Source organism: Sorex araneus, chromosome 1, assembly GCF_027595985.1.
Source record: "Sorex araneus isolate mSorAra2 chromosome 1, mSorAra2.pri, whole genome shotgun sequence".
Classification (NCBI taxonomy): Eukaryota; Metazoa; Chordata; class Mammalia; order Eulipotyphla; family Soricidae; genus Sorex; species Sorex araneus.
This window is the reverse complement of record NC_073302.1, coordinates 367,907,231-368,154,980: the sequence shown is the minus strand read 5'-3', so window position 1 is coordinate 368,154,980 and position 247,750 is coordinate 367,907,231. Positions and strand designations below refer to the sequence as shown.

The 247,750-nt window shown below is 44.6% G+C and overlaps 3 protein-coding genes and 1 pseudogene across 4 annotated transcripts; 3 read left to right on the top strand and 1 right to left on the bottom strand.

The window, feature by feature from the left end:
- The first annotated feature begins 28,821 nt into the window (after window positions 1-28,821).
- Window positions 28,822-54,040, top strand: GPNMB (glycoprotein nmb). The gene is given in 11 exon segments (XM_055146697.1): window positions 28,822-28,885; window positions 33,739-33,891; window positions 35,024-35,167; window positions 36,666-36,836; window positions 39,883-40,041; window positions 42,953-43,267; window positions 48,430-48,528; window positions 49,157-49,265; window positions 49,957-50,171; window positions 52,364-52,457; window positions 52,916-54,040. Coding segments are annotated over 11 exon segments (1,677 nt in total). The 3' UTR covers window positions 53,070-54,040.
- Window positions 54,041-76,071: 22,031 nt separating this feature from the next.
- MALSU1 (mitochondrial assembly of ribosomal large subunit 1) lies at window positions 76,072-84,429 on the top strand. Its single transcript, XM_004604263.2, has 4 exons — window positions 76,072-76,335; window positions 77,649-77,827; window positions 83,035-83,116; window positions 84,155-84,429. Exons 1-4 carry the CDS (start codon window positions 76,089-76,091, stop codon window positions 84,361-84,363), a joined length of 717 nt encoding a protein of 238 aa, XP_004604320.2. The 5' UTR covers window positions 76,072-76,088; the 3' UTR covers window positions 84,364-84,429.
- Window positions 84,430-86,963: 2,534 nt separating this feature from the next.
- Window positions 86,964-244,329, bottom strand: IGF2BP3 (insulin like growth factor 2 mRNA binding protein 3). Of its 2 annotated transcripts, XM_004604083.2 has the most exons (15): window positions 244,155-244,329; window positions 243,104-243,164; window positions 185,585-185,633; window positions 128,578-128,629; window positions 128,426-128,489; window positions 117,708-117,989; window positions 113,417-113,551; window positions 110,980-111,102; window positions 108,616-108,751; window positions 107,267-107,392; window positions 92,670-92,786; window positions 91,221-91,295; window positions 88,575-88,706; window positions 87,716-87,829; window positions 86,964-87,259 (listed from the first exon to the last, which is right to left on the bottom strand). In XM_004604083.2, the coding sequence occupies exons 1-15, from the start codon at window positions 244,327-244,329 to the stop codon at window positions 87,161-87,163; spliced, it is 1,740 nt and encodes a 579-aa protein (XP_004604140.1). In that variant the 3' UTR covers window positions 86,964-87,160. The 2 variants fall into 2 exon arrangements, with proteins under 2 accessions (XP_004604140.1, XP_055002927.1); XM_055146952.1 differs by lacking the exons at window positions 113,417-113,551; window positions 117,708-117,989.
- On the top strand, window positions 115,188-115,363 carry LOC129400847 (40S ribosomal protein S27-like; annotated as a pseudogene).
- Window positions 244,330-247,750: the final 3,421 nt, after the last annotated feature.

Here is a 247,750-nt window from a genome sequence, read left to right as displayed (position 1 = left end):
TAGAAGCCTATTAGCACTTTTGCTTGAGAATAAGGGTTACCTAGGATAGTCATTAAATAATATATTCCAACTGATGAATCTGCTTGCCTAGAATGGTTATTTACTTCTCAGTGTGGTCCTTCAAGGAAGTGTTGGGAACACTCCTATCCAGATGCATTGGGGATACTTAGAAATCGGTGATTTGAGAATTGCATTGTGATTGTGGAACTCTGGGGTGGGGGTGAGGGGTTGTACTCACCCAAAAAAACATGGCAAACTCCAAAGGTGTCAAAAAAGCACAATTAAGTGCTGTTATTTAGAAGTATAAGAAATAAAGTAGACAATAGTAGACAACAATAGCCTGGCAGTCATGTCCATGAACTACCTCTGGCTCCATATAAGCTCATTAATAGGCCATGATCCAGAGACTCATAAATAAATCTCGAAAGAGATCAACAAGCTGCAGAGATATTTCTGGACCCCAAAGTCACCATCCAGTTAAAAATTTAACTCCAGCTGTATCACTTGTATCACTTGTCATCCCTTTGTTGATTTGTTCGAGCAGGCGCCAGTAACGTCTCCATTTGTCCCTGTTGCATGCTAGTGTAGCCCAATGGCATCTGCTCACTCCAGGAACACGAAGAGCCTCAAACCATTCATTCAGGGTCTTGACAAAGTCTGACCATCTTGTAGATGGGCAGCCACACGGTCTTTTGACGTCCCATGGAATCAAGTCGGTAATAGCTCTAGTCCAGCAACTAGAGCTCTAGTCCACATAAATCGCATTATGTGTCTGGCACATCTGATTTTCGACACTTTGGTAAACGAAACAGCATCCCTGATTCTTGATCATCGACAGAGGTCGGAACTCTGGATTTCTTCTCTCACTTGAGTGAAAGGTGATGCTCCAAGCATAGCTCTTTCAATTCCTCTTTGGGATACCCGAATAGCGTTCTCATCCTGTTTGCGTAGGGCCCAGGTCTCTGAGGTGTATGTTAGTGCAGGAAGAATGGTGGAATCGAAAAGACGTGCTTGGAGCCGGAGGTTCTTCGTCCTCTTAACCACTTCTTTGATGCTCTTGGAGGCATTCCACGCTGCTCTCTTCCTCCTGTGCAGTTCAGGTGCCAGGTTGTTTGTCATGTTGAGTTCTCAACCTAGGTACACATAGCTGCTGCATTCAGAGATGTTCATTCCACTGAGGGCAAATGGAACATCAGGAACTAGTCCGTTTCTCATGAACATTGTCTTCGTGTGATATTGCTATAGTCTGACCTTTCCACAGTCACGGTCTAAGTCGGCCAGCATTCGTGCCGCTTGGCTAATATTTGCTGTTATGAGAACGATGTCATCAGCGAAGTGGAGGAGGTGTAGTTGCCAACCATTTTTACTCCCATTCCTTCCCATTCCAGTCATCACATGATGTTCTCAAGGGTGGCACTGAAGAGTTTCAGTGAAATGGTGTCGCCCTGCCAAATCCCTCTCTTTACGTCAATGATCACTTCTTTGTAGAGAATAGTGAGATCCTGGTGGTGAATCCGTAATACAGCTCGAGGAGGATCTTGATGTATTGAGTTTGAACATCCTGTTTTGCTAGGGCTTCGATGACTGCCTTAGTCTCAACAGAATCAAAGGCCTTCTTTAAATCAATGAACGTTAGACAGAGTGGCATCTTGACCTCTCATGAAATCTCAATGTGCTTGGTCACCATGTGGATATGGTCGACCGTGCTGAATCCTTTTCGGAACCTGGCTTGCTCGTATGGTTGTCCTTCATCTAGTGTTCTTCCAATCCTATTCAGGATGACTCAAGTGAATAACTTGTAGGCGACGGACACAGGCAGGTCGGGCAATACTTGCTGATGTCGTGGATGTCTCCCTTCTTGTACAACAGGACAGTCCTACTGGTTTTGCATTGGGATAGAACCCTGCATCCATACAGGTAGTGTGTGAAGAGCCGAGTCAGAGTATTGATGAGTACTAGTGGCAGATTCTTCAGGTGTTCAGGTCTGACATTGTCTGGACCGGGTGCTGTATGCTTCTTTACTGACGAAATGGCATGTCAGATTTCGGAAGGGAGAATGCTGGGAACAACATATCCATCCTGCAGAATTTGGCATGTGGGCAGGTGGATGTGGCTATCAAAAAGATCCAAGTAGAAGTCATGGATAACATTTTCCATGCCCTTCTGGAAGATGTGATAGATCCATCAGGACGTCAGAAGGCAGTCATCTTGGTCTTATAGTTGGCGAAGGACAGGCGGGTGTTGCAAATACCTTTCCCAGCTTCTGGCGCATCAGCCAACACTGCTGCTCTTCTCTTTTTTGAGGTCTTCCTTTATCGCTTCTCTGCACAGTTTTTCAAGCTTGGACGTTAGCTTGTGATTGCCTGAGGCTCGTGCCAGACCACATTGGCAAATGAGCTGAAAGTTTCCAAAGACAGGTGACTTTTTGTGGTTTTCTCTCTCTCTGCATTCCTCGCACAATCATAGAGATGCTGAACCAGTCTATCATATTCCTCATCGATGTTGTCAATGACAGCATCCTTCCATACATCTTCCAGCTGTATAACCCCACTCAAAATTTTAAAATTCCTGGAGTCGCCCTCGGCCCAGATAAATCCGGAGCCGCTGAGCTCGAATCGGACCCTCTGCGCCTAAAGACTTTGATTCCAAAGATGTAACACATTCGGGCATCCAGCGCAGCATCTGATAGCGATGCACTGGGACACCGAACTGGGCTACAACTCTGTGCTGCCGGGGGTGGATTTTTTTTCCTCCCCACCCTGTCTTCCTGCACGGAAAGCGGCGGGCTGGCGGCACCCACATGGCAGGCGCCATCTTCTGTGACTCCAAACTCACAGGTATTCGGTTTTTACTTTTGGGGCTCCCAGGAACTCATGGGAAGGGGGAGTAACCGGCACGCCCTCGGCCCAGATAAATCCGGAGCCGCTGAGCGCGAATCGGACACTCTGCGCCTAAAGACTTTGAATTCAGAGACTTCTTACAGCAATGCACTGGGACTGTGAGCTGGGCTATGTAATTTCTGGCAGAATTTTCCCTGGACTTTATACAGAAATCCAAAACCGAGCGGATGCTTCCGCGTCCGCGCGACTTAACATTTATAATTGTCAGCAATGTGAAACGGTTCCATTTGAACAGGTCTGACTTGGGGGGGGACTCCAAATAATAACAGTAAGTTTTTGTTGAAATATTGAAGGTTTTTAATGTAGCAGCCACCTCTGGACTGTGAACTAAGCAAAAGCCCCACGCTGGCCGACACGGCGTGGCGTACACCATACTATGAGGCGCAGGAAGGGGGATGAGGGGGAAAAAGAAAAAAAAAAAGGGAAAAGGAAAAAAAAAAAGAGAGAGAGAGTTATGTACTTGTAGCAGTGGGGCTACATATCTCTTCATTTCCAGCAATGAAAAACTAATTATCAAATGTAGTAGGTCTGTCTGTCTTGGTTGGAAACTCCAACAACTATAGTGAGTTTTGTGTTGAATTATGGAATGTAATCAAGGTAAAGAAAAAATGAAGTGAAATTCATTAGTTAAACAGTAGGGGGTAGGGGGTGGGGGCGGGGGGTATATTGGGGTTTCTGGTGGTGGAATATGGGCACTGGTGAAGGGATGGGTGTTCAAATATTGTATAACTGACATATAAACCTGAGAACTTTCTAACTTTCCACATGGTGATTTAATAAAAATTTTTAAAAAATAAATAAATAAATAAAGGAGAATCCTCACTTGGAAAAAAAAAAAAAGAATTCCTGGAGTGACATCTCATACTCTACACCACTGATATACCAGGAATAGCACACCACGTTGGATGGGATGTAAAGTAGAAGGCAACCAATCTCTATTAAGAAAATATTAACACACAAGGCTTATCCTGTAACAATATGTTAGTAATCTCTAATACAATGGCTTAATGGGTCCAGGGTGAGATACAACAATCTTCACACACTTTCTTCTAGGGAAATCTTTTTTTAATTGAATCACCGTGAGATACAGCTACAAAAGTTTCATGATTGAATTTCAGTCATACAATGATCAAATACCCATCCCTTCACCAGTGCACATTTTCCACCACCAATGTCCCCAGTATCCCTCCCGCCACCCCAACCCCATCCCACCCTCTGCCTCTGTGGCAGGTATCTTCCTTCTTACTCTCTCTCTCTCTCTCTCTCTCTCTCTCTCTCTCTCTCTCTCTCTCTCTCTCTCACTTTGGGCAGCATGGTTTGCAATACAGATAACTGAGAGGCCATCATGTTTGGTCCTTAGTCTACTTTCAGCAAACATCTCCCATCCCAAGAGATCCATCCAACCATCATTGACTTAGTGGTCCCTTCTCTATCCCACTGTCTTCTCCCCAGCACATAAGGCAGGTTTCCAACCATGGAGCAGTCCTCCTAGCTCTTGCAATAAAAGGCAAAAAGAGGAAATGCACTATTTGTACACTTTGTGGCCCATACTCTAGAGGCAACACACAGCAAGAGTGGCATTTTATGGCTCCTTTCCTGGCAACTGTGATGGAGTTCACCATGGAATTATTCTGTCACTCCTGCTTTTCCCAAATGTCAGTGTGGTTTTAGGTTTGATAAATTATTTGGTATGATTTGGCAGGTTATCTTGGATCCTGGGGATGCTCTTCTTTTCATAAATGAATGATAATTGCTTCTTTGCTTTCCACCATTTCAGCTCACAGGTTTCATGGGAACACCCTGCTTCCAGAGAACAGGAGAAACCAGGCTGATTTTTTTTCTTTTTGGGTCACACCTGGTGATGCACAGGGGTTACTCCTGACTCTGCACTCAGGAATTACTCCTGGCAGTGTTCAGGGGACTACATGGGATACTGGGAATCAAACCCGGATCAGCTGCATGCAAGGCAAACACCCTACCCACTGTGCTATCACTCCGGCCCCTAACCAGCATTGATTCTGTGATAGGCTATTTTTCTATCACTGAACCACAATCAATTCTTTCTTCTGCATACAGAAAACAAAGCAAAAAGCCAAATAGTTACAGGGCCAGGAGGTAGTGAAGCAGTTAGGGTGCAGGCCTGGCAAGCACAGGTTTGATTTCCAGCACCACATGTTCCCCCAAGCATCACCAAGCACAACCCTGGAGAGTCTGAGTACATCTGGGTTCCGGCATAGCCACTGTGTCGGGGGTATCCTGAGTCCGAGTAGCAGCTCATCCTCAGGTCCTTGCATTGAACTGTCAGCCTGGTTGGCCATCAAGAATTGTTGGGGGGGGGGCGGTTGGTGGGAGGGATACTGGGACTGTTGGTGATGGAAAATGGGCACTGGTGTAGGGATGGGTACTCGATCAATGTATGACTGAAACGCAAGTACAGAAGTTTGTAAGCCTGTAACTGTACCTCACGGTGATTCACTAATAAAAAAAATTTTTAATTAAAAAATTTTTTAAAAGAGGGGGCTGGAGCGATAGCACAGCGGGGAGGGCGTTTGCCTTGCGCGTGGCCAACCCGGGTTCCATTCCCAGCATCCCATATGGTCCCCTGAGCACCGCCAGGGGTGATTCCTGAGTGCAGAGCCAGGAATAACCCCCATGCATTGCCAGGTGTGACCCAAAAAGCAAAAAAAAAAAAATTTTAAAAGAGTTGTTGCGGGACTGGAGTGATAGCACGGCAAGTAGGGCATTTGCCTTGCACGTGGACGACCCGGGTTCGATTCCCAGCATCCCATATGGTCCTCTGAGCACCGCCAGGAGTAATTCCTGAGTGCATGAGCCGAGAGTAACCCCTGTGCAACGCCGGGTGTGACCCAAAAAGCAAAAAAATAAAAGAAATAATAAATAAAATTTCTAAAAAAAAAAAAGAATTGTTGGGAGGACTTCTGAGCACTTGAGAAGTTCTTCCCACAGTGCTCTCTCTCAAAAAAAAAAGCAGAAAGCCATAGCATATCAAATTTCTGATTTTGTGGGGACTGAAACTATAGTTTAGGATGAGATTAAAGGCTAGACAGTGGATTCAAAGGCAAATATTTTGTAAAAATTACACATGTATGTTTATATATATGTATACTTATGTACATATGTACATACATCCACACACGTGCTCACACATGATGTATGGATATGCCAAAACTTTAAAGGTTAGCAGCACAGGAGCAAATGAAGCCAGGAAGACCTGCCCGGATCAGTATGTACTTTATCAAAGTCCACTGGGCAGTGCCCTGTCTCTGGCCTCCTGCAATGCTGCAAGTAGTCGGTGGTTACCTTTCTGTGGTACAGCTCACCCACCACACCAGCCCTCTGTAGGCAGGGCCAGAGCAGGGCTGGGGGCATCTGTCCGTTCGGAGGCCACTGAGCTGCTCTGACCTGGTTTTGTTTTGGAGAACTGGGAAGAAGGTGGCAGTGATGGGCTCCTCAAGAGCCTGGGGCAGCTGACTCCATCACGGGGCCACGGACCTGGAGGCAGTTCAACAGCAAAACAAACCCCATGACTCCGAGGAGCTGCCCCATCCCCCAGGCCCTGAGAGTTCTGCTGTCCAGTGAGGCGGGCCTGAAAGTTCTCTCCAGTGAGAGGGATTCCATGGGAAGAAGCCGCTCCATCCTGCATGGTTTTTAAGCACTGTCATTTACTGACGAGCCCTACATTTTCCTCGAAAGAAGAAGAAGACTTCCCAAATACACACACACACACACACACACACACACACACACACACAGAGTAAGATAAAACTTAGCAGGTGAAATAGGGGTCACACAGAAAGTGGGGCCAAGGGGGCCAGAATGATAGAACAGCGGTAGAGCGTTTGCCTTGCGTGCAGCCAACCTGGGTTTGATCTGTAGCACCCCGAGCACTGCCAGGAGTAATTCCTGAGTGCAGAGCCAGCAGTAACCCCTGAGCGCTGCCAGGTTTGACTCAAAAAGCCAAAAAAATTTTTTTAAAAAGGAAGTGGGTACAGGAAAGAAAATGGAGCCACAAATGAGGACTGTCCCCATCAGGGAGGGAGTAGTACACTCTCGGGATCTGAACAGCCAGAGAACAAAGACAGTCGAGACTTACACGGTTCACCCAGACTCCAGTGTTTGTTTTTCAAAATTGAGAATACTGGGTCCGACAGGGAGCCTCGGTGGCAGAGCACATGCCTGGAGTGTGAGAGGTTCTGGGTTCAAGCCCCAGCACTACATGGGCCCCTGAGCTTTGCTGGGTGTGGTCCCTAAGAGTTTGATCACTAGAGAACACAGAGAAACAGCTGCATGGCGACGGCCAGGGGTCGCACGCTGAGCTCCGAAAAGGAGTCGCTCCCCACGTGGGGCGGTCAGTCCATCCACAGTCACGGCAGGTGGCTTTGCGCTGGTCTGTGCCTGCCTGCCCTCAGAACAGGGGAGGGCCTTGGGCCAAAGCAAATGGTGAGACAGGACTGTGTCCTTGCAGTAGAAACCAGGCCAGGACCAGGAAGACTGGTCCATGGTTGGAAGCTTGCTGGAGGTGGGGAGGCAGGGAAGGGCAGTTAGGATAGAGAAGAGACCACGATGGCAATGATAGAAATGATCACTCTGAACTGATGCTGAAAGTAGGTGAAAGGCTAGACATGATAACTTTTCAGTATCTGTATTGCAAAGCATAATGCCCCAAAGAAAAGAGAGAGCAAGAGAGAGAGAGAGGGATGGTGGGAGGAAAAAATGTACCCTCTGTAGAGACACTCTGGGCAGGGGCTGACAAGAAGGAAACTTGGGGACATTGGTGGTGGGAACTGTGCACTGGGGAAGGGACGGTGTTGGAAAATTGTTTGACTGAAACCCAATCATGAACAATCTGTAACTATGTGTCTCATGATGATAATTAAAAAAAAATTTTTTTTTAAAGACTGCCCTTCTCAGCCATCAGCTTAACCCCCAGAGTGGACTTTAGAGACCTTACCAGGACATCAGAGAACACCTCCATAGCCGCTGCCTCTAAGCTGACTTAGCCAATTCTTCCTCACACGCCTCTCGGGGGGAGCTCTGGCCTCCGGATGCCAGCTGCTGGTCAGCTGGGCTAGAAGCAGGCTGAGACTGGCAGCTTGACCTGGTGGCCAAACGCAAAATGCAAACACCTGGTCCCTCCAAACACAAAGAACTGAACAGGAGAGACATTCAACAGGTTGGAGCATGTGCTCTGCCAGAAGTAGGTCTGTTCTGATCCCTCGTCGCTGCCTGGACCCAAGCACTGCCAGGACCAACCTCCAAGCACAGAGCTGGGAGTAGTTCCTTAGTATTGCTGGGTATGACCCCCCAAATCAATGCTCTCCCCAAACTAATAACTTCTGGGGAAGCTTGTTTAGAGTCTGGAGCAAAGGCCTTGCAGGAGGAGGCCCTGAGTTCAGTCCCCAGCACTGCATGACCCAAACCAGGGAGATAGGACAAGAGTGATAAGGACATTGGCTTTGATGCAGTGGATCCCAGTTCTGTCCCTAGCACTGCACGTGGATCCTTGAGTCCACCAGGCATCCACTCCTTCTCGGAGCTCAGTGTGCGCCCCCCTGGCCGTCCCCATGCAGCTGTTTCTCTGTGTTCTCTAGTGATCAAACTCTTAGGGACCACCCCAAAACCTAATAATAACAATAATATCAATAAGATGTAAAAATACAGCAAGCAGATAAGACAAAGTGTCAGCCTTAAATCCAGGTGGTGAAGATTCAGGGAACTCCTAGACTACTCTGTGTTTTTGGTTTGGTTGGTTTTGGGGGCGCCACGTTTTGCAATGCTCAGGGGTTACTCCTGGCTCTACACTCAGGAATTACTCCTGATGGTGCTTGGGGCACCACCACATGAAATGCCGAGGATCAAACCTGGTCAGCTGTGTGTGTATATGCAAGACAAGTGCGAGCTCTACGGGCTGTACAATTTTTCTGACCTGTGTACTATTCCATTATCATTTGTGTCTGAGGCCTTCCATAATAACTCCGTACACTGCTTTGGGGCAGGGATTGGAGTTCGGGATGGAACCCCCCAAAATATGGTGACATGGTGGTGGGAAGGTGTCATAGTGGGTTGGTGTTTAAATATTAAATGTAATCAAATATTTTGTGAACTATTTTATGAAACAAAAAAAATTTAACAAACAAACTCCATAGAGGTGTGTGTAGAGCCTCTTTGGGCAGAAAGCCCCTTTCTCCTCCTTTTTCTTCTTTTCCTTCTTTCTGGCGTCATTTCCCCATTGCTCCTTCCACCGATGGCTCTGAGGAGCACCCCCTTTTGGCCTCTCGGTCGTTTGGAAAGATGTTCCCCCTTCAGAGCCTATTTTCATATTCCTCTCCCCTTAAAATTCCACCAGGACTGGAGTCCAGTGTGAGCTGGTCTGGGACCCCACCGCCCCACTGGGTCCTGCTGCCATCTGGGGAGACAATGGCTCCATTGGCTGGCACCTCCGGGTGCAGCCCCAGCTGCCTGTTCCACCCCCACGCCTCGCACCACCACCCTGCTTCATTCTTTCTCCAAAACCCAGTTCCCACGTGCTCCACGCAGGCCCCACCTCACAGCTGTGGCCCCTGCCTGCCACCCCCCACACCCCCCAGCTTTCAATGCCCCTTTCACAGGCGCCCAGGGCTGCTGCCAGGAAAGTCCACTTCCTCGACGAGGCCCCCTTTCATGATGTCACTCTCCTCTGGGCCTTGCGTGTCATGCCAATTCCTCGCCCTCTCAATGAAAGGACTCGGGGGCACAGGAATTGAATCAATGGGGCCCTTTTTCGTCCTGAACATCAGTGAACAGCACCGATGAGTTCAATGAGTTCAGACTCTCAGTTATTTCCCTGCTTGCTGTTCTCTCTTACCCAGAATTAAAGCCCGCTGAAATGCCTCTTGTTATCTCGGGCTAATGAAGAATATCGCTCTTTTTTCTTGGTTTTGAGCACACGCCAAAACATTGGCCTGAAAGGTCTGCGCAGCACTGCAGAGTCTTGAATACAAAAATCTTTAACTTTCCCTTTTATATAGTACACTGACTTTCTCTACTCCTTTGATTTCCCCTTCATGGAATTATTCTGCTCACGGTATTTTTATCTGCTTGACCATGCACATGTAATCATTTATTTTTTAAGACTCACAAAGACAAGCCAAACCTTTTCTAGTCATTAACTTACAAGTAATGTAATTAGACACGTAAAGGTTCAGCTGATCTGTAATTTATTATAGTTGTACCCTCATCAAAATGTCACGTTGTCACCTCATTTTAATTTATTTCACTTTCAGTATCCTGACCCAGGAAATAATATAGCATATTTACTGGCACCCGCAAAGAAGATGACCATTAACATTTTTCACTAAAAATAGTTTATGGGGAGTGGGGGGTTGGAGAGATAATACAGTGGGTAGGGTGCTTGCCTTGCATGCAGCCAAACAGGTTGGATCCCTGGCACCCCATATGGTCCTCTGAATCTGTCAGGAGTGATCCCTACCAACTGTAAGCCCTGAGCAAAGCAGGCTGTGACCCCCAAACAAAATATACAAATAAATTAAAATAGTCTATACTGTGGAGCCAGAGAGATAGGACAGCGGGTAAGCACTTCCCTTTCACACAGCCCACCTAGGTTCAATCCGTGAACCACAGATAGCCCCCAAGCACTGCCAGGAATGATCTCTGGACACACCTCCAAGAATGAGTCTCCTGACCACTACTGGGAATGGCCCATAAAAACTGCACTGTAGCACCGTAGCACTGTAGTCCCGTTGTTCATTGATTTGCTCAAGCGGGCACCAGTAATGTCTCCACAAGACTTGTTGTTACTGTTTTTGGCATATCGGATACACCAAGGGTAGCTTGCCAGGCTCTGCCGTGTAGGCGGGATACTCTCAATAGCTTGCTGGGCTCTCCAAGAGGGATGGAGGAATCGAACCCAGGTTGCCTGTGTGCAAGGCAAACTACCTACCCACTGTGCTATCGCTCCAGTCCCCATAAAAACAAATAATCAAAAATAGTACTGGGCCTGGGACTGAGCACGAGGACCCGGGCTCGATCCCCAGTACCACATGGTCCCTTCAGCGTTGCTTGGTGCAGCCCTGGAGTTCCTGAGCTCCACCACAAAGATCCTGGTGTCCCAGCGCTGTGGGGCCAGAGCAGCACCACACCCTCTGCAGCCTGGATGGCCCAGTATATCTGGAAGGGCCTGGGCTCCCCTGGGCAGCACTTGGAAGCCCCTTCAGCAAAAAAAGCAGCGGAAAGAAAAGTTCCTGGAATACAAAATCACAGACTGGAGAGACGGCTCCATGGGCTGCGCTCATGGGCTGCATGCAAGAGGCTCTGGAGTCAATCCTCAGCTCTGCATGCTTGGTTCCCCAGCACTGCCAGGAGACCCGAGTACTAGGCACTAAGCACTAAGCTGGGAATGACCTGAGTACTAAGCGCTAAGCTGAGCACTTAGCTGGGAATAGCCCCCAAGCTCTATGAGGTGTGGCCCAAAACACGAGAGAGAGACAGAGACAGAGACAGAGACAGAGAGACAGAGAGAGACAGATACAGAGAGATACAGACAGAGAGAGCAAGAGCCACCAAACAGGGGCCAAGAGATATTATAGGGGTTAAGGTACTTGCATGACATGCAGCCAACATGGGTTTAAACCCCGGCCCCACGTATGATCTCCAGTACTGCCAGGAGCAATCCCTGATCACAGGCCAAGGAGTAAGCCCTGAGCACTGCCTGGCGTGCCTCTCTTCTACCTCCAACACACACACACACACACACACACATGCACGCAGCACATACAACCAAACAACTACAGTATAAGTGTTACAGAGAAAAGACATTTAAGACCAAAAGATTCTACATGCTGTCCCTTTAATACTCAAAGCCAGGCCAGAGCCATAGTACAGCAGGGAGGGCACTTTCCTTGCATGCAGCCAACCTGAGTTCAATTCCCAGCACCCCATATGGTCTCCCAAGCCCCACCAGGAGAAATTACTGAGTGCAGAGCCAGGAATAAGCCTTGAGTTGAGCACCTCTAGGTGTGGCCCTAAAACAAAACCAAAAGATCATCAATGCCATAGTTTTTAAAAAGTCAAGATTTTGCATTAGATCATGAATAAGGAGACCCGCAATTGAAGATGCCAGTCTCACAGCCTCATCGGCTGCTGCTGACACCCACAGTTCCATGACAGGGGCCAGTGGGCCTTCTAAAACCTAACCACAAGGGCTCCAAGCCCTGTTCAGTACTTACCAGAATTGGGACTTCAGGAAAATCTCTTTACTGCTCCAGGCCTTAGTCTCCACGATTGAAAAACTGGATAGTTAGAGAATCTACCACCAGTGGGTTGTGGTGAGGGAGTAAAATCCTTCTCATCAAAGCCATTGTTCCAGAGGAAGGGCGGTAACTCGGGGTCTAGGCCCCCCTGCAAGGCTGCAGAGGCCCTCAGCCACCCTCACCCTTGCACACCCCTGTGTCAGCCAATACCCTCAGGCTTGCTTCATTCTTTTCACTGAGTCTGCTGCTCCCCCTGGGGGAAAGTGAGCTTGCTGGGACAGGCTGGATTAGTCAATTGTCACTCAAAAGGCAGGAGTGATCAGGAACAATCCCAGGTTACAACATGAAATGGATCTTGTTTTTCAAGATGCTTGTTAACTTTCTTTTTTTTATTATTAACTAGTGGAGGGAATGCATTTTGCTGCTTGGTCTGATATAAGTCTCATCCTTAGACTTCACATATGTCTGCTCTCTTGCACACAGCCAACTCAGGTTCGATTCCCGTAGGGTCCCCTGAGTACCACCAGAAGTGATCCCGGAATGCAGAGCCATGAGCAATCCCCGAGAGTTGACAGATATAGCCCACAAAATAAATTAAAAAATAAAAGGGGTGGGGGGGGAGGACCATGCTTTGAGGCAGGGTTCTGCTCCCCTTGGCCCCATGCTCACGAGGCACACACGCAACATGCGCACAGCCCAAGGCAGACACCCAGACACCCAGTAGCCTCCAACCTCCTCTCAATCCTGCGATAGTCCAAGGGCGCCACAGGTAAAAATCACCAGCCAGTAGAACAGGGAGAGGGGGCCACAGGAGAGAAAAGGTTGATAAATACTAGTCTAAATAAACCAAAAAGAGGTCTTCTTGGAAGATAAGTGGGCTACAAATAATAGTGGAGCTTTCCTCTAATACTAAATACACATTGAACTCAAGATCCATTCAAGACCAAATCCCAAAATCCCAAAAAGTAAACCTAAGGTGTTAATTTGAAAAAAAATAAAATAAAAAAAAATAAACCCTCAAGTGTATAAATGACCCGGTCACTACTTTTTTCTTTTCTTTCTTTCTTCCTTCCTCTCTTCCTTCCTTCCTTCCTTCCTTTCTTCCTTTCTATTTTTCTTTCTTTTTTTCTCTTTCTCTCTTTCTTTCTCTATCTTTCTCTTTCTCTCTTTCTTTTCTTTTTTATTAATTTATTCTTTTATTGAATCACCATGTGGAAAGTTACAAAGCTTTCAGGTTTAAGTCTCAGTTATACAATGCTCGGACCCCCATCCCTTCACCAGTGCACATATTCCACCACCAAGGATCACAGTATACCTCCCCATTCTTTCTTTCTCTTTCTTTTTTCTTTCTTTCCTTCTCTATTTATCTTTATTTATGTTGAAGAGGGGGCACACCCGACTCTGCTCAGGGCATACTCCTGGCTCTGCACACAGGGATCACTCCTGGCAGTGCCTGGGGAACTATATATGGTGCCCAACATCCAATCTGTGTCAGCTGCATGCAAGGAAAACATGTTACCCACTGAAAGCCCTGCTCACTTGCTCACCTAAAGTGTACCACTGCCTTCTCTTGCAGGACAAAGCTGAGCACTGCGACGGAGCATGTCAGGCCATAGAATCTAAAGCCCATCCTCCAAGGATGTTTTCTATCAAAACTTTTTTGATAGAAAGTTTGCCACCCTGGCCCTTGAGAACGAGATTCATATCCAATATGTTATTGACCTCACTGGTTGCTTAGCTCAGTGCCATTTACATCATTTTGGACGCTGCTGGTAACACTCTGTATCACTCCTAGGGCTTGTAACTCTCACATGATGAGTGATGAAACACCCAGAGGTTGTGCTGGCCATGAGTCATGGCTCAGGGGGGGTTCACTTACAGCCCTACCTCGTCAGGCCAATGTGTGACTATCTTCAAGACCAGAAAAGTGGCAGCAACTTGGACAAAGACCTCAAACTAGTTTACCTCCCACTTATAAAGGAGAAAATATTTTCTGATGTTCTCGGCAGACTCCCCCCAAAGAGCTAAAGTTGGTGGCCATGCCCCCTTTCTAAAGAACAGAAGTCATCCAAAACGCAAATGGCATCAGGAGAGGGGGCAAAAGAAATGTAAGCACTCTCTCTCTCTCTCTCTCTCTCTCTCTCTCTCTCTCTCTCTCTCTCTCTCTCTCTCTCTCTCTCTCTCTCTGTTGCTGGGAATGGAACAGGGTCTCCTGCATGCCACAAGCACTGAGCACAACATTACAGTCCCTGGGAACTAATGGGAGTAAAATAAAAAAATTTATTAAAAAAAGGTAATAGTACAACCAAGCTATAGCTTCATTTCAACTTTCCATTAAGACCGGTAATTTTGGGGACAGAGCAATAAGAGTATATGTGTAGGGTGCTTGCCTTGCATGTGGTCAATCTGAGTTGGATCCCTGGCACCCCATATGATTCACCCAGGCCATCAGGAGTAATCCCTGAGTGCTCAAAAAAACAAAGAAATGAAAGAAAGGACTAATAACTATTTTTTCAGAGCAAGGAATCAAATCCAAGGCTGTACACATGCCAGGCAAGTTCTCTAGCATTGGCCTATGTCCAGCACCTGACTGATAACTTCTTTATATTTATTAGGGTGTGTCTTTGGGCTACACTTAGCAGTGCTTGGGGCTTACCTGGCTCTGTGCTTAGGAATCATTCCAGGCACTGCCTGGAGGACATTTGCTGCTCTGGGAATAGAAATGGTCGGTGTGCAAGGCAAACACTTTAGCCCCTGTACGATCTCTCTGGCCAGATAACTCATTTTTGTCCTTTTGGGGGGCCACTCCCAGCAGTTCTCAGGACTTACTTCTGCCTCTCTGTTCATGCATGTCTCCTGGTGGACTTGGGGACCATATAGGGTGCTGGGGATTGAACCCATGTCACCTCATGCAAAGCTAGCACCCCCCTACTGTACCATCTCTCCAAACCCAGATAATTTATTTTTACAGAAAATTTTCAAGTCACTGAAATACCAAAGGGTTGTGCTTGGCCCTCCTTTTTTTTCTCTTCTTTTTTTTTTGTTTGTTTAGTTTTGGGGCCATACCCACAATGCTCAGGACTTCTGGCTCCATGCTCAAGAATTGTGCCCAGCAGGGCACAGGGGACCATATAGGGTACCAAGTATCAAACCCGGGTTGGTCCTGTGAAAGGCAAACACTCTCCCCACTGTACTATCGCTCTGGTCCTCTGCTCAGCCCTTTCTAATGAGATTCGGTGTTCCACAGCGAGGATCCTTCTTGCTGCTGTTGAGTCATGGAGCCGGAAGCCCTAAGTTCAATAGTATCACAGGACGAGACCAGTTGTTGTCAACAATTCATATTCATCGGTGCTCACTCATCAGAACCACTGGAATGATCTGCCATAGTAAAACGGGCAATCTGAGAGAACTGTAGTAATGACTTCCAACTACTGCATGTAGAAGAGAAAGACGGGGGTGCGGACGCTCGGGTTCTGAGGACGTCTGAGCATGTGATCTCCGCCTCCTGAGTCAGTGCCCGGCTCCTGAGTGAGCCTTGACAGATGGGCCCTTCCATTCTGCAGACCCCCACCTCCCACCTTCTGCTTATGAACCTGTGCTCGCCAGAGAGCACATGAAGGCCTGGCCGAGCAAGGCTTAGCCAGAAACATAACAAATCTTTCTTTTTTAAAACCAGCAAGTTATTTATTTATGCTTTTGGGTCACACTCAGTGATGCTCAGCGGTTACTCCTGGCTCTGCACTCAGGAATTACTTCTGGCGGTGCTTGGGGGACCATATGGGATGTGAGGGACTGAACCCGGGTTGGCTGCATGCAAGGCAAACACCCTACCCACTGTACTATCATTCAAGCCCCCATAACATATCTTTTAAACTTAGAAATCTCAAAATGCCAAGTGTGTAGTGAGAAGATGTGGTGCCTTTCTAATCTTTTTTAAACATTTAGTTGTTCTATCCACTCGATATACCTGTGCTTCCCAACTCTTTTTTTAAGTCCCATCTGCCATTAAGACTCAGAAATGCAGGGTCAGAGAGATGGTACAGGGAAAAGGTGCTTGCCTTGCACATGGCCAACCCAGGTTCAATCCCTGACACTGCACAGGGTCCCTTGAGCCCCACCAGGAGTGATCCCTGAGCATAGAGTGAGGCACAAACCTTGAGCACTGCCAGATGGGACCTAAAAACAAATCAGAAAAGAAGAGAAACAGAGACTCAGAAAAGCCCCCGAGTAAGTCCACACAGTGTGATATGGGGTGGGAGCTTAGCGGAAGTAGAGGTCTTGATGAGATACCAAAAACTCAGTACATAAAATACTTAGTTTCACAAAGCCAACTGCCTTGGCAGTTTAGACATCGTGATTGCTCTTAATGTCAGATAATGTGGAGAAGTTGATCAAAAGAGCACAAGGGCTGGATACTTGCCCTCATTCGAGGGCCTGAGTCCCCAGCATCACAGGATTCCTGAGGACCTCCCTGGAAAGGGTCCCTAAATAAACAGATAACAAAAGACTACAACAAAATGAATTTATGCTTTTAAGCTTCCAGGATGGTGACTCGGCTACAAGCACATGCCAAGCACGTAAGACCTGGGTTCGATCCTTGGTACCACAAAACAAGCAACAAAGCACCAATGACTGCCACAAGTTGTAGTTGAGCCAACTTTTCCCAGAAATTCATTTATGGCTATGATACTTTCAAATGTCTAAATCTTTTCCAAAAGTATTTGTTTGTTATTGTTGTTATTGGTCATTTCACACAAAGACTTCATAAAAGCATACCATTGTGTAGAGTAGCCATATTCAGGGGTAAAACCAATTCAGTTGAGGCTGGAACAATAGTACAGATGGTAGGGCATTTACCTTGAATATGGCCGGCCTGAGTTCGATACCCAGCACACTACATGGTCCCCCAAGGCCACCAGGAGTGATCCTTGAGTGCAAAGCCAAGAGTAACCTGTGAGCATTATCAGTTGTGTCCCCCATCCCTAAAAAAAGCCAGTTCAGTCCAGATCATGGTAGTGAAGTGAAGATCGCAATAATCACACAAATTTTTCAGTTTTCCAGGGTATATAATAACTTTCACACTATATTATAGTCTATTAAGTGTGCAGAATATCATGTCTTTTAATGATATAGGTACTTTAAGTGAACAGAAACTTATTGTTGGTTAGGTTGTAACTTAGTGATAAAGCTTCTGCTTTGTATGTGTGAGGGTCTAGGACAAAGTCCCAGCACCAAAAAAGAAAAAAAAAGAAAACTACCACCCAAACTTTATGACCAAAATATACTGATCATCATGTGAGACTCAATGAGTCATAAACAACCTAGTAGCTGGGGTAATGGTGCTGACAGATCAGGGTCAAGGTTGTTGAAGACTGGGCATGCTGACTTCCTTAAGCTGGACAGCAGTGGGGGGAAAGGGAAGGTGACTCAGCATTAGAGGCCTGGGTCTGACCTCCAGGACCCATCTCCCACCAATATGACCGTCAAGTGTGCTCCCTCAGGGGGGACCTTCTATCGGTTTCTCTGCCACGTGCCAGCTGTCTAATAGGATTTTATACACTGCAGAACTTCTTTCCAAATTGAAGTCACTCTTCTTGAAGCCTGTCACTGCTGTGCCAATGCCACTGATGTCAAATTCTAAATCCTCTGTTGTCACTTTGACCATCTTCACAGCATTTTCACCAGAAATAGCTTCCACCTCAAGAAACCCCTTTCTCAGGGCATGCATGAGAAGCAACGTCTCATCCATTCAATCCTCACCCAGTTATGGCAGCCACTGCCCACAATTCCGGCCCCAATCCTCGTTATAATTCTCTTGCAAGTTCCACCCCACCTGCAGTTACTTTCAGAATAATTATAATACTAACATCAAAGATCACTGATCACAGATCACTCTGGCAGATATAATAACAGTAAAAACGTATTATGAGAATCACCAGATGAGACTCAGAAACATGAAATCAGCATTCACTCTTGGAAAGACATTACCCCGTAGATTGGCTTGGCACAGTTTTGCCACAAACTCTTATAAATTTATAAAAAGCCTGGTGTTGGCTGGAGTGATAGTATGGGAATAGAAGTTTGCCTTGCATACATCCAACCCAGGTTCAGTTCTGGGCCTCCCATATGGCCCTCCAAGCCCACCAGGAAGTATCCTTGATCACAGAGCAAGGAATAAGTCCAGAGCACTCCTGGATGTGGCACAAGACCAAAACAACAACCCAAAACCCTGGGGTCTGGGAGACACAGTCAAACAAGTTCTACTTATAAATATTAGCTTTAGAAGTCACATGATTAATAAAAAGAAGGTAGGTAAATGGACAGGAAGTTACTGCCCAGCAGTACAAGTTCAGCGTGTACGAGGCCTGATTTGATCCCCAGGAGCCCCTCTTCCTCCCAGAAAATACCTAGTTAGATATAGAATGATCTAATTTGAATGGAATATAAATAAACAAATTAAAAGAACAGAAAAAAACCAACCCGAAGCTAGTCCTTGGGATCAGACCAGGGACTGAGGCTGCCAGAGGGGCGTCCCAGGAATCAAAGTCACACAGGGCTATAAGAAACCATTGTGGAGGGGTAGTGACAATTTAGTGGCCAGTGGGATGTATGAGGAAGTGAATGTTGCCAAAAATACATTTTTCAAAGAAAGTTACTGATCAAACCTAGTGAAGTAAGAAAATACTTACATAAGGAAAGAAAATGTTATGTAAAGAGGACAACATGGAAGGTTCTGGAATATTAATTCTTATAAAAACTAATTTGCTGGGGTGGGAGCGACAGTACAGTGGGTAGGGCTCTTGCCTTGCACGCAACTGACCCGAGTTCCATCCCCAGCATCCGGTATGGTCCCCCAAGCCTCACCAGGAGTAATTCCTGAGCACAGAGCCAGGAGTAAATCCAGGGTGTGGCCCAAAAACAAGCAAACAAAAACCTGATTTGCTATATTAAGCAAATGTATGTTATTGCAGATGTTAATTAAAGCATATATCTCACTGCATTTATAGAAATATTTCTTCTGACATATTTTAAGGATTTTTAGACTTTCCCCCATGTATTCTAAAATCAGAATAAGCAGAATAAGCTTGCTTTTTCTTGGGGTTGGGGGAATTTGAGCCACACCCAACTGTGTTCAGGGCTTACTCCTGCTTTATGCTCAGGGATCACTCCTGGACATGCTGGGGAACCATACAGGGTGCTGGGGGTAGAACTGCCATTGGCCTGGTGGAAGGAAGTTGCCCTACACACACCCCCAACAGACACGCTTGTTATTTTTAAGTGAATACAGTTTAAATTCCTTTTACATACTGTATGTGAGAATTGGAGGAACAGTTTCTGACTTAAGGCCTCCAAACCTCAATCAACAAGAATGTTCGAGAGCCGTGCCCTAAACTAAGAGTTTGTATATGTTTCTGTTTAATTTGTACCCTCTTCAATTTAATGAACTGTAAGTGCTGAAAAGTTAATGAGAGAAGTGAAGCCCTGGAAAGGAAGTAAGAGCACTCATGTGGCAATCCTACTCAAAGTGTGCAGTCTAAATGTAAGCATAAGAAAGCATCAGGCCAGAGCCATAGGAAGAACTTTCTACATTATGCATCTGTAAGTAAAGATGAAATCATACAGTTTTCTGTACTGTGTGACTGGAACTGTGGGGCAACTGTGTGAAGCAAAATAGGTTAGAGGTAAAGAGACAAATACTAGATGGTGGATGGTGTCCCTTCTGCCTCCTCCTCCCCCAAAAACCAAACCAAACAGATACTGAAAGGTCTCACTCATCTATGGGATACAGAGAAATATAAAAAAGTAGAAGACAGTATGGAACAGTGATAACTCCTCAGTCTTCGATTACAAACATGATTAACAATCAGCATGGAGAGAGTGAATTGGGGAAAACGAAGATTCCTCTAGCAATTACATAAAGGTAGTGGTGGAGGGTTGTGGCCATTTGGTGGTGGTGGGTTACACTAATTTTGTGCACCAACACATAAACTTTAACAGTATTATAACAACCATGTTACCAGTGAGCTAATTGAAATTTAAATAATAAATCAAAAGAGGGGCTTTTATTGAAAGTAGCTGTACTTTTAAAAACTATATTATCGTGAAAGATAAAGTAGGTAAGGACATGTAAGAAAGTGAAAAGTGAAAGGCAGCACATGATCTTGGATTAAAGCCAGAAGGGAACTTGGCCTAAAGCATGTTACTGGGAAAGTAAATTAGGGATTAAGAAGTAGCACTGTAGCACTCTCCTCCATTTGCTTGAGCAGGCACCAGTAACATCTTCATTGTGAAATTTGTTGTTACTGTTTTTGGCATATCGAATACCCATGTGTAGCTTGCCAGGCTCTGCTGTGTAGGCGGGATACTCTCGGTAGCTTGCCGAGCTCTCTGAGAGGGACGGAAGAATCCAACCCGGGGTCTGCAGCGTGCAAGGCAAACACCCTACTCGCTGTGCTATCGCTCCAGCCCAAGAAGAAGTATTGATGCTAAATTTCTTGATTTTAATCATCCCACTGTTCTTAAGGCACCAGAATGCCCTTGATCTTAGGACAAACCAGCTGGAGAAAATGAGAGTAAAAAAGACAGCTCTAAATGCGGCTCCATAAAGAAGCACTAAGGCGCATGCGTGTTCGGACACATTCCACACCCCCCCACACACACACACACATACACACACACACACACACACACACACACACACGCCTGCAGAATTCAAGTGTCTATAAATTAGATTGGGTGCAAATGTGGCAAAATGTTCCAATCGATATGTATGGATAGAGAGCACGCTGGAGTTTTGTACTATTCCTATAACTCTGGTATGTCTGGATATGTCTGGAGTCACTTCAAAATAAGATTAAAACGAAAAGCAGGTTGGGGAGAACATTCTTACACTTCTGAAAATCTGCCGCCTTGTGAGAGCTCAGTCTTGGCCAACACAGACCTATTACCTGGAGCAGTGTGCCGGTGACTAAGTTGAGATGAAAACGTTTTACAACTGCGTTTTGCAAGATTTCCACTTTGAAAAGAAGTCTGGAGACAGACCGTCGGGGTGTGTGGGGAGCGATCATTAAATCACTTATGTGTAATGGGAAACTGGACGTTTCCTCTGCTTTATCTCCACTCCTGGGAAACTGGTCAGTGACCCAAGAGCAGCCAGGCATGAAAGCATGCTCCTTCTTACTCACGGTCCACCTCCCTCTCCCTACATGGCTGTCGGGTTGGGGAGGGCTCTGACACCATTTCACTGGTAGGGACCCCTTTCCCTGACCCTCCAGAGCCATGCTGGTCAGCACTTCCGCTGCAGTCCCAGGAGGCCAGTCCACACCCTGGCTGTGCTGGACGGAACTGCACTGTAGGCGCCAATCACACACCACACCAGGATTCAAAGGCGCTGCATGAAAAGGGAATGTGAAAGAGTTCTGAGTAGTGCTGTATGTTGATTACATGTTAGAATGTTAATCGTGGGGCTGGAGCCCTAGTACAGCAGGGACACTGCTTGCCTTGCACCTTGCCGACCTGGGTTCAATTCCCAGCACTTCAGGAGTGATCCCTGAGAAAAGAATCAGAAATATGTCCTGAGCACCTTCAGGTGTGCCTCCCAACACAAAATGTTAATCAGATGGAGATAAATAAGATGGAATTAAAGTGTAGTATAAAAATAAGTTTCAGGGGGCAGAGTGATAGTACAGTGGGTAGGGTGTTTGCCTTGCATGCAGCCAATCCTGGTTAGAGCCCCAGCATCCCATATGGTCCCCTGGGCACTGCCAGGAGTGGTTCCTGACTGCAGAGCCAGAAGTGACCCCTGAACATCACCAGGTAAAACCCAAGAAGCCAAAAAAAAAAAAAAGGATAAAAATAAGTTTCAGGGCCATATATTCCAGGGATCATGGTGCTTGCCTTGCAGGCAACCCGGCACCGCTGGCCCCCTGAACTTTGCAATGTGTGGCTGAAGAGATCCCCAAGTACCACCTGGGTGACCCTGATCATCCCCAACACGAGGCTGAGTCATTCGGCACCCTCAGGCCCTTGCTTTGAAGCACTGCCCAGTTGGAAGATAAATAACCAGGCGGGGCCCCTAGGCCTCCTGAGCATGGCTTGGGAGACATAATCCCCAAAATATCACTAACAATAATTTCAACTGTTTCCTTTTACTTTTTGCTAATAAGTATACTACAAAGCTTTAAATTCTTTATTTGACTCAGAGAAGGAAGTGCATGGGCCCCCAGCACTGCAGGGAATAGCACGTGAGCACGGCTGAGTGCGCTACCCAAAAGAAATTTACTTATGTAGCTCACATTATACTCAGTTAGGACAGTATTGCCCAATGGGACAGAAGAAAATCTGCTTCGGTGCACCCCAATGTACTTCTTGGGGTGGGGGAGACTGTAGTTTGGACCATACCTGACTGTGCTCAGGGTCTACGCTAACTTTGTGCTCAGGATCACTCCTAAGAGAGTTTAGAGGACCACCTACAATGAAGGGATTGAAACAAGGTCAGTCACATGCAAAGCAAGTGCCCTACCCACTGTGCTATCTCTTTGGCCCCACGATGCATTTCAGTCCTGCCTCTACACACAGTTCCCTGCAAGGCCTGCTCCTGCTGCACTGTAAGCCTCATAAACGACAGTCTTTGTCTCCTTTTGGTCCTCAGCTTCTAGTACTGATCCTGTTACAACTAACGAAGGTGATCATGAAATTTATTGCTTATGTTTATTCTTTTTCTCAAAAAAACAAAGGGTCTAGAAGTGTGACTCAAATAGTCTATGTGTGCAGCTCTGAGTTCCATCCCTTGCACCCCTAGAATCCTTAAGAATGGCCCTGGTGGCCCCAGATCACCTCCAGGAGTGACACCCCCCCAAAAAAAAAATAAAAATAGCAACAGAAAACATCAAAGTGAAATTCTCATAATATAACTTTAACCATTGTAAAAAATGAACAGTCAGCGTGATTTAGTATATTTGTAGCATTGTGCAATGACCTCTAGCTAGTTCTGAATATCATCACGCAGAAGAGAACTCCGTTCCCATTAAAAGTAATCACTTCCCATTTTCTTGTCCCTGCAGATTCTGGCACTCACCAATCTGTTCTTCCTTTGGATGTACTTAAATTTCATGTAAATGGAATCATACAATATGTGACCTTTTGTGTCTGGTTGCTTGTACTTAGTATGTCTTTCAGGTTCCTCTACATTTTAGCATGCATAAGGACTACATTCCTTTTTGACCGTTTTTAATTTTATTTATTGGTAGAGGGGTGGGAGCAAACCCAGTGGTTCTCAGGGACTACTCCTATTTGGAGCTCAGAGGTCAGTCTCAGAAGTGTCAGGACCCAATGCAGACCTCACACAATGAGTTCCAGCCCCTTCATTCCATTTTTTAAAATATTCCTTTTATTCATGCTGTTTCTTCCCACTTGAAACATGCTCTCCTAGAGATCTCTGCAGGCTTCTCTGTGCGTATGTCAATTTAATTCATCACTCAATAGTGACGCAAAGGGATACTCTTTCCATAGACTTCTCTGCCTCTCCTATCTCCCATAAACTTCTTTAGCTCTATCTAAATGGTTTAATTTAAATACATAAAACCATTGATGTTTATGCTTGAGTTTAAGATTGTCCATCAGATATCCATGTGGGGAGGAGGGGATAAAACAAGATATCTGCACATCCTTGATTGCTGAGGCGATGATATGAATGTGGAGGCTGAGTTTGTTATTCTATTTCTGTGTGCGTCTGAAAGTTTCCAGGATATACATTTTCAAAGAGTCTCTTACGATCCTTGGTTCAATATCTTACCCTCTGCTCCTTTAAGACCAAAGATTACTGTTCCTGTCTTGCCTGGGTGATGGCATAGAAAAAGCAGGTCTGCACCGGTGATTGCTAAATTAAACTCAAGATGCTTAACATTTTTCATTATGGAAAAAACTCTTTAAAAGCCCTAACTAGACTTAAAAACCAAACTAGGGCCTTAGTGATAGCACAGTGAGGAGGGCTTTTGCCTTGCATGCAGCCAACCCAGGTTCAATCCCCAGCATCCCATATGGTCCCCTGAGCACCGCCAGAAGTAATTCCTGGGTGCTGAGCCAGGAGTAACCCCCTGAGAACCTCAGGGTATGGCCCCAAAAGCAAAAAAACAACAAAAACAAACTAGGGGCTAGAGCAATGGTACTGTGGCTATGGTGCTTGACTTATGCACGGCCAACCGGGGTTAGATTCCCTGAGCCCTCCAAGAGTGATTCCTGAGCACAAAGCCAATAATAACCCCTGAGCATGGCCAGGCATGCCCCCCCCCATAAAAAATAAACTAGGGTCCAGAGCAATATTACAGTGGGTATGGTGATTGGCCTGCACATGACCAACCTAGGTTTGAATCCTGGTGTCCTATATGGTCCCCTGAGCCCTTCACAATCTCGGGTGTGGCCCTGAAACAAAATAAACCAAAAAAGCCAAAAAAAAAAAAAACCCAGGACTTAATAGTACAACTCACTGGGAGCTATTTCAAACAGGGCCAAGAAACTCATGTATTAAAAAAATTAAAAAAGGGTTTACAGGGGCCAGAGAAATAGTTCAGTGATTAGGACATTTATCTTCCATGCAGTGGACCTGGATTTGATTCCTGGCACTGTATATCGTCCCCCAGGGCACTGTCAGGAGTCTGCACCACCCAGCCCAACCCTTCAAATAGGATTTGCAGCTCACATTCCAAGAGAGAATCTTCTTTGCCCGCATCAAGTGTCCTAGTGGAAAATTATGCCCCTTAATAACAGCTCTTGCCACTTTGTGATCAAAAGTGCCCAGGAAAAAATTCATGATTGTAGTCACTAATGTTCTCCTCTGGCCCTGAAAGTATCGAAAAAATAATTTGGTGGAAGAATAATGGGAGCATGTAGTTGGGACAGGAGCAGAATGACTCAAGCAGAGAATGGCCAGCCAGGAGAGGCCCGAGAACTAAAGAGAAACAGGGGCCTCTGAGTCACTTGTTCAGGCTTAAATCTGAAAGCCGTGACTCTGATTACCACCCATTAAAAAGCCCCCACTAGGACAGGCCGTCACGTGGTCTTTTTCTCCCTTTGAACTGATTCCTGTACCTCGAGGTTTTTCTTGCCTTTCTCCTCTGCCAGACATCAGAGGCCGTGTTCCAACAAGTCTACAACCTCCCAGCGCACCTCTCAGCCCACACCCTTGGCACATGGAATGTTTTGCTAAATTGCCTGCTTGTGTGATTGTGACAGAGAGAATAATGCCTCCTCCCCAAAGGTGTCCATATCCTAATCTGCGGAACCCAGGAATTTGTGTTCTGATAAGGGAGGAGATTAAGGTTGCAGGTAGAATTATCACTGCTGATCAACTGACTTTAAAGAGATCTGGTGGGATTACGCAGGTGAGGCCTGGGTCATTGCCAGGCCTCAGGAACAGGAGAAGAAGGTGCGCAGGTTAGAGTGCGTGTGGATCTAGGAAACCCCCACCGCCTTAGCTGGCTTTGGGGATGGATTGGGCCACCGAGCAGGCAGTGTGGGGAAACTGGAGAAGCTGGAAAGGAAGGAGAAAGGTTGCTGCCACTTTGATTTGGGCCAAGTGAAAATTCACTCACGTCTGGCTTCCAGAGCAGGAGAAACTAGACCTCCAGGTGTCGGTAGTTGATGGTATTAACGGGGATCATCAACAACAGCCGTTTACGAAACAGGAGCAGAAAGAGCCTGCACTGATGTTGCTGAACATAGGAACACCCATGTGAAATGGAGCAAACCCTAAAACTCAAGTGTGAGCTTCCCCAGTTCCTGCCACTGCTTGGGGACACACTATGGTGGCCCCCTGACTCCCACAGCTCCTGCTGTGGGTGGAGAGGAGGTGGGGGTTGTGGAGCTGACCTTGGGGCTGTCACCACCACGAGAACTGACACTAGCCCCAATGCTTGGATGCCTCTCGGACATCTTCAGAAGTGAGTAGTGGACTCTCTTCGTGACATTGTTTCCAAACAGGACAATGCTGTTGATGCCAAGATGGTTCCCTGCTTTCAATGTATGGCTTCAAATGTTTTATGAGGTAGCACTATAGCACTGTTGTCCCGTTGTTCATCAATTTGCTCAAGTGCGCACCAGTAATGTCTCCATTGTGAGACTTGTTGTTACTGTTTTGGGCATATCAAATACACCACAAGTAGCTTGCCAGGCTCTGCTGTGCAGGTGGGATACTCTCGGTAGCTTGCCGGGCTCTCCAAGAGGGACAGAGAACTCGAACCCGGGTCAGCTGAGTGCAGGACAAATGCCCTACCCGCTGTGCTATCGCTCCAGAATTCAATTTTTCTTTTTTTTAAAAGGCACCTTGAGAGGCTGGAGAGAGAGAATACAGTGGGGAGAGTGTTTGCCATGCACGTGATGTGACCAACTGGGGTTCAATCCCTAACATCCCATTTGATCCCCCAAGCACCACCCGGAGCGATTCCTGAGTACAGAGCCAGAGTAACTCCTGAGAACTACTGGCCCAAAAACAAAACAGAAGAAAAAAAAATGTTGTCATTTATCCTTAAACTGAAAGACCTTTTGTTAATTATAAAAGTCACAAGGATTGGAGAGGTACAGGGGTAAGGCGCTTGTCTTGCACACAGTTGACCTGGGGTAGAACCCCAGCACCCTATTTGGTCCTCTAAGCCCTGCCACGAGTACTCCCTGAGCACAGAGCTGAGAATAAGTTCTGAGCAACACATAATCAAAGAGGAAAAAAGGGAAAGAGAACTATATAATTATGATCACATAAAACTAATAAGCATGGGTGGTGGGAAATCTACACTGGTGAAGCGACAGGTGTTGGAGTGTATGACTGAAACCCAATCATGAAACAACCTTGGAACTATGTATCTCAAGGTGATTCAATTAAAAAATATAATTAAAAAAAACTAACAAGCATTTCCATTATTTGTTTCTCCTGTTGTATCTGGAAACAGTTTTGCCCATGAGTAATGACCTCCCCCAGCTTCTTTTACCTTGTGTTTGCTGCGAAGGTGTTGCGAACAGAGAAGTGAGGGTCTGGTGTATCCCTGAGGGGGGGCTCTTCCTCATCCTCACCCTTTGGACTTCCATTTCAGACTGTTTTTTTTGTTTTGTTTTTTGATGTTTAAATTCCAAGAGAACTTTTTTTTTCAATTGAATCACCATGAATTACAAAATTACCCATGATTGAGTTTCAGGTGTTTAACATTCCACCACCAATCTGTCTGCCAGGGTCCAAATTTCCCTCTCACCCCAGCCTGCCTCTATGCTGGCACTTTTTCCCCTTTTCCTCTTTTTTCCCCCTCTAGGCCTGTGGTTCACAGTACTGCTACTGGTGGGTGTCATGCATGTCACTTTCCCTCCTTTCAGAACCCAGTCCTTGTCCAGAGTGACCACTTCCCTCTATCATTGTCATAGTGGATCCTTTCCACGACCTACGCCCCAACCCTGCCTGTCCCTTCTGAGGGCCAGCTTCCAGCCAGGGATCACTTCTCCTGCTTCATTTCTATTGCCTTTGGGCATTAGTTAGTCCCTTATATTCTGCATATGACTGTTTCTTTCCCAGTCCTCATTAGCACAACTGATCGTCAGTCAGGGCTTCCGCACTGCTCCGCTTGACCCCCACAGGACTCCTCAAGGTCCTGAAAACAGCTGTTGGCTCTGCAGCCAAGTGTCTGCGTGGCCATACGTCTGCACATTCCGGAACCGGCAGCGATTCGATTGTATAAAATGTGTGTTTCAGACCAGCTTGTCTTCACATTGGAGATCTGCTTCCTATGACATGAAACAAATAGGCTTTCTGTTTCATGCAGTTGCCCCCTGAGTGACACAAAACACAAATGTTTGGGGAGCAGTGAACGCAAAAGACAATGCAGTGATGTGAGTTTGCACAGGTATGCTCTGCGTGCTTTTTGAGTAAATGGCCCTGCTCCGGGGCTGTTTTAAGCACATCTGGCACGACGCATGTTATTATTGCCCACATCTGGAGCCCACAATATTCAACTACTGAAGAGATACCGCCCTCTATCTCAGTCTCTTCTTAGAGGAGGGGATGTATAAACACGGGTACTGAGCTACTTAACAAGCGGAGGAAGGGAAAATTGTAACATCTTCCTTGAACTCAGTGATTTAAAGAGTCAGGAAGCCCAGCAGGAGCCAGACTTGGTCCTGACCAGGTTTTCATCCCCGTCACCCTACATGGTCCCCAGCCCTGCCAGGAGCGATCTCTGAGTGCAGAGCCAGGAATCAGCCCTGAGCACCGCTGTGTGTGCCTCCACCACCACCACCACAAAATAAAATAAAAATAAAAAAGAGGAAGTACAGCAAGTTGTTAACCAATGATTTTGGGGCGGAGGGTGCGATTTTCCTTGGTCCTAGAAAGTCCCTTTGCGTGGCCATGTGGAATCACCCTGAAGCGGTGGACACATGAACAGAGCAGAAAGAGATTCTCAGCGGGCGTGAGTCAGAAGCACGAGTTCTGAGAGCCGGGCTCCAGAGACCAGATCAGGCAGTGCTGCTTAATGCCATCACATGATCGCCCCGAGGCCCTGCGTTTAATTAAAACGGGAGCCGGGGCTCGGCAGAGCCCAGAGGCGCACAGTTGTTCCCCGCGGTTGGAGTCCTGCAGCTCTGCGAAGCCCAGGTCACCGGGCGCTGGGAGACGCAGCATGGACCTCTGCTGGCTGGCCTTCCTGCTCCTGGCCACGACAGTGCGGCTTGATGCCACCAAACGTGAGTAACTGAGCCTGCTCCGCCCTTCTCCCTGGCTGCTGGCGCAGGTGCTGCGTGGGGAGCTGGGCTTGGCCTTGGGGCCGGAGCGACGCTGATGCTACAGCAGGTAGAGAGCTCTGCTTGCCTGTGGCCACATGTTCCCCCCAGAACCCCCAGGACTCATCCCTGAGCATAGCCCAGAGTGGCCCCAAAACAAAATATAGGAAGTTGGTCTTCTGGAGCAATATTTCTCACCCGCCTCCCCAGGTGACCAAGATGGGTCACAGACGAAAGCCACGTAAATGGGGGCCATAGCGTGAGACTCAGTGGTCAGAAGGGTGGACCCAGGACCACACAGAGGATCAGGTGGGAGGGGGCTGCAGTAACAGGCTCAGGCTCTCGCATTTCTTCAAAAACCACCGAGAATGTTCGAAAGTAAGCCTCCGTCCAGCTCTTTGCCCCAGGCTTGTGGGAAATAAAAAGCCGTAAAGAACTTTCTGTCTGGTGGCCTCCTGCGTCCGGGCAGGACAATGGGGCCTCGACCTCGCTCCAGAACTCAGTGACTGCCCGTCTCTGCTGTCACCTAGGCAGGAGGGCTGATAGCCCTAGAAATGAGTTGAGCAGATGCTGCCTCAGGAAACAGAGCTCGCTCTGCCTGGCAAGGGGTCTGCCCCAGACGCCCCAATACACACACACACACACACTGGGCACTTGTTGTGGTTGAAGTGAAGCTCACACACACACACACACACACACACACACACACAATGGGCACTTGTTATGGTTAAAGTGAAGCTGATATGCAGGTCGGTGGAACCAGACTCAGTGAAGGTGGATCCGGACATGCTCCTCTTGAGACTGGGGTGAAGGCAGGTGGGCCTCGGGGAACCAATGCTGGGAGGTAGAGGGAAGAAGGGAATGAGACCTCACCCCACAGTGCTCCCTCATTCACTCCAATAGAGGAGAGATGCTCTCTGAAGAAACTCCCAAGGACTTCATGGAGGAGGAGGTTGCTGAGAAATAGCTGCCCCCCACCCCCTTGCTCACAGCACCAATCTCTCCTCGAGCCTTGGCGGCATCCCTCACCGGATCGTCTCCTTAGTCTGCAGGGGGAAAAAAACAGAAATCTGGCTCTCACCTGCTCCATGCAGTTCTGAGAGAGAAGCATCCTGGGGTGCCCTTGCATCCGCTGGTTTCATGCCCCCTCTTTTCTGGATAAATGCCCTTTATGGTTTGGTTGGGCACAGCCTGTGGTTCTCAGGCCACTCCCAGCTCTGGGCCAGGGATGCTCACAGGCTCCAGAGGGTCACGCTGGGCCACCGTCTGCCAAGCGTGCACTCAGCCTGATGAACACTCTCCAGCGCCCAGAAAAAGTCCTTCAACTGGGCTGTCTGCAGAATCTGTCTGGGCAGGTATGCAGGGTGCAGAGCCACGGTAGCCCCCAAGTGCTCTGCAGCTGGGCCCCCCTGCCCTCACCCCACCCTGCCTTTGAAGAAGGAATCCTCAGGGAGTGCCAGAGAGGGAGGAGCCAGCTGTGAGGGTCCTGATTCCCTGATGAGAAAACGGGCCACAGAGAAGGGGATGAACTTGCCTCAAGCCACATGTTCTTCCTTCCTGCGGTTGGACACAGATGGACTCAGTGGCCCGGAGTGGAACCACAGTGACTTAGGCCCCCTGGCTGAGCTTTTGTTTCCTGGTTTGCAGCGGTAAATGGCCTGGCTCCTGTAACACCGGCTCCTACAAGGAGGGTGGGACACCAGAGGTACCCGGGAGCAGGTGACTTCCTGCCCAAAGTGCAATGCCTGAAGAAGACTCCCCTCTAGTCTACATGCTGGGGTGGTGGGGCCACAGAGACCGGCCACCTGGAAAATGACTGTTCTCTTTCCATGGCCCCTTTTCTGCTCAATCAAAGAGATGTGCTGAGGTTTGAGGCTGAGGCTTGGCTGTCGGTTTGGAAGGAATCCCAACCTCCCAGAGGCAGCAAAACTGAACATGCCCTAGACCAGCAGAAGAAACGAGGATGGATAGGAATTAGTAGTGTAGCAGACACCGGAGTATTCCTAGCCTTTCTCTAATAAACAAAAGAAGACCAAGAAGCAGAAGGTGCAGAAATCTGCAGGGTAGATAGATGACTCGCGGCCTTCTGTGCTGGGGTGTTGGATTAAAGTGAGAGCAACGGTGTAGCTGTGGCTCCATTAATCCCCCAGTCCCTCTTTTCTTTCAGTGTGCTTATATTTCTTTTTTAAATTTTCCTTTGTTTTTGAGTCACACCTGCCAGTGCTCAGTGCTCAGGATTTAGTCCTAGGCTCTGTTCTCGTGCTCAGGGATCTCTCCTGATGGGGCTAGGGGTACTGTATGCAGCGCCAGGAATTGAGCCATAGCTGGTGAGTGCAAGGCAAGTGCTTCAACCCTATTCTCTCTCTCTCTCTCTCTCTCTCTCTCTCTCTCTCTCTCTCTCCCTCTCTCTCTTTCCCTCTCCCTCTCTCTCGCCCCCCTCCTCTGACCCCATGATTTTAAATAATAATAAAACCACATGGTATATTACTATATACCTGTCAGAATAAAATATGGTGCAGAGATTAAGGCACTGCCTTGCATGCAGCTAACCCTAGTTCAAACCCTGGCACTGCACATGGGCCCAAGCACAACCCAGTGTGACTCACAAACAAAAAGCAAAAATACCTGACTGCTCTATGACTCTGTTCCAGCAATTTTTTAGTTATTACTATTTATTGATAACACACATTTTCTGGATTTTTTTAGTGACTGTTTTCAAATGGGTACAGTTTTTCAGGACTACAGGTCTAGAGCCCAGATCCAGGAATAAGCCCAAAAGAACATAGTGTGGCCCTCACAAAAATAAGCCAAAAGAAAGGTTAAAAAACTAATTAAAGGGGTCAGAGCAATAGTACAGCAGGTACGGCGTTTGCTTTGCACACAGCCAACGTGTGGTCCCCTGAGCACCACCAAGAGTAATTTTTGAGTTCAGAGCCAGGAGCAACTCCGGAGCATTGCTGGGGATAGCCCAAAAATAAAACAAACAAGCAAAAAACAAACAAAACAAAAAAACGAAGTAAATATTTTTAACACTGGAGCAACATCCCAGATCAAACCAAGTCATATCTAAGAAAAGAAGGGAAGCTAGACAGTTTAAAGGAACAGCAGGTATGCTTAGCATACAGGAGCAGATCCGCTACCTCCTTTCACACATAGAGCCCCCAGCACCTCGGAAGGGAGAGAACTCTCACACCCCGGAGTAACCCCTGCACACTGCTGGGTATGCCCCCTGCCACCAATAAATAAATAATAGAATTTCCATATGATCCAGCTATTCTACTCCTTGGTATTTATTCCTACCTCCAAAAACACAAAAATATTAATTAAAGGACCCAGGAGAGAACTGAAATGACTAGGTGTGCGCTGGGCTTGCAGGAGGCCTTGGGTTTTATCCTGAGCACCATATAATCCCCCAAACACAGCTAGGGCTAATGCCCAACAAAGCATTAGAAGTCACCCCTGAGTACCACAGGGTGTGGCCTGAAAACAAGAGCAAAAACAAGCAAAGATGATTTTTTATGATTAAAAAAAAAAGCTCATTAGAGACAACACAATTCAGAACTTCAAAGACCAAGCCAAAAACTGACACAACTGAAAGAAGTTCTCAAATTGGGAAATCCATCATCAGGATGGAAGGTTTCAACAGCCTCTCTCTGTTATAAAGTAACAAGTGCACAGAAAGACAGGAGGGTTGAGGTCTTTCACAACACTAGCAACCAACTTGGCACAGCCCTATATTTAGAAAAAAAATACTCTGCTGGTGGTATAGCTCCCCAGTAGAATACTTGCTTGCATCCTTGCAGGTATGAGACCCTAGATTCAGTGATTCAATCCCCAACACATCTGCATGTGTATGTGTCTGTCTGTCTCTGTGTCTCTGTCTCTTGTATCTATGTCTCTGTGTCTGTGTCTCTCTCTCTCTCTCTCTCTTTCTCTCTGCAGAAATTTAGATGATGCAAGTTCCTGTGGAGCATTCTCCAACGCAAATCATGTCCTGGGCTGTGAACTTTTAGGTTGGTCAGCAGTTAGCTCTTCAGAGCTGTGTGCAGCTGGGGCTGTGGTGAGGGTCTCTAGTCCCAGCTGCTGGGGCGGCTCAGGCTAGAGGATTGTTCAGAGTCCAGAGGGCTGCAGTGTGCTATGCCTATCGGGTGTCCACATTAAGTTCGGCATCAGTAGGGTGACCCTCTGGGAGCAGGGGACCACCAGGTTGCCTAAGGAGGGGTGAACTAACCCAGGTGGGAAACAGCATGTGAGAGTTGCATGAATCTCTTGGAATCCTTGAGGAATCCCTAAGCCTGCCATTCTCTCAGGGAAAGTTCAGGATGGGAAAAGATGCCAGATGATCAGATCATTCAGCTCATTGGGGTCAGAGTTTTTCCTAAAGAAATTCAAACATCAGAGGAATACTTTGAAATTTTACATTCCTTCATGCAGAGGTAGGGGCTGCATGCTTGCATTTAGGGTATTTCCAATTAAAAAAAAAACAACTATTTTTTGTGGTGGGGAATAGGGGAGTGGCAGATACAGGTCACACCCAGGGGGTGCTCTGGGCTGTGACCTAAAAGTGGTTGGAAGATCATGCAGTGCTGAGAAGCAAAGATTCCCTCCAGCTTATCATGATGTTTATCCAGCCCTCTGGTGTGTGTGGGGGTGGGGAGGGGCACAGCGGTGGGAATTAAGTACCTTTATCTGCTTGGCCTATTTGAAAAAAGTGCTTTCCAACCTTATGAAATGAAAATTTGCCGAACCAGTTAAATATACTAAAGGAGAAACAGAACAGACCAAGCATTTTCCTCTTCACATATTGATCGGTACAGGCTTTCGTGACGTGCTGAGCAACGAAACGCCTTCCAGTTTCACAAGGGAGCACGGTCAGTTAGATGGATGGTCTTCCGATGAAAATGAATGGAATGAAAAGCTCTACCCAGTATGGAAGAAGGACGACTCAAGATGGAAAAACTCCTGGAAAGGTAACTGAAAAGAATCAGCCCCGATATTCAATGTGTCCCATCCTAGAAATTCCCATGGGCTGCAGCCGTGGCTCTTGTTGCTTCTGAGAATGATATTTTCTTGTTTCAGATTGGGGGGTGGGTGTGAGCTAGATTCAGCTACCTTGCTTTAATTCTAACTAAATTACTTTCTAAGCTACAAAATGATTTTTTATCTCCTTAGAAATATACAAGCTGGTGACTTGGAATATTCTGGAGACCAGCCAGCAGCTTTAGCCGTAAGCCTGTTTAGCTGCTGCGGGAATGGTCTTCTTTCGTAAGTTCTGAGACTCCAGAGTAATTTGGGACCATATCAAAAGTGTGGCTTAGGGATTTTTTAAAAATTACTATGTATTATTATCAAATCATTGTGAGATGCAGAGTTACAAAGTTGCTCATGATTGGGTTTCAGTCACACAATGTTCTAACACCTGTCCCTTCACCAGTGCCCGTTTCCCACCAGCAATTTCCCCAATTTCCTTCCCTTCACCCCCCACCCCCAGTCTGCCTCTACAGCAGGAATAATCCTCCTCCTCCTCCTCTTCCTCTCCTCCACCTCCTCCTCCTCCTCCTCCTCACTATGGTTTGTTTGCAATACAGATACTTAAAGGTTATCACGTATATCCCTTTACCTACTTTAAGCACTCAGTTCTTGTCCAGAGTGATCATTTCCATCTATCATTGTCATCATAGAGCTACTGGAATTTGCAAAACTGTTAGTTATACTTTTCATGCATAAGCTAGAGAGCCCACTTCTGTCCTAAGGACACCTCCAGCTGCCCTCCCCTGTAAGCTCAGTTCTATAGACAAGCTCTACAGTTGTGCACCATTGATGATAATGATGATGATAATGATTATGATGATGATGATGATGATGATGATGATGATGTAAATGTTCTGTCTTTAGTTATTGAATTCCTTAATTGGTCTGGTATTTTAAGTTTCTCTTCTAGAATAATGAGCTCTGTAAAATAGAGATCAAAGAAACAAATCATAAAGAACCATCAGAGGCAGAAGGGGCCTCTGGTTCTTCTTCACAGACTTAGCTTTATTTTGTAGCAGCAAAAGGAGCAGGATTGCTTTCATCTCTGACCTCTGCTCTCTTATGCCCTAGGAGGCCATGTGCAGGCGTCTCTAACCAGTGACTCACCGGCTCTGGTGGGTTCCACTATCACCTTTATGGTGACCCTGGTATTTCCCAGATGCCAAAAAGAAGATGCCGATGGCAACATCGTTTATGAGAAGAACTGCAGAAATGGTATGGAAGCCTTGTGTGTGATCAGAGCAGGCTAGCTCTCCCAGAAGTCCAGAGTCCTGTCTCATACTTTCTTAAATGTCAGATGTGGTCATTACTCTTGTCACTTGCTTCTCAACCCAGTGCGGACAGGTGGGAGTCTCCACAGTGTGGACCCGTCTTCAAAGACTCTATCACAGAAGCCTTTTCTTTTGTGTCCAGTTGATTGGACCCAAAAATCCCTTAGTGGTTCTGATTTTGATTGTGTTACTTGAAGTTCCTTTGGTTACTCAAAGTCTGATCGGTTTGACAGATGCTGGACTCTTTTAATTTCTGCTCCCCACATGTCTTAAGCAAATGGTGTGTGAGTGGCTGCGTGAAAATGCTCTGTGACTAACTATAGTGTGTGCATTATGTTCTTAGTTACAGCAGATGAGGTTTTGGTACATGTTAAAGAGTGCAAAGGAGCACAAGTGCATCAAGGGAAATGATCTTGTGGGAACGCACTTTCTGAAACAAAAGCCTGCATAGTTACTGAAATTCTTCCATTAGTCATGACATTAAATATAATTATAAGCTGATTTTATTACTTAGAACTTCTACTAAATTAGTGTAACTACTTATTCACTTATCATCTTCCTAAGAGTTACATTTTTTATTTTGTATGAAAAAGATCCGATATTCTTTTAAAAATTTTGGCCTTTTTTTTTTAGTGTTTTGAGTTTTGTTTTGTTTTTTTACCATTTTCCCCTTTCTTTGGATTCTTGTAATAATAAATATTTAGCCACTTAAGCATGTGAAATTGTCTTGTGACTTAAGAACATTTTTATGAAATATCTTTAAGAGAAAAATACTATGAAGATGAACAAGGTTTTTTTTCTTGTTTGTTTGGTTTTGATACTATTGTTTTTGTTTTGGGGCCACACCTGCAATGCTCAGGACTTACTCCTGGCTCTGCACTCAGGAATCACCCGTGGTGGTGTTTGGGGACCATAGGGGATGCTTGATGGGACCCCAGTCAGCCACATGCAAGGCAGATGCCCTCCCACTGTGCTACACTCCAGCCCCATGTCTTCTGTTTCTTTATAATTCACTTAAAGAGACAAACAGCCCAATGCAGCACTTGGCCCTTGGTGCCCTGGGGCGCAGTGTCCTGTGTCCACGGCCAAGTGCTCCACCCTTGGGGGGACAGCTCTCCCATCCTGTGACTTGGGGGAAACTGCTTAGGAGGCATCAAAAGAAAAAGGTCAAACACTCCTCCCTTTGGTTTGGACCCAGCTATGATTTGGAGACCCACGGTGGGGGTAGATGAAGATGCTCTCTCTGGATTGAGCCTGTGTGAATAATTGCTATTTTGAAACAGAAGCATCAATGCAGAATGACACAGAGATCATTAATCTGTCACAGGATAGGTTCTAAACACTAGCTCTTTGTTGTCTATTATTTCTACTGGTTGTGGAAAAATCTGGAGAAATGTTTATTTAGTGACGAACTGTGGTTTCTTCCTTCTTCCCCTGCGCAGAGACGGGTCCCACCCAGGACCCCTACGTGTACAACTGGACGGCGTGGGACGATGGGGAATGGGCCAACGGCACCAGCCGAAGCCATCACCACGTGTTCCCTGACGGGAGGCCTTTCCCTCACCCGCCGGGATGGAAGAAACGGAATTTCATCTACGTTTTTCACACATTTGGTTAGACCTTCACAAACCTCTTAGGGTTTTCAGGGATGAGGAGGGGCTGGGCCACCCCTGGCCTGTACCCAGGGCTTACTCCTGGCTCTGTGCTCAGGAAATATTCCTGCTGGGCTCAACTATATGGTGCCAGGGTTGAGCAGCATGCAAGAAAGCACTTTACCCACCCCGGAATCTCTCTGATCCATCAAGTAATCACTTATAAAAAGAACAAATTTAAGTTTTCAGCAAAGTCCCCAAGTTTTTATTTAAAAATATCAGGGCTTGGGCTGGAATAGCACAGCGGGAAGGGCATTTGCCTTGCACACGGCCAACCCGGGTTTGATTCCCAGCATCCCACATGGTTCCCTGAGCACCGCCTGAGTAATTCCTGAGTATACAGCCAGGAGTAACCCCTGTGCATTGCTGGGTGTGACCCAAAAAGAAAAAAAAATCAGGGCTTTAAAAATAATAAAGAGGGGGCAGGGTGCTTTACCTTGCATCCGGGTTCAACCCTTGGCACCCCACATAGTCCCCTTAGCCCTGCCAGGAGTGATTCCTGAACGTAGAGCCAGGAGCAAACCCTGAACACTGACAGGTATGGACACCAAAAATGTATGAGTGTGTGTGTGTGTGTATAAATATGTATATATAACATATATACATATATAAATTGCTTATATATACAAATATATGCATATATGTATATTATTTATATACACACAAACATGTGCCATGTGGTGGGTGGGCTATTGAGGGGTAGCTCAAAAGGCTTCAGTTAATGACTGGGGTCCATAAGACCCTGAATTTGATTCTTAGCACTGCATGTTACCCACCCAGCTGGACCCAAGCAGTGCTGTATCACCAAACAGAACCATTCCACCCCCACGCCCCATAAAGGGGGCTGAATAACCCCAGAAATAGCCCCTGGGTCCCCTGAGTAATGCTGGGAAGGGTCTTTCCACCCCCAAGAAACCCACCAAGGTATTACATGGTTCCAAGTATTTGAAAATTGTTTCTGTTGTGCAGCCCTGTAAACATAAGTTTCTAAATGTTTTGTCTTTCTTTGTAAATTAGAAAAAGCTTCCCTTTCCCCCCAACCAATTTTCAAATCAAAACAAAATGCCAACAAACACTATAGTCCAGTATAAAACCTGCATCTGTTTAAATCAGGAGCGCTTAAGCCCAACTTCTCCGAGCTGTGGCCATCCTGTCCCTCAACTCCCTAATGCCTCCGTGTCTGTGACCAGCCAGAGTTCTGACCATTAGCAGTGCCATCATTTATGTCAACAACACTCCCACATCCATGACCTACACGAAGTCTTCATTTAAACCAGCCTCCAGCCGAGAGAGGGCTGTTTTTTCTAAGACGGCTATTTAGCAAGCCCTTCTCTGCCAAGGTCTCAAAACTGAGAGCCTCTCAGCTAAGGGTGGTCTGTCTTCCAGTGCCCATATGAACATTTTGCTCACTGTGTGCCTTTCTGACACATTTGACCCCGCGGCCAATATGGTCCTTACACATCCCTGGCTCACAGGCATCCCCACACGCTGTCCCTTCCTCTCTTTCTTTTTTTTTTTGTGTGTGTTGGGGTTACTCCTGGTTCTGCACTCAGGCATTACTTTTGGCGGTGCTAGGGGGAGGCATATGGGACACTGGGAATCGAACCCGGGTCGGCCACGTGCAAGGCAAACACCCTACCCACTGTGCTATCGCTCCAGCCCTTCTGTCAGGTGTCTTGAGAGGATCAGACAGCCTCACACTGTGAGGATGGCCATGGGGAGGCAGGTAGATTCAGAGGAGACTGGAAAAAGAAAAAGGATTGCTCAAGGACATTTTAGAAATATGTATGGGTGGGGCTGAAGTCAGTGTGCAGTGGGTAGGTCATTCGCCTTGCGCTTGCCAATTCAGGTTTGATCCCTGGCACCCCATATGGTCCCCTGAACCCTGCCAGAAATGATCCCTGAGTTCAGAGCCAGGAGTAAGCCCTGAGCATGGCAGGGTGTGGCATAAGAACATAAAGATAGAGAGAAAAAGAGAAAGAAAGGTTTACAGAGTCACTCCAGTTTCTTTTACACCCTATTTGTCATCATTAGCTGTATTTTATATGCAAATGCTATTACAAGGTGGGGGTTTCTTTTCCCTAGAAATACTATAGAAATAGTACTATTGTTATAAAAAAAAATAACGGAACCAGAAGGACAGTACAGTGGTTAGAGCACTTGCCCTGCAAGTTAACCAAGTTATATCCCCAGCCCCATATTTGGTGCCTTGAGCACTGCCAGCTATGGCCCAAAACAAAACAGATAGACTTGAAGATAAACTTTCTAACTCCCTTGGACACCTTGCCTTTACAATTAAATGCATTTCTTAAGTTATTTGGAGGCCACAATGTCAATGTACAGGACTTACTCCTGGTTCTGTGCTCTCAAGGATCCTGGTGGGTTTGGGGGATCCGTTCTCGGAGTGCCGGGGATGGAAGCTGGGTCAGTGACATGCAAAGCCAGTGCCCTACCCATTGTACTATCCTACCCAACCAGCCCCCTAAATGTCTTTTCTAAAGGAAACACTTGTATTTCAAGTACCAAATCCTTACACAAAATATGTACTTCTAAAACAAGCACTGCTGTTATTTTTTTCCCCTGGATAGCTCTTTTTGTCCTAAGCAGCCCTATGCCCTTGGGTTGATAGGGCAGTGGAAGCGTTTGAGAAGGTTGGGAATGAGCTGCTTCCCCTCTGAAGCAGCCAGCCACATCCCCCCACCTCCCTGCCCCCTCCCCCCCCATCAGCACCACTGAGCTCTCCCGGCACTCACGAGTCCTTAAGAAGCAGAGTCTCGGATCCAGAGAGATAGTACAGCGAGTTAGACACTGCCTTGCACACAGCTGACCTGGGTTGGGTCTCTGGTATCCCATATGGTCCCCTGAGCACCACCTGAGTGCAGATCCAGGAGAAACCTCTGAGCATCTCTAGGTGTGGTTCAAAAATGAAAAAAAAAAATAGCAGCAATGTCCTCTAATAATCAGTTAACATCACCACTAACGACAACTTCCCGTCATTCTCTTAAAGGTCAGTATTTCCAGGAACAGGGCCGGTGTTCAGCAAGCATCTCTGTAAACACAGCCAACATGACACTCGGCCCTCAGGTGATGGAAGTAATTGTCTACAGGAGACAGCGGCGCACCTACGTCCCTGTCGCAAAGGTGAAAGATGTCTACATGGTCACAGGTGAGTGGAGACCACGTAGTAGACCCCGGAAGAAGCCCTGGGAGCTGGAGCGGTGAGGGGGTCAGACACAGGCAAATCTGAATGGGGTGCCCAGTGCCCTCCATGTTTTCCCAAGATCCCTGTGTCCTATCTTATTTTCTGAAATGACTTGGAGAAAACTTACATACAAAAAGGGGAAATGATCTGGAATGTCCATTTTATATTGTTGTGGTTTTTTTTAATGTAATCTTCAGGGCTGGAGTGATAGCGCAGCGGGTAGGGCATTTGCCTTGCACGCAGCCGACCCAGGTTTGATTCCTCACCCCTCTCGGAGAGCCCAGCAAGCTACCAAGAGTATCTCGCCCTCACGGCAGAGCCTGGCAAGCTACCCGTGGTGTATTTGATATGCCAAAAACAGTAACAAGTCTCACAATGGAGACGTTACTGGTGCCCGCTCGAGCAAATAGATGAGCAACAGGATGACAGTGACTGTGACAATCCTAAGGCCAGGGCAGCAGTACAGTTTCTTAGTTTTGGGTTTTTTTTTTTGCTTTTTGGGTCATACCCAGTGATGCACAGGGGTTACTCCTGGCTCTGCACTCAGGAATTACTCCTGGTGGTGATCAGGGGACCATATGGAATGTGGGAATTGAACCCAGGTCGGCCGCATGCAAGGCAAACGCCTTACCCGCTGTGCTATTGCTCCAGCCCCTCAGCAGTTTTAGGCCCTTGCTCTGCATGTAACAAACCCCCCCAAGCACAGCCAGGAAGTTATCCTGAGCACAAAGCCAGGAGTAGGCCCTGGACACACACACAAAAATAAAACAACAGACCCCTTCCCTTCTCTCTTCCTCTGGCGAAGCTGGGGACCACTCCTGAGCTGTGTCAGGAGATCCTAGAGCCCCATGGTGGTCTCAGCCACCTGGCTGTCAGCTCAGAGTGAACCAAAGATGCAGTACTGCTTGGGTTCCCCGGGCTAGGCTCCCAATGATGCCGGAGGTCTCGTCTCCAGGGCTTCACCTGCCTGGTGATGTCAGGGACTATGTGACACTGGAACTTGAACAGGTTGTGTGCATGCTAATCATGCACCCAACCACTATACCCCTAAATCTCCCTTTTTGCTGTTGATGTCCCTGCCATGTCAGAAAATCGTAGACTATGTTGTGAAAACTGCCTGGAACTGCATGCCCTTGGTTGTGTTGCACGAAACATCACATACGTGTAGCACCAGAAATCATGGTGTGGGGGTCCGAGAAATAGTACCGCAGGTAGGGTGCTTGCCCTGCACACAGCCAACCTGGGTTGTATCCCTGGCATCCCATATGATCCCTTGAGCACCACCAGAAATGATCCCTGAGCACAGAGCACAGAGTAAGCCCTGGGCATCCCCAGGTGTGGCTGAGTGTAAAAAACTAAAGCTCGCCGAGGGGGCGCGCGCACTCTCGGGCTCTCCGGGCGGCTCTGTCTCACTGCCCGAGTCCGGTGCCCCGGAACCGCTGTGTGTGCTGTCAGTTCAGGGAAGGTGATGGAAAGAAGAAGGCCAAACTGGTTGCTCGATCAGTTTATTTCATTCTCTCTCCCTGCTTCTCTCCCGGCTCTCAGTCTCTCTCAGGATCTCTGGATCTGGCCCCCCAACCCACTCTTACAGCCTAGTTAAATCTCCCCAGCATGAGGGGGTTGGGGTCTACACCTAGGTGTGGTCACAATCAATAGGGTAAGGTTCCTTTCCCTTAGGGGATGCTTCTCCTAGGACTTAATTCTCTTTCAGCAGGAGGATCCACCCAAGGGCGGAGTCCCATGAGTGTGTTTCTCTTCTCCTCAGCCAGCAAACATATAAGAATTCATAATATTAATCATTTTGTATGGACACAATAAGAGATGCATTAAAGCTTATAGAATTGCTCTCCTGGGGGCCATCTCAATCTCAGACTACAGTGCTCAGGCCAGATCAGTCTTTCCTATCCCTAGCAGGGTCCTAGTCTCATCATTACTTTTGGATCATGACAGCATTTGTCTATGATCAAGCTCTTAACTTATAGTTAAGAATTAGGCACTTTGGCCAGGCCCATCTCAATGCCAGGGTAGCACATAACTCACCGCTTGCCCTGGATCCTTCCCATCCCTCGTCAGGACCCTGCTTTTGGGGTGCTAGGAACTGAGGGCAACTGAGGCTTAAGTGGAGAAAGCAGATGCCCAGGAGGGAATAATATTCGAGGCCAATTAATTCCCAAGTTATAAAAACATAATATTGTCTTCTTGTGTCTATACAAAAAGGACATTGCTTTAAAGCAAATTATTCAAAAGGCACAAGAAGAGGAGAAAGGCAATATTAACTTATATAATATAAATTCAGTATCCTAGGAAGGTCTGACCTTACAAATTAGCAAAGTCAGATTAAGGGAAAGCCTCGGATAAACTGTTTTGGGGAAGAGAGCATAGAGAAGTGATTATAGCTAAACAAAGGGATGGGAGAGATTCGGGAACACCTTGATGGGTGTGACTGGGATAAGCCTAAACTCTGGGGAAAACCGGGACAAGCTACTTGTGGCAAGGAGGAGAGGACAAAGTAATATCATCCTACAGCTGAGGACCAAAAAGAACCAAATGACAGGTGCCTGCCGTGAGCACGCCCAGTGATGTGAGGCAGTGCTAGGTCTCCAGGTCATCGTCTTGTACCTGCAGAACTCGACCACCACAAGCCCCTTCTTTGGGCAGGGGGTGAGTGGTTGTGCCCACACCTGGTGAGACTCGGGAGGTCATATGCAATGCCAGGAATTGATCCCAGGTCAGAATCACGCCTGGCAGGTGTCTTCCCCACTGTACTGTCTCTCTGGCCTAGGTGTTCCTTTCTCTACCCAGGACCATCTCTGAAGACCTCCATCTGAAATCATGCCATCATGAGGTTTTCCTTCCCTTGGGGGGTGTCTTTTAGATCAAATTCCTGTATTCGTGACTATGTCCCAGAAGAACAATCGAAATGCATCGGATGAAACCTTCCTCAGGGACCTCCCCATCATCTTCGATGTCCTGATCCATGACCCCAGCCACTTCCTCAATGAGTCTACCCTTTACTACAAGTGGAAGTTCGGGGACAACACAAGTCTGCTGGTTTCCCGTGACCACACTTTGAATCACACATACATGCACAATGGAACCTTCAACCTCAACCTCACCGTGCAAGCCACAGTGCCAGAGCCTTGCCTGCCCCCTTCCCTGGGGCCGCCGAATGCCACCACCCCAGGTTAGTGTTTCTCAGTGTTCCTCAATACCCAAAGAAAAAATATTCCATTCAGTTGCATTTTTGGATCCCTGGATCCAAAGGTTGTTGAGAGACCATTTATTCCATTCTGTACCTATTGGGTCTATTTTTAATTTTTTTTGATTGAATCACCATGAGATATCCCATTGCAAAACTGTTGATGATTGGCTTTCCAATACCCATCCCTCCGCCAGTATACATTTCCCAGCATGTCGGGTCATTTTTTTAAATTAATTCAGTCTTAAAATTGAACCACAGTGAGATACACAGTTACGAAGTTGTTCATGATTGGGTTTCTGTCATATAATGTTCCAACACCCATCCCTTCACCAGTGTACATTTCCACCACCCATGTGCCCACTAGGGGGTTTTAAGGCATTTTATCAGCATTCTAAGATGTGAAGGACAATGGTTTTGGTTTTATGTATGTGTATGTTTTGGTTGTTTGCTTTTATTTTTTGAGCCATACCCACAGATGCTCAGGGCTTACTCGTAGTGGTGCTCAAGGAACCATCTGGGACTACACAGGGTCGGTCGGCAGCATGCAACCCCTATGCTGTCTTCACAGCCCCAAGACAATGGGTTTAGAGTCACTTTGAAAGTGACATTTGGCACTTTTGTCAACACTGTTTGCCCATCTCTTGCCCACACTGGCCTTGGTGGGCAGGCAGGTGCTTCCCCTTCTAGCCCATCACATTTCTCTTTATCTCCCAGTTTTTGTAGCCTGAAGTGAAGGTATTGGGCCTCCTCCAGACATCAGCCTGTTCCTCCTCTCTGTGCAGCCCTCCCACGTTGCCTCCACTCCCACTCTCTTCCCAACCTTCCCACAGCTTCCGTGAGACCCATCCAGACTTGAAAGGAGTGGCCATATGACCAATGAAAAGCTAAATTCTGAGAATTTCTGAACTAGCATGTTGGAGGTAGCACTGTCATCCTATTGTTCATCGATTTACTCGAGAGCGCATCAGTAACGTCTCCATTGTGAGACTTATTCTTACTGTTTTTGGCATATTGAATACGCCACAGGTAGCTTGCCAGGCTCTGCTGTGCGAGCGGAATACTCTCGGTAGCTTGCTGGATTCTCCGAGAGGGATGGAGGAATTGAACCCGGTGTGCAAGGCAAATGCCCTACCCGCTGTGCTATCGCTCCAGTCCACGTTAACTAGCATGTTAAAGACTACAAACATTAAGATTGTTCTGGTAGGCATAATCAATGAAATCCCACCATTTTTTTGATTAGCAATATATGAAGACTTGCTAGTTCATGAGAGTCTGTGTTGGGAAGTGTTAAAATCCCACCGATTCTCTGTCATCACATCCCCACTCAGCCTGGCTTCCCAACATCCTACATGGTCACGTCCCAGATCAAAGGAATGGGAATAGAGTAACATCCTCTCCCTGGTCACAAGAGGGCGCCATTACCAAGCTCAGAGATGATCACACCATCACGGCATCCACAATTGCTGCATTCACTATTTGTATGAAAATCAGTTACTGATAATAAACTGTTATTAACAAAATGAGATTTTGTTAAAGCAAGCACATATAAATCAATATAGCACAAGTTGTTACTATTCTTTTCTGAAGATTTAAAAAGTACAATGCTAAGGTATGTTCCTGAGTGAAAACTCAAATATTTTCAAATATTCAAATTCAAAGATTTGAAGTCTAGACTAGAATAAAAAGTCTGCATTCTTTCTCCCCACTGGAGAGCTATTAACAGTTGGGACTGCTTGTTTCCAAATCATTTTCTGTGCGTGTACAAAGATAGTTTATAAATAATTTGGGTTTTGCATTTGGGCTGTTTCTTCAAACGCTTGATTGGCTTGGGGGCTGCAGTGGCCAATGCTTGGGGCTACTCCCTGTGCTCAGGGATTACTTCCTGCAGTGCTGGGGGACCATGCCAGGACCACAAAGAGCCAAGGATGTTTGGTTTATACAAATTTGTGTGGAATATGTTATTCTGCAATTTTCTTTCTATCTCTTTCTCCCTTTCTCTCTTTCTTTCCATGCCAGGGACAGAATTCAGGTCCATACATGCAAGGCATGTGCTTTTCCACTAGCCACATGCACATCCCCGGCAATTTGCTTTTTCCACTTCATGGGATAGACATCTTGCCATTACCAGTGCATGTAAATCTAACCCACTTCACTCAAGGGCGCCATAGTGCCGCATGTAAGTGTACACTATCATTTATTTAACTGTTCTTTTACTGAGGGGTGATAAGGATAATCCTAATTCTAATTACAAATATATCTGGACTAAGTTCTAAACTTCTAAACATAGTTTCATTCTGGTGTCTTATAAGAGGATCTATTTAATATCTACACTCTCTCATTTATTTATTTTGCTTTTTTGGGTCACACCCAGCAATGCTCAGGGGTTATTCCTGGGTCTGGACTCAGAAATTACTTCTGGGGGTGCTCGGGGGACCATATGGGATACCAGGGATCAAACCCAGGTAAACTGCTTACAAGGCAAATGCCCTACCACCTGTACTATTATTACGGCCCTATCAATATTTTATTATCGACTTTTATCTACTATTATCTATATTTATTTATTATCTAAATCACTGGCTTTTAGATCTACAAATATTGATTGTCTTCCTTATAGATAAGGGACTAGGTATAAAAATCAAAGTAGATTACAAATGCCTATGATATCTAAAACTCCCTAAATGCAAAATATCTAAAGGTTAGGCCAGAACATTAACACATCGGCAGAGCACTTGCCATATACACGGCCAACCTGGGTTTGATCTCTGGCACCGCCTATGGTCCCCTGAGCCCCACCAGGAGTGGTCCCTGAGCACAGCCCCAGGTGAGCACCACCAGGTGTGCCCCGTTAACAGATAAACCCCTACAGGTTAGGTTTATTATAATTTTTGAATTTTTATTAACTCACACTTTTATTAAGCAAGCTTGTCTTCCTCAGACACTAAAAATACCATAGCATGTGCATAAAGTCCATGAAGAGATATTTTAAATTTCTGTTAGTCTTTTTTTTTTTAATTTTATCACCATGTGGAAAGTTACAAAGTTCTCAGGTTTATGTCTCAGTTATACCGTATTCAAACACCATCCCTTGGGGCTGGAGAGATAGCACAGCGGGTAGGGCGTTTGCCTTGCACGCGGCCGACCCGGGTTCAAATCCCAGCATCCCACATGGTCCCCTGAGCACGGCCAGGGGTAATTCCTGAGTGCAGAGCCAGGAGTAACCCCTGTGCATCGCCAGGTGTGACCCAAAAAGCAAAAAAAATAAATAAAAAAAAATTAAAAAAAAAAAACACCATCCCTTCACCAGTGCCCATATTCCACCACCCAAATCCCCAGTATACCCCCCGCCCCCGCCCCCCACCCCAACTGTATAACTGATGAATTTCACTTCATTTTCTCTTTACCTTGATTACGTTCCATATTTCAACACAAAACTCACTATTGTTGTGGGAGTTATACCCCCAAACAAGATAGCCCTACTAAGGAAGCATTTGATAATTAGTTTTCCATTAAAAGATTGTATGTTTTCAGGTTTTAGAAAAGGTTGCGCGGCCGCATTAGCAGCCACACCACTTGGATGTGTCCCAGTCCTGAATCCCGGAGCCGTGTTAGTTGCTGCTCAGTGTCGCCAGGGCTCCATCTGGAGAAGGTGTGCTGGCTGCACCTCCTCCATCCGGCTCCCCTGTTCTGTTAGTCTTTTCCATAGGTTAAATCACAGGATATGATGGGGCTGGAGTGATAGCACAGTGGGTAGGGTGTTTGCCTTGTACGCGGCCAACCCAGGTTCGATTCCCAGCATCCCATATGGTCCCCTGAGCACCGCCAGTGATAATTCCTGAGTGCAGAACCAGGAGTAACCCCTGTGCAGAGCCAGGTGTGACCCAAAAAGCAAAAAAAAAAGAATAATAATCATCACAGGATATGTTTCTAGGTTGGTCCTTAAAAGTCAGTCAAAGCTTTATAATGAAGGAAGCTGCCTTAAGGCCGCAGTGAGACCTCAAGAATCTGAGCCTGGAGCTACGGGACCTCCAGGAAGGTCAGGAATTCCCTTTCTCATGGTGCTCGCTGCTATTATCCACTGACTTCTGGTTCTGTGCTTGGGGGTCACTTCTGGTAGTGCTCAGGGAGCCGTTAGGACCCAGTATTGCATTCAAGGCACACACTCAACCTTCCCTTTATGTCTTTGTTTCTATAAATTTACCTTTCTGAGGGGGGCTCTAAGAAAATAACATTAAGTATTTCCTATGTAGCATGCATGAGAAGAAGGTTTTATATATTTTGTCTCATTTAAGTGTCGCAATATTATTCCTATTTTACAGATGAGCAAATTGAGGTAAAAGAGGCTCAATGATGACTGTGATCTCAATTAAAAACAAAACAGATGAACCTGGAAGTCAAACTCAAAACAAATTTAAAACATGGCTTTGTCTATTGAAGCCAACTTTATTTCCTCATTCTTGTTATTTAAATCTTTTACTCTGTCTTTGACTGTTCATTGGCTTCCTACGTGTAAGCAGGAGATGGAATCATAGTTACTTACATATTCTGGCCATCAGTGCTCGTATGTCTATATGGGTTGTTTGTTCGCTTAGTTCCAGTTTCTGCAACTTATCAATAGTATGGACTTCTTTGTTTTTCTAAAGAGCAGGCAGGGGCCTGCTCTTTAGACAAGTAGACAAGAAGCAGTAGTACAGCAGGGAGGGCATTTGCCTTGCACACAGCCAACCTGGGTTCAATTTCTGGCCTCCCATATGGTCCCCTGAGCAATGCTAGAATTAGTTCCTGAGTACAGAGCCAGGAGTAACCCATGAACATCACTGGGTGTGATGCAAAAAATATTGTTTTTAAATTTTTAAATAAAGAGCAAGTAGACAATGGGGGCTAGAGCGATAGCACAGCCGATAGGGCTTTTGCCTTGCACGCAGCCAACCTAGGTTTGATTCCCAGCATCCCATATGGCACCCTGAGCACCGCCAGGAGTAATTCCTGAGTGCAGAGCCAGGAGTAACCCCTGTGCATCACCAGGTGTGACCCCCAAAAAAATTTAAAAAAAGAAAAAGTAGACAAAATATCTTGATTTTTGATTGTACCATGTTCATCTTTTACATTTTTAGCAACTACTCTAAACTCTTATTATTTGAACCCCCTAGTGCCTTCTGGGGATAGTCTCCCAGAGCTGGCGGAGACCCCCAGCGACAGCTGCCAGATGAACAGATACGGCTACTTCGAAGCTGTGCTGGACATTGTCGGTGAGACCCTGGGAAGGACGCTGCCTGGTCTGCATCCCTTGCACTGGCCACCTCTGCAGGGATGGGGTGGGCACAGTGGGGTCCACTCTCCATCTGAGATGATGCCCCATGGGAATGAGCAAATCCTCCACTGGTTCCTAGATGGTACCTGCCCCCGCCCTCCTCCTTCCTTCCACGGTGGGGCTGAAACCAGCCTTGTGGGATCCTCGCTCAAGTGAGTCTCCCAGGGCCTGGATCCCCTCTCTGCACCCCCACGTGACCCAACGTGCCTTCCCCAAGGCCAGTAGAGAGTCCTGACAACCTCTACTTCCTCCTCTCACCTACCTCAGGGAGGGATGCTGGCACATAGGGGTGAGCATTTGGGGCCCAGCTCACGGGCACCCCCCAGAGAAAGGGCCCAGGCTGAATGCTGGGCTCTGATCAGTGAATGGGTTACTCTGGTTGTTTTCTTTATGTTTAGGGGGTGGTAGGTCGGGGGACTCTGGACTTGGTGCTGGGGGTAAGCTCTCTGGGAGGTGCTGGGGGACAGGGTCAGACCTGGGGCCCTGCATGTTCCCTGGCTCCTGATTTTGGTGTGTTTGGTTTCCTCCGGGCTCTGATGTGCTTCTCTGTGGGCATCTGTTGTTAGAGGGAATTCTCCAGGTCAACATCATCCAGACGACGTATGTCACAGACCCCGTGCCACAGCCTGAGGCTGATGATGTCATGATGGATTTTGTCGTAACCTGCCAGGGGGCGTAAGTACCTCACCCCATCCAGAGAAGCAGGTCAGGGGAGGCCCCCAGACATGAACCAAGGCCTGACCAAGTTCATTTATTTATTTCGGGCTTGGAGCCACACCTGGCTGTGCTCAGGACTTACTCCTGGCTCTGCACTCAAAGATCACTCCTCTCAGGGGACCCTAGGAGGTGCCAGGATCTAAAGCAAGTCAGCTGTGGGCAAGGCAAGCGCCCCACCTGCTGAGCTGTCACTTTGGTCCATTGACAGATTTAAATCTCTAGTTTTTGATTAAATCCCTGGTTGACTTAAATTCCTGGTTTGTTGGTCAGCCATGACAAGGGAAGCCTTTCAGGGAACTTCTGGAGTACTCACTTGCTTCGCTTGATCCTCCCACCCCCAATCCTGAGAGTCCTCCTGCTTTACATAATGTGATTTCCGGTTGGAGTGATAGTACAGTGGGTAAGGTACTTGCTTGCTTGCAGCCAACCCACGTTAGATCCCCAGTACCATATTTGGTTTCCTGAGCCCTACCAGGAGTGATGCCTGAGTGCAGAGCCAGGAGTAAGCCCTGAGCTCCCCTGGATGTGACCCCAAATTCAAAATCACCAACAAAACACAAGTCACCATACGGTTTGCCGGAAGAATAAGGTGGAATGTGGCTTTACAGAGGTGACATCATTCTCCTACCTTCCCGCCCTGTGCCCTCAGGGCTCCCACAGAGGTCTGCACCGCCATTGCCGACCCTGCCTGCCAGACAGTCCAGAACACAGTCTGCGACTCTGTGGCCACCAGCCTGGATGACTCGTGCTTGCTGACTGTGAGGAGAGCCTTCCGCAGCTCTGGAATGTTCTGCATGAACCTCACTCTGGGCAATGGTGAAAGCCTGGCCCTCACCAGCACCCTTGTCTCCGTGCCGGTTAGAGGTAGGTGTGTTTCATACTATGCACATTGCCCCCAAATGTGCAACATGGACACCGTTCTGGGGCTTAGCACATGAGCATTTAATTTTATTTCCAAGCAAACTTGACTGAATTGTTGGTTGTTCATGTGGCTTTGAGAGCTGGGATGAAAACCTGGGTTTGAGTCCCAGCATCTCATATGGACCTCCAAGCCAACCAGGCTTGCAGTAAGCCCCGAGCACTGCCAGATTGCTCATCACTCCCCTCCCCCAGCCCCCGCAAAAAAAAAAAAAACCCAATAACAAATCCACTTTGGGATGAGACCCAGGGAAACTAGCCGAAGAACACGCTCCTGATGACCACAGTCAGCAGTAGTGACCAGTCCGGATCAGGGTGTGGGCCCTGCTGGAACAGTCTGTGTTTTGAGAATATCACATCCAGACTGACATCCCAAAATGACAATGTTGGGGCTGGAGCAATAGCACAGTGGGTCAGGCATTTGCCTTGCAAGTGGCCAATCCAGGTTCAATCCCTGGCACCGCATATGGTTCACTGAGCCCACCAAGAATGATCCCTGAGTGCAGAGCCAGGAATAAGCTTTGAGCACTGCTGAGTGTGACTCCAAAACAAATGAATGAATGAGATGATTCTGGCTGCTGAGTGATACACAGATCCCTGAAAGATCAAAGTAAAGTAGGGTGCAGTCATCCAGAGATCCTGCCCAGAGAGAGGCTGATGGCCAGGCAGAGGAGATTGGAAGAAAGATCAGTTATGTTTGTTTTTGTTTTTGGGGTCACACTTGGTGGTGCTCAGGCATCACTCCTGGTGGGTCCTAACGAACCATATGGGATGCCAGATTCAACCCAGTTGGCTTTGTGCAAGACAAACACCCTACTTGCTGTGCTAGAGCTCTGGCCCCAGAAAGATTGATTCTGGTCAGACTTTGGCCATTTAGACAAAATCAACTATGGTTTGCTCCATTCTGGAGTCCAGAGGAGGCATCATTCTAACATCATGCTTCTCGTCATCTTGTAGGAGGAGTGTATGTGATGTACTTAAGGACTAGCTGGAAAGGGCCAGAGATAGCACAGCAGGCAGGATGTTTACCTTGCACATGGCCAGCCTGGGTTCAGTCCCTGGCACTCCATATGGTTCTCCAAACACCACCAGGAGTAATTCCTGAGTGCAGAGTCAGGAGTAGTCCCTGAGCATCACTGGGTGTGGCCCCAAGACAAAGAGAAGGAATAAGTTGCAAAGAAATAGGTAGCACTGTAGCACCGTTGTCCCATTGTTCATTGATTTCCTCAAGCGGGCACCAGTAACGTCTCCACTGTGAGACTTGTTGTTACTGTTTTTGGCATATCAAATACACCACAGGTAGCTTTCCAGTCTCTGCTGTGAGGGTGAGATACTCTCAGTAGCTTGCCGGGCTCTTCAAGAGGGACGAAGGAATCGAATCCGGGTCGGCTGCGTGTAAGGCCAATGCCCTACCCACTGTGCTATTGCTCCAGTTGAAAGGAATGGTTATTTAAAAAAAAAATCCGTGCTTGGGAGATAGTAGAGGGAATAAGGTGCTGGTTTAGGAGTTTGCCACACATGTCTCTAACCCCAGTTTGATTCCCCTCTACCCCAAAAGAGTTTTCCTCTGCTCCCAGGAGTGATCCCTGAGAACAGACATGAGAAAGCCCATAAACCAAAAAAAAAAATTAAGAAATTAACACAAAATCTAGCTTCATGCAGTCAATACCTGTGTAAGAGCAACACAATATGAGGGCTGCAGAGGAAGAGGCCAGGAGGTCCCAGAGCCTCGTGCTGTGTGGAAAGCGTCCTTGGGTCTGGACATGGACCAGGGGAAGCGTGTGGCCAGCATGCACTTGGGAGCAAAGATTCATGGCCAGGCTGGCAGGTTTGTGGTGGGAAATTAGTGACCCACGATGCGGGCAGGACCAGGGGCCCTTTATCACATGGGCACTGCAGGGGCAGCTGAGGCCCATGCAGGTGACTCCAGGCCACACAAGATGTCCTGTGACCTTCACACAGTGTTCCTGATTGGCTGCCTTGTTTAAATGGGAGACAAGTGACCCATAGGCCACTGGGAAAGATTGCAGATAGCTGGGCGGCAGCCCTAAGCCTCCTGCTAGCTCCTTCCCGGCTGCATGACACACAGCACGTCCTCTACATAGGCGGCCCCTAACCCATTCATGCCTCTCTTTCAGCCCCAGCCTCCCCCTTAAGAACAACAAATGGTGTCCTGGTCTCTGTTGGCTGCGTGGCCGTATTTGTCACAGTGATCGCCTTCTTTATGTACAAGTAAGTGGCTAGTTCTAACACAGCAAATCTTTATAGCCTACAATCCAAAATTCATGGCATGCTTCTGTACAAATGGGCCGTTTTCCTTTTTTTTTTATTTTTTTTCCTTTCAAGCATTTTGTTGGTGGGAGGAAGCTCTTCCATCAGACAATGAATACAAACTAGTCTGTTAATTTTGCTGTGGTTTCTTTTTTTCCAAGCCTAAAAATGCTACCATATGTCAGTCACTTTACAAATTGTCTGCTTAATGTTTAACATATAATCTCAAATTATAGCAAGCAGGCACATTTCTTCCATGAAGAAGAGAGAGAAAATACAGTTACAGAAGACATTCGTGTCTTACAAGCTGTAGATCAGGGCAAATGGAAGGAAGCCTTCTGCAGTGGGCTCGTAAAAGATTCTAGAAAGTAACAGATCCCAGCTGGAGAGTGGTTTTTAATCGAATCCATTGTTTGCAGAAAACACAAGGAGTACAAACCAATAGAAAGCAGTACCAGCATTGTGGTCAAAGGCAAAGGCCTGAACATTTTCCTCCACCGTGCCAAGGCCGTGTTCCTGCCCAGAAGCCGGGAGAAAGATCCTCTGCTCAAGAACCAGCCAGCCAGCCCTTAAGTCCTGTCTTCTCTCTCCCTCAGCACCTCCAGCACCTCTTGTGAGAGCTGCACCAGAAGGGCTGACCGTTCGCTTTCCCCTAAAGGTGGTTGTAAATACACACTGTGGTTGGCGGAGTCAATTTTTATTTAATAGGTTAAGTGGCATCTTCAAGGTGTGCGGTGGAAGTCCCTGCCTGCAGCCTCCAACCTAGCATCTCACTAACCTGTCAGCAGCGCTTGCTTTCACTGTAATTCATGTTTCATATGTGATGTCTTGGGATTCAGCTAGATGGATGGTGTCCAGAGAGGAGGGAGAAGGCGCCCTTCACTACAGTCTGGTCTGATTTGACTAGAAGGGGACACTGAACTCTTTCGTTTTCCACTGCAGAAAACCAATGGGTGCCCAGTGCTTCCACTCATGCCCCATAGGCAGACTGAACTCATACCAAAGAACGCGCCTGAGCTCCTGAGAGAGCGAGAGCAGGCCATGCTTGAGCACCAGGTGTATGCGGTGGTGTTATCCTCAAAAAGAAACTTGACCGGCCTGAAGGACAGTCCAGCAGAGACAGCACAGTGCAGTGCGGCACCCTGCGTGCCCCAAGCTGGTCCTGTCTCTGACAGCATTTCTGGTAACCCCGAGCCTCGACAGGAGTCATCCCTGAGCACAGAGGCAGGGTAAGCCCTGAGTGCAGCCAGGTGGGACCCAGAAACCAGAGGACAGGACAACTGAGGGTGACTATTTTCATGACAGTCTGCCCTGCTCAGCCGTGTGAGTGGACTGCGGTTGCTTGTCACGTATCCCACGGACACTGAATTGGCATGCTGTATCTGTAATGCCCGGCATATTGCTACATACATGGTCCTGCACTGAGAAATCACAGAAACCCAGAGATCTGGAGTTCCTAATGATACACACTTTGGAAAGGGGGTGTTACAATTTCTTTTTATAAAGTGAGCCCACTGGTTTTTTAGTGAAATAAAACAGAATGAACCAATGAGATCTTTACTCCATATAAACGTAAGGAGACTACCATACTTCAAGAAGTAACATTTCCTGTCATTTTCTACCATGCTCTAGCCTTCCTGGAAAAAAAATAATAAAGTAGGAAAAGCGAATATGTTGAAATTTGTCATTATTTTTCCCATTTATATTTTTGCTTTTCAATTTTATTCATGGTGTTTGAGGCATTAAGAGTTGCTGAGGGGCTGAAGCAATAGTACAGCGGGTAGGGCATTTGCCTTGCATGTGGCCGACCTGGGTTCAATTCCCAGCATCCCATAGGGTCCCCTGAGCACCACCAGGGGTAATTCCTGAGTGCAGAGTTAGGAGTGACCCTGTGCATCATCAGGTGTTAACCCCCCCCCCAAAAAAAAAGAGTTGCTGAGTGCTGACCAATGAAGCACTGACAATCTCATACGTGCTTTATGCTTTATATTTTAATATGTTGTGTGGAGAGCCAGGGAAATAGTTCAGCATACTGAGTACATGCATTGTATGCAGGAAGCCCAGGTTTGATTTCTAACCCCACATGGTCCCCTGAGTACTACAGAAAATGACCCCTGAGCACTAGTAGCCATAGTCCCCAGATGACACACACACAAGTGTATTGTATTTTTTCCCCCAAGTTAAATACATAAACGGTAGCTGAGCTTATCTAAAATAAGAGCTTTTCTATGAGCAATTGTTTGGGATGTTAAACAATATGATATTATATAGGCAAGGGGGGTTATTCTAGTTTACTGATTCAGCATTCAACCATTTTTTCCTAATGGGTCATGTAAATAATATTCTTGGCTTCATAGAGTTGCTGTTGTGACTACTCAATTCTACCATTATAGCACAAAAGCAACCATAGATGCTAGATGCAAGTGAAAGCACATGGCTGCATTCCAGTGAAAAAGCATTGACAGAAAGAGGCAGTAGGCTGGACCGGGCTCACAAATCGTAGCTGGAGGACTCAGCTTCTGGGATAAAAATAGCTAAACATGGGTTCAGAGAGATATTACAGTGGGTAGGGCTTTTGCTTGCACACAGCTGACCTAGGTTCAATCCCCGGCACCCCATATGGTCCCCCAAGCACTGCCAGGAGTGATTCCTGAGTGCAGAGCCAGGAGTAACCCCTTAGCACTGCTGGGTGTGACCAACCCGCTCCTTTATCCCCCCACCCCCCAACCCCCCCCCCCCCCCGCAAAAGAAAAGTGGCTTAAGAGCCATTGTAGTCCAATATAATTCACAAAGTTGGACTGCATTATGTCCTTTCATGAGAAAAAAACAGGCCAGGAAAGATATTCTTTGGACAGCTGAGGAAAATTTCAAATACACTCTGGATACTGCATGCTAATATATATAGAATCATTAATTTTCCCCTTTGCTTGTGTTGTTGCACAGACCCAAAGCCACAAGCACTTGTGGCTGTGTGGCTCAGACCCTCATTTGTAGACCTCAACAGCGTTTACACATCTGGTTGTGGTGTTTGCACACTCTCCCCCTGGACTTTTCCTCGGTGCCTATAAGGGTCACACTCATTAGTTGTAGTATGTGTCCACGTGCTCAGGGGTCCCACTCCTGACTACAGTGTTTACATACCTCTGTTGAGTCATTTAGTTGCTAGCCACTAAAGAACACACTTCTGGTGCCAGGCATCCCCAAGAGCAGAGAGCTGAGACTGTACACGGCCCGTGTGGGCAGCATTAGGGATGGAACTCCTGGCCTCGAATTTGACTCACATTTGCAAGGGAGCCACTTTCACCATTGAACCCGCTCCCTGCGCCTCTATTCCGAGTCTCTTTCTCCTGGCTGTACTAATATGTTTTATTATTACCCCTTATCTTTCATAACTCTAAAATCCAGTGTTAGTTCTGTTTTTATAAATTGGAACACAGAGGCTCAGGATAGTTGGATATATTATTGCAGCAAAATGACTTAGAGCCAAGTAAACTATTGTCCCAGATGTTTCCCCTTGCTTCTTTCTTGAAGGACTGTTGCATCATAAGATCATGTAGGCTTCAGGTGTTCATCACTAGAATTGGACACGTGTGCACATTGCATTATGCTCCCCACAGCAAGCCTGATTCCATCCCTCATCAGAGAGTTTACCCCCTTGATTTGATTTACCCGCCCGCTTCCCTCCTGGAAACCACTAATTGGCCTTGATCTAAAGTTTATTTTTGTTTTATTTAGTTCATCCACTTGTTTGTTTTCTCTAAATACCACATAGGAGTGAAATCAGATGGTGTTTCTCTTTCTTCTTCCAATTTATTTCACTTAGCATAATGCCCTCCAGCTCCATCCACATGGTTGCAAGTGGCTGCAAGCTGAATTTAATTTTTTGAGGTAGGTGGCAGTATTTTGGTCCATACCTGGTAGTGTTTAGATGCTACTCCAGGCTCTGTGCTCAGAGGGTCACTCTCAGCCCTGCTCAGAGGACCATGTGGTGGCCAGGAATAAGGCTGATTTTCTTAAAAAATGGTGAAGTTGTTATGAAGACTACTATTTAGCCGGTTCTTCACTTTATAAATGACCCAAAGAAACAAAATCAGCTTCTTTATTCTAAAACCATCTCAATAGGTACAAAACTGGCTGGGGATGTGGTTCAGTAGTGGAGGAGTTGCCTTATTTACACGAGGCCCCGGGTTCGGGCTCTAGCAGCACACAGGCATGTGCCTGTGTGGCATTTTTCTCCATTTATGTGTTGCCTCAGGCCAGTGGTTCCCTGCCACAGGTCATTTTGCCCATTCAACAATTTTGGCAACATCAGGGATTTTTGGCTGGCACATCTAGGAAGGATGCTACTGACATTCAGCTGCTAAAGATCAGGGATGTTGCAAAAATTTCTACAACTGGGGTGGAGTCATAGTACAGCAGGTAGGGAACTGCCTTGCACACTGCTGACCCAGATTCAGTTTCCAGCATCACATATGGGCCCTTGAACTCTGCCAGGTGTGACTCCTAAGCGCCATCAGGAGTAATACCTGAACACTGTGTGTGGCCCCAAACAAACAAAAGCCCCAACCCTACAATCTATAGGACAACAAAGAAGTGTCTAGCCTCAAATATCAGCAGTCTTCATTCTTACAGGAGAGCAGTTGAAGAGAACTGGTGGGATGGATTTGGATTTGAATCCTGAGTAACCTGTTCTGTATATAGAGGATTTAATCTGGGTTTTGTTTGGGTTTGGTTTTTGGTGCTGGGGATCAAACCCAGGGCCTCACACCAGCAACGCATGAATGGCAGCAGAGCTGAGCTTCTTCCTGCCAACATTTTATTATTTATTTATTCATTTGAGAGTCACACCCGGAGATGCTCAGGGTTTACTCCTGACTCTGCACTCATCGACCTCTCCTGGCAAGCTTGGGGAACCATATGTGGTACCAGGGATGGAACCAGGTGGTCTGCATATAAGGCAAGTGCCCTACCTGCTGCCCTATCACTTAATTTTTTCATGACCAGTATCCTCACAGTTAGAAAGGTAATATCAGGTTGCAGTAGAACCACCTGGACTCTTATTAAAACAAAAGCCTTAGGAACATGCAAAGTTTCTCATGCAAAGTTTCGGGACGGGACCCCATCATTTAGATTTCTCGGCACTTTTCAGGTAATGCTGGTACAGTTGCTCTCAACACTGAACTTCAGAAAACGCAGGACTGATCTAGAGGTCTGCTCTTCTCTCCTCATACCAACTGGGGGCAGCAGAGAGCAGCAAATGTACCCAGAGACACCACGGAAGGCGGTGGAAATTTTCCTCGAAACTCCCTCCTCATAATCTAACAAATAGCAGGAAAAGGGACAGGCATGATGAATTACTTAGATCTTTAGTCTCCATCTGATCTTAGCAACAACTCATTTAACTTCTGTTTAACCAGTATTTGTAAAACGGGGGAAATAACCTAAAAGATAGTGGGATAACTTAATGAATGTTTGCTGAGAATTAGTACTTCCGAAAAAAATTGAAACATATAAGATTATTGTGGGAATTTCTTATTCCTAAGACTTTTGATAAATGTCTTCATTTAAGACACTTTGGCTCGGGCTAGAGCGATAGCACAGCAGGTAGGTTGTTTACCTTGCACGTGGCCGACCCGGGTCCGATTCCCAACATTCCATATGGTTCCCCAAGCACTGCCAGGAGTTAATTCCTGAGTGCACGAGCCAGGAGTAACCCCTGAGCATTGCCAGGTGTGACCCAAAAAGAAAAAAATAAATAAAACACTTTGGCTCATTCATAAACATGATCTTTGATTGTCTACAGGGTAGTGTTCTTAGAGTGTTCATTATACCCAGCAAGTATAACCCCTAACCTGGGAACAGGGATGTGTAGATGAGAAAGATATACAGAGGATATGGGTGACCACCTTCTGATGGGACAAAATGTAGGGGTACATCCTTTAAGGTTTTCCCACAGAACGGTTCCAAAGCTGCTGAAACAGACACCCCCCAAACAACGTAAGGGTCAGAGCAATTGTGTAGCAGGTAGGGTGTTTGCCTTATACGCAGCTCACCAACATTCTATCTCCAACTCCCCTTAAGCTCCCCAGAGCCTGCCAGGAGTGATTCCTGAGCACTGCAGGGTATGGTCCAAAACAAACAGAACCTTCCAAGTTCCTTGGTTGGGCACAGAGCTCAAAGGGCTGGAAGCAGGTTTTGCATTAGGGAGCCCCAGGTTTGATCCCTGGGACCACCTGTTCCCCCAAACACCCAGAACCAAGAGGGAGTAGCTCTCAGCCCTTCCAGATGTGGCCCCCAAACCAACACACAGAAAATGCAAGGTTCCCAGGAAACCTCTCATGCTGCCTGGTTTTATCATTTACCCATTGATTATGTTGTTTTGTTTTGTTTTGTTTTGGGGACCAGGCCAGGTAGTGCTCAGGGACCGGAATGACCCCAGGGGGTTCTTGGGGCAGCAAGCAGGGTCAGCTATGTGCATGATAAGCACCTTAACCTCTCTAGTTACTGCCTACCCGGCACTCAGCTATCAGGACAAAGACATGCTTGTATCTGGTCTGGAGGAGATGATGCCAGGAGCCAGAGACAGGACCAGGCTCTCTGGAGTTTGGCTAGCTCACTGGCACACCCTGCTTGAGAGAGAACCCCAGACTCTGCTCTGGAGCACCCCTATTCTAAGACACCGTCGTTGGCCGCAGCCTATTCTGCAGAGAACATTTCTTTGCTATTTAGAACAGAACTGTTATTTTTTAATTCTTGAAATTCCAAAATAAAATTTGTTTTGGAGATGACTCATAGTTTCTTGGAATTTGAACACCATCACAGTACTGAAGTACTTAGCCAGTTTTATATCCATTTATAATTTTCCCACCTCATAATCACGAGGTCACCTCATCAATCAAATTTTTCCTTGAATTTACAATGCAATTGTTACTGTTAATTGCATTTTGTTTTTGGCTTTTTGGGTCACACCCGGCAATGCTCAGGGGTTACTCCTGGCTCTGCACTCAGGAATTACTCCTGGCAGTGCTCGGGGGATCATATGGGATGCCAGGGATCAAACCCAGGTCAGCCGCATGCAAGGCAGACGCCGCTGTGCTATCACTTGAGCCCCAACACTAATGGGTTTTAAGTATGTAAGTGAAGAATTAGGACTTGCACTTAGTTCTTTGTTGATATTGGTTTTGGTTTTCTGGGCCGTGCTGACAGTACTAGGAGGTTCCAGCTCAGCGGTTGCTCCTGGTGGTGCTGAGGGGACCATGTGGTGCCAGCAATCAAGCCAGGGGGTTCCACAAGTATCAGGTCTAGCCCCAGCCCAGTTTACTGGGTTCTTAATGTTAAGGTGTTTCTTAGGATAAATTTCTTTAGGGAAATGAAACTATTGTTGATGAGAAAGGAGCAGAAGGATGCTCTAACTGTAGTTGGTTTTTGGTTTTACTTTGGTAGGGTCACACTCAGCTTTGCTCCGGCTAAGGTGGAGGTCAGTGAGACGAGGCAGGAGACAGGGTCCCCTTGGGTCCACACTCCCTTGGACAATTCAGGCATGTACTCTCTGCCTTAAACTCTCTCCGGCCACCTGTGACCTCTGTGGAAATAGAGAAAAACTTTTAAACTTTGCTCTTTGGAATTGAACAGAGGGAGGTAGACTTAAAGCAGAACACCAGATATCCAGCCAGTGCTGTACCTCAGAGGCAGGGCCCAGGCCTCGCATGTGTTAGATCCTGGGGTCGATCCCAGCAGTACAAAAACAAATAACAAAAATAAATGTGGGGGGCAGGGCACTGAGAGAGCTGATCAGGTTCAGTGCAGCCTCTGCCCGATGGAGACCTGGGTTTGAGAGCTGCACTACATTATCCATCAACCACCGCTGGGAATAAATCCTGAGTTTAGCCAGATGTGGGCCCCAAACAAATAAACAAGTTCCTAAGACAGGATGCCCCTGGACACAGAATCCCCAAATATCATCAAGTGTCCCCCACGCCCCCCAAAACATAGAAGCTTAATAATAAGAGGGGATTTAGCCTAGTGGTAACTCACATACTCTGCACCCATGAGATTGGATCCCTCTGCAGTAAAGGTACACACTAGAAAAATACATATGCAATACATGTGAATTGTTTTTTTAGGTTAGTGTTCTGATTGATAAAGAACTACTGGGAAACTCAAAACATCACAAAATGAGACACCATGTGAAGTTATTGGTCAGACAGACAAAAAAGGAAAAGATCCAGCAATATCAAATGTTGGCAAAGCCGAGAAGACTGGTACTCTTGGACTTGACTGGTTAGGTTTTCTACTGGAATATTGGTTTGGGAAAACAATTGGGAATTATCTGGTGAAGATGCACGTAACTATGATCCAGCAATTGCACACTTAGGAATAGAATGCTCCAGAAAAACTCTTGCACAAGTTCTCCAGGGATTACAAAGGCTCAGAGGAGTATGAGGAAAAACCCAAATGCTCATCAACAATGGAACAAATAAATCAGTTATGGACAAAGAAACACTAATCATCAGTGCAGATGAATAATCCTCACTCTAAAGACTAAGAGGAAAAACTCACCAATAGATATAAAATAAGCAAAGGATACATATCATAGGAAACCACTTACACAAAGTTTTCAAAAGCATGGAAAACTGAAAAACATGGGAACATATACAAACATATGCCAGTAGAAAACAAGGCAAAGAATTCATTTCAAGAAATTCTCACAGCGTTTGCCTCTAGAGAGGAAGAGAGGCTGCTGCAGGGAGCAGCACTCAGGGCTGTGGTTGTGCTGACTATATTTTATTATTTGTTTGTTTTTGTGGTGAGGCTCGTCCAAGCGTGTGGAGAGTGGCCTTAAGCATGGCTGTGGCTGGGTTTCAGAGGAATGAGCCTCATGCATGAAAGGACCGACAGAGGAACCCAGGTGTGCGGCACCCAGGGCTGAGATCTCCAAGCCTACTCAGATTGGGACTAGGCCTCCTCCACCCAGACCCCCCTTCAGACTCCCCTTTTTCCAGTAGCTAGGCAGTCACATCCACAAACTGACCCCAGAACTGTGTAATCCCATCATCAGCCAAGATCGAAGACTATAAAACAACACTCCCAGAAGACCTCTTAGTGTCTAGTTCTCAGAGAATCCGGCAAGCTACCAAGAGTATGCTGCCCGCACACCAGAGCCTGGCAAGCTCCCCATGGTGTATTCGATATGCCAAAAACAGTAACAATGATGGATCTCATTCCCCTGACCTTAAAAGAGCTCCAATGCGGCAGCGTTGGGAAGGATGAGTAAAGAGAAGGTGCTAAAATCTCAGGGCTAGGATGAATGGAGACATTACTGGTGCCCGCTCGAGCAAATCGATGACCAATGGGATGACAGTGATAAAGATTTTGTGGTGCTGGGGATCGAATCCAGCTCTTATGCCTGCAAAGCATGTGCTTTATCTCTGAAACACGAAGTTATTGAAGAGAGCAATGGGAACATGCTCAAAATTGGAAACTTGGGGGCTGGAGCAATAGTGCAGCAATAATGCAGAGCAGAGGAGGCACCTGCCTTGCATGCGGTTTGCCCAGCTTCAATCCCCAGCATCCCAGCCTGACCAGGGAGCCATGTTTTATTAAGTTAAACAGTGAGTTTATGTTTTCCTTCTTCGGGTGTATTCAAGTCATTTTCAACTGTTGCCCTTTTAAAATTCAATAAAAGAACTATAGAGAATTTTATTATTATTATGGTTTTGGACCACACACAGCTGTGCTCAGGGCTTACTTTTGGCTCTGTGCTCAGGGATTTCTCCTGATAGGACCTCAAAGCTGCACCTCATGGTTCCCTGGACAGCAAAGTGGAAGCGACCCGTATACATACATATATTTTAAAGAACTGGTTACTAAGAACCACCTTATGCCTTGTGTGTGTGGTCCCAACAAGTAATAGGAATGAAATTTAAGCTGTTCCGTTCAAGGCTGTTTTGAACTTTGAAACCTGAACCCTAACCTCACTGCCTTTTCCTGCACAATCCCACCTGCCATCTTAAAGATGTTATTTCTGGTTGGATTCACAGAAACTGTTGGTGACTGAGAATATTCATTTCATCTCATCTCTACAACGAGGGCACAGGATTTCTGTGGCCAGAACCCCTGAGGCAGAGGTCATGGCAGCAGCGGGCCCTGGCAGAAGCGTCCTTTGTACACAGAGCCCCTTGCAGAGCTGCTTCCCAGCTACCAGCTGCTGCCTTCCTTCACTGCACGCTGCAAGAAGTGAGCTCCTCCCCGGTTGGTCCTGTGGCCCCAGAGACAGGGAGCACGCGTTAAGGGAACATCTGGTTCTATAGTCAGAGATTCCAGTGCTCGCCTGAGTCTCCCCTGAGCGAGACATGAAGTTATTGAAGAGAGCAATGGGAACGTGCTCAAGAATGGGAACTTGAGGGCTGGAACAATAGTACAGTGGGGAGGGCGCTTGCCTTGCATGCGGCTGACCCAGATTCGACCACCAGCATCCCAAATGGTCCCCCGAGCACTGCCATGAGTGATCTCACTACCAGGAGTGATATGTGTGCAGAGTCAGGTGTAACCCCTGAGCACTGCTGAGGGAGGCCAAAACAAACAAACAAAATGGGAATGTGCTCAGCAAGGCCACTAATGCCCTAAGAACACCCTTACGAATGTCCTTAATCTGCCCTGAGACCTTTTAAATAATAAACATTTCCAGTCGGGAGGGGGCCACACACAGCAATGCTTGAGGGTCACTCCCAGCAGTGACAGCCTGCAGGCCTTCTAGAGCTCCAGCACCCTAGCCTCCTGCCCCTGCCCTTCCAGGGGGCACCTCTCTCTCTCTCTCTCTCTCTCTCTCTCTCTCTCTCTCTCTCTCCCTCCCCCCTCCCTCCCCCCCCCACTTTTAGTTTTGGGCTCCTCCTGGCAGTGCCAGGAGATCCCGCAGTGCTGAGTCCCGTTCAGACCTTGCCTGCACTGTGGCTTGTTAACTGATGCCTCCACCCTGCCCAGTGGTGATTTGGTTTGGTTTTGATTTTTGAGCCACACCTGGCAGTGCTCGGGGCCTACTCCTGGCTCTGTGTTCAGGGATCACTTCTGATGGGGCTTGGGGGATTGAGCCCAGATCAGCGATATGCGAGGTAAGCACCCTGCCCACTATACTCTTGCTCGGGCTCACCCATTCAGTTTATTGTCTAGTTCTCCCTCTCGGAAAACCCAGCGAGCTATGAAGAGTATCCTGCCTGCTCAACAGAACCTGGCAAGCTCCCTGTGGCATATTTGATATGCCAAAAACAGTAATAATGACAGGTCTCATTCCCCTGACCCTGAAAGAGCCTCCAATGTGGCACTGTTGGGAAGGACAAGTAAAGAGAGGCTTCTAAATCTCAGGGCTAGGACGAATGGAGACGTTACTAAGACTGCTCGAGCCAATCGATGAACAATGGAATGACAGTGATACAGTGATACAGTGATATATTTATATATAAATAAATGTGCCCCCACCAAACAAGATAAACAAAATCTCTCTAATGTTTCCCCATCAGACCATAGTAACTCTATACCCAGATTATAAATGTCTCTAAATGACTTTCCCAGCTTCCCACCCCCCAATTGCTATTTGTTGTTGTAGTTGTTTGTTTTGGTTTTCAGGTCACACCCAAAGGTACTACTCTGGGCTTAGTTCCAGGGACCACTCCTAGAAACGCTCCCTCATGCAAATAATGCATTCCAACCCCTGAGTCATTTCCCCAACCCTTTCCATCTCTTTTCTTATTTTGTGTTTTGGGCCATCCCAGCAGTGCATAAGGGACTATATGTGGTGTTGGGGCTGGAACTAAGGTCAGTGGCGTGCCAAACCAATTCTTTACCCCCTATACTTTATATCTTTTTATTTATTTATTTTTGCTTTTTTTTGCGGGGGGGGGTCACACCTGGCTATGCACAGGGGTTACTCCTGGCTGTGCACTCAGAAATTACTCCTGGCAGTGCTCGGGGAACCATAAGGGATGCTAGGGATTGAACCCAGGTCAGCCACAGGCAAGGCAAACGCTCTGCCCACTGTACTATAGCTCCAGTCCCTCTACATCTTTTTAAAAGGCCATCTTCTCCCCCCCCCTCCTTCCCTTTGGTTGTTGCTGTTTTGTGGCTATGTCCAGAGGGTCGTACACCTGAGGTACTGGGGACCACTAGCATCAGACTCTTTATGTGGAACAGAGCCAGGACTGAAAAGGTGGTCCCAGGCCAGCATCTGCCTCTCAGCTACATATCTGGGTTCTCAATACCATCTTAAAGATTCATTTGGGTGCCAGGAAGGACTGAAGGGCTGAGCAGCAAGGTTGACATGGGGGAGCCCCAGCTTTTATTCCTGGCTCTGCAGAGTTCCTCAAGAATGTCCTACATATCCCTGCACCAGGAGTAGCCCCCAACCACCATCACATGTGCCCCTTCCAAAAAAAAATCTCAAGTTAATTTTGCAATAATCAAGTTTCTATTGAGAGGACTGGATCGATAGCACCGAAGGTAGAGTGTTTGCCTTGCACACGGCCAACCTGGGTTCGATTCCTCCATCCCTCTCGGAGAACCCGGCAAGCTACCGAGAGTATCCCACCCACACGGCAGAGCCTGGCAAGCTACCCGTAGCATATTCGATATGCCAAAAACAGTAACAACAAGTTTTACAATGGAGATGTTACTGGTCCCCGTTCTAGCAAATAGATGAACAATGGGATGACAGTGCTACAGTGCTATTTAGAGATCCCCAGTGATAGTCCATCAGCTGTCACCATCACTGTCATCCCATTGCTCATCGAGTTGTTCGAGCAGGAACCAGTAACATCTCTCATTGTGAGACTTATTGTTACTGTTTTTGGCATATCGAATACGCCACAGGTAGTTTGCCAGGCTCTGCCGTGTGGGTGGGATACTCTCGGTAGTTTGCCGGGCTCTCTGAGAGGGGCGGAGGAATCGAACACGGGTCGGCTGCGTGAAAGGCAAATGCCCTACCGCTGTGCTATCTCTCTAGCCCAGTCCATCAGCTAGGGAGAAAAATCCAAACTCTTTAGTGGAGCCTCAAGGCAATGGCCAGTTGGAAGGTCTGAGACCTCTGAGGAATAAAGTACTTTCGGTTGTGTGAGGATTCAAGCTCACCCCTAAAATCACTGCTTTGCATTGTCGTGTCTGAGTACATTGTCATGTACTCAGAACCGAGGAATGGTAGGTTGGTTACAGAACCATTGAGGGTGCATGTTTGGGCTTGTGACACAGGAGAAAAGTGACACAGGAGCCAGAGTGATAATACAGTGGGTCAGCACTTGCCTTGAGTGCAGTTGACCCAGGTTCCATCACTGGCAGCCCATGTGAGCACCACCAGGAGTGCTCCCTGAGTGCAGGGCCAGGAGTGAGCCCAGAGCACCCCCGGGTGTGGCCCAAAAACAAAAAGGAAAAAGAGATCTAGGGAGCAGGGAGAGAGCTCAATGGACTGCACACATGTGCTTAGCTTCTAACCCAATAACAAGTGCTAGTGAGAAACACTGGGACCTTCATTATAGCTCAGTGCTTTGCATGTATGTGTGAGATCCTGGGTTTCATTCCTCTTCACCCTCCTAAGTCAGTTAATGATATGATGAAAGCAAACACCATCTTAGAATGTTTCCAAACTGGGAGGCTTGTTTATTTAGAATTACCTTGCATTTGTTATTTAATAATTAGGACACCCCACTCTGTCTTACCCAGTGTTTAGGATAACTCTGTCATAGCTGTGGCTGCTGTAGAATTTGGCAGGTGTCCCCTGGAAAGAACTGTGGGATCTTAATTTGATCATAACCATGTTTTTTCAGAACCTTAATGAGAACCAGTGGGAGCAAACAGCAGGATGATTCTCCGTGGCTGCAGCTCTGTCTCCCAGGCAGAACAGAACCCCGGGTTGGGGGGAGAGAACAGGGCTTAAGGCTCTTCTGTGCATAGGGCTGGACTGGGCCCATTCCCCAGCACCACTTATGGTCCCCTGAACACTGCCAAGAGTGATACTTGAGCACAGAGCCAGGGGTAATCCACAAGCACACATACATAAAATGCACACACACATACACACACACACACATTGGAAAAAAAAAACAGAAAGAAAATCTGGAGACCAGAGATCTTGTCTGTACCCAGAACAGTGCTTGAACTCTTGTAGGTGCTGAGAAAAAAAGCTTGGGATAAACATAGCAAAGTCATCCAAAGGCCATATATGTTATGACCTTACGTGGCTACACTTTTGGCATCACCATCTTCTGACTGTAGCAAGAAAAACCTGGGGGAAAGGCAGGGTCCTTTTGGAAGCCACATCTGCAGGCTGTAGTGGCCTCAGACCTTCATCAGAGAGCTAAGAAAGTGGCACAGCTGGGACTCACGCGTGGAGCCACCTGGAGCCGTTCCTGCAGAAACTCCTGGGTTAAGCTCCTGAGAATTTCTTTTTTTTTTTTTTTGGGTCACACCCGGCAATGCACAGGGGTCATTCCTGGCTCATGCACTCAGGAATTACCCCTGGCGGTGCTCAGGGGACCATATGGGATGCTGGGATTCGAACCCGGGTCAGCCGCGTGCAAGGCAAACGCCCTACCCGCTGTGTTATCGCTCCAGCCCCACTCCTGAGAATTTCCTTGCTTGTGAATCATCATCACGGTGGGAATGAGTATCAATGGTCACTTGCTTTCCTGGGCTGTGATGTGAAGGAGCATCCTTATAAAAGGGAGCAATCCCGGCTCATACGTGACTCCTCCATGGACGTGCATTCTCTTCTTCTGGGCACCTGACTTCAACCAGGCTGAGACAGGATCTCCTCAGCTAGAATGGCAGAATTACTCAGAATCAGAATTCCAGATCTGCGGGGCCCCCTCATCAGCTCTTCAGAATTCCCCAGGGAATTCCATTCTTCAGAAAATGGAAGTGTCTTAAAAACCTGGGATGATAAAAAAGCAAAAGGAAAACAAAATCTTTCCAGAATTGTCAGCAAAGGTCAGATTTCTTCTGGGTTTGGTTGGAAAGGAAATATCCCCAGGTCAAGTGAGCAGGATTGTGGTTTGGTTTTAGAGTCAGGCGACACACAGCCTGAGAATCATTATTTCCTACTGTAGGAGGGAGTTCACAAGGCTGTGGCTTCAAGGACTCAAAAGACCGTGAGATCTGGGAAGAGGCTTGTTTTGTTAATCACATTATTTTGCTTCCATTAGGAAATTCATGGTCTAATTTGCAGCTCACGGCAGAGCCTGGCAAGCTACCCGTGGCGTATTCAATACGCCAAAAACAGTAACAAGAAGTCTCACAATGGAAACGCTACTGGTACCCGCTTGAGCAAATCAATGAGAAACAGGACGACAGTGATACAGTGATACAATGAATTTGCAGCAGGGCTGAAAAGCAAACTAGGGTCCTTATAAGGGTTTTGTTGTTTTGTTTTTTGATTTGGGGTCCCCACCTGGCTGTGCTCAGAACTTACTCCAGGCTCTGCATTCACGGATCACTCCTGTTTGGCTGGGGTGGGGGGCTAGGTGGGGTGCAGGGAGCAAACCCCGGTCAATGGCATTCACTAGCCCTAGGCTAAGCCTCTGTGAGGCCCAAAGCAGTCGCCTCAGAAACCAGGACAAGCTGCAGCTAACATTAAGTCTCAACTAGGCCTCAGTTTCTGTTTCCCCAAAGCAGGACTTGCAGTTTCTGGTAAACTCCCAGTTGAGTAATTTGCCAAGATAAGGAACTGGGCAGTTGGGTCTGGCCGGTCATGAAGGGTCACTGCACCCTCCTTAGAAACTGTTACTAACCATTGCCTAATTGCTGACCACCATTGTAATAGGGTCAATGATAAAATTAGATCAGCATAAAATTGCTTCTTAGTAATGAAACCTATATAAACTGTTTGTGATTTGGAGTCGGGGTCCTTGTCAAGACTCTACTGTGTTGGATGAGAGTTGGACCCTACCTCGGGCTAGCTCTGGCTCGGGCTACTAATCAAGTTCCTTCGCTTTTGCATTATCAGGTGTGAAACTGCGTCTCTCTGCAATTGGGGATCTGAAACTTGGGCACAACACCTCCGTGCTGCTTCACCCCCGGCCCCCACGGGATGTGGAGCCCGAGTTCTTGCCTGCTCAAATATTTGCTGTGGCTTTGCCTGGATGTCCTTCACGCTGTGAGGTCAGGGGGTGCAGCCTGGAGCGGGCGCTGAGGCGTGCACTAAACAGAACACTGAGCCAGGGCTAGCGGGCCTCACCCATGGGAGCCTGTCGCGAGGGCAGCCCCCTACCTCCCCTCCTCTGAGCCCCTTTGCGGGCCAAGCACCAGTTCTGCCTGCCAGCCTTTGCCACGGGCCGCGCTGTTTCCTCATATTTCAAAGCCATTGTTTGCTCTGAAACTGGGCTTCTGAGTACCCACCTTGTCCCTCAGATTACAGGGCCACTGGGGTGGGCACTGAGCCAGGCCATTGTTTCTCTCGGGTTGTGGGTTCTGGGTTGTTCCGAATGAACTGGTGATTCCTTCCCAACTCAGTGCCCACCCTTCTCCCATCTCCATCCAAGGATCAAAACAACAAACACATTCTGGTTCCAGGTGCTGGGAGAAGGCACACAGGGGAAACGCACAGAAAACCAGGCCCTAATCCCGCAGTTCCACCAAAAAGAGAGATAATGATTAGAATAAACATCATCTTGCAAGGCCGGAGCGAGCGCTCAGCAGGTGGGCGGCGTGCACTTCACCTAGGAGGTCTGGATTTGACTCCTGGCACCACATGGGCCCCTGGACACAGGGCTGGGAGCTGCCCTCCAGGTGCAGAGGTCCCAGCAGGCACGAGCACCAGCAGCTGTGCCCCTCCCGGCCAGCTTCACTGGGCATATATTTGAAAGAGTCTAAAAGGCGTGAACCACTATCTCGAGAGAGGAAAGGCACCATCGGAAGCTGATGTTTGAATGAATTTGGGTCTTGAGGCAGAGGAAGCAGCGAGTGGGCGGGCTGCAGAGTCGGCACCTATTGCCGAGAGAGGGTGCAGTCAAGGGACCGCCGGGGCCGGGAGTTTGCACTCCTACCCAGAGGTTTCTACATCCACATCTGTTCCACTTGCAGAATGTGACCCAGATCCGAGTCCAAAGCAATCTCCCGAACAAGGAGGAATGAGGCAGTAGCCCTGCTTCGCGATGGCCCCTAAGCCAGAGCCGCCCCACTTCTGCGCTCTCTCTGGGCAAATACAAAGCCAAGTGCTCTCCAAAGCACATCTCACTCCTCTAGGGAAGAAGCTTCCCTGTCCTCCATGAGGTGCATCCTCCTCTGTGCAAGTCACTAAGTCCAGCACTCTTTGACTTTTTTATAATAAACCCAGCCAGGAGCACTGGGTTTAAAGGACTTTCTACAGTGGGCCAGAGTGATAGTACAGCAGGTAAGGCGCTTGCCTGGCACAGGGCCAACCTGGGTTCAATCCCTGGCATCTTATATGGTCTCCTGTGAGCAATGACAGGAGTGATGGAGTGATTACTGAGTGTAGAGCCAGGAGTAAACCCTGCGCACCACTGGGTGTGACCCAACACTACCCCCTACCCCAAACACATTTAAAAAAGCATTTCCTATCTATGAGGTCAATTTATAATCACCTGATGAACAGTTTCTCTAGGATCACTCCTTGCCTGCCAGATATAGTGGCACATAATTTATACTTCTTAGTCTATTCCGTTTATCAAAAGAACTCTATGGAGAGACCTCATTATTGCTATTTTATAGCACAATAAGGCTCAGACAGATGAAATAGCTTCATAGCACAGTATTTATAAACATTAGAGCTAGAATCAAAGCTATCTTCTCCAGTGGATTATCATCCAATCAAACATAGTAAATGAGAGAAAGAGAGAGACAGAGACAGAGAGACAGACAGAGAGACAGAGACAGACAGAGAGACAGAGAGAGTAAAAGTGCCCCTAGAGGCAGGGGGTGGGTTGGGGAGTAGGGAGCAGAGGGAGGGAAACTGGGGACATTGGTGGTGGGAAATGTACACTGGTGGAGGAATGAGTGTTGGAACATTGTATGACTTAAACCAAACCATAAACAACTTTGTATCTCATCATGATTTAATAAAAAAAAAGAAAGGGAGGGAGGGTGGGAGGGTGGGAGGGAAGGAGAGAGGGATCAAGGGAGGGAGGGAGGAAGGGAGGGAGGGAAGAAGGAAGGAAGGAAGGAAGGAAGGAAGGAAGGAAGGAAGGAAGGAAGGAAGGAAGGAAGGAAGGAAGGAAGGAAGGAAGGAAGGAAGGAAGGAAGGAAGGAAGGAAGGAAGGAAGAAGATAGATGGTGAGTTTAGAAAATACAAAAAAAAAATGGGACCTGGAACAATAATACAGCAGGTAGGATGCTTGCCTTGCATGTGGTCGACCTGGGTTTGATAACCAGCATCCCATAGGTCCCTGAGTGACCCAGAAGTAAGCCCTGAGCACAGCTGGGTGTGCCCCCCAACACACACACACACACACACACACACACACACAAGCAGATGAAGCTAAATATAACCGCAATTGACAACATGGCAGTATTGTAGCATGGATGGTGAAAAAAGTAAGGACAGGCTGGAGACAGGAGAACCAGAGAGTTAGAAAGGAGCTAACGGAAACTTGAAGGAAGGAACAGTGGGAATAAAGATAAAAACTGGTTGCCAAAAATACTTCCGGGGTAGCATAAGCAAGACCTGACAATAAATTCCTTTGTTGCAAGGATATCCTAGACTGAATGAAGTGGAGGAGACAATGCTGCATTAAATCAAACGACAAGTATGTGAGGCAGGTGTTCCAAGAAAAGGGTGAACATGTGGGACTGATGGCCGAACCTGAAACATCAGATCCAGGCCTATAAGGACATGGCGTGTGAAGAAGGAACTGGAACTAGAGAACGGAAGAGATAGATTATTCCTTGATCCATTCGGCCTGCTGTCGGCCCACCTCCCCCTCTCTCTTCGTTCCTTCCACCTTTACTTTCTTCCTTTTTCTTTCTTTCTTGTTTCTTAGGTATGGTGATTTACAAAGCTGTCAACAGAAAGATGTTCAGTAAACAATGTTCCAACTCCAATCCCATCAACGATGTCAGCATCCTTCCACTAATGTCCCCTGGTAATACTTGATTCTTATTTTTTAAAATAACTGGAAGCAATTGTAAAGATTTGGTAAGTGCACACAAGAGTTTATATCATTTTATGAAGTTTCAATTTCTTCAAAATAAGTGCTTGGGTCTGAAGAGATAGTACAGCAGGTAAGGCACTTGCTTGCACAGAGCTGACCCAGGTCCAATACCTAACATCATATGTGGTCCCCCGAGCAACACCATGAGTGATCTCTAAGAGGAGAGCCAGGAGTAATTCCTGGTCACTGCCAGGTGTGGCCCCCAAACAAACAAATAAGCAAAGCATCAAAGAGAAAGTTGTTTTTTCAAATGAAAAATGTATCATGGGACTGGAAAGAGAGCTCAAAGGGTTTGGGCTGCTTGACTTGCGTGCAGTAGGCCTAGATTCATTGCCCAGCATTGCTTCATCCCTGGAGTACTGTCAGGAGTGACTCCCTAGCACCAATAAGTGTGGCTTCCCCTCTGTTCAAAAAAAAAAAGAGAGAGAATCAAATATTTGAGTTCTTGCTGTGTGTGCGGCACATACCTATGTCCAGGGCATTTGAGAAACTTGCACCATTCTCCCAGCATCTCTATTAAATTTTCCATTAAAAAGTTATCAGGGCACACATATGCTGTCTGAGCCCATGTTCTGCTTGTGCCCATGTGTCGAGCGCATGTGGTGCCCGAGCACATGTGTTGCCCACATCTCCCCTCTTGAGAGGTGTACTTTCATGCTTTTGTGTCTAATGCTGGGATGTGTGTAGGGGCTCTCTCTGCCCTTGGAGAAGCCCATGTTCTCTCTCGAATGTTACTCTCTCTCTCTCTCTCTCTCTCTCTCTCTATCTGTCTTTCTCACGCCTCCCCCCCTATCTTCCCCTCCACACCTTCAAAAAAACCTCCAAATAAAATCTGTTTTACAAAAAAAACAGTTATCAGACCTGGAAATCAGAAATTATTTCTGAACCCAGTTTGCTTCCCTGGGTCTCCTTCAGTTCTAAGTAATTTTTTTCTAGAAGATCTAACATTTGTATTGAAATCTTGATAATTCATTGATAATGGGTGATGGGTAGAAAAGTTTGTCATAATTCCTTCCTGATCAATAGCTGCAATTTTATACATTCAGTGCTAGAGGTTGTGGTTGGAGATGTAGCAACAGAGAGAGTGCCTAACATGATACCCTGGGTTCAAATCCCTAGCAGCATAAAAGAATGGAAACTGGGGTCGGTGGCAGAGGTGCCGGGCTGTCCCTCCCTGACTTCCTGCCCACTCTTCGTCCTGGCTGTCACCCCCACAATGTGCCTCTAGGGCACCATCTCAGCCCACCAACAACCCTGGTCCAGAGACACAGTGGTGAGTCCCGGAAGATGATCTCTCCGGGCCCCATACGGGGCCAATTTCACCAGGGCACACCAGATGGAGCAGGTGCAGTCTCCTCACCTACTCCAGATGGAATCCCGGTGACCAAGAGCTTCCACAAGCAAGGCCCAGGTATGTGGTTCCAGGATTAAATCTCCATGCCACATGGCAGCAGAGGCGCCAGCTATCCCTCCCACCTGCATAGGCCTGCCTGTCACCCCCACAATGTGCCTCCAGGCGCCATCTTAGCGCACCAACAGTCCTGAGACGCTCAGTCAAATCCCAAAATGGATTACTGCCCCATAGAAATGTCTCTGGAACATTTACAATCTAAGATTCCAGATGTGCGCGGCCGCGGCATCCATGATATTCAAAATGAACAATGGACAATAAATGATCTAGCATCTGCCCCTGGAAGACAGGCTTGAATGGTGGTGGGAAAATTGGAGCAAAACATAGTGCCCAAAAGTAGAGAGAGAGTATTGGGGTAATTGCCGGCCATGGAGGCAGGGTGAGGGCTGGGATAGGTATGGGGAGGGATATACTGGGGACATTGGTGATGGAAAGTGGGCACTGGTGAAGGGATGGGTGTTCGATCATTATACAGCCGAATCTCAAACATGAAAGCTTTGTAACTGTATCTCATTGTGATTCAATTAAAAAAAATTAATGTGGAGTTCATGCCCAATTCGATCAGCTTAGTCATGGCTGAATGCAGTACTCCTACATTAAAAAAAAAAAAGAGGCACATATGCTGCCCAAGCCCATGTGCTGCTTGTGCCCACATGGCGAGCACATGTGGTGCCTGAGCACATGTGTCGCCCGCGTCTCCCCTCTTGAGATGTGTACTTTTATGCTTTTGTGTTTAATGCTGGGATGTGTGTAGGGGCTCTCTCCGCCCTTGGTGAAGCCTGCATTCTTGTTATTCTCTCTTTCACTCTCTCTCCCTCCACACCTAAAGCCCTCCAAGTAAAACCCGTTTTACGAAAGAAAGAAAGAAAGAAAGAAAGAAAGAAAGAAAGAAAGAAAGAAAGAAAGAAAGAAAGAAAGAAAGAAAGAAAGAAAGAAAGAAAGAAAGAAAGAAAGAAAGAAAGAAAGAAAGCTAGCTGGGGTGGCAGAATGATAGATAGTATAGCAGGTAAGGCACTTGCCTTGCAAGCACCGATCAGTGTTAGATGACAAAAACAAAGAAAAGGCCGGAGAGAACACAGGGGCTAAGGTGCTGGTCTTGCACATGGCTGACATGGCTGAATCTAGCTCCTAGCATGAGTCCCCCTTGGACCTGGGATCTAGCGAGGTCCTCCCCCAGCAACAGCGAGTGGGCCCTAAATCCCAAATAAATGAAATTAACTTAAAAATAGTAATGTAATAAATACTAAAGGGCTTGGGGGCACGGGAGAGGTTGGGATCATACCGAGGGGTGCTCAAAGATTACTCCTGGCGGTGCTGGGGACCACACGGGTTGCCAGGGATCTGGTCTGGGCCAGCCGGGCAACACCTTTACTCTTGTTCTACCTCTCCTGACAACAGAAGCTTTTTTCTTTTTTTAAAAAAGGTGTTATGGAGAGAACAGTTAACAAAACCAATTTCCCCCCCCTTTAGGACTCCGCACCAGATTGTTTTTACTCAGGACACCCCAGAGGGGGGCAGGTGTAAACCCTCCCCGCCCCAAGGGACCCAGCCCCGGCAGCCAACCTCCACTACCTAACCACCGCCACGCTCCAGGCCGTTTTCCAGACACATTATAAAACACTTCCTACCCATTTTCCATAATTACCACACCATATTTGATGGGGTTCAGACAGTAGGCAACAAATCATAGAGAGTTGGACTGGAGCAATAGCACAGCGGGTCGGGCGTTTGCCTTGCTATGCGGCCGACCCAGGTTCAATTCCCAGCATCCCATATGGTCCGCCTGAGCACCACCAGGGGTGATTTCTGAGTGCAGAGCCAGGAGTAACCCCTGTGCATCGCCAGGTGTGACCCAAAAAGCAAAAACAAACAAACAAAAATCATAGAGTTATACACACCACACACACACACACACACACACACACACACACACACACACACACACACACACACACCCCTCTTGGAGAGCCTGGCAAGCTACTGAGAGTATCCCGCCTGCATGGGAAGAGCCTGGCAAGCTACCCGTGGCTTAGTCGATATGCCAAAAACAGTAACGATAGTCTCATTCCCCTGACCCTGAAACAGCCTCCAATCATTGGGAAAGACGAGTAAGGAGAGGCTGCTAAAACCTCAGGGCTGGGGCTGGAGTTATAGCTCAGCGGGTAGGGAGTTTGCCTTGCACGCGGCCGACCAGGGTTCGATTCCCAGTATCCCATATGGTCTCCTAAGCTCAGCCAGGGGTAATTCCTGAGTGCAGAGCCAGGAGTGACCCCTGTGCATCGCCGGGTGTGACCTAAAAGAAAAAAATAAAATAAAATCTCAGGGCTAAGAGGAATAGAGACGTTACTGGTGCCTGCTCGAGTAAATCAACAAACAACGGGATGACAGTGATACAGTGACACAGGCCATTTATATTTTATTGTATAGTTTTGTTCTGGGGGCCACCCTCAGCGGTGCTCACTGTTAGTTACTCCTAGCTCTGTGCTCAGGAATTCTCCTGGCTCACTATGTTAGTTACTCTTGGCTCTGTGCTCAGAAATTCTCCTGGCTCACTATGTTAGTTACTCCTGGCTCTGTGCTCAGGAATTCTCCTGGCTCACTATGTTAGTTACTCCTGGCTCTGTGCTCAGGAATTCTCTTGGCGGGAGAGCTCAGGATGGGGGAACACTATGGGATATCGCGATCCAATTCGGGTCGGCTGCTTGCAAGGCAAGCGCCCTGCCCGCTATACTATCTCTCCGGCCCCCGGCCCCTCCATTTATAGCTGCTGGAATAAAGGCAAAGCCTAAGACGGAGTGAGTAACCGAGACTCAGCCAAACTGCAAGGTGCGCGCCAGTCTCGCCTCTGTGCGCAGCGAGCCTGTTCGGGTCACCTTAACCATTCGCCTCCCGACTCCTCCCACAGATCCGCCTTCCTGTTCTGATCACGCCCTCATGACGTCATATTCCCCCGCCGCTCCGGGTGCGGCCGACCAATAGAAAGCCTCAGAACCTGCTCGGGTCCGTGCAAGCCCCGCCCTGCGCGTAGACGCCGCGATGTCGGGCGCGGGCGGCGGCGTCGCTCGGCTGCTGCGTACCCTGCGGTGGCGGCCCGGCGCTCTTCCCCGGGGAGCGGCGCCAGTGGCGAGCGCGGGGCCGCAGCGTGGGCTTCGCGCCGTGAGGCGGCCCCCGGCGCGCAGTGCGCTGGGCCGGGCGGGCTGGACTGGCCACTCGGCGCGCGGCCTGCACGACGCGCCGGAGCCGCGGGCTGGCGGCGAGGGACGCCCGGAGGCGGGCGCCGCAGGTACCGTTGTCAAGGAGAGCGGGATTCGGGCGCCGAGGCAACCCCCCACACCCCGGGCTCCCTCTTTCTGCACTATTTTATTTTAATTTTTTGCTTTGGGGCTGCAGCCGTCGGGGTTCAGGGCTTCCTCCCGGCTCTGCCCTTAGGAATCAGGAGCGTATGAGGCGTCGGGGATCGAACCTGGGTCAGCAGCGTGCCGAGCAAGTGCCCTGCCCGCTGTACCGTCGCCCCGACCCCCCTCTTGCGCAACTCTTCTGGAGTCAACCAAACTCGCGCAGGTTCAGTGCTGGAAGGCACTTCCAGGGTCGTTGGCAGCACAGCCGATAGACGAGCCGCGCCGCCTGCGCCCCAGCCGTCCTCTGGGGGCGTCGGGGCCGGAGGGTTCGGGCTGGCCCGCCGAGCAAGCGCGGGGATCCGAGGGGGCCAGTGGAGGGGCCTCGCTGAGACTGTCCGTGCGGAGAGCCTGGGGATTGTGGACAGACAGAGCTCATCCACGACGGGACAGGTCCGACGGGGCGGGCTTAGCCCCTTGGGCCTTGGCAGTCAGCCCTAGAAACTAAGCCGTGCCACTTTGCAGGCTCTGCAACGTAGAGCAGACCGTGAGAACCCGTACAGGAGAAGTTCGCAGATATTCGCGGTCACGCAAACTATTTCTTAACGTTTTGTAAGAATCTCTCCCACATAGGCCTTTATATGGGTTAATTTGAGGTTTCCCATCTCTTCTGTTAGGCCAGATTTCTTCTCTCGACCAAATGCTGCCTACGGAAGAGCATATCCAGCCCACAGTTCTAGTTCTGTGACCTCTTTTTTGGGCGGGATTCAGTTAATATCCCCTGTGACAGCACCCTTCCCAAATTGCACTGCGTTCAATCCCCCCATGAATTTAATAGAAGAGATTAATAAAAGAGAAGACATTTTGTTAAGAAAATAGAGAAAAGGGACAGGAAACATCCCATGGCATGAGAGAGATCAGCTAAGCAGGATTTCATATATTTTTCTTGTATAATACCTCTGCTAGTGAAGTGTTGGAATACAGTTTGTACTTCCTCAAATACACGTGAATAGAATGTCACTTGGGATGCTTTTACATGGTGACAACAGTTAGTAACGGGTGGTTCTGTCATCTGGACACCCGGACCATAAAGACGGAGCAGTATTCATTGAAACTATGACCCAGCTTCAGCTCCCAGCCCTGAGCCCTGCTGTCCTTCCAAACATTTACATGGAAACTCCCTCTGGGTGGAGGATGCCAGCTGCTTGCAGCCCTGGATGCAGATGATAAGTATCTAACACAAGCAAAATCTATGTTGCAGATCATGCCGGACCCAAGTTTGACATCGATATGCTGGTGTCCCTTCTGAGACAAGAAAATGCCAGAGACATTTGTGTGATCAAGGTTCCCGCAGAATTGAAGTACACGGATTACTTTGTGATTGGCAGTGGGACATCCACCCGACATCTGCATGCCATGGCCTACTACATTGTGAAGATGGTAGGATGATAGCTCTTACGGCGAGAGAGGAACTGGGATTCCCTAGAGAGGAGAGTCAAGTTAGGTCAAGGCTGAAAATCGAACCCTCATGCAGTGTACTAGAACAGAGGTAGCAGGAGAGCAGGGTTGCAGAGCTGCCACAGTGATGTGGCAGGTGAAGACTTCCAAGTGATGCTTGGAGATCAGGTGGAGGAGGAGTTTCTTCCCGCTCTCCTGCCTGCTGTTGATGATGTGATGAACAGGGGCGCATGAACTCTGCTCCCATTGACTAGGAGTGCTGACCTCACTCCTGGCTGCAGTGATTGCACATCTGTGTGTGTGGGTGTGTGGGTGGGTGGGTGGGTGGGTGTAGGTGTGTGGTGCTCTTGGTGGTCACATCCTATAGTTGAAGTGCTCGCACATACCTGCCTGTACCACTGTCTTCACAGCACTGCCAAGTACTAACTGTGCTTCTGCCACCTCACTGTGTGCTTGCTGCTGTCTGGGAGATTGAGCATGAAGCCTCACCCATTTTAGCCCTGAGTTTGCCATCACTGAACCTGTGTACCTGCACTTCTAATTGGGTTCTGGTGTGTGTGTTTTTTTTAGCGGAGGGAATCACACCCAGCAATGCACAGGGGTTACTCCTGGCTCATGCACTCAGGAACCACTCCTGGCAGTGCTCGGGACCATATGGGGTGCTGGGAATCGAACTGGGGTCAGCCGCGTGCAAGGCAAATGCCCTACCTGCTGTGCTATCACTCTAGTCCCTTCATTGGGTTCTGGAAGTTGGCGGGCGGGGTTTTTTAGGGAGCAGGCGGGGGGACGACGCCTGGCTCCTGTCTGAGGCATCCCGGTGAAGTTGGCCTGGTTTAAACTCTGAAGGCATCTCTGCAGCAAGCTGCTTAGTTCAGAGATCCTTTTATGTGTCTCTGGATCATGGCCCTTGTTTCCATCTTTTCCAGAGAAATAAACTACTGGCATATGTTTTGCAGGGCACACCTGCTCACCCACAGCACCCTGCAATATGGGCCCTGACTGCAGTTTTTGATCTCTTTCAAGATTTCTGGGTCTCTGAAATAAGGTCTTTGAAATAAATGAGTTTGTATAGCTGAGCCAGCGGTGGTTTGTGGGTGTGGCTCCCACATACCTAACTTTTGGCCGTTTAGTTTAATTTTTTATTTTATTTTTGCCTTTTGGGTCACACCTGACGATGCACAGGGGTTACTCCTGGATCTGCACTCAGGAACTGCTCCTGGCGGTGCTCAGGGGACCGTATGGGATGCTGGGAATCGAACCCAGATCGGCTGCATGCAAGGCAAACGCCCTACCCGATATGCTATTGCTCCAGCCCCTGGCCGTTTAGTTTCTTGGTAAACTTGGCCCCAAGTTGTTGGGGTCCGGCCAAAGGCACAGCGGTAATTTGGGGGTATCAAGAAGTCTGAAGGCACCATCAGGCTGCTGATGCACTTGCCCCACAGGTGCAGGTTTGCAGCAGCATTTTATGATAGTTTAACTATGCTTGTGTCCCTGCAGTAAATTCTGTTTCATTGTGGTGTATGATCCTTTTAATAATTGAGTTTGATTTGCTGATGTTTTGAGGATTTTTTACACACGTGTTCATTAGGGATATTGGATTGTAATGTTTTTGTTTTGGGGCCATACGAGGCAGTATTTAATCCTTATTCCTGGCTCTGCACTCAAGGATCACTCCTGGCAGGGCTTAGAGCACCCTGTGTGGTGCTGGGGATTGAACCAGTTTGACAGCCTGAAAGGTTCCATAAGGTTCCATAAGAGCTCCAGCCCCTCTAGTTTTCTTTCATAGGGATTTATACCTTTGTGGTCAGATAAGGTATAGTAATTGTGAATTTTTTTGCTATGAGGGCCACACCTGGCTGTGCTCTGGGCTTACTCCTGGCTCTGAGTTTAGTGGATCCTTCTGGTCAGGCCTCAGAGTCTGTACGTGGTGCCTGGATGGCCAGATGCAGAGCAAGTGCCCTTACCTGCTGCACTATCGCTCCAGCCACAGCTGTGAGTTTTTTTGAGCCTTGTCTTATAAACTGACATGTGATTCATTAAGCATGCTTCACATGTTCACGAGGAGGTGTGGTCTGCTGCTGTGGGATGGACCGTGGGGAGAACTGTTCAGTTTTTAGTTCTATGTTGTGTGCTTAAGTATTTTTAACCATTCTCTCCTCTTTTAGTAAAGTTCCTCAGCTTGTGAGTCCCCAGAGTTTATGTTCTCTTTTGTAATGCAGTCCTAACTGGTGCTAGATGGCCTCTTCAGGGGGACAGAGACAGCTGTGCACACAGGTGACCTGCCCGTCAGGCCAGCACATGCCTCCGCCTTGAAAGCAAAGGTGTTTCCAGTTTTGGTTCAGATAGTCCTAGGTGGTTGGCACTAGACGGATCTTTCCTTTTTCCTTCTGTCTCTCTTCTGTTGCTCAATTTGTAACATTTGTAATTTACAAGTATTTCATTCCATTTGCTTTTGTTTCTAAGTCAGTCTGGGACAGTGTAGTGCCAGGATTAAGCTGGGGTTTTTGCATGCATAATCTGTGCTCCAGACTGTTCCCTCCCACCAGGGGGTCATGTGTGTGCCAGATCTCACATGAAGTGCAGGTCACTACTGCTGAGCTAGGCCCTTTCTTAATTTTCTTTCTGGGTTGCCCATTCTAAGTATATAGAAATGCATTTGAGCCTGTGTTGCATTTGTATCCTACATTTTTGCTGAATCCATTGATTTGTTCTAACAGAGTCTGTGCATTTGAAATTCTTAGGGTTTTCTGCTTATAAATAATGCTACTTACAGACTATATTTCTCTCTCCAATTTGAAGACTATACTTGCACACTACACTTTTTTTTTTTTTTTTTTGCCCAGGTGTGCTAACTAGAATTCCAGTGCTTTAAGTCTATAGAATATAGCATTCCTGTCTTGTTCTTCCTCTTTCTTTTTTGCTTTTTGAGTCACACCCTTTGATGCACCAGGGTTACTCCTGGCTCTGCACTCAGGAATTACCCCTGGTGGTGCTCAGGGGGCCATATGGGATGCTGGGAATCGAACCCAGGTCGGCCACGTGCACGGCAAATGCCCTACCCGCTGTGCTATTGCTCTAGCCCCTTGTTCTTGATCTTAAAGGAAAAACTGTCATTCCATTGAGTAATAGCTGTGCTCTTTTCATTTATGTCCAAAGCTAGCTGTTTGGATTACTTATTTGTAATACAGAAGTTCAAGGCAACTCCTTTGTTATTACTAGGGGTTTTGTATTTGTGCTGTAATTGTGAAATGGTGTTGAGTTTTGCCAGGACCTTTTTCTGAATCTAATAGAGATCCTGTGCTTCTGTCCCTTTTTTGTTAGTGTGGCTTATTAAATAGGTTTTCACTGTGAACCATCTTTCTGTTCCAGGAATTTGCCTCATTTGGTTGTGATGTGGAATTCTTTCAGTGTACCAGAATTTGGTTTGCTAGTATTTGTAAAAACTCTTTGCATGCATCTTTTTTCAAAATATCACTCTATGGTTTCCTTATAGTGGCATTGATGGTTGTTGAATGCTTTCCTTCCGGTTCCGTTTTTTTCAAAGTTTGAGAACCACTATTAGTTATGCATTACATGTTGGGTACATTTCACAGCTGACACAGCCAGTCTGTTTGGGGGCTGTTCTTTGGAAGGTTCTGATTACTGTTTCAGCCCCCACAGCCACCACCACAGAACTGGATCTAAACCTTGACTATAGGTTTTCTCTGATCAAATTGTTTCCTTCCTAGTTCTATTAATTTGTTCTTCATTTTCCACTTATTTGTAGTTTTAGGTTGTCATCGGTACATTTTATTTTACAGGTATAAATTTCTCTCTAGTCACTTCATTAGCACATGGTCCCCCAACACTCCTGATGGATTTGTGGGACCATATGCTGTGCTGGGGATTGAACCCATGTTAGGTAAGCGCCTTACCAGCTGAACTATCTTCCTGCCCCCTAAGTTGTTTTGGAATGTGCATTTAGTATTTCAAGACTGCAGATATTACAATATCTTTGACTTTTTTTTTCGAGGAGAGTGGTGTTTGGATCACACCTCACAGTGCTCAGGATGGTACCGGGGATCAAACCAGGGTTAGCAACGTGCAAGGCCTTAAACCACTCGGCTGGGGACACCGCCCCCAGGCGCACGCGAGAGCCGGTGCACAGGGCCCAGGCGGAGTCTCCGGTGCACAGGGCCCAGGCGGAGTCCTCAAGACAGGCCCCCAACTTCTCACACACACCCGGGGAACGACCGGTCCCGATCCTCACGGCGAAGAGCCACCGAGAGAGAGCGTGTCAGCGCTCTGACTCAGCCCATTGATTTTTAACTACTGGTTAATGTACACAATAGTGAGCTTTCCAGTTTTGTTTCTACTGTTGATTTATTTCACTGTAATCAAACATTTTATAGTTTTGTTAAACTTACTTTGTAGCCTAATGATTCTGGAAAATGTTGTACATTCACTTGACAAAGTGTATATTCTGCTATTGTCAGACTTTTCTGTTAACCAAGGAAGCCAAAGGGCAAAATTATGTAAGTGGGGGAAAATCATAGGATGGAAACAAGGTCAGAAGGGCATCCCATCAGAAAAAAACTTGTGAAGCATGGGTTTGTTCAAGCCTTTTATTCATCTGGCTTTATCCATTATTGAAAGTGGGGTATTAAGGTTTGTATATCATGTTGCTCTTTGTTGCAGATGTTTAGCTCTGATGTATATTTAGTTTCTAGATTATACCCAGCAATGCTCAGGGATATGGGGTGCCAGGGGCAGGTAAGTGCAACACAAATGCCTGACCCCTGTACTCTCCCTCAGACCTGTCTCTGATACTTGGAGTTGTGACATTTTCCTTTTCCTGTATGCCCCTTTTGTTGAGAGCACTGTCATGCAGGTGTGGAGGGGGAGGCAGTAGTCAGTAGAAGTGGGACAAGTAGGCAGCTTCTTCCCTGAGAAGGGGAACTGGAGGGACATTAGGCCTCCCTGTTGCGTGTGACTTTTGACTTCCCTGCCTCAAAGGCACTTGGGTGAAGGATTTAGGGAGGTGGGTAGGAAGTGGGTAAAGGAAATAGTTCTCTAAGATATTAATCATGGAGGAGAATGTAGCTTGAGGAATAATTAAGCAAGTGACCCAATTAAGACAAATAACCCCAGGAAGGATAGGGACTTATCCCATCCCTGCCCACTTCAACATGTGAACTGGCTTTTTACAGTACAAATTCCTGAAATGTAAAAGTGACCCTCATGTCAAGATTGAAGGAAAGGACACAGATGACTGGCTCTGTGTGGACTTCGGTGAGTTGCTTAACATACTTAGAATTTGCACTAATTTTGAACTGTTTTCATTTGCAGAATAATCAATATCAGATGAGTATTTTCCCTTGTGAGGTTTTTTTGAAATTTGTTTCAAGTTTTATTTAGTATAACCTGTCCGTGTGCAGTCTCTGCCTAAAGGATTCTAGAGTATAACCTGTGTGCAGTCTCTGCCTAAAGGATGCTTAAGCATACTTTAAAAAGGAATGCATACCACATTGGAAGTATTCCAGCTGCTAGGCTGGAATTTCAACAGATAACGAATTTGGGTAGTAATATAATTTCCAAATATTTGACACAAAATACTTAGGCTGAATCCCTGGCACTGCGCAGTTACCTGAGTACTGCTGTGTGTGGCCCCCAAACAAACAAACTGAAGATTCAAGATTCTATAATCTAACAAGTTGGCCAGTTTATATAGCTGGAATCATATATTTCATTCCCCTTTAAGCACCAAACAGCTCTGAGAGGACTCGAGAAGTAAGAATGGCCACATTAGACTAAACAGGCACAGTTTTGCTGTTGTAGAAAACACTTTTTTTTTGCTGAGACTGTGCTCAGAGGCCATGTGGTGCTGGGAGATTGAACCTGGGCCTCCTGCCTTGCTCAGCCTGTTGAGTGCTCTCTTTTGTCCCTAAGCCATGACTTCTCAGCTTTGTCGCTCAATATTTGGACCAAGTTTTCTGAGATGAGCAGAGTGGAGTATCATATATACTAGAGTATCTTATCTATCCCCCAGTTGTTAAAACCTCCCTGGCCACTGCCAAAATTGCAACTTGCTAGACAAATATCCTTCAAATTCTAGAGCAGTTCAGTGCTCGTGAGATTTGCACAGCTGCCTCCTCAGAGAAGGCTGACCCATAAAATGTCACCTTTAGTTCTTGGGACCAAGTTCAACATGTCAGTTTGCTTTTCCAGAGTTAGGCTGTGTTAGAAACTGTCAAAGAGGGTTGGGTTATGAGATCACAGGAAAGAAACAAATGAACAGCTTCTTTATTATAACTTATATGACCTTCACAGGGAGCATGGTGATTCATTTGATGCTTCCAGAAACCAGAGAACTCTATGAATTAGAAAAATTATGGACCCTGCGTGCCTATGATGACCAGTTAGCTCAGATAACACCGGAGACATTACCTGAAGACTTCATTCTTGGAATTGAAGAGGACACTTTGACCTTGACTCCAATGGAGTCCAAATGTGAACAAAATAAATATGAACTGCGTTAGCTGTTACAGATGTGGATTGAGTCATTTCTGAAAAATGTTAACTACTTAGTCCTCGTCATGGTGGTTCATGTTAGTGGCAAGTTAGTAAAAATTTTGTAAACCTCAAGTGTTTCAGACTAAGACCATAGTACATTTTATACTCCTGAGATACCAGCAGGGATTCCTAGATTTTTGCACTGGCCTGCGTGCTTCATTTGGGCTCTATTTAGAAGTTTGCTTTAAAGAAATTTGGGAGGTGGTGGAGAGTTGGGCCACACCTAGTAGTGACTTAGAGACATTTTGGGATGGTCTAGGTGCACTCTAGTCCTCTGAGCCATCTCCATTAGCCCTTACATGTAAATAAAACAATTAAGAGAGTAGTCAAATACAAGGATATGGCTGAGTAGCAGACAGAGCACTTGCCAAAAGGCAGGTCTACTGTGCTCCTGCACAGCATCCATTTTAAGGCATGAGCCTGAGCTTAGTGTAAAGAGAAAAAAATGGGAAAAGTTATTGAGACCTCAATTTGTATACAACAGTATTATCCCAGTTCTCATGTAAATTTCATGGCACAGTGGAAATTAGTAGAAATTACTGGTGCTTGAAACTGACACGATATTACTAGTACACTGTTTATAATTTGACCAAACTCAGAATGTTCGTGTTTGAAAAACAAAAATAAAACCTAGCACACACCAGGCTGCACCTAATGATGAAAAACTTTATTCTGCATCAAGGTATCTGGAAATGAAGCTGCATTTGAGCACATTACAGATGAGGGATGATCCACATGTGTTGAATACAAAACAATTACAGAATTATTTCTTAGTTATTACCAGATACCCCAAATTACCAATGCTTAATTGAAGTAAAACATGATTTGCCACACTAAAAGGCTAGAAGTGAAATATGATAGAATTTAAACCAGCAGAGATAAATGTAGCACCTATTTGTATATATTAAACAAACCACCAAATACTGGGGAAAAAAAATCAAATATTGAGGATAAGCTCTGGCCTTAGGTGCATCGACCTGAAATTCAACCAGAAAGCCAGAATATGATTCTTTTTAGCACTTCATTGTATGGAAAAAAAAAAATTAATGTAAATGAATCCAATGACAAAAAGGGCACTTTTGGGCTAAAACTACAAAATAAACTTTTTAGGAAAACATTTCAAATCATTTAAAAAAATGTCTGATATGCTGATGTTCAGAAAAACATCTAGTTCATATAAATTCGTCTTGAAGTACAAATGAGGCAAATGATTTTTAAAGGGTTATTATCAATGCCCTTCAGATTACAGTAATGATGACCATGATCATTCTATGAACAAAAGCAACACAATTCAGAGAGCAGTGTGGCCTTGGGGACCACCCACACCCACATACTGTACAAACCAGTCTTTGCCATCAAGTTAAAGGAATGGGCAGATGAGGTCAGTATCAGAGGTCAAATGTTTTTATCACAGTCATTCAGATTAAATTACAAAAATTGTCTCCTTATATTCTTCTACCATATAATTTCAAACCGGTCACACAGAAATCCTGTTCTACTTTAATATTTTAGGGTGGCCCTTCATTTTCCTTGATTTATTGTGATTTATGAGTAGCTTAAACGTGAGGCCCAAGACAGTGCCCCGCACATGAAAAGTTAGCCTTGAATTGCTTAAAACACTGTCACCATCTGACTGCACCATTGGTCTTCACAAAGCAGTTATTCTGGAGTCTGAAGTTTACTGACAAACTAAGCATCCTGTGAGACAAGCTGACGCTTACTATTTGCAGATCAGTTTGAAGTCCCCAGGGGCTGCGTCCCTTCACCCTTAGGTAGTGATAGTCAAAAGCAGAAAGCATGTATGCATCCAATCACGTAAGCAAACAGAAGACTGAAGTCTCCTGAAGCCATGGAATAACTAGCCGTTCCCAAACCTCCTGCAACCACTTCGCTCTGTTAGTACCATCACTTTTCCCTGCCATAAACAAAACAAAACAAAAAAATGGTATTGCTGCTCTCCAAATATAGGCACTGCTCCATATCACTGAACAATTACTGGGTTTTCAAACAATTGCTGTGTCAAAAGCCTCAAAAAACCTGAAATTAATTTTACAGCTTTACTGTCACAAGCCAGGAGTAAAATTCTTTTCTGTTATTTGCCTGTTAGCTGGTTAAATTTTAAGTTTCTTTTTTTAAAAAACAAACAGCTGGACTTTTATCTTTATAAAGTATATAAAATTTTCAAAAAACAAAACAATTTGCTTTCATTGCATTACTGAATACCTGAGGTAGTTGAGTAAAAATGCACGTTTAATTCCCCTGCCAACACCATTCAGCACTTCCCTTAGGTTATTCATGTTAGTGTTAGATTAAACTGATAATAGTTTTTCCATAATAGTTTAACACAAGTTCTGCAATAATTCTATTCTGATCCAATTTTACTAACTGGACTTAGAAGCAATCTTTTTATTTGATGAATTTAGTCAATGCATCATTAAGCCAGTTTACGGCATTAGGGGTAAGTTTTAAGAAAAATTAGAATACTTGTTATACTGAGAATACAGCAAAAGGGAAGTGCAGAGCTTCTTTCCCTCCCCCCTCCCCTATTTTTTTTTTTTAAAGCTGGGTGTCATACATTTCAGAGAGCATAAAGTATACATTCTCACAGAGACAGGAGTTCGAAAGTTGCCTGGTTCTCAGAAACAACTGGCTAGGTAAAACATGTGCGTGTGAATCTGGATGGAAGTTCAGCACCCATCTGTTGGTTAAGCGATCTGTCTTTGGTTTGGCATCTGCCTCTGTGGTGGGCTGTTTCCTGAGCCTTTATTTCCGTCTTGACTGAGGTGGTCCACACTGCAGAGCTTTCTGCTGTTGGTGTTGCTTTACCTGATTCAGTATTTCCTGAATTTTTCTCTGGGCTACCTGCAAAAGAAAGAAGGCTTTAAAATTTCATTCTGATCAGAAGTTCCTCTTGCAAGGGTCAGATCTGCCACAGGTAGAGCCTGGGTCCAATCTTGCTCACATGGTGGAGCGCCAGGTTGGATCTCTCCCACACATACACACAACTAACAAGAAAACAAAAGTCACTCTTCCATTCCAGCAACTTCACACAGAAACAGATGGAAGACTTAAGATTATAGATACACACATTTGGTATTCGAGTGGGATCTCTGAAGTCACACACAAAACGTGAAGCGTCAGGAGTGGGAGACAGCACAAGGGCTGGAGCACACACTGCACGCAGTGCTGGGTTCCTGCCCCTGGGTGTTCAGTGTTTAGTGTCAAACAACCCTCGTAGGGTGGGGTCACTGACAGACGAACTGCTTCCATTTGAGAAAATTGAGAACATATTTACTAGTCACATTTGAGCTCACTTGCCTGGCAAGCATAAAAGTGACCAGTTATTTTGACAACCACTTGATCATTTTCATCAGGTGTCTGGTCACGAGGGACAACAACTTCTGCACTTGACAAATTCTGGAGCTCATTCACCTGGAAAAGTTAAACACAAACCATGTTTGTTTGGTTTCTAAACTACCATTTCTGAGCACTTACTATGTGCCAGACACTGAGCTATGGCTTTGTACATTTCATTTAATCCAATAATCTGTCATTGTTAGCATGGTTCCTATTCCAAGATTATTAAAAGCCAAGTCTTTTTATCTAAAGAAACAATTCGCCCAAAGTTGCACAAGTGACTGCAGAGTCAGACTGAATTCCTGAAAGTCGATTCCAAAGGAGATGCTGCTTCAAAACTGTAAATAGTTTTTAAAACAACTTAGAAGCTAAGGAGAAACTAGAGAGCTCCCCCCTCCCCCCGCCCCCACTTCTTTTGGACAGTGGTACAAGTGCAAGTGAAGTAAGAGATTTTTTTGTTTGTTTGTTTGGGGAGGGGATGTAGCTCTATAGGACAGCAATTTTGCCTTCCATGTGTGAAGCTGTGGGCTAAACCCTGGCACTGAGAGAAGAAAAAAAATTTCACATCATTAAGTGCTGGTGCAACAGAAACAGAGAGCTCAAGAGGCAACACGCCTTTTGTAATACAAGACAGTCCCCCTGAGAGTGGCCTGGACTAGCGGACACCACTGGGCAGCAGGCACATGGGCAGGCCTCCAAACCTCAGCCAGGCTGCTTCTGCTTTTCCTACACTAGCCCAAATGTGTGGACTTGGAACTCCTAAGTACCTTTCGGTGCTTTCCCTTTCATACCACTGCACAGGTTTTGCTGAAGTACTTGCCGTTTTGCCTCCTTTTCCAATCACTCTGCCAGCAGCAAAGGACGGCACTCGGATATGAGCTTCAAGTTTCACCTCTTCTTTAGGACTAACAAAGTTTTCTTCTTTAATTTTTCCATAAATTCTTCCCTGAGCCTAGAGGGAAGAGTGTATCTGTCTTTTATGTAGCAAACACAAAAGGTGAACTTAAGAGATGGCCCAAGTTGGGCCATCTTGGAACAGGCCTCCGCAGGGGAGCTGCGTTTGGTACACTGTCGAAGATCATACAGAAAACAAGGATTTAGGAAACTCCCAAAAGGATGACAAGCCAACACAGTTGAGGCAGCTGAGTATAAACCATATTATGGCAAAAACAGGCAATTTTTTTAAAATGTATGTGTGTGCAACTGGTCATTTGTTCTCCAATCTGAAGGTAAAACTCTTCAGCCCATAAAAAACGAACTGCACTTTCCAGAGCAGGAAGTTGGGGGAAAAGCGTGAAGCAGAGTCCTTGGGAAGGCAGGCTGGCTCATACTGCAGGGGCCAGGGGTGACCCTAGGGGGAATGTACTGTCTATGGAAAGGTGCCGCTTCACTCAGCTGTGTGGATTTCACTCTGATGAGTAAGGCTACAAAATCCATATTTAGTAAGTCCTAAAACTACTGCAAACAACTGAGTTAAACATAAACCCACCTTCTATCATGCATAACCATGAATTTTTACTGGTATATACCAAAGGGGGAAAAGAAAGGTAAAGTTGGCTTAATCAGGGCACCAAAGTAAATTAAATATATATATGTATATATGTGTATATATATATATATATATATATATATATATATATATATATATATATATATATATATATAGTGTGTGTGTGTGTGTGTGTGATGTGGGGTGTGTGTGTTTGTGGGGGGTGTTGGTGTGTCGGTGTGTCGGTGGTGGGGTAGGGTGGGGCATCCATACCTGCAGTGTTCAGGGCTTACTTCTAGCTCTGTACTCAAGGATCATTCCTGGTGAAATTTGGGGGACAATATGGGTCCCAGGGATGGAACCTGGCTTGGGCCCCTGTAAGGCAAATGCCCTAGCCACTGCTTTTTTTCCTCCCTCTTCCTGTCCCTTTCCTTCCCTCCCTCCTTCCTTCCCTCCCCATCCCCCCATCTCTACACCGCCTCCCACCACCACATATATGGTGAAATGGTGAAAATTGTCAAACTTGTCTGAGTAGGGATGGGGCACTGTATCACTGTCATTCTGTTGTTCATCGAATTGCTCAAGCGGGCACCAGTAACGTCTCCATTGTGCGACTTGTTACTGTTTTTGGCATATTGAATACGCCACGGGTAGCTTGCCAGGCTCTGCCATGTAGGTGGGATACTCTCGGTAGCTTGCCGGGCTCTCCAAGAGGGACGGAGAAATTGAACCCGGGTCGGCCGTGTGCAAGGCAAACGCCCTACCTGCTGTGCTATTGCTCGGGGAGTTTACAGACACATAATCCAGCTTGCTCTTTGTGTTCTTCCCTGAATAGTATCTCACTGGCTTATTTCTTTTACTCATCTATTTATCCAGAGAAGCCTGTGTTCTCTCTTGAGCATGTACTTCTTTCTCTCCCTTTCTATCTTTCTAAATAAGTTTCAATAAACATGATCTTGTTTTTTTAAAAAAAAAAAACCCACCTTGGTATTTCCATTCATGTTCAAAGTCTCAGACCTGTCAAAGCATATCATTCTCCAAAATATAAGATTTTGAATTTTTGAGTAAGATATGGGAAGAGATGGACATGAAGTGTTAGTGAGAGGAGGGGTGTGTGTATATGTGTGTGCTTGCGTGCACGTTTGTGTATGTATAGTTAGTAATTAAACTGTTTCTTAGCTCTCTAAAAAACTTTACTTGAAAGTAGCAATGATTACATAAATGTGGTTTAAGCACCATAGCTTTTCTTTTTCCTTTGGGGTTTTTGGGCCACACCCAGCAGGACTCAGGGTTTACCCCTGGTTCTGTGCTCAGGATCACTCCTGTCAGGACTGGGATATCATACAGGTACTGGGGATCAAGCCCCAGTTGGCCACATTGTAGGCAATTGCCCTACATGTACTACTGCTCCAGCCTTCACCATAGCTTTTCTTGAATGTTCTGTTTAAGACCAATGAACCACAAGAGTACTAACGGTTCAGGGAACAAACTTAGAATTTCCCAGTATGCAGACAGCATAGAAATAGCAAAGTTCTAATTCCATTTATCAAATGAGTTTGATCCCAATTACATGGTCTCTACAGCAATAGCAAAAAACAATTTTTAAAAAAAGCTCAGGGGCTTGGGGAGACAGCTCAAAGGGGAAGGGCAGGTGCTATGCACGCCTGGGATTTGACTCCTGGCACTGCATCCTCCCCGGGGAGGGCAGAGTCTAGAGTCATCAGGTCTGTACCCTGGACCAGACTGAGTTTGAGAGTGTCACCCACACCTCCAAGCACTGCTGCTAAGGCCTCCAGTAAGCCCCAAACCAAGAACAAAGCAAGATGAGTCAAAAGCAAAAGAGATGGTGAAGGGGGTGGGGCAGGAGGTGCGAAGAACAGACTGCAGGCTGAGATGTGGGGAACAAGGTCCGTTTAAACCAGAACATGGTTCCCGCCTGCTCCCTTGCTTCCCATGCGCACACCTGAGAGCACGTACCTTAAACTGAGCCTCTGGTGGCCCAGTGATGATCACCATCCGCACTTTAGCATCGGGGGCTTCCGCTGGAGCAATCTGGAACAGAGCCAGCCACAGGTTATATAAGCCTCCAGATGCCGGGGCAGAAACCTGCCATGAACCAGCCTGAAGCTAGCACGCACCCAACCGAAAGGCAGAACGAAGGACGTTACGCTGAGGCCATAGTCACTGGAAGTTCACTCATGAGTCATGGCCCCTGCCATAAACCTCACATGCAATCAGCTAATTCTCTTGGTATCCCAATGGGCATCTCCTCTACTCGACAGAGAGAGACTGCAGGCTGAAGCCCGAGTTACCTGCCGACCAGACAGCTAAGAGCAGAAGGGCGACCCCGTCCCTGCTAACTACAACAGTGGCACTCCGGGGCCGCTCTGCATCAGAGCCCCTTCATGCCGGCTTCCTTACGCTGCAGGAACTCCAGAGGCTGCGACTGAGCTTGGAGACGATGCCCAACACGACTGTCTCAAACAAAATCTAACAACCACTTTTTGAAAACTTCACAAATGTAAGGATATTAATAAACCAACCCAAAGTATATTCATTTGCTGTAACTCATGTTTTGTTTGGGGGTTTCAGACCACACCTAGCAGTGTTCTGTGTTAGGGGCCACATGTGGGGTATTGGGAATCTGACCCTGGCCAACCATGTGCATGACAAGCAGCCTACCCGCTGGAGTATCTCTCCAGCCCCTGGAGTAATATATGAAATGAAGTAACATTCATTTAGCAGGAATTGGAATAACAGTAAATAACACAAAAATCCCAGGCTGGAGAAGTGCCGGACAGTGGCAGTAGGAAAGGGGATCAGCATTTCTCCCAAAATCACAGTAAGAGCTTCTGAGACCTGACAGAAGCTGCTTTAAAAGAAATAAATTTCCCAGACACTTGCTATTCAAAAGCAAATGGATTCTAATTAAAAAAATGCAACCCAGGACTAGAGCAATAGTCCAGTGGGGAGGGCGTTTGCCTTGCACACAGCTGACCCAGGTTGGATCCCTGGCATCCCATACCATCCCCCCAAGCATCGCCAGAGGTAATTCCTGAGTGCAGAGTAGGCCCTGAGGAGTAGGCCCTAAGCATTGCTGAGTGTGACCCAAAAAACAAATAAAATAAAATTTAAAAATCCATCCAGTATGGGAAAAGAGCTCAAGAGGCAGAGCAATCCAGGACCAAGGACCTGGTGGTATAGAACCGTCCCACTGGTCATGGAGCACTAACCCTGTGCAACTTTTTCTGGGAAAAAAATTAAATGGTCCTCATTTAAGTTCGTGTTTAGGCTTTTGTCGCACTCTTCCCTAAAGCCAGAACAGACTGCCAAATCCAATCGAAATGATAAAGGAGTGGGAGAACTCATGGTTTGGGACTTACGGTGCATCAAACATGAGGCGAGCCACGGCTGGCAGAACAGTACCTTAATAGAAGCTCCTGCAAAGCGAGAAAGCTGTTTGATGTGCTGGCCCTGCTTGCCAATGATGGCGCCAACGGATAGGGCTGGAATAAACAGATGAACAGTCTCCGTTTCTGATTGCTGGTGGAAGAGAGACAGACATACCTGCTTATTTCATACAAACCCCGCACATGGATGGGTCATTCTCATAGAGTAGAAATAGATTAGGACAGTCTAGAAAAAACCACCACAATAAGCTAACATAGATTTACCTGTCAGGTTGGGATCTCACTTACGGTCATCCTGAAAACACCTGTATTTAAGAATCCCATTTTTCCTGGGCTGGAGACGGTGCTCAAAAGGTAGGAGGCTAAGAGGCTGGGTTTGCTCCCTAATACCATATGGCTCCTAAGCACAGAGCCAGGATTATACCCTCTTCCCCACGCATATGCCCTCCCCCTGCCAATTTAAAAACAAAACAAAACAAAAAAAAAAACAAAAAAAACCAACCCAAGACCTTTTCCTCACTTTACACAATTTTCCTAAACTTTAGAATGTCATCCAGATACAGATTTAAAAGATATACATTATAAATTTAAGACAGCAAGAACAAAGGAATGAAATTCCGTCATTCTGCCAACTATTAATTCCCCTTATCGGTGTATCCAAGGTAAATTCTTGACAAGGAATGAAATTCTGCCCTACATACCAACAAAAATCAACAGCAACTAAGACACTGACTCCACGCTGTATCTATGTGCTCCTTCAACACACAGAGAACTACCCTTGGTAGTAGATTCACCTGAATCTTACTATATTTGATTAGATGTGAAGCCCGACCTCTACATTCAACACTCATCATGCACAGCAACTGCATTAAAACTGATTCACAGCAGTGGTAAAATGCTGTAAGATGTACTGCCACATGATTCTTTATTCCTTCCATCTCTCTCTTTCCTTTGTAGTTCACGCACGGACAAATTGGAATTTCATTTGTTTGAGGGATACTCTGTTGGTGCTGGGGGTGCAGTGCCAGGGATCAAAGTTGGGGTTTCAGCATGTAAAGTATGTGCTCCAGCACTCTGGAGAAAACATTTTAAAGAATAACTCATAAGATCTTTCAGACTGTTATCTGTGTACATGTCATTCCTATCATCTCCACAAGTCAAACGGACCTTTTCTGAATCTCCCTTCAAATACTCATTCCTTTGTGGAGTAATTTTGAAATGCAGCAAGTGTCTGGAGTCTACTAAATACAGAAGAAAGACCTGTTTTCCAAGGAGGATTTTAAAAAGATGATCCCAAGAAATAATTTTTTGGGGAAAAAAATCTTAGCAAAGCAACATTTCTAAGATTGCTTTAAAAAGTTTGTAGATCAATATATTTTGAAAGACATCAAATAGCCACAAAAACTTCTCGGATACACTGGTCCCAGCTGAGACCTCCAGGATGATCTTGGATGGTGGGTGGGCCAGCTCCCATTCTACCAAAGCCCCCACAGCAGCACTCACAACCCAACAGTAAGATAATCTGGATTTTCTGAAACAACATTCCAAACCCTACAATAGTAACACCCCAGTAGGAGCACACAAAATTGAATGGGATGTAACGGAGAAGCCAACTAATCTCAATTGACAAAAGCATTAAAACATAAGGCTCAACTAGCAGCAACAGCTTAGTAAACCCTCAGCCAAGGAATTAATGTCCCCAAGGTTAGATACAACAATTTTCACAAATTTTCATTTCCTTGGGTATTTTTTTTTTTTTCTTTTTGGGTCACACCTGGCTATGCACAGGGGTTACTCCTGGCTCTGCACTCAGGAATCACTCCTGGCGGTGCTCAGGGGACCATATGGGATGCTGGGAATCGAACTCGGGTCGGCCGAGTGCAAGGCAAACGCCCTACCCGCTGTGCTATCGCTCCAGCCCCCGCTTGGGTATTTTTTAATCACTCCAATAGCCATTGAGTGGTAGCAATTAATATATAATAAATCACTGTGGGCCTGCTAAGGAACAGGCTTAATGAGTGGTTGGAAAATTTGAGACAATGGTGGGGGGAAAAGATGGGACTGGTGTTGGAATACTGAATACCTGTAACAAATCATCATGAACAATGTTGTAAACCAGTGTTTAATTATCTGGGAGAAATAGTCACAGAATTCTGTCTCAAACATTCTTATACACCTATTGTACACCCACTATAACTCCTACTCTCAAGTGCTCGAGTTAACCCACTAACACTGTGATCTGTCCAGTCAAGCCATGAGAGAGCTGGAAGTGTAGTTTTAGATGGGGGCTGGGTCACACCCAGTGGTACTGGGAACTGAACTGGGTATCAGCAAGTGCCTTGACCTCTACTGTCTAGTTCCAAATTTCTTTCATCTTCTTTCTTTTTCTTAATTTAGGAACTTTCTCCAAATCCAACTCCTAGACCAAAGACATGCCCATAGTTTTGTTGTCAGGTGTCGTCAGGAATTACGGAGATCTTCGGAACATGATCATTTTAGCCTTTTTCATTTTGTTTTAGCATTGCTCAGGGATCACTTCTGGCAGATCTAGGGAGACCATATGGGGTGTATGGGAAATCAGGCTGGTTGCATGCAAGTTAAGTGCCAGCCCATTAGACTATCTCCCCAGCCCATTAAGCCATTAAAAATAGTCAAAACAGCAGCACTGTTCTATTTTTCATCGCTTAATGCTTTCTTGAAAAGGTTTCTGGGTCACATCCAGCAAGCTCAGGGGTCACTCCTGGCTCTGTGCTTAAGAATCACCCTGGCATGCTCCAGGGGCCATATTAGGATGCCAGGGATCAAAACCAGGTCGGCCATATGCAAGGCAAACACCCTCCCCACTGCACATTTTTACATTTTACTGTTACATTTTTAAACTATAGCCCACCAAAATGACATTCCTATTCTTAGCATAAAAATCCTAGTGGGACTGCTGGCTCTCTCTTCTCCCTGTCAGCCCACAAAGGTGGCAGGGAACATGGGGCACAAGACGTACCCAGCTCCAAGGATCACTGATGATCTGTGGGTGACATGCATGGGTGGGTAACTCAGTCATTCATGTAGGAAAAGGGGGATGGGGGAGTGAGTAGCACTTCCAAGCAGTATTCAGGGGGTCTGGGGACTACATTCTAGTAAAAAAAAAAAAAAAAAGCCGAAAGTTCAGAGCCATGGTACCAGGGACCTGTAGGGCTACACCTGGCAGTGCTGCGGATGGAGTAAGGTGCAGGGTGGATGTGGTACATGTGCCCCCAGTGTTGATTTCCCTAGCCACTAGTGAGCCATTATCATCTGTCAACACGAAGTCCCCAGAAAAATACACCATAAGAAATGATTTGGTAAAAATTCATCACACTACTTCACTACTTCATAGGAATTATTTTTGTTTCATTTTGTGGTACTCAGGGAAATATCTGTGGTGCCAAACCAGAGTTGGCGGGAAGACAGGGCAGGCGCCTTAATCTTTGTCCTATTGCCCTGTGTGGAATTATATTTAGCCTTTAGTTTCCTGAAGCGAAGTTTTTTTGTTTGTTTTTGTTTTTTAGCAAAAGAATTGGTAAACAAAAACAAAGTAGAAATTAATACATTTTTTTTTCTTTTAGGAAAAGCAAACTTTTGCTATTTCCAGTTTAAAAGTAAAAATGAACAGACAGCAATGTAGCCCAGTGATGAAGCATATTCCTTGCATGGTGTAAAGCCCTGGGTTCAATCTCTGGCACTGCAAAAGAGAAAAAGAAATGGCCTGGAGAAGTGACTCAAAGGGTGAGCTCAGGTGCTGCATGTAGGCGGCCTGGGACCCTCTTCCACTGCTGGTGGGAATGCCGACTGGTCCAGCCTTTTGGGGAAAATTTAGACATTCCTCAAAAGACTAGAAATTGAGTTCCCATGTGACCCAGCAATACCATTTCTGGGAACATACCCCAGGGGTCCAAAAGCGCACAGCAGAAATGTCATCTGCACTTGTATGTTCATCGTAGCACTATTCACAACAGCCAGAATCTGGAAATAACTCAAGTACACAAGAACAGAGGACTGGATAAAGAAACTATGTACATCTACACAGGGCAATACTACGCAGCCATTAGGAAAAATGAACTCATGAAATATGCTTATAAATGGATGGACATTGGGCTGGAGCGATAGCACAGCGGGTAGGGCGTTTGCCTTGCACGCAGCCAACCCGGGTTCGAATCCCAGCATCCCATATGGTCCCCTGAGCATTGCCAGGAGTGATTCCTGAGTGTAGAACCAGGAGTAACCCATGTGCATCGCCGGGTGTGACCCAAAAAGAAAAAAAAAATGGATGGACATGGAGAGTACCTATTGAGTGAAATAAGTGAGAAGGAGAGGGACAGATATAGAATGACTGCATTTATTTGTGGGATATAAAAAATTATATATAGTATGAGACTAATATCCAAAACGAGGAAAAACAGAGACCAGGAGGACTGGTAATGGTTGGAAGCTTGCCACAAGAGTGTCTGGGGAAGAAGGGCAGTTAAGATAGAGAAGGGACCAGTATGACAATAATAGTTGGTAAATAATCATTTTGGACAGGAACATAGTATTGAAAGTAGATAAAGGGCTATACCTGATAACCCTTCAGTATCTGTATTGCAAACCATAAGGTCCAAAAGAGGATGGGAGGGAGGGGGTGGAAATGTACACTGGTGAAGGGATGGGTGTTGAAACATATGACTGAAACCCAACCATGAACAAGTTTGAACTGTGTATCTTATTTTTTTATTTTATTATTATTTTTTAAATTTATTTTATTGAATCAACATGTGGAAAGTCACGAAGTTCTCAGGCTTATGTCTCAGTTATACAATGCTCAAACACCCGTCCCTTCACCAGGGACGGGTGTTTGAGCATTGTATTCCACCACCAAAAAAAAAAAACCAGTACACCTCCACTCCCCCACCCCCCACCTGCATGTATCTTACTGTGACTTAATATGAATAAATAAATAAGGCCAACAAAGCTCTCATTCAATGACTCACTGCCAAAGTAATTTCTCCAGTCCACCATGATATAACTTCCTATGAATCAAAAGAAATTTCTTCAGTGTTGTTGGCATATGCTTAAATTTTTGATCATCAATGTACTATAAAAGGTAGAGATAGTCCAGTAAATTTTTCCTTTATTTTGAAGAATAAAGATGACTAAAGATAAAAAAAATTTTCTCTATTAGAACAGGGAATGGAGAACAAGAGTTTGCTGTCCCATCTGTACACACTCATTAATAAATGTTTAAGACAATTTGTTGGGGCTGATAAATAATGCAACAGGTAAGGACAAGACAATAGAAAGCACTGGTGAAACTTTACAAGGAAAAAAAAACTCCATCAAAAAATGTGTGTGTGGAGGGGGGGGGGGAGGTTGGGGTGGGAAGAGATGAACAGAAACTTCCTCAAAGAAGACACACAGATGTCTTCTTTGAGAAAAAATGTACGTGACAAAATGCTCTATCACTTATCAGGGAAATACATCAAAACAACAATGAGATAATCACCTCACACCAGAGAGACTGGCACACATCACAAAGAACAAGAACAACCGTGCTGATGTGGATGTGTGGAAAAAGTGATGCTAGTTCATTGTTGGTGGGAATGCTGACTAGTTCAGCCCTTTGGAAAGACAATATAAACACTCCTCAAAGGAATTAAGCTTCCATATAATCCAGCAATTCTACTTCTTTGAACTGCCCCAAGGGCCCAAGAACTCTATTCAGAAAAGGTATCTGTACTCCTATATTCATTGCAACACTGCTCACAACAGCCAAATCCTGGAAACAATCCAAGTGTCCAAAAACAAATGACTGGATAAAGAGATTATGGTACACAGACACAGTGGAATATTACTCGACTGTAAGAAAAGATGAAATCATACAATTTGCTATGTGGATGGAACTGGAGAATATCATGCCAAGTGGTATGAGTCAGAGGGAAGACAGACAGAATGATCTCACTCATATGCAGGATACAAAGAAACAAAGAAGGGGAATACCAAAGCCCAAAGGCAACAGAAACAGAGAACTGGTCAACAGAAACTGAGAACTGGTCTTCAGCAGGAAGCTTACTTAGGAGTGTGCGTGATGGGAACTGACAGCAAGACAATGGTGGAGTGAAATGAGCCCTCTGGTGGAGGGTATGGGGCTGGCATGTTTTATGCATGAAACAGTTTTGTAAACCACAGTGCATACAACTAAAAGATAAAAAATGTTTAGACATTTAAAAGGGGCGGGGGGGGGGGAAGAAGAAAAAGTAATAATTTGCAACTGAAATTGTTTCTCATTATGAAACTTTAAAAAGAAGAAATCACACCACCGAAAAATTTCAACACTCACCCCTCTGTTCCCCACCATAAGACAATTCTTTCATCTTTGGCTGATGGTTGTTTTTCTGTTAATAGTTGAATATCAACCCCAAGAAATACTCATATAGAAAAATTTTTTTCAACTTTCCCTCTGATGATGATATTGTGATGACAAGGGTATGCACACTCTTGGCAGTAGCATAGCAAATAAAAGCCAGAAAATATTTGTGGCACAGAGATTACAGACAGCAGAGCTACGAGACCCCAAGAGTAAACTGCGAGGATTACACTCCATATGCGGCATCCCCAAGGATCAAACTCATGGCTTGCAAGGCAAGAACTTTAACACTTGGCCTTCTCTAAACCTTCCCTGGAAATACTTCTGAAAATTACTTGAGAACTTTTGGGATTGGTGGAGAGCTCAAGAGGTAGAATACATGCCTGGTATATGAGGGCCTGAGTTTGATGACTACCACATGCCCGCCTAACTCCCAACATCACCCAGGTATGCTTCCCAGAAGAAAAATGTCAATGTTGTTTTGATCGGAATTAGTTTCTTTAATGCTTATAGACATTGTATCTTCTCCATAGATCTGGTACTTCTTGGTAGACGCTGCTTTGAGTCCCAGGACATCATAATACACTGCAGTTATTCTGGGTGGGTGGGGAAGTGTTGGTTCCTAGCTGTGCTCTGGGATCAGTCCTGGCAGTGCTGGGAGACCACATGTGCTGCCAGGGATCAGCACTGGCTCCACTGTGTGCACTGAGAGGCTCAACTCTGTACCATCTCCAGCCTGACACGCAGTTCTTAATGCAACCCAATTAATGACACTGACCACAATCTTTACTCAATGTTAATGTTAATATTTTGTCATTCGGCCTTTTACATCAAAATTGATGTTCCTCTTTGCCAATTTTTAGAAAAGACAAAATCTAAAACTTTAACGGACATTCTGAAGAGATAATACAGGAGAAAAGGCACTGACCTTTGAGGAAAAAAAAATAAACCAACCCCAACAATGATGAAAACAACCAACAATAAAAAAGTAATAGAACACACTCAGATCTGCCTCATTCTGTTTCACCATAACTGTGGCTTGTTTTCTGGGCCTTGTTCCAGAAAGATTTTTACACTGCTTACAAAATACACATAATCCAGAAAGATAAAACAAGGGAGGTGAAGAAATAAGAGCATAGGGACATGAACAGAAAAGAGAAGATGAAGCCAGAAATGCTATTACACAAATTTAGTGCTAAGTTTCCTAGCAGCTAATCAAAAATAAATAAAAATCGGCTGCATGATTTATTATGTCTATGAGCGGCATAAGCAATCACTTACTTAATCAAAAAGAAAAAAAAAAAAACTTTTTCCCAGGACTGGTCCTGGAGAACAACTTCTAAATGTGACCAGAAGATTCCCACACCAGGCACTGTGGGAGAGGCCAGGAGCAAGACCGCGCCGAGTCTCCAAGGTTACACGGAAGGAAGTGCCTTCTCACAGGTGGTGAAAAGCTTTTAATGCTCTGGAATGGGGGTGAGGAGGTGGGTGAATTCAATAGGGAGAATAAGAACATATTTAAGTGGGGATGCTTTGGAAAGGGAAAGGTCATCATAAGAGACGAGTAAAACCAGCAAAATATAACACCAAGGGACAATGACGTCATCAGTCAAGGCACGTGAGAGCAGAAACTCAGGCGGTGCGAGATGGAAACAGGAGAAGTGAATGTTCAAGGAGAAAGAGGAGGGCAGGGAGGCGAAGAGTGGCAGGGTCAGTCAGGTCCGCTCCTGGCTTAGCACCTTCGGGAAAAGTGGACTCGGCAGATGCTTGGAGCTCGGTGAAGGCATTTCTGGACATCATCCAGTGCTGTTTGCTCCACTGCAGAGCATCCTCATGACCAAAAATTACTTGAAACTTCCCTCTGAAAATGATAAGGAAAATGTCCTTCCCTGACAATCAAGCTGGCTCCCCGGGGGCCAAGGAGCCATGATGTAGGTAAGGAAACAGTTCACACTTTGCACATGTACCACCAGTAAGGCAGTGGGGGGTAGATATCTGGCTCTATGGCATAGATTCTTCTGTGATGTTTTTTATGAGTAAGCCATGTTTTCAAAATCTGGACACTCAGATAAGTAAATGTTTGATTTTTATTTGCAACACTGAAGGTTATGATAAGCCTGCGAATTCATTCCTCGTGAGATCTAGTTTAGAAAACAACTCATCAGCACTGCTCTTTCTCATTACACACTCCTTGCATTTAGGCTAATGCTCAGCTACAATGTCCTGAATTTCTTCCTGAGCCTTCTCAGAGGTGAAGGATATTCACAGGACACAAGCTGCTCCCCACTGGAATTCAGCCAGATGCCTAATGGCAAGACTTCCTTTGGGCGTCTTGGCAGACTCTCCGAGCTCGAGCTTGCAATAACAGAAGAACAAAGCTCCTCAACTGAAAGTTTGCATAACTGGTGAGTCTGCCAGTGAGTAATTCCTAATCATCTATCGTGAAGAGATACAGGAGTGAGCAAACAGTAAGGTTAAGTATATTTACTTTGTGGGGAACAAAATCTAAGACACCACAAAGGCATGGAGACGTGCCTGCTAGCCAGGACCAGCCTCCAGGAGCCTGGAAGAGTGCCAGTGTTTCCCTTCAGCTTGTAAAATAGATACTCCTGGGGGTTTTGTTTTGTTTGTTTTGTTTTAATGGATTTTGGTCTGGAACTGGAATTAAGTTTACCCAACTCTGTAACCTGAACAGAATATTGAAGTCTTAAAAAAAAAAAAAAGGGAAAATAATCAGTTTCTCTCCATAACTAAGTAATCATAGCCTCTTAGAGGTAATACATTTGTGCAAGGAGTTATTTACCCTGAAATTATTTACTGACGGTAGAGTTGCATGCATAGTAATTCTAAGAAGTGGACTAAGACTCCATGGCACAGTGATCTGATTTAAGAAGAATTCTTGCAAGGCCATGGGCAAAGCTAAGATGGGAGCAAGAGTCAGGCCCTGCATTCCACCCCCACCAGGAGTATGCTGGCGGCTCCTCAGCACTGCTGGGAGTGCCCCCCCCTTTTTTTGGAGTTATTTTAACTCATAAAATCCCTTTTCCAAAAGCACCTAAAAGTAGCCTAGATTTTTTTGGTTTGTTTTAGGGCTACACCTGGCAATACGCAGGGCTAACTCATGGTTCTGCCCTCAGGTATCACTCCTGGCAGAACTCAGGGCACCAAAGGAGATGCCAGGGATTGAACCCATGTTGCCCTCGTGCAGGGTAAGCACCCAACATGCTGTAAAATTGTTCCAGCTCCAGTAGCTTCTTAAAAACTAAACAACAACAAAGAAATCGTGCTTGCCTGTCTTGCCTCGTCCATAAGCAGAAAGCTAGTAATTTTAGGACTAAGCTATTGTTGCAGAGACTCTGGGGAAGACTCCAAAGACACTATCAAGATTGTGAAGACAACAGCACTTAGGCTAACTCCTGCCAACCCAAACGCAAGCTGCCAAGCCCAGTCGGCGATGGGTGCTGTGTGCTATGCCAGCTCCAGCTCTTGCTCTGCTCACTAGCTGCCAAGCGCCTCTTCCCTTACTGTAAGAACATTTTTGTTTTGCTTTGTTCCATCCCCCACCCCCAGTATGGGGACACACCCCACCCACTCGTGTGCAGGGACGCTCCCAGCTCAGTGCTCAGAGGAGCTGGGTTCTTCTGCATGCAAAGCATGCATTCTAGCCCTCTGAGCTCCCCAGCCTCTGTCTGAGCATTTCTGAAAGGAGCATTTCCTGTCATGTAAAAACTGGAGGTTTGCCAATTAAGTACTACTCGAGCCAGCTGCTACGCAGGAACTGGAGACTTTTTGTCTGAGGGAAGAATCAACTCTGGCTCTACTGGTAATCAACCCACAGCAGGTTCCAGGAAGAAAAGTATGTTGCATGCAGATGGGTAGATCAAGTTCTGAACTGGAATAGGAGCAAGAGATTTATTCAAAGATGAGATAAGATGCATCAATTGTACTCGCACATTACAAAGCAGAAGTGAGAAAACATGAGTAGTAAGAAAAATGCATCGACCCTGAAAGAGAAAGCAGTCCTAAAAGCAGAGCCTTTGGAATATTAAGTCTTCAAAACCCGCTCCTCGCCAGGAAATACACATTTAGTGTGAAACAAAGCAGAAACTTGAGGCTGAAGTGCACGGTACAAACCATCAAGGGACCACCTTATGACCTGACGTCTCTGAACACGGTGCAGATGCCTGCCCTCCTCAAGTGCTGCCAACCTTTAATCCTCTAACCCAGTTCTCAAAAATGCCATCACAGACCCTCACAGACCTGTAATGCTGCAGGCGAGAAGAAAAGGAAAGCTAAAGGAAATAAGAGGAATGTAAGCATTGGCAAGCCGAAATTTAACTCCCTGCCTTTGAAAACAATAGCTGGTTTGTGTTTCAGGGAGTAGAGAGTACTAAGTACACTTAATAGATAAGTGTTAGCGATGAGGGTTTAGGAAAAAACTCTAGTAACAGGCGGTGAGGGCAAGCCGGTTCCCACTAAGCTACTGCCCTCCACTGATGCAGCATGAAATCAGAAAACAGATAGGGCAGCTACTTGGAAGTAGAATTCACTCTAACTGGTATCCAGAGACAGTATAAAACTCTGAAAATAACCTTTCCTTTATTTGGGTGAACACAATCTGTAAGAGGAGAATCTAGAGCATGGAAATTTCTCCTTGAATGAATTCGGGGCTGGGGCGGGGGAGGGAGGAAGAGGTGATGAGAGGTGGGTTCTGGGCATCCCGTAAGGAAGCCTGCCAAGAACAGCAATGTCGAATAGCTGTGCCCCATATCTACTCATCTGTTACAGACTATTTTCCAGCTTCTCCAATGTGATGGCCAGGTGCAATGTCCTAGCTACCATGACGTGTGTGTGTGTGTGTGTGTGTGTGTGTGTATGTGTATGTGTATGTGTGTGTGTGTGTGTGTGTGTCCTAGCTACCATGACGTACATGTGTGTGTGCACACGCAAAGGCATCCTTATCCTTAAATGAGGCGGTAACCCTGTTTCAATCCTTCATCCTTGCAGCTGAAACCTGACCCAATGGCCAGGACTAAACAGTTCCTATGAACTAGTCAATGCAAATAGGAGCCCGAATCCCAGAATAGATGGTGAAACTACTACCAGCTCAGATCATTTACCTTTCAACTCATAAAAAAGAAAAGTCATTATTTTCGTTTGTTTTTGGCCTTTGAGCCACTTCCATCTGTGCTCAGGACTTAGTCTCCTGGCTCCATGCTCAGAGATCACAACTGGCAGGCTCAGGACCATACTGAATGCCAGGGATCGAATCCGGGTGGGCACATGCAAGGCAAGTGCCCTACCTGTTGTACTATTGCCCTAGTCCCAGGAAACTCACTTAAACCAAGCCCGTAGGTTCCACCAACAAAGTCAACACTAATTCTGATTCAAATGCCATGACAAAGTGTATTTAGAAACATGAAAACAGGGGCTGGAGCAATAGCACAGCGGGTAGGGCGTTTGCCTTGCACGCAGCCGAACAGGGTTCAATTCCAAGCATCTCATATGGTCCCCTGAGCATGGCCAGGAGTAATTCCTGAGTGCAGAGCCAGGAGTGACTCCTGTGCATTGCCGGTGTGACCCAAAAAGCTAAAAAAAAAAGAAAAAGAAAAAGAAAAAAAGAAACATTAAAACAGATATGGCAGCATCCTATGGCCATTTTTGGCCTGATAGTTGCCTGTGGGTTGTGATGACAGGTGATCCAGAGAAAAAGAAGTTTTCCTATCACACTTTAAAAATCAAACATCAAACAAGCCAGTGAGAAGGATATACATGAACAGTGTGCAATTACACTTATTCCAAACACTATATCCCACAAATCAGTCTTGATAGGAGATATAATCCCAACATGTCAAGCCCACTTTCCATGGATTAGTAAATATTCCTTGCAGAATAATAGATCTTAAAAGGATCAAGCAAAAAAACAAAAATAAAATAAAATAAAATAAAATAAAATAAAAGACAAAACCCAATGTCAAACCACAGTACAAAACACATTCCCAAGCTACAGTGTATTCCTTCTGAGACTTTGATTTGTAACAGTGCACGGTGGGGCCCAAGTTCTTAACTATTCAAGGAACAGAGCAGCTGTTGTTGGCCTTGGCTGTACATGGGAGTCATTTAGGGCCTGTGTCTCCCCCAAACCCCTATCCTGGGGGATTCTAATGTAAACAACAAAATACTTTCACCTTTTAAGGTAAAGGAGAGGGACACTGTACTTTATAGAGAATTGCTTATAAATGTTTAAAAAGAACGAAAGAAAAATAGTAATAAATGATTTTGTAAATGTCTGTTATGTCCACTATACAATTCACTGGATGAAAGACTTTCAGGAAACAAGATACACATTCTCAAAGTACTTCTGGTTTTTTTGTATTTTAATCACAAACTGGGAAAGAAATTTAAACAGTGGGGAACTATATGCACTACCTAAATTAATAAAACCACTAGCCTGAGTATTTTCTTCTGTTTTGAGGCCACACCTGACAGTGCTAAGGTATCACTCCTGACAGTGCTTGGGGCCGGGGGGCCAGGGAGACACATATGAGGTGCAGGGTATCAAGTTCAGGTCAGTCTTGTGCAAGACAAACATTTCACTCACTGTGCTCTCTCCAGCCCTAGCCTGGCATTTTCTTCAATGCCATGAAGAAAAAGGGGATGAGTTTGGGATCAGAAAGTTGGCGTGGGGCCAGAGAGACAGCACAGGAGTTAGGGAGACACGTTTGCATCCACTCAAACCCTAGTTTGCTCTTGTTCTGCATGGCCCCTCAGCATTGCTGTGAGGTTCTGATGGCCTGGGAGTCTCCAACACTGACGCGTGAACAGCACCACACTCGCCGCCCTGGCATTGGATACCCCACCTGGTAAAGAATCTCCAGGAGTGGCCCCTGACCACTACTTGAAAGATCCTGGTGCTCAACAAAAGCTCTATTTTAGAACTAAAAAGACATGATAAGTAATGTAATGCTTGACCGTTGGTCCAATTCCTTTAATTCTCCCTCCTTCCCTCCCTTTGGTTTTTGGACTGTACTATTAATATTTTTTAAATTTATATACTTGAAAAAAGAAAAGATATAGTTTTAGAAAAATAAAACTTTTTATCAACTTATCATTGATTTATAAATTTTGGAGAATTCCAGTTTAGCTTTATTCACCTATATATGTGAAGATGTTATCATATCCACAAAGCAATTTTTTGAAATGGTTCTCTCTTCTGTGGGATAATAAACACAGTAAGGGAACAACAAACGGCTTTAAGTCATTAGAACTGGAGATTTTGTACACAGAACTGAGCATTCACAGAAACAGGGTGGCTGGAAGGCCCATGAGAACCAGTGTCCACTGGTGGACAGAAGGGGGCACTCTGGTGATGGGTGTGGTGTGGGAATGATGCATGCAGGAAAAGGTATTGTAAACCCTGGTAACACACACACACACACACACACACACACACACACACACACACACACACACACACACACACACACACACACACACACACACACACACACACACACACACCAAAAAAAAAAAAATAGAAAAAATATTAAGGGGTTATTTCTCAATAAACTACATGTGTACAAAATGACTAAAAGCTTTGTAATGTTTGTATGCACATTTGCATGTACAATATGGATTCGTTAGCTAAACTATCTTTGTTCTGTTTCCTTTATCCATGTTCAGTCTTCATAGATGCTTTAAAGCTGCTAATTTCCAGTGAAGTTAAAGATAAAAAAGTTTTTTAAAAAATCTTTATGTTCAACACTGAAAATTAATGTTAGGGCCAGAGATAGTACAGCATGTAGGGTGCTTGCCTTGACTCCAGCCAACCCTGGTTCTATCCTTGGCATCCCATATGGTTTCCAAGCACCACTAGAAGTAATTTCTGAGTGCAGATCCAGATGTGACCCAAAAACAAAATTAATAAATACAAGTAACTAACTTTCGTCCCCTTCCTAAAGTCAAACTTTTAACGCCTGAAAACACAGGTAGAAAAGCCTACTATCCAAAAGCTTCGAAAGAAACAGCTCATTCACTACAAAAGAGCAGCAAAGGAAAAGTTCAACTGACAGGAACAGGAAAGACTATGCTGGCTCTATACCTGATGATTTATCACAAGAGGACCAGGTTTCATAGTAAGGCTTTCCAATTAGCATTTAACGCCACACTATTCAAGGACAATTAAGTCTGACTGCATTCTGCTCAGAAATAAAGGAAGCCATGGCACAAGCCTTTACCTCAAACTGTGGGTAAGGAGGAGTCACTGCTGACGGCGGCCCTGAGGTGGGAGGCGGCATCCCAGAGGTGGGCGGGAACAGACCCAAGGCATTCAGATTTAGTCCAGGAATTAAATGTGCTTGAAGCTGTAATGGTAAAAAGGTCCCTTTCATTTTACAATGAAAAGATCAAGTGAAGTGAGCTTTGGTAAGTGACATTCATACTGCAACCTCTTATAAAGAAAAAGATCATTTTGTGATACAAATTTCTAAATAAGCAGAGTTCCATGTGACCATATTTGCATATATAGTTTCTGTTTCTTGGTATTTAAAGTCTGTGCTGCTCCGTTCTCCCCTCTCTGGTCCAGGTTTCTCAAAGGACAAACCTCAGTCTTCCTCTGATGACCAGTCCACATTGCTTAGACAAATACATACTATGTATACAGATACAGAGTCAGTTATTACAAGATTTCTGTATTCCTTGGGTAAATTTGGACACACATTTATCAAGATATAAAACAACACTAAGTCCTTTGGAAATCAGTTCCATCTCCTCCTGTTCTACTGAAATTAAACAAACCTTTAAATGCAGGAGCCAGTAAACTTCATCTGTTTAATTTTAAACAGAGTAGAAAAGTCGAGTGGAGATTAGAGTTAATATTTGAGTGTTTTACTCCAAATATGCTTAAATTTTTGGGTGAGCAATGTTAACATGAAGACAAGCAATCATGTAGGTTAAAATGACTGGCACTCTAGGATCTGCTCACAAACTCAGTTGTTATTTTAGTCTTCCCCTCCTTTCAGGTATAATGTGTCGGATGACAGGTCCAATTGAGGACTTTATGCTATGAAATTGTGCCAAGGAGGATATAAGTAGTCAAATTTTGAATTTGTATTCATAACAATAACCTTCATCTGCATTATTTCTTTTCTAATCCTAATAAGCATGGAATGTAGGCAGTAATTAGCCCCATTTACAAATAAGGAAACTGACATTAAGAGACCAAATAAGACCAGCGGCTAATGGTTTATTCATTTATCTCTAACGCTTACATTCCTACTATACTAATCTCTTTCAAAAACTGTGCAGGAGATTTTAACCTTTGTAAGTAGTTATAGCCTTACTTACATCACACAGCTAAGGAGGTTAAAGTTTAAATCTTAATTTACTAAAATCACAGATAATCAAGTGTAATGTCAAAGACGCTGTCATCCCAAACGATTCCAAGGTGCTCACTATGATACTAAAGATCAGAAACTACATCTAATGATACCACAAAAGAAAGCAGTATTAATATTAATACAACTGAAAACTGAAAAAAAATCTTTCAATTAGTCATCAAAATAAAAAAGTTTGTATTAAAACTAACATTCATAGAAGCAATATCATTTTCATAAGACTCCCTGATTTTCTTCATTATCTCTTCCTCAGCCTTGGCACATGTTTCAACATTGCCTTTAACTGTAATGGTGCGCTCCGGATTATACAGCGTCAATTCCTGCAATCTGCGGATTGAAAAATAATGGAAATTATAGGAGGAAGACTACTAATAATAGTTCAGCAACAGATGGTAACTAAAATCCAATTGTGGAGGTTGACAATATAGAAAAGTGGGTGGTGAAACATGGTGAAAAATGAATTAAGTCCCAAAAGATAAACTCAAAAATTATAAAACTGCAGGAGATTTTTAAAAAGCAACAGAAGTTTGGGCTGGAGAGGTTAATACAGGGTTATTAGGGTGCTTAGTTTGACCCTGGCATGACATGACCCCCACAGCACAGCTGGGTACACGGCCAGGTATGGCCCCCATACAAAACTTTCCCCTTGCACCTTCCCAATTAAAATAAGTGGGTATATATACTTTCATTAAGTCCATGTTTAAATCTCTTGACCATTGAAAGGTTAAACTGGTGAAATGTAAAGAAAGCAAATGGAGGGGCCAGGAGACAGTGGTTTGGGCCCATGCCTCATATCTAGCATGTGCCTGACGCAGGTTCAATTCCTGCACCACAGGTCCCGAACAAGGCCAGGTGCACCTGCCCACCCAAGACCACTAGGTAATCCCCAGAACCACAGAGTCCAAGCAGTATCCATCCATAGACCCTTCCTCTGAATCACTGGTAATGTTGACAGAATCCACATCGGGGTGTCTGGGCCTCCTAAACCCCAATTCAAAAGCCCCATCTAAAAAACATCAGAAAAAAAATAAAAATAAAAATAAAAAACATCAGCTGGAGGGATGTATAGTACATGTGGAAACTAAGAACCGGATGCACATAACCTTTAATAAATACTTTCAAACTTACATTCACCTATTCTAGGGACAACTGGCATCTGCAGACAGTTGCATTTTTGGTCATAAGCAAGGAATAACCATGAATACATTCCAAAAAGGCAAACCAGAATTCATGTATATGAGCTAATTTTTGCCAGTACTTTCTGAATTTAGATCAGAGGACACCAGAAGAAATAATTGGTCTTGACCAAGCTTTAAAAATGGTCCCTTCCACAAAGTAAAGGGTGCTTGGAGGGCCCACTTGGGATGGGAGATACAAGCTGAAAGTAGACTATAGATCAAACATGATGGCCACTCAATAATACCTATATTGCAAACCACAACATAAAAGGAGAGAGAGCAAAAGAGAATGTCCTGCCACAGAGGCGGGCTGAGGGGCGTGGGGGGGGGGAGGAAATCGGGCGGGATGGTGGGAGGGATACTGGGATCTTTGGTGGTGGAGAATGGGCACTGGTGGAGGGATGTGTACTCGAGCGAAAGTTTGAAAGTCTGTAACTGCACCTCACAGTGATTCATTTAAAAATTTAAAAAATTAATTTTAAAAAATGGTCCCTTGGTGACAATTTAGGAAAAAATTAAAATGCAACAGGGGTATTCAGAATTTATACCAGGGCCCTGTTTGAAAGAACACTCAGTTTTATAGCCAGGTAGTTGGAGCTCCAAAATCCAGCAGTCTGAGCTAGTCATCAGCTTCAAGAAGGAAACCAATAGGAGACACTTACCCTGGAAAATTAGTCATAAGACTGACAAGTATCGCTAAAGAGCTCCTGCATATTCACAGAGCTAAGTTCTTATTTCTCTGCCAGAACGAGAGGCATAAGCCGTACTTGAGCCACATAAACAGCTTTAAGTCCTTAGTTATTTTTCAAACTTGTTGAAAATGTAAGTACATAAAAAAAAAAAGACAACTGTTGGTCTTAAAACTATTTAAAGAAGATGAGGCTGGAGCAATAGCACAGCAGGTAGGGCATTTGCCTTGCACGCGGCTGACCCATGTTCGATTCCCAGCATCCCATATGGACCCCAAGCACTGCCAGGAGTAATTCCTGAGTGCATGAGCCAGGAGTAATCTTTGTACATCAACAGGTGTGACGAAAAAAGAAAAGAAAAGGAAAAAAAAATAACACCTATTTAAAGAAGTTTATTTCTTCCAGGGCCAGAGAGACAGGACAGGTAATAAGGTGCTAGTCTTCATGCAGCAGGTCCTTGGCTCCATCTCTGGTCCCACAACTGGTGCTACAGAATTTCTAACACCACACTCCCCTACACAATTAGGAGTGGCCACGGTGAACCCTAAGTCCCTCCAGAATTGGCCCCAGTAGCCACCTTGCTTCTAGAGCACCACTAAGTGTGGGTATGACCTGCACAACTAACAAAAGGTCAACAACGAAGTGTTTGGGTATTTTCTAACTAAAAAGCAAGCAAAGCAATACTTACGGAGATATCGTGATTTTAGTATCTGTGTCTTGCTCAATTTTTTTAAGGTTTCTTCCTTCCTTACCAATTAGACGACCTACAAAGTTATTATGAGCTAAAATCTTCAAAGGAATTTCTTCTGTGCTGTAAATTCAAAGAATGGTCATGAAAATAGGGTGAGCGAAAGTCTCGGGTCAAAAGATAATCTTCATTTATGAAATGGTTACTCTACTTTCCGGACAGAAAGCGTTTTCCTATATAAATTTTTTTTGCTTTTCTTTAATGATGTAAAATGGTTTTATTTAAGAAATATAAAAGAGACATGAGAGAGAAGAAAACTTTTAAACTAGTTTTCCTTTTATTTGTCTCAGGCATATCTTCTAATGATGGACTGTGAGCACGTCAAAAATTGTTATGAAAATCTGTATTCCTAAACTCGCCATTATCAGAACACAATCACAAAGGCAACTGAATTTTAATGTGAAATTTAAAACGCATACCTGAAGACACAGGCACAGTACATTAAAGCTAACAGAAGATATTTGACAATGGCTATCACAACTTACAGGGAGTGTCTAATGACAGGAGGGAACTTTTGTCTCTGGATCTGCACCCTGACAAATTTCCAAGTCATACGCCCTTTCACTGCTCTAAAAAGGTCGTAAGATTATTGGAGTGGTGGCCTTTTCATTTAGACCTAGTACAGGAGTTAGGGTGCACACCTTGCATGTGGCCGGCCCTGGTTCCATCCTCAGCATCCCAAAGTCCTTCAAGAATCACTGGGGAGAGATAGCCTTAAAGCCTCGAACACCTCCTAGTGGCCCAGACAATCCTCAGCCCCAATAACACAGCAGCTCTGCACCCTTGAGCTTTCACACTAATCCACGGGAGGGTCCCCTGGGACCACCGAGCACTGTTTGGGGAACCCCCCCAAATTTTTTAAATTAAGGGCTGGAGAGATAGAACAGTGGGTAGAGCATATTCTATGCTCTACCAGAGTGGTTGACTTGGGTTCACTCTCCGGCACCACCATATGGACTCCTGAGCCCACCAGGAATGGTCCGTGAGCACAGACCCAGGAGTAAGCCCTGAGGACCATCAGGTGTGGCTTCAAAACAAACAAAAATTCTCTCCTTTCCCTCCCTCTCTCCCTCTTCCCATGCCCTCTTTTAGGTATTAAAAATAATTTTTATTAAAAAAAAATCAATCTATGACAGTACTATATGACTCCTTGCAATTAAAATGTTAATATATATTGGATACAGAGTTTGAGTCCCAGGACCACAGGCTTTCCAAGCTCTGCTAGGAGTGAAATCCCCTCACCCCCAAATAAAGACTCCTCACAATGGGTAAAGAAGGACCTCACTGGTTGGTGATACTGCAGTCGGGGGCAAAGCAGACAGTTCCCTGCTCATCCTAACTCGATGCCTAGGTTGGTGGCCCGTTATTTCATGCTTGGGTAACATAAAGAAATAAAACTGAAATTAATATACTGAATATTTCTTTATAAGATATACCCAAAGTGAGCTGGGGAAATAGCTAAGAAGGCCAGTCTGCAGGGCATGAGAGGTAATATAGCAGAGTGGGCACTCTGCTTTGCATGTGTCTGATCTGGGTTTGATCCCGGGCACCAAATCCTGCCAAGAGTGATCCCTGAGTTTGCAAGAGTACAGAGTTAGGACAAAGTCCGGCACAGCTGGGTGTGTCCTCGCTCCCCAAATGGCCAGTGTGCATTCTCTGCATCCTCATCACTACATGGGCACAATCAAGAATGGCCCCCTGAGCAACAAGCTGGGAGTAGCCCCTACACTACCAAGCATAGTACAATGTCCCACACCAAAAAGAAAGAAAAAACAGATACATACACAACGTTATCTATAAATGAAGTGTTACTAATCAAATTCACTGGCAAACTCTAGCTCCTGACCTGGAATTTTATTTTAGTGTACTACTGTGCTATCTGCTTAACACAGTACAGAAAACAAACTCCAAAACTCCAACCCAGAACACCAAATCAATCTCTATGACACATGAAGCCAAGACCAGGGATCTCAATGGCTTCATATTCCTCACTGCTGTAGGATGGGGCTAGAGGCACCTCAGAGCAGAGCTCTGGTGATTCTGAACTAGGAACGAGAACTCAGGGTCCCTCCCTTAGGCAAATCCCAAGGACACTTCGTGGACCATAAGTGGACTTCCTACTCTCTGTCACCCAAGTGTTTTCTTCTAGAGCCAGCTGTTCTCCAGTAACACCACTCACCCAAATCCAAATGTGAATGAAGATAAAGCATTAAGAGACAAGGTTTTACAAGCAGATTGACAATACCAACAACTGTGGCTCTTTGGCACAGCATTCAGCATTTCTCTTTGCTGGCAATTCCCAAGAACTGTGTCCTAAAGATCCAAAATAAAACTGCACAAACATCAACCTCTTTGATTGTTAATTCTCTTTACTCACAATTTTATATCTTGAGCTTCCTTATGCATAATCTCCAGAATAGACTTACAAGCTGCAGACGTGCCTTCGGGGGTAGAGAGGATAGTGATTGACTTCTCAGCAGCACCTGCATTTTCTTTCCGATGAACATCGATTCTGATGGTAGGCACATGGAGAGCAAAATGGAGAGCTATAAGTATGTGTTCATAACAGCATGTGAGATGAGCAACTTTATTGGGGGGACACACTTGGCAATGTGATCAGGGAGCCATATGAAGTACTAGGGACTGAACCTGGGTCAGCTGCATGCAAGGCAAGTGCCCTCCCCACTGTACTATCTCTCAGGTCCCTACGATGATCAGCTTCTGGACCACCATGGACAACTCATTTCCCTAAAGAGCTTACCCTCATCATAAACTGTCAAGTAAATGCCTGAGAGACAAATTTTAATTCTAGCAACCCTCTTCTTCCTCAGTCAAACTGAGCAGGGACTGTCGTATTGCCCCAGCTGTCTGTGCGGAGCTCCTTTCTCTGCATACACAGAACAAACACCAACAAGGCTGACTTCAGACAAAAAGCTTTCTTTCTAACAAAAACATGGACACGGAAGACATGCCAGGAGGGCTGGGGCTGGGCCCCCTCAGGCCAGTCAAACTCTTCACTTTAAGAGATCACTGCAATGTTCTCCATGCCTGAGCAGACTGGGCTCATCGCTTTCTCTTTTCTCCAAGGTTCTGTCTATACTTTGCCTCCCTGAGAGGGGAAAAATTCCTAACAAATAGTGGTTAAGAATGGAACCCAAGAGATAGCAGTTCTACTGAAAAGAAAAGCAAATGGCCAATAAACATAAAACTAAGCTTGATCTCATTAGAAATTAGAACAAGACAAAAGTCAGGAGCATGCCAGAGGCACAGTTCAATTGCTGGCCCCACAGGAAGAAAGAGCTCTAGGGGGTCAAGGACACACTTTGCACGCGGGAGGCATGGGTCAGTCCCCAGCACTGTGTGGCCCCTGGGTCAGTCCCCAGCATGATGTGGTCCCAGGATCAGCCACCAGCACTATTTGGCCCCTGGGTCAGTCCCTAGCACTATGTGATCCCAGGGTCAGTCACCAGCACTATGTGGCCCCTGGGTCAGTCCCCAGGACTATGTGGTCCATGGGTCACCACAGGGTGTACCCCCATCCCAAAACAAAATGAAAACCACAGGGGCTTTTTTTTCCAAACTATTTTCACAGATAAAACTGAATACTGGCAACAAAATGGGTAACTGGGCACACCCAAATTTTCCTGGGACTGCTGAACAAACTGACAGAATTGTCAAAGCTACAATGCATCTCACCTCTGTCACTCTTCACACTGACCATGCAGTCAGATGAACACACTGCAGAGGCTGTCCGCTAGGATGTTGGGCAGCATCCCAAGCCTCACCTGTCAAATGCCAGAGGCAGTTCCTTCACTCAGCTGCATTAACCAAAAATGCCTTCAGATATTAACAAATGTCCACTAAGGGGGAAAAAAAAGAAATCACACCTTGCTGAAAAAGCACTGGCCTAAAGATGTCCACTCTAGCACTGTAAGTAGCCCCAGAATAAGAATTCTTTTCAAAGACCAACAGAGGGGCCAGAGAGAGTTCAGAAGGGAAGGTGCTTTCCTCACCGTGACCAGTCACAGGACTGACCTGGGTTAGCACTGCATGTGGGCCCTGAACACCAACAGGGGTCACTCCTGAGTCCAGAGTCCTGAGCACTGCTAGGCGTGTGGCCTAACAGTCCCCACCCCAGTTAGTTATTCATGGATGTGGAGTGCCCGGGATGCTATAAAATCACCACTGTCTGTCATGTGCAGACAGTAGTTTTGTGAACTAGTGCTCTGTTCTCTGCCAGTCCACAGGAGGAAGAGGAAGGTGTACAGAAGGATGCTCTTTCAGGCAGAGGAGCAGGGAAAGCTCCGTGCACAGAGAAGATTAGGAAACCATGCCAATAAACACATTTTAGACCTTTTTAAGAGAAGTAAAAATAAAAAGTCAGCACAATATAAAAAGCAAAATGATAAGAACTATCTAAAACAAGTTTTTTAAAACAAACAAACAAAAAAACAAAAACAAATAGTGCATTAGACAGAAGCCCAAACCTCAGGCCCCACATTCCAGCCACTGTTTTAATTTCCAATCACTACAGGGCTGCATCTCTTCTTATAGGTAACGTGCTAAACTCGTCCTTCCTGTGGGTCTCCAGCACCTTACCAGGTGACAGGTTACTAAGCTCTGATCCTCAGAGAGAAGGGAATACTGCCTTTATGGAGGCAGTTCCAGAAACAGAGGATCAGATAATGACCAGTTCCAAAGGCACGCGCTCGTCAAAGCCCCTGGCAAAGCTCTGTAAACGCGTCACTGGATATAACAAACATCGCTTCACTTCGCTCTCCAGCCTCCACTTTCCTGCCTTAAATAAAACAAACAGTTCCATTTAAACCACAGAAGCCCTTTCCCCTGACAAGGAAATGAGCAGTGTTAAAAGGAACAACCCTAATTTGCTATGTGACAAAGAAGGAAAACCATTTAGTAATTAGTTCCTGCAGGCCTCGGTGGATGAAGGAATGAAAGGAGACCGAAATCTAAGGGGCATGGGTGAGGCCCAGCTCTCCACTCTGAAGCACAATTTGATCCAGGGCACCACATGGTCCCAAAGCCCCACCAGAAGCCACCACAGCACCATGTCACAGAGCCCCCATCAAGAGACTTCTTAAGCACAGAGCTGGAAGCAGGTTTGCTTTGGTTTGTTCCTGGGTGGGGGGGCCACACCTGGCGGTGCTCAGGAGCTATTCAAGGGGTGACCTCTAGGCAGTGCTTGGGGAACTGTATATAGTGCAGGGACCTGAAAAAGCGTCACAGCTGCCACAGACAAATGTGCTATCTCTCTGGCCCTCACTGGGAGTGGTGCCAGCTCTGCCCTCCCTCCTGCCCCCAGCGCCCAAGCAAGCAAATAACAATCTTAAAACCAAGCAAATTTAAGATTCAAACTAATCGAGGCTACATTTCTGCTGTCTTGAGGTCAACATCACTGAATCTGCACACAGCTAACCAGCCCCAGCAAGTAGGCTCGCACCCATCAAAACTGTTTGGATTCTGCATGAGAAATGGCTCGGCTAACTCAATTAGACCTGGTGCCTATGACAAATATGAGAGAGAAAAAGAGAAAAGAGAGTGTGTGCATGTTTTCTGTGCTCAGGGGCCATGGAGTGTCAGGGATCAGAGGACTCCTGCATACAAAACGCATTTTTAGCTCACTGAAATATTTCTCCAGTCCTGATTATCCCCTTAAGCCTGGTGGGTCACACACAGAGAAGTTATATACAACAGCATGGTTCCACTTTCTGGGAAAGACTCTGCTAAATTCCTCAGGACACATGAAATAATTTCCTCACTAAATTAAAAAAGAAAAATAGTCCCCAGTCATCTCTAGACCCCCCAAGCCACTTCCCTATCCATTTGTGTCCAATAACGGGAGAGGTATGTCCCCAGCCTTTTTTTTTTTTTTCTCTCCCAAGTAGAAGCAGGAAACATGGTTCTCAGGAACACATCGGCACATACCAGAGATGTGCCTACTGGCACTTTACAAAACTGGAGATGAGAAGAGAGTTCATTATCAACTACGGTTCCAAATATCTACTAAAGCACTAACAGGGCAGTGAATAACGCCAAAATAACTGGCCAAAGGCATTAAATTTGGACCATAAGTGGAATGGTTCTTTACCAAAAGAAATTCATGACTGAAAAACTCTATTAGAAATAAAAGATCTTCGACCCAGGTTCAATTCCCAGCATCCCACATGGTCCCCTGAGCACCGCCAGGAGTAATTCCTGAGTGCATGAGCCAGGAGTAACCCCTGTACATCGCCATGTATGACCCAAAAAGCAAAAAAATTAAAAATAAAAAAAAAATTTTTAAATAATTAAAAAAATAGAAATAAAAGATCTTCCAAGACCACTGAAGGAAAGTATTACGAGGGGCGGGAGCGGGGACAGGGGGACAGAGAACACCCGAGAAGTTGCCTTTAGTTGGGCAAAGCCTCCCCCATCAGAAGTGGATTAGGTGGCATTTGTTTTCCAGCCATGTGTGAACATTTGAGGTTCCCTTTGAGATTAAAGTTCAGCCCCAGATTTATAGAAAATGCACACTAAGATATCGAATCACAAGGTTTTCCGGCTTCCCAGGCCCTGGATGAGAAAGGATCACGGCCGTGTTCAAGGCGACAGCGAGGGCCAGGACAGCATGTTCTGTTCCCGAGGATCAAAGGGGTGGGAACACTCACTTGGACTGAGTCTGCTTGGTGATATTCCGGATGGTGGCACCTTCTTTTCCTATAATGGCTCCAACAAACTGGGTGGGGACCAGCAGGCGCAGAGGCAGGTCGCAGGGTTTCTGTTTGGCCATGGAGCCCGGGGACGCCTGCCTTGATGAGCCTCTCTGCCCAAACCCACGGCGACCTCGAGGCTGCTGTGCAGGGTTCAGCGGTGCCGTCATTTCATCCGGGATGTAGGTCACTTTCAAAGTGAAGTTCTCCAGCTGGAATCCATTCAGTTTGTCTAAAGCTCTGAGAGTTGGCAAAAAGCAGCAGTGGGAACAGAAACTGAGCTAGATAATAAAATTTTCAGTCAAACAATACTCATTTCTCCCACTCAGGATTAGTGGCCCCTAAACCCTCTGAATTACGCCGCTACACAAGGGACAAACCAAAACACACAAAAATATCCCCAATATCCCTTTTCTTTGAATCACACACAGTAAAGGTCAACATGTTTCCAAAGGTCATATGTGTGCCCACCAAGCAGTGAAAAACAGAAAAGGGGGAAAGGGGCACACACGCTTCCTTTACCTGTTACACAAGACACTGGCAGTATCTATACAACGAGAAGACCTTATCTGGGTTGATCTTTCCCAATCAGAATAGAAAAAGACATTATTAAATGATATATAACTTTACCCCACTAAAAAAAGGCAAAAGGCTGCTGGAGAGATAAGGCTTAGTGGCACAGGGTCCGTGCATGCACGAGCCTCCATGTTTGGTCCCGAGCACTGCTGTACATGACCGTATGCATGCACCACAGTTTCTCTGTTTGCAGGTGAATACACATGTGATTAAAGCATTTTCTGTTGCTAGGGGGGAGGGGTGTGTTTGGGCACAAACAGTAGTGCTTGGAGCATCCTGCAACTGCAGCAGTGGGGAGTGGGAAACAGATATGCCAGGTTGGAGAGCAAACAGGGGTGTTCTGCATGCAAAGTTATGTCCCACCCCAGCCCTAGAGCCAACTCACTAGCCCACACTGGAAACACTGCAAGAGTCAAATATAAATAACTCTTAAGGGAGACTGGCAGAATTTAACAATTGTGCCACTCAGTCATTCAATACAGTTTCAGCACCTACTGTGAGTCCCAGATAAATAGCAGCCCCAACCTCAGAGCTATCCTCTGATTTGGGGGCACACACGGCAGAGGGCATCATACACCCTAAAGGACATAAAGGTATTCTCTACTTTATCCATCACCTATTTTGAGGAACTTTACATGTTGTTGTTTTTTATTTTTTAACCTTCTGTGAAAGTGCCTAAATCTTAAGCATACGTCCCAATGAATTTTCAGAAAACACAAACATCCAGATGCAGAATTAAGACACTCCAGTGTCCCAGAAGCCACAGGATTTCCCCAAAGCCCATGTCCCTCCCTAGACTTCTGACACAAGCAGACTGATCTGTTCGTTTTTAAATGCTATATTACATTAAAAAGCACACAGGAGTACAATGGTGTGCCCTCTTACTTAATTACAATGTATATAAAATTCATCCAAATCACGTTCTATCTTGTGTATATAATTTTTAAAATGAAGTACTGTAGCACTGTCAACCCGTTGTTCATCGGTTTGTTTGAGGGGCATCACTCCATTGTGAGACTTGTTACTGTTTTTGGCATATTGAATATGCCAGGGGTAGCTTGCTAGGCTCTGCCGTATAGGCGGGATACTCTCGGTAGCTTGCCGGGATCTCCGAGAGGGACGGAGGAATCGAACACGGGTCGGCTGCATGCAAGGCAAACACCCTACCTACTGTGTTATCGCTCCAGTCCTTAAAATGGAGAACTCAATAAAAATTACATACAAAGACAATCCAATATGCAGCACCCAGCACACAACAGTCTCACCCTTTCCTAAGGATTATTCAAATTCTCTGCTAAGATTCTGCTCCAATGGATACTGAGTTCAATGCAAGTAGGTTTTTAAAAGGAGGTAAGGAACACATAACAGTCTCTGGATTGGCTCAGAGAGGCAATTTCTGTTTTCCATGCTTTCTTTACTTTCCATTTTTCTTTTTTTCCCATTTTTCACTTACATGGAAAGGGACGGGAGAGATGACGCAGCAGCAAAAGGCATAGAAATGCTTTGTGTTTGCTTTGTTTTGTTTGGTGATGCCAGGGATTAAACTCGGGGTTTTTATCACTCATGCAAGGTAAGTGCTCACCTGCTAAGCTACATTCCCAGGCTCCAAGCATGGCATTGGAAGACAGGTACTTCCAGGATGTAAAGACCTGCCTTCTTTTCTCACGTCAATCTCACTTTATGTATGTCCTACAGCCTAACTCAAGAATGAACTTTTACAACAGGTCCTAGTTATATAGAAATAACAAAGTAACAAGACGGTGAGATATACAAGTAACAAGACGGTGAGATATACAAGTCAGTGAGATAACTGTCAGGCCACACAGCTCCCTGAGCAGGGCTGGAAACTATTACCACACCAACTCCCCAGAACCCTTCCTAGAATCTAGACTAACTCCCACAGAGTTGCCCCTTCTGTACTCACACAGAAGTGTATATCTTCAGAATTCCCTTTAGAAGCTTAACTGGAGGGGCTGGAGAGACAGTATAGGGGGTAAGGCACTTACTTGCCTTACAGCAGCTGACCAGGGTCCTATTCCTGGCATCCTATATGGTCCCCCAAGCATCTCCAGGAGTAATTCCTGAGTGCAGAGCCAGGAGTTACTCCTGGGCACCACTGGGTGTGGCCCCCAAACCAAAATAAAATGAAATAAAATAAAAGCGTAACTGGAATGATGACACACATAGCATTTGTGGTTTGAGTTTTTCCAAGTACAATATACCACAGAAAGAGTATAATTTTTCCATGTGATTTCTATGTCCAAGGACATCCTTATCATAAGCCTCATAGGAAGATAGCAAGTATGTAAAACATTAACAGAATCTTGATTTAACCTATCTTCTCTATTTCGTTCCTTACCCCTTTTACTTGAGTGAAATGTAGATTAATAACCCAAAAATAGGAGTCAAAGGAGATTGCAGTATGTAAGGAGTTTGTCTTGAATGTGGCCAACCCGAGCATCATCAGGAGTGATTTCTTAGTGCAGTCAGGAGTAAGCACTGAGCATCATTATGTAGACACCCAAAACAAAAAACAAAGCCTTTACAAATAATTTGGTTATCTCTAAAGGGAAATAAAACCAAGAAATTCTACATTTATGAAGTACATTTATTACAGAAAGTTGGAACTGCAAAAACTTTACTGAGGTACATATTAATTAAAAACTCTTCCTAAACAATTGTTTTTGTTGTTCTTTTTGGAACACAACTGGCAATGCCCAAGGGTTACTCCTGGCTCTGTGCTCAGTAATTGCTCCTGGTGAGCTCAGAAGACCATATGGAGCTCGAGGGATCAAACCCGAGTCAACTGCGTAGAAGGCAAGTGTCCTACCTGCCCCTCCCCAACCATTTTCTTGGTTTTTTTTTTTTTTTTTTTTGAGCCACAAACTGGAGCTGTTGCTGTTCAGGGATTACTCCTGGATCTATGTTCAGGGATCACACTTTTGGCAGTTCTTGGGGGTCCATTTGGGATGCCAGGAATTGCATCTGGGTTGGCAGCATGCAAAGCAAGAGCCCTAACCCATTGTACTATCTCTCTGGTCCTCAAATTTTTTAAGTGGTAGAAAAAAACAAGACCATAACATTCTTTTACATCCCATTCCCCCCTAAAAAAATGAAGGGTCAAGTTAAGCCCAATGAAAATATTAATCAGATCTATGGGAATAAAGGGCAGTGTAGCTCACTTTATTTTTGTTTGTTTTTGGTCCATACTTGATGCTGCTCAGGGCCTGCATTTCCTGGCTCTGCACTCAGGAATCACTCCTTAAAGGGCTCAGGGGACCAGGATTGAAGGCAGGAGCCATATGCAAAGCCAGTGCCTTACCTCCACAGTCTCAGCTCTCAGACCAATTCCCCCCCCCCTTTTTTATTATCATTTTCAAATAGGGCCACACCCAGCAGTGCTGGGGGTGGGGGTGGGGGGCGGGATGCGGGAGGAGGGGAAGGAGACAAGGCATCAGTGCCAAGCCCTGAGCATGTGCTCTACCTCTCACCGTGTTCTCTCCCCAACACCCTTCCCCACTATAAATCGGAATACTGCCTATTTCAAAAGAGAAAACGGAAATGAGGAAATTATTTTTCTGGGCCACACTTAGATCCAGGATCAGTGGTTCACCCTGGCTTATTATTGCCAACTAGGCAGGATAGAGCTGGATAAACAGGAGTGATGCCCCTGCAAAGAACCGCTCTCTCGTTTCTACCTTTTAAGTCAACCACCTAAGTCAGTCTCTCTCTCTTTCTCTCTTTCTCTCTCTCCCCCCCCCCCTTTAGAGCTAAAAGGGATTTGAGACCATGAAGATCCAGACGTGAAGCCTAAGAATACATACAGATCCAAGCCCTGAAAAGGGGGAAGACCAGAGATCAAATTCTAACCCAGCACGAACAACAAGGAGTCATAAATCCTTGGCGAGATCATGCTCTTATTCAGCACTACATTGTTCACCTATAAAACCAAAAGGTTAGATTTAGGGTCCCTTCCAGCTCTAAAATATACATCTAAAATCCTCTTTTGAGTGGTTCCAGCGGTCACCGCTACATGTTTTACATGGATTCTGACTAAATGAGACTGAAGTAGCATGGAAAAATTAGGGAAGTCTGTTTTATGTTTACACCAAAAATAAAAGAGTTTGAGAGATAAAATTCATAAAGAATGATCAAATGCCTGGTACTGCCACTTATGGGATGCATCTTGGTGAAATAATTGTGAACAAAACCCAAATATTTACCTGCAATGGACTTCATTACTTTTTTAAAAATTACTAACTTCATTTTAAAACAAAAAAACTACAACAATCTAAATAAATGCACAGCAGAGGAGGGACATATAAATTATGGTAGGAATTAAGAACACAGATATTATAAACCATAAAAAAATTTATGGAAATGCAAATCACGTAAATTTACCTAATTTTATTTGGAGGTGGGATGCCAGGGATCAAACCCAATGCCTCAGTAACAAGGTTTACTTTTATTTTTTGCCTTTTTGGGTCACACCCAGCAGTGCTCAGGGAACCCTATGGGATGCCGGGGATTGAACCCAGGTTGGCCACAGGCAAGGCAAAGGCCCTACCCACTATATTGTTGCTCCAGCTCCAAGATTTACAATTTTAGCATGGGACAAGGCTTACAAAACTCAATGACAAGTTTATTACTGGTTATCTCTGAATGGCAAGAAATACCTGTCTCACTGTTTATCTATGTTACTGCCTGATCCAGAATAAAACTTACATCTACGTAATTTTTTAAATTCAGAGATGAATTTCCTTCTCTTAGCCTTCAGTTGCTTCAAAGATTCCTAATCATCATTCTGGGTAACTCAGGGAAGGGACCACCAAGTAAAATGTGGTTGGAGGTCATGTGGGGGAAGGGCAGGGCGAGGCGGGCAGAATACAGACTAGAGACTGAACACAATGGCCACTTAACATCTTTATTGCAAACCACAACACCTAATCAGAGAGAGAGAACAAAAGGGAATTCCCTGCCATAGTGGCAGGGTGGGGTGGGGGGAGACGGGACTGGGGAGTGGGGGGAGGGAAGTTGGGTTTACGGGTGGTGGAGAATGGGCACTGGTGAAGGGATGGGTTATCAAACTTTGTATGGGGGAAGCATGAGCACAAAGATGTATGGATCTGTAACTGTACCCTCACGATGACTCTCTAATTAAAAATAAACTAATAAAAAAAATGCTTTGATTAAGATGACAAAAAAAAAAAGATTCCTAATCATTACTGGATTTATACAAATCTTTGAGTGGCCACAAAAGGAATCTATAAGGAAGGACAGTTTTAAAATTAAAAGCATGCTCAATTTCCTATCAGAAACAAAATTAAACAGAAAGGAGATGAAGTGACATGCATGATACCTTTTCAGGATATTGCAAACCACAGTTCCAGAGAGAGAGAGAGAGAGAGAGAGAGAGAGAGAGAGAGAGAGAAAGAGAGAAAGAGAAATTATCTGCCACAGAGGCAGGCAGGGGTGGGGTGGAGAGCATGGGAAGTGGCAGGAGGGAAATGGGGAACACTGGTGGTGGGAAATGTACACAGATGAAAAGATAGGTGCTGGAATATTGTATAACTTAAACCAAACCATGAACAACTCTGTAACTGTGTATCTTATGGTGATTCAATAAAAAGTATTAACAACAACAATAAATACTGAAACCCTAACAAATCAAATTCCTAAAGGTTCTGAAAGTTATTGCTTTATGACAAATCTTCAAATGATGGGTTTATCTTTGATAATTTTATCTGGAAAACTGACGAAATTTAGTTTCAGATATCCAAGCCAATTCCAGTAAAAAAAGGAACACTAATAATATTCTTCCTATTGTGGGTAGGAAGCCATATGCTCAGGACTCTTGGCTGTGCACTCAGGTACTCCTTGCAGGACTCAGAAGGCTGTAAGAGATGTCTGGAATCAAACCCGGGTCAGTTGTTACAAGGCAAGCACCCTACCTGCTGTACAGTGCTCTCCAGTAGTCTTTCAATTTTCATCCTTTTTAAGGTTACATTAGTTTTAAAATTTATTATAATAAGTAGCCTGAGACATATTAAAAGTATATTTCATATAATTTCTGCAATATTAATGACTGATTTTTCTTACTCAAAAGGCAATAGGAATTCCCATATCCAACTCTCTTAGAGACATATAGCATTGTTGAGGAATCAATCCTCTTTCAATTAGCACTGGTAAAACTTGGGGGAAAAAAAGTGGTAGAAAAATGCTTTATTTTCTACTTCTGGCAGTGCCAGGGATTGAAGCCAAGGTCTTGCACAACCAAGATACATGCTCTCTACCTCTGAGCCCCGCCCCCAGCGCCTAATACAAATACCTTTTTAATTTTTGTGGTGGCAGAGGTCAAACAGAGCCTCACATATACTCTACCAAGTGCTCACCAATGAGCTTTATCCTCAACCCAGAAATTAGTTCTTTAACTCCTGAGCATCAGTGGCCAGTGATGATCTGAAATGAAGTGCAATGCATGGTAATGGGGTATTGTCAACAGAAATGAAAAAGGCTGGGAGAGGTCAGAGAGACTAAACAGCAGGTAGGGTGTCTGCATTGCACATAGCTGATCCAGAGCAATCCATGAGCCCTGCCAAGAATGATCCCTATGCACAGACCGAGGTGTAATCCCTGAGCACCAACAGATGTGGTAGAAATAAAGGGGGGTGGGTGAGGGGAAGAGGGAGGAAAGGAAGGGGAAAGGGAAGGGAAAAGGAAGAGGACCAGAAGGCAGGGGAGAGGAGGGAGGGAGGGAGGGAGAGTGTTGGGAAAATGCATATATCTGGTAGCTTCGAACTTCTGACTACTTTTTAAGTATAAGGAATGACATGAAGACACAGACTTAAGTGTTTTTCGAAAGCCTCATGAGTCAAGGAATTATAACTAGTCCCATTTTACAGATGGCGGTGAAAGAAACAGACTGACCAAAGTTATAGCTAGAAAAGTGGTGGCCCAGTCTATGTGACGGATTCTGGAACCTGTCCTCTTAACCAGCTGGCCCTATCCCAGTTCTATATACACCTTCACAAAGAAGCATGCCCCAGTCTTACAGACTTCCAGGTAACAGATGCCAAGAGCAGACGGCAACGGAGAACATCAACTCAGCCCTCACCACCTTAAGATGTAAGCTCTGGAAGTCTGCCAAGGAGAGGCTGTGGAGAAACAACACAGAGCAGGCTTGCAGGTCTCAGTGTAGTAGGCCTGTAGGAAACGGCTTCCCCTGCCCAGGGCACTGTGACCTGTTCTAGAGGCAGCCCTGCACCATGGATGGATCACTAGTTGCTGCAAGACCACTTCCTGCAAATGAGTCTGGGGTGGGAGAGCACGCGCAGTGGCTATAGTGCTCACAAGGAAACTGATTTGGGGTTGGTTTGTTTGCTTTGTTTTGGGGCCACATCGGCGATGCTCAGGGGTTATTCCTGGCTCTGCACAGGGGACCATATGGGATGCCAGAAATTGAACCTGGGTCAGCCTTGTGCAAGGCAGGTTTCATACCGCTGTACTATCCTGTACTTTCTCCGCAGCACCACAGAAGGGAACTCAATTCGAGCAGGCAGTCCCTTCCAAAACCTTCACTGCCACGAAAGGAGGCACAGCTTTGAGGACGAGAAGTTTGCCTTTACTCACTGAAAACTTTATGCCATAGTACTCCACATATGTTAACCAACTATTAGAATTAGAGTTATGAGCCAGAGAGATAGTACAATAGTTAAGTTGCACACCTAGCATGTGGTTGATCCCTAGCACCTCATGTTCCCTCATGTTTCTTGTCAACCTCAACTTGGACCTGAGAAAACTGAAGTTTAGAGATTCAGAGTCAGAAATGCCTGATCCCAAAGTTCAAGCTTTCTGAAATCCTATATTCTCACAAGGAAACTCATTTTGGTGTTTGTTTGCTTTGTTCCCCAAGTCCTGTCAGGAGTAATATCTGAGCACAGAGCAAGAATAACTGCCGCATACTACCAGGTGTGACCCAAATACCCCCCATATATATATCTATATATATATGTATTATATAATATATAATTACATATATATAGATATATGTATATATAGATATACATATATCTATATATATGTAATTTTTAATGAGTTTACAATTCACACTGCAAGTTTTGTAATATCCAAAACAGAAAAGTATTTTTTTAAATGTATTACTCTCATTAAAAATTAAAAGTGACTTAGTGAATCTCACGTGTAAAGGGAAAAAAGTGAAGTTAAGAACCTTTGTTGAGGGGGTTCTGGCGGGGGGTAGCTGGCAAAGTTTGGTATAGTCCTGTGTTAACACATGGCATGCAGGAAAGGGCATGCACACAGAGCCGGTGGAGAACTGAATGATTCAAGTTCTACAAAGGATAAAATCAATTATCAAATAAAATTTTAAACGCAGGGGCTGGAGAGATAATACAGAGGGGTGAGGTGCTTGCACTGCATGATGCCTCCCCATATTGTTCTTCAGGGCCACCAGAAGTGATCCATGAGCACAGAGCCAGGAGTAAGCCCAGGGCATAGCTGGATGTGACCTAATCCCTACCCTCCCATGCTCAGTTTTTGTTGGGGGGCCATACCAAGCAGTGCTCAGGGCTTACTCCTGGCTCTGGCTCAGGGGTCAGTCCCGGAGATGTAGGGGACCATATGGGATGTCAGGGACTGAACCTGGTTCAGTGGCATGCAAAGCAAGCACCCTACCTGTAACTCTGTCACCCCCCCTGAAATTTTTTAACACACAAAAATCTTGACTCAGCAAATCTACTTCTAGAAACCTAATCTATAATTATTGTTCATAAGCAAAGGACTTGAAATGAACAATAAAAAAAAACTAAAGTGGGACTAACAAGTCTTTAAACATAACCAAACCAAAACATGAAATGATATACAACTAAAAAAATTATTTTATATGAATAATATACTTCAATATTATGGTTACATTTGTTTAACAAGGAATAAGAATGCACACGTAATTGTCTTCTATCTCTCCAAGGAAGCGCGCGCACGCACACACGCAAACACACACACACACGGGTCTTTAAATTTTTTGAATCAGGCAAATGTTATCAATCATAAAAATATACACTTATGTAGTTTCCTCTATTCCCCAGCCTACCCTTCTTTCGCAGAGGGAAGGAAAGTACCCCTCATGAGTGGGCACTACCATGACACCCTGTGTTACTGAGGAATCTTCACCACTGTGTAGCTGACACGATGTTTTGAAGTATTACTAGCACCGTTTTAAGTGTCATTTAAGGGCCAGATCTCAGATTTTTGCAGAAATAACTGGCACACAACCTGGATGATGCAGTGGGCCCTGCTCTTCAGAACTCAGGGTCAACCAGCACAGTCTTTCTGGTCACCAGTTTATAACAGAAGACAGCTGGCTCCTGTCTGCACTGCCTGTGGAGGTCCCCGAGATGCCCCTGGTCTAGTAGGCTGTGTGCTACTGGCACCTGGTGTTCAACACAAATCTACCAGACGCAGGATTTGTGCGAGCTTCATCTTCTTGCTATAGTGCTCAGTTCACCAGCTCACCGCCAAGTGTCTAGAACTATCTTTTTCTAGGGGAAACAGTTTGATCTGTGAAGCAAAACATTGTACTGGAATACACTTTTCCCATCTATCTGAAAACAAATTCCTTTATTCCAATGCCTGCATACTCCTGAATGATGGTAATAATTAGAAGAATCAGCGAGCAGAAAGGCTTAAGAGTTAAACTTAGCTTCACACATTTTCAACTTACCAGCTTTGGGAGGGGGAAAAAGCATTGATGTATGTATCATAGAAATAAGAAAAAAGTCTATGCGATTTGGCAGTGATACCAAAGGTCTGGAGCTTCTCGCAAACAGGATAGAACTCAGCTTCAGTATATCACTCCATTACTGTCATGAGTTACATTTAAACTATATCACACTTGAACCAAATCGTTATTACTGCTTGTTTTATTCTTACAATTCTCATAATTCTTCTTTGTCCTTTTATTCAAAAATAAAGAGCAGGGTCAAACCTAACAAAAACAAGTTCCTTTCTGCTGCCCACCAGCCAAAAACATGTTACTGTACTTAACCAAGTCATTCCATGTAAGGAAAAAGTTTCCAATGGCTTACTGTCTAGCTTGGTCCTTGCTGGAATAGGTTACATTGACCACTGCAGTTTCCGAGTCAGTGTTCACTAGAGGGAAAAAGATGAACAGAAATGATTAGTTTACTTGCTATTTCCTTTCTTTTACAAATTTGAAGGCAATTGAGAAGACATGTACCTTGCTCACAGTTTTCCACAACTCCATACTGAACTAGTAAACTATCCAGCACCTATCAGGAGGAGAGAAAATTACAAATTTTGAGTTCCCCAAGTTATTACCAAGGATAGGAATATGTCTAAATACCACAAAATAACTGTGATGGAAAAGATCCCCAAAAGGAATGAACAAGAGTTCAAGGCTGCAGAAGCTAGATGGTCCACAATACAAAATACACAGGTGAGCTTCCCACTCCTGCCCTCCCCGGGCCCCGGACTTGTAGCCTATCTTCCAGGGTGAACTAGGAAGCGTTCAGTAACAACAGCTGCCTGACTCCGGAGCTGGAGCAGAAAGCTGGGGTACCTCTGAACTTCTCACACCAACATGCCATCACCCTTCCTTCTTGTGTCCAAAATTATGAGACAAGGGCATAAGGAAAATTCTGTCCATCTTCAAGATGTTCATTTTCAACAAACTTCCCCACCCCACCCACTGCCACGCCACACCCAGCGGTGCTCAGAGATCACTCCTAGCAGGGTAGGCACTCTACCCACTGTACCATCCCTCTGGCCCCAGCTTTCCCTAATTTACTGATTTCAGAATTAAATCCATAGCGAAGTCTGAGCTTGTATTCTCCTCCATTTTATTATTTATTTCAGTTTTGGGGTCATACCTGTGGTGTTCAGGGATCATTCCTGCAGTGCTCTTTGAGCGATATGTGGTGCTAGGCATTCAACTGGGTCAGCCACTTGCCAGGCAAGTGTACTACTTCCTATACTATTTCTTGAATCCCTCCCTACCACTTATTTAAATAAGATATTATTTAAATAATCCTATCTATTGGGAATGTAACAGTTAAGTTCTTTTTTTAATTGTACAGTCTTCCTATTTCCTTTGTGTGGGGTCCAACTTGTAGCAGCAACAATTTATGCCTACCTCAATTAGTCACTGTCTCTAATTATAGCTGTTAAATCATAAGCCTGAACTTATTTTTTAATTCCAAGTACTTGACTACACAAAGGCTCATTCATCTCCCTAGGGCATCTGAGATAGCATGAGACCCATGAGCATGACCTTTTTTGTTGGGTTTTTTTTTTTTTTGGCTTTTTGGGTCACACGGCAATTATCAGGGCTGACCATACGGGATGCTGGGAATCGAACCTGGGTCAGGCGCATGCAAGGCAAACACCCTACCCACTGTACTATCGCTCCAGCCCCAGAGCAAGAACTTTTAGTCTCTACACTATTCCCAATTCCAAGAACATACAGATACAAAACTACATGTAGGTATTTAAATCTTAATGTATATACTTTCATAAGGAAAGCCTAACAGTCCTATGGCTTATTAGAATGACACTTTTTTTTAAATTTTATTGAATCACCGTGAGAAAGTTACAAGCTTTCATGTTTGGGTTACAATCTCACAATGATCAAACACCCATCGTCCACCAGTACACATTCCCCACCACTAATATCCTCGGTATACCCACCCTCTCCCACCTTCCCCCTGCCTCCATGGCAGACAATATTCCCCATACTCTCTATTTTTGGGCATTATAGCTTATAACACAGACACACTGAAGTCATCATCTTTGGTCCATTTTCTACTTTCAGCACACATCTCCCATCCCGACTGATTCCTCCAGCCATCATTTTCTTAGTGATCCCTTGTCTATTCCATTTGCCTTCTCCCCTCTGCTCATGAAGCAAGCTTCCGGCTATGGGGCAATCCTCCTGGCCCTTGTATCTACTGTCCTTGATTGTCAGCCTCATGTGATGTTATTCTATACTCCACAAATGAGTGCAGTTTTATGTCTGTCCCTCTCTTTCTGACTCATTTCATTTAGCATGTTACTCTCCATGTCTATCCATTTACAAGCAAATTTCATGACTTCATCTCTTCTAACAGCTGCATAGTATTCCATTGTGTAGATGTACCAAAGTTTCTTTAACCAGTTGTCTGTTCTAGGACACTTGGGTTGTTTCCAGATTTTGGCTTTTGTGAACAGTGCTGCATATAGGTACAGATGTCATTTCGACTTGTGCTTTTTTGCATCCTCGGGATATATTCCTAGAAGTGGTATTGCAGGGTTATATGGAAGCTCAATTTCTACCTTTTTTTTTGCTTTTGCTTTTTTCGGTCGCACCCGGCGATGCACAGGGGTTACTCCTGGATCTGCACTCAGGAATTACTCCTGGCGGTGCTCAGGGGACCATATGGGATGCTGGGATTTTAACCCGGGTCGGCCGCGTGCAAGGCAAACGCCCTACCCACTATGCTATCACTCCAGCCCCCTCAAATTTTTGAAGGACTGTCCATATTGTTTTCCAGAAAGGCTGGACCACCAACAGTGAAAGAGCATCCTTTTCCCCCTACATCCACACCAGCACTGGTTGCTTTTGTTCTTTTGAACGTGTGCCAGTCTCTATGGTGTAAAATGATATCTCATGGTTGTTTTGATTTGCATCTCTCTGATGACTAGCGATGTGGAGCATTTTTTCATGTGCCTTTTGGCCATTTGTATTTCTTTTCTTTTTTTTTTTTTTTGCTTTTTGGGTCACAACCAGCGATGCTCAGGGGTTACTCCTGGCTTTGCACTCAGGAATTACTCCTGGCGGTGCTTGGGGGACCATATGGGATGCCGGGGATCGAACCCGGGTCGGCCGCATGCAAGGCAAATGCCCTACCCGCTGTGCTATCGCTCCGGCCCCTGTGTTTCTTTTTTGAGGAAACTTCTGTTCATTTCTTCTCCCCATTTATTGATGGGGCTAGAGGGTTTTTTTCTTGTACAATTCTACTAGTGTCTTGCATATCCTGGATATTAATCCCTTATCAAACGGGTACTGGGTAAATTTAGAATGACACTCTTTTCAATTGTGCTCATCTGTTTTTTATGGGTGAATTGGCATTGCACATGTGTTAATCACAGGCATACTTCCTAAAGGCAATAAAAGAAAACTACTCGCAATGCCACCCAAAGAGATGATATGCAGCATTTATTTCCTTCAATAAAAAGTAACCTATCATATTTCACTACAGATTTTATGACAAGTATGGGAGGGCAAGTAAGTGGGGTATTGCCATTATGTGAAGCTTTAAAGGATACAAATCAATTTTTGGAATGAAAAACAGAGTGCAGTGCTCATATAATAAAATTCATAATTTTATATTTAAAGCATGTAATCAACAAAACTTTCCACAGTATCATGCAAAGACACAGTACGTAACGTAGTTTTTTCTTTAAAAAGCAAACTACCTATATTTTTATAATCATACATACGTATGCATGTGCCAGAGATCAAACAGAACCTCATACATGTGAAACACATACTCAAACACCAAGCTACCTACAACCCATTCACTTACATTACAAAAACAAATATATTTAATTCCCAAAAAAAGTTTCTATGTATATTAAGAGAATTCTAATAGAAAAAAAGGTATTTTTATTCAGGGGGGTTAGAGGGGCCCACACCTAGCGGTGTTCAGGGCTTACTCCTGGTTTTGCACTCAGGGATCATTCCTTGTGGGCTTGGAGGGCCATCTGAGGTGCTGGGGCTCTAGAACCTGGGTGTGACTCATGCAAGGCAGGTAGCCTTAACCACTATACTATCAGTCCAGGCCCCTTTAATTCATCTTATGCTAAGTAACTAAAGTGAAAGTACAACTACCATTTAAATTTTAGCTTTAAAGTTATCTGAGCTGTGTGGAGGTTGGGCCACAGACAGGAGCAAGAGATATGTGAGAAGAGCATTTATCAGGCTTTGGAGAGTGTCCAGGACGATCCTAAAGCCCTGGACAAGCATGGTGCAAAGAATAGAATGCGCCTCCATGAAAAATGGGTGGTTGCCACTGCTGATGAAGAAAACTGGGAAGGAATCCAAGGGAATTTAATCATTAACCTAGAAAATATATCAGAACTAGTGAAAAGTAAGAGCAAGTGCTTATGATAAAGTATTAAGTAAAAGGTAACTGGAGCATATACAATAATTCAATAATCACAATCACAGAACACCGCTTCTTGCTGTTTGTGAAACAAAAAAGTACAACTTGGGGCTGGAGAAATGGTACAGTGGCTAAGGCATTTGCATTACATAAACTGACCGAGGTCCAGTCTCCAGCACCCAATATGGTGCCCCCCAGCACTGGCAGAAATGATCCCTGAGCACTACTGTGGACCCAAGAACAAACAAAAGGGTAAAATTCTAGTAAGAAACAACAAACATCTTGAAGTCATTATGAAATGAGTTTCATAGCAACCTCGATACCATAGGTAGGGTTGCAAAAAGGAGTAGAAATGTTGGTGGCAGGGAAAAGGAATAGGGAATATATGGGTGAATAACCAGTTTAATATGTCAATGTAAATGAACATCATTTTAATTCCTCCTGAAAGCAATTTACTCAGTAATGAAATGCATTAGTCTCCACTTAATTTTGCTTATACCACTCCACCTTAAGTTCTACTACTAAAGAGAAGATACTACAAAATGTATACCCATGGCAGGTAAATAATGTTGGCTAAATCTGGAATTCTTTTCTGCATAAGCTTTCAAGGTAATCAAAACTGTCAGAGATGGGGGAGTATTGCCAACAGTGCAGTCAGATTCCCAAAAGTGTCCAAACCAAAGGACTGAGCAGACAGCGAGGCACCTGCTTCCTGCAATCTATCTTATAGCGGTTTGTGTGACTGTGCCCAGGTTAAACAGAGCTATCAGATTATAGCCTGACTCTCAACCCCACCCAGCAATCAAAGAGCAACTACGACTTACTCTTGATTGCATTCTGACACTGCCTCATCCTGCACTACTAGGAAGCTAAGACAAACAGGTAGCTAAGCTACCTGTCACCTGTCACATAACCAGCCACCCCAGGTTCCTGTCTCCTCAGATCCCAGCTCATCATTTCTTCTACCTCCACTGTTTATCTCAGCCACAAATACTTCCCTAAAATGGAAAAACCCCTATTGCACATTTCCAGCATTCTCTACCAAAATTCTCCTACCAAAAATGAATTAATTTTACTAAAGCCAGAAGAGGTTCCTCTGTGCTTAGGTAGGTTTCTATTCTAACTGAAGGGGAAAGATGACCACAAAATAAATTGAAGTCTTAAAAGAACTGAATCCTTGGAATTCCCCCTTTCATATTTCAGGACTTAAAAAAAAAAAAGTTCCGGGCTAGAGAGAGAATACGAAGTTGAGGCACTTTTTGAATCTCAGCAACCCTGGTTCAAATTCCCTGGCACATATATGGTCCCCTGAGCACTGGCAGGGGTCACTCCTGAGCACAGAGTCAGGAACAGCCCCTGAACACTCCCCGGTGTGGGACGGATGGAGGGGATTCAAATGTGCAGAAAATGCATAAAGAAGGCCTGCTCTTCAAGCCCTGCTCTCCCTCACTACTCCCTCAACGTGTACCTCACTAGTTGTCTCTTTGCTTGTTTCCACTCTGGAAAAGCCTGAGTTCTCTTCCGAGCACATACTTCTCTTTTTTTCTCCTCTTAGATCTTTCTCAAAATGCAAAAAGAAAATCATGAGGAATGCAGTTTTATTTTCCTTTAGAGAATAGAATCAATAGAGAGATTTATGAATCAAATACATTCATAAAATCCTAGAACGAAAACCATCCAAATGCTCATCAGCTGGTGAACAGGTAGAATGTAGTATGCCCCATAAAGTATTATTCAGCTATAAGAAAAACTGACTACTGGTACATGCTACAATAGATGAACCCTGAAAATACATATGTAATGCACAAAAGGAGAAAGAGAGAAAGAAGAAAAGCATCTGCCACAGAGGAAGGCGGCGGGTGAGGCCAGGACGGTGGAAGGAAAATGGGGGACACTGATGGTGGGAAATGTACACTGGTGGAGGGATGGGGTGTCAGAACACTGTATGACTGAAACTCAATCATGAACAGCTTTGTGTGGTCTATCTTATGGATATTCAATAAAAAAAATTTTTTTAAAGAAAATACGTATATATATAAAAAAACAATCCACAAAAGACCCCTGGCTCATAAAATCACATGATCTCATTCACACAGAATATCCCAAATATTTCTATAGACAGAAAGAAGAGGCTAGAGCGATGGAACAGCAGGTAGGGTGTTTGCCTTGCACAGGGCCAATCCAGGTTTGATTCCCAATATTCCATATGCCCCCGAGCACCAGAAGTAACTCCTGAGCACAGAGCGAGGAGTAACCCTGAGCACTCAGGTATGCCCCTCACCTACCCGAAAGAAAGTAACTTCTGGCTGTCCTAGGCTAGGGGAGTGGGATTGTAAAGTACAATTACTAAGCCCCCGCTGTCTACACAGGAGCAAGATCAAGACAAACAGCAGATGATCTTGCTCATGTGAGAAACTAAAAAAACAAAGCAAGGGATTAGAAAATGCTCCATCAATCCTGAAATATGCTGAATGAGAAGTGTGAACTGAAGATTCTAAATGAGGGTTTGGGGGATATTGGGACAATGGTAGTGCATCCTTAACACTCTGATGGTGGATTAGGTGTAGCAGCACTACAAATACAAACTAACCACTTTAGTACCACGTGAACTGATACCCCAATAAAAAGTAGTTTTTAAAAGTTTCTCTCTGAGGTGGTGACTGGTGATGGCTACAGGTATTTGCTAACATCCTTAAACATTAAACCGTACATCCAACTGGGTGAATTATAATTCAATTAAGATAATGAAAATAAGATCAGGGCCAAGGAGACAATTCCACGGAAGGGCTGGGAGCACATGCTTTACACGCTGGGGGGCTGTGCTTGATCTCCAGCACCTCATTATACCCACCCCCCAAGCGCTACAGAAGAGACCCCAGAAAATAGTCAGGACAAGTCTGAGCTTCACCAGGTGTGGCCGCAAAACCAAAGCAACCCCTATCCCTATCAAAACTAAGCTTAATTGCACTAGATATTGGCCTGATACTTTTTTAAACCTTGAAACAATATCAAAACACAATAAAACCTGTACAAAATTTGATGAACTGCTATGATACTTATTCATAAAACAGTCACCAAAATCAAGGTTAACAGTTTCTTCAGAAACCGAACACTGCAATAAAAGACATAAAAAATTATCACAAACAACAGTTAAAAAAAAGCAAACCTATCTGATTCCTTGTCACAACAGTCTTATCTCTATCCCCATATATTGGTTAAGCCTGTATGGGAATAGATTAATTCATGCCCTTATCGATAATCTCTTTAGGGGTGATGTGGAAGGGCCACATCTGGCAGTGTTTGGGAATTATTTCTGTCTCTGGACTCAGGAATTACTCCTGGAAGTGCTTAGGGGACCATATGGGATGCCAAGGATCAAACCCAGGCCGGTCATGTACAGGGCAAGCCCCCTACCCACTGAACTATCTCTCTGGCCCCTAAATCTTCTCAACAGGATACCCTTTATAACTATTGCTAAGGTTCTGTCACTTCTAAATTATCTGAGCCAAGGGTCTAATTGGCAATTTTTTCTACTAGCCCACCATCCTATGCTGTATTTCTCCTAGTTACTGCCCTCTGGTGGCTTCAAAATACTCAAACTGTCCAGACTTCATCACAGAAGGTTATCAATGATCTAGGACTGCCAACCTTTTACTGTATTCAATATTCTTCCTACACCTATGTTATACACATCTTTAAGGCTGGTTTTAACACCCTTCCATTTCTACAGCATCTGAGTTTACATACTCTTGGAACTGAAAGCATCACTTTAAAATCTGTATGTTGATCTTTATTTTCCCACTAGAGTTGTGGGTGATGATTAACCACAGTGATATGAGGACTTATCAGGTGTGTGCCAAGTAATCAATTCCTAATAGTTACACCAGTTTCCATGCTTAAGCTGATTATAGCACAAGCAGAACCTCAGAGTCCAGTATTTCCATATGCTTTCTGTGTTTCAGATGATGATGAAACATTCCTGGGCATCTAGTCTAGAACCAATCTGTATTCTAAAGTGCCTAAGGAAATGAATTCCCCTCACCTCTTCCACACAGTTCCTCCAATCAGAGCTATTTTAGCCTTGAAATTTCATAGCACCGTAGCATTGTCATCCCGTTGTTCATCAGTTTGCTCGAGCGGGCACCAATAACATCTCCATTGTGAGGCTTATTACTGTTTTTGGCATATCGAATACGCCATGGATAGCTTGCCACGCTTTGCCGTGCGGGCTGGATACTCTCGGCAGCTTGCCGGGCTCTCTGAGAGGAATGGAGGAATCGAACCCGAATCAGCCACATGCAAGGCAAACGTCCTATGAACCAAATGCTCAAGTCAGTGAAGAGCATTCCCAGTAAAGGTAAAAAGTAAATACAGTTCCCACTGACTGTACACAGCCAGAGAATCACAGCTCCATTACACATACCAGGTGCTTCAAGACCAGAGCCAAGTTGATCAAAGACTTTGCAGAGATGCTAAAATTCAACGAATCAAACCCTTCCAACACAGGCAGGAAGAGCCTTGAGGACCCTGTGAAGTCATGTGACCAAGGAAGAATGGCCATGACAGAGACTACTCCAAGTTACTATGCAGTCACACAGGTCTCTGCATCATGGAGGAAGAGGAGTGTCAGGAGCACCAACCAGGAGGCACCTAATTTAAAGATTATTCAAAACCTAACAAAATATAAATGCACATAACATGATCCAACTATGACGAAAAATATCTCACACTATATTGAGTGACAACAATACTACAATTAGTAGAAGCTTTATTCTTTTTCCCTTACAACTTTTCAAATTTTCTACAATAAACAATTTTACCTCAAGAGAAAAATATGATAAAAATGACATCAAAGTTGGGTTATGTTGGCCTTTGAAGCCCTTTCTCTGGGGCTGGTGGTCACCACACTTGACTGTACTCAGGGCTCATTCCTGGCTCTGTGCTCAGGGATCATGCTTGGTGGGCTCAGGAGACCTTACGGGATGCCAGGGAGGGAACCAATGTTGGCTGCATGCAAGGCAGGCGCCTTAGCCGTGGTACTGTCTCTCCAGCCCCTAAACTGTTCCTTTGCAGAAACACCAAAGAAAAAGCACCCGCTCCTTCCTGTTGGGATTGCTGGTGTGACAGGAAGACCAAGCAGCTGCCTGACTGAGGTGCCTGCACACATGACTGCAGCCGCCCCTTCAGTTGTGGTGTTTGAGAGGAGGCTGCCTGGTCCCACAGGGCTCCCCAGAGGCTGAACTTTTAGGTCATGGTGCTCACAAATCTTATGTGTGGTGCCTGCGGTGGTGCTTGTGTTGGTGCTCACCCACACCTGGTTAGCATGGCTGGAAGAGCCTTCTGGTGCTGGAAGATTACAAACAGCAGAGTTGCCAGGATGACACTTGGCACACACATGGGACACCAGGGATTTGAACTCATGACTTGTCCTGCAAGACAGGTATTCTCTAGGCCATTGCACTATTGCACCAGACCTGTTCCTGAGGCCATCTGTGTAGGGAGTACTGAAGAAACACAACTCAACAAAGCAGCAGAGCCAAATGCCTGGATTACCTGGAAACTTGACCAAGACAAGGAAGGCTTATCACACCAACCAACTGTAGCCAATGTCAATACACTGTGGCCAAAGTCAGAGAGTTCAAAAAAGATGGGGGACAAAGAGTGAACTCTCTTCCTCCACTGCTATTTGTTTCTTGTCAAAGATTTGTATTTCATAAGAGCTTGAACTGCTTTGGACAGATGTGATCATTTTCACCCTAATATATCCAAGCCAGCAATAGAAGTAGCTCTCATAAATGTTTGAATTTTCTCCTTCTAAACTGTGTAACTCAGGGGCTGGAGTGATAGCACAGCGGGTAAGGCGTTAGTCTTGCAAGCGGCCGACCCGGGTTAAAATCCCAGCATCCCATATGGTCCCCTGAGCACTTCCAGGAGTAATTCCTGAGTGTAGAACCAGGAGTAACCCCTGTGCATCGCCGGGTGTGACCCAAAAAGCAAATAAATAAATAAATAAATAAATAAAATGTGTAACTTGTTGGGGAGAAGTTGGTAAGGTAAAACAGCATTTCTCACACCTGGATACATTGCTCCGAGGCTCGTGTTCCAAGATAAAGGCAGCTGTTACTTGGAAGCCAACTTCCAATAACTCTTCTGCTGCAAAATTCTATTGAAAAAACTTTTCACCCAGATTCAACCTTTCAGGTAGTCAAAGTATCCTGCTTTACACTGTTCAGAAAGGATCTGACAGGGGTCAGAGTACAACAGGCGGGCTCTTGTCTTGCATGCAGCCAACCAGGGTTCAGGCACCCCATATGGTCCCCCAGGCCCATCAGGAGTGATTCCTGAGCACAGAGTCTTGAGTAAGCTCTGAGCACTGCCGGGTGTGATCCCAAAAACAAACAAAAATAATAATAAATTGGTCTTAGTACCAATTTGGATAGCAATTATTAAATGCTAAAATGGGCAGAGAAGTGGGCTTACTCAAGTAATAATATCAGCAACAGTTTAAAATGCACAACTTAGTTCATTACAAACTTAAAAGAAAAATAATTTCAGGAAGATAGTTCACAGGCTTTCACAGGTTCTATTTACTCAACAAACAAGTTTGCCTGGAGCTCTGGTTGCAAAAGAAAAAGTTTTCAAATTTCCAAATCACTCTTTCCTATGCTACATCCACCTCCAACTGCAAGGATTCCCAGAAACCAGTACAGACGCACCCCTCCCATCACAGGCCTGGTTTGGAAACACTATGCTCATGGTTTCTACACAGTCACTTCAAAACATACCCACATACTTGTTATTCACACTACAACTTCATGTTGTATAATAAATGCTCACTATGGAATCAGTTTTCTATAGGTATACTAAGAGACATGGTCATTTACCAACATTCTAACAAAAACCAAAGTCTACATATTTAATTGTTCATTTTGTTGTTGTTGGCATGTAATAACAGTTTCAGGTACACATTTATTCTTTGATATTTGTATATACTGCTGATTATCATCAATTAATCTAGACAACATTGGTCACTATGCATTGTTACAATTCTTTTTTGTCATGAAAACTTTAGGATCTTTCAGCAACTCTCAAATCTGCAACACATTATTAAATATAATCATCAGGCTATTTAATAACCCTATGCTTAATTTATAACTTGAAGTAAGTACCTTTCTAAGTTTTATTCTTTATTTCTGGGTCATACCTAACAGTGCTCAAGTTTTAATTCTGGCTCTGTGCTCAAGAGGTCAATGCTATTAGGGTTCAGCGGGTAATCTGGAGTGTTGCAAGGCAAGTTACCTTACCTGGTGTACTATCTCTCCAGCCTGGAACCTTTTGATGCTATTCACCACCACCACACAGCCAATAGCCTAGTTCACTGTGTCTGCAAGTTTACTTTTGGATTCCTTATATAAAATCGGGGGGGTATTTGTGTCTCTGTCTGATGGGCTTCACCTAGTACGATGCCTTCAAGATCCATACTGTCACCAATGGTAAGATTTCATTCTCCTCCGCCAGCCCCCATGGTGTTTTGCATCCACACTGATGGTACTCAAGGTTTACTCTCTGCATTCTGAGACAGCTCTTCGCAGTGCTCAGCATATGGGGTGCTAGTATTGAACCCAGGTCAGCCGCATGCAGGACAATACCCTACCTGTAGTATCATCCTTCCGGCTCAAAGATTAAAATTCATTAAAAACAATTAAAAAAACTAAACAACATACTGGGGGGTTGTATGCATGTATACATAATATTTTCTTTATCCACTCATCCACCCATAAACACTTAAGATAGTTTCTCTATCTTAACAACTGTAAACACTGAGTATGGGGGTGAGTGAACCCATTTATTGAGCATTCTCATTCTCTCTGAATAAATACCCAGTAGTGGAACTGCTGGATAATATAATACTTTTATTTTCTAATTTGAGCACCACAAGATTCACAACCTCGTAGTTTCCTCAAATATAGAAAGGCAAATGCAAAATACAGGTTCAGCCATAAATACAACATTCCGTGTTTCTAAGTGAATTTTGAGTTTAAAAAACAAGGTTCTTCAAAGTTCTTAAGGGAGAACATTGTTTTTAAACACAGAAATTATTGTAACACTGTGATTTACCAAGCTGTTCATAATACAGTTGTTTCAGGCATTAAATGTTCCAACAACAATCCCATCACCAATGTGCCCTTCCTTGCATGTTCACAGATTCTCACCTACAACCCCAGCTTGCCCCCTTACAGGCACAAGTTTATCTTGTATTGCTTGTTACAACACAAAGGCAAATGGAATTATTAAAACTTAGATCAGGGGCTAGAGTGATAGCACAGCAGGTAGGGCATTTGCCTTGCATGCAGCTGACCTGGGTTCAATTCCCAGCATCCCTCATATGCTTCTCTGAGCACTGCCAGGAGTAATTCCTGAGTGCATAAGCCAGGAGTAGACTATGTATCGCCGGATGTGACCCAAAAAGCGGGAGAAAACAAAAGAACAACTTAGCTCAGGAAGAGTCCACTTGTGATAAGTGTTATATCTAACCATGACATGAGTAAAGTCTTGTCTGAAGATCTACTCTGTTGGTTGTTGCTGTGTTAATTTTCAGACTCACTGAGCTTGGTGGGTTCCAGGCAACTTTCCCATAAAACTGATCTGCTGTCATCCTACTAAGCTGACAGTACTATGAAGTCTGAAGGTGTCATGGCTGTGCAGTCTAGGAACCATAGATCTGGAGCAATTTAGTGGCCTGGCAGTTTGATGAGGTCCAGTTGTGGAGCTGGGCTGCTGTGCCTTCAGGGAGAAACAGGAATCTGCCCACCCCCATTCCAAGAAGGCTCCAGAGCTCTCAGCCCAGACCCATCTACCTGGGAAGATTCAGCAGTACCATGTTTCTTTAAGATATGACAATGGGTCATTTCTCTGCCAGCAAGATGGTGAATGCCAAAATCACACAATTTAATGTGATTTGAAACTATATTATATATACATTGTTCTTTCCAGACTCATCTTTCATCAATTCCTGGTTCCTAATGACCACCCTTAAAATGGAACACACTTTAGATCATTTACTCTGTAGAACACACATGAGTTTTGTTTATCCCCATTCTAGGTTGAATAATGTTATCCCCACTTGGTACCTGAGAGATAAGTTAAGGTGCTTCCTTCGCACACCTGATCTGAATCTGCTTACAGGCAATGCATATGCTCCCCCTGAGCACCACACGAGGAGTCACCCCTGAGCAACACCAGATATGACCCAAAAGTAAAAACAAAAATTCCTCCTCACCACTGAATCCACATCCCTGTGATGTGAAACTGATCCAGTGACTGGCATCCTTATAAGAAGAGGGGCACTAGATAAACCACAATGTCACCACCTTGGCATGCATGAGTGATGGATCTACAAGCCAAGGGATACCAAAGATGGAACGTAACTGCCAAAAGATGACAGCAACTTGCAGGTACCTTGATTTCAGACTTCTGATTTTAATCTTCAGCACTGTGAGAAATCTGTTGCTTTAATATTCACAAAAGAAATCATGAAAACTTATTTTGGCGGCCCTAGGGAACTAACAAACCTACTTTCCATTGTAATCATCTTATTTACATTGTAATAATTTACCCCAAGGGTCAAACCATTTATGTGTAATTTAGACTCTCTACTGCTATATCAAGTATAGGCCCCAGTACTATATTTGGGGAATTCAAGGTGGCCATGGAAAATCTGGTCTACTCAACAGCTCTATGTACACAAACAGCACTTAACTACCATATACTCTTTCAGTTTTTCACAAACAGTAGCCCACTTAATCAGCCAACCAACCTTCAAAGGAAACACCACTTACCTAGTTATGGAGAGCATGGAAATGAGAGTCTGGATTTGAACACACCTTCCCTAAGACCGGCTTCCCTACAGTATACCACACGTTTCTCAGGTTACCAGCTTGAAAAAAAGTTACCCTTCAAGAGCTCTTCATGCCAATACAAAGAATAAAAAGTCAATAAATAATGAAGTTGTTTGACAAGTACAAGAGAATCCACTATACAGCCTATGTCTGCATAAGATCATTCAAAAATACGGATAATATTAAAAATAAAAGTTCTTCATGCTTGTTAAATATTTTCAATTCACTTCTAAAATACGCCCTCCCCCGTTAACCAAGTTAATGCACTTATTTCACATTAATTTTTAATAATCTATGGGCAAAAGTGCCCAAAGTTTCACTAACGTTTCACTGTGTAGGGGGCCAGAGAATAGTAGAACAGGAAAGCATTTGCCTTGCATCCAGCCAGCCTGGGTTTGATCCCTGGCACCACATATGGTCCCCTTCTGGACTGAGCCAGTAGTGATCTCTGCACACAGCCAGGTGTGGCCCAATACCCAAATTTAAAAAACGAAACAAAACAAAAACACCTTCACTGTGTAATATGCCCTATACAGGTCATTATAATTGAAGATACACACAAAGCTGTTCCATTTATTTGTTTTTAATTTTTAGGCACCACTGTTTACAGTACTATTAATGGCAAGGTAACACACATGGCTCATTCCAGTACCACACCCTCCATCAGAGTGTCCACTTCTCCCGACCACTGTCTCAGTGTCCCCACCATTTCCCCTCCCCTGTGCAAAGCGTTCTACTGAAGGCCTGTTCTTGATTTCTGTTGCCTTTGGGCATTTATTGTGCCCCTACTATGCTTCTTTTATGAGAAATATGAGGAATCAATATAAACATAATAACACTACAGTAGTAACGATCACACCCAATATCCAGATTTTGATTTCTAAAGCTATTCTCTAATAAAAGGAGCTAAGAATCCTTGGAGAAATTACTGTTTCTAGGACCAGAGAAGAAACCATATATAAAGACTGTGCAATATCCTAGAGTGTCAGAAACTAAAATGTACTCTAAAATAAAAAGGGAAAAAAAAAAACATAAAAACACAAAACCGGGGCTGGAGCAATAGCACAGCGGGTAGGGCGTTTGCCTTGCACGCGGCCAACCCAGGTTCGATTCCCAGCACCCCATATGGTCCCCTAGGCACTGCCAGGGTTAATTCCTGAGTACAGAGCCAGGAGTAAGCCCTGTGCATCGCCGGGTGTGACCCAAAAAGAAAAAGGGAAAAAAAAAAAACACACAAAATCAAGAGAACCAAAGGAATACAGGAACCAATGGAAAGCTCCCATCAACCAAAGCTAAAACAATGAAGACAATGTAACACCAGATTACAACCCAAGACAGCAAAATAACTACCTATAAATCCAAATGGCTACATAAAGAACAAATGGGAGAGCTTATTCAAATCTGTTTGAGTAACTAATTTTTGTAGACACTGCCCTCAGAGAGGTGGAGGAAAACTCTACTCCTTAGGAAAAAAGAGAACAGATGAGTCCAGAGCAAGAGCTGGCAGCGCACTTGCCTTGTATGTGGCCATCATGAATTCGGTCCCCCAGACCCTTCTAAGAGTGATCTCTGAACAGAGATCCAGGAATAATCTCTGAGCATCTCTGGGTTTAAACCAAAAACAAAAAGAGCAGATGTATGGTGAGGAGTAGCTTTACACTGTAGCACTAGAAATACACCATTTCATAAGATGAGTCATGTTAACAGCAATTACATTTTGAAATGATGTAATGAAAATAGCACCCTATTACTGTGGACACAACCCATAAATCCAGTCTAAACAAGTGAAAAAATTCAGACAAGCAGAACAACACTTATAGGATGATCTATAAAATGATTTATCAATATGCAAAACTGCCTGGGTCCTCAGAAAGAAGATATTATCTCAGTGAAGAAGAGCCTAAGGCTTTCCTACTAAATATAATGAAGCCCTGGATGAGGTCCAGGAACAGAAAAAGGACACTGGGTAAGAACACTGAGTAAGGAAATCTGAATAGGGTGGTATGGACTTTGTTTATTATGAGTCACACAATGTTGGTCCATTAACTGTAATAAAGGTACCAGCCTAGGGTCGGAGCAATACTACAGCAGGTAGGGTGTTTGCCTTGCACGAGACCGATCCAGGTTCCAACCCAGGCATCCCATATGGTCCTCCAAGCACTGCCAAGAGTAATTCCTGAGTGCAGAGTCAGGAGTAATTCCTTAGCATTGCTGGGTGTGACCCAAAGGCAAAAAAAAAAAAAAAAAAAGGATCAGTCTAATATGACACTAATAACAGGAGGTTGGCTGCAGGGTATATGGGAACACTATAGTCTCTTTTTTTTTTTTTCTAAAAATTTACAATTAGGGACCAGAGTGATAGTACAGTGGGTAGGGCATTTGCCTTGAACACAGCTGACCCGGATTCAATCCCCAGCATCTCATATGGCCCCAGAGCACCCCCAGGAATAATTCCTGAGTGCAGAGCCAGGAGTAACCCCTGAGTATTGCTGGGTGTGACCGAAAAAACCCAAAATTTAAAAAGAAGAGGGAGGGAGAAAGAGAGGTTTACTTGGAAAAAGCATTCATGAATTTGGGTCCCAGCAAGAGATTGAAACCTATTCCCCTAAAAGAACATTATATCAAATTTGTGATATAATTTAATACAACAAAATGCTCAGGCTTTGAGCTAAACCTCATCTATTACATTTAATACACTTTTTTTTTTTTTTTTTTTTTTTTTTGCTTTTTGGGTCACATCCGGCGATGCTCAGAGGTTCCTCCTGGCTCTTCACTCAGGAATTACCCCTGGCGGTGCTCAGGGGACCATATGGGATGCTGGGAATCGAACCCGGGTCAGCCGCATGCAAGGGAAACGCCCTACCCACTGTGCTATCGCTCCAGCCCCCAGATTTAATCCTTTCTAACATATGAATGTATATATGCTTACTCCATATGAAACTATTTTTAGCAATTATTATTAATTGTTAAAATTAAATCCATCCATACATGCAGAGACTATAAAACCAAGCTATCTAATGGCCTTGTTCTCCTTCTTAGAGAACCTGAGTTTACTGCCTGCACGGGAGAGCCTTGCAAGCTCCCCATGGCATAATCATATCCAAAAAAAAGTAAAAGATGTATACGTATCTCTTGGAGAGCCCGGCAACTACTGAGTATCCCACCCGCATGACAAAGCCTGGCAAGTTATCCGTACTCGATATGCCAAAAACAGTAACGATAGGTCTCATTCCCATGACCCTGATAGAGCCTCCAATGGTTGGGAAAGACGAGTACGGAGAAGCTGCTAAAATCTCAGGGCTGAGTATAATAGAGACATTACTGGTGCCCATTCAAGTAAATCAATGAACAACGGGATGACAGTGATAACAGTGATACAGTGATTTTTAAAATGTTTAGGAAACAAAGAATTAGATATGTGCTGAAAATGGATGAATGGGGGCCGGAGTGATAGTACAGCAGGCAAGGCATTTGCCTTGCAGGTAGCTAACCCAGGTCTAATCCCAGGCATCCCATATGATTCCCCAAGCACTGCTAGTAGTAATTCCTGAGCACAGGGCCAGGAGTAACCCCTAAGTACCGCTAGGTGTGACCCAAAAAGCAAAGAATGAATCTTTGCAACATTATGTTAAAAAAAAAGTCAGCCTCCAAAGTCACATGTAGTATGATTCCATTTATATTAATGACGTGAACTGTCACATTCATTTAGACACAAAGTCAATTAATTATGGAGAGGATCGAATGAGAAGGAGAAAAGTCAGAAATATTAATAGGTAGATGGTTGCTTAGGGGAGTACTAGAAATGTTTAAGAATTAGAAGCGCTTTACCACAATTCACTGAATATACTAAAAAGCACAGAATTTCACACATTACCACTAGATCTCTTGCAGCCTGCAGGTGGTAACATAAAATAGCACAACCACTTTGGAAAATAGTTTGGCAGTTCCTTAAACATTAAACATGAACTTACTTTATGATCACATTTACAGCCCCTCAGATTTCCCCAAGAGAAATCTGTGTTGGGAGGAAAATCTTTTTCCTCTTCCAACTTAAACTCAATCATTGGGCTGAATGTCGAGAAACTTAACTGGCAGTTGTTAAGCCTATACATAGATGCATACAGAGAGCTTAAAAGTGGGTCTAGGTAGCTAAAGAGGGGTACAGCAGGTAAGATGCTAGCTTGCCTTGCACACATATGACCTGGGTTCAATCCCCAAAATCCCATACAGTCCCAAACACCTGGGAGTAGTTCCTACATACAGAGCCAGGAGTAAGCCCTGAGCACTATCAGGTGTGGCCTCCCCTCCCCAAAAAAGTTATTTATGTATGTGCCAAACTTAATAGTACAGAAACGCTAAGAAAAAGGGGAGAACTTATGGTGAAATCAACCTAAGAGATTAAGAGCAGCAATCTCTTCTGAACAAGGACAGTTGTTACTTAACCCTAGGGCCAAAGAGATAGTATAGTGGGCAGGGTTTTCCTTTGAACAGAGCTGACCGGTCTGATTCCCAACACCATATATACTTCCCTGAGAGCAGAGCCAGGAGTAAGCCTGAGTAAGGCCTAAGAACTGCCAGGTATGGCCACAAAACATCAACAAAAACAAAATAAACCTAATCCTTACTTTGTCCAAATAATATATAAGATGGAGTGGGCTCAGGAGTAACTCAGGGAATTTACAGTCCATCCTGGTGCCCACAGCCTGCAGCCTACTTCCTAAAAAGAGGCCCCCCTTCTCATTCTCTGCTAGAGAAAGCTGCTCTCCCCTGATCACGCAGACAAGGTGGGTACTTTGAGGACATGAGTCTACCACCCTCCAACCTGCGGGCCGTGGTCAAAAAAGCTCCTCCACGATAGAGACCTGCCACCACTCTACATCCATGGCCCTGCAGCAGCAGCAGCAGAACCAGAGTTTCAAGGTTTCAGTAGAAGAACTAATAGCAGATAACGTTTGTGATGTTTACGAAGGGGCAAGCAGCCCCTATCCATCTTTTCTTGGGTTAGTCAAACTTCCGGGGGGGGGGGGGGGTTTCCAGCAGCAGCCCCATAGCCTCACTCCAAGAGGTTTCTGCCTGAAGCAGATAAGGGAAACTAAACAGGCCTTTCTTTCCTTTTTTATTTTCCCCCCAAATATCAGCTGAAGCTCAAATATTTAGTTTTAAATAACCTTAGAATCAACTGCAGGGGAAGAAAAAAAAAAAATCAACCCTGGAGATTCAAACGGTGCCCATGGAAGTATCTATCTATACAGAAGCCTGCTTATCAATGTTCAAGGCCACTTAGATTTAATATCTAATCTAGCACAGTTTCAACTTCAGGGTTAGAGAGATAGTACAGCAGGAAGGGCACCTGCCTTGCACACAGCAGACCCAGGTTCCATCCCGGGCATCCCATTCGGTCACCCGAGCATTAGCAAGAATAATTCCTGAGCACTGAGCCAGGAGAATTCTCTTACATCACTGGAGGTGTGACTCAAAAACCAAAATTTAATGATAAAGCATTTCAACTTCAAATGAAAAGTGTAACAGGGTGTGAGGGGGGTGCTGGGGCCATACAACTGCGGTGAGAACTAACTCCTGGCTCCACACTCAGGAAGCACTCCTGGTGCAGCTCAGCAGACTATATCCAGTGTTAGGGATGAACTAGGGTTGGCTGTGTGCCAGTGCCTTAAAATCTGTAGTTTCTCAGGCCTAAATGGTATATTCTTAAATCTGTCAATCCAGGCCTTACTTGATAACCATCAGTGAGGTAATCTGTTCCTCTGCCCTTCCCTGAGGGAAGATGGCAATACTTGGAATACTCTTTCTTTTCTTTTGCTTCCAATCTCTCTCGAAGAAAGCATTCCTCTTGGTACAATCTTTTTTGGAGCCTTTCCACTTGCTAAATGAGATGCTGACTGATTCATAAACCATTAAATACAGTCAATTAGATCTCAAAAAACTATGCTTGTCCCATTCATAAGATGTAAAAAATTGGTGCTGGAGCGATAGCGCAGCAGGTAGTGTGTTTGCCTTGCACGCAGCCGACCCAGGTTCAATTCCCAGCATCCCATATGGTCCCCCCGAGCACCGCCAGGAGTAATTCCTGAGTGCATGAGCCAGGAATAACCCCTGAGCATCGCCGGGTGTGACCCAAAAGCAAAAACAAAAACAAACAAAAAAAAAGTAAAAAATTAAACCCAAATATCTATCAACATCTAAAAAGACAAACCATGATTTACCCACACAGAGGTATGCTACCTAACTGTATTTGTAACAGTGAGACAACAAATGCCCAAATGCAAAAGAAATGAAGAACATGAGAACTGGTCTTTAGTAGGAAGCTTGCCATAAGGGACTAGGGGGAAGGGAGGGAAGAGAACACTACAACTGGTCAAGGGAAGCTTCAACCAGAAGGGGTGCTGAAGTGGCAAAGTGTTCTGCAGGAAACCCTGTCAGCAAAAGTACTGTATGCCACAGTGCCAAAAATTTATTTAAAAAGGTTTGTCATAGGGCTGGAGCAATAGTACAGCGGGTAGGGCATTTGCCTTGCACATGGCTGACCAAGGTTTGATTCCCAGCATCCCATATGGTCCCCCCGAGCACCACCAGAGGTAATTCCTGAGTGCAGAGCCAGGAATAACCCCTGTGCATTGCTGGGTGTGACCCAAAAAGAAAAAAAAAATAAAATTTAAAAAAAAAAAAGTTTGTCACAGAGGCAGACTGATGAATGGGAAGGAAACTGGGGATACTGGTGAAGGGAAGTTGACACTAGTGTTGGAACATGAATGTCTGAAACCCAATCATGAATAATTCTGTAATGCACAGAGCATAAAAATGTTTCTTTGGCTGTGCTCAGGGCTTACTCCTGGGGGTGTAGATGATCATACGGGGGCCAGGGATTGAATCTGGTTTGGCTGCCTACAAGGTAAACCTTACTCACTGCTCTGGCCCTTATTAAATTTTTTTAAATGGGTTTATTAATTCCTACAACACAGGAAGATTTTTTTGTTTACTGTCTTTTGGTTTTGTGCCACTCCCGGCTATGCTCAAGAGTTAACTCCTGGGTCTGCATGCAGGAAATCACTCCTAGAAGGTTGGGGAGTGGGGTGGGAGGGCAGGGGTGCATCTGGGAGGAGGGGGGAATCAAATCAGAGTGGGCCACATGCAAAGCAAATGTCTACCCACTGTCCATGGCCCCGGCCACACAGGTAGATTTAGAATGCACCAACCAGTAAAGGACTCCTATCTGCAGCATCCCAGGCTAGGGAAATGACTATAGTCTGCCTCCCAAGGATCTCCTGCATTCCAGCCCTGTAGTCATTTCTCTCTTCACAGCTGTTCCACTGACTGGTCGACACTCCCTGAGCGTTCCATTCTAGGGTGGCCCACATCCCAGCTCAGAGTGCTATTTCTTTCCTTTCCAACATGGAACTCTCTTATCTCTCTCCTCTTTCTCATATTTCCTAATAAAAACTGTCCAGTCTCACTGTTGGGTGTTCTCCTGAAATGCACTTCTGGGATACAGCTAAAGGAACCTAGAAAATCCAGGTGGAAGTCAGGAATGATTTTTTTCCTTTCTTGTAAAGAGCATAGCTTTTTCTCAACCTGAGAACCATAGCTATCTCTTTCTCTCTCTCAAAATTCAGGAAGTGGGGACCAGCTTCCCTGCTGTGCAAATTAAAAGGGTGCAGCTCCATGGCAGCCTGAGCACAGCTGGCAGGACTTCTAACTCCTGCTGTGCACAGTCTTCAGCTCCCCAGAAGCACTGTGACAAGGCAGGAGGGAAACACTCTACTGCAACCGGCTGCCTCCTCCTCGCGCTTCTCTTTGCACTCACCAACACTTTTTGGTGAACCAGTCAGATTCAAAGTGAATGATTTCACCAACAACATACTTATGTCAAAGCTTATCCAACTGTATGATTTAAAACCTGGTAATTTATAATAAGTCAATCTGACTCAATACAGCTGTTAAAAACAATCTGGCAGTATGGCTTAAGTTGTTATAAATCATTAAGAACACGTTTGACATGAATAAATGCCCCTTTAAGAAGGAAAAAATTTGAAACCAAATTGTGTGCAACAGAACAGGTCATTTTTTAAAAAATTATATGCCTACACAGATGGAAAAGAGAAACAAAGAAGCGCGCATCTGTAATCCTTAGCACATTGCAATTATCATTTCCCCCAAAGTATGAACCGTGTTATCACACAAATATCATTAGAAAAAGGGACTATGAAGAGAAAAACAAAAAAACAGCAGTCAATATGCATTTATAGTGCCCACGGGCAATACAGGGGGTAGGGTGCTTGCCCTCAATCAATGACTGTCTAATACCACATATGGTCTCTCAAGCATGGGTCAGCCAGGAGTAAGCCCTGAGCATCCCCAGAACAAAATTAAATTAAAAAATAAAATCTTTCACTATTGTTCAAATTAAGCAAACACTTGTTGGGTGCAGTAGTTAGCTAAAATGTTTTCTCGTCCCCCTTCCCTTCCCATTGCTGCTGCTGCAGTGTTGATGGGGTGGGGGGACTTGAGGGTGTCACACATGCTTAGTTGTGCTGCTTGCACACTTGGTTTCCATGTACCATTTTTTTGTGGCTTTAGGGCTTCCCAAAAGACTGTGTTAGCAGGAAGGCCCTTGTGAGACACTGTCTGCAGTGGAACACAGGCTCTCATGCCCACAGGTGTTTTACCACTGAGCCATAACCAAACAAGAAAAAAAATTTTTTTTTAACTTTTCATTAGGCAAGAGTAATTTTTATTATTATATTGAAGAGGATGGACTGGAGTGATAGCACAGCGAGTAGGGCGTTTGCCTTGCATGCAGCTGACCTGGGTTCAATTCCTCTGTCCCTCTCGGAGAGCCCAGCAAGCTACCGAGAGTATCCCGCCTATACGGCAGAGCCTAGCAAGCTACCCGTGGCATATCTGATATACCAAAAACAGTAACAACAAGTCTCACAATGGAGACGTTACTGGTGCCCGCTCAAGCAAATTATGAACAACAGGACAACAGTGCTACAGTGCTAACTTGAAGAGGCTATGGGTGAATAATTAAGTATCATCTATTATAAAGTATAAAATGCATAAATTTTTACAACAATTTTGTAACAGTGGGTAGCCTAAAAATTCAACACTGATATTCTACTTCAATATATATATATATATATATATATATATATATCCATGTAGAAATGAGAACCAGTCCACCAAAATTTTGTTTTATATCTTACCCATTGAAGCTGCATGCAGATCCACTTGTTGCAGAAGCCACACCTGGTGATGCTGGAGGAGGGTGGGAAACAGGACAAACCCAAGGAATGCTGGGAGATATGGGGCAGAGGTGCAGGGGACCAAGTCCATGGCCTCAAGTATGTAAAGCATATGGTCCACATGCTAAACAAAGCTATCTTTACAGGTGACATGATTCTATATCTAGAAAACCCTATGGATGCAAAAATCAAAACAATTATTCATTCCCTGGCAGTGCATATGGCCCTAAGCACTGCCACAGGTCACTGCAGAGCACACAGCCAGGAATAGCTCTTGATCACTGCAGGGTGTGGTCCCAAAATCCAACACCCCCCCAAATCTAATCAAGAACTTTAGTAAAATTTCAGTTCTAAAGTAAACATTCAAAAATCAGCAGTGGGCTAGAGTACAGTGGGTAGGGCATTTGCCTTACAAGCATTTACAAGCATGGACCCGGATTTGATGCCTGCTATCCCGTATGTTCCACCGAGCATCGATCGCCAGGAGTGATTTTTGAGTGCAGAGCCAGGAGTAAGCCTTGATCATTACTGGGTGTGGCCCAATCCTCCCCCAAAGAAAAAAATCAGTAGCACTCCTAAATACTATCAGTGATCTAAAATAAAATTCCAAATCCAATGGTATCATAAACTGCAAAATTACTGAGAAATAATTAATCAAGGGTGTAAAATATCTCTACCCTGAAAACAGCAAGTCACTGATAAAAAGGAAGTAAATACAAACACATGAACAAGTAACCATGTTTAGAGTCTAAAAGATTACTGTAAAAGCGTCAACTGCCAAAGAGATGACAGTATGACAGTAGGTAAGGCACTTGCCTTACATGCAGCTGACCAGTTTGATCCCCAGCTCCACTTGTGGCCCCTCAACCACTGCCAAGAGGAAAATTGAGTACTACTAGGTATGGTGACAGACCTTCATAAAAAAAGGAGGGAGGAAGAGAGGGAAGGAATAAGGACAATACTACCAAAACCTATCTATAGATTCAATGTAATCCCTATTCAAATTTTACTGCCTTTTGAAAAAATATGTAAATAGAAGGAGATCTAAAATTTATGTGAAATCCAGGGGCTGGAGCGATAGCACAGCAGGGCATTTGCCTTGCATGCAGCCAACCCAGGTTTGATTCCCAGCATCCCATATGGTCCCCCCGAGCACCGCCAGGAGTAATTCCTGAGTGCAGAACCAGGAGCAACCCCTGAGCATTGCCAGGTGTGATCCAAAAAGCAATAAACAAACAAACAAACATCATTAAAAAAAAAGTTATGTGAAATCCATAAAAGACTTGGGTTTGACCCCCAGTCACACACACACACACACACACACACACACACAACACAACACAGAAACAATGTTCAGTAGGTACTTGAAAAGGTACTCAACAACACTAATCACTGGCAAAACACAGACCGAACCACAACAATTCACTCATGCCTGTTCAAATGGATGACTTCAACAGAAAGACTGCAAGTGTTGGTGAGTATGTTGAGAAAAGAATACTTGTGCACTGTTGTGGAATTATTAATTGGTGTGGCTATTATGAAAAACAGTATGAAGAATTAAAAGAATTAAAAATAGAATTACCATATGAGCCAGCAATTCCAATTCTGGGAATACATCCAAAGGGAATGTAACACTATGCCAAAGAAATATCTGCACTCCCATGTGCATACAGCATTAACGACGGTAGCCAAGCAGTCCACTGACAGGAGGATGGAGAGAGCAGCCGTGATGTCTATCTACATACATGCACATGCACACACACAGCATGGTGTGTTTTTATTATTCAGCCACAGAAAAGGAAATATGCTACTTGGAATGATGTAGAAGGACCCTGAGGTATTATGCTAAGCAAATTTGAGGGGAAGGGGAAATACTCAATAATAAGTGGAATTGAAAAGCAAAAACAAACTAAAAAATGGTCAGGTTTGTGGTTATCAGAAACAGAGGTTATCAGAAGCAGAGGGTGCAGAAGAGGGTCATAGGAAGACAGTAAAAAGGTGCTAACTTCAAGTCATAACCAAGTACTAGAGGTGTGATGTCCACGACATTGTGGGTAACACAACTGAAGGCTGCTGAGACAATCTGGAAGAGTTCTCATGAGAATGGGGGGGAAAAAACACCCACATTTGGGGCCATAGAGATAGTACAAGAGGTAAGGTACTTGCCTTGTATGCAGCAGATCTTGGGTTTGATCCCTGGCATTCCTGATTGGTCCTCCCAAACCCACCAGGAGTCATCCCTAAGCACAGAGCCAGGAATAAGCTATGAACACTGCCAGGTGTAGCCCCGAAAGAAAACAAAAAAAAAAAATTTTTTTAATTTATTTTGTCATCTATATGGGATAATGAATGGCTGTAAAGTATATTATATGTGATCAATTCACAGTTAAGTCTATCACGAAGCACACAGTCATGCAGAGTGTATATTAAATTGTATATCAATAAAACCTGGTGTTTTTTTTTAGGTTTTTTTTTGGGGGGAGGTGCTTTTTGGGTCACACCTGGTGATGCACAGGGGTTACTCCTGGTTCATGCACTCAAGAATTACTCCTGGCGGTGCTCGGGGGACCAAATGGGAAGCTGGGAATTGAACCCGAATCGGCCGTATGCAAGGCAAACTCTGTGCTATCGCTCCAGCCCATAGATGGATAGCACAGCAGGTAGGGTGTTTGCCTTACACGTGGCCGGCCCGAGTTCGATTCCTCCATCCCTCTCAAAGAGCCCGGCAAGCTACCGAGAGTATCTCGCCCGCATGGCAGAGCCTGGAAAACTACCTGTGGCATATCTGATACGCCAAAAACAGTGACAACAGTCTCACAATGAAGACATTACTGGTCACAATGGAGACGTTACTGGTGCCTGCTTGAACAAATCAATGAGCAACGGGATGACAGTGAGAGTGTCAGTGATCAATAAAACCTGAGGCTGGAACACAAAAACTGAGGCTAAGTCCCAAACAGAACACAAAACAAAACAATGACCAAGGTAATACAGATCTTTTCACTGAGATTAATATCAACAAAGTGGGGCTGAAGCAATAGTACAGTGGGTAGGGAGTTTGCCTTGCACATGGCCGACCTGGGTTTGATCCCAGCATCCCTTAGGGTCCCCTGAGTACCACCAGGAGTAACCCCTGAGAATCTCCAGAAGTGACCCCTCCCCAACAAAAAACTCAACAAAGCAATGAAGAATGACAGTAAAATATTTCATCCAAACGATTTTGAATCAAAAAATAACTTCTTATGGATAGAAATAGACATTGACAATTGTCTACAGACAGTTGATACACACCATGTATCATAACATAATGTAATGAGGACAGGGATCCAGGTGATGGCACAGTAGAAGGGCGTTTGCCTGGCATATGGCCAAATGTGGTTTGATTGCAAGCCTCCCACAGGGTCTCCTGAGCCTACCAGGAGGGATCCCTGAGTGCAGATCCAAGAGTAACCCCAGAACACCAACAGGTGTGGCCCAAATAGCTGGGGAAGAAAGTAGAGAAAAGGAAAGCAATGAAAAGGAGGAGGAAGAAAGGAAGGAGGCAATAAACTGAAGATGATTAAGAAGCTGCTGCAAATGCCCAGGAGTGATCTCTTTGTGCAGAATGAGTAAGCTCTGAGCACCACTGGGTATGGCCCAAAAAACAAAGATAGCCAACAGTTAATTTCTTAGGGGTTCACGAGAAAAATCACAAAGCTCCATTCCTTAGCCGAAGCCAGATTACCTTGCTTAAAGTTAGTTAGCCCAATTTAGCTCCCAGCACCAAGGAAAATTTGCTGTCACCCAATCACAGCATGTCTTCTGTCCAAAAAATAGCCCCTCCTTTCCAGCCTAGTCTTTGCCCTGTAGAAAGTCTGCCCTGTAGAAAGCTTCTCACATCACCACAAATCACCCTGACTGGTTCTTCTTCATGCTAGTGCCAAACAACAGAAAAGCAAAATCAAATGTTTTATTCTCAGAAGCCTCCCCACAGAGACCTTTGAAGAGGTAAATCAATAATACTTTTAATATTATTAATACCTAAAAGCAAGTTCAATTGTAAGCCCTGTCAGTCTCCTGTCCAGGGCCTGTGGACACAGTCATGTTAACAAATGCAAACAGTGCAAAGATTCAATGACTTATCAGCACAATACCTGGGAGAATACGTGGTCGAGCACTGAACTCTCCCCGATTCAGAAACCATGCCATCAAAGCAAACAAGCGGCAAATGGTTCAGAGAAAAGACAGGGCGGCAGATGAGCTCAACTCAGAACAACTGTGTACCTTCAAAATAAGCTCTCTTTGAATACTGGATGTGTACATGCGAAACAGACAGCAGGCCAAAGAGAGATGCACGGGAGCTGAAATGGACGGGTTTTTAAAAGGTTCACTTAGCTCAAACCCATCTGTTGTTGGGTATTCATCAGGTGAGTGGATAAAGAATATATATTAACAAATATTATGCAGCTTTAAGAAAAGATAATCTTGTAATATGCTGTAACTTGGATGGAACTAAAGAAAGACGGACAAATACTGAATGGTCTCACTCACCAGTGGTATACAGAAAAATAGAACAAAGGATTAGACAGTACCTAACAATGGCACACACTTGACCTTAAATTGCAAAACTGAAATTACTGGGACTGGAGCGATAGGACAGCGGGTAGGGCGTTTGTCTTGCGCACGGCTGACCCGGGTTCGAATCCCAGCATCCCATATGGTCCCCTGAGCACCACCAGTAGTAATTCCTGAGTGAAGAGCCAAGAGTAACCCCTGTGCATCGCCAGGTGTGACCCAAAAAGAAAAAAAAAAAAAAAACCTGAAATTACTGAACAGTAGTGGAAGGAGAGAGGGAAGAGGCAGATTGTAAATGACTGCAAATGACATAAGGACAGAGACTGGAAGAACTATAGCACTTGTGTGGTGATGAAGGGATAGTCACTTTATACATCAAAACCATAAATTAACAATATAAAAACTAAGAATATTTAAAAGGACTAAAGAGATAGTATACCAGGTAGGGCACTTGCCTTGAATACGGTGGATCTGGGTTCAATTCCCATCACCACAAAGGACCGTAAAGCACTACCAAGGTTCCTGAGCACAGTTGGGTATGACCCCAAATCAAAAACAAAAAGCCATCTATCCCCAAAAGAATTTTTTTTGTTGCATGCCAGCTCCAAACAACTGATTGTGACTACAGTAAAGATTTTAAGGCTAGACCTTGGATCAATGAGAGGTCATAGCGTTATTGTAAGGGGGTACACAAGCCTGTATACAAGTTAACAACTTTTGTAAACAGATAAAGCAGTGCATCTTGTACACTGATGTACAGTGTACTTGTACACTGATGTACAGTGTACTTGTACACGACTTAAAAAACTGACGAAAGAACAAATGGATGCCAAAGCAATAATTAGCTAATAAAACCTGGTTCTTAGAAAGGATAAACAAGATAGACAAACCTTTAACTAGACTTACGAGGAAAAAAAGAGAAAATGTCCAAACTACCTGGATTAGAAATGAATGGGGGAGAAATTGCAATAGACCCCTCAGAAATTCAGAATATTAAGAGAAGTGACTATGAACAACTTTACACTGTTTAAACTAAAGAACCCAGAAGAAACTGACAGATTCTTAGAATCCTGTGATCTCTCAAAACTGAGTGAGGAAGAAGTAGGCCAATCACAAGCAAGAAAATGAAAACTCTAAGAATCTCCCCAGTAACAGAAGTCCTGGTCCAGGTCAGTTCTATCAAACCTTCACAGATGATTTACTACCTTTACTCTTTAAGCTCTTGCAAAATATTTAAGAAATAAGAATCCTACCTAGCATCTTTTATGGAACTAACATTACACAGAAGCAGAGATACAACTAGAAAAGAAAATTTATTTCCCTGATGAACAGCAGTGAAAAAATCCTCAACAAAATCTTTGCAAACTGAATTCAAGAGTATTACTAAAAAAAAAAAAAAAAAAAAAAAACAACCATTTTAAAACCCACAAACACCAGGGTCAAATGGGATTCATCTCAGGGATGCACGGATACTTCAACATAGCAAATTAATTAATATAACACATTCATTAATAAAAGTAAAGATAAAAACCATGTGATCTTGGTCAGAAAGAGAGTACAGCAGTTAAGGTGTTTGCCTTGTACACAGCTCTAACTCAGGTTAGATCCCAAGCACCCTACATGTTCCCTCAAGCCCTCCAGGAGTGACCCCCTAAGCACAGAGTCAGGAGTAAAACCCTTAGTACAGTTGGGTATGGCTTCAAAACCTTTAAAAATGATCTCACAACTGATGCAGAGAAAGCTTTTGACAAGATCCAACATCCAGGCTGGAGCAGTAGAACAGCAGACAGTGTACCTGCCCTGCACACAGCCATCCCAGGTTCAATCCTCAGCAACACAGATGGTGCCCCCAGCCCTGCCAGGAATGATCCCTAAGCAGAATCAAGAGTAAGCCCTAAGGAGGAATAAGGAGGATATTGGTGGTGGGAAATGTACACTGACGGGTGTTCGAACATTGTATGACTAAAACCTGATCATAAAAGCTTTGTAACTATCTCAGGATGATTCAATAAAAAAAAATTAAAAAAGAAACATTACAAATTTAATCACTGATGCAAATATGTTATGAGAAAACTCCACACAGACTCACAATACATCAAAAGGTTCTAATAGCATTCAGATGGTGTACTGCAACCTCAACAAATGTTGTATCTTTGCTCTGTGTATTACCTTAAATTTTCTTTTACTCTTCCATAAAGATGAGATGGACTGTATTCCAAGTATACTTATGCAACTTGCTGAACTCTTTCTGTACGCCGGGTAAATTGACATTAGACAAAGAAAGTCAAATTAGACAGGGTTTGCTCAATAATCCTCTAAGTTCAATGAAAATCCATTGAGGGTGAAAGACTAGTAAATTAACGAGAGTACTTTAAGTACCATATCTTAGAGATGCCCAAAGTGCTGAAGAAGCAAAGGAAATACAATTCAATCAAATGTGGGAAACAGATTGCCTGAGAAAACTTGATTGGGCTGAGGTTTGAAGAATGAAAGAGAATGAGATAAAGTGAAAAGCAAAAATATTCCAAATAAACAAAACAGCATACTAAAAGGCACAGAAGCATAGAGTTGGAATTCTATTATTGCCAAATGACTGAAAGAGTAGGTTTCTGATGGAAATTAAAATTTAAAAGGTGCAGCTGGAGCGATAGTACATCGGGTAGGGCGTTTACCTTGCACTCGGCCGACCTGGGTTCGATTCCCAGCATTCCATATGGTCCCTTGAGCACTGCCAGGAATAATTCCTGAGTGCATGAGCCAGGAGTAACCCCTGTGCATCACCAGGTGTGACCCAAAAGAGCAAATATATATGTACATACACACACAAAAACACATACATATATATGTATATATATGTATATATACATATATATATATATATGGTTAGGGAAACATGTAGGAGAAAAACACTTAACAGAGTGTTTTTCGCAGAGATCACAGAGATAAACACTTAACTTTATTCTGAAAGCTTTGGAATTTTTCAATAAAAAAATTTTTAAAACCCTTAGCACAACCTAGTGTGACCGAAAGCACCCAACCCCCCCAAAAAATCCAAGATCCACCATGATTCTTTTTTAATATAACCCTCAACAAAATACAAAACAGAGGTGGAAGGAACCTTCCTCAACACAGTAATGGCCGCCTATAATAAATCCAAGGCCAGTATAATTTTTTTTTAATTTTTGAAATTTTATTGAATCACCATGAGACAGTTACAAGCTTTCATGTTCGGGTTACAATCTCACAATGATCAAACATCCATCCCTCCACCAGTGCACATTCCCCACCACCAATATCCCGGGTATACCCCCCCTTTCACACCTTCCCCCTGCCTCTATGGCAGACAATATTCCCCATACCCTCTCTCTACTTTTGGGCATTATAGCTTGCAACACAGACACTGAGAGGTCATCATGGTTGGTCCATTATCTACTTTCAGCATGCATCTCCCATCCCAACTGGTTCCTCCAGCCATCATTTTCTTAGTGATCCCTTCTCTATTCCATCTGCCTTCTCTCCTCTGCTCATGAAGCAGTCTTCCAGCTATGGGGTAATCCTCCTGGCCCTTGTATCTACTGTCCTTGGGTGTCAGCCTCATGTGATGTTATTTTATACTCCACAAATGAGTGCAGTCCCTCTATGTCTGTCCCTCTCTTTCTGACTCATTTCATTTAGCATGATACTCTCCATGTTTATCCATTTATAAGCAAATTTCATGACTTCATCTCTCCTAACAGCTGCATAGTATTCCATTGTGTAGATGTACCAGAGTTTCTTTAACCAGTCATCTGTTTTAGGGCACTTGGGTTGTTTCCATATTTTGAGCCAGTATAATTCTTGATGGTCGAAACTGAAACATTCCCTCAAGGATGTCCACTGTCTTCATTTTTATTCAATATAGTATTAGAAGTTCTAGCAACAGCAATCAGGCAAGACAAAGAATTTTAAAGGATCCAAATTCGAAAAGAAATCAAATTATCACTATGGGAAGATGGCATAATAAAGACAACCTTCAAGAGTCCACCAAAAAGCTCCTCAAAACAATAAACCAATACATCAAAGTAGCAGGCTACAAAGTCAACACACAAAAATATGCCACATTTTCACATACAAGTAAGGAATGAATAGAGAAAGTGATCAGAGTCTATTATTCCATTCAAAATAGTGTCCAATCCCTTCTCAAAAAATTAGAAATTGAGCTCCCATTTGACCTACCAATACCACTTCTGGGCATATATCCCAGAGAGGCAAAATAGTAGAAATGACATCTGCACTTGTATGTTCATTGCAGCACTGTTCACAATAGCCAAAAACTGGGAAAAAACCCGAGTGCCCAGGAACAGGTGAATAGTTAAAGAAACTTTGGTATATCTACATGATGGGATACTATGCAAGTGTTAGAAAGGATGATGTCATGAAATTTGCATATAAGTGGATCAACATGGAGAGTATCCTGTTAAGTGAGATGAGTCAGAAAGAGAGGAACAGACAATAGAAAGATTGCACTCATTTGTGAAATATAAAGTAACAGAATGAGAGACGTATACCCAAGAATGGTAGAGATGTATACCAGGAGAATTGCTCCACAGCTTGGAAACTGGCCTCTTATGCTGGGGTAAAAGGCAGCTCAGATATAGAAGGGACCACCAAGTAAAGGGTGCTTGCAGGGTCCGCTCGGGATGAAAGAGGCGTGCTGAAAGTAGACTCTAGACCAAATGATGGGCTCTCAGTACCTCTGCTGCAAATCACAACACCCAAAAGGAGAGCGAGAGAGCAAAAGGAAATGCCCTGGCACAGAGGCAGTGTGGGGTGGTGGGGAGGGGTTGGGGGTGGTGAGACGGATACTGGGATCACTGGTGGTGGAGAATGGGCACGGGTGGAGGGATGGGGACTCGAACATTGTATGACTGAAATGTAAGCACAAAAGTTTGCAAATCTGTAACTGTACCTCACGGTGATTCATTAAAAATTAAAAAATGTTTTTTAAGCTTCTGCACCGCAAGAGATACAGTGACCAGAATACAAAGACTATCCACAGAATGGGAAAGGATATTTACACAATACCCATCAGATAAGGGGTTGATATCAATGGTATATAAAGCACTGGTTGAACTCTACAAGAAGAAAACATCCAACCCCATCAAAAAATGGGGCGAAGAAATGAACAGAAACTTTACCAAGGAAGAAATACGAATGGCCAAAAGGCACATGAAAAAGTGCTCTGCATCACTAATCATCAGAGAGATGCAGATCAAAACAACTTTGAGATACCACCTCACACCACAGAGACTAGCACACATCCAAAAGAACAAAAGCAACCGCTGTTGGAGAGGATGTGGGGAGAAAGGGACCCTTCTTCACTGCTGGTGGGAATGCCGACTGGTTCAGCCCTTCTGGAAAACAATTTGGACGACTCTCAAAAAATTAGATATTGAATTCCCATTTGACCCAGCAATACCACTGCTGGGAATATATCCCAGAGAGGCAAAAAAGTACAATCGAAACAACATCTGCACATGTATGTTCATCGCAGCACTGTTTACAATAGCCAGAATCTGGAAAAAACCCGAATGCCCCAGAACGGATGACTGGTTGAGGAAACTTTGGTACATCTATACAATGGAATACTATGCAGCTGTTAGAAAAAAGGAGGTCAAGAATTTTGTAGTCAAGTGGATGGGCATGAAAAGTTTCATGCTGAGTGAAATGAGTCAGAAAGAGAGAGACAGACATAGAAAGATTGCACTCATCTATGGTATATAGAATAACAGAGTGGGAGACTAACACCCAAGAACTGTAGAAATAAGTACCAGGAGGTTGACTCCATGGCTTCGAGGCTGGCCTCACGTTCCGGGGAAAGGTCAACTCAGAGAAGCGATCACCAACTACATTGTAGTCGAAGGCCATGTGGGGGAAGGGAGTTGCGGGCTGAATGAGGGCTAGAGACTGAGCACAGCGGCCACTCAACACCTTTATTGCAAACCACAACAGCTAATTAGAGAGAGAAAACAGAAGGGAATGCCTTGCCACAGTGGCAGGGTGGGGTGGGGGGGAGATGGGATTGGGGAGGGTGGGAGGGACACTGGGTTTACGGGTGGTGGAGAATGGGCACTGGTGAAGGGATGGGTTCCCAAACTTTGTATGAGGGAAGTATAAGCACAAAAGTGTATAAATCTGTAACTGTACCCTCACGGTGATTCTCTAATTAAAAATAAATAAATTTTTAAAAAAAATGTTTTTTAAAGTGTCCAAAAACATCAAGTATCTAGGAATCAACTTAGCAAAGCAGGCAATAGAGATCAATATCATGAAAACCAGAAGTCACTTAAAAGAAGACCTTAGGAAGTGGAAAAATATTTTCATACTCATGGATTGAAAGAATCAATATTGTCAGAATGCAAATCCCACCATTATAAGGATTCAACACACTCCCTATCCAAATTCAGATGAGATTCTTCCAGAACTTAAAGTGGATCAAAGACCAAAATCCTTTAGACACACTGGAAAATAAAGGTAGAATGCTCCAAGATTTGGATTTCAAAGGTGTTTACAATATGATTCCATTGACAAAACAACAGAACAAAACTAAACAAATGGAACTACATTAAAGAGTTTTTATACAGAAAAAGATACTCAGGATAAAATACACCCAACTGATAAGGAGAAAATATGTGCACTCATCAGATAAGGGTACATATCCAAGATACAAAAAAGTAGCTACAAAGATCAATAACAACAACAAATCCAAAACCCTATTAAGAAATGGAGAAAGGAAGTGAACAGACACTTCTCTGAAGAAGACAGATGGATGACTAATAGGCACATGGAAAAGTATCACTTAGACTATCAGGGAAATTCAAATCAAGATGGCAATGATATGTCATCTCATTCCAGTGAGAACAGCACAATAAAAAATAATTTCAAAAAATTTAATAACTAGGAACAATCTGTGTTGGCAGGGTTGGGGTGAAAAAGGAACTCTCATTAACTGCTGGCAGAAATGTTGTCTGTTCAACCCTATGAAAAACAGTATAAAAATTCCTCAGATAAGTAAGATTAGAGGGGCCATTGCAATACTACAGCAGGTAGGAGGTTTGCCTTGCACACAGCTGGCCTTTCAAACCTTGGCATCCCATATGTTCCCCCGAGCCCAGCAGGAGTGATCCCTGAGTACAGAGCCAGGAGTAACTCCTAAACATCACTAGATGTTACCCAGAAACAAAAACAAAACCAGAGTAGGGGGCTGGGCCTCGGGCACACTGGTGGGATAGAGGAGTGATCTGTCTCAATATCTAACCCACAGAACCAGTAACAGTGAAAGCATCAGTCTTAGAAATGTGCCTGTCAAGGAAGCAGGAGGAGAGCTGGGAGGGAGGGACACTGGTGGTGGGATGGGTACTGGGACACTGCATGCCTAAAATTCAACTAACAATCATGTAAACCATAGTTAGTGCCTTGAAAAAACCTTCTGCAAAATAAAAAAATAAAACCAGTGAAGGTAGAAAGATAGGACACTTGGGGCTGGAGCAATAGTACAGCGGGTAGGGCGTTTGCCTTGCACGCAGCTGACCCGGGTTCGAATCCCAGCATCCCATATGGTCCCCTGAGCACCGCCAAGGGTAATTCCTGAGTGCAGAGCCAGGAGTGACCCCTGTGCATGACCAGGTGTGACCCAAAAAGGAAAAAAAACAAAAAGATAGGACACTTGTCTTGCACATGGCTAACCCAGGCTTAATTCTCAGCATCCTATCTGGTTCCCCTGAACCCGCAAGGAATGACTTCCTGGGTGCAGAGCCAGGAGTATGTCCCGAGGACCACCAGGAATGACAAAATAACCAAAATAATAGCAATAAATAAACTAGTAAAATGTATTAATTTAAGCATAAATATGATGGACTGGAGAGACAGTACAGGAACTAAAGCAGATGCTCTCATTCAGCTACTCCCAATTTGTTCTCCTGCAGCACAAGGTCCCCTGAGCATGATAAGCTACAGCCCTGTGATCCTGGTTACCGCAGGGCCTGAGCACAACGCATTCCTGGGCCATGCATAAAAATGGTAGGCAAGGATCATGGGGAGAGGTCTCCAAGCCACTTGAATATCACTTGAGAAGCCCCAAAAATAATTGAGGGGGGAGAGGCATGGTTTAGCAGGGACAGTTCAGGTGGCAGGACACATATCTACTAAGTTAGAGGCCCTGAATTTGATCCCTGGCACCACAAGGTCTAACATACCTACCTGCCCCCACTTCCATGTGAACCATTGGGTATCACCTCAAATAGCCCCAACTGCAACACATCATTAGCACAACTAGTACCAGTGGCCCCTGGGCACCAGAGCACCAGTGGGAATGACAAAATATTTGAAAAAAATTATAAGCGGGTCTAATCCCTACACAAGTAATAGAGTGGGTAGGGTAGGGCATTTGCCTATTGCAGGGACAATCCCCAGTATCCCATACGGTCCTCCAAGCACCAATAGGAATGACCCCTGAGCATCCCTAAGCAAACAAACAAAAATACGAGGTCAGTAACAGTTAAATTCCTATACTCTAAGGCAAGATACACTTAAACCCAAGCAGATAACAACACCAAGCTGAACCCTAGTCCGAAGAGAGTAACTATGGCTCTATTACATATCACAAAATTGTGTCCCTAGTAGCAAAAGTGGTATATAAGCAGGTCCTCTTTTAAAGCAAACTTTAGTTAAATAGCAATTCAAGGTAACAGTCCTTGTATACAGAAACAAAGAAGTCTGATGAAAAGACTTGCCCATGTTTACTTAAGAAACCAGCATGGTGTTTTGTTTTGTTTTTGGCTGGGGGGGGGGGGGTCACACCCAGCGATGCACAGGGGTTACTCCTGGCTCTGCACTCAGGAATTACTCCTGGCGGTGCTCAGGGGACCATATGGGATGCGGGATTCGAACTCGGGTTGACGTGTGTAAGGCAAACGCCCTATCCACTGCGCTATCGCTCCAGCCCCCCAGAATGTCTTTTTTGGGAAAGAAATGAAAATTATTTGAAATCAGAAATATTTCTTCAGCTGGTCAATTCAAGTGGTATAATCAATACTAGAATGCTGGAAATGTTCAGAACATGTGCAGAACCAATGGACATTAAATTTGCTGAGCAAGACCATGGAGGTAATGCTGGTATGAACTCAAGAGTTTACCATGAATCCATCATATTGAAGCGGGGATCCTTTTTCTAGTGGCTAATTTCTTCAATATGAGTATATGACTTTTTCCTTTAAAAGTGAAATTTCCTTTAAAATACGAGCTCAAGCCTCTTCAGTTAACTCAAAAACAACCTCTGAAGTCACTGTGTGACCCTATGTCTATACCTATCCCCTAAGACACATTCCAAAACCAGCGATGCGCATCACAGCAGGGCAGGTGGTAAATTGAGAGAGCAAAGTCATTCAAGAAGCTGTCCAAACTTTCTGACCTACTTTTAAGATACCACTTGATTTACTGCAAACTAAAAAGTAGAGTGGGGAAAAAAATGCTCATGTCATGGTGATAAAACCATCTCACATTCTTCCCACTGCTACAGGAGAATTTCTGGGCGTCAATCCTGTCTTCCTTCTGTCCTTGGTGCCACCTACAAGGCGCTGGATATTTCTTTTTTGTTGTTGTTGCTTTTTGGGTCACACCCAGTGATGCACAGAGGTTAATCCTGGCTCTGCACTCAGGAATTACTCCTGGCGGTGTTCAGGGGAACATATGGGATGCTGAGAATCAAACCCTGGTCGGCCACGTGCAAGGTATACTCGCTGTGCTATCGCTCCAGGCCCAGCGCTGGATATTTCTATGATGATCTGAGACCCTTTCTGTCATATACAGGAATTATCTTCAAATACCAAAACTCCTACACCACATGAAAAACATGAGAAAGTTGGGAATCAAGGCTTAAAAAGTTATTTCCATCTCCAAGTATCTACAGGGAGAAAAGGCACTCAATATTAAGTGTACAAAGATTAGGAGAAACAAACACTACGTAATGCCTGTTCGAGTACACTATGAATGTCTATCCTAGTCAAAAAGGCACCCCAGAGGAAATGGTTCAGCAGGAAGATTTGCCAGAAACACACAGATCATTCTAGAGGACTTCAGGGAGGGAAGGAGACAAAGACAGAGAACACAGTGCCTTGACAAGATAAATTCAGAAGTGATGAACATTTAGAAACTTGTATAGCGGCCTGATAAGAATTTTATGCCTGCTGAAGCTAATTAAAAAAAAAATCAGGGCTTATCTTTTTGAGTGATTTTAAATTTCATTTTTCTAATAATGTGTTCAACAAAATAGTGATTGGAAATTTAAACAAAAACGGATCTTTCCATACACCTCGAAGAAATGATGAAGAGCTGTAATTCTCTTTACTCCTCGAGTGAAGGTTAGAAATCTGAGTTCTGTGAGGCAGGGGCAGAGTCACTGATACCAAGAGGTCAGCCACATCTGTCATCCTCAAGTGCACAAGACACTCGCAAGATAAAGGAAATCTCCATGTCCTCCACAGCTCATAAAGGCGCCAGACACTCACAAACACAAAAGCCCAGGGCTGGAGCGATAGTATAGCGGGTAGGGCGTTTGCCTTTCACGTGGCCAACCCGGGTTCGATTCCCAGCATCCCAAATGGTCCCCTGAGCACCACCAGGGGTAAATCCTGAGTGCAGAGCCAGGAGTCAGCCCTGAGCATCGCCGGGTGTGACCCAAAAACCAAAAAAAAAAAACCACAAAAGCCCATTTCTATGACCTTTAAGAATTTATGTTTTAATATACTGTATCTTCTTGAACTGCAACTACTCAATAAATAATACAAATGCATTTCAATCCACTTATCACAACTAAAGGAAACTACTGAACCAAGTAACACAACTTCTGAGTTACCCATATGTCATGCCTGAGTTTGGTTCACTGTCATGGTTCACTGAGTTTTTTTTCACATGGTACATCTATCTATGTTGTTCTTTTGTAAGATTTACTGGAATATTATTTCGCATAAGCTATTTCCTTTCTAGTACTTATTAGGACTATAATCAGAAGTGCTGGGCAGTGGAAGATGGCTCAAAGGGCAGGAACACGCCCCCGCAATTACTTCCTCACTTGGTTAACGGTTCCTGCTAGAACTTGCACCTCGACAAATTACATTATTATCCCCCAACTTGACACTTTTGGCTATTTTGGCGAGATTCCTTTCTTTTTCTTTCCACAACATGTGACTGTCCCAATTTAAAGAGAACTAGCTTCATGACAGTCATCCAGTAGCTCAGGGTTGGATTTAGGACAAGTCACCAGTCCCGTGCCCTCTTACCGCACACTGCCTCGCACCAGAACTCACACTGGACTTTCTTCTGCTGGAGCATTCGTGGCAAGAGGGCAAGGGTCTTGGTCTTTTGGGCTCATTGACGTGTCCCAAGCACCTACACACGCACCCAGGTCAGAGGCAGGCTCAGAACAGTGCTGTAGCTCTGGGTTTCCCTGCAGGGGGCAGGAAAGAGGAGGCCCTGCCGAGTGCGTGCTGCACCCCTTTGTGCAGCCCTGTCGGTGCCTCTGCTACCTATTGGGCTCCAGGGGGACGTCAGGAGAGACTCATGTGGGAAAGCCCCCGCCTAGAAGGCTGCCCTCCGGGGAAACGGGGCAGATGGATGTCCAGGCCCTGCTAGAGAAAAGGCTGATCTTGACCAGGTTTGCAGCCCAGGTGCCTGTTTGCGGAGCTCCGCCTCTCTAACTGTCTCTCACCAGCGCCCCTACCCTGTCCTTTCCCGCCCCAACAGCATGGCCAAGAAGAGTCCAGTAGAGTCCACTCTGCCTTGCAGCTGTGGGCCTTTGCACACATTTTACCTCCCCGATTCCGTTTCCTTACACTCCTCAAACCTGACCCAGAGGGGCCGGAGCGATAGCACAGTGGGTAGGGCGTTTGCCTTGCACGCGGCCGACCTGGATTCGATCCCCGGCATCCCATATGGTCCCCCAAGCACCGCCAGGAGTAATTCCTGAGTGCAAAGCCAGGAATAACCCCTGAGCATCGCTGGGTGTGACCCAAAAAGAAAAAAAAAAAAAAAAAAACCTGACCCAGAGTAGGTATCACTGGGGTTTTGTCTGTATTTTGTGCCTCCCAGTGGCGCTGGAGTCACCGTGACTGTACCTGTGGTACTCCAAGGTCACGTGAGTCTCGGAACTAAGCCCAGACCATGTGTGGCCAGCTCTGCACTCTAGGCCTCTAGGCTCTCTTTTTTAAAAAAGCTTTTTAAAAATGAATCACTGTAATACAGTTTTTAAAAAATGGAAAAACTGAATTCACTGAAAAAATGAATCAGGGGGCTGGAGCAATAGCACAGCGGGTAGGGCGTTTGCCTTGCACGTGGCCGACCCGGGTTCTAATCCCAGCATCCCATATGGTCCCCTGAGCACCGCCAGGGGTAATTCCTGAGTGAAGAGCCAGGAGTAACCCCTGTGCATTGCCGGGTGTGACCCAAAAACAAACAAACAAAAAAAAAATGAATCAACTGTAATACAGTTACAGATTTACAAACTTTCATGATTACCTACCTTTCAGTCATACAATGATCAAGTACCCATGCCTCGACCAGTGCCCATTCTCCACCACCAATGTTCCCAGTATCCCTCCCGCTCAGCAGAGCCTGGCAAGCTCTCTGTGGCGTATTTGATATGCCAAATACAGTAACAATGATGGGTCTCATTCCCCTTACCCTGAAAGAGCTTCCAATGCAGCACTGCTGGGAAAAACCAGTAAAGAGGGGCTGCTAAAATCTCAGGACTAGGACGAATGGAGACATTACTGGCACCCGCTCGAACAAATCGATGATCAATGGGATGACAGTGATACAGTGATTAGGACATTATGTTGACTTTTATACAAGTGAATTTCATTTTGCTTTTTTTTTCTTTTTGGGTTACATCTGGCAACGCACAGGGGTTACTCCTGGCTCTGCACTCAGGAATTACACCCTGGAGGTGCTCAGAGGACCATATGGGATGCTGGGAATCAAACCCGGGTCGGCCAAGTGCAAGGCAAACACCCGACCCGCTGACTATTGCTCCAGCCCCTCATTTTGCAAATTTTATCTCAGGATTGAAATAGATATCCAAAACCTTTCGTTAGATTACTTCACCACTTTCTTCACCATAGTTCAGTACCTGAGAGATCTCCAGGGGGTCATATATAAGTGGATTTTTGGAATAGGGACTTGGGGTAGTTTGCTCTGCCCACCCTAAGCATGTGCATCTATTAAGTATTATAGAATCTCCTGAAAAAGGTGCAGCCCCTAGGACAATATTGAAAGTGATGATAATAATTTTGTTGAAAGAGTTAAAAGCCTGAGGGTTGAAAACACAAGACTACTTCTTTAGGCCTCTTTATAGGTCAAAATAAATTACCTGTGTATCTAAACAAAACATGTAGTTGGTATTTTAAGTCTTAAAAAGATTTTCAGAAAATACTGTCATCCTTATTTTTACATTGAGATGACAGAACAACTAAGAGTTTACATATAAGAAAGGAGGCATTAGGGTCAAGATTCCTGCTTTGGATTCTATTCAATATTAGATGCAAGACTCGAACAAGCTTCTACATTTCTCTGCTACCTGCTTTCCCTAGGCCAACAGAAGAATTGCAATAACTCCTGTATCCAGGGTGGGCTGGAAGAATCTAGAGCCACAAGAACAAACTAATGGATAAAGAAACTATGGCACATCTACATAATGGAATACTATGCAGCTGTCAGGAAACATGAAGTCATGAAGTTTGCCTATAAATGGATGGATATGAAGAGTATCACGCTGGTATAGAATGACAGCATTCATTTGTGGTATATAAAAATATATACAGTAGAAGAATAATATCCATGGTCAGGGAAAAAAGGGGTTAGGAGGAGGGGTCAATGGTTGGAACTAACCACAAGTAAGTGTGGGGCGAAGGTAGGTATGGTATGACAATAATAGCTGGGAATGATTACGCTGGACAAGATCTAGGATTAAAAGTAGGTAAAGATTGGGGTTGGAGTCATAGCACAGCAGGTAGGGCATTTGACTTGCACACAGCTGACCTGGGTTCAATTCCCAGCATCCCATATGGTCCCCTGAGCACTGCCAGGAGTGATTCCTCAGTGCAGAGCCAGGAGTAACCCCTGTGCATCGTTGGGTGTGACCCAAAAACAATAAATAAATAAAGTAGGTAAGGGATATTCTTAATATCCTTTCAGTATCAATATTGCAAACCACAATGCCCAAAAGGAGAGAGAGAGAGAGAGAGAGAGAGAGAGAGAGAGAGAGAGAGAGAGAGAGAGAGAGAGAGAGGCGCGCCTGCCAAAAGGCAGGGGATGGAGGGGTGATGGGAGGGAACCTGGGTACACTGGTGCTGGAAAATGTACACTAGTGAAGGGATGGGTGCTGAAATACTGTATGATTAAAATCCAATCATAAACTGCTTTGTAATGGTCTATCTCAGTGATTCAATTAAAAAGTTAAAAAGGAAAAAAAATAATCTAGGGCTACAGGGGGAGGACCCAGCTTCAACCTCTGTCACCTCACATGGTCCCAAAGCACCACCAGGAGTGAGATCCCTGTGCACAGATTAGGAGTAAGTCCAGAGCACTACTAGGTGTGGCACCTCCCTGCAAAAAAGCCATCTAGAGAGGAGCATAAACTGCCCCGTTCATGGTTGTGCTCACGTAGTATGCACTATTAATCCACAATTTAAAGATAGAGCAGTTAAGAGAAAGCTGAGATCTAGGAATGTGAGAAAGAGCATAAAAATGAGTGAAAAGCAATGCTTCCTTCTCACCCCCAATTAAAAAAATCTGAATGGGGACAGAGAGCTAGTACAGCAGGTAGACCACTTGCCTTTTATGTGACTGACCAGGGTTTAATCTTAGACACTGTCCTGTGTGGCCCAATCCTGCCCTGTGCCCTGGAGTAGGATTCTTTGCTGTGAAGTACATTTTGTGCCAGTTCCGAAATACTGAAATTATTTTTTAATCATTTTTATTGAGGTACCAATAAACTCCATTCCAGTCTTGAATGGAGATATAAATCAGAGTTGTTCACCAAGATCAAATCCAGTCCTGGTGTTTAGAATGGAGCACGACATGTTCTGAAGAAGCAAGACTGCTAGAGAACGGGGGCCGGGTGGTGGAAAAGGGTGCCCTGGGACTCACATCGAGTCCAAAATCCACAAAATACACGTATAGCCAAAGGGTTCCGTGAGCAGTCCCACAGACAGAGTGCAAGGCTCCTGCCAGCAACAGCACACATGAGGTCAAAGAAAGAGGGAAATAAAAAAAAACTTAAAGTATGATTCCAACCTCTCCCCGCCCGCACACACCAGAAAAGATCAATGAGCCAAAGAACTGGTTTTCTGAAAGATAGAATCAAACACAAAGATAAAATTCTGACACCAGATTTTTAGGATGAGAAATGAAAGGGGAGAAGTCAGATATCACAAAAATTTTTAAATATCATCTAATTACTATGAAAAACTTCATGCCACAAGATTGAAGAACTTGGAAAGAATGGATACTGAAATGGATATCTATTGGAAACCAGAACAGAGACTTCTAAACTTCCATATGACCCAACAATTCCACTCCTTGGCATCTACATGAAGAGCTTAAAAATGTTAATCTGAAAAGATATTTGCACTCCTGTGCTCATTACAGAGTTATTCATAATAATCTAGATCTGGAAACAACCAAATTTCCAACAATAAATTAGTAACAGACACAGTAAAGGAACATAGACCCACCAACAACAGACCTTGAGAAAACTGAATTTGCTAAGTGAGAGCTGTGACAGAGGGGACCTAGAGACAATGGTGGTGGGATGTTGGGACTCTGGCCATGCATGTGGCGGAGAAGCATTCTATGCCTAAAACATTACTATTAACAGTACAGTAAGCAGCAGTGTCCAAATAAGCAGGTGTAGTAAATGAATTAAAAATAAAACATAACAGAGTTATGTGAATTAAAAATAAAAGCAAAAAAAATCCATTTATTCCCATTAATCTGAGTAAGCTAATTACATAAATTCAACCCTTTTCATATATATAATTGGACATGAAAAGGGGGTTACATATACAGGGGTGGGGGGAAATAGTACCAAGAAAAAATCTAGCAAGATGAACACAGAGATCTCTTTATGAGCTAAGGGTCCAGTCTGAAAAGTATCACATGCTCAATTCAACCAACTGAGTGGAGCTACTCACTGGGCAGCTCCCTTTGTTTCCCAGAAAAGATCCCAAACACTGAAGAACCCATATATACTAGACATCCCAAGAGGAGCACAGAGAAGTAGAGCCTATCTCATCTGCACATGGGAAAACCAACTCTGAATAGTAAGATTGTATCTGGTTAAGACAAAGTAGGGCATTGAGCAAAGCCAACACACAAAAGGAAAGTGCCCTAACACTGGGGCAACCCTCCTTTTCTGGTAGCAGATGCTAAAACTAGAAAAAGGCTCAAGAGTCCCAAAGTTCCCAACTGGTTTACTGTTCCGATGCCCTCCCTAAGGACTTCTCCCTTCCCCAGATTAACCCTAAGCATTTTGTTCATCAAAAGTGGAGGCACCAGACATAATGCAGGCCTTACATAGGAGAGACTGGTAGTTGCAAGCCTTACATGAGGCTGATGCTGGCACCACATAGTCTCCCAATCATCCCCGGGCGCAGTCACTGCCATGCCTGAGTGTGAATTTACTAAATAAATTATGACAGGCAGCTCTCTCTCTCTCTCTGCCACACACGTTCAATAGTCTCGGGCCACTTCCCCAATGGCGAATGGGAGGCCAACGGCAATGGGAAGGTAAAGAAAGGAATGAGGGCCAGGCTGGTTGATCTCAAGTGCTGTTTATTCCCATCTCATCTCCCTTCTCTGATTGTCCTCCTTCTTCTTCCTCCCCCACGCTACTTCATTCTCCTTCTCGATCCCCCTTCATTCTCCTTCTCGCTCTGGATTCTCCTTCTCCCTCTGGATCCCCCGCCCCCTCTTACAGCCTAGTTAAATCCCCAAGCACAAGGGGTTAGGGCTTACACATAGGTAAAGTAAAAAAGTAAAGTAAAGTCTTTCCCTCAGGGAAAGCTTCTTCTAGGACAGATTCTCATTCAGCAGGACCACCCATCCAAGAGCAGAATCCCATGGGTGTGTTTCTCCTCTCCTTGTCCAAGAAACACATAAACATTCATAATATTCATCATTTTGTATGGACACAGTAAGAGATACATTAGCTTATAGAATTGCTCTCCTAGGGTCATCTCGATCTCAGACTATAGTGCTCAGACCAGATTAGTCTTTCCTATCCCTAGCAGGATCCTACTCTCGTTGTTACTTTTGGATCATGACAGCATTTGTCCATGACCATGCTCTCAACTTCAGCTGAGTATTGTGGCGCTTTGGCCTGGCCCATTTCGATGCCAAGATAGCTCACAGCTTGCCCTCGGTCCATTCAGTCCCTCGTCGGGCCCCTGCTTTTGGGGTGCTAGGAACTAAGGGCAACTGAAGCTTGAGTTGAGAAAACAGATGCCCGTAGAAGATAGCATAATATTAACTGCCTTCCTTTGTCCATATAAAAAGGACATTGTTTTAAAGTAAACTATTCAAAAGATATAAGAAGAGGAGAAGGCAATATTAACTTACAATACAAGTTCAGTGTCCTAGAAGGATCTGACCTCACATGTTAAGAGAATCTGATTAGGGGGAAAAGCTGATTAACTGGTTGGGGAAGAGAGCATAGAAAAGTTATGGATAAGCACAGGGGACTGGGAGTGACTCGGGAGCACTGTGATGGGTGCAACCCGATAAACCTAAGCTCCCTGTAGCAAGGGAGAAAGGACAAACCAATGTTATCCTACACCTGAGCACCATCCACCACCATGATGGCCTGGATAGCCCCCAGAACCACAGGGCCTGAACAGCACACCACCTACACACTCTCACATTAAGCCTTACCAACAGGCAGCGGGCCTTAGTCACCCAGCACCACTGGGTTGCCCAAAAGGAGGAAGAGAAAAAGGGTTTCAAGGGTTGGGGAGAAGAATTCAAGGGACCCGAAGTGCTTGTCTTGCACATGCGTAAGAAGCCAAGTTCAATCACCAATGGTATGGCCCCTCAGTACTGCTGCGGAAGCAGAAATATAAAGAAAGGTATTAAATGAGTAGCTCAATTTCCTACCTTTAAAACAAAATCAGAGAAGAGGAGCAGCAGTTGTGGCTCAGCAGAAGAGCACGGCCAGGCACATAGAAGGGGATGGGCTGGCAGCAGGACCCCAGCACTGCCAGCCACATGCTCCACCCCAAAACAAGGAAGACCCCACATGTGCAGCAAACACTTGTGTGAAGTCTACAAACAAGGGCACAACACCCAATACCACAGTGCAGCCTGATAACACACACACATACACACACACGCTAAACCAAAAGAGGCAGAGTAATTTTAAATAAACAAACAAACAAAAAAAGCTTTTCTAAAAATTTTGTGGACCGAACCTGGCAATGCTTACAGGGGTTACTGCTCGCTCTGTGTTGAGGAATGAATCCTGGTGGGCTCAGGAGGCCATATGGGGTGCCAAGGATCGAACTCGGGTTGGCTGCGTGCAAGGCTAACACCCTACCCGCTGCACTGCACCCGCTGTACTATCATTCCAGCCCCATGATTAACAAAACTTTCATGTTTGAGTTTCAGTCATACAATAATCGAACACCCATCCCTTCACCAGTGCACATTTTCCACCACCAATGTCCCCAGATTAAAATAATTATGAAAGAAAATCGATGAAGCTTGGATAAAAATAATCAGGCCAAACACTGGTTCTTGGGTTGGGAATGGGTGGCAATAAAATAGAGATGTTCTCTCAAGATGGTCAAATATTGGAAAGATACAAAGGCAGCCATTAAAATTACCAATATCAGAAATAAGAGATTATACTATAAACCCCATAGACACTTAAAGAACAAGCAAATACTATAAAACCTTATGTGAGTTAAATAAAATCCTCAGAAATTATAAATACTAAAAAGATCTAAGATAAAAATCACTGTATTTGTCATCCTATTGCTCATCAATTTACTCGAGCGGGCACCAGTAACGTCTCTATCCCTCCCAGCCCTGAGATTTTAGCAGCCTCTCCTTACTCGTCTTTCCCAATGATTGGAGGGTCTTTCAGAGTCCGGGGAATGAGACCTATCATTACTGTTTTTGTCATATCAAATATGCCATGGGTACCTTGCCAGGCTCTCCAAGATGTATGTGTTTATACATATGATTACTTATCAATATCCCTCAAACAGAGTTACTGAATTTTCAACAGAAATTAGGAAATTTATAGCATATATTAAAAGGGAAAAAAAGAAAAAAATCACAACCAAGTAGGATTTATAAAAACACAAGATTGATCAATGTATCACTGTATCACTGTCATCCTGTTGCTCATCGACTTGCTTGAGCAGGCACCAGTAATGTCTCCAAGTGAGACTTATTGTTACTGTTTTTAGCATATCGAATATGCCACGGGTAGCTTGCCAAGTTCTGCTGTGCGGGCGAGATACTCTTGGTAGCTTGCCGGGTTCTCTGAGAGGGACAGAGGAATCAAACCCAGGTCAGCTACATGCAAGGCAAACGCCCTACCACTGTGCAATCACTCCAGCCATTATATATATGTGGCATTAGCCACACACATATATATATAAAATATACATACCCACACATATATGTGAGTATATGTATGTATGTATATATATGTATATATACACACGCACGTAAGACTTAAATTTTTACTTTTATTGTTTCTCAACATCTCTTTGGATGCCATGACTTATAACATTAATAAGAATATTATAGCTAATGTTCCAGATACAAGATTGATAAAATATTTTAAAATTTATGTAATCCATTGTAACAGTCTTTAAAAAAAAAATAGTATCAGGCTGAAGACAGAGCAAGTATAACGGGTCAGACACCTAAGGCCTTGCACCCAGGTTCGATCCCTGACATTCCATATAGTCCCATGAACCCCACTAGGAGAGATTCCCCAAGTACAAATCCTTAAGTACGCCCTGAGCACCTCTGGGTGTAGCCCCCCAAAACTAAGTTTCCTTTCCAGATGAATAAATTAAGTTGTGCATACAGTATAATCACTGCTAAAAATGGGATATATCTGTGGAAGTAATTAGGGTTTTTTTTTGGTTTTTTTTTTTTGCTTTTTGGGTCACACCCAGTGATGCTCAGGGGTTACTCCTGGCTTTGCACTCAGGAATTACTCCTGGAGGTGCTTGGAGGACCATATGGGATGCCGGGGATCGAACCAGGGTCGGCCGCGTGCAAGGCAAACGCCCTACCCGCTGTGCTATTGCTCCGGCCCCTGTGGAAGTAATTAGTAAAAGCCAAGGCTATACAGGGAAATCAAATCATTGTTTCCAAAATGCCTTGGCTAAGATCCTAAAGCATAAAATGTCTATTTGCTTATACCGCTTATATAAAATAGGATCAAATAAAACCAGGTTTTAAACAGTTCTATGTTTATGTGCACTTTCCAGCAGACAGCACCATCCTATACCTCATCTGTGATGGGGTTACTCACTCTCAAAGAACTGTAGACAGAACTGAGAATACCAAGTAAAAGAGGGGAAGGTATAGGGTGAACAAAACCAAATGGATATACAAGAGGATGTTGATGGAGAGTCTTGGGCACTTACGTGGTGGAGAAGTTAAGTGTACACAACAGTATCATAAATGTCAGCACTACAGTGACCATGCACCTATGCTATAATCTTTTTTTTATGCTATAATCTTAAGAGTCAGAAAAAAAAAATAAAATGGGGCCAGGAGATAGTTTAGCATGTCTACCAAGCACTGACTTAGGTTTGCTTCCCAGCACCCCACTGTCCCCCACAAGCACCTCCAGGTGTGGCCCTGAGGTGGCCAAGCACTGTCAGGTGTGACTGAGGTATCCCCAACACAGCCCCAGCAGCACTGCAGCCTGGGGTCCCTCCACTGAACCACCAGCTGAGAACAGTCAGTGGGGACCCTGGACCTCGTGAGCACCACGAAATTGCTGGCTCCTCTGACCAAGAACTGCTGGTGAGAACATCCCTTTAAGGATCTCCTGGTTGGGACACCCCAAATACATTCATATCCAGTGGAGACTTCATCTAACAGAGTCGATGATTCTTGAGCCTCAACCTCTTCATTTGGAAGCCTGCCACCTCTCCCCATGCTGAGAGACAAAGCTGCTTCTCGGCACACACCCTCCCCTACTGCCAGGGAAGTGAGCACTTGCTGTAGGGCATAACACAGAACTGTATGGTTGTTTCGCCTGTCCCTCCCCAGACTAGGTAACATTTGCTTGCCCCCTTCCTTTGCTCTTCACTTCCCTTGTGCTGCCAGAGTCTAGCTTAATTATATTGTCATTTCAGCCTCCTACCAGAGCAGCCAGACAGGCCTCCTATATTCTGTCCTGCCTCTGAGATTCAGAATCCCTGTAGAATTGAGATCCTGCCAGTTTCAAGAAATGTATTAATCAGGGCTGGAGTGACAGCACAGCTGGTAGAGCATTTGCCTTGCACTCGCTGACCCGGGTTCGATTCCCAGCATCCCATATGGTCCCTCGAGCACCGCTAGGAGTAATTCCTGAGTGCATGAGCCAGGAGTAACCCTGTGCATCACTGGTATGACCCAAAAAGCAAATAAATAAATAAATAAATAAATAAATAAATAAATAAATAAATAAATAAATAAATAACGTTTTAATCTTGTGGAAACGGGTGGCCTCTAAAACCCATCCACATCAAGCATTACTGTAAATGCAATGTAGATGACAGACTTTCTCCATCAGATGCTGCTTGCTGATCTCACAAGAAAAAGTGCCTTTTCAGAGGTTTACATATCACTGATCGGTCTTCCACTGTGTTCTGAGACATGGGCATCCTCACTGAGTGTCCTACCAGAAGAACAGGCTGACTCGAGGGTGATTGCTGCCTCTTCCTACTACATCTCACCATCAATGTAACACTCCATACCCAAAAATTACAAAAGGTTAATCTTCTTTAATTGTGAAAGGAAATCAGGGCTCTCTAAACATTCCCTACAACCTGGGAGCCAACTTTCTCTGCATGTTATACAGGAGCTATATTAAGATAATCCCATGACCCTACAAAAGAAAAGCTTAGTAAGATTTCCCACAACATCCACTTACTTTTAAAAGCTGCTTCAATCTCAGAAGCACCAAGAAGGTCTTTAAAAGAAATCATTTAATTCTGCTCTGAGACTAATTTACAAACAATATTTTAGATTGTCATTTCCAACATGAAGTTTGATCTTCCTTATGTAGTACACGGGTTATTTGCTTTCCACATTAAAAGCCAGAGACCAGCTCACAGATACATCAGAGCCTGTATGCAGTTTCTCGATGTTTTAGTTAGAAACAACTCCCTCACCCCCACCATGTTAGCGAAGGAGAGAGCTTTCACTTTTTACTTAATTATAGTAGACAATGAGCAGGAACAGATCTTACTACAAAAACATCTTCAGTTTCTTTCCAAGAGAGTCATCTTCCCAATTAAATTAAATTCAGGAAAAAACTGGTAACTGGGTCTGGAAATAAAGTCAGCATACACATATTCTGTATTTTCTAGCAAGCTTGTGATTTGCAATTCCTGTATTTGTCAGATCACACAGTCAAATTTTGGCCTCTAGAAATATAGTTACATTGGTCATTAACAATGGCAGGGTCCTGCGAGCAGACAGAACCTTAGGATCTACCTAAAGATTGGACCTAAAGATCAACCTGGGTTTTTTTTCCCCCAGATAGTGAACTCAGTGGAAATATCACTCTATTTATCTATTTTCAAAATTTGACCCCAGAATGAGAAAACTAACCTGGTCCTTGACTCTACCCTTCATTTACATAATTAACGGGTCTTATATTTACCATTACAGAACATACGCCTTTAACATTGTAAGGACCTGAGATTTTTTGGTTGAGGTGTTCTGTGTGTGTGTGTGTGTGTGTGTGTGCGCTTCAGTGTTAACTTCATTCTGCAGCCAACAGGAATATTACCATAGATACTTCTAATTACTTCAGCCTACAAATTACAAATCATAGTGTTAACATACAATAACCTCTATTATTTTCCACAATTAACTTTTACTATTTAATATCAACATTAACTTCCTAATAAGAAGTGATTTTATTTTCAAATATAAAATCTAGTCAACATTTAAATCAAAACGCATTTTAATACATATCAATCTGACAGCTTTGTTTTTAAGTACAGAATGACATTCCTTAATTTTCAAAGGTAGAAATCACATGTTTTTCCAACAAAGTCCTCCCTCAAGTCCTAGTCTCACATGTTCACCTTTCTGAGCAGTTTAATTCAGACCTGTTGGTCACAAGGACTGTTTGCAGAATAACACTTCGACTGTGGTCATAGCAAAAATCTACTCTTCAAGTACATCAGACAACAGAGTGGAGATGGAAAAAATATAGGTGCTGGGGCCAAAGAGATAGCACAGGATTACATTAAGACACTTGCCTTACACACAGTCATCTCTTGTACCACCAGGCACCACTCCTGAGCAGAGAGCTAGAAAACGCGCCTGAGCACGAATTGGGTGTGACCCAAAAACCAGAAACATAGAAAGAAACAGGTTCTTCGAGCTCCTTTTCACATTTCACATGTTTGGGGAAAACCATAGCTACCTAATTTTCCTTCAAAAAGTTAGTTTTCCCATATCTTCATCCATCAAATAATTATGCAAGTGGTAAAACATTTAACCAATCTAGAGACTATATGCTTATCATCCCAAACTGGATGGCCAGAAACCATTTCATCTCTGCCTGAGACAGAAAATGTACAGGATACACCATCTCCACGAACTTTCAGGAATTCCCTTATATCAGTCAACAGCACATGGCAATAAAAAGATAAAGAGAGCACAGTATGGGGCTGGAGCTCAGATCCCCCTGAGCTTCCTTGAACGTGAGGCCATTAAGTTTGATCACAGGAGGGGAGAGAAGAGGAGAGAAGCTGAGGGGAGGCAAAGGGTACAAGTGTAATTATACAACACACAACACTGCTATCTCATAGCAGGCATTTCTGCCATGGGCCCAGATTCTGTCACTCTTCCTGTTTTATACCAGCAAAATGGGAGAAATTTCTGTACAAGCTTGGAATTCTTGGATGCATATGAAAGTTCAGTTCCAAATCTACCTTTCTCCTTTGTACAGCTGGGACTCTGTGCTTCTTACCCCCTTACTGCCAGCTGGTCCCTGTGAGTTTCTGGCAGCAGAAGACACTGGACTGGAAGACAGGAGTGGAGGACTGGGATGTGGTCTTTCCCTTTACCAAGTGTTTCTGTCAGCATCATTACTGGGTTTCATCATCTTGCTGCCCCGGGAAGCTTCATCAGCTTCTCCCCTGCTCCCTCAACCCCCCACCCACCCTCCCTGCCAGCCCCAAATCTTAGCTACTCAGTTTCCTCCGCCAGGCTTCTGGGTTGGCAATCTCAGTCTCTTTTTCCATTTGCTAGTTTTCTTCCGCCTCTCGGTGTTGAGGGCAGACTCACTTTCTCTGCATTCCCCTCCTCTCTTCAAGCCCTCCAACACCAGTACAATCCTCCATCTAACCTTTCGTCCTTGTGAAATACCGACTGCTTCCTGTGATTCAGGCCAGATCAACGAACAGGAACTGATGGAAAAGTGGAAAGTAAATTTCTCATTGCTCATATCAACATGTGGTATACACTTACATGGACCAAGCACGGTTGTGACAGCTTTAGCATGTATTATCTTACAGGTTTCCCCACTACATAAAGGATTTGTATTTGTGGGCCAGAGCAATAGTACAGCGGGTAAGGCACTTCACACGGCCAATCCAGATTCAATCTCCAGCATCCCATATGGTCCTCTGAACCCCACCAGAAGTGATTTGAGTGCAAAGCCAGAAGTAACCCCTGTGCATTGCTGGGGGCAAAAAAAGATTTGTATTTGCTATGATTTAAGTTATCTGTATTTGAGAATGCTCAAAAAGATCTACCAGATAACAGCAAATAACAACACTCTACTTTCAGTGAGGGAAACTTGTATTTAGCATTCACAGCTCCCCAAGGAAGTGGTCACTATCACCCCCAAATTTGAAGTAAGGCTCCAAAATTTTAAAGCCTGTTGAGAATCACATAGATATATGAAATAACTCAACAATGGAGCTGGAATGAAGTCTAAGCCTGACCCCGAAGGTGCCTGAAGAAACCTTAAGTCTTTTCTAGATCCATCTCACTGTTTGCAAGCACAAATAACCAACTTCCTGTAGGCACAAGCTTGCATTCTGCTTTTCGTTATCTCTTAAAGTTAATTTTTTAACAGTCCCATTCCTCTTTAAAATGCCATTGCTTGCTTAGCAAAACAGCATCATCTGTGCTGTGATGTGCCCCGGACTCTGAAGCCTAGACTTAGGGATTGAAGAGATAGTACAACAGTCAGGGCACTTGCCTTGCAAGCAGCCAGTTCGATACTTAGCACCAAATATGTTATACCCTGAGCCCTCCCAGGAATAATGCTGGAACACAGACCCTGGAAAGTCCTGAGTACTTGCAGACTTGGCCCCCAAAATAAAGTCTAGACTTAACAGTTGTTTTCTCATGGTTATTACTTAGTGTCATTCTACTGACTGCAATTCTTTTAAATTCCACATTAGATGAAAATTTAATTCAGGGGCTGGAGATAAGGTACAGTGGTTAGGGCATTTGCACATGGTCAGCCTGGGTTCAATCCCTAGCATTCCATGTGGTCTCCCAAGCACCACCCGAAGTAATTCCTGAGTTCATAGCCAATAGTAACTCTGGGCATCACTGGGTGTGACCCCTGAAAATTAATTAATTAATTCAGTCGACTTCTACTTTTAGATAAAAATTGTTTTCTTGTGGGGCTTGAGTAATAGTACAGCAAGTAGGGTACTTGCCTTGCACGCAGTCAACATGGGGTCAATCCCCAGCACCCTATATGGTGCCTTAAGCACTGCCAGGAGTAATTCTTAAGTGCAGAGCCAGGAGTAACTCCTAAGCATCACTGGGTGTGACCCAAGTCCCTGCTCCCCAAAATGTTTATTTGTGTTGCTGTGTATTCCCACTAAATTTAATCAGCAGGTCCATGACATCTGTACAATGCACTTTTTAAGGTCTTACATTTATTATTGTTGCCTCCGCCCCTCCCCTGATAATTTACTTTTGATTCCAAAGTATTTAATCTACCTAGTCAAGGTCTATCTCCACTACAAGGGAATGAACAGGTGCAGCATTATCACTGTTAAAGATCAGGCTTTGGGAAAGAAAGCGACATACATAAATTAAAAAAAAAAAAACTTGGGCCACACCCACTGATGCTCACTGATGACTACTGGTTCAGGAGTGGGTGGAGGGAGTGGGGCCACTCCCGGTGGTACTTCAAAAGACCATACAGTGCAAGGGACAGAACCAGCTCCTCCACCCTTAAAAAACATGCAAACCTAGCCCTAGCAGCTATCCTAATCCCATATGTAAACCATTATACTTTTAATGTAAACATCCGTTTTAAAAAGAAATCATTGGTCATCATTCAAGTCATCTAGGAAAGATTTTCATACTTTAGATGAACTTTTCGTACTTTAAATGAATTACTCAACCCACTCCTCAATGAGCCCTAACAAGAGCTCAATAAACTTGAAATATGAAAAAAAAAGTCATTAAAAATTTAAAGGAGTCGGGCAGGAGAGATTGCAGTTCTTGCCTTGCATGCAGCCAACCCCGGTTCAAATCTCATGCACTGCCAGGGCTCACTCCTGAGCACAGCCAGGTATAGCCCGCCCCCCCACTCCTACCAAAAAGTGAAGAGGCCAATGGACAACAGTAGCAATATTTATTTTCAAACCTACACAACTCAGCAACTTGCTTAATTCTTTAAATTCTACTTTCCTACATTAAAATGATGAAAATGAAGATATGTAATCTTGCCTCTAAGAACTATGGAGATGGTAAAATGAAATACAAGAGTTTGGCCAGGGAATTCAAAGGGCTGGAGTCCATGCAGGAGCCCTGGGTTGCATCCCTGTCACCATGCAAGCACCACTGTCCACCTCCCCACCCAATCCAACAGGAGGAGAAATACAAAACAGTTAACATGGTTAAACAGTTAACATGTTTGAAAGCCATCAAAAACACAATTAACTAAAAATAAACTAAATGCTTTCAGCTGGAAAGATAGTTCAACAGGCTAAATGCATGCTTTAAATGCAAGATGCCTGAGCTCAATTCCCAGCATTTCATTTATCTGTCCTCTGAGCACATCAGGTGGGTCCAAAATTAAAAATAAATCAATAAATAAAATTAAGTCAGAGCCAGAGAAATAGTATAGTTATAGTTGGAAAAGAGCTTGCTCCGCACTCAGCCGACCTGGGCTCCATCCCTGGCATCTCATTTGGTCAGTCTCAATGCATCACTGTCACTGTCACTGTCATCCCGTTGCTCATCGATGCATCACTGTCACTGTCATCCCATTGCTCATCGATTTGTTCAAGCGAGCACCAGTAACGTCTCTCATTGTGAGACTTACTGTTACTGTTTTTGGCATATCGAATACGCCACGGGTAGCTTGCCAGGCTCTACCATGGGGAACACAATACTCTCAGTAGCTTGCCGAGCTCTCCAAGAGGGGCGGAAGAATCAAACACGGGTCGGCCGCGTGAAAGGCGAACACCCTACCGCTGTGCTATCACTCCAGCCCCTCAATGCATCAATAGAAATAATTCTTGAATGCAGAGCCAGGAGTAACCCCTGAGCACTGCCAGGTATGGCCCACCACCCCACCCCCAAAAAGTTTCAAGGATAGGGAAATAAGGTCAAGGGGCTGAATCACATGTTCTGTATGTACATGGAAACTCCAGGTTCAATCTCCAGCACTGAACAACACCATCAGAGTGACCCCAAGCATAGCTGGCTGGTGATCAAAAAACAAAAATAAGTAACAAAGGATTAAACCAGTAATTCTGATAATGCAACAATTGTTTTAAGGTCCCAGCCCGAAAACAACTGAATTCCTATAAAAGATGTTCATCTAAAACAGAAAAATATGGTTCCTTTACTCTTGGAAATTGCTATTTCCAGAGTCTAGAGGATACAGCTCACTGGTAAAGCACCTGTTGCATAGGTAAGTCCCCAAGTTTGATCTCAGGTATGAAAAATAAACAAGCCACTGTCTAATGTATATACAACAATATACAACACTACACTCTTAGATGTTCTATAACTTGAAAAATATTAGAATATATGTCTCCATCCTCCATGCCCCTCCCCAAAAAAAACTCTTCTTGCAGAACAAAACTTATTAAAATTTTGAAGATGGGGGCTGGAGCGATAGCACAGCGGGTAGGGCGTATGCCTTGCACGCGGCCGACCCGGGTTCGAATCCCAGCATCCCATATGGTCCCCTGAGCACCGCCAGGGGTGATTCCTGAGTACATGAGCCAGGAATAACCCCTGTGCATCGCCGGGTGTGACCCAAAAAGCAAAAAAAAAAAAATAAAATAAAATAAAATAAAATAAAATTCTGAAGATGAAAATATTCTGAATATACACTATTACCAACAGGGTCTCTGGAGAATCAGATTTCAGATGAACTTCCCTTATCTCACCACCAAAGAAATTTTCTAACCATACTTTACATCTTGAACTTATTAAGATGCAATATAGTTTACCTGTATGACCTCTTCCAAGATAGGCAGGTTTTAAGAACTTCAATTTCCAACATTTGAAGTCTCAAATTCTCACTGTAACCATATTATGACTCCCTGGAAATTTCTGGTAAAACTATTTAACTGTGTAAAATGCTGAGCCTATGCATAATCACTACAGTAATAGCAACAGGCAAAAGATAGCACAGTAACACTTAAAATAGTGTTTGTCACAAAAAAAAAACTGGTAACAGATCAGAGATCACTGAAAGGGCTGAGCCCAAGTTGGACATGCGGGAAGCCAGGTTAGATCTCCAGCACTGGTCCTCTGAGCATTGCAGGGAACGACCCCTACACTCTGAGTCAGGAACACCCTCTGAGCATCCACAGGGTGGCCCCAAACTACACCCAAAAACATATTTTTTGCCGAGAAAGGAATTTTGTATTTTAAAAACAACAAAGTCATCAGAAATATCTTCCAAAATGAATGAGGAAGATTACACTTTCACCAAAAGAACACACTTGAAATTTAAAAGAATCTGAGAGGCCAGATTCAAAGACCTATGAAGAGACAAAGTTGGGGGAAGGATAAAAACCTTTGGTTTTTAGTATAAGCTAAAATACTGGAATCTTAGTTTGAAACACAGAAGATCTTACCTCCCACTGTAAGTGAGGCGGGATATTTCGTATCTGAAGTTTCCGAATCCTGCAGAAGAATTAAAAAGTTTTTAAAGAACATAATAAAAACAACACTGAAATTAATAATTAACCCTGAAAGTTTAAAGGCAACTTAAATATTAGTTCCATATTAACTATAAGCCAATATATAATAGAAACTGTTTCCCAAGAAGGGGAAAATAAAACTTAACCATCATGGGTAAAATACTAAGATCACCTTAGGATTCCGCAGCACCCCACTTTTCTCTTTTCTGGGCACACCCAGCTCCTGCATGCAGAGCACGTACTCAGCCTGCTGGGCAACCTCTCTGCTTTGGATCTTTATGGCTTATTTCCAAAAGCCACTAGAGTTAGCAAATGTTAAAAACATTTGACCGATAATTAAACTCTAAAGTCTAAGTTTTAAAAGTTTAAAACCCTGTCGCCTCCAATTAAGCAACTCAGGACACAAAGCCTTGTTCCTGAGGTCACAGCCAAAGGATCCCTGTACTGCACTCAGGGAATGGGGTCCAGCAGCGAAACTACATACAGCATTTTCACAATCTCCTAAATGGAATTTAGCATCTTCAAGTATGAATGTTGGCACTAAACCACGGCAGAATTGCACTGGCTATGATTTGGTATCAGTATAAACCAGGCATTGTCATAACATATTAAGTTGTTGCTGATCTTTAAAGGTCACCTACATTATTATGAACATAAATGTTACTAGAATCTGTTAAGAAGCACAATACTCTATTATGAGTGTTAACAATTGGCTAAATTTACATCAAAATAATTGGCTTTCTTTATGTATTTATGAACATTATAAACATTTTTAATGTATTCATAAACAAGAGGGCCATAAGTTTCAGAGTGCCAAAGTAGAAGACATTAATTTTCGCATTTGGGGCTGGAGTGATAGTACAGAGGATAGGGCATTTGCCTTGCAAGCACCCAGCCCAGATTCGATCCCCGGCATCCCATATGGTTCCCCAAGCACTGCCAGGAATAATTCGTGAGTGCAGAACCAGGAGTAAACCCTGTGCATCACCAGGTGTGACCACCAAAAAAATTATTTTCCCATTTGTGCAACCAACTGTGTGACCTTATGAGCACAACCAAATCAGAAAGCACCCCAACCAAATGTGTGACCCCAATGAGATCATGTCACCCCAGACACAGCAACATATTATATTGTATTGTGTGCGCAATGCAATCATAAAATCATAAAATGTTCGCAATTATGAAATGTAAGAGGAAGAAAGCAGCATCTTTACATTGTTTTTGTAAGAAAAATGACCAGGTCAACATAGCAAATACAAGGTAAGAAAGGGGAGTGCTGCTCATGAAAGAAAAAAAAACTTGGGAGGTGGACTAGCCCGAAATGAAAATGCTGGGGCCTTCTCAGAGCAGGGGAAGATTCCCAGAACCCCCTACTACCCTGCCCATCCCCATCCCTAAAGGACAGCCCAGCAGTCCCTGACCATACTCAGCATCTTCTCTCCACAATTAATTTCCAAAAGAACATGATGCTGTTGGATCTCCCCCGGTAGATGGACCTGGAATGAAAACTCTGCAGCCTTCAGAATGGGGGCCCGCAGGTATCCCTTTCTGCCTGAATGCACAGCAGGCCCAATACCACCAAGTGTACCCCAAAAAACAAACAAGGAACACCCTACGAAAAAGATTTCTAATGGGACCAGAGCAATAGCAGACTGGGAATAGCACCTGCCTTGCACACAGCCACGCAAGACCAGAGATTCAATCTCTGCCACCCCTGATGCTTCCCTAAAGCCACGAGGAATGATCCCTGAGGGCAGAGCCAGAAGTAAGTCTGAGCACCTCTGGGCATGGCAAAAAAAAAAAAAAAAAAACGCCCTTCTAATACAAAGACTTTAAAACTGTTTTAAATTGCTTCTGCTACCAATAGTTACTCAGAGTGTACTACCTACATGTAATAATTGCTTTAATCAAGCAGCAGAGTATTCAGTATTTAATCCTATTGGATTCATTTGATGAATATATGAATTACCCCAAATCTTCCCCTAAAGTACAGATGTAAATGTACTTTCATATACCTAGGTCATCTAGAAGGTGATGAGCCAACCATATTACTAAAACAAATGTTCACAGACACAGGGCTCCCAAGAACTTAATTAGTATATCATTTTCTTTACATTTCAAGTAATCCACTGGGGGAAAACTATTCTTCAAAATGTATGTCCAACACCCACTCACTGAAAATTACTGCAGGGAAAGAGACGACAGCAGGTAAGGCACTTGCCTTGCAAGCAGCCAACCCAATTTGATTCCTCTCACTGTATATGGTTCCCTGAACCCTATCAAAAACGATCCCTAAACAGAGCCAAGAGTAAGCCTGAGCATCACTACGTCCTCCTTAAAAACCAAAGGGAGGGACCAGAGAGGTAGTACAGCAAGGAGTATGCTTTAATGGTTTAATCCTGGGCATCCCATATGGTTCCTTGAGCCTGCAAGGAGTGATCCCTGGGTACAAAGCCAGAAATAACACCTGAACACCAGCCGGTGTGACCTATAAAAAGAAAAAGTGGGGGGCTGGAGCGATAGCACAGCGGTTAGGGCATTTGCCTTGCATGTGGCCGACCCAAGTTCGATTCCCAGCACCCCATATGGTCCCCCAGCACTGCCAGGAGTAATTCCTGAGTGCAGAGCCAGGAGTAACCCCTGTGCACTGCTGGGCGTGACCCAAAAAGAAAAAGAAAAAGAAAAAAAAAAGAAAAAGTGGGGGCAGGGGAGAATAGGGGGAAAGGGAGACTGCAGAACAATTAATTATCCTGATTCCATTATCTAATTCTCTCACTTCATTTTAGACAAACATCTGGGTAATTTTGATAGAACAAGTATTTGGACATCCAGAATTGTTCTTTCCCACTTAACCAGTAAGACTGTAAACTCTGTATTTGCACTTCTGGTTCCTAATCCCATGCCTCATTCTATGAGTACAAGAGTCAAAAAGCTCAACATTAAAAGGGAACACCTGACTCAAATCTAATCATCCAGCACAGAAACACTAACTTCAGACCTGAAGAGTATTTGCAAAAATCCACTACAGTCTTCAATGCTAATCAAGTTAACCATACAATTAAAATACCATCAACCTGTTTTGTCTGTAGAGGCCCTGGGTTCAATCCCTGGCAACAGTGCATCCTGAGGATCATTGGAACTTAAGCCCCTACCCAACCCCACCAGAGATCCAGAAATAGCCCCCACACACCACCAGGTATCAGTCTGCCTTTCCAAACTCCTATCTGATATTTTAGAATTAAGTATTTAGAATAAAATATAAATATAACCTGAGGGGCTGGAGCAATAGCACAGGCCATTTGCCTTGCACGCGGCCAACCCGGGTTCGATTCCCAGCATCCCATATGTTCCCCTGAGCACTGCCAGGGGTAATTCCTGAGTGCAGAGCCAGGAGTAACTCCTGTGCATCGCCAGGTGTGACCCAAAAAGCAATAAATAAATAAATAAATAAATAAATAACAATAAAACTAAATAGATATAACCTGAGTTAAGAAACTAGATATTTGGGAGAAGCAGAGCCTCCCGCCTACTGACTGTGATCCTGAGGTCTCCTAACCCATTTTGGCACCAGAGCCGATTCTTGCAGCCATGCATTTTGACTGCGAACTGAACTACAACCTCGTGCAGCCCGGGAAGGGATTTTTTCCCCTCTCCACCCCATTTTTCTGAGCGAAAATGGCGGCAGCGGCAGCAGCCACGCGGTGAGAGCCACCCTCTAAGACCCCTACACCAGGAGGTAGGACTTTCTTTAGTGACGTAGCCTGTAGGTGATCCTGGGAGGGGAGGTGTTCCCGGCGCGCCTTCCGCCCAGAGATGAACCAAGAGCCGCGGCACGAGAAGCAGAGCCTCCCGCCTACTGACTGTGATCCTGAGGTCTCCTAACCCATTTTGGCACCAGAGCAGATTCTTGCAGCCATCCATTTTGACTGTGAACTGAGCTAAAATATTAGAAACCCAAAACCGCGCGGCCGCAATTGCGGCCGCGCGGACTCAAAGTCTTCACCTTTACCAAGGAAGAGAAATTATTAGATGATGCTTATTCAGCAGGTCTGATTGTTGGGGAAAATTTCCAATCAACAATAGTGAGTTCTGTATGGAAATATGAAATGTACTCAATATATAGAGAGAATAATGGGAATATCATCAGCTACTTAGATGGGGGGAGGGCTGGGAGGGGGGTGTATTGGGGTTCTTGGTGGTGGAACGGGTGCACTGGTGAAGGGATGGTGGTTTAATCAGTATTTGACTGTGACTTAAACCTGAAAGCTTTGTATTTTTTTTTTGTTTTCACGGTGGTTCAATAAAATATTTCTTTAAAAAAAAAAAAAAAAAAAGCCAAACCAGGGGCACCCCATATGGTCCCCCAACCTGCCAGGAGTGATTCCTGAGCAAAGAGCCAAGAGTGATACCTTAACACCACAGAGTGGTCCCCAAACAAGCCAAAAATAAAAGTTTATTAAATTATGTTATGTTCTATAGATTCACATTATTTAAAATTCAAGATTTTTTTTAAACTCTGTAATGCCAAAATATTTAGTCATGGCATTTGGCTTTTTAACTTATTAAACACTAAGGAATTACTCCTGATACTAGCATTCATGTGACTTACAGTGTAAATGGTTGATTTCTGTTTTTTGAAAGTTTTCTTGGACTATGGGTCCAAGAAAGTCAAATAATAAACTGTCAAAATTCTTTCCTTTTTTAAGATAAAAAAAAAAAAGAAACTAGATATTTGTTTATATCATATGATTACTATCAATAAGGTTCAAGTCTACTAGCAACAAAATAAAGGGTGTTTTACTACTTCCCAAAACACACAAAAACTGATGAGATAAACATAAACATTACTACCAAGGACTAGTTAATTAGACTTCTCATTCACAGTTATATTCAGAGCCCGAACAATAGCAGCACCTAAAAAGCTCTCCAATTGATAATTTATACTATTTACAAGATATAAAAGAATAAAGAATACTCACAGCTCTACCATACAAAAACTAACATTTCCAAAGACTTTCTTAGCTTATGATGAATTAAAGAGCAACTGCCATACTAAATTTGAAAACAATACGTAGAAAAAGACTGATTTAGGGGGCTGGAGCAATAACACAGCGGGTAGGAAGTTTGCCTTGCACGCGGCTGACCCGGGTTCGAATCCCAGCATCCCATATGGTCCCCTGAGCACCGCCAGGGGTAATTCCTGAGTGCAGAGCCAGGAGTAACCCCTGTGCATCGCCGGGTGTGACCCAGAAAGGAAAGAAAAAAAAAGACTGATTTAATAATTTGCATTTAAAAACAAAAATACAGGAATAGGAGACAGAGCGAGCAGAGGCTGGGGCCAGGCCTGGCCCAGGTTCAAACCCTGGTATCACATGGGAGCTTGAGGCCCGTCAAGTACAGCCCTAGGGGTCCTATGGCTCAGGGTCCTCCTAGCACTTGCCAGGCCGCAAGGCCCTGGCACTCGGATGCCAGCCTATTTGGCCAAGTATGGCCAGGATAGGCCCACAGGAAGTCCAAAACATAAAAACTTTGACATTAAGTTGATTATATAGAATTTATGGTTTCTCCTGTAAAAACTGGGGTCAAGTTTAGTCCTCAAGAAAATGCTTGCAGGGCTGGAATGATAGCATAGGGTAGAGCGTTTGCCTTGCACACGGCCGATGCGGGTTCGATTCCCAGCGTCCCATGTGGTTCCCTGAGCACCACCGGGAGGGATTCCTGAGTGCAAAGCAGGAGTAACTCCTGAGCACTGCCAGGTGTGACCCAAAATCCCACTTAAATTCCTGGCACAGCATGGTATGACCTTTGTGGCCCGAGTGGTACCACATCCCTGAGTTGAATGGTATAAGGCCTGCCCAGCTGCAAGGCGGAAAGAAAGAAAGAAAAGAAAGAAAGAAAGAAAGAAAGAAAGAAAGAAAGAAAGAAAGAAAGAAAGAAAGAAAGAAAGAAAGAAAGAAAGAAAGAAAGAAAGAAAGAAAGAAAGAAAGAAAGAAAGAAGAAAACCTTCAAAAAACAACTGTGGAAGGCTTGGGGAAACAGTTTAATGGGCTGGAGGCCAGGTTTACTCCCCAACACCATATGACCTCCTGAGCACCACTAGTAGTGAGCCCTGAGCACTGTCCTAACAGTAGTCCCTGAGCACCACTAAATATGACCCAAATCACCCCTCTCTCCAAAAAAGAAATTTAAAAGTTCACTTAGATTTAGGGAAGGCAGTGCCTCAAGGATGGCTCAGTGGCAAAAAACAAACCACGCCCCCCCAAAAAAAAGGTCTGCTCAAACCGTTTGCCTTGGAATGGGGTCTGACCTTGCCTTGACCCCAGCACTACATTCAGTGCCTTGAGCACTCCAGGAGTGACCCCTGAACACAGAGCAGGATTAACCCCAATGGCCCAACCTCATGAACAGCGTCTGTCTTGCAAGGATCTTACAAGCATCTTCTGTCCTCCACAAGGTAACCCACAACTGAAATGCGCAAGCCAGCGAGCATAGCACGGGCTAAGGTGTGCTAACCCGGTGCTGACCAGAACACACATGAACACTGCTTTATAATACAAAACATTACACAGCTGTGAGCCCACCTCACCTCACAGCTGAAAGCAGGCAAGCCGCTCCCACATCCAGCCTGAGTGTCATTCACACCACTCCTCTATAAATATCGGTTCACTTGAAAAATAACTCTTTTACTGTCATCAGTTCTTTAAAGCAGACACTAATCATTAAATACCTAATAAGTTCAAATTCTCCAATTAATAAAATTTAATGTTAACTTTTTTCAAAAAGAGCCAGAGCTGCATTTGACCAGTTTTGATTCCAATCTCAATCTACATGTTCCCTACTTTCCCCTGCAACTTTACTGGGGGCAGGGCTGTGATTTGGGGTTGCAAAGACGGTAGACTGAGTAAGGAATTTGCCCTGCAGGAGGACGAACCAGGTTCAGTCCCTAGCACCCTACATGGTCCCCTGAGCACCCCAGGAGTAATCCCTGAGAGCACAGCTAGGTGTGGCCCAAAAACTAAATACAAAAACCTGACATTTATCTTATGGTTTCTCAGTGCCAAGATTTTGCTAACTACTCTATGACAGTGGTTCAGTCTCTTTTTCTGTCCCCTACAAAAGTGATATTAGATATGAAGACTCCATTTAGTTTTTGTTCCGGCTACATGACAGTTTGGGGGTTTTTATCCTGGTTACCCCTCCGATGGTGTCAGTAACCATGACCTCTGCTTAACTCTAGTAGTCATCTGAGGTTCAAAACTGACTTTCTCATTCTACTATGCTCTCTGCACTTTCGTTGTTTTGTTTTTATAGCTGGAGTTCTTCCATAAAGAACAACTTTCCTATTCAAAAATCTGAATAATCAGAAACACGGTTAAGTACAGAGAAGGCAGGCCAAAATGAGTCTTTCCTGTCTGCAGCCAACGGTTCTGTGTCCTTTCATCACATCACTGATACCCTCTGAATGCGTCCACGTGTGGAGCGAGTCCTGTCCCCGCTGCAGCGGTCAGGCTCCTTCCATCCCTGAGCACACATCTGAAGCAGCTTGGCTCTTTCTCTTCAGGGCTTTCTCCAGTGCTCAGAGTTACCCCCTACGTGGGAGCAATAAAGCCCCGAACACACAGAATGTACACGGAGCGGAAGCCAGAGGCTAGTTTCTCACATCCTCCAGCTGGGAGACATTCTGCACATTTCTCTAAGGTCCCATCTCCTCACGGCAACCTTGACAAAATACTCTCCATTGGATTTTCCTAACTCCTTACTTTCCCCATTCCTTCACTCTGGCTTCTTGAAATTTCCAAAATAAATCAGCTTCATGAGAACCCTATTTCAATCTACTTTCAAAGGAACCCACAGGCAGCTATTTCAAGTTTTTCAGAATAGTACTTGGATAACCAGGCATTGCCCAAAAATTACATTTCCAGGATTCACCGATAATTTGCATATTCTCCACCAACCCAATACATTTAATTATTTCTGGATTCTAAAGTGCCCCTTCTTTAGTCAGTTATAGGAGGGAGGTCTTTTCACATTGGTTTGGCATCTTTTAAAATATCCAGTACTCTGAACTCTTTTTGCTTCCTGCTAGGACACAAATGTTCAAGTTCGGGGTTGGAGCAATAGCACAGCGGGTAGGGTGTTTTGCCTTGCACGCAGCCGACCCGGGTTCAATTCCCAGTATCCCATATAGTCCTCCGTGCACCACCAGGAGTAATTCCTCAGTGCAGAGCCAGGAGTCAACCCCATGCATCGCCGGGTGTGACCCAAAAAGCAAAAAAAAAAAAAGTTCAAGTTCAATTTGTGCACTTCCTGCTCATAGAGGCTGCCCTCATCTTCAGAGTTCCAGTTCACAGCACACAACTGACATCTGAGCATAGGGAAGCCCCTTTTACTAAGGTCCCCGGTGCTCCTAGGCTAGAACAACAAAACACATTGTTTGAAAGAAAAATTATTCTTCCCATAGTGATCTTGGGTGGTCTCAAAATGGTTCACATGACTCAGAAAACCAAGTCAGGTCACTTGACTCAGAAAACTCTACAGAAGCACACAAACTGAGAGAATCAAATTAACATTCACTTTAACAAATGCTCTTGAAACTGGCTAGGCCAGGCAGGGCATGCAGATTCAAAAGGCCACCTGGGAGCTAGAGATATATCAGGGTGTTTGCCTCAAATGGGGCCAACCTGGGTTCAATCCCGGCACCCCATATGGTCCCTGAGCCCTGTTGGGACTGACCTCTGAGCACAGAGGGTTTTTTTTTGGGGGGGGGCACTTTTTGGGTCATATCCGGCGATGCACAGGGGTTACTCCTGGTTTATACACTCAGAATTAACTCCTGGCGGTGCTCAGGGGACCATAGGGGATGCTGGGAATCCAACCCAGGTTGGCCGTGTGCAAGGCTCCAGCCCCTGAGCACAGAGTTTGAAGTAAGCCCTGAGCATCTCTCCCCTCTGAAGAAAAGGTAAAAACTGGGGGAAAAAAAAAAGTATATGAAGGGTGTTGCTCTCCAGAAACAACTTGGGCCACTTAGTGGTGATAATGGCGATCTGGAAGGTGTGTTCAGGCCACACAGTGGGGCTGGGCAGTTGGTGGCCCAGAAAAAGACCAAATGTCGCCTGCATATATGTCAAATGCTGAACTGAAGGGCCTAGATAGAGTCTATCCAGGAAATAAAGGCCCCAAGAAACAGGCCTAGTGCTCAGATTAAGCCTTGCGTGAGTGTCCCCCTTCCCCCCCATGCAGATGGGCCTTACTGAAAAGGAGAGACTGTTCCCAAATGGGAGCAGGCAGCTTCACAGAAGAGAGAGCAAGCTCTCAAGAAACCAAAGCAGCAAAAATGTATGGTTTAGGGATCAATGAGGCATAAAATACAAAGGGAAAAAAAGAAAAGTAAACCATAATGATTTCTTTATGCTCAGGACTTACACTGGTAGGGCCCAGGGGACCATATGGGGTGGAATGTCCAGGAGAGAAGCTGAGTCGCTGCATGCAAGGTAGCACCCTACCCGCTGACCTACCTGCTCCAGTCCCAACCATAATAATTTTTAATTCAAACCTGAGATTAGAAAACTTGTGGGTTTTCCACCTTTTCAGGGGTGTTGGAGAAGGACTGCAGGAAGAGTCTGTTCCAAGCTCGGAGGTGCTCCAGAGTCATTCCCAGCTCTGAGCTCAGGTGAGAATCTTGGTCTTGGTGGACCTCAGGGAACTCAAAAGAGCCTGAACCCCTGAATCTCTCAGGCTCCTACTAATGCTTTTATCAAACGCCTTTAATACTTTTATTGTCTTTCTACTGTAAAGTTTTATAACACATAAGAATGTAAGTGCTCAGGGACCAACGAGTACAGTGGGTAGGGCACTTGCCTTCACATAGTTCACATAGCCCTGACCCAAGTTCAATCCCTGGCATCCTATATTGTCCCCAAAACACCACCAGACGTGATTCTTGAGTGCATGAGCCAGGAGCAACCCCTGAGCATTGTTGGGTGTGACCCAAAAACCATTTAAAAAAAAAAAAAAACCTGTTAAGTGCTCTATTGGTGTTATAAGCTGAATGCTTGTGTGTGCCCCCCCAGCCCCCCCCATCCTCCAAGAATTCATTCACTGAATGCCCCAAACAGTAGTATTGGGAAGTAATTAGGGCAGAGTCTATACAATGAGATTATCTTCGTAAGAGGCCAGAGCTCTCTACAGGCACTCCAGGAGGAGCACAGGCAAGAGGGCTGCTGGAGGAGAGCAGAAACAATCTGTCAACCAATCAACTTGATTGTCTTCTTTCCCAGCACTATTTCTCACTACCCTAGAGGCTGGGTGTGAGTGTGTTGTGGGGGGGCTTGCCACACCATGCATGTAGGACACCTAGTGCAATGCCCAGGAAGATAAAAACTAATAAAGATCTATTGCTCAAGCCGCCCAACATACACGGTACTGTTACAGTAGAGATTAATTATGTCTCTAATTTAACTCTCCAACAGCTTTTATACATCAGAAAACAACAAGGGAATTTTAGCTTGCCCGAGTACATATAACTCAATTGTGAAGGAGTCAGATGCATCTCGGGACATTCTGGCTTCCACATTTGCCCCCTCTATGCAATATTCAACCTTGTGTTTTCACTCATAATGATAACACAATCATATCAAATATCCAAAACTGTTAACATGTAGCATGTTTGTCAAAAGGTGAAATTTGAAAGTAAAGGTTTGGGGGGGGGGGTGTCTGCCTTACAAGAGTATAATCATGAAACTCTCCACTGCCACAGCTCTGTGAGCCCCGGTGCCCAAAGAGTAAGCAATCCTTGAAAAACAGCTAGGTACAACCTAATTCAATTCCAGGTACCACATATGATCCCCCTGATCCACACAGCAGTGATCCCTGAACACAGATCCAGGAGGAAGTCCTGAGCACTGCTGGGGGTGGAAGGAGGGTAAAACAGAAGGAGGGAGGGAGGGAAGATGGAGGGAGACAGGGAGAGAGGAAGGAAGGAAGGGAGGGAGGGAGGGAGGGAGGAAGGAAGGGAGAGAGGGGAGGGAGGGAGGGAGGGAGGGAGGGAGGGAGGGAGGGAGGAAGGAAGGAAGGAAGGAAGGAAGGAAGGAAGGAAGGAAGGAAGGAAGGAAGGAAGGAAGGAAGGAAGGAAGGAAGAGCACCAAAATGCTTATTTAAAATAACTCCAGGTGGGGCTAGAGCAATAGCACAGCGGGGAGGGCGTTTGCCTCGCACACGGCCGACCCAGGTTCGATTCCCAGCATCCCATATGGTCCCCCGAGCACCGCCAGGAGTAATTCCTGAGTGCAGAGCCAGGAGTAACCCCTGTGCATTGCCGGGTGTGACCCAAAAAGCCCAAAAAAATAAATAAAATAAAATAACTCCAGGACAGAATGATATGCCATGAGATGCCTCTGGCCCCTCTGCCAGGCTGTCTCATATGGGGCACAGGGGTGGGAGTGGGGAAAGTTTCTCTTCTCTCCCCAGCAGCTGAAAACCTCCAGAAATCAACAGCCGCCATGCTCATGGCCACTCTCCACAGGCTTAGACCCGGCCTCCTGTGCAGCATTTGGGAGACCTCCAAAACATGAGAGAAGGGGAGGGGAGGAGTGGGGAGGGGAGGGGAGGGGAGGGGAGAGGACAAAATTTAAAATAAAATTAAATGATTACAGGTCGCATAACAGATATCCTAAACCAGACACTCTAGAAATGGTCTGAAAGATGTGACTTCCCACACACACACTTTAGTGACTACTGAAAGTCTGCTGAACAGGGCAGAACCCAGGTGGATAAAACCATCTCACTCACTGTTCTTTGCTGCTGCTCAGTAGTTGGCTGGCCTCTAGCACACACTACTCATTAACACTGCTTACACAAGGAATACAGATGCACAGATCTCTCGACATTACCATTCTAAATGAGAATCCAAGTGATTCTTTTGTCACACCCCAGTTCCCAAGTCTCCATGAGAACTACCCATCTTTTATTACCCTTAACTAAATCAGAGAAGTGTTTCTTGTGGTGTGGGGGATCCACATGTTGGTGGAATGCAAGACAAGTGCTTAACGCCTGAATTATCATCTAGCCCCTGTATTCTCTAGCTGGCCTCTGTATTTTTCTTTGAAGTTGTGTATCTTGGGGCTGGAGGGAATACAGGACTTACCTTGCATCTCACTGACCTAATTTGTATCTACTGACCCTACTGTACCATAGAAGCACTTGAGCACCACCAGGGGTCACTCCTGAGCACAGAACCAGGATAGTCCTGAGTACACTGGATATAACCCAAAAAAGAGTTACATACATCACCGTCTTCATCTAAAGGAACTTTCTAAGAACCTCAAGAGTATATAACTGGACACTTCACGGGAGACAGTATGGCCTGGATCCAAGAAAAGGTGATTGTTCTTCTAGGTACTGCACTTACTATGAATGCATTTATGCACATTGTCAGTTCTTTTTTAATTGAGATCCTGTGATTCACAGTGCTGTTAATAATACTCATAGCTCTCATTTGAAGTGACTTTTACAGTCCCTTTAAGGACTGGAGAGGGACTGGAGAGCTACACAGCAGGTAGGACGTTAACATAATCGACCCCTGTTCCATCCCTGGCATCCCACATGGTCTCCCCCTGAGCCCCGCCAGGAGTGATCCCTGAGTGCAGAGGCAGGAATAACCCCTGGGCATCTCCAGATTTGGCCCAAAAACAAACAAAAAAAGGTATGTGCAAAAAACAAGAGTACACTATTTGAAAACTAATAGTGTTTACTAATTCGTAGAGCACTGATCCTGAATTTCTGACTAACCAAAGATGTCTTTCTTCATACTTGATCTAAAATGCATCTTTAAATCAAAAAGTCATCATCAGCATTTCAAACAACCACAGGAAGACATGCAGTTGACCTCTCACCAGTGAGAGTTACTATTTAAATAAAAGGCTCAGTTGTCAGTATGACTCAAAGTATAACTTTTGTTTTGATCTTGTTTGTTTTTGGGTAAACACCTCATGGTACTCAAGACTTACTCCTGGCCCTACACTCAGAGATTACTCCTGGTGGGCTGGGGGACCATATGGGGTGACAGGATCAAACTGGGTCAGCCACATGTAAGAAAAGCACCATTCCCTCCAGCCCCTCAAACTGTATTTTTTTCATAAGCACAGTAATACAGTATAACAAATTACATGTCTTCCTTAAAAACTGGGGTAGTCACAAAGGAATAAAACCATTAGATACAAAACCCTAATATGTTTGAGTCATACTGAAAATTATTCCCACATTTTTCCACAGTTAAGCTAATTTTACAAATCACATTTTTTCCCAGCAAGACTCATGTAATTTTGAACATGTGATTTCTAAAGCTCTGTCTGTACCTTAAAACAACTCTATCCACTGGAATAATCACTAGCCCACTGAAACAATCTAAATAATAAAACTACTCTAAATAATAAAATTACTAAATAATAAAACTACTCTGCCCACTTGAATAATCACTGGGCACAAGAAATGTGGTCATTAAGTCCAAACTGAATTCTTCTGTGTATACACTAAAAAGGATTTTGAAGAATCAAAAAGAAAACACAGGTTTTGTCAAAATTTTTACACACGATATTAAAATATTTTAACTAATTTCTGTCATTCCTTTTTACACCTGCAGTATTGGGGTGGGGGAATTTTAGTGTCACGGAAAGAAAGAAAGAAAGAAAGAAAGAAAGAAAGAAAGAAAGAAAGAAAGAAAGAAAGAAAGAAAGAAAGAAAGAAAGAAAGAAAGAAAGAAAGAAAGAAAGAAAGAAAGAAAGAGAGGAAGGAAGAGAGGAAGGAAGAGAGGGAGGGAGAGAGGAAGGAAGGAAGGAAGGAAGGAAGGAAGGAAGGAAGGAAGGAAGGAAGGAAGGAAGGAAGGAAGGAAGGAAGGAAGGAAGGAAGGAAGGAAGGAAGAGGCTGGAGAGATAGTTGTGTGGGTAGGGCATTAGCCTTGCACACAGCAAACTCGGATTCAATTCTAAGCACTACATAAAGTCCCCAAGTTCTGCGAGAAGTGATACCTGACACTGCCAAGAAGGAGGAGGAGGAAGGAAGAGGAGAAGGAGGAAGTAGCATGTGAACACTGGGAGCCAGCTCAGCGGCACCTTCCCGGCAAGCATGAGACCATGAGTGCAATCCCGGTGCTACCCCTGTACACCTGTCTGCCCCAGTACCAACTGCTCGGCTCTCAGGGATGCCCGATCCCACTGGAGTGTGATTCCTGACACACAACCAGATGTGTGAGAACCCCCACTGAAATGCAGAGCACGCAGCTAACACCACAGTTGAAGATCATGAGGAAAACAGTGCATCCACATCAACTAAGAGTGTGAGCCCTGTGAGCACATGTGAGTACCAGAGAGCCCTAGTGAGTACCATTTGTGACTGAATGGCTAACTCTGAGATGAGGCTCCATGCCACAGCAACAGAATAAAGGGAAGGAACATCGGGTACAAGTAACAGGAGAAGTTAAGGAAGGGGGGGGTCCCTTGTTTTGGTTTCCTCAGTTTTTGCTTCTCAGCAGTGCTCAGGAGTCAGGCAGTGCTGCGCATGCATGCAAGGTGTGCAGGCAGCCCTTGGAGCAGCTCACCAGCCCAGGGAAGTTAACTTGAATATGTTCCACAATCTGTTGCTTAATTACATCACTCAATGGGACAGAACTGATCTTCAGTACAGCAGGTTCATTTCCCAGCATCCCATGTGGTCCCCCAAGCATCACCAGGACTAACTACTGAGTGCAGAGCTAGGAGTAACCCTTGAGCACTGCTGGGTGTGTGCCCCCACCAAAAACAACAGACTAATTTTTTTTAATTCTGTTAAATTCTAAATATTCTGACCACTCTAAGTGCATCTATACCCTTATAACTGCAGGGGCTGGAGAGAAAGTAGTATGAGGAAGACCTTGCACCTGGCTGACCCAAGTTCAACTCCCAGCACTGGCATGGCTCAGGGGATCACACAGAGTGTCAGGGATTGAACCTGGTTGGCTACATGCAAGGTAAGCACCTACCCGCTGTACTAGCACTCCAGCACTTAAGGTGCTTATTATCTCCATGATAAGCTGACATCTGCTGGGTCCCCAACACGGCATATGGCTCTCTGAGAACTGCCAGGAGTGATCCCTGAGCACTGCTGCGTGTAGCCTCAAAACAAACAAACAACAAAAACAAAAAAAAGCAAAAGTAAACAGGAAGAGAACTGGGCAAAGGTAAAAATTGCTTTCACATTCTTCCCCCTCACTACAGACCAGAGCACATCTCCCTGCCCTCAGGCTTTCTCTACAGTGTAGTACAAAAAAGCACTTAAACAGCTCTTTTCTCCCTCACTCCCACATGTTCTCACCTCTCTGAAAGCTTTACTATTAGAAAAACCATCACAAACTAAATCTGTCATTAACAATCTGCACAGGGCATTAAATTTTAGTGGGGCTGGATTTTAAACTTTAACACCTTGTAAAAATGTTGAAATAAAAGCTTATACATTTTCAAAACACTTAAGAATGTGTTAAATGACCAAGCACATTAATTGCCTGAAGACTGACTTGTAGAAACAAGTGAAACACTGCAAAAGCACCAAGGAGGATCATCCACCAGGGGGCAGCACAGCAGGACTCGGGCACATCTCTGAAGCCCCAGTCATCTGTCCCCATGGCAAGTCTACTCACATAGGCTGAGAGTACTGAGGAAGGACGAGTCCTTTCATTCTTTTTCCAAGAGCTCCTACAACATTTACATTCAGTATTGTGTGTTGGGAAGCTGCTCTCCACCACAGCCGAGGGATGCAAGTATATAGCTGGAGTTCAAGTGTATGCCCCAGTAAACTTAAATGACAGCCAAGTGTGTCTGATTCCCCATCATTAGAGAAAAAAATCAAACAGGATGGAGAGAAAAATTAAAACCTGAGTTGAGGGGCTGGAGTGATAGCACAGCGGGTAGGGCATTTGCCTTGCACGAGGCCAACCCGGGTTCGATTCCCAGCATCCCATATGGTCCCCTGAACACGGCCAGGGGTAATTCCTGAGTGCAGAGCCAGGAGTGACCCCTGAGCATCGCTGGGTGTGACCCAAAATGAAAAAAAAAAAAAAAAACCTGAGTTGAGAGCAAGCTTTCAGCAGTGCTCAAGAGACTATATGGTGCCAGAGATGAGATGGTTCAAGGTGCCAGTCCTTGAACCATCTCCCTGGTCCCTGGGGACAGGGTGCAGACATTTGGGTCACACCTGCTTGTACTCAGAGACTAATCTAGGCTCTGTGCTCACATATCCTCCTGGTGGTGCTTAGGGGAACCAAGTCATGCTGCGGACTGAACCAGGGTGGTCACAATCAAGGCGAGCACCTTAACCCCTTGTAATAATCTCTCTGAACCACCCAGATGTTTTAATTAGAAGTTTTTGTCAAAAAATAAAAATACACTCAGTAATAAATCCCTAGAGATTTATCTTTAAAGATGATTTAAATTATAACATCTGCTTAGATGTTTAGGTGTCTGGGTGATTTAGCTTTAAATACATTCTATCTTCAGTCTAACACAAACAGAAAAACCAATAGAAAAAATGACTTACAAACCAACTTGGTCCCTTTTCAAACACCTTAAAATTCAAGAAGAGAGAGATACTATGGCGTGTAGGGTGCCATGCTCAAGACTGACCCAGGCCCATACCTAGCACTTCATACCATCCCTGAGCACAGAGCCAGGAGAAGCCCTAAACACTGCTGGGTGTGGCTCAAAACAAACCACAAATAAATAATAAATAAGTCTTAAATTCAGAGTTGCGACAGTTAAGACCAAACAAGTAGCATTACAACAATTCATCATAATCAGATCTGATTTACCTGTAAACAACATACATATCTTAAAATTCTACAGACTTGGGGCTGGAGCAATAGCACAGCGGATAGGGCATTTGCCTTGCACTCGGCCAACCCGGGTTCGATTCCCAGCACCCCATGTAGTCCCCTGAGCACAGCCAGGAGTGATTCCTGAGTGCAGAGCCAGGAGTAACCCCTGTGCATTGCCAAGTGTGACCCAAAAAGCAAAAAAAAAAAAAATTTAAATTCTACAGACAATAAGACTGGCAGGCTAGAGAGATAGCTCGAGGGTTGCAGAGTGTGTGGAAGTCCTAAGTTGCCCTGGATTCGATTCCAGGCACCACATGGATCTCATGAGTCTGCCTGAAGTACCCCTTCTCCTGCACCCCCCCACCCCTTGCACCAAGAGAAAGTGGGAAAAAGAGAAGACCTTATTAACAGCTCTCACCTTTTCCAGAAACAACCAAGTGCCTAATTACATAATCCGACAGTCAGTCCAGTTATACAATTACACAATTAAAGCTACTGAAAACTGAGCATATCATTATGTAAATCTGCTTTTTAATTTGATAAATTATTCTAAAATGTGGTCATTTTCCACTTACAAAATTGCAGGTTAATTCTTTTCTGTCTACCTCACCCTTGGGCGCTCACTGCTTACCACCATTAGGACTCTTGGGATACACTGAATGAACCAGAAGACAATCAAGGATCAAATGTTTTGGAGCGCCTTCTGGGGCTGGACAATAGTACAGCAGGCAGGGCATGGGCTGTACACTTTGCCAATCTGGATTTGATGCCCAGCATCCCATGTGGTCCCTCTAGCACTACCAGGAGCAATTCCTAAGTACAGAGCCTTAGGTCAGGCCTGAGTACTGCTGGTGTGGCCAAATAAAAAAAAAAAAAAACACCCAAAAAAATAATATAACGAAAATTTCTGGTGCTAGAGATAGCTGACATATATGTAGGGTGAAATATATGTCTTGTTTTGGGGAAGTTTTTACTGTATGAAGGCCACAACTGGCAGTGCTCAAGGATCACTCTTGGCAGTGCTCAGAGGACAATTTGGGGTGCCAGGAATTGAACCCAGTGGACAGCGTGGACAGCAAAAGCTCCACCTGCTATCACTCTGGCCAGTTCACAGAGAACCATTTTTTGAGGAGATGGCCTCCCCAGGGGTCACTCGGAGCAATCCCCAGGCAAGCACTGTGAGGCTTCAGGAAGCAGGTTCAAGGATGCAGTGCAGCTTGGGCCAGGCCTTCAGCACTATGCCCAGCATCTCTGTTAATGTTTAAGTTTGAAAGTGAACAGCAGGGGGCCAGAGATGGCTCAAAGGGCTATCAGGAGGTGCATGAAAAAGCCCCAGACTCATTTCCTCACAACAGCATGAAGTCTGAGCACTACCAGGTGAGGCCCAAAAGCCAAAAGAAAGAAATGCCAGAAGCACTCCAGGCCTGTGTGCAACAGCCACTGCCCCCCCCACCCCCACCACAATAACATCAGCTACAATAATGATGGGAAAGAGTAAGGGAATAATTTATTTATTTATTTATTTATTTATTGCTTTTTGGGTCACACCTGGCGATGCACAGGGGTTACTCCTGGCTCTGCACTCAGGAATTACCCCTGGCCATTCTCAGGGGACCATATGGGATGCTGGGATTTGAACCCGGGTCGGCCGCGTGCAAGGCAAACGCCCTACCCGCTGTGCTATCTCTCCAGCCCCAGGGAATAATTTTTTTAAGGGACAAAGTGAAATATTTCAAAGGTAAATATTTCCAAGTCTTTTTTCTGTGTGGGGGAGCCATATCTCATGGTTCTCCAGTCCTCTGAGTTATCTCCCCAGCCCCTAGAGCAATTTTTCAAATGCAAAATAGGGGGAAAAGGTCACCAACAAAATTAAATTTAGAGCACCAAACTAATTCCAGTTAATACAGTATGTTAAGCTATTTTAAAAGACTGATCTGAGGGGTTTAAGTTTTGAAGGGGATTTTTTTTTTTTTCAGTTTTGGTTTTAATACTGTACTGCACAGCTTTCCATGTAAGTGATGACAGGGTTAAACCACAGGCCAATTTTGAAACCAGCACTTTCAGAAAATTAGAATAATCTACAACAAGTACTAATAATGAAACCAATATATTAACATGGTATTAATAACAAAGACACTTAAGTTATAGTGTATTATCAGTCCAGCTAGGCATAAATAAACTTTGCTCCTAAATGGGGAGTCAGATAATTTAATAATTTGAAAATAGTCTATTATAACTTTCTCCATTTCTACCCCTGAAAGCACCTTTAAAAAAGCTTTTTAAGGTGTTGGCGAGACAGTAAAACAAGTAAGGAGCTTGCTTACAACCCAGCCAACAGGGTTCAATCCCTGTCACTACCTATGGTCCCTCGAACAAGTCAAGAGTGAGAACTGCTGGGTGTGGCCCAAAGACAAAAGCAGACAAAGGATGTGACCCAGTGGCCCTACATGCAAAAAGCACTGGGTTCAAACCCTTGCACCCACAGGAGTAATCCCTGAGCGCTGCCAGATACGCACCACGTCCTGCAAAAAAGAAAAACTAAGAACAGGAACTGGGATGTGGATTAGAAGTAGAGCTGGAAAGATAGTACTGAGGGAAGGGCGTATGCATTGCACGAGGCTCACCAGGGTTCAAACACTGGTGTCCACCAGGAATAATTCTGAGTGTAGAGCCAGAAGTAACCCCTGAGCATCACCGAGTGTGGCCCCTCCCCCCCAAAAAAAAGAAAAGAAAAAGAAAGTAGTGCACTTTCTTGCATGAATAAAGTACTGAATACAGTTCCTGAAAACAATAATCCTAGTACTCTGAAGGTGCTAACCAGGATGGTTATGTGGTGTAACTTTAGACTGAAAGGCACACAGCACTTAGTAAACTAAGGAAACTGTTGTAAACAGACAGACCTTGTCAATGAAGCAGATCAGATTTCCATTAGGTAGGTAGCAATCAATTCCACAGGCAAGCCTGAAGTCAGTGGACCCTTTCCTGCAGCAAACAGGAGGTGGCCACTAGAAAGAGAATTGCTCCTTTTAAATGTAGAGCTCTGATCCTCCATCACACCAGAATGATATTCCCAATCAGAAAACCACATCCCAGCAACCAGGGATAGTACAGTGAGTATGGCAGGCTGACAACCCAGGTTTGATCCCCAGCACCCCAGATGCTCCCCAGAGCACCGCCAGTAGTGATCCTTCAGAGCACACCAAAGGAATAAGCCCTGAGAATCTCTAGGTATGGCCCAAAAAGGAGGGAGGAGGGAGGAAAGGTAGGAAGAAAGGAAGAAAGGCAGAAGTGAGGAAGGGAGGGAAAGCACTGGACATTTTAAGTCTGCTCTTTTCATATTCAGCACAAAATTGCTCATCTAAGGCAGAAACATGCAAAGATCTCATCTCTTATTCCAGACATTAATCACTTTCTCTAACTGTGCTCAATCGTACATTCAGCACACCAACACCCTTTAAATATGTTTTTTGTTTGCTTTTGGGGGCTACACCTGGTTGTACTCAGGGCTTACTCCTGGTGGGGCCCTACATTAAATACAACCACCCCCCCAAATGTTCATTGAAACACCATGATTTACAAAGTTGTTCATAATATAATTGTTTCAGGCATACAACATTCACATTAAATATTCTTAACCCCCTCTCTCAAAGGAAAAAAAAAAACCTATCACTTTGGGGACTGGAGCAATAGTACAGCTAGTTCGAGACTTGCCTTGCAAGCAGTTGACATAGGTTTGATCCCCAGCACTACATATGGTCCCCCAAGTCCCACGAGGAAGGAACCCTGAATGCAGAATTAGAAATAAGCCCTAAGCACTGCCTGGTGTGGCCCAAAAACAAAACACAAAACAAAAGAAAAAGAGAATACCTCTCACTTTGACAGGGGAGATACAGATAAGAGGTAAAGCACTTGCTTGGCATATGTGAGGCTCTGAAATAATCTGTGGACAAGAAGACCACATTAATGGAAACAAAATAATGGAGGAGGGAATACTCTTCCACAGAGTAAAATTCTCACAATAAAGAAAATTAATCATTTGACAGCTATACTAGTAATAATGGTTTTGCAGAAGATTCTTCAATGTATGCTACAGTTAGTCAAAGTATGAGAAATAACATTTTTACATTGTCTCAAAATATCTCCAAGAGCTTCTTCATTTTTCAAAAGGGAAAAAAGTGAGTGTAGGAAGAAACCTGGCAAAAGCACCTTAAGTAATTCAACTATAACAATGTCCCCCTCCCCGCCCACAGCAAGAGCAACATCTCACCTGCTGACAGGTACACTAATATTAGGCAATCATTTCATTCTAGCTTTCCTGATTCTTAATTTTTTTTTTCTCTTTGAGTCACACCCAGCGATGCTCAGGGGTTACTCCTGACTCTGCACTCCGGAATTACTCCTGGCAGTTCGTGGGGGACAAATATGGGATGCTGGCGATTGAACCTGGGTTGGCCGCCTGCCCTACATGCAAGGCAAACTCCCAACCCGCTGTACTATCACTCCAGCCCCCTGATTCTTAACTTGAGGTGACACCAAATCAACCTATACAGAGAAAAACTCCGCTAGTTTATGTTTCTCAAAAACGTAAAGATAGCAAAAAACAAACTCAGGAAATGTCCCAGACTCAAAGAAATCTAAGAAATATTAGCTCAATACAAAATATAATCATAGATCGGATACAGTACACGAAGGAGACATTAGTAAGGCAGTGAAGAAAACAAACACATCTGTATATCAAGCACTACTGTCAATGTTATTTTTAAATGTTTTATTTGGATTTCATTATTGTCATTAACAGAACATCCTTTTTAGCAAATATACACATAAGTATTCAGAGGTACATAGCAGTACATCTACAAATTACTTGCAAATGTTCCAGAAAAATTACAATGATCAAAACTGGTATTTGGGGAAAATGAATGGAAGATACATGAATAATTTGTGCTGTTTTGCACTTTTCCTGTGAACTGAAATTAAAATAAGCACATAAACTCCTTTCTTTAAATCACAACCCCACCAACTGTCATCCCATTTTTCTAGTGTCTTTTCAAAAATAAATGCTTGGTGGGTTGGAGAGATAGTGCAACAGGTGGGGTGCTTTCCTTGCATGTGGTCAACCCGGATTTGATCCCTGGCACCCGATATGGTCCCCTGAGTATGTCATGAGTGATCCCTGAGCAAACCTAGGCATAAGTCCTGAGAATTGCTGGGTGTGGACAAGAAAAACAAATTAAACCAAAACTAAAATTGTAACGCCTCTCCATGCTCAATGGCTCTCGACCTCCTCCTCTCTGTACATTCTTTCCTCCAGCTGCACCTTTCAGAGTTCCAGCCCTCCCACTCCATCTACACGGCACCAGTTGGGATCATCAGTGCTGACCAAGTTGCCAGTCCTTCCTCAAGCTACTGCAACATGTCTCGTCACTGCTGGTAAGGTCTACTTTAAACACTTGTTTTTCTTTTTTTCTTCCAAAACTCTCTTCCAACTCAGAGGTCTGCCACACCCCCATTTAAGTTTTAATATGAAATAGCCACAGCTGACCCTTACTAGTTTATTAGTCCCCATTCCTCCTCCACATGTTTTCTCTGTAACCTTCAGAGGTTTTGTAACCTCACAAAAGGGCCAGGGACAGAGCTCAATAGTAGAAAACTTAAAAAAAAAAAATTTTTTTTTTTGTTTTAAATAGTAGAAAACTTGCCTTGCTGTGAGGCTCTGGGTTCAATTTTCTAGGAACCTCCACCAGCACCACCAAAAAAAAAAAAAAAAAATATTTTGCCCATCTGTCCTCTCTAGATCAATGCTATGCAACTGAATTTAACTGAAAGTATAAAATGCAAATCATAAAAAATCATAAAATACAAATAAAAAGTTAAGATTTATAATAAAATGGAGATAATATCTTTTCTTGAAACTAGCATTCTTCAGCCGTTCCACACCCCCAGACTGGATCATTCTGGACTGTGGGTCACCCGAGCCCCACGGATGCAGGGTCTCTCTGCACCTACGCCACCTGAGCCCCACAGATGCAGGGTCTCTCTTCACTACCACCACCCGAGCCCCATGGATGCAAGGTCTCTCTGCACCTACACTACTTGAGCCCCCAGAGATAGGGTCTCTCTGCACCTACACTACCCAGGCCCCACATGTGGGGTTTTTCTCTGCACCTACTACTCGAGTCCCATGGATATGGGGTCTCTCCACCTACACCACACTGTAGGTGTTAACAGAATAGCCACAGTCCATCAGCATCTTTTCTGTTCACTTCTGTCTCCCAAGCCCCTAATGTAGAACTGGAAATACAGTAAATACTCAAATATATATATATATATAGGGGCTGGAGAGATAGCATAGCGGGTAGGGTGTTTGCCTTGCACGCAGCTGACCTGGGTTCGATTCCCAGCATCCCATATGGTCACCAAAGCAGAGCCAGGAGTGATTCCTGAGTGCATGGGCCAGGAGTAACCTCTATGCATCGTTGGGTGTGACCCAAAAAGAAAGAAGAAAAAAAAGTAAAATCAAATATATATATATATATATATATATAAATATATTCAAAAATGAAAAGCCACGAGATGGTCTGGAAGCAAGAGTACCCGAGAGGAGGTCATGCATTACCACATACATATGCAGAATAAAATAATTGAAGCGCCACAGTTTGTGCCTGGCAGCTCGACTTGGAGAGCCCTGGCACTATGAGCAATTTATTTTTTGGGTTTCTGGGCCACCCCCAGTGATGCTCAGGAGTTATTCCTGGCTCTGCATTCAGAAATTACACCTGGCAGTGCTCAAGGGACCATATGGAATGCTCCAGCCCCCTACAAGCAATTTCTAACCACTCACCAGTCCAGTGCCTTCGAACACTGCAACTGCAAGGTGCAATCCCCAGCAAGCACCACAGCCAAGTATGTGACCCTTTCATCACATTAACAGAGGGAAAAGAAGGGGGAGACAAGAAATAAAATCATGTGTAATAAAAATGTTGACTAAGGGGCTGGAGCAATAGCACAGCGGGTAGGGCGTTTGCCTTGCACGCGGCCAACCCAGGTTCGAATCCCAGCGTCCCATATGGTCCCCTGAGCATGGCCAGGGGTAATTCCTGAGTGCAAAGCCAGGAGTAACCCCTGTGCATCGCCAGGTATGACCCAAAAAGCAAAAAAAAAAAAAAAAATGTTGACTAAATCACCAAGAGGCTGCTGAGCTCTGTGCCAGGGAGACAGCTCAAAGGACTAACATATATGCCTCTGCACACTGGTGGCCCAAGCCTGATCCCAGGAACCACAGGACACCCCAGCACCGTGCGAGAAATAGTCCTGAGAACCTCAGGGTCTGACCCAAAGATTTTAAGAAAATGCATTGGTGTTGAAGGGATGGGTGTTGGAACACTATGTGACTAAAACCCAACCACTAACAACTTAGTAACTGTATCTCACAGTGATTCAATCAAAAGAAAAATGAATTTTTTAATGGGGAGCAGGGAAGCTGAAGATAGTACATCAGGTAGGGCGCTTGCCTTGCACTTGTTAAACCTGGGTTCAACCCCACCATCCTGTATGGTCCCCCAAGCACCACCAGAAGTGATGCAGAGCCAGGAATGACCTTGAGCACCATCAGATGTGATCCCCCCCCAAAAAAAAACACAAAAAAGCCCTTTTTTAAATAATAAAATAAGATGGAGGGTTGAGGACCAAAAAATACGTTTCGGGGGGGCTAGGAAGGGCCTGAGTAATAGTATAGCAGATAGGGCACTTGCCTTGTATACAGCCCGCCCAGGTTTGATTCCCGGCATCCCAAGCCCCAGAAATTCAGGGGCAATTCCTGAATGCAGAGCCAGGAATAATACTTGAGCACCACCAGTGTGGCTATCTGCCCCCTCCCCCAAAAAATAATAAAGGGGGGTTGGAGAGATAGTACAGCAGGTAAGGAAGGCACTTGCCTTGCATGCAACTGACTAGGGTTTGACCCCCATCACCCCATATAGTTCCCCAAACTCCCCCACCAAAAGTGATTCCTGAGCACAGCTGAGTGTGACGCCTAAGCAAGCAAGATAAAAAGTACTAATATGGAAAAAAATAGGAGCATTGGGGGGAGAAAAATAGCAAAAAATAGTAAATTAGAAAAAAAGTTGTCTCCCACCAGAATATACAAAATGGGAAAGACAATGAAATACCATACAAGTTCATTATTATAATTATTTGAGAGGAAAAAAAAATCATTGTGTAAGACAAGGAAAAAAAAAACTATCCTGTAATAGGAACAAAAGTACCTAATTTTTTAAACTCAACCAGCTGTTACTTATGGCAAGGAAATCGGGCTGGAAAATGTCAGAGGAGGGAGTCTTTCACTGGTCATCTCAGAAAGTGAGTGGCCACAAGTTTGAACCTCAAGTCTATCAGAAGAATGGGGGAGGGGGACTGCTGGAACATGGCTCAGTGGCTAAGGCACCTGCCTGGCCAGTGACAAGTCCTAATCATGATCTCTGGCATCATGACATGCAGAGATCATGATACTCACAGTGCTGCCACCCAAGCCCTGTAACTGCTGTGAGCCACAATCAACTTTCGGCTGCATCACAGTCCTGTGAGCACAATGCCAGCAAGCACATGTGAGCACTGCAAGCATAACTCAAGAGTGCAAACCCCAGGGCCAGAGCAACAAGGCAGTGGGTAGGGCTTTTGCCTTGCAAGCTACCAGCTTGGGTGCAATCCCCAGCACCACATATGGTCCCCTAGGACCCCCAGGAGTGATCCCTGAGCAGAGACAGGAGTAAGCCCTGAGAACCAGTGGATATGGACCACAGAGAGAATGCCCAGCAAGCAATGTACTAGCCGTCATCGTGTTTCCCAGCACTGGCAGTAAACCATCATCTAAATTTTATTTCAAATGTCCCTGACGAAGCAGCAAAAATTATTGATTTTATCAAATAGTTTATCAACTTATTGATTTTATAGATTGACTTTTGGTTTTTGTCTGTTTTGTCAGATTGGGCAGTGCCAGAAATCAAACTCAGGATCTCACATACATAAGGTAAGAGGTTCTACTGATGAGCCACATCCCTAGTTCTAGTTTTCTATTTTGTTTAGAGAAAAAAACAAAAATGCAGTATACATAAAGCCCTCTGAGGCCCAGTCCAGTCCGCTGCAAGAATGAACCAACCTGGGGCTGGAATGATAGCACAGCGGGTAGGGCGTTTGCCTTGCACGCGGCCAACCCGGGTTCAAATCCCAGCATCCCATATGGTCCCCTGAGCACCGCCAGGAGTAATTCCTGAGTGCAGAGCCAGGAATAACCCCTGTGCATCGCCGGGTGTGACCCAAAAAGCTAAAAAACAACAACAAAAAAAAGAATGAACCAACCACTTTTTTCATGAATGTTCTGAAAATACTATAAACTAACTCTGGCCATCTATGTTCCAATATCTGGTAGACCATTTCCATTTTTAAAGGGAATAAGCATTCATTTCAAGGAAATCTAACCTCACATGTTGCCAATAACTATACTTAAGCTCCTATCTAAATACCAGAATTTGGCCAACTTTATCTACCACCATGAACTTTGACAACTTATGAATAAAAGACCCACTCAAAATACAATGAATATATTTTTTTTTGGCTTGGGCCACATGCGGCAGTGCTCAGGGTTTACTCCTGGCTTTGCACTCAATAATCATTCTTGGTGAACTCAGGGGATCATCTGGGATACCAGGGATCAAATCCAGGTCAGCCTCGTGCAAGGCAACCACCCTACATGCTATACTATATTGTTCCAGCCCCAGGCCAATGGATTTTAATGCAACAAAGTATAAAAAGTTCAACAATATAATGAGATTAAACACTTTTACTAGGGGCTGGAGCAGTAGTACAGCGGGTAGTGCGTTTGCCTTGCACGAGGCCGACCCGGCTTCGATTCCCAACATCCCATATGGTCCCCTGAGCACCGCCAAGGGTAATTCCTGAGTACAGAGCCAGGAGTAACCCCTGAGCATCTCGCCAGGTGTGATCCAAAAACCCCACTTTGACTAATCTTTGGAAAAAAAACACCACTTTCTGAGTTTTGGTGTAAGAACAAAGAATATACATGAGTATTTAATAAAAAGTCTGTTCAAATATTTTTTCTATCAATGTGAAGCTGAATTTTTTATATACTTCTTACAATATAATGCAATAGATGGAAGATAGTAATAGTCATGCATACCCAGCTGTCTTTATAAAAACACTAAAGAAGTTTGTAAAAAATAAAAACAAAATCTACCTAGCTTCCTTTAGAATGGTTTTTATAAATAGGTTTATTGTTATTTAAAGACAATCATCTTTTAGCTCATGATAAAGCTCAATAATGTAATACTTGCTCTTCATTGTCAGTCCCCAAATTCAATCCCTAGCACCAAAACATAAAAATAAAGAACCACCATTCTAAAAAGTAGTCAGTATACTGATTAGAAAATATGCAAATATTGAACCAAATAATGAACAAAGGGGACAAAGAGATAACACTGCAGGCAGGGTGCTTGTCAAATACATACGTGACCAGGGTTTGAACCCTGACATCCCATATGGTCCCCAGAGCACTGCTAGGAGTGATTCCTGAGCACAGAGCTGGAAGTAAGTCCTGAGCAGCATCACAGGATGTGGCACAATACCTCCCTCTCCCTCAAAAAACTATCAGAGTGATAGTACAGCCAGTAGGGCATTTGCCTTGCACATGGCCGATCCAAGTTCAATCTCTGGCATCCCATATGGTCCCCAGAGCACCACCAAGAGTGTAGAGCCAGGAGTAACCCCCGTGCATCACCAGGTGTGACCCAAAAAGCAAAAAAAAAAAAAAAAAAAAAAAAAAAAAAGAGAGAGAGAAATTATGGAGTTCAGGTATTTCCTTAAAAAAAAAAAAAACAAAAACCTCTAAATCTCAAAAGCAGCAAAATGTCCCTGTCAGAAAAATAAGGCTAAGAATCGTCATTGCAAGGAAAACAGACAACAGTGAAAGTTTGAAAGTCACCTGTTACAATACCTGTTAAAATGTGATGAGTGATAAATTAACACCGGAAAGTTTATGTATATTTTATGGACCCCTACCCAGAAATTTTACCAAGTCCTGGCCAGTAATTCGAGTCTGTTTACAATGTTGTTGATTAAAACTATGCTTGCAAGCTATACAAAACCATGAGGGCTTGGCTGAAGAGTTTTCATAATACTTGGTTGAAGAGTTTTAAGCTCTTAGAGACAGTGCCACGCAGAACGCCAATAAATCTTTGGCAATTTACTCTCCAGCTGTATACATGCCTGTTTCCCCATGCCCTTGCCAGCATTAGATTTTTTCAATCTTGTTCATGTTTTCCAACCTGATAGACAGGAAATGTAGAGGGGCTGGAGTGATAGCATGGTGGGCACAGTGCTTGCCCTGCACAAGGTCAAGCTGGTTTCAATACCCACCATTCCATATGGTCCCTGGAGCCTGCCACAAGTGATCCCCGAGTACCACAAAGCATTGCCCCAAATACTTTTTTAAATGTAGTTAGAGGTTCAGAAAGCAAACAGGTTTCATTCCAGGCTCTACATCGCAGCACCCCAAATCCAGTACTGCCAAGGAATGATGAGCACAGCGCCAAGAGTAAGCCCTGAGCACCTCCATGTGTGTCCCCAAACTAAACCAAAAAGAAAAAAATTGTCCCCAAAAAGAAAAATAAAGGGGGGGCTGGAGCGATAGCACAGCAGGTAGGGCATTTGCCTTGCACGAGGCCAACCCGGGTTCGATTCCCAGCATTCTATATGGTCCCCTGAGCACCGCCAGGAGTAATTCCTGAGTGCAGAGCCAGGAGTAACTCCTGTGTATTGCCGGGTGTGACCCAAAAAGGGAAAAAAAAAGAAAAAGAAAGAAAAATTGTCATTACAACTGCAATGGACATTTTCCAACAACTAAGAATCTTTCCCTAAGTGGGGTGGCCCTACAAGAATTTCCTTCTAAACTGCCACATCTTACCGTTTGTTACTTTTGGTACTGTGTTATCTACCTCTGAGCTTCTTGCCCTATATCTCCTAGATATTTTTCCCCCAGGTCTTTCTTTGTTTAACTTCACAACTAGATCTATGTAGTGATCCTAAAAACAGCACTGGGCCAGAGAGAAGCTCAAAAGGCTGGAGTACAGGCTGTGTATGCAGGAGGCTCAGGCTCAACCTCTGCATCACATGATCCTTGAGTGCCATCAGCGGTAACCCCAGAGCACAGAGCAGGGAGGAGCACCTATATATTAACAGAAAAGATGCGACACTCATTGCCTCCGCCCCTCCACCCAAAAAATAACCCTAAGACCAACACATCTAGATAGAAAGTACCTATTCTTTTTTTCGGCAGGACACTGCTCAAGCAGCACTCGGAGGATGTGGGAACACTCCTGTCAGTATCAGGCTGAGTGGATATACCAGAGCTCAGCAGTGTTATGAGGGTCCTGCGGGGCTGGTGGTCAAATTCAGGCATCTATGCATGCAAATCCAAGCCATCTACAAAGTGCCAAAGTACAAACTCTATGCTCAGGGCCACACCCTGGGCTCCCCATGTGCTCCAGACCTCTGAGTGTTTTCCCTAGCCCCAAAGAACAACTTTAACTTGCTCATAAAGCTTAATTCCTTGGAACAACAACAACAAAAAAAATTTCTATTTATTAGTTCATAGGGGGCCACAAATAACCAAGAAATTATGCATACTTGGACCAGAGCAATAGTAGAGCAGGTAGGGCATCTGCCTTGCATGCAGCCGACCTGGGTTCAATCACCGGCATCCCATATAGTCTCCCAAGCACTGCCAGAAGTAACTCCTGAGAGCAGAGCCAGGAGGAACCCCTAAGCATCACCGGGTGTACAAAAAAAAAAAAAAAAAAAAGAAAAGAAAAAGAAAGAAATGATACCTGGTTATAGATACTGCCACTCCTTTTTTTTTTCTTTTTGGGTCACACCCGGTGATGCACAGAGGTTACTCCTGGCTCTGCACTCAGGAATTACTCCTGGTGGTGCTCAGGGGACCATAAGGCATGCTGGGAATCGAACCCGGGTCAGCCGTGTGCAAGGCAAACAAACGCCCTACCCGCTGTGCTATTGCTCCAGCCCCACTGCTACTCCTTTTCTTTTTACAGTTTTGGTTTTGTTTTTGAGCCGTTACACCAGGCAGTATTCAGAGGTTAATCCCTGCTCTGGGGGACCAAGCACTTAGGAGATCAAACCCATTTCAATTTCCTGAATAAAAACATGAACACCAGCCCACTGACCTCTCTCTAGCCCATCCTTTAACCTCAACTGCCACGTGTACATATACAATTTACTAACATAAGACAATAATCACTTAAATTACTCCAAAAAGTCCTTTTACCCTTCATGATTTAACCCCAACAACTGGGTGTAACTGATTTGATTTCCTCTACTAAAGAAACTTAGAAGTCCTTTTGATTCCAGAGGTCTCCTAACCCATTTTGGCACCCAGAGCGACTTCTTAAAGCAATGCATTGGGACTGTGAGCTGGGCTACAACTCCGCGCTGCCAGGGATGGATTTTTCCTCTCCATCCTGTTTTTCTGCACGGAAAATGGCGGCAGCAGCAATATCCACATGGTGAGAGCCACCTTCTAAGACTCCTAATCCAGAGGTACGGTTTTTGCAGTTTTGTGGCTCATAGGCAATCATGGGAAGCGGGCGTTACCGGCACGCCCTCGGCCCAGATAAATCTGGAGCTGCTGAGCGCAAAACGGACCCTCTGCTCCTAAAGACTTTGATTCCAGAGGTCTTCTAACCCATTTTGGCACCAAGAGCGGCTTCTTACAGCAATGCATTGGGACTGTGAAATGAGCATTAAAATATCAGAAATCCAAAATCGCGCGGCCACTGTTGTGAGTTTATAGAGTCTTCATTCTCAGCTATGAAAAGAAATTATTAAATGATGCCTTTTCAGCAGGCCTGATTGTTGGGGAAAATTCCAAACAATAATAGTGAGTTCTCTATTAAAACATTGAATGCATTCAAAGTATAGAGAGAATAAAGTGAAGACCATCAGTTACTTAGGTAGGGGCTGGGTGGGAGGGGGTATTTTGGGGTTTCTGGTGGTAGGACATGTGCACTGATGAAGGGATGGGGGTTCAATCATTATATGACTGAGACTTAAACCTAGAAGCTTTTTTTTTCCCCACGGTGATTCAATAAAATATAACTTAAAAAAATAAATAAATAAAATAAACTGCCCTGTAATTCAAAAATAAAAAAAAAAAGAAAGAAACTTAGAAGTCCAGCAAGTTCAGTCTCTATGCTGAGAATCACAAAGCTGAACAAGGATTCTAACTCAGGCTTATGTGATTCCAAGCAAGATGCCACTGGATCACACTACCACAATGCTGTATGTACTGTTGACCCTAATTTCACTCAGTTCACAGTATACACTCCGTTCAAAGGGCTGCAGGGCATGCTTTGCCTTCAGGGGAGCTGGTTTTAATTTCTGGCATCAGAGAATCCACAAAACTTGCAGATGTGGCCCAATATAGTACAGTGGAGTAAGCATGCAGCTGACCTGGATTTGATCCCTGGCACCCCATATGGTCCCCTGAACACTCCCAGTGATTTCTGAATAAAACCCCAGGAGTAAGCGCCAAGTACCTCTGGGTGTGACCTGAAACCAAACAAGTTTGTGTGTGTGTGTGTATGTGTGTGTGTGTGTGTATCACTATCACTTTCAGTGTCATTGTCATTCCGTTGTTCATCGATTTGCTCAAGCGGGTGCCAGTAACGTCTCCATTCACCCCTGTCACAAGCTAGTGTAGCCTGATGGTGTACTGGGGGCTCTTTCAGAATCAAGGGAATGAGGAATGAGTAACATCATTGTCACTGTTTTTGGCATATCGAGTAAGCCATGGGCAGCTTGCCAGGCTCTGCTGTGTGGGGCGGGATACTCTTGGTAGCTTGTCGGGTTCTCCAAGAGGAACAGAGGCTTTTGGGGAGACCCGTAATGTACGTATCACTATATGTACATATAATGTATGTGTGCATGCACACACTTTCCTTAAAATGTTTATTACATCATTTAAAGTGCCAAAAGTCAAATACCAACTTTAGTCATCTCCTGTCACAGAAGACATTTTAAAAAAACACCAAACAACAACAATAAAACCCAGACTTAGGCCAAAAGATAGTACAGCAGTACTTGCCTTGCATATGGCAGACCCAGGTTCAATCCTCAGTACTCCATATGGTCCCCTGAGCCTGCCAGGAATGATTCTTGAGGGCAGAGCCAGTCCTGAGGATAGCAGGAGTGGCCGAAAAATTTAGAGAGAGAGAGAGGGAGAGAGAGGAGAAAACTACAATCAGAAGTGACAGAACTAAAGAGTTTGGTAGGTGAACGAAGAAATTCCATAAAAGGTTTCAGCCGCAGAGTAATTGGAGCTGAGGATAAAATCAGTGAGCTCCAAGATGATATGCAAACAACCTCTAGAAAGCAACAGAATATGACAAAGGTTTCAAAATAAACACAGCATACAAGAGAACTATGAGCTGCGTTCAAACGGAACCATTTAAGAATCACTGGAATTGCTAAGAAATAGGAAGGTAACTCTGATGAAGAATCCTTAGTCAGGCTTGCTCATTAAGTCTGTTCTTCTACTTTACTTGCTTGTCTTTTCCTTTGCTTTTTCACTCTAGAGAACCCCATGTTCTCACTTGAGCATATACTTCCTCTCTGTCTCTTCCCTCACAACTCTCTAAATAAGTTTCATTTAAAAAAAAACTAACCTGCTTCACTTCCAAAAAAAAAAAAAATCATTAGTCAAAGAAATCATAGCTGAGAAGTTTTCCAGAGTTGAGGAATGCTACACCCATATACAAGAAGCCAGGAGGGTACCAGCCAAGAGAGAGCCAAAGAAAACCTTCTCTGGGGCTGGAGAGATACCACAGCAGGTTGGGCACTTTTCCTTGCATGTACCATAAGGGTTGGATCCTTGGCATCCCATATGTATTTCTGAGGCTTCCAGGAATGATTCCTGAATGCAGAGTCAGGAATAACTCCTTGTAGTGCTCGTTGTGTCCAAAAAAAACAAAACCAAAGAAAAAAACAATTCCAAACAGAATGACAAATCAGAAAGCCAAAGATAGAGAATACTGAAAGCTGTAAAATCAAAGAATATAATTACACACAAAAGAGGTTAAGATTCACAGCAGATCAAGTTAGGCCCTGTGGACAAGAAAAAAATGATGGGACATAGTCCAAAAACTAAATGAAATGAACACCTCATCAAGAATACTCTACCCAGCTAGACTACCCAGCTAGACTATCATTCAGATTTCAAGGACTGATACAGAGCTTCATAGATAAGCAACAGCTCAGGAACTTCAAGCAACTTTGTAAGAGGCACTGAAGGGGCTTGATTAAGACAAGATAAACACAGCTAATTTCAATGGAAAGATGGGCTTTGTATCAATAATCTCAATCAATGTTAATGGCCTAAATGCACCTAGAAACATACAGACTGGCAGGATGGATCAAAAAACTGTACCCAACTTTCTGCTGTCTACTGGAGACCCAAATGAACCGAGAAAACATGGACCCAAAATCAAAGGCTGAAAAACGGTATTTCAATAAAACAATTCCCTTTTTTAAAAAGCCCAGGGTCATCATACTTATATCAGACTACAGAAACCTCAAGTTTTAAAAGTTATATGGGACAATGATGGTCATTTCTTGATAATCAATGGATATATGCATCAGGAAGATCTCATACACCCAGTAGGGGACCATCAAGATATTTAAAATTAATATGCCTCTCCGCCCAGATGAGACCTGGAGCAGCCGCACATGAAACAGCCCCTCGGCTCCTTAAAGACTATGATCCTAGAGGACTACTAACCACTTTTGGCCCCCAGTGGCTTCTTATAGAAATGCATCTAGACTGTGAACTGAGCTAAAATATCAGAAATTCAAAACCGTGCGGCTGCGACATATATTCTTCACTCTCAGCAATGGAAAACGAATTATCAAATGGTGCCTTTTCAGCAGGTTTGATTGTTGGGGGAAAATTCTAAATAATAATAGTTCTCTGTTGAAATACTGAATGTATTCAAAGTATAGAGAAAATAAAGTGAAGATCATTAGCCACACAGGTAGGGGAGTGGGGGGAGGGTATACTGGGGTTCTTGGTGGTGGAACATGTACACTGGTGAAGGGATGGGGGTCTGATCATTGAGTGATTGAGACTTGAACCTGAAAGCTTTGTAACTTTTTTCATGGCGATTCAATAAAAAAAATTAAAATTTAAATTAAAAAAAAAAGAATAAAATTAATATACCTGAAGAAAGATACTGACAACAAAACAATGGTAAACTGGAGACTTCAACAATGCCTTAATAAACAAACTAACAAGGAAATACTGGTTTTAAAAGAAATGGGGGTTGGGGCCAGAGTGATAGTACAGGGGGTAGGTGTTTGCCTTGCAATGGATTAAATCCCCAGTACCACATATGGTGCCTCTCAGTACAGAGCAAGAAGTAACCTCTGAGCATAAATGGGTGTGACCACAAAAAAAATCAAAAATAATAATACATAAAAAGAAATAAAAGAAATAGGCTTAAAGACGCACATAGAGAGAGCTCTGCATCCCTAAAAATCAAATACATATTCTTTTCCAGTGCATATGGGGCATTCTCCAATACATACCACATGCTGGGTCACAAAACATGCCTCCATAAAAATCAAGATAACAGAAGGGCCAGAGATAGTACTGCCTTGATGTTACTAGACTGAGTTCAATCCTCAGACACATTACAGTCCCCCAACCCCTGCCAGGTCTGACCCTGAGTGTACAGTCAGGAATAAGCCCTGAGCACCTCCAGGTGTGGTCCAAAAACAAAACAACAACAAATCAGGAGGAATCAAGGATAGAAATTGTTATAAACTATCCTCTCAGACCATGATGCATTGAAAATGGAAATTAATTACAAACATAAACAAAGGAAAAACTCAAACCTGTGGAAATTAAGCAACTCACTACTGAACAACAAGTGTATCTAAGAGGACGCCAAAGAAAAAAATCAAAATATTCCTGGATACAAGAATGAAGAGGTTACTCCTGGCTCTGCATTCAAGAATTATTTCTATTGATGCATTGAGGGGCTGGAGCGACAGCCCAGCGGTAGGGCATTCGCCTTTCACGCGGCCCACCCATGTTCGATTCCTCCGCCCCTCTCAGAGAGCCCAGCAAGCTACCGAGAGTATCGTGCCTGCACAGCAGAGCCTGGCAAGCTATCTGTGGCATATTGGATATGCCAAAAACAGTAATAATAAGTCTCACAATGAGAGAGGTTCCTGGTGCCCGCTAGAACAAATTGATGAGCAACAGGATGACAGTGACAAGAATGAAGACAGGAGCTACCAGAACACACAGGACACAGCAGAAGCAGTAAGAGGAACATTAACAGCAATGCAAGCACTCATTAACAAGGAATAAAGAGTGCATACATAAACAACCAAACTACACAGCTTAAGCAGACAGGAAAAGACCCAACAAAAGAACCGAAAACAAGCATAAGGAAGAAAATAATAAGACCAAGAGCAGAAATTAATGAAATGGAAATGGAAACACAATCCAAAAGATCAATGAAACAAAAAGCTCATTCTCTTAAAACAAAATAAACAAGAAAGACAAATCATTAACAAGACTCACAAAGAGAGAAAATCCTAATAAGACAAATCATAAATGAAAGGGGGAGATGCAGAAATTCAAAGCATCATCAGATATTGTTTCAAAAATATTTATTTAGGGGGAGGGAAAAAAATATCTATTTACACCATGAAATAGGAGACCCTAGGAAAAAACAAATTAATTCCTGGACTCATATAATCTCCCAAGATTAAACCAAGAAGAAACAGAGCACCTGAACCAACCAACTACTGTTGAGGAAATTAAAAAATGGTAATCAAAAATCTTCCCCAAAACAAAAGCCTAGGTCCAGATAGGTTTACTAATGAGTTCTTTAAAGACCTACTACCAATGCTTTTCAGGCTTTTTCAAAGTTGAAGAAACAGGAATCTTCCCAGTTTGCAATTTAGGCACTCAAATTTTATCCCTTTACCTTGTTTTAGCACTCAGTTCTTGTCCACAGTGATCATTTCCTGCATTACCCCCCCGACACTTGAGGCAAGCTGCCAACCATGTACAGTCCTCCTTGCCCTCATTTCTACTGTCCTTGGTTATTAGTTTCATACTATGTTTTTTTTTTTTAATACACCACAAATGAGTTCAGTCATTCTATGTCTCTCTCCCTCTGACTCATTTCACTCAGCATAATACTCTCCATGTCCATCCATTTATAAGTAAAATTTCATGACTCCACTTTTCCTGGCGGAAGAGTAGTAACCCATTGTGTAGATATACCATAGTTTCCATGAAGCAAACATTACTCTGATGCTAAAAGCAAACAAACATCACAAAAAAAAGGAAAACTATATATCCTTGATGAATATAGATGCAAGTATCAACAAACCAAATCCAGCAACAGATCAAAATGATCATATACCATGACCAAACAGGATTCATTCCAGGGATGCAAAGATCACTTAAAATGCACAAGTCGGGGCTGGAGCTGATAGCACAGCGGGTAAGGCATTTGCCCTGCACGCAGCCAACCCAGGTTCGATTCCCAGCATCCCCTATGGTCCCCTGAGCACCACCAGGAGTGATTCCTGAGTCCAAAGCCAGGAGTAACACCTGAGCATTGCCGGGTATGACCCAAAAAAAAGGCAAATAAATAAATATATAAAATACACAAGTCAATGTGAAATACCATAGCAATATAAGGAAAAAATAAAATCATATGACCATATGAAATTGCAAAGAAAGCATTCAACAAGATCCAACATCCAATCATGATTAATAACTCTCAATAAAATGGAGCTTGTGGGATCTTTCCCACAAGCCCACAGCAAACTTGTATTTAATGATGAAAAACTAAAAACCTTCCTTTTAAGATTAGGCACAGGGCTGGAGTGATAATACAGCAGGTAGGATATTTGCCTTCCACACAGCTGACCCAGGTTCGATCCCTGGCATCCCATATGGTCCCCTGAGCACTGCCAGAAGTAATTCCTGAGTGCAGAGCCAGAAGTATTCCTGAGCACTAATAGATACAGCCCAAAAAACTAGAAAGAAAGAAAGAAAGAAAGAAAGAAAGAAAGAAAGAAAGAAAGAAAGAAAGAAAGGAAGGAAGGAAGGAAGGAAGGAAGGAAGGAAGGAAGGAAGGAAGGAAGGAAGGAAGGAAGGAAGGAAGGAAGGAAGGAAGGAAGAAAAAAGTGTCTAGGAATCAGCTTAACATGATGTGAGATAGAAAACTATAAATTGCTACTGAAAAAAATAAAAGAGGGCATGAAGAAACACATCCTCTGTTCATGGATTAGAAGAATCGACATTATGAAAATGACAATCATAACCAAGCATTATATGAATTCAAAACAGTCCTTATAAAAATACCTATAATACTTTTTTTTTTTTTTGCTTTTTTTTTTTTTTTGGGTCACACCTGGCGATGCACAGGGGTTACTCCTGGCTCTGCACTCAGGAATTACCCCTGGCCGTGCTCAGGGGACCATATGGGATGCTGGGATTTGAACCCGGGTCGGCCGCGTCCAAGGCAAACGCCCTACCCGCTGTGCTATCTCTCCAGCCCCAACCTATAATACTTTTTAAAGACGTAGATCAAATACTCTTAAAATTCCTATGGAATAATAACCCCCACCTCCACCATAAATAACAAAAGCAATTCTTAAAAAACGAAAGACAAAAAAAGGAGGCTTCTCTTTCCCAAATTCAAACTACACTATAAAGCACTAGTAATTGAAACAGTGTGGTATTGACCTAAGGTCAGACTCTCAAAACAAAGGGATTGAAGTGAAAGTCCAGAGACATCCTCAGGTATATGGGCAGTTAACTTTTGATGAAGGAGTAAAACATAAGAAATGGAGCAAGGAATGGGGCCGGAGCGATAGCACAGCGGGTAGGGCGTTTGCCTTGCACGTGGCCAACCCGGGTTCGATCCCCAGCATCCCATATGGTTACTCAAGCACTGCCAGGAGTAATTCCTGAGTGCAAAGCCAGGAATAACCCCTGAGCATCGCTGGGTATGACCCAAAAAAAGAAAAAAAAAAAAAAAAAGAAATGGAGCAAGGAAAAAGTCTCTTCAACAAATGGTGTTGGAATAACTGGTTAGGCACATTAAAAAAAAATTAAAGCAGACCCCTTTCTAATACCATGCACAAAAGTCAGACCGAAATGGATTAAAGATCTCATTATCAGGGGCTATAGTGATAGTACAGCTTTGCATGTGGCCAATCCGGGATCTATCTCCAGCATTCCATATGGTCCCCCAAGAACCCCCAGGAGTAATTTCTGAGTGCAGAGTCAGGAGCAAGCCCTGAGCACTGCCAGGTGCAGCCCAACCACTGCCCTCCTCCTCCCCCATAAAAATAAATAAAAGCTATGCTGGTGGTGCTCTTTGGTGATCTCTGCTGTCTGTGAGAGTCTCACATCTTTTTAGTTAAGGTGCTCATACACATCTTAGTGTGCTGCTGTAGGAAGTTTGCTGGTGGCACCAGATCTCAGACAGCAGAGTTGCTTGGCACATGTGGGAGACCAGAGATTTGCAGTCATGACCATACAATGGCAAGATAAGCATTCCAGTCACTATGTTGTTCCTTGGGGCCCCAAATCTGATTTGGGGGATATGAATGGGTTGGGCTACATCAGGCAGTGCTCAGGGACTATTCCTGGCTTTGTATATGGGAGTGATCCCTAACAGCGCTCACTTGACCATAAGTGGTGCTGGGATTTGAACCGGGGTTAGCCACTACAAGGCAAGCACCTTAACCACTGTATTATCTTTCCAATCCTGTTTGCAGTTGTAAATGAACATCTGAAGGGGAAAAACTCAATCACTTCTTTTTATCTTTTTTGCTTTTTGGGTCATACCCGGTGATGCACAGGGGTTACTCCTGGCTTTGCACTCAGGAATTAACCCTGGTGATGCTCAGGGGATCATATGGGATGCTGGGAATCAAACTTAGGTCGGCCACTGTGCTATCGATCCAGCCCCTCAATCACTTCTTAATTTTAACAACACCACAGGTTCTCATAACTAAAGTCTCCAATTATCACATGCCCAACTACAATAGAACTTTGTCTTGGGTTACTCCTGGCTCCATGCTCAGGAATCACTCCTAGCAGTACTTGGAGGACCATATAGGAAGCCAGAATCACACCTGGGTCAGCCATGTGTGAGGCAAATACCTTACCTACTGTACTATCTCTCCAAACACCAAAAAAATTGTTTTTTAATATCTGGGCTAGAGTGACAGTATAGAACAGCTGACTCCAATTCAGTCCCCAGCACCACATATGGTCCCTGAAAACCACGCACCACTAGGTGGACCAAAACTCCCCAATAAGTATTTTTTTAGTTTCCAGAACTGGAGAGATAACACAAAATGCTATGCATGCCAGTGACGCATGTTCCCTTCCAAAGAAGACATGGTCCCATAAGCATTCAGGGCATGATCCAAAAAAAAAAAAAAAAAAGTCAAAAGATAAAAAAAAATTTAAATAATTTAGTTTCTTCTGAAACATGATTTATACTACTAGAGAGATAGTATAGGGTTAAGTGCTTGTCTTGCATGCAGCCAAGCCCTGTTCACTCCAATACTGCATGTTTCCCTGAGCACTGCCAGTGACCTCTGAGAACATCTGGTGTGGCACCAGACACATATAAGGGACACAAATAAAGTTTCCACTATAAAGAAACATTCACTTTTTAGTTAAGTCCAAAACTCAGGGCACTAATAAGTAAGACAGGATAGTAAGGCCTATGTATTTGCAAATTATCAGAATCTAATTTTTACTATGGCTGGCACAAAAGAATAGAGATATACTTGTCAGGGTTAGCACAACATCTATGATAGAAAGTCTCTGTTTCTAGAATTACATCCATATTTTAAAAGTCAGCTTTGAATCAAACTGTTTCACTGCACACTGTATCGAAAGTAGCTCTACTGGTTGTCAAATTATGACTAACCATGTCAACACATAAGAACACTGATACTTTTGGCAGAATACGCTCTAATTTAAATGTACATACTTGCATGCTAGATTTGGAGGCACCGGTTCAATCAAATCTGAACACCGCTGGGAGTGACCCCTAGCACTGTAGTGGAGTAGAGTCTGACCAGTAGTGATGGGTGTAATCGCCCCTCAAAATTTTTCAAATAAACAGATGTGCATGTCCCAACCTAGTGTGGAGCACTCAAAAGGCTTGAGCCTATGTTATGTGTTGCATGCCGGAGTCCCAGGCTCAATTATTTCCAGGAACTCCCTTGCAACAAGCCAGAGTAGCCACTGAGTATCAGGTATGGTCCAAAAGAATGCAATTTCCAGAATAAGAATACAAAAATGTCTAACCAAGAATTATATGACATATACCTAACTATGCATGTCTACTTTTTAAGTACTGAAAAGGGTTCACTGTATCACTGTCGTCCTGTTGATCGTCGATTTACTCGAGCAGGCACCAGTAATGTCTCTATTCCTCCCAGCCCTGAGATTTTAGCAGTCTCTCCTTACTCATCTTTCCCACCAATTGAAGGGTCTTTCAGGGTCAGGGGAATGAGACCTATCGTTACTGTTTTTGGCATATATTTTGGCATATAGAATACGCCACAGGTAACTTGCCAGGCTCTGCCCGTGTGGGCGGGATACTCTCAGTAGCTTGTCAGGCTCTCCGGGATATATGTGTGTGTGTGTGTGTGTGTGTGTGTGTGTGTGTGTGTGTGTGTGTGTGTGTGTGTGTGTATGTGTAAAACTCTGTTTGCTGCCTACTGTCTGAACTCAATCAAATATGGTGTGGTAATTATAAAAAATGGGTAGGAAGTGTAGGATTACACAGCTTCAGGTAGTTTAGGTTTATTGGGTTACTCCCGTCACAGTGCTCCCATTCCTCTGTGTTTATTTATAGCTTCTTTCTTAGTGTTCTGTTGACTTGTAAATAATGTTTTTCTCTTCTCCTTGTCCAACAAACATATGAGCATTCATAATATTAATCGTTTTGTATGGGCATAGCAAGAGATGCATTAAACTTTTAGAATTACTCTCCTGGGGTCATCTCAATCTCAGACTACAGTGCCCAGGCCAGATTAGTCTTTCCTATCCCTAGCAGGGTCCTAGTCTCGTCATTACTTTAAGATCATGACAGCACTTGTCCATGATCCCAGACTCTTAACTTATAGTTAAGAATGAGGCACTTTGGCCAGGCCCATCTCGATGCCAGGGTAGCACATAACTTACCGCTTGCCCTGGGTCCATCTCGTCCCCCGTTGGGACCCTGCCTTTTAGAGGGCTAGGAACTGAGGGCAACCAAGGCTACAGTAAAGAAAGCAGATGCCCGGGAATTAATAATATTCAAAGCCAATTAAATCCCAATTGCAAAGGCATATTAATAAATTTCTTTGTCCATACAAAAAGGACATGACTGAATAAGCTATGCAAAGGACTCAAGGAGAAGAGAAAAACATTATTTACAAGTCAACAGAACACTAAGAAGCTACAAATAAACACAGAGGAATGGGAGCACTGTGACGGGAGTAACCCAATAAACCTAAACTACCTGAAGCTATGTAATCCTACAGGAAGTGTCTCATAATGTGTCCAGAAAGGGACTGGAGCAATAGCACAGCAGGTAGGGCGTTTGCCTTGCACACGGCCGACCCGGGCTTAATTCCCAGCATCCCATATGGTCTTCTGAGCACCACCAGGGGGGATTCTTGAGTGTAGAGCCAGGAGTAACCCCTGTGCATTGCCAGGTGTGACCCATAAAGCAATAATAATAATAATAAATAATAATAATGATGATGATGTGTCCAGAAAGCGGACTGGAGCATGGCGGCGGTTGGGTAGTGGAGGTCAGCTGCCAAGGCTGGGTCCCTTGGGGCCAGGAGGGTTAATGCCAGAAATAACTGCTGAGTGCAGAGCCAGGAGTAAAGTCCTGAATACCACCAGGTATTTATTTACTTTACAAAGTAAAGAAATAAAAAAGAAAGTTAGAGCCAATAATATAAAGGTGAAGAGGGTTACAAACAGGTGACCCAATTCAATATTCCTCTTATCCCTCACCCCACCCCGTATCATATATGGTTCACCAGGAGTGATCCCTGAGCACAGAGCCAACAATGAGCCCTGAACACTGCTGGGGATGGTCCAAATACAGAAAAAAAAATAAATAAATAGAAGGATTGGGGACTTGGGGCTGGAGCGATAGCACAGCAGGTGGGGTGTTTGCCTTGCACGCGGCCAACTCGGGTTCGATCCCCGGCATCCCATATGGTCCCCCAAGCACCGCCAAGAGTAATTCCTGAGTGCAGAGCCAGGAGTAACCCCTGAGCATCGCTGAGTGTGACCCAAAAAGAAAAAAAAAAAAAGAAGGATTGGGGACTAGAAAGATAATAATGGGTTAAACACTCGTCTCACATGTAGTCAACCCTGATTTAATTCCTGACACCACATATGGTCCCCAAATACCACCAGCAGTGACCCTTGAGCACAGAATCAGGAATAATCCCTTAGCACCAGCAGGTGTGGTTCAACCCTTACCACAATAAAATAATAAAGAGAAAGATTAAAGACCAATGATGTAAAAAAAAAAAAAAGACCAATGATGCTCAGGGCTTACTCCTTGCTCTGTGCCCAGAGGAACATACAGGTTACCAGAGATCACATCCAGGTGAGCTGCAAGCAAAGCAAGTGCTTTCTTTACCTACTGTACTATCTTGCTGATCCCTGTTTGGTTTTGGGGGGCACACCTAGTTGATCTCAGGCCTTACACCTGGCCCTATACAATTATCACTTCTGGCAATGCTCAGGGGTCCTGATGGTGCCAGGAATCAAAGTGGGGTTGCCCACATGCAACCAATCCCAATTCATCCCTTGTAGTATTTCTGTGGTCTCAAAAAGGGTATTTGTAGCTACACAAAAAAATTCCTCAGACTACATTAGTAAAAGCACAAATCATAATATCTTATTATCATATTAAAAAATCTTTGCAAATGCATGTACAGTATTTCCAAAAAATATGCATTCACACCTATAGGATCTAGGAAGTATGAGTGTAGACAGTATTGAAAAATACTTTCATATTTTACTTTGTTTGAAATTTGTAAACAGATGTAAAAAAAATCAATCTGCTTAATATTTATTTATTTATTTATTTATTTTTGCTTTTTGGGTCACATCCGGTGATGCTCAGGGGTTACTCCTGGCTTTGCACTCAGGAATCACTCTTGGCTGTGCTCAGGGGACCATATGGGATGCTGGGAATAATCGAACGCGGGTCGGCCACGTGCAAGGCAAATGCCCTACCCGCTGTGCTATTCCCCCAGCCCCATCTGCCTAATATTTATTAACTACTGTATCTACGTTACACTAATTTCTCAAAAGGTAATTTCACAAAAATATACCTTAAGATATCATAAGGTCCACATCTCAAAACAGAACGAAAATTTTTCCATGTATCTGTTACCAACAATACACATTCACATTTGCATCTCAAGATGAAAATGGCAAAGCCACTGTAAAAGTGGCTGCTGGGTGCCACTGTATCAAGGCAAGCAACAGCACAGTGGAGAGGGCGTTTGCCTCCCACCACACCTCCCACCACATGAGTTTGATACCCATGCTTCAATTCTAACAGCCCCAGACCTTGATTTCCTCCTCTGTAACATGAATTTAGAAAGTGGAGAAATGGTTCAAAATCAGACCTGAGAGGCTGGAGCAATAGCACAGCGGGTAGGGCGTTTGCCTTGCACATAGCCAACCCAGGTTCGATTCCCAGCATCCCATATGGTCCCCTGAGCACTGCCAGGAGTGATTCCTGAGTGCAGAGCCAGGAGTAACCCCTGTGCATCACAGGGTGTGACCCAAAAAGAAAAAAAAAAAATCAGACCTGATATCTCATACCCCACATATTCTGGCAAAACCCCTTTGTTTGACAAGGAGACACAACATAAACATCAGGGCTTTGAGTTAGGAGGTTTCAGCTAAGTTTCTCCTTCCCCTTCTCTCCTAATTCACAACCTCAGAAACTTCCTCCTGCAAACCAGGGTTCTACCAAACTTGATAACAAGCTGTGGAGGCCAGGTACCATGGATTCCATTCCAGAGCTCTCTCTTCAGCCAACATTAACACATATCGCTGGAGCCAGGAAGCTAGCCCAGGATCAAGAGTGCATGTCCTTCAGACACAGAAAGATTGCACTCATCTGTGGAATATAAAATAACATAGTGAGCAACGAATACCCAAGAATTGTAGAGATAAGGATTAGTAGGTCTGCCCCACAGCTTGGAAACTGTCCTCACATGCTAGGGGAAAAGGCAGCTCAAATAGAGAAGGGAACACCAAGTAGAGGATATTGGGAGGACTCATTCAGGTTGGAAGTAGACTAGACCGAACATAAAGGCCACTCAATACCTCTATTGCAAACTACAACACCCAAAAGGAGAGAGAACAAAGGGGAATGCCCTGCCACAGAGGCAGGGTGGGGTGGTAGGAGATGGGGTGGGGGTGGTGAGAGGGATACTGGGATCATTGGTGGAGGAGAATGGGCACTGGTGGAGGGATGGGTAAATGATCACTATATGAGTAAAATGCAAACACAAAAGTTCATAAGTTTGTAACTGTACATCACAGTGATTCTCTAATAAAAAATTTTTTTAAAAAAGAGTGCATGTCCTTTTTTTTTTTTTTTTCTTTTTGGGTCACACCCGGCAATGCACAGGGGTTACTCCTGGCTTTACACTCAGGAATTACTCCCGGCGGTGCTCAGGGGACCATATGGGATGCTGGGAATCAAACCCGGGTCGGCCGCGTGCAAGGCAAACGCCCTACCCGCTGTGCTATTGCTCCAGCCCCAAGAGTGCATGTCCTTAAGGATCAAATATAATGGCCTCTCAGTATCTGTACTGCAAACCATGATGCCCAAAAGGAGAGAGAATGAGGGGCTGAAGCGACAGTACAGCAGGTAGGGCGTTTGCCTTGCACGCAGTCAACGAGGGTTCAATTCCCAGCATCCCATATGGTCCCCTGAGCACTGCCAGGAGTGTTTCCTGAGTGCAGAGCCAGCAGTAACTTCTGTGCATCACCAGGTGTGACCCAAAAAAAAAAGAAGAAGAAGAAGAAAACAGAGAGAGAATGAAGGAAGATGCCTGCCACAGTGGCAGGGGGTGGAGTGGGGGTGGTGGGAGGGATACCAGGACATTAGCAGTGAAAAACTCGCACTGGTGGAGGGATGGGTGTACAATCATTGTATGACTGAAACTCAATCATGAAAGCTTTGGTGAGTCAATTAAAAAATGCTTAAAAAAAATTTTTTTTTTTTAAAGCACATGTCTTGCATTCACAGTGAGGTCCTGTTACATTCGACTGCCGGCACCATAAGCCCTCCACCCCTGATCCACTACCCCCAGCTGAGCCTGGCATCCCACAGTTCGGCTGTCTGACCCTAGTATTAACCATGTGGCCAGATTGGCTGAGTATACTCACTAGAAATGGTGATACTCAACAATGAGCACTGCTTGGAAGGCTCCCAAAACACAAACTTACAAAATTAATAAAACTTCAATGCCTTCCTGGGTCACAGCCACCTGCCCAAGACAGTCATGAAGCCTATCTCTCCGTACCCTCTGTTCTACTTGCACAACTCCTTAGATCTCTCCCAGCTCTGTGATTCTTGGATATTAAGATGAAACTGCTATAAAGAAATAAACACCTTAAAGCAAAATAAATAATAATCTCATGTTCGATGTTAAAATAGAACAGATGTTTGTATTCTATTTTAAGATTACAGACCACCTTTATCTCTCTTCTTCCAGACTAACAGGACCTATCCTTCCCCAGGAAGATGATAAACCAATCATCAAAGAAGTTAGACAAGCTTTCTTTTTTTCTCTGGAGAGAGCAAGAAACAGGACATCTCTGCTCCAACTTGCCACTGCAAACAGAATCCAGCTGCTGTGTAAGCTACTTTGAGGATTTGACAACTTAAATGGGAGGAATGAAGGCAGGGCAGAGTGGAAAAACCTGGAGGTAAGTTGTGCTAATCACCTGCAATGCCTTGGGCAAGTCACTTCTTCTCCAAAGGCTTTACGAAGAATCCTTCCATGAAACAACTAATGCCATTAAAAAAATTTCTATTGCACTAACTCATTTTTATTAGTTTTATTTTCTTAAAATAGGCATTTAATACACCTGAAAGTACTACCCTATTAATCAGACTTGTACAGATTAAAAAAAAAAAAAAACTTGAAAATGTTATTCAGACCAAGTCATCGGTTTCCAAAAACAATTCAACATCACCTTGCCTGTGTGATTACTGTGGACAGAACAGGAGTCATAATTTGCAAAGAAACTACCAAGGTCCAGACTTCTAAATATGATTTGGGAGAAGTGGGGACCACACTCAGGGTTTACCCCTGGCTCTACGTTCAGGAAACACATGTAGCAGGGGCTATGGGGATCATGTGGTGTCAGGAATCCAACATGGGTCTGCCTCGTGCAAGGTAAGCACCTTACCTGCTATACTTTCCATCCAGCCAGACTTGGGGGAGGGGGAAGTAGTACTAGGATGAATAATGGGTTCCTTTCTTTCTTTCTTTGTATTTTGAGTCACACCTGCCGATGCACAGGAGTTATTCCTGACTCATGCACTCAGAAATTACTCCTGGCAGTGCACAGGGGACCATATGGGATGCTGGAATCGAACCCGGGTTGGTTGTGTGCAAGGCAAACGCCCTACCCGCTGTGCTATCGCTCCAGCCCTGAATGGGTTTCAGTCACAAAAAAGCATCACAATTACAGCAGAGGGATGGGAGCTGAGAAAAAAAATAATGGTGTGACAACCCCCACCTCGCCCAGCTATAAGGCTGAGTGTGCAAACACCACAACCAAGTGTGTGTTCCTTTGTGAGCACTGCCACTGCGACAACAGCAGTGTTTTGGCCAAGAGTTTCAACCTCTGTTATATCATCAAATGTTTCAGTCACAGTCACAGTCATCCCGTTGCTCATCGATTTGCTCGAGCGGGCACCAGTAACGTTTTACTTGTTACTGTTTTTGGCATACTGATTACACCAGGGGTAGCTTGCCAGGCTCTGCTGTGTGGGCGAGATACTCTGGGTAGCTTGCTGGGCTCTTCGGGGGAATCGAACACGGGTCGGCCACGTGCAAGGCGAACGCCCTACCGCTGTGCAAATCTTTAGGCAAGCAAAATGAAGTAATAAGCTTGGTCTTCACTGTTTTGGAACCCCAAGAAGCTTCAGTGAATTTTTCCAAATGTATACTAATAAAAACATTTGTGAGGCCAGAGCAGTAGGACAACGAGTAGGGCGCAAGCATTGCACATGGCCAATCCAGGTTCAATAAGTTGTCCCTAAGAAAGTGAGCATGCAGTCACAAGCAGTTTTAAGCCAGCTGCCAAAAATGACATCACCAACAATTTGTACTCGGTGGGCAAGAGAATCTATTGCACTAAGGGACATCTTCCATCCTTGCAGGTTTTCTTTTTTATTCTTTCTTATAGGGATAGCACTTGGTCATCCTCGGCCCAGGGTGTGGTTCTAATAGTCTGGGGGTTCAGTGCTCAGAAAAGAATATCAGGTGTGGCTCAGGAGTCACCAGGGCCACACGCTGCGGTGCCTGGAGACAGTGGTGGGACAGAAGGCAAGCATTACAAGGAACAGAACTCAGAGTCTCCTACATGCTAGTATGTGACTTTACCACTTGAGCTATCTCTGACCACTCTAGCAGGTTGTCTGGTGTTTGCGGTTCTGTTTTACTGCCATCCCTGACAGTGCTGAGGACTACTCCTGGCTCTATATGCTCAGGGCACCATGTGAAGCCATGGATCAAACCTGGGTCTCCCACAAGCAACGCATGTGATCAGTCTGCTCTCTGGCCCCTAACAGGTTTTAATTAGAACATGCTCACTCATAGTCTGTTTCCGGGAAAGGGTGGAACATGAACTAAAATCCTAATAAAAGGGTTCTGATTTGGGGTGGGAGGCGGAGGCCATTATTCCAGGTTGCTCCAAAGTTCACAAATTACTCTTCATCTATTTACAGAAGAGCTAGAAGGCTGAGACTTAATAGCACCTCCACTTACTTATTCATATCTATTAAAATAACAAATTCTCAGTGATTTTCTTGTTGATCACACTTTCCTTCTCCACACACTTTCTTCACTTACCTTCCAGAAACCTGTCCTAAGAGGTAAGTGCAGAAAGTTGACTCAGCTTACTTGAAATCCGTCACTCTCCTTTGCTGGCTCCTCCTTCCTTTTAGAACCCAAGGCTCAAGTACTTTGGTAACCCAAGCCTCATCATTTCAAATAGCACAAGTTAATGAAGTCCCATTTCTTTCACTTTTACATTCTATCACAACTTAAGTGACAAAGCAGAGAGAAAGAAAAAGAGAGAGAAAGAGAGAGAGAATGCTATCTACTTGATTTCATTTAAAATTCCAATTTCTGGGGGCTGGAGAGGTAGGGCTCCTGCCTTGCATGTGGCCAACCTGGATTTGATACCCAGCACCCCATATGGTCCCCCAATACTTGTGAAGAATGATCGCTAAGTGAGGCTGGAGCCATAACACAGAGGGCAGGGTGTTTGCCTTGCACACAGCCACCCCGGGTTCGATTCCCAGCATCCCATATGATCCCCTAAGCACCACCAGGAGTAATTCCTGAGTACAGAACCAGGAGTAACCCCTATGCAATGCCAAGTGTGATCCAAAAAGAAAGAAAAAAAAAAACCCAGAATGATTCCTAAGTACAGAACTAGGAGTAAGCCCTGAGCACCACTAGGTGTGGCCAAAAGAAATTTTAATTCCTTGTTAAGTATTAAAACATAAATATCCCAAAGTAAAGTTACCAATTTCCAATTACCTGTTCCATGTATACTCTCCATTTTGGTACATGGCACAACCTTCTACTTAGCTAATCCGACCTAAAATATTATCATCCTTTATTCTTCCGTAGTCCTGTCTAATACATGAACAAATCCTATTAGCTCTTTCTTAGAAAGATACAGAGACTAACCACTACTCATCACCACCAAAGGAATATGATCATCTCTGCCAGGATATTACAATAGGGATTTCTAGCGCTAAATGTAATTTTCAAACATTTTACGGTCTAAGCATTTAAGTCTCTTCTCTCCTTGATCCTTATAGAAAGTAATCTACAAAGACAGTTACAGATTCCTCCCTCTGCACATTCACACTGCTTTATCAGGAGATGGGAGTTTCAGATTCCCCACTAATCAGTGCTAACCCCGCAACTTGCCTCACCTAGTCCAATGGAAGTGAAGTAATGTCTCACAGTTCTGAGCCTCACCTTTAAAGAGGCAAATGCTTTGGCATTTACTTTAGGTAGCAGTCAAGAGTAACGAGAAAGATCACAAGATCAAGCACCAAGAAGACATCTATTGACTGAAGCCTCCTTATGAGATCTTTAAACTGGCTTAGTAAATGATCCAAAAAGACACCCTGGAAAAGAGAATCACCTAGCGAGGGCGACAGACTCATGAGGAGGAGTGTTACAGTGTTTTTGAGCCAGTCTTTTTGGGGTGGCTTATTATGCAGTAATAGATTACTGAAAAGTCTTGATGGTAACAGAAACAACTAAAAAAATGAAATGATACTGCCTGAAAAGCTTCCTAAACAGATATTCTTTTCCTCTTTTGTTTTTGGGCCACACTCAATGTTCCTCACGGCTTAATCCTGATTCTGTGCTCAGAGTACCACATGGAGTGCTAGAGATGGAACCTAACTTGGCCACACGTAAGGCAATGTAAGGCAAACACCCTCCCCATTTTACTATCGCTCTGAATCCCAAACAACAGATATTCTAAGGACTTATATTTCACCATATTATAGACTTTAATGTCACTAGATTCCTCAAAAAGTACATCTATAATAATTTCTATTTCCTAATTAAATTAAATGGTCCCAGAATAATTTTCTAACATACACAGTTAATGTACTACATAGAACTGTGTTTCTTTACCAAAACTCAATACTGCCAAAAAGCAATTTTATGCCCTCAATTTTAATAGTGCACTCAAAACTATGCTTAAAAAATTATACCCTCAATTTTAATAGAGAACTCAAAACTAAGCTCGCCATCAGCCTTCAAGAAAATCCTGGCAATCCAAGCCTATTTGTAAACATCAGATTTGCCAGGGAGAGATCTCCTGAGAATGTCAATCCTACTCCTGGTCACTGCTACCACACTGCCACCTCCTGTCTTAGGACTTTGGAGTTTGAATTAGACACAGCAGTGGGTAAAGAAAACTGCTGAGCATAGCATACCCCTCTTCTCTCACACTAGACAGTCACCAGGCTACCAAGTGGGTAACTAAGGCCAGAGAGAGAGCACAGAAGTTAAGGTCCTTGCCTTACATCCCACCAACCCTGGTTCAAACGCCAGTATTGCAACTGGTCCCCTGGGACACCAGGGAGTCATTCCTGAACAGAGCCAGTAGGAGCCTCTGAGCACCACCACATGTGACCTAAATGCCAACAATAAAAACTAGAAAAGTTGCCACTTGATCACGCTAGACGGCAATTGTAATGGTGACTGATAGAAAGGGGCTCATCCACTGCAACACAAGGTCCTAGACCTAGACCCTAGCATATTTTAACTGCTGTGAAGCGGCTCATAAAAGGAACTTTAAGGAGGCAAAGATATCCACCCTCCTGCTGACTGCCAAAAGGGGCACATATGCAAAAGCAACTAAGCTTTCATGCTGCAAAGGGAGATAGTTATCAGTTCCTGGTCAGAGAAACAGTACAGTGGGTAGGGCCTTGCAGGTGAGTGACGTGGGTTCAGTCCATGGATTTAACATGGCTCCCCACGCCCACCAGGAGTGATCCCTGAGCAAAGAAACAGGAGTAATCCCTGAGCACAGCCAGGTGTGGCCCCCCAAACAAAAAACCAAAACAGAAAGTTCCTTAGAGGGAAAACCCCAAACCTTTAGAATTCGAAGAAATATTTTAATATCTTAGCTGTTAACTCTCTTATCTCAAACTGAATGACAAAACTCAGAAAAATATGCCCCTTGTGGTTACAAGGGGATTTGGTATGAACAGAAAATGTGGACATACAAATCAAATAGGAAGAAAAAAAACCAGAATTCTCAACTCCCGCTGGCCCAAAGAATTTTTTGAACAGCTTCCTCATTAATGATTTCTCAACATTCATTTTTTTAAAAAGCTTTTTTTAATTCTAATAAGGCCAACAGAAAAAGGCTTTTGAACTCTCTCAAACTGTATTAAGAAAATATGAAATCAAGAAAAATCTCTGACTACAACCACCTAAGGAGCCACACATGACTGATTTTAAACTCAGCACTCCAAAGATAACCGCAGCTTATCAGCCTCGAAAGTCTCCAAATGTGCAGAACCTCAAGTCTCTGCAAGTGTAATCTCCCCAGGTCACCAGGTTCACCTATACCACACTGACAGGAAGCAGCATAGCTATGCATACCTATGTTCATATATGCAATATTAAAAAACAGCTTGTGTTGGGCTGGAGTGATAGCACAGCAGGGAGGGCGTTTGCCTTGCGTGCAGCTGACCCAGGTTCGATCCCCAGCATCCCATATGATCCCCGAGCAATGCCAGGAGTAATCCCTTACTGCAGAGCCAGGAGTAACCCCTGTGCATTGCTTAGTGTGACTCAAAAAGCACAAAAAAAAATGTCTTACAAAAAAAAAAAAAAAGCTTCTGTTGCCCTGAGAGATCAGGGCCACATATCCTGACAACTGAACACATTGCTGATCAAGACACCATCCTAATTCTAGACTTAACAGCAATTAAAATGCAGAACTTGGGTCTGAAGAGATAGTAGTGAGTGAGACACTTGCCTTGCACCCCTATGGTCCCCAAAGCTCCACCAGGAGTTATCTTACTCCCACTCAGAACCAGGAGTAAGCCCTGAGAACAACTGGGTATGGCCCAAATTCAAGCAACAGTAATATTTAAACATTTTCTACGAGACATTTAAACTATTATAACTTTGAAACGGCAGAATCTCCTGGGCTGGAGAGATAGCACAGCGGGTAGGGCGTTTGCCTTGCATGTGGCCGACCCGGGTTCAAATCCCAGCATCCCATATGGTCCCCTGAGCACCGCCAGGGGTAATTCCTGAGTGCAGAACCAGGAGTAACCCCTGTGCATCGCCAGGTGTGACCCAAAAAGCAAAAAAAAAAAAAAAAAAAAAGAATCTCCTGCCCCCGTGCTAGGCGCCTCCCTCCCAGAGCCCCAGCAGCCAAAAACCTCCAGAAACCAGCTGCAGCCATACTCAAGGTCACTCTTCACACGCTTGGATGAGCTTCACGCATGAGGGAACCCCTCATGCATGAAGGAACCAGAAGAGGAACCCAGGTATGCGGGACCCGTGACTGAGATCTCCAAGCCTACTCAGATCAGGACTGGGCCTCCTCCACCCACATCCCCAGTTTTCCAGTAGCTTGGCAGTCAGACCCACAAACTGCCCCCAGCACCATGTAATCTCATCAACAGCCAAGATCAGAGGCTATAAAACAAAGCTCACAGAAGAGAGCAATGCAGAATCTCACATGAAGAGCCTGGCAGGCTACTCGTGGCATATTTGATATGCCAAAAACAGTAGCAATAATGGGCTTCATTCCCCTGACCCTGAACATAACAGGGAACAAATGAGGCAATACTGGCGCCCACTTGAGCAAATCAACGAGCAGTGAGACAGTGATACAGTGAACTTTGAAATCAATTCTCTATTCAATTGACATGTTAAATCTGCTTCTAAATGAGAAATTTAACTTGGGGATGAGGCTCAGTGGCTGGGGATGGCTCCTGGCAGCACTCACGGATGGAATATCAAAACTTCACACAAAGCATGCACTCCAGCCAGTGGAAGAATCTTTTCAGCCCAAAGTTTTGGTTTTGGAGTTTTTTCCTGCTGCTGTTTGTTTTTGTGTATGTTTTTTATGGTATCAGAAACAGAACTCATGTCCTTGCACATGCAACACAAATTGCTCTACCACTGAACTACACCTCTAGCTTAATTTTAAGTCAAAATAAAACAGACATTTGAGTTAGGCACCAGAATCCATTTAATGAATCCTTCCTAGAAAACTATTAGCAACTTAAATATCTTCTGTTTTCTCTATTACACAGAAATAGTTTAGCTACTTATAATCTTAATCAACATTAACCATAAGGAAGTTTAAGTTATAAAAGTTGAAAATATGCATTTTCATGATTTGAAAACTCATGGAAAATGCACTAAAACCACCATCCTCTCAGTTCCCCAATGTCAGCAACATTCCATATTCCCTCTCCCATGTCCAGTGGCCCACAACATAACAAAGACGAACATCAGTACTCTTTTTTAATAACATAATCACATAGGGGTACATATAAGGTCCAATGCAGTGTCTACTCCAATCAAACTTAAGCGATCTTCCAAAATCACAATTATTTTCACACCCGCCCTTTTCCCCAGTTAGGTAAATTTTATGTTCTTGTACTTTGGTAGTTGCAGAGGTCCCACTGCGATTTGAACTTGATCACTGGATTCAAAGTCCAGAGTGCTAACCATTACACCATGGGGCTTAGCTTAGTTGGTTATAGTGTGGTGCTAATAATGCCAAGGAAGCGAGTTCGATCCCCATACGGGCCAGCCTAGTGTTTCCCTCTCAGAGAGCCCGGCAAGCTACCAAGAGTATCCCACCCACATGGCAGAGCCTGGCAAGCTACCCATGGTATATTCAATATGACAAGAATAGTAACAAGTCTCACAATGAAGACATTACTGGTGCCCGCTCGAGCAAACTGATGAACAACAGGACGACAGTGCTACAGTGCTACAGGACTTTAGTAGGAGGTTTGCGGGGAACACACACTCCAGGCAATGCTCACAGTTCACTTCTGGCGATGCTTGGGGGACCATATGGGATTCCAGAGATCAAACCCAGGTTGGCCACAATCAACACAAACACCCTACCTGCTCCAGACCCAGTTCTTGTTTTTTCTCTTTTTTAAGGTTATAGCTCAGAGTTAAGCCATATCTTTATATGCTGTACTTTTTGTTGGTGTCACTGTTGTTTTGGGGCAACACCTGGCAGTGCTTGAGAGACCATATGGTGCCTGGACCAAACCCAGGACTCCTGCATGCAAAGCATGCACTCCACCCCTTTCAGCTATCTCCCCAACCCTATATGCTATATTTGTTATATTTGGAATAGTAAATGTCACACTAGCACAGATATCCAACAAAATCTTCTCTTGAATCCAAATATAGGGGACCTCAAACCCCATGAAGTTCTGCTATAACCCCCAACTGAGGGGTATCTGAATGCAGAAAAGCAACATTCCTTCCACATTCCCGTGAGACTTCGGTAATCAGGAGCTAAACTCAGTCTGAACTAAACCCAACAATGCCTCTTCCTGAAAGGGCTCCCGCCCTTTCACTATACTAGCAGTCAACGTTGGGTCAGCCTGACAAAATAGCCCCACCGCCATCTGGACCTGCACCTTTGGTTGCTGCAAGTACATCCATCCATCTCACATGGCTGCTCTAAGCCCTCCTCAGCTCTGGGCTCCCAACATGCCTTGCACCTCAGGTAGAAAGGTCACCACGGCACATGTGGGTGTGCCAGCCTCAGATGTCCACATGTGACATGACGATAGTATGGAATGTAATGACTACTTAGCACAAAGAACTACTCCCAGAAGTCCAACTCACTCCCTTGGTGCAGACCAGTCTACTGCATTCAACTCTGTCACCCATCCCTCTAAGACCTTCTCACAGGTGCCGGCATATAAAATACCAGCTTGCCTTCTCTGAGCTCTCCCAAAATCTATTTAAAAACAATCCAGGTAAGGGAAACCACAACACAGCACCAAGATTCAGCTAAAATAAAACTGTAAGTAGACTTTCAATATTTTCCTCAGCAAAGAAAGCAAACTCGGGGCTGGAGCGATAGCACAGGGGGTAGGGCGTTTGCCTTGCACGCAGCCAACCCGGGTTTGATTCCCAGCATCCCATATGATCACCTGAACACCACCAGGGGTAGTTCCTGAGTGCAAAACGAGGAGCAACTCCTGAGCATCGCTGGGAGTGACCCAAAAAGCAAAAAAAAAAAAGCAAACTCAATTTGTTTTTGTTTGGGGGGGGGAGAGGGGTCACGTTCAGCGATGCTCAGGGGTTTCTCCTGGCCCTACTCAAGGAACAAGGAATGTAGGAGATGGAATCAAACTGGTCAGCCAAGAGCAAGGTGAGCACCCTACCAGCTGTGCTATTGCTCCAGCCCCTTCATTTGTTTTTAGATCATTCTCAAATCAACACAAAGTTGTCTGACATGTCTAATGAATAGTCAAGTAAAAAAAAAATAATAATAAAAAACTTTAATCCAAACTGATAACCAGGGGAATAAGTCTCTACTGATAAATACTTCTGCCACCAGTAACATTTTGCACACATGCTTTCCTGAAAAGGCAATCAGTTACTTATAAAGTAACAAGTAACTGTTAGGCTTGGTGAAAGTCTCTAAAGGGAAGGCAGTCTTAATGTTTTTAATTCCCTACACCAGTGGAGAAATTCACATTAGATTGGAACTAACTGAAGGGCAAAGCAAGGCAATCTTCATTTATTGGGAGATCAATGAATTTTATCTGAAGATGGAAGACACTTAAGTTTAGAAACTCTCCAAAATAAAAATACTAGTCCTTCAATGCAGCACTGTTTACTTCGTATTTAATATTTAAGAAAAATAAGACACAATGGACTTATAAGAATTTGCAGGTTCAATTTTCCCCCTACATAAATTCAGACTATACACATTCAATTTTTTAATTAAAATTTTTCATTGTCATGGGTAAAGGGAGAAAAGACATTCAATGCTTCCATTTCAGATCAGATCAAATTAACTACTTTTCAGTACAAATTCTTTATAATCTTTCTAAAATATATTTTCTAAGGCTGTCTAGATAATTGAGTGGGTTTTTCGTATGGGAAGTCCATGTTCCATCCCTCCCTGAGCACCACCAGGAGTCTGAGCACAGCCATTGTCCCCAAGTACTACCAGGTGTGGCCCCAACCTCCAAAAAATATCTATTTTTTTTTAATTTAGGGTCAGAGAAATTGTTCAAATGTTAAGGTACTTGCCTTGCATCTTGCCAAGCCCAGCACAGTGTATGATCCCCAAGCACAAAGCAAGAATACCACACACACACACACACACTGTGCACAGCACCAGGTGTGGCCCCAAACCCCAATTTAATAGATGAAATATCTCCAACACATCAAATCTCCAGTTCAGGTCACATGAATGACCTTTTCAACTTACTGGAAAGAAAATTAAATATATGGATAAGGCAAATTCACAAAAATTAAAACCTGTTTGTACCAAAACCACATTTGTGAAGATGCTTTACCTGGAGAGGGCTCAATTCATAACTATTTGCACAGCACCGAGGAGCAAATGCATAGCAACCCACTCTTACCTCCCTCACATTCCCTTCTCAGTCCTACCTGTGCGCTCGGACACAAGGTCCTGGTTTAAATTAACTTCCAGCTTATAGCTCGGCCCAAGCTGGGAGAGGGGGGATGGGAAGAGAAAGACAGAAACCTTAGCTCAGGCTTGCAAAACGCAAAAAAAAAAAAAAAAAAAAAATGCACAGAAAGGCCAGCCCTGGTCCCAAACAGGAGGGAGCAGCGCCTGGCTTTCCAGTTCAGAATTCCAAAGCCAGGATCTGGTCTGCTCTGGAGCACGGAGTCATTTCTCCAAAATACTCCAGGGTTTGTGAAAACAGGAAAAGTGACACACCACACAAACGGCCGGCAAAGCGCCCTCAGTCAAGCAGCACAAACGTTGGTCTTTATCTCCCGGTAGGTTCTGTGCAGACAAATACATATCGATATTCAGGAGTGGGAGGGAGACAAAGGGGATTTACCAAACCCCTGAGCTCGGGAGGGTCTGATCCAGCTGCGGGCAGAAGCACCAGCGCGCTCCGGGCGTCCCACCCCTGGCCAGCAAGCCAACGTGCTCCAGACTAATTCCTCCCCTCGCAGAAGCGGGGATGGCCTCCCAGACCTCTCAGACTTGTCGCCGCCACCCACGGCGGGCCGAGGAGGAAAGGCGAGCCACACCCACGCGTGTCTGCAGCTGCTTTCGCCGAGAGTCGGCGCTGGGGGGAGGGTCGGCCTCAGTTCCCCAGAACTGCCCTTTGAGACTGATTTCCTGCTGCCACAACTTGACCTACTCAGCCTTGAGCTGTGAAAGCCTGTCTGGGCCACTTTTATGCCAGCAACAATAACCCAGCGGCGAGGAAGCACAAGTCAGCCCGCTGTGCCTTACACACACACATAACACACACATAACACACACACACACACACACACACACACACACACACACACACAAACTTCGGGGCACGAGAAAGGCCGCAAAAGAGGAAAAGTCGTTTTCAGCAGCATCGAGCCCCGGACCCGTGAGGAGCCGTGAACAGGAGCGATTAGAAACGGACTTTACTCACCTCTGCCTTTTCGGAACCGAGTGCTCCACTTCTATGGGTTTCCCGTGCAGCTCCACTTTACCTGCGGGGCCACAGGCGGAAGACGGCGGTCAGGGCTCACCCGCTTTTCTGGCCCAAAGGACCCGCACGGCCGACAGGGTGCGACTCACTGGCACCCCGACGCGGCTCCAAGCAAGGGGTGCCCCCTGTGCGAGGGTGGGAAGGGGGAGGTGGTGCGGGGTCTCGCAGATGGGTGGGGTCGCACGCTCTCTCACCCTCCCCTCGTGTTCATTCCCGGGGGTCACCCGCCCCCACAACGCCCGTAGGACAGGCCTGCCACCCTGGGGGGCAGATTCCGGGAGGGCGCGTCCATGGCGAATTTCTAGAGGGGGCGCCCGGGAGCGCGTCCCGCAGGGCGAGAAGCGCGAGAGTTGGGGGGAAGAGAGGGGCAGGCGGCAGGACCCCGGGGCAGCGCTCGTAGGGAAAGTGCGGGTCACGGGGCCCCCCGGCCGAGTCTAGGGTCGCACCCCACCCCAGCGCCCCCCCAGGCTGCCCCACCTGGCCCTCCGGCCGGTCGGACCGGGAGCTGGGGAACGGGCCTGCTCCCGGTCTTGCACGCGCTCGCCCCCCGCAGGGCGTAGAGCCGCGCAGGGCGGCCGGGCGGGCGGCGGGCTGGGGGGCCACAGCGCGCTCCCACCGCCGGATCGGGGGGCCGCGGGGCCCGAGAAGCCGGCGAGAGAGAGAGAGAGAGAGAGAGAGCGGGAGACCGAGAGGGCGCGGCCCCGCGGCCCGCACGCCCCGACCCGCAGCAGCACACGCCTGGGTCCCGCCGAGCGTTCCGGGGAGGGTGGCGGGCGCGGCACCCCCCGCCCCGCCGCGCAGCCGGGGGCCCGCGCCCGAGTTCTCTTGACAGCGCGTCCGCCCTCCGGCCGCCTGGCTCCGGGGGGGAGGGGAGCTGCGTCCGCGCCCCCAGCAGGGACCCCCCTGCCCCCCCCCCCAGTCCGGCCGCCGGGCCTGGCGCGGCCCCCGGAGCCCGCAGGCCCAGGCGGCCGCGGGGCCGGGCCGGGCCCACCTGAAAGCGCCTCGATGGCCTTGAGGGCCCAGCTCTCGTCCGGACAGTCCACGAAGGCGTAGCCCGTCTTCACCAGGAAGGGGCCCGCCACCGGGATCTTGGCGTCCTTGAAGATACTTTCGAGGTCCGAGGGCACGGCGTTCTCGCTGAGGTTCCCGAGATACAGTTTGTTCATTGTTCAGAGTGGTGGTTTTAAAAACAAAAACCAAAAAAAAAAAATCCCAAGGGGGGGAGAAAAGAAAAAGAAAAATTAAAAGCCCCCACGGGGAGGTGGCTGGATCCGGTGGGGTTTTTGTTGCCCTCGTCTTCTCGCCGTGAAAACACACGCGCGCGGCCAGCACCCGGGGCGAGCGACGCGGACGAGACGCCAGAGACGCGAGAGCCGAAGGTTCCGGGTCTTTTTTTTTTTTTCGTTGTCGGTTTTTTTTCCCCTAGCTATTTAAAAAAAAAGAGAGAGAGAGAAAGCAAAAGGCGTCCTACACCCCAAACGCATCCGCGAGTCTTCCCAACTCCGAGCGGGAGGCGGGCTCTGAGAGAAAAAGGAGGCGGAGGAGGAGCGGGGGGCGGCGGCGAGGGGGGGAGACTTTTTTGTCTCTTCCTCCCCAGCCCCGCTGCCTCGGCCGGCCGACAGGGAAAATATCACCCAGGGCGAGGGCAAGGCGCCGCCTCCCCCGGAAAAATAAAAAAAATAAATTAAAAATTAAAAAAAATCCTGAAGAGTAACTGGCTAGAAGGGCGGGGGGGGGAACCGGGGTGCGGGGAGGGAGGCGCAAGGAGGCGGAAAAAATCCGCTCCGAGTGTCCGGCTTTTTGAATGAGCCACGTGTTCAAACTACAAATCAACGTCTCACGTGAGGAATCCCAGCGCCTCAATTAGAGTGGGTTAGGGGGCGGGGGTGGGAGGGGAGCCCGGGGAGGGGGAGGGGAAAGGAGATTGACAGGGACCCCGGGCGGAGGAGGGGGCTGGGGGGGCGGGGTGGCCAGCGCCGGAGAGCCGCGGCCGGGACGCGCCGGGGAGCGCGGCTCTGGGCGCCGCTCGTCGCCCCCGGAGTTTGGAAAGGGTTATCTGGTCGGGGCGGGTCCTGAGGGGGAGGGGAGGCATATTGATTTCTTTTTTTTTTTTTAAATGAGGAAGGGGTGGAGGGTGCTAACTAGGCAGTTCCTGGAGCTCCCGTGTACCGGAGTTGTAAATATTCGATTTTGGTTTTTTTAAAGAAAAAAAAAGAAAGAAAAACATGCAGGTAATGGAAGCAGATCAAAGAGTCACCCTTGGCGAACGCGCCTCGGTGGCTTTCAGTGACAGGAGAACTGCAACCTCGGCGAAGCCACGAGCACGCTGGCGGGGCTGGCAGGGGCGGAAACGCGCGGGGCTCGGGGGTGGGGGAGGCACGCTGGGGCGGAGGCGAGCAGGCGCGCCCCACCCCTGCACCCATCCCGGGCCCGGGCCCCGGGGAAGTGGGCGCCCCCCCCCCGCACCCCACCCGGGCCGAGCGGGCGGGCGGGTGGGGGATGGGAGCCCGCGGCGGCGTCCTGGGCGGGTGTCTGGGCGACACCTCCTCCGCCTGCGCCGGCGGTGGCTCGGGGCTTCGCGTTTGCCATTGGTTGCGCGATTCAGAAAAGGCTCCGGGATAAATGAGGCCGGGGGCGGGCTCGGCCGCCGTGGGGGGAGGGGCGCGCGGCGGCGGCGGGCTGGGGGCTGGGGCTGGGGTGCGGGGGAGGCGTGCAGGGTGCTTCGGGGGCGCTCCCCCGCGCCCCCCGCGCCCCAACCCCGAGGCCGCAGGAGTCGAGCGAGAGTGGGAAAAGTCTTATGCAAAAGGAAGCGATTTCTTCCTGTAGTTTCCAAAGGCGGAGGAGAGAGGGGTAGGCTGGTACTTTTATTGAAATCCTTTTACTCGGAAAACTTGGGACTCAAAAAACAGGAAGACCGTTCTGCCTCGGCCCTAGGTAGTACTGGCGCTTGAGAACCGGTCTTTCCCACCGGCGTTCTGCCCGCGTTCGGCCCGCAGAACCATTCATAATTTCCCCCGTGTGCGATCGCACAATGGTGCGCGTCGAGGGGGGAGGCTCGGGGCCCGGGCGAGCCGGCCCCGCCGACGACAGTGGCCCGGAGCCGAGGAAGACGGAAATGAGCGCCGGGCTTGGGTGCTGCTGGAAAGGGCCCGGGGTCGCTGAAAGGTTGTGCGGGCTTCGCTCAGAGGCGTCCTGTTCATTTTGGTTCTTGGGGTATCTTTTTAACAGGTATTCTCTCTTAACAAGCTAAATAAAATGCTAATTGCTGAAGGAGCGTCTATCCAGATGGAAATAGAAACAAGTCTTTTATAACTGAGTACGCTTACCACTAAAAAATAATGTATTGTGTAATAGAGAAAATGTTAGGATCCACACTGAATCTTCTGAAGTAATTACAACATAGCTCCGTAATTATGTTACATTACATTTTCCTTTGTCATACCCATATATGGAATTTGAAAGTGCTTCCCAATTAAAAGATGAGGAGCAGAATACCTTTAAAACACGTGGGAATTATTGCATGATGCAGGGTACTTACTTTTTTTCTTTTAAAAGGAACTCACAAATGTTATGTTAAGGAACCGGAAAGTGTCAGATCATCCATTTTACATGCAACTGGTTTTTCTAACAGGTTTTTCCTTCCTACCAAGCAAGCTCAGCTTTATAAATATACATACAATATTTTCATTCACGTTTAATTGAGTGAAATGTTACTACTTTCTAAGTTGGAAGGAACAAGCTGTCCTTGTATAATGGTGTTTAGAACTGTATTATGAACTCTACCTTAATAGGACATTTTGGTGGTTAAATTTTAAGTTGATGGGTCAGGTTTAACTTTTCTTTAAAGACTACTTATTTTTCCCTTTTTTTGAAAGAGAACATTAGTTCTGAAAATATGAATTACTTTATGTGATGTGCAAAATATAAATACCAATTATTAATATTCTATGTTACCTGTTGCATGAACTCAACAGCTATTTGGAGAAATGTGCTTCTTATTTGATAGTTGTTTTTCCATGTACCACTTGAGTTTTACATCTCGTCTGTTGACAATCATTGAACTTTTTCTACAACAACAAATTATCTGTATTCAGCTTGCTTACCAGATTCATTGTATGGTACCCTTTGGATTGTTGACTGTTTTGCTTTTATTAAAACTGACACCTAAGGAAATAACTACTTCTAAAGCATGGAATAACGTGTTTATTTTCTATAACTGCTAGCCCATGCTTGTCTGTCACTATCAAACAAATCTAACAGCTGGAATTTAAAACAAGTTGTGCTGTTTTGATGAAATATGTTCCTGGGACTCTTGTGAACTTAATCTGTGTATTTTTGTAACAAAATGGATACTCCATCTAGGACCTTAAAAACATACACCAGTTACATAAGCTTAGACATCAAAAAGGGAGGTGGATACAGTCGACTTCCAACCTTCCAAGCATTTGAGTAAGTATATACACAATAGCTGAGTAAAGAGAGCTTGGGTAGTTGTTTTGTACTGACATTTCAAGTGCAAGACTATCTCTAGTGTATTTCCAAGAATGAATATAAGATCAAACTTAAAATTTCTCAATGGGTTTTACA

What these genes read in the sequence shown, in the direction of transcription:
- IGF2BP3 (XM_004604083.2), bottom strand. Translation starts at nt 244,329, where the DNA reads ATGAACAAACTGTATCTCGGGAACCTCAGCGAGAACGCCGTGCCCTCG. An exon ending in AGCAAGGACCAAGCTAGACA is followed by an intron (nt 117,990 to 128,425) that starts GTAAGCCATTGG and finishes GCCAACTCTCAG; the next exon opens with AGCTTTAGACAAACTGAATG. An exon ending in CTCCTTACCCACAGTTTGAG is followed by an intron (nt 92,787 to 107,266) that starts GTAAAGGCTTGT and finishes CTCTTCCACCAG; the next exon opens with CAATCAGAAACGGAGACTGT.
- MALSU1 (XM_004604263.2), top strand. Translation starts at nt 76,089, where the DNA reads ATGTCGGGCGCGGGCGGCGGCGTCGCTCGGCTGCTGCGTACCCTGCGG. An exon ending in CCCGGAGGCGGGCGCCGCAG is followed by an intron (nt 76,336 to 77,648) that starts GTACCGTTGTCA and finishes TCTATGTTGCAG; the next exon opens with ATCATGCCGGACCCAAGTTT. An exon ending in CCTACTACATTGTGAAGATG is followed by an intron (nt 77,828 to 83,034) that starts GTAGGATGATAG and finishes GGCTTTTTACAG; the next exon opens with TACAAATTCCTGAAATGTAA.